The 288,358-nt window shown below is 39.6% G+C and overlaps 1 protein-coding gene across 2 annotated transcripts; it reads right to left on the bottom strand.

Moving 5' to 3' along the window:
• Positions 1-98,348: 98,348 nt before the first annotated feature.
• Positions 98,349-225,863, bottom strand: CDH11 (cadherin 11). 2 transcript variants are annotated; one of them, XM_055298713.2, is made up of 13 exons: positions 225,799-225,863; positions 207,707-207,831; positions 157,568-157,967; positions 151,480-151,774; positions 145,824-145,943; positions 144,678-144,845; positions 141,093-141,280; positions 134,953-135,206; positions 125,497-125,633; positions 124,522-124,655; positions 124,170-124,287; positions 103,872-104,123; positions 98,349-101,211 (listed from the first exon to the last, which is right to left on the bottom strand). In XM_055298713.2, the coding sequence occupies exons 3-13, from the start codon at positions 157,793-157,795 to the stop codon at positions 100,715-100,717; spliced, it is 2,391 nt and encodes a 796-aa protein (XP_055154688.1). In that variant the 5' UTR covers positions 157,796-157,967; positions 207,707-207,831; positions 225,799-225,863; the 3' UTR covers positions 98,349-100,714. The 2 variants fall into 2 exon arrangements, with proteins under 2 accessions (XP_055154688.1, XP_055154690.1); XM_055298715.2 differs by lacking the exons at positions 207,707-207,831; positions 225,799-225,863 and adding an exon at positions 172,254-172,351.
• Positions 225,864-288,358: the final 62,495 nt, after the last annotated feature.

Raw genomic sequence — 288,358 nt, 5'->3', positions numbered from 1 at the left:
AATTCCTTAATACAGGTAGGCAAAAATCCCCATGAGTGTGGTGACCTCACCAAGGACACTGAGCTTTCTCATTGGTAAGTGGATGTCTGATAAATGTCTCTCTCCAGTGTCCTCCCTCATGCCGTGGAATTCCAATAGATCTGTCTGTCATAGAGCCTTTGGCAGCAAAGAAAGGCCACTGACCCAGGCCTGGTCAATCACAGCACTTCATTCCTTCCTTCTGTATGCAATAGAATTGATCTAGGGGCAGACATTGACCCAAGCAGGGCCAATCATAGCTCTTCTATAAGATTTAATATAGAAAGCTGAGAGAAGTGGGAGACAGAGAGAAAAGGGGGAGCAGAAACGAGGGAGAGGAGAAGAGGGAGCTCTCTTCCTGAGATTAAAAAGCTGCAAGAATATTGAAAGCAAGGAGCTACCAACTCCATTCATTTTTTTTTCTACTCATACAGACAATCTGAATAAATAAAGCTAATAAAAGAGGCAAAGGATGGAGGGGAATAAGAAAGGAAGAAAAGAAGTGTTGGGAAAAGAAAAGAAATAAAATGGCTTTATCACGCTGAATTTTAAAAATCACGTTAGCCCAGAGAGCTCTTTTTTGTCTGTTACTGTCTAGATGTGGGTTTCTGTCATCTGCAGTAATTCTAGCAATATAGTGGGTGGTACATATTCCCTGGGTGCATCATTACCCAAACTCTTCCCATGTCTGAGATATCTGCATGGACTGGTGTCTAATTTCATTCCAGCATTCTGCACTCAGAACAGTCACCAACTTCTGTTTCCAGCAAAGTGGAGGAAACCTGCTGAGAAAACAGGTTCAGGAGAAATTTTCAAATTTACAGGTTGAACAAATAAAAGAATGCTGTTACTGCATCAGAAGCAAATCACAGGGATGCTCAGAAAGTCGAAATAGAGAATTCAGATAAAACAATGTCATGAAATCATAGCCTGGCTTAGAAAAGAAGTTAGCCTAGCAGTTGGCTGCATATTTTTAAAGAGGCTTTCCAGGGACAGATGTCACTAAATAAAGGGTAATGAGGTGAAGAAGATGCATGGAAGGCAAGCAAAACTAACACAGACTGAAGGCCTGACACTGTTTCCTTTCAAATATACTTTCAAGTTTTATTTTTAAATTGCTCTTTTCATGGATGTTGTAATCCCTGTTTCACATGTGATGAACTAGATGCTGTGAAAATTTAAATAGCTTCCTTGGCCAATAAGAGTTTCCATCAATAAGATTTGATCTTATTTGTCTGAATTATAGCCAGTGCATTCTTTTTTTTTTTTTTTTTTAAACGGAGTCTCACTCTTGCTGCCCAGGCTGGAGTGCAATGGCATGATCTCTGCTCACCGCAACCTCCGCCTCCTGGGTTCAAGCGATTCTCCTGCCTCAGCCTCTTGAGTAGCCAGGATTACAGGCATGTGCCACCATGCCCAGCTAATTTTGTATTTTTAGTAGAGAAGGAGTTTCTCCATGTTGGTCAGGCTGTCTCAAACTCCTGACCTCAGGTGATCCTCCTGCCTCGGCCTCCCAAAGTGGTGGGATTATAGGCGTGAGCCACCACACCCAGCCTGCATTCTATACTGTAAAACTGTGGGGTAGTAGGAGATAGTGGGCATCTATTTTCTCTATTAATGGCCTCAATCTCATGAGGTAGACAGAAAGTTCCTGGATATCTTATGTCTTGAACTGTTCCTACCCTTTCTCTCAGTTTGCATCTTTTTTATAGCCATGCCTGCAATCAGTAAACATTTTTAAAGATGTTTCCTAGGTGTTCAATGTGAAGACACACAAGAAGAAGATACTGAGTGGTCCTCCCTTGAGGAAGGTACAGTGCATTGGAGAAGATGTGGTAAGCAAACAATTGCAGTACAATATGGCATTTGAAAAAATGGAAGTACACATTCAAAAAGCTGGGAAACACAGAGGTAAAAATGACATGCTCTTCCCAGGAGTTTGGGGTAAAACTTCACAGAACAAATTATAGTTGAGATGGCATGTGAAGGGTTTTGACAGATAGAAAAAAGAAAACCTTTTATGAATTTATAGTGTTAAAATAATTTCCTTTCTTTCTTTTTTTCTTTCTTTCTTTCTTTCTTTCTTTCTTTCTTTCTTTCTTTCTTTCTTCTTTCTTTCTTCCTTTCTCTTTCCTTCCTTCTTTCTTTCTTTCTTTCTTTTTTTGTTAACCTCTCTGTGGTGTGAAACTATTGTTTTGTTTGTCCAATATAATGGCAGTCTGTTTCTCTCTCTCCTATGTTAATATTAAAATATCCTTTAGAAAACCACCCCTCTTCTCTCATTCCATAAATTGTATTTGTATTTGACCCCAGCTTAGTAAATCAGAGCAGGACATTGATTCATTTAGGGATTTATACATGCCCAAGTTTGACCAACTACGAATCACATCCATCATTTTTGTATTCATTATTTGTCAGACAGTGAGGACTTTCTCAGGGCTTGTTATCTAGGAGGATGTAAGTTTGTAAGGCCCATAGTTCCAATGTGCCAACATATGGGAGGATTCACCCAAGAATGAAGTCAATTAGAGAAAACAAAAAAGAAAGTTTTGATGACTTTTTAAATATCTGAATCTATCTGTACCAGTAATACATCTATATTCCATAGGTAAACTCACCAATAAAATTCTAACTTGGTAGATATGCCTCACTAATATGGTAAATGCTGCTTAAGTAACTTATTTACATTTTATCTGGGACCTTCTAGAGAGACAGGTTCTCACTCTGTCACCCAGGCTGTAATGCAGTGGTGCAAGCATGGTTCACTGCAACCTCCAACTCCCAGACTCAAGCAATCCTCCCACTTCAGCCTCCTGAGTAATTGGGACTACAGGCATGCACCACCATGCCCAGATAATTTTTGCATTTTTTGTAGACAGAGGGTCTCGCCGTGTTTCCCACGCTGGTCTCAAACTCCTGTGCTTAAGCAATCCACCCATCTTTGCCTCACGAAGTGCTGGGATTACAGGTGTGAGCCACTGAATCTGGCCTAGAGGTACTTCTTATGCATTTTAATGGTAAGATTCTTCAAAAGATAGTAGGCATTCAAAAAGTGTTGGTTGATCAAATCATCAACCATTTACTGTGGGTCTACTCTGTATGAAATACCCTTAGCTGGAAGCTATAGATAAATAATAGTGAACACTTCAAGAGGCTCACAATCCAGGGCTGGAGACACACGTAAAGCAATCACTTGTAAGACCACTTAATAAGATAATGTAAAGTGCAGCCATGGTAAAAAGGAAAGAAAAATCATTTTTCTAGATAAAGAGAAGGAAAGCTTCCTGGAGGAGAACACATCTCGGCAATGGAAGATAAAACAAGAGGTCAACCAGGTAGGCAAACAGGGTTAACATTTTCCAGAGACAGGATCACCATGTTCCTTAGTCAAGAGACTTAGGAAAAAAAAAAAAAAAAAAAAGACTCGACTCTGTGACTCATGCCTGTAATCCCAGCATTTTGGGAGGCTGAGGTGGGCAGATCACTTGACAAAGTCAGGAGTTCGAGACCAGCCTGGCCAACATGGTGAAACCCCATCTCTACTAAAAAAATGTAAAATTAGCCAAGCATGGTAATGCACACCTGTAATCCCAGCTACTCAGGTGGTTGAGCTTGGAGAATCACTTTAACCTGGGAGGCGGAGGTTGCAGTGAGCCGAGATCATGCCACTGCATTGCAGCCTGAGTGACAGAGTGAGATTCTGTCTCAAGAAAAAAAAAAAAAAAAAAAAAAAAAAAGAGGAAGTTTTTCTGTACTAGAATAGCAAAATGTCGGTTGGCAAGGTTGGTTTGAAATGCATCTGAGAAGCATGTTGAAGTTCAATGATAGGGATTTTTTTTTTCTTTTGAAAAACTCTCACTCTGCTGCCCAGGTCCGGAGTGCAGTGGTGGAATCTTGGCTCATTGCAACTTCTGCCGCCCAGGCTCAAGCAATTCTCATGCCTCAGCCTCCCGAGTAGCTGGGATTATAGGTGTGTGTCACCATATTCAGCTAATTTTTGTATTTTTAGTAGAGACAGGGTTTCGCCATGTTGGCCAGGATGGTCTCGAACTCCTGACCTCAAGTTATGCACCTGCCTCGGCATCCCAAAGTGCTGGGATTACAGGCATGAGGCACTGCACCCAGCCCTCAGTGATAGATAAATGTGTATGCTGTGCTGATCAATTTAACTCTGAGAAAAATAGGAAACCAAAAAAAGTTTTTCAAACAAGAACTGAAGTTCTCAGATTGGAATTTGGAAGAGGCATTTGACAGTAAGTAGAGAGGCTTGACAGTGACTGGAGCATAAATAGACTAGACATAGTGTATAAACATGAATGTTACTAAAACAGACCGAGAGAGATGACAAGACAGACATAGGGCACTTGTAATTAGGATGAGAAGAAGAAAGAGAAAGAGGCAAGGGAAGGAAGAAGGAGGTGAGAGAGATGACAGAAGGCTACGTGAAAATAGAGGGAGAAATAAGTTTACTCTTTAATTGTCTCCACAAATGCAGCTCAACTTGCCAGAGTCAGGTGGCTCTGGGGGAACTTGAACTAGGTGCACCCAAGTGGCAAACATTCTGGTATAGGGTTTCAGTGGCAGGCATTGTTTTTGAAGTAGCTCATGGGAAGAATCACCTACATCTTGGGGATGCCTTATCCACTTTAAAAGCAAGTCTTGCCTGAAAGTACTGACTAGTGATAGTTTTTAAGCTGAAATAACATATCCACAAGCCATCTATGAGTTCAGACTCCACTGAGGTTTTCAAAAGGCTATTATCATTATCTTCACTCAACATGCATTTGTTATGGGCAAGAGGCTGGGCCAGACTGCCCTTCTAAGCACTTTGCAGGCATTAACCTTGTACAGTTCTCACAATAGCCTATGAGACGGCAGAATAACAGCATACATTTATCTCCATTTTATGAATGAGAAAATTCTGTCTAAGGAGAAGTTCACGTTCAGGTAGGGTTTTTTGTTTGTTAGTTTTCATATACTAAATTCACCTTGTATAGACACATTAGTAATTTTGAAGAAAAAAAGTTGCTGAATATGTTTTCACTTCTTTATATAATATTTGGAAACAGATTATAAGGATTAAATAATATTCAGTCAAATTGATGGGTCATCATTTATTTGGGGGGCATTTAAGTCACTTCCACTTTTTTTCTGGTATTGTAAACTATGCTATTATAAATACCCTTATTATAAAAGGACGGATATCTGGTTATCCCCTGCAATGAATTCCTAGATATAGATATAGCACTATGAACATGTCTTATCATAACATCTTTTTCCAAGTTTTGAGAAAAATTCCTAAAAACAGTGCAGCACCTCAGTGATATTGTGGACAATCATAATTTTAAAACATGGTTTGGAGGAAAAGTTACTTGCTTAATGAAGAAAGAGCTGGTAATGCAGTCAGTTACATTTCATACTGATTGAATTGGCCTTTTCTCCTCCTCATCACCAAATCACAATGCTGCCTTAGAAGAGTGAATCCTATTTCAATAAACAGAATTGTCCAGGGCTATGAATCAATGAGAGCTAAACTCTATTTTTTTCTTAAATTATGAACCCCTATTTATTTTAAATTATTTTGTGCATTAATACATCTTTAGGTAAGGCAAATCATTTTTAGCAAGAAAATCATACAGCAATGGAAACATTCGCAAAATGTTTTCTCTATAGCATGTTTCTTTCAAAAAGAAGTTATTTTTATTTCTTCATGAATTAATAATTATATACTTAGGATAAGGTTTATTATGGATGTAGGAAATGAAAATATGTCTTTAAAATAGCTTTTCTTCGGTTATCATCTCAAGTTTTTTTTATAGTTAATTGGCATTTTTTTCTTCATTGCCAGGATTTTCAGTTTATTCTATAATTATTTGTCCTCAATTCACCTTGAATTCTTTTAATAAGCTTTTTATTTTTGAAATAATTTCAAGTTTACAAAAAAGTTTAAAAAATAGCGTAGACTGTTCCTGTATAGTCGTCACCCAGTTCTCATTAATGTTAAACACTTATGTAACCATTTGTTAAAACTATGAAATTAACATCCATGCAATACTACTCACTGAACTATACATTTTATTTAGATTTCACTAGTTTTTCCACCAATGCCCTTTTTCTGTTCCGGAATCCAATTCAGAGTACTACATTGTGATTAGTCCATTTTGGAGTTCATCTAATCCATTATAATTCAGCCTAGGTTGTTGTTACATTAATTTGAATTATGGCTGATGAAGGCTCACACTCAGAGAGCACTTTCTTTTCTTGTCTACGGCTCCATTTTGCATGTCTTATTAGTATTACTTTCGATCCATATTCTCTTTCCATGTATTTATAAAATTCACTTCTTTTTAAATTCGTTAATTTAATCAAACTCACATTATATAATCCATAAATTCACTTAACTGAGCAGCTCTAAACAGCAGGACTTCACAGCAAAAGCAGTAGAATGATTGCTAAACTAGTGAGCTAGGGAACTTTCACCCTTTTCGAGGATGCATCAAAGATTGTTCAAGATCTGTGACTCACTTAAAGATGGATAGACTAATGGTGACAGTTTCAATTAATGACTAAACATCAGAAAAAAACATATTTTGGATAAATGGATGTAAATTCCATGTATATCCATGAATATAAATATAGGTTCGAGCATGTCCAGCCCATATCCCCGTAGATTTGCTTGTGTACCCACTGGAAGGACCTTGACCCCCTAGAAGACTTCCCTATTCCTGCAAGGCTTTCATGATGCTGGGAGGAAGTAGTAGTGCACACTGGGGCTGGCCTGCTGTGCTTCCACCCCATAGCTTTTCTTTCTAGTCCTCATCACTCAGGAATGTATCCTTATTAAACCAGGTTCTGAAACTCACTATGTCTACTCTGAGTCACCGAAAATGCTCCTGAAATATGACATCTTCAGTGTTAGGGAGAGCAGGACTTTGTTGTGTGGGATTTAAACTTTCAGCAGGATCACAGAGCGTCTGTTATTTCAAGTTGGACTTGATTTTTTTTTTTTAAACTGCCAGACTTTCAGACCATACAATACCAGCTTTCTTCAAATGTAACTCTTCCATTCCTTTTATGGTGAAGTTTAATACTGTGAACATATGGAGGGTCTGAACGTCTGCCAAATGTTTTAAAAGACAAGGTTATAAATACCCCAGCAGTGAGCTTTGTTCCTTAATGTATGGCTCTGTTACTCTGAGTCAACGTGGAAGATAAATCAGAACATAGAGCTGGCTTGGGCATTAACTTGATATTTCTGGCAAGAATTCGTATAGCATCTCATTTCAGAGAGCAAAAGAGAAGTGGTTGTCTGAGGTAACATTAAGAGAGTAAAAAAAATTAGCTTTTATAAAAAGCAAAAAGCAGAATTATAGCTTAACTAAAACATCTAAAATCTAAATATTCAGTCCAATTTTCTTACCATCAAATTTAAGCTTAAAGTCATAATCATGTCTGTGGGTTTGGTAATTACACTCTCTGGTCCCTGTACTCTAGATTTGGAACAGATACCTCTCAATTTCCTTGGTAGTACATTTCTCTGTCCCAACCCAGCTTGGTTTTTCTCTATTTCCCTGTACCCTATTCTCAAATTTTCCTCTACCCAAAATTGGGCTTGTCCCTGTTTGACTCAGTTCAGGGCCCACCTCTATCATCTCTCTGACTCTGCTGTTTCTCTATAAATAGGAATTTGCTGAACTGCCCTCCACTCCCCAGCTTTTGACACAGCTGGTCCCATTTGTCACTAGGCTGAGAGCTGAAAGGGACCCTCTCCATTTCTGCAACACAAGATGCACCATGCCTAACACTACTTTGAGAGGCGGCCTCTTGGGTGCATAAACTGCAGCGTGGTATAAGAAAAGCCCTTTGCATGAACTTTCCAGGTCACTCGGATAATGTTCAATAATTCATGTCTTTCTCATAGTAAGTGCACTTAGTATCCCAAATGGTTTAATGTAGCTTCCAAAGAGTCCAGGAACTGCCTGGACTTATCTCATTTATGTAGCAGGATATGATTAAGGACAGAGAGCTAAAAGAGGAATCAAGAGAACTTCACTAAGACTATTTTTTCCATTTCCTGAATGAGAATTTTTTTGTTTTTAGTAAGCCATGTAAGCTTGAGCTTCTCTATATCTAAAATGGGAATACTAACAAATCTGACTTGCTTAGAATATTGATATGGGGCCCAAATGATATTAACGTAATGTGTAAGAAAGCATGCAAGATCCTGAAAAATGCCATTACTATTTGTATTAATGAGCTGGGTTTTGCTGGCAGAACAAAAACCCTCCAATCTCAATGGTTTGCAACCAGAATACTGTCTCTCATTCATGCTACACGTTGTGGTTGCATGCCACTCTGCACCAAATGTCTTCTTCTTCATTCCAGGGTCAAGGCTAACCCTCTACCTGGGATATTATTACCTGATAGTAGAGAGAAAAAGCAATAGTAGAACCTCATGATGGTTCTTGAACCTTCTGCCCAAATGTGGTGCATGTCACTTCTGCTTAGATTTAGTAGCCAAAACAATTCATGTTACCAAACCTGACCTGAATTAAAAGTGTACACCCAACAGGAAGGAGCCCTATGGAAGAGCCCTATGGAGAGGGACTAGTAGAGAGGACCAGTGAATATCTTCAACAAGTAATGCAAACATAAATCTCCCTGGAATTTGACCCAGCCAAGTCTCTGGGAGATGTTTCCTGGTTACTAGCTGTATTATTTAAAAACCACAAGAATAAAAACTCCTCAGAATTGTTTCTTTCCTTCCTTATATGAAGTTCTTAAATAGCTATCATGAAATAGCCTAGAAAGAAGGGATTCATTTGCAATAAAATCAATAGGGAAAGAATGGAGGATGAGGAATTTTTTTGGGGGGTCGGGGGGGCAGAAATTAGAGTAAAAGGCAATGAAGAGGGAAAAGGTGAAAAAGGAAGACTAAAACATCATTAATGAGAATTCTGTCACCAGGATTAGTAAAGAAGATGCTGTATTTGATAACACAAGTGTTAATGGCGCATTCTTAGCGAAAACCAGGGTTCACACACTCCATGTGTCAATCACTGTGACATCTTGGATTAGACTCTGGGTCTCAATGAGCCTTGGTTACTTAATTATAAACAAAAATAATTCATGTAAGTGCATCTCATTAGTTTCAGTGAGATAAAGGACATAAAAGGATAAATCATAAAATGATGACGAAATAACAATTAAAGCAATGTTCTTTTAGGGGGTTGTCTATTTGTTATGTTTTTCTCATGTGAACAGTAATCATGGTAGATTGACCCAAGACCAATCAAACAATCTATGCCCCATCTACCTGGCCATGAACTGCTGAGTAATTTGTCTACTAATTTACTCTACAGTATCCTGCATAAATGACCTAAAAAATTCAGAGTACAGTGAAGATAACAAAAGTATTTGCTAAAGATCACTATCCTACAGCCATATTCATCATTATACACATTTAATTGTGAATAATTTTGAGTAGATACACTGTAGTCCTCAATCCTTCCATCTATAGAGTTGATGAGGCAAGGAAAACTCATAGAAATTTGGTTGCACAACCGGAGGCAGTGGCTCACGCCTGTAGGAGGCAGAGGCAGGCAGATCAATGAGGTCAGGAATACAAGACCACCCTGGCCAACATGGCAAAACCCCGCCTCTACTAAAAAATACAAAAATTAGCTGAGTATGGTGGCAGATGCCTGTAATCCCAGCTATTCAGGAGGCTGAGACAGGAGAATCGCTTGAACCCGGGAGGCAGAGATTGCAGTGAACCAAGATCGTGCCACTGCACTCCAGCCTGGATGACAGAGTGAGATTCCACCTCAAAAAAGAAAAAAAAGAAAAAGAAAAAGAAAATTGGTCACACAAAGTCCTGAGAACCCGTCTCTAGAACACACTCCCCTCTCAGTCAGCCTGAGGACTCTTTCAGGACTAATTTTTGTTCTTTCTGCCTAGAACACTTCTACCCTGTTGGTTAGCAGGACTGGCTCCCTCATAGCCTTCAGTTCTCTATTTAGATGTTACCTTAAACGATGACTTTTGTGAAAATGTTGCAGAAAATAATCATCTTGCAGCATGTTTGATTACAGATACAAGACTGTGTATATTTAAGATTGTGTATGTATACATATATAAGATTATATACATGTGTATATAGTGTATACACACACACACACACACACACACACAAATGTAAACTCCATGAGGATAGAGACTTTTTTTGTTGTTCACTGATCTATTTCTTAATGACTAGAATAACATCTACCTCAAAGTACGCACATACAAGTATACTTTGAATGAAGCCAACTGGTTTCTTTCAAAATTTTTCAGGCTTGTATGTTTCAACTTTTGCTTAAACAATGCCATGGGGGCAGGGCGTGGGAGCTCATGTCTGGAATTTCAGCACTTTGGGACACCAAGGAAGGCAGATCACGAGGTCAGGACATCAAGACCATCCTGGCCAACATGGTGAAACTCCATCGGTACTAAAAATACAAAAAATTAGCCAGGTGTAGTGGCAGGCACCTATAGACCCAGCTACTCAGGAGGCTGAGGCAGGAGAATTGCTTGAATCCAGTAGGCAGAGGCTGCAGTGAGCCAAGATCGTGCCACTGCACTCCAGCCTGGGTGACAGAGCAAGATGCTGCCTCAGAAAAAAAAAAAAAAAAAAAAAAAAAAGCAATGCCATGTAACAAATATCCCCCTAAAATTCTAAGTGACTTATCATGACAAGAATTTACTAATAAATCTGCAGGTAGTTTGTGCTTGGGTGCCAGTCTTCTCCCTGTGTTTCTAATTCCAATACTTCGGCTGCAAAAACAGAATATGTTTAGTGTGCACTCTTCCCATGGAAGAAGGCAGATAAGAAAGAAGCAAGTCAAAACACAGACACAGACACACACACACACACACACACACACACATTTAAAAATCTCCTCCTCGATGTGGCATATGTTATGCTCAATCACATTCCATTAGCCAAAGCAGATCATATGTCCGAGTCCAACTTTTTTAAGGTAAGAAATGTATGTCTGCCATGGAGAAGGGAAGGAAATGGGCAAATCCTCTTGACTGGTAAGTAACTGCTGTAAGTCAGAGAGTCTCAAGAGCTGAACCCAACACCTGGGTTTTTCTTACCCAAATGAATCCTAATTTTGACAATGTTATCTCTTCATAGCTGAGTGTCTCTCACTCAGCAAATCACTTCACCATTCTTCAATTCTTTGTTTTCATCTGTAACATGGTAATGATAGTAGTGAGAATTAATGCATGGGGTGAAGAAATAATTGAATAAATTCAACTCAACTGCTTAGTACCTGGCACTTATTTTAGCATTTTTTAATTAATCATAATGATGTAGAATCATAACACTTTTGTCAATTAAAACCTTTGAAGCCTATATGCATTGAGTTTCTTGGATATGGCCAATAGAAAGCAAAGTCAAGCCTAAGCAAGAAAGCTAGTTTATTGACTCCTATAACTGGGAAGATTGTAGGTGTATATGAACTCAGGAGATGCAAAGGTGTCATCATCTTCATCCTCTTCTCATTCTTTTTTGCCATCCTCTCTCCTCTCTCACCTCTCTTCTTCCCTTTTGTTGTCCTATGTGTCCCTACTTTTAGTTACCTAACAGACTGATTCTTTTCTGCTTCATGTATAGCATCTTCCTATAGCTGGAAAGATGGTTGTTGCCAGCAACAAACCCATATCCTCAAATTTATGACGTAGGAGGAAAAAAACAACAAGCTTGTATTCCCATATCTGTTTCTAATTTCATGGAAAAATCTGCTTGAGTCAGGTGTTCACCATTTGTACCCATCTCTGTCAACAGACAAATCATGCAAGACAATATTCATGCAAGTAAAAGCATACAAGAGTCTCTGAAGAACCACACGGAGTGGGCAGGTGTAGCTCTCAATGGACCAGGATGGACACAAACAGATGTTTTCTGAAAGTACTTAGATATGTAGTGGTCATTACAACACTGTACTCATTATGCCAATAGGAATTTTTACTACTGGAGCAATAACTGTCCACCTCTCCTACACTAAACAGTTAATATGAGCCTCCACTCCAAATCCCTGGATATCTCGGGTTTGCATTCCATCACCACAAAGTCAGAAGAAGCCTGATATACATGACCACTACAGAGGATTCGTTCTTAAGACTAATAGAATATTACTTTGGTCTTTTTCTTTCCCTGTGCTCTGACCACCACGGGAACTGCAGAAACTTAACGATTATAATTTTTTACACACATTAAAAAATTAAAAGCAAAGTAAGCGAGGTTACAGTGCAAGTATTATAGTGAGAAAGTTATTTTTTTTGATGCATCAGTGACTCCTACCCAGTGGGACCTTAATAAATGTTTAATAATGACTATATTTGTTTACTTTCTATAATTGCTTCTGCCATTAAAATGCACTTCTTCTTTCTGGAGGAAATTGACAAGCGATGCTTTGTTGTGAGCATGTAAAGAGGGTTTAGATATGGAAACGGTATACCACTAAGATGGGTGCAAGGGACGTTATTCTGGCCAGAACAAAATAGCTCAGAGATTTTTACTTCTAAATTCCTGGTTTACTCACACATACATTGTATATGTAGGGATTTCAGGATTTAGGGCCATTTTATTCCCGTTGTTCCCAGTGCTGTGGTTTTTTGATAATCAGTGAACAGATCAATTCACCAAGCATTTTCAAAGTGCCCGAGTGAACAAATAAAAATGTCAGATGATGTGGATACTGCAGAGATGAAAATAGTGAGAGCTCCTGATTTGTTGGGAGGGAAAGATTTTTGCAAAATTAAATATAAAGCAGGTTATAAAATGTTTTGATGTGAGTGATTTGCATATGTGTGTATTGGTTTTATAAACCTCCCATTCATACAATATACAGAAACCATATTTTTGTAGACACACTAACAAACATTTATTCAGGTTACTTAATGTCCTATTCTATATTTAATTACTTGCTGAGAACAACAAATTCCAATGCAATGTGTTAAATAATCTATTCAATTCCTCATCTAAAAATATCCAACGTTCTATTGTACTTCTGTGCTAATGTGCACAAACAAGTAACCAGCTTTTTTTTTCTTGTTCTTATTTTTTTAACAGCCATGTAACTGACATTCTGAAAAACAACAAGTACTAGAAATTATAAATGGTCAGAGAGGCAAGGAAAAATGAAGAGATCTTTCACACCTTATCAAGTATTAGCTACTACTGCCTATCCTTTTTTTTCACTAATCATAGATGTGTGATGTACTATTCTGTTTTATTTATATCATTGCACTCTCTGGAGTAACACACATGTGGTTTATATTATTCTCCGATGTTTCTGGTAATTAAACTTTCTCAGATGCTAGAATGTGGAAGACCTGAAACCAGAGCTGGTCTTCCAATCCCTGCATCCCATGTGTTTGAAGTGTTTGAAAAACCCTAAATTGTTCTATATATCTGATCACACCAGCTGTGCATGGAGATATCTGAGGCAAGAATGACAGACAGCAGCTGGCATCAGGAGCCTTATCATGTCATAATGTGAGCACAGGGTAAACAATTGAAGATTCAAGCATTGATGTGGTTCAGTGTGTGCCTTAGAAATATCACCCTGGTGATTAGACCATGGGCACCATGGGTTAGACAGAGAGGGGGAAGAATAGGAAGGTCAGTAAGGAGGCATTTTTCAAAATCACAGACAAGAATATAGATGGAGAAGACAGAAGATTTAAAATGTATGAAGGAGGTAAACACTATTGGACTTATTGAACAGCTGAGTATGGGACTCAGGATTCAGGCATAATGGAAAAACAATCATAATGAAAAAACAATCATACCTGGTTGGTAACAATACCTGTAAGCTCTCCTACATCATTTTCTTGTCCTATTCCTTGTCAGGAATTCTTAAAGGTAGTGTTATCTGTGAGAAAGCATATTTATGCAGAAATAAGGACAAGCCATTAAAACCAGTGTAGGTGAGAAGCCAGGCTGCAATCATTCTCCTTATTAGCAAAATATGGGACATGCTCATAGGTTTTTAAAAATAGGTAGGGAAGTTCCTGCCTTCTTGTTCAAAAAATATTTTATTTTTGGCCCAAATAGATCTGCTAATTCATATTTGGGAGTGTGGAAATTACCTGTATATTATACTTGTAGTAAAAAAGCAAAGAACACACAAAAAACCTTAATTTTCAGTACTAGTAATGATTTTTATAGCTAAATTTTATGTGACAGAACTGTTGTGTTACTTTACATAGATTAACCTATTTAATCCTTGCAACAATTCTTGGAGGTAAGTACTATTACTAGCATTATTATGATGGATAAGACCAACTTACTTTGCATAAAAAAATCTTGCATCAAGAAGTTGCTTGTTAAGGAAAAATTTATCATTGTGAACTTAGACCCAGGGTCTGACTCCAAATTATCCACTAACCTTAGGACACAAGAGGACAGAGGGAATACAAAGTGAGGAAAAGTGGGCATAAATTTTGTTTCTGCTTCAAACTTTCAATATTACATGAAGATATTGGCTCCACAATTGGAACCTTGGGTTTCTGATAGGAGAAATGAAAAAAATTATACAAAATACTTTTTTTAAAAAAAACCTTTTTTTAAAGATTCTATGGCTTAATAGAACTATATTTGCTAGAACAGGCTGGTCATTTGTGAAACTCTTTATGTCAGCATCCATTTCACACTATCCTGATTATGACTCTGTCTCTCTGAACCAGAATTGAAATAGGACCCTTCTCAACACAGAGGTTTAGCAGCCATTACTAATTGGAGTTGCCACCTATGATGAAACTTACATTCCATCCAAGTGATACAATATCCTATTGCAAAAGAAACAAACATCTTTCCATAAAGGTATATCCCTCATGTAAATCTAAAACAATAAATGTTTCTGCAAACTCTTAAAGAGGACAGCATGCTAAGCCATGAAGCAGTGCTCAGAAAATTGAGTAATTTCTGCAATTCTCTCTTTAGATGTAAGTACCGCAACACCCTTTGTCCTGACTTTGTTAACAGATAAAGACCTGAGAAAATTCTCAGCTGAGAAAATCTCATTCAGAGACTGAAGAATTATTTTTAGTATCTGGAGGGATTAATAATAATGTTATCTAGGCAGTAGGTGTTAGATTAAAAAGAAAGCTGGTATACAAGTGTGTTAATGGGTCAACAGACAGACTTCAAGATCCACCACTTGGTGCACCCAAGCCTGCTATTTCTCACATAGGCCCGAAAGTCTCACACAGGCCCTAAAGAAGGATCACACCCTCATTTTGTCTCTGAACTCAGAAGAGGTAGCTTGGAGCATGAAAAGAGCCTAGAAATAGAAGGCAGATAAATATGGATGTGTACAGTGGTTGTGCTATTTGTTACTAGTTCTTGGGACTACAGACAGGTGCTTTCCAACTAACTAATAAAGTAAATGAGCTGATCTCTTGAGGAAGAAGCTAAGCATGGCGGTCTGACTCATGAGAATTTAGACCTCTGGCTCTCTAGGCAAGATGATACACCCATTACCTGGTTGAGAGGAATAACTTATGCCAAAGGCAGAGTGTGTCCATCCAAAAAGGTAAAAGGAAGTGATCTGTCAATGAGACCTAGAAAACGTGAGCCAGAGAGACACAGGCTGGCAGCATCTGCAGATGTATGGAAGAGGAGGAACCTTAATTGGCCATTTCTCTTTTAAGATGTGGAGGGTCAGAGCAGCAATTCTATATTTCAAGGGGCTTCATCAAATGCATTCAGATAATGTCTTCCAAGGAAATGGAAATGTCCCTAAATCCCCAAACAATCTTCTTTTTCTTTTTTTTCAAAAGTCCAGAGTTGTACATTTCAAAGTAGAAACTTTAAAACCAAAATATCTAATCACGAATAAAAGGCTATAGCTCAGCTCTTGAAGAATTGCCCTGACTGGGTTGTTCTAGCAGTAAGAACAAATTCTTTTCATCAATACTCTTGTCTAAGCCAACGTTTTATGCTGAGGAGGGCAAGAGCACTTTGAATCTCAGGGGAAACTTTCCTGACTTTAATTTTTAATTAAATCTTTTCTTGCCAGTAATAATATAGTTTAGGAAAAGGTCGTCCACAAAAATCATGATTTTAAGTAGAGTCGAGAGAATGAGGATGGGGAATGTTTAACCTCTTCTTTAATACCCTGTAATACTTTTAGAGAGTGAGGCAATGTTTAGTTGAAAGACATCAACATTTATCGAGTACCTACTCTGTCCCAAATATTGTGTCCTGTGTTTAATAGAATTAATCATTTATTATCATCTAAAAACTTCCATGAGGGAGCTCCTAGTTTTACCTGGTTTTCCAGATGAGTGACCTATATTTGGATAGGATTAAGTAATGTATAAACCTAAAAAGAGGAAGGCCTAGGAGTTAAACTTCTGACTTAGGAATTCAGTGCCTGCTTCCTCAGGCATAATCTTTCCCAGTAAAGGAAGAAACTACAGAAATTTAGAAAAAGCACAATGCAAACACTTAATAATGTGTACACCTGGAATCTGACATAAATTTAATTCCATCAACAATTTCCTCTGAAATGTTACAAACATCCTTGCCCTTCTTTTTAAGTAGGAAACTATAATGCATTGGATTAATGTAATTCTTATTTTATTAATATTTGATATGTGCCTTTCTTCAGTAAACTTACTGTTTTGAGGATGTATGCACTATAAGTGTATAATGTTTGTTTCTAAAAGAAGAGGGTCTGACACTCCTCCTTAAATGCCAATTTAAATTTACTATGGAGAAGAAAGATTATATATTCACGATTTCTTTCTTGCTTTTTCTTTTTCTTTCTTTCTTTCTTTCTTTTTCTTTTTCTTTCTTTCTTTCTCTTTCTTTATTTTTCTTTCTTTTTCTTTTTCTTTCTTTTCCTTCCTTTTACTGCTAGTAGTAGTGTTACTAGTTAATAAGATAACACTATTAGATTATTTGCTTTGATTTGGAATATAATAAAATCTCATTTATTCTTTCAAAATGCAGAGAGACTTCACACTACTATGGATGCCACTTTTAAGTTTCTAAGTATATGGCAACCAATCATGCATTTATAAGGGAAATTATTTTTCTCTGGGGCAGAACTGCACAGCACTCTAGAAACATATAAATGAAACTCCAAAAAAATTAAAATACTTATGGAAATTGGAAAAAAAGGCTGCATCATCATCATGTGACTGTAGTGGTTTTGGAGCACTCAGTCACCTGGTAAACACTTACTATATTAATAAGATTCTCATTGTCCCTACTCCAACAGGGTACTCTATGTATATTGCTTGTATAAACCAAGCAGAATCACAGTTATCCTTAGGAAGTTGGGTAGCAATGCCTGAAATTCCTACAGTGCTTTCTTATTTTTAAGACTTCACTGTTTCATTAGTCCTCACAAAATTCACAGGAAGGGTCATAATTGTCCTTCTCTAGAGAATGAAACAGAGGCCCAGGGACTTACACTAACTACCTAGTTTGATGCTGATAGTGAGTTACAATACTCTCAGCTTCTGACACGAAGCCTAATGCCACAACTTCATACCAAAACTGCCCACAAAGAGCACCAACATTTTAATTCCCTTACCTAGTACTGGGCCATAGTTCTATATATCACTTATTCATTTACTAAGCAAAGGAGTCAGTGCCTACTACTTATTTAGAACGGTGCTGGGCACTGGGAATACTATATTGAGCAAAAACTGTCAGAGTTTCAAGATGCGGGGGAGTAGTAAGCAATACAACCCCGAAAGTAAATGTATGGAAACTGACTATAATAGAAAGACGGTCAGGTAAGAAACTGACCAAAGGTTCATGGAAGACATTTCTAACGAACAAAGAAGAAAGAACAATTTAGTGAGTATCTGAAGAGCGAGCAGGCATAAACATGTGTCTATAGCATGGATGATTCAGTGTGTGTTAGGTCAAAGGCAGAGTAGTGCAAAGGCCATGCCATGTAAATAATACCAGCAAGGATGGAGAAGCAGGTGGAGTTTTTCAGATTGTAACTAAGCCTTTAGGCCATCAAGGTTTAGCATGCCTCTAAAATCAGTGGGAAGAATCTCAGAAGTTTTTCCATCTTGGACAGAGAGATAGTGATGTGACTACATGGCAGCTGGCAATCTCAAGAAAACTCCACCAAGTTGGGACCCTCTGAAGGTAGCGAACGATAGCTCCACGACATTCTCAACGAAAATTGACACTGTGAAATTAAACATCCCTAAATCAAATATCATGACCTTTTTTTTAAAACCTAGAAATCTTTTTCTGTTTGTTGCCATTTCTAACTAAAGAATATCTATTCTTCTTCTGGGTTGAAGGGATGAAAATAACCTGGCTGCAAAATGTTGAAGTGGTGATCGGCAATTCTTAAATCATTTTAAACTGAACAAACCTAACTATTTTCTTCTTCCTCCTTCTTCACTTTATCTTCCTTTTTTTGATTGCTAAAATATTTAATATTTAAAATATTTAATTCCTAAAATATTTAATATTTAAAATATTTAATTCTTAAAGTGTCAATTCTGTTGGGATTATAGAAAACTGACAAAGCATATTATTAATTTTATAATTTCATAATATATTTCTTTCTTTCTTTTTTTTTTTGAGACAGAGTCTCGCTCTGTCGCCCAGACTGGAGTGCAGTGGCTCAGTCTCGGCTCACTGCAAGCTCCGCCTCCCGGGTTCACGCCATTCTCCTGCCTCAGCCTCTCCGAGGAGCTGGGACTACAGGCCCCCGCCACCACGCCCGGCTAATTTTTTGTATTTTTAGTAGAGACAGGGTTTCACCGTGGTCTCGATCTCCTGACCTCGTGATCTGCCAGCCTCGGCCTCCCAAAGTGCTGGGATTACAAGCGTGAGCCACCGCGCCCGGCTAATTTCATAATATATTTCTATGCAAGTGTGCGGAAACATATTGGACCAATATTTTAAGATGACAGAGCATGATTTAGACTATCAGAGCTTGCTTACTATTATAGTCATCATTTTTGCTAATTACAGATGCAATAACAATAATTCATGTGTATGCTTTAAAAAATTGTGCAAGTCTCTTTGAATATGATATAGATTCTAATGAAGCAATATTCTTTACCATTATTAGAATCTATTCTTTCTTTCTTTATTTCTGTAGGTTTCTGGGGAACAGGTAGTGTTTGGTTATGTGAATAAGTTCTTTAGTGTTGATTTGTGAGATTTTGGTGCACCCATCACCCGAGCAGTGTACACTTTTTTCCCTCACCCCTCTCCCACCTTTTCCCTTGAGTCCCCAAAGTCCATTGTATCATTCTAATGCCTTTGCATTCTCATAGCTTAGCTCCCACTTAGAAGTGAGGGCATACTACCTTTGGCTTTTCGTTCCTAAATTACTTCACTAAGAATAATGGTCTTCGATTCCATCCAGGTTGTTGCAAATGCCATTATTTCATTCCCTTTGATGGATGAGTAATATTCCATGGTATACATATGTATTGACTGATTGATGGGCATTTGGGCTGGTTCTATATTTTTGCAACTGCTAATTGTGCTGCTATAAACATGTGTGTGCAAGTATTTTTTTCATATAATGACTTCTTTTCCTCTGGATATATACCCAGGAGTCTGGATCTGGATCAAATGGTAGATATACTTTTAGTTCTTTCAGGAGTCTCCACACTGTTTTCCATAGTGGTTGTTCTAGTTTACATTCCCACCAACAGTATAAAAGTGTTCTCTTTTCACCACATCTACACCAACGTCTATTTTTTTTATGATTATGGCCATTCTTGCAGGAGTAAGGTAGTATCACATTGTGGTTTTGATTTGCAGTTCCCTGATAATTAGTGTTGTTGGGCATTTTTTCATATATTTGTTGGACATTTGTGTGTCTTCTTTTGAGATTTGTCTATTTGTGTCCTTAGCCCATTTTTTGATGGGATATTTTGTTTTGTTCTTGCTGATTTGTTTGAGTTCCCTGTAGACTCTGGATATTAGTCCTTTGCAGGATGTATAGATTGCGAAGATGTCCCCCCACTCTGTTGGTTGTCTGTTTATGCTGCTGATTATTTCTTTGTTGTGCAGAAACTTTTTAGTTTAATTAAGTTCCATCTATTTATCTTTGTATCTTTATTTTTGTTGCATTTGCTTTTGGGTTCTTGGTCATGAAGATCTTGCCTAAGCCAATGTCTAGAAGGTTATCCCAGCACTTTGGGAAGCTGAAGCAAGAGGATTACTTGATGCCAGGAGTTTGAGACCAGGCTGGCCAACATGGCAAAAACCCTGTCTCTACTGAAAATGCAAAAATTTGCCAGACATGGTAGTACATGTCTGTAATCCTAGTCACTCGGGAGGCTGAGTCACGAGAATCGCTCGAACCCGGGAAGTGCTTGAGCCCAGGGGGTGGAGGTTGCAGTGAGCTGAGATTGCACCACTGCACCCCAGACTGGGCAACAGAGCAAGACACTATCTCAAAAAAAAATTGAGGACCTCTTTTTTTTTTAACAAGAACATAATTTCATGGTACAAAAAAGTTAGAGTAATGCCACAATATTTATAATCAACCCCTAAATATTAGGAATCTAAAAGATTGCACATAATTTCAAGAGTGGAGATAATTGGAGAAAAGCTTGAGTCTTAATCTTTTACTGTATGGGCAAGGAAACTGAGGGTCAGGAATTGAGTTATCAGAATTCACAGAGCAAGTGAGAGAGTCAGAGAAGTGATTTCTCTGGCTGCCTTAGCATTTTCTATTCCTAGAGAGACGTGAGTAAATTTCCAGGGAACTAATCTCCGCTCTTCATTCTGCACGATATGCAACCAAGATGGTATGGCACCTTCAGATAACAAAGAGAAACAGCTCTCAGAAGACTGGCAAATATCCATTTCAGAAGCAGTGGGAAAATTAAATGCAGGAGACACACGCACATTTATATATTTTCCATATCAGAAAATGACCTTGTTAACTGTCATCTTCCCATTGAGGCATCTCCTTCAGCACAACATATATTAAATTTATGGATACAAGGTATAAATATAGTCACCAAACATTCATTCCGCCAGCATGTATTAATCATTTGTGTGTATCATGCCATAATTCAATTAAAATCAATTCATTTTTACAAGGATTTGAAAGGAAGCAAGAGAAAATAACATCCGACGCAATATTGAATCATGGTTTCAGTACTCACTGACTGTAATGTTAAGTGAAACATGTAACCCCCTGAGTCTCAGTTTCCTCATCAGTAAAAGGAGGAGGACTAATTATAATGACTGTGCTTTGTGCAGGAAAGAGTAAATGAAGTCATGTGATGCCCAGTGCCTGGCACATAAGTGCTTAATAAATGTTTCCTAAAAAAATTAAAAAATTAATATTTTCTAATGCATGAGTAACAAATAAACACTCTTTTTCCTTTTAATGATTATATCTGTTTCTGAACAGATACTTTGGTTATTTCTCTACTTGGGAAACTGTGCAAACCGGAATCCATCAATTCCTGTGGTAAAGCAAATGATTCCATCACTATAAAATAGCCCCTGGAGACTATAAAGTGGAGTGAAAAGGCTGGGCTAGGTTTTGCCAGGTGTCAGAACACCATCCCAAACAGGGAGGAGACAACAATGACCTGCCTTTCTCAGGCACTGGGAGACTGCTAGAATGATTATATTTTCACAACAAAATGAAATTGGCTAGAAGCCTTTTTCCCTCTGTTCCTGCCGCACGGTGATGTGGCCCATTAGTGAATTGCCAATTGGCTTTCCAGTGGCCTGGGACTGTTCTGTGAACCCAGAGCTCCACTCAGCTGGGGAAGATGTGCTGTCTAATTACATTAGTTTTGACTGCCAATGACAGAATGACAGGATCCATGAGCTGCTGGGAGAACCATTTGTGTGTCCTATCTCGTTGACCGTATGGCGCTTGCCATTTGTGTCACTTTCTGGCTGGAGTCTGAGAAATGCCTGACAGTACCCATCTTTGAAATGGAGATGATCACACTTGACTACTGAGCTTGCTGTTTGAGCAATTATATACTCTCTTTATACACTGAAAAATGAAGAATTTTACTGCATTGTGGTACACACATGCATATCCACAAATATAAGTGCCCTATGTACTTTACAATATACTGGGCTTTTAAAAATCTACTGGTTGGTATAATGAAGAAGACACAGGGTCCAGAATAAGCTCGATTTGGCATTGATTCTAAACTCAAATTCTTATCAACCCCATGACTTTGAGCAAATTATTTCATCTCTCTGAGCAGGGCCCGGACTAAGATGGTGTTAAGGAAGCATCTAGGGTGCAAAATTTAAAGAGACAAGCAGGACCCTATAGTATCCTCAATTTTGTATCCAAAGCATCTTGTTTGCCTCACCCTCATGCTGTCCGTGTCTCTGGGCCTCAGAATCATAGGAACAGAGACATTTAAAGCACCTTCTGCACAACATAGCACAGCCTCTTAGTAAATGCTGGGGTTTGTTTGTTTCTTTGTTTGGAGAAGGAGTCTTGCTCTTGTTGCCTAGGCTGGAGTGCAATGACATGATCATGGCTCACAGCAACCTCCGCCTCCCAGATTCAAGCAATTCTCCTGCCTCAGCCTCCCTAGTAGCTGGGATTATAGGCATGCACCACCACCATACAAAACCTGGCTAATTTTGTATTTTAGTAGAGACAGGGTTTCTCCATGTTGGTCAGACTGTTATCGAACTCCCGACCTCAGATGATCTGCCCGCCTTAGCCTCCTAAAGTGTTGGGATTACAGATGTGAGCCACCGTGCCTGGGCCATGCTAGCTTTTAATCAGCAAATTTCACAAGCACAAGTGCCTGGTGCAGCCAGAACCACATCCAGATGTTATGCCTGGCTTCCTTCCATGTTATGGTGGGGTGGGTGTCCGTGACCACCCAGTGACCCATGAGAAAGCAACCACTGATGGCCCAGCAGGACTGCTGAGACCCAGATCAAACAGCAACCTGGTGGGCTTCTGGGGGAGAGTAAACCAGTCCATTTACACTGTACAGGGAGCCACCCAAATGAAAGCAAAGGAATTCCAAAGTCACATTTGAGATACCTTTCCGCTCATGTGAGTTAATTTTAAAGAAAAAAATTGAATATAAAACGAGAACAACCCAACAGTCCACAACAGAGTCACTATTGATTTCTAAGATAATTATTTCCTCTATTATACACACTCTCACATAACATGGATTGGCATTGCATATAAAGGTTTCTCTTTCATTTCTTACATAACATTGTGCTATGACTATTATGCCTCATCAGGAACTGTTTCTCAATTTTAATGGTTGAGAAGTAGGTCATTTCATAGATCTAACATAACTGATGAATTTTACATTGTTGGATTTGCAGGTGGATCTGAAACATATAATTTGATGAATATCTTGTCTGCATTGATCAATCCACATGTTTATTTTAATATTTATAAGTTGAATTATGCATCAATTATCATGAGCATTTTCAAGGCTTCCTATGCTAATTGTTGAATGTCTTTCTGGGGAAGTTGTACCAGTTTAGATTCCCTACAGCTGGGTGTACAGTGTACATATCACAGGACATTTGTACTCTACAATGGCTGGTGGTTGAGACAACAGACTTGGCCTTAAGCTATTTAGTCACAAGCAAACCTTTTATGCCTGTGATGACTCTTCTCCTCCTAGCAGCGTGTTTTCCTCTCTTTGTTAGCTATACCTTGTGTTCTCTAGTTGGGGCTATAACATCCTAGGATCTGGCTGAAGGTTGGGGCATTCTCTGATTATCCCTTCCTCTCTAAAAAGCACACTTTGTACAGTCTTTAAGAGTGAGTAGGCTCTGCTGAGCACAAATCAAGATGAAAGGCATTATAGGAAGTTGATCTTGTTTGCACAGCTGGAAAATGGGGGCAAGAAGTTTCTGGAAATTGATTAAATATGGGAACAGCACGCTCTGCAACTCTGGGAGTATTGAAAATTGTTGAAAAGGTTGGTCTGGGCCCTTTATTTAAGTTACCATTTGTTAAGCACATGTATTTTACTTCCTTAATTCTTATTGAATTAAGAATGATCACATAGGTAAGTGACATTACTTTCATAATAGATGAGAAATTAGAGTCAGAGAAGTTCAGCAAGTTCCTCCAGAGCAATCAACTAGTGAATGACCAGGCTGAGATTCAACCCCAAGGCTGACCCAATGACTGTCCTCTTTGTGCAACATTCTCCTATCTGCTAAAGTACCTTTGGCTCCTGGCAAACTTATGTGGATATTGGACTTAGCAAATAGATATTTTTAATCCTTCTGATATTGGTGCTCTTTTGAAATTACTTGTTTATTTTTTATGTATTTATTAATTTATTTTTTTGAGATAGAGTCTCAGTCTGCCACATGGGCTGGAGTGCAGTAGTGTAATCTCAGCTCACTGCAACCTCCTCCTCCCAAGTTCAAGTGATTCTCCTACCTCAGCCTCCTGAATAGCTGGGATTACAGGCACATGCCACCATGCCCGGCTATTTTTTTGTATTTTTAGTAGAGATGAGGCTTCACCATGTTGGCCAGGCTGGTCTGAAACTCCTGACCCCAAGTGATTCACCCACCCTGGCCTCCCAAAGTGCTGGGATTACAGGCGTGAGCCACTGCACCTGGCTTACTTATTTATCGTTGATGCTCTCACTGAAGTGATTTAGTTTGTCCAACTCCTTTTGAAAACAATAATTGATAACTCGGCATTTGCACTCTTCCAGGCGCTTTTCCAAAGCTTTACCTCTTTCTTTGAAGCGTTTCACCTAAAACAGCTCTACAAGGTTATTATTATCTGCATCTTACAAATGAGTAAGCACAGGCCCTGAGAGGTTAAGTAATTGGTCTATGACTGCACAGTGACTTCATGGCATAGTTAATTAAGTCTGTCACCAGATAACTACACACCCTTCTGCAGTGATGTTCCTGGTAGCACCTCACCATTGCAGATGACATGATGGAACTCATGAGAGGCGCCTGCACTGCATGGATAGCATAGGAGCAGTAGGTGAAACTGACAGGAAGGTGGTTCTTAGACCTGGGGCTTGAAGGTTATTGAATGTGAATGAAAAATCAGCTGCTGCTATATCACTTTGTACCTAAAATATATTCAAAATCATCAGTTTAGACAGTATTACACCATCTCTTGTGTGCTGGGTTTTACAAGTCTGACCTTTAGTTACACACACTGACTGCATGCCTGTGACCTACACTTGGCCCCTAATTGAGTAGGCGCATGCTCAACATTAATGGCCCGAATGACTCCAATCGAGGAATGGCAGATGAATTTAAGCAGTCAACCATCCAACAAAGAAATTTCTATTAATATTCACAGAACTTAGAGTGCAGTAGAGCAGAGAGTCAAATTGATGCTGGTTTTAATCTGGTGGTGAATACATTCCTGTGCTTCTTGGTGGGAGGGAGTAAAGATAGTTCACTGACATAACCAAAAAACAGTGACGATCTCATGCTCTGGTGTGGACACAGCCAAGTCTGTCTGCAATGGAGCCATCAGATTAAGGAAAAAAAAAAAATTAAATTCTTTAAGAACCATGATTATGTCCATGTGGTTCTACAGCATCTGAAAAGAAAGTGAAAAATGTGGTTATTTTTCCAGACATGTTCTCCTTGTTGAGCATATACGTGTTTCTATATCTTCAGACATTTGGCACCAAACAGTGAAAAAAAAAACAGGTGATGTATTTCATGTTTCCTTTTACATCTACACATTTTCATGGCATATATCAAATGGTATGCCATAGAAATCTATTTCTGGTTTGAATGGATAAACTAGCCCATGTGAGTTTTGCTAAACTCAACAGTCACACAGAGCTTCCATTTACAAGAGTGACCTTGATAAAATTACTAACCCTCTCTCAGCTTTCATGTGAATGTCAGAGAGGCTGAAATGCTCTCCATTGCTGTTAAGTCTAATGAGGTAGCATAGGTAAAGTCCTTACTAATATTGGGTGGTTTAAATTGGCCATTTCATAACACACACTATTCTAAGTTATTTATGTGAATTCACTCGCTCATTTTATCCACAAAACAACTGTATCAGTTAGGAAATATCATTACACAAATGAGGAAACCGAGTTTCAGGGAGGTTAACACAACTGGCTTGTAAGTGACACAGCTGGGATTTGATCTAAGGTAACTTGACTCTGAAATCAATGTTATTAGCAATTATGCAATACTGCTTTTAATACATCATAACATAACTAATTTGTAAGTGGCTACTATCTCATTATTGTTGGTTGCAGAGTTGACCATGTTCTCTTAACAAGCCAGTAACAATAAAAATGCACACAAATGTGATCTCTAATGGTGGCCCAAGAGGTTTTAGACTGGTGATTTAAACATAATATGCCTCAAGCATGATTCACCTGGAAATGAGGGGAAATTACAATAAAAATAGAGAATATGGGCTTTGGAGTCAGTCTATGAGTCTGAAGCCCATTTTGCCACTTGGTTAGCTGAGCGGCCCATGCAGGGGCTTGTACTGCTCTTCTGCTTGTCACAGGGAATAATAAACACCACAAAAATAACATAGTTGAAGCTCAAGAGATATTACTAATTGTAATGGGAGGATCACAGTAGTGGTTGTAATAGTAGTAAGAAGAGCTATAGTTGCAATTGAAATCATAGTAATAGTAGAAAAGTAAATGTATTCATTTTGTAGGAATTCTATAACAATGCACCACAGACTATTTGGCTTAAACAATGGAAATTTATTTTCTCCAAAAAGTCTGGAGGCTGAATGTCCAACATTAAAGTGTCTGCAGGGTTCATTTATTTTGAGCCCTCTCTTCCTGGCTTGTTGATGGCCATCTTCTCCCGGTGTCTGCACATGGTCTTTCCTCTTTGCATATCTATCCTTATCTCCTTTTTTTTTTTAACAAGGACACCAGTCATATTGGATTAGGGGCCAATAGGCCCCTAATGAAGGCCTATTGACTTCATTTTAGCTTAATTTCATTTTTAAGAACTTATTTCCAAATAGTAGTAACATTCTGAGGTGCTGGGGGTTAGAACAACATATGAGTTTAGGGGGATGGAAACAGTTTACCTCCTAATATTAGGCCTTCCATGTAAGAATTTCCCATGGGTCAAGAATCCTTTAGAATACTTCACATGGAATTTAGGACAGTCAATTTCAGAAGTAATGATCTGTGCAATGGTTTGAGCAAGACACTGAACCTGTGGCCTTCCACCAAGAGAGTATCACCTCTTTAGTATGAATGCTAAAAAAATCCATAAGGGATTGGTGTGTGTGTGTGTGTGTGTGTGTGTGTGTGTTGTATTGTGTTTATTTTAGACACAGGATCTCCCTCTTTCACCTAAGCTGGAATGCAGTGGCATAATCACAGCTCACTGCAGTCTCCAACTTCTAGGCTCATGCGATTCTCTTGCCTCAATCTCCTGAGTAGCTGGGACCACAGACACACCCCACCATGCCTGGCTAATTTTCTTTTCTTTTCTTTTCTTTTTTTTTAAATAGACACAGGGTCTCACCATGTTGCCTAGGTTGGTCTTGAACTCCTGGCCTCAAGTGATCCTCCCACCTTGGCCTCCCAAATTGCTGGGATTACAGGCATGGGTCACCATGCCCAGGCAGTGTATGTGTTTTAAAAATGGTGGGGATGAGGGGATCCTGGTTTTTTAATGGGTGGAGATTGGGGTTTCCGTGGAAGCACAGTCCTGTTCAAAAAACCTATCCTGCATTCTATATAACTTTTGAGAGTCTATCAGGAAGTCAGGTAGACTAGAAACTCTTTAAAATCATAGGTACCTAGATTTGCGTTCATTTTAGATATGAATGTGAGGAATTTATTTCATTGTTTGAAAATTTTTGAAATTTCCAGGAATACAACTTCAGTGTAAATTAGGAAACACTAAATTTTTTAAACTTTTGCCAAAAGTTGTTTAGCTTTTGGAAAAATCATAGTTACAGAAATATCCCTGTTTATGTTTATGCTTTCATTACAGTACATCTGTTTTTCCATATTTTAGGCAGTCTCATTTTTCGTGATTTTTTTATATGGATGTAGGTATCTTGCTACTTTATTATATCTTCTTATAATGTCATGTCAGAATTCTTAACTTATGGGAAGTAGTTATTTTATTATAATCTACTTCCTTTAATTTCTTTTCTGCATTACAATCAGGGCATTGCATTGATTTTTAAAATTATGGATGTAGATAACTTATATTATCAATGGGTTTTATTTCAGGACAATAAAGGAAATGTTTTAAAATACTTGTTGTAAAAGAAGGCATTGAATCAATAGAATTCCCAACAACTACAGTCATCAGTGCTTCCGGGGTTAGAAAGGCTACATGTGACTAAAGGGTCAAATGTTGGACCAGTGAAATTGAATCCAAGCCATCAAAAGCCAGAAAGGGAAACTGAGTCTAAGAGAAGACAGACAATTTGCGAAGGTTACAGAGCTAGAATCATAAGTCAGACTGCATTGTAGAAATATATACCATATTATAACCTTAAGTCCAGACAAGCTTTCCCCACACTGGCTTTCACAGGGATGAAATCCAAACCATGGACACAAACAGAAGGAGCTTTGGGTTTGTGGAGGGAAAGCAGAGTTTACATGCAAAGTTTGAACGTTGTAATATGTCTCTTCTATTAGTTTCCTTCTGGGGGATAGTGGTTTTGTTTGTTCATAGTCCTAAATTAATTTTTCAAGTTTATTCATTCAGTTTAGAGTCTACAAAGGAAGAAGATGAAACACAATAATTAGCTTGCTGCCCTGCAATTATTAAAAGGCTATGATGGCAGTCTCCACAGGAATCTCCCCCTTGGGTAACACTCTTGGAAGGAAGTCTTACTTTATACTTAGCTTTGCATTCACTTATTTCATGGAAAGTTACATGCCTCTCCAAAAACATCCGTCCCTTAGTTTTAAATGTATGAACTGTGTTAGCTTCACCACAATCACCATGATTCAGAGAAATATCTTGGTAAATTAAAGCCATTGACTGGCAAAACAGATGCCATCAAAATCTGCAATGATCCTTGCACACATCAGTGGCAAAATCTAGAGTCCTCAGAATAACATTTGCATTTTTCCCTGTGATATGATTTCCCCATTTGGAAATCAGCTTCGTCTCCCATCTTGTCTCCCCCAAACAGTGTCCAATCCAGCCACACAAACTGCAGGCTATCCATTTCTTGTCATCCAAACGATTTCCAGCATTTGGTTATTCTAGTCAACTTGGTGAATGTACACTCAATATTGAAGACCCAGCTCAAGTGAGAAGCATTTCTGTTTCATCAGCTTTGACCTCTTTTCCTCATGTTCCAGTGTTTTCCTCACCATAAAACGTGACAACTTAGAGTGTCATTATTGGTGACCCCATTTCTGGGGATCCCAACCCAATCAGACAATGAGTTCTTAAAGAAAAAACCTTTTATTATTTATCATGTATTCCCAGAGACTAATATGGCATCTGGGACACTGCTGCTTAGTAACGTTCAATGAAAAGAAAAGCTGAGGAGTACAGAGTAGAGAGAATTTGGTCTCCTTCTATTTCAACAGTGGTTGAAGTATTTTCTTACTTTAGTTGCCCCCTTTCAGGTTGAGCCTCCTTATCCTTCCATAGCCAAGAGCCCACATCTTATTAAATACACCACAAATGAGTTGAAATCTCTCTATTTACTTATATGTAATTTCAGGCACGATTTCACACTGATGAAATCATGTGATCTCTCTCTTATGAATTCAGCACTAAGAGTGAAAGGAGAGAAATGAAGAACTGAGAAAAATTAATCAGAGTTGCTTGTAGAATCTTAAAAAGGGGCTTTGAGTGAAAGTAGTTTCCTCAAAATTATAAGCTGGTAAATCAACCCTGATGGAGGTAGAGATCTTTGAATCTTTGGCAGAAGCCTGAGATAGAAGCCTTCTGGTGAGGCCATTGGTGTGTTACTGATGGCTATGGTGGGGGAGTGGTCAGCCGTCTTCCTGCTGAACTTACCAAAGCATCTGGGGGAGCTAAGGAGACACCCCCTCCTCAAGCACAGGTCGCAAGACAAGGACATGATGCAAACTTTCTAGAAAGTAACTTCTGAGTGTATAGAAAACTTTGTTAATAAAGATGTAAAAATGTTCATTCTAGAATTATTGAAATTGGAAACTAATGAAGAAACTAAATATGTAATAATAGAGATAAATAAATTAAAGGACATCTACATGATGAAATACTGTGGAAATACTAAATACTGCATTTATTAATTCAAAATAATACTACTAATAATACCAAAAACAAAAGCCACAGCTAGACAAGTTTTAAAGAGTAACCAGTTTTATCCTTTTACCATGTTTGTGTTGTAGTTATTATCATCCCTATTTTACAGACAAGGAATCTAGGCTAAAAGAACAGGTAAAGTCTTGTTTACATCACATCACTGCTAATAAGAGCTGGGACTTCAAGTCAGATGTGCCAAACTTAAAAGTTCATGTTCTTTCCAGTATATATAATAGCTTATGAATACTTTTAGTGACATAAGAAAATGCTCAGAGGGTGTTACATAACAAAGGTGATCATAGATGCATGCATTGTATCAAGACCTTGAAGGGAAAACAGAAAAAGAAGGAGGAGGAAGAGGAATTGGAGGAGGAGAAGAAGAAGGAAAAAAATGAAGTTGTGATTTGATTATATGCATCTTTTTCTTTTGCTTATGTTTTTCTTTTTTCTTTTTTGAGACAGAGTCTTGCTCTGTCACTCAGGCTGGAGTGCAGTGGCACAATCTTGGCTCACTGCAACCTCTGCTTCCCGGGTTCAAATGATTCTCCTGTCTCAGCTTCTGGAGTGACTGGGATTACAGGTGTGTGCCACCACCCGTGGCTAATTTTTGTATTTTTAGTAGAGATGGGGTTTCACCATGTTGGCCAGGCTTGTCTCAAACTCCTGACCTCAGGTGATCCACCCGCCTCGGCCTCCCTAAGTGCTGGGAATTACAGGTGAGAGCCACTGTGCCCGACCTTCTTTTGTTTTTCTACAATGAGCATACTTACATAACACAGATATTGAAATACTATAGGAAAAGAGAATATTCTAATTTTATTATAGGTACAAAATTTGAAGGAATCTATCTTTCGTTTCCAGGAGAACCCTGGTACACCTATTAAGCAAAACTAGGCAAGAAACCTTCTTCTCAGAAAGAAACTTTAATATTGCCTTTTTCCCCCCAGCATGTCTTGCTGCATTTATAACATTATTGGACAAAATAAAACAGAGTGGTGGGTCAGAAGGATTGGGCGGACAATGTGACAAATAATCAAATCTGGATGAAGAGAGTTGCAACAAAGAAAACACATTTGGTATGGTGATTAGAAAGGTATTGGCAGCACCTGCCAAAGTCAGTGGGCTATCAGGGGCCAGAGCCAGACCACAAGGGATGAAATGAGACAGAGAAACGGGGAAAATGTCAGCAGGCACATGCCACTTTCAATAAATGGTAGAGTAATAGCATGCCAATTGAAGTGTGCCCAAGTTTATATGAAGATTGTCCATTGCAATTAAACAATCATTTCAAGTTTCTCAACTGCAAATATTCATACACATTTGACTGGTGGTAGAAACTGGTGTCAGTGGGTTCTAAGGAAAGGGCTAAGACTGAACCACTTTGGATTGTCATCTTAATACCCTGCTAATTTCTAGATAGAGTGAGTTTCTTTTTTTTTTTTTTTTTTTTTAGCTGTTCAATGGCTTTATCTTAAAAATGGGGCTGTCAGTGCCACACAGGAGATGTGCTGTGGATTAACTACTGATCTGAATCCTTGTGAACTAAATAATCTCGCTCCAGGTAGCTTTCTAAGAAAATACTACTGCAAGAAAAGCAATTGCCATTAGTTCAGCCTGCCCTTGGAGAATTTAATGAAGAGAAGAAACCTGGGGAGAAAATAGCACTTTTTAGAGAAAACTTGGATATCTCATTTCTACTGGCCTCCCCATCCTTCCTTGTCTAAGCTGGATCCATTTTTCTCCTGCACCCAGCAAAGCTTGCCAGTCTGCTTTTTTTCTTTTTACCTTAAGTGGCAGCCTCCAGTTTAACTTATTGGTGTTCTCAAGTGGGCCTTCAACAGAACTGAGCCATTTAAGGGTTTGCCCTCATCTCATTATAAATTAGTTTTGAATATCTCTCAGTATGCACAACATTCCTCAGCTATCCAAGTTAGAACTCCTTATTAGGCTAGGAAGAATTTGCGTTTTAATTAGTTTTACCTCTGGTGTATGAAGCCCACTGAGATTACTACACTTAGTAAAATTTAATTAACTTGACAAAAGATCCTAATTGTTTTCGTGCCACTGGTCCTTTGCAAGGCTAAAAATAATGCCCTCCAAATTAAGCGGACACCACAAAGCTTCATTTTCACTGTCCTATATATTTTTTTAAAAAATTATAATTCACATGAAGTTTTTATTTGTCAGACATCGGTGCAGTCTGTTGCTAAGGCAGAGATTTACAAACCCTTGAAGAAAGGGTATCTGGGGGTGAGAATGAGTGGGAAGGGAGCAGGGAATAGACACCTCCTCTCACCTTCATTCTTGTGGAAAGCTTTGTGGAAATGAGATGAAGAACATATTGATTTGTTCAATTCCGCAAAGACTCAAGCAGACATAATATATCATGTGAATTAATAATGAAAGTTTATAAGTAAAAAATGCTGAATGAATGAACACCCATCCATTCATTCATTCACGTATCATCTATTTACTCTTTTAATGTGCATTTCTGGAAGACTGTTTTATTGTGTCAAGTGCTCACAATGGAAATACTCAATCTTTAAAAGCTTCAGTCCTTTGCAATGTCAATCCCAATGTATGGCTTTCCTTTCCCCTGCTCATTCTGGCTGACATTATATAGACTTCAAGACCAGCACATTTCTTATTCATTCTTTTGTGATTCTAAACTCCTTTGTCTTCCTATTCCAATAATTCTAACTGCATTGGAAGAAAGTATCCTGACATAGTGTGTTGCGGCTGCTGATGGCTTTCATTGGTTTGTTTGTGGTGCTGTAGCAAAAACAGGGTTCCACCTTGACACTGACCTTATACAAGGAAATCTTTGTGTTTCAATCTCTTCTTTAAATTAAAAAAATATATAATCGGCTCTCTCTAGTGGAAGTTGCTGAAGGATTGAATGAGACAGTAAAATAAAGCAATGGAGGGAGTTTGACATGGAGTTGATACTCAGAACTCTATTATGTGTATCGCTTCTAAGAGTCACATCACTTCCCTCCGCCCTGAGTCTATCAAGCCTAATTCTGTTACCTCCTTCCCTGAGCCACCACATAATTTGAAAATGCACAGGTCTATCAATCACTAAACTCAGCTGACTTATGGCATATTTTTTGACCCAAGGATATCATTGTCATCATTATTATTCCTTGTGTGATGAACATAAGACTAGGCATCCAGCAGAAGCTGTATCTATTATTTGGATTTTTGTTTTAAGGCTGATAATAAGTATAGGCTGCAACATTTCAAAAGGTCCCACTTCCACTTAATTACAGAATTGGGCCACTCTACTTCATGGTGGAATATTGTAGATATGCCTAGAGCTTTACTTTATTTTCTCTGTGTCTGTTCTTTTACCCCCATTAATTAAGGAAAACTCTGCAAAAGTTATTTTTCACTCCACTGCTCACCATTGTGAACTGCGGAGAAGAGTCTTTCCCTCATTTCTAAAATGATCTAGTAGTCTCCTTCTCGTGTCCTATTTTGTCATGATTCCCCATTCCAGACATTTCACTAGGAACCTGCCCCTCCTCCACATAATGTGGTTCTACACGGGCTGTGAATCACAATGTTCTGTCCCACTAAGGGTGGGCATGTGATCCAGGTCAGGTCACTCAGGGTAAGCCACCCCTGTGGCCACAGTGACTGCACAATGATGAGTCTGTCACCAACCTAGACTAGATACCTTCTCTGGATTGTGTGTAGGCTAAGTAAGTTTTCTATCGATTTCATGCTCAGAAAGTTAAGCTAATGGAAGCCTAGAGCTGGATATGCCTGTGCCTCTTTCTGCTAGCTACATGGAGGATGCCTTACTATAGGAGGACAGGCCAAGGACAACCTATTGAGAGAAGCAGAACTAAGACATGGGAAAGGGAAAGAAAGGAGAAGGAAGAGGGAAGTAGATGGAAAGAGAGGGACATGATATTCTTGAAGTCAATGTAGATATTTGGTTCCAAGCTCAGGCTTTCTAATTATGTGAAAAAGTAAATACCTGTTTCCCACTTGGATTAGTTAAAAACAGATTTCTTTTGCCTTCTTTCAAATTCTTGACATCTGTTCAGTAATAGCATGCCCAGCTCCAAGGATCAGGGCTACTATCAGTGTGCAGTTTTGAGAGACTATAGGTGAAAAAAACGTGAGGGTCCATGAATGGTGCTGGCCTTCACCCCTGCCTCCAGTCCACGTAGATCCTTAGCACACCAGGAAGGATATTGTTTCAGGAGTCCAGTGCGTACTCACTGATGAATTCTGATGAGGTCAACCACAGATGATCTCAGCACCTTTTAGCTCTGAGATCTTTACTAATTCAAAGGACGACTAGAAACAACTGAACATTTTCCAAGCCAGCGGATACCACAAGTCAGATTCACAGCTCAGAAATGGGCTTCTTTCTCTAGAGGTGGGTAGGCCTTCTTGGCAATTTCCCCTCCACAATCTAAGAATGAATTTTGAGCCATTTTTTAAATGGAATGAAGTAATATTTGTTATTCAAATACCACATATTTCTAAGGCCAATCATTATCATAATGTGAAATGTGACAAGCATGTATTTTAGCACTGGGGGGAGAAATATGTATGTGATTGATCTCTATATCCGTATCCATATTCATATTCATATTTATTCATCTCCCCTTTTTGTTGTAAACTTTGGGGATCATCGCTACAATACTTACATTACTGCCGAAAATTAATCATCCACAAGCCTTGTTTAATTTGTCCACAGCTACTCTCATTCAACACACCATTAATGTTCACCAACTATGTGCTGACACAGGTGCCACGAAAACAAGGATCCATGAGAAACAGTGCTTACACTTAATTTATAGTGTGCATAGTATGTTCACTATTTCATAGTCACTCTTTCAGTTTATGTTGTTTTTCTGCCCTCAAAACCCTCTGTTTCCTGGTGTACATTAGTCCAATCCTATATAAACTTCACTATCTATGACATCATCTCTGATATACCTACTGTGGAACTGGTGTTTTCTTTTTTCTTCTAAACTCTTATAGCCTGTTAGCTGTATCTCTCTTTTGAAATATAATACATTTGCTCATTTGGTAGTTATTTATGTTCATGTCATCTCTGCAAATCAGAGGTTCTACCATATACATATATACATATGTGCATAATGTACATAATGTGTATGTTTGTGTATGTACATCCTGTAGTACCTATTATAGACACTGTGCTTAGTACTGAGTATGACACATTGTTGGTGTTTAAAAAAATTAAAAAGGTTTTTAATGACTGTGTAAATAACTGACTCAAATTCCCCTGGAGCATGGGATCCTTTCCAATAAGAATTGTGCATTAGAGACAGTGATTGTCTGAGATTGTTGCATTTCCCAACAAAAATGCTGAGGTCTGTTTATACTGGATAGAATGAATTGCTTCCTTGTGACTCAAGCATCTGTTTGAGAGGTTACATTACAAGTTCCTGTAATGACCACCACAAAAGATGGTATTGATCTCTGAAATTGGCAGATACATGTCCTATGGATGGAATATTCATTTATGAAAATTGGGAGAATCGATAGCTCAAAGGTCATCAAGAATGATGACACACTGTAATTTCAATATATGGCCTGACACAAGTTAATGAAAAGGGAAAGGGCTCATTTGTCACATCTGGGTGATAAATCTTCTGTGTGTCTCTTTATTGAACATAAAGCCATGCAGGCTGTCAGCAGCTGTGATCTGGGCATCCTGATCTGAGAAATGGAGTGAGGTTTATTTTATTTATCCAACGGACTATTCAAAGAGAAAGAAGCGAAAGTAGCATTTGTTAAAAGCATAAAGCATGTGCTAAACATGACAAAACACACTTTACAGCTATTACTAAATCTAATAGTCACGATAGCCTCATGGGACAAACAATGTCATTTCTGCTTTCCAGATGGGAAACTGGAAGTCTGAAGGGTGGGTGCTGGGACAGGCCTTAGCAAAGTCCTACCAATGTAAGAAGAAAGCTCATAGTCTTGCCGCTCACTAAGTCGAATGGAGTGAAGACAGCTTAGAAAAGGAAATGTCACATGCACTGAGCTCCAGAAAGATCACCCCGATCCCCAAATGGATCTCCCACTTTCCTTCTGGCTGACATTCAGGCAACTCATTTCTCAGCCTCGGTTCCCTCATCTATAATGTGGGAATAATAAGATGTATTCGAGAGGTGTTTAAACACTGCAAGATTCTTGAAGCTTCTGCACATCACTCTTTCAAATGTCAGAGCGTTTTACTTACACCTTCAGAGAGGGGTATATTTTTACTGTGAAGATTAGGAGAATGCCACATATTAGAGGGTAGCCTCTTTTATTTTTTATTTTGTTATTCATCTGTCTAATTCATTTATGATCCAGTCCATTAACTTTAACACTAGCACTGGGAATACAACCCTTTCTCTAACACATGGAAAGAACATAATTCACTTTAAATTCTCAGTTCCCCCAAAAAGCCATACTTAAAGCCTCCTGTTCATCTACTCACTATGAAATATGTAGACATTCAACAGAAAATCTCTCCCCAATATTTTCTGACTTGTCCTAGAGGAAGAAGATAAGAGTAGAGAAAGGATTAGCCTCAAACAGAGCTACAACCGAATCCCAGATCCTCCTATAAAAGTGATGTAAACTGAAATTACCAAGTTAATTTACCTTTGTAAGGCTCATTCTATTCATCTGTAAAATGGGAATATTATCTAGTTTACAGTTTCATTCTAAGTATTCAAAGGGATGATGTATGCAGAATTCCTGCTCTGTAGCACACAGCAATCACACAAAAAGTGGTTCTTGGATAATTTGCACTGGCTCTCAGTGTCAGTGTGTCTGAGTGCACATGAGAAAAATATCTGTCTGATGCATCTTTGGTAGATATCCATAAGTTTGTGTTCCTTACAGACACTGACTGTCTAAATTGACTACTACTCAAAACGCAGATCAGAAGAATAATTTATGCAGCTGACTGACACACACCATTTGTGTAGGAGGGAGATTTTCTACGGGTGCTTTTATGGGTGTTATTAGTCTGCTTTCACACTGCTATAGAGAACTACCTAAGACTGGGTAATTTATGAAGAAAAGAGATTTAACTAACTCACACTTTTGCAGGCTTAACGGGAAAACAACTGGAAAGCCTCAGGAAACTTACAATCATGGTGGAAGGGGAAGGGGAAGCAAGCATGTCTTACCATGATGGCTGGAGGGTGGTGGATGGCGAGGGGGACCGCTACACACTTTTAAACTGTCCAATCTCCTGAGAACTCACTATCACAAGAACAGCCGGGGGGGGGGGTCTGCCCCCATGATTCAATTACCTCCTACCAGGCCCCTCCCCTGACACGTGGGGATTACAATTTGAGATGAGATTTGGGTAGGTACACAGAGCCAAACCATATCACTGGGCATTGGGAAATTTAAATAAAGAACAGAGGATGAGAGGTGAGGAGTCACATAAGAAAAAATTGCGTTGCAAATCATTCCAGTCTTCTTGTGAAAACTGTTCTTCCCACCCTCCACCCACCCTGCCCCGAGATGTAGCCTCACTCTGTCGCCCAGGCGGCTGGAGTGCAGTGGCACAATCTCGGCTCACTGCAGCCTCCGCCTCCCAGGTTAAAGCAATTTTCTTGCCTCAGCCTCCCAAGTAGCTGGGATTACAGCGCATGCCACCACACCCAGACAAGTTTTTGTATTTTTAGTAGAGACAGGGTTTCACCATGTTGGCCAGGCTGGTCTTGAACTCCCGACTTGTGATTCACTTGCCTCGGCCTCCCAATGTGCTGGGATTACAGTCATGAGCCACCTTGCCTGGCCATGAAAACTATCCTTTAGCTGACAGTTCTCCAGCACTCTTTTCTTTGGTGAAAAGGGGACTTCTTCATTCCATTTAGCTGTCACTAACCAAGGTTATTGAAGGATTTGCCTTTTTCATAATAATTTTGAAGATACAATTGCTGATGATAAAAATCTTTTCATTTGTTGTTTTTATTGTCAGGAGACACAGATGAGTGTTTTAGAGCCATTAGCTCACAATTCCTCAGTGGAAGGTATTGTTTTTATACCTATTTTGTAGAAAAGAAAATTGAGTCTCGGCTTCCTCAAATTGCTCATTGTCACATGGCTGGTTAGCAGCAAAGCTAGGAACAAACTCAACTTTGTCTTAAACCTGTAACATTGGACGTTCTGACAAACTGAATTGAGAATAATCAACTTTAAAAATGAATGAAGGGAGAATGATAACATTGATGATATCCTCATTTTGAGCTTTCATGGCCAAAAGCTTCCTTTGAGATTTTTCACAGAATCCTGAAGAAGGGGAATGATATTAGGTCTGATTAAAGTTTAGGGTGGGGGAGGAAAGAAATGCTGCTCAGAGAAGCCAAGCAACCTGCCAAGGTCACACAGCTTTTCACAGGCAGAGCTGAAGGATTTCATAAGATGCTACATTCATGTTTGCAGAAATATATTCTATGCTTAATTCTTATATCCTCAGGAGAAACATCTGTCTTGCTACAGTTAGTCTACATCAAGGTCAGCAGCACCATAAAGAGTGTCATATGTAAAAGAGAAACTAAGTCTGGTAGAGAAGGAAGTTTTCAAGTGTTAAAAGGAATATGAGAAATGAAAGAAAACATCTGTTCCTCTGTCTAAGCTAACTAAGCCCATGTTGACTTGAAGAGCAGGAGACTGTACCTGCACCCTGATGAGGATACAGAGGAAGACTTCAGTAAGTACCTAATAAATATATGAAACTTAAATTAATACATGGGCAAACAAATGACTGCGTTTAAGAAACAGTTTCAGGATGTCACAGTGTCATGGCAGGTGTTCCATTATAGGTGGCTTCAGGGCACAAGAGGTGGCTTCCCCCCTTGCAAGGGGAGGCCAATAGGAAGCCGGCATCATCAGATACTGGATCCTAGACAGAGGTGAAGAAATACATGCCTCCCATACCAGGGCCCTTAAGATTTAGGCAAGGGAATCCAATCTCCCTCTCCAATATTGTTTTGATGGCACAAGCAAATTGTCTGGGGCTGCAAAACAATAAAAATGTAGACAAGAAGAAAGTGGAAGAAGCATTGGAGGAAGAGGTGAAGAAGGAATTAACACATGCTGAGTCCTCACTTTGTGCCAACCTTATCCCAAGCGTATTGCATCATTATAGGGTAAATTTGTCCAAACATCATGAAGCAGAGTCTACGTTTTTACAAATGAGGTTACCATAGCACAGAGAGGGTAAGATTTTCCCAGAGCACAGTACTGGGAATATGGAAGCCCAGGCTCTCTGAGAGCAAGAATGTGCTCCTTGGAGCTGCAGATTTCTGCTCAGGGCTGGGATGCCATCATACTCCATGCCTTGGCCCCAGCAGACTGCATTTATTTTTAATTTCTTTAGGATCTGGGAAGAGTCTGGAAGCAATAACCAGACACATTCTATTTTGCTGACAAAATGAACTTGGGTGTGGGATATAGCCTGAGGCCCTAGGATATGCATTTCTAGCCAGAGAACTGGGAAGGAGGTGGTGTAGTTAGAGGCTAATGCTGTCAGTGCTGGCACTTTAAAGAAGAATGGGTGATCAGGTGTCTTTATCAAGCTTGTAAAGCCACTAGTGCCTCCCAGGGCCTCTGCTGAAGAGTCACCCTGGGAGCACAGCAAACAACAAAAAAGGCCTTCTCCTTTATTCTACTCTGTTATCTCTGGATCCTCCACCACTTTTGACCTCTCTGGCCACCCTAGGAAGTCCCATTGCAATAACGAGTGATGAAGGTTATTGTCCATCCCCCTTCCTGTCTTTGCCCTCTGTTACCCCTCCTGCATTTTTACTAAAATATTGTATGTCACAGCATTTTTCTTAAGTAATAAATTTATGGCAGCAAAATTGGAATAGCCTTTGAAGTACATTTCTTGAGATGAACATTAGGCTGATGTATTATAACATTTAAAGCAGGAATCCTGCACACAAAGAACTCATTGGGACCTGAAATGATTAGATACATAGGGAAAGGAACACTAATGGGAAAGGCAGGACTCTTTCTGACTTTTGCTTCCCACAGTCAATACTAATCTTGTTCATTTTCAGTGACAACTACAGCTCCTGCCTAATGAAAATGTTCTCATCATTAGCTGGGCATGGTGATGTGTGCCTGTAGTCCCAGCTACTCAGGAGGCTGAGGCAGGAGAATTGCTTGAACCCAGGAGGCAGAGGTTGCAGCAAGCCAAGATCGCGCCACTGCACTCCAGCCTGGCGAGTCTCCTTCTCAAAAAAAAAAAATAAAAAGAAAGAAAAAGAAAAAGAAAAGAAAAGAAAACAAAAAAGAAAGAAAGAAAATGTCCTCACCATGAGCTTCTGTCAGGAGAAGAGTGCACCAGAATAATGCACATGCCCACATCTGGACACATACTGGGGTGTATCAGCAAAGCTGAAAGATGAACAAGCTTTCATAATGACAAGTGCCTCCTTTCCACAAAGGGATGTTAGCTGTTCCCATTTTTGCATTTATCTCAAGGGTAGAATAAATCACTGGCTAGTTGTTATGAAAAATATGATTCTATTTGTCACTGATGTAATTGTGTGGGGGCAACTTCAGAAGCATGTTTTTAAATTGGCCTCTTAATTTATTTTAATGCATCAGTTAGACATGGGGAGGGAGTGGGCAAGATTGCCACACTTTTTGGAGCTCCTACACAGTGTATTGGGTGACTTCAAAATGAAGGTGGCCCTTTTGAGCCAATTATGATTTCTTAATTCCATGCTATTGCATTTTAAGTCACCTTTGAAATTTTATCATAACCTATAATTGATTGGTTTAGTGAATCACATCTTAATTGAAAAAATATAATGTCTAAAAGCTATTTTAATTGGCCATTATACAGGCATTTAGCAGCTGAGCTGCTGTAGACACAGTGAAAATAAATAAATAAATGAATAAATAAGTTTATGGACGATTTGCCAGCTCTATCTGATGTCAGTGTTCTATTTCTGAACACAGAGTTGTGATCTGGGGCTCAAGGGGTAGTTAGAGAAAGACTAAAAACAGCACCTCTCATATGACAAATTTCAGTCCAGGAAAAAGTGGCTGATTTTTTACCCTACTTATTATACCCCATTGAATTTCCTTCATTCATTTACCCAGCTGCTGTTTCAAAAATAAGGTCTTCGGACAAAGTTTATTTTGGAGTTAGAATCATGAGTTCTTTACGAAAAATTAAAAGAGCATGCTTCATAAGGAAGTTTTCTCTATCATTTTTGGGGGAACAGGATCTGAAAATCTATAAAAATATGCTTCGAAGTCTATTTTTAAAAAATCTTATTTCTCTCAATTTGGATGACAATTACAGCAGTACATACCTGTCAGAAGCCACTCAACTCCACATTAAAATGTTGAAGTGTGTGTATTTATTATATGTAAGTCATGCCTTCGTTAAAAAGAAGTAAGTATTAAGGAGAGTAAAAAAGTCTAGTTTACTTAGATCTCTGTCTTCCTTGGCTATTTTAATGTCTTATTACCCAAAGTGAAAGGAATGGTAATTAAGAGAGCCACTGATCACTAGTGAAAAAACAGAAAATTAAAGGTTCTCTGCTACTTTATCTCTAAAAAGATTATTATCATACAGCACTTTCTGTATTCACAGCATTCACTTTAAAAGGAACCAAACAAAAACATATCAAATGAAAAATCCTTTCAAAGCTGAACATCCTGAAATTGTACAACTTGATGTCTTGCAGGAATTCAAAGAAAAGAGAAGGGTCAGGGTAGAGAACCCAGCCTGTTTAGAATATATTTAACCAGCCAATTACACTGTTAGCCCACAATGACAAATTTCTCTCCGAATATCGCTTAGCTGTTCCTTGTTCATGGCACTAATTTTCTTCTCATTTGGCACTATTTCATAAAGTTTAGTCAATTATAAGCATTTTTTTAGAAGATTGAAATGGCAAGTTAATAGTTCACTCTAAAAGAGACAAACACAGAGGAAGAACAGCTGCGGTATTTAAACACTGAAGGAGAGCGTCAGCGTAATGAAGGAGCAAGCAGGCAATTAAAGAGAAGGAAATGCTCCTAGAGTAAAATTCTAACATTGGGGTTCTCTCATTTTTTAAATCTATTGAGGATTGTTCAAACACATTTCTTTGATCGATAAAAATCCTGGCTGGGCACAGTGGCTCAAACCTGTAATCCTAGCACTTTGGGAGGCCGAGGTGGGCGGATCACGAGGTCAGGAGTTCCAGACCATCCTGGCCAACATAGTGAAACCCTGTCTCTACTAAAAATACAAAAAAATTAGCAGGGCGTGGTGGCAGGCGCCTGTAGTCCCAGCTATTCGGGAGGCTGAGGCAGGAGAATGGCGTGAACCCAGGAGGCGGAGCTTGCAGTGAGCCGAGATGGTGCCACTGCACTCCAGCCTGGGCGACAGAGCCAGACTCCGTCTCAAAAAAAAAAAAAAAAAAAAAAAAAAAAAAAAAAAATCCTGGTGGCTGTTTGTATTCCCACTGAATGTCCCCACTGGCACTTGCAAGTTTAGCAAAGGTGAACACCAAGTAAGTTAAGGAAAACGCAGAATACTAGTGTATTTACCATCCCTATAAAACTTGGAACTCAAGAGCAAAAACGATGTGGCTGTTAGAGTGAATTGCAAAGATAAAACAGAGTTAAAAGTATCTTAGAAGCATGCTAATGCAGAATTTTTCTACACCTCCCTCTAGACTACTTATTGTTTTTTCCCCCCGCAATCTGGTGAGGAATGAAATAAGATATGAGGGTTGAACACCAATATTTAAGTCTCTGAATTAGGAAGCTTCATATGTCTAAAATAGATGTGAGGGAAAAGGATGTGTCTTCAGCAATACATTGCTAGAAACAGCTTGGGCTGCCCTTAACTTTTCTTGTTTATTCTGATCCTTTGAATTACCAGGCCTGTTCCTGATAGCATCAAATAAAAGACCGCGTCTGACTCTTGCTCTACATTTTGCCCAGCCTTTCTACTAAACTATTTCTCTTGACATAATCCATGCTGTATTTACAAGGGTGTCACATTCTTCTTCTCATTTGATGGAGTGTGTGTGTGTGTGTGTGTGTGTGGCCTTACTTACAATTTGTTAGTAAGATACAATCTCTTGCTTCATTCTAGACTAAGATTGATATTCTCCCCCTCAGTTCCACTGACTTTAGCTGCACTGAGTAAAAAGCCCTACCTATGTTTTGCTTCTATCTTTGCACATCTCTTTGAAAGGACTTTTCCGGATTGTTAATAAGAGAATGAAGTCGCACAAGAATAGTGAAAACAACGTTCATTTGCACTCACTTTGGAAGCACAGGGAAGATGCATCAGATTGATAAGTAAGGAGAACAGCCTTAGCAAAGAGCAAGGGTGTGGTCCAGTTGAACAAGACAGATATTGGCTCTGAAATCCGGTTTTGGGGACTCCAGGAACTCTCTCATCACAAGTTGGAAGCATAGAGAGAATGTGGCCCCCTTACCCCCAGAGTGATGGGACGTTCAGCTCTGTCATCTGCATTGGCACAGTAGCAGCAAGGCTTCTTCTCTGCAGTGAGGGAGAAGGGAACTAAGGACTGTGATTAATTTCTATCATCTATTCATTTGAAGTAAAACCTTCAAAAGTAACACATTATGAGATGAGCTCAAGTTTCCCATGGACTGCAGATGAAAGAATAAAGAACACTTATCTGGCGCTTTACAAAGCTGAGAAAACTGAGGACAGACGAGTCTGAATGACGAGGCTTTCAATACATGTTATATATATATATATATATATATATATATGTACACACACACACATATATGCACACACATATATATATACACACACATATTTGTATATATATACACACACATATTTATATATATATATACACACACATCCAGTTTTAACACAAACACATAAAGGAAACCTTTTCTCTTGAGAATGTCCTCTGTGCTAGCTTCTGTTCTAGGTGCTGGGGATAAAGAGATAGAAAGACATGACCACTGACTTCATGGAGCTTACAGGTTAGTAGGAGAGGCTGTTATTACAGAGCTGCTAATCCCCCTCCACCCCCCAGAAAAAGACATTACAGGCTTAAACTCAAATTTTACAAAAAGATAGGTGCTAATCCAATCAGAGATTTTGTTTTTGTTTTGTCTAAAAAGTGGAATGAGTTTATTTTTATTTTCAAAATTCAAATAGCATAATTATTTTTTCTGATTATGGAAGCAGTGCACGCTCATTCATAAATATTTGATCATACCACATATGTGACTCTCTAACCTGCTTATGTCAATCAACAAGATTCATTTTTCAATGTCAAAATAGGCTTTATGTCATCTTTAAAAAAAAATGGCTGCATGGTACTCCATTACATGAATGAACCATTTTACCTGGTTTTAAGTTCATTGTCTCCTTAAATAATAATATTGCTATTTATTTCAAACTAAAGGTGGTACTTTTTGATTTTACGGTGTGATTTGAAAGCAAATTAGACAATATATTTGAGAGCATCTGGTAACCTATAAACATGGTGCAAACTATTATTTGTTCTGTTTCTTTTCTGTTTCAAATATAGACCAATATTTCTGCCTCACACAAATCTTGAACAAATTCTGGCTCTACCAATCAAATAAATTTTTTGTTTTGTTTTTATCTCTCTGAAATATAGTCTCCTCATTTTCAAAATGGGGCTACCTACATTTCATGGTTCTCTCATATATTAGGAACATCAATTCAGGTAAAATGTTTAGTCCCGTACCTTATAGTAAGCTGAACACATTAGATGTGTTCACTTCTGCCACTGCTCCACCTGTACTCCCAACATCTCTGTTGTAATTCCTTCCCTCCTACTTGGTCTTTCCTCTTTGCCCAATCAGTTTATCTTCACTAAAGAACAACTTATTAATAAAGTGCTAATAAGAACTTTGTATGAATGTACTCAACTAGTCTTCCAACAGCCTTCGGGTAGGTACCATGATCATTATCATCATACAGGTAAGGAAGTTCAGAGAAATTAAGTAAATTCCCTAAGATCACCCTGCCTGTAGATGGTTCTCTATGATGGTGAAGACACTAGGAGAAGGGAAAGACATAGTTGAGACTAGAGAGGCAAGCAAGAGTGGAAGCACGTAAAGCACATTTTGCCTTGCAATATGAAACATGAGTTCAAAGAGCTCACCTCCAGTACAACAGCAGACAATTGGACCCAAGTGCAAATAATCATCCCAAGTGGGGTGAATATGTAAGTCAGGTGGAGTGTGTGATGGCTGAGACACATGGCTGTGTCACCAAGCTTTGAAGTGACCTAGCAATAGTGATAACATTACTTATTATTTATTGAACATATACACTAGGCACTGTTAGAGTTGGAGAGAAAGGTAAGATTGAATACCAGGACTGATCAGGATTGCAAAGCTCATCACCCCTCTGAATTAGCCCAATATGAACTACATGTGTAATTCTGAAACAGAAATGTCAATTTTGGTCTTTTCAATTGGAAATTCCAGCAAGAGAAGGGAAGAAACCAAACCCTTGGTCATTACTGCTATACCCATCCCTGTCTTTGAATTCATACACTTTTTTTAAAAGTATCTTCCAAATGTATCATTTGTCTCCAAACTCTTCAAGAAAGACAAATGCTAATATAATGCAGCCACATGTATCTGAGTAGCTTGATACGTATAATAAGGGAAAGACATATATTACGACAGATGGCAGCATAAGGTGGAAAATTCCTTTGCCACGTGATATCTTCTGCTTTGCTAATACATTAAAACCCAATGAGAAATCTCTAAGGACTATGGTTTGATGGGTTGAGGTAGAGGAAAGCCCGACATAAATAGCTATTTGTATATGAGATCACACACCAAAGAGTTATTTTCACTAAGACCGAACTGGCTAACCACCAGCCCATCTGACAGCACAATGGCATAGACCCTTCATAATACATGTGCGTGAGTAAGGGTAGATGTCTCACGGGGACCCCATGGTAATGCTGTTGATGTAGTTTCCGAGAAGGGTGATAATACTTCATCCTGGAGACAGCCTGAGTTACAGAAACACTGTTTTCCCACTTCACCCACCCTCATTATCATCAAGAGATGCCTTCATACTTGATTGTGTCTTAAGATGCTTGGCTAGCACTGGGATGAAAATTTTATGAACTATTATTTTTTAAAGGATGTACATAGCTGGCAGAAAAGCATCCCATTAATCTGAAATTTCTTCCTTGTAAAAATAGTCTTAAAAAGATCAAAAAGATCATCTTACTCTGGTATAGAATGGTAGACTTCATAATCCTGTTATTCCACACCCAGTATTGTCTATGCCTGACACCAAAGATGATCATGATTGCCAAGAAGATCCAGAAAGAGAAGTTATTATAGAATGTATTTATAAATTCAGTTATTCATTCATTCAGCAATTTGATATGTTCTCTATGTGACAACTATGCTAAGATATGAGTATTCAGAGATGATTAGACCTTGTTTATGCTCTCAAAGAGTAGAAAGAAAAACTGACAGTTATGATGCAATGTGATTAAGTAATCATATAAAGAGTGTGTATGCATGGGTGTATGCACACGCCTGATAAGAATGACAAAGTTTATCTTAAAAAGCAAAGGATAAAAGGAGGTAAGGTCACACACTACAAAGTTTGAGTTAGAATGAACCAACCTGCAGTACATCAAGACAAGGGAATTCAATGGAAGTATTTTAGGGCAGATAAGAGGAAGGCATATGTCACAAAACAGCTAGTCATTTTGAGAAAATCATTTGCTCTAAAATGCGATGTGACCCAGGTGCAGCAGCTCATGTCTGTAATCCCAGCATGTTGGGAGGCCAAGATGGGAGGATGGTTTGAGCCCAGGAACTCAAGGCTGCAGTGAACTATGATTGCACCACTGCATTCCAGCCTGGATGACAGAGCAAGATCCATTCTTAAAAAATAATAATAATTTTAAAAACTAAAATAAAATTGACCGAGATGCTTCCTGAAAATAGAATAATCTTCATTAAAAATAGCACCTACTTCTCAGAATTGTGAAGACACAAGAAGATATGTCTAAGACCCCAGCAGAGGAACTGATGTGTATCCAGGACCAGTACCGTTTACTTCTCTGCCCACCCAGGATCCTTAACGTACTGGGGCACTTGACTTCAGACTTGTAGAGATGCATCTTTCTCCAAAGACAGCTAAGCTCTTCTTTTACGGAAAAGTCAAATTCTATCAACAAGAAATCCTTCCCAATCTTGTATTCTAGGTCAGCCTATATCACCAATTTACCGTGCCCACCCAGAGAATTGCTGAATTCCAGAAAACCACTCTTCCTGAAAATGTGAGCACCTTTCAGTTTCCTATATGTTAGTTCTGTAAGCTCACTTCTTTTGTAATAGCTCACCATTCTATAAAGTGGATGACACTGATGAGCCCTTTAGCTAAAGAAATTTCATCTGCAGTTTTTCTTTTTCAGAGAGTGCTGTAGACTGAATATTTGTGCTGTCCTCAAAATTCATATTTTGAAACCTAATCCCCAAGGTGATAGTATTAAGAGGTGAGGTCCATGGAGGTCATTATTGGAAAAGCATTTGGAATTTAGAGCCACGAGAGAAACATACTGAGGGTGGAGCCCTCGTGAATAGAATTAGTGCCATTATAAGGGAGGCCTGTAGGAGCTTGTTTTCTCCTTCTGCAGTGTGAGAAAGCAGCAGAAAGATGCCTTCTATGAACCACAAGATGGCCCTCAAGGTACCAAATTTGTCAGCACCTTGATTGGTTTCTCAGCCTTTAGAACTGTGAGAAACAGGTCAGGCGTGGTGGTTCACGCCTGTAATCTTAGCACTTTGGGAGGCCTAGGTGGGTGATCACCTGAGGTCAGGAGTTCGAGACCAGCCTGACCAACATGATGAAACCCTGTCTCTACTAAAAATACAAAAATTGGCCAGACATGGTGGTGCATGCCTGTCATCCCAGCTACTCTAGAGGCTGAGGCAGGAGAATCCCTTGAACCTGGGAGGTGGAGGTTGTAGTGAGCAGAGATCACGCCACTGCACTCCAGCCTGAGTGACAAAGCAAGGCTCTGTCTGAAAAAAAAAAAAAAAAAAAGAACTGTGAGGAATAAGTTTTTGTGTATAAGGTACCCACTCTGTGGCATTTTGCTGTGGCAGCCAAAATGGACCAAGGCAGATGGTTATTATCTCAGTAATATAATATATTAGTACTTACCTAGCCTGTCTCAATTATCCACAGGTATTGTTGTAGGATCTCCTAGTATCTATTGGTTATTATAAAATCTTATAATTACCTCTATTTTATTAATGAGGTAACAGATTCAGAGATAGAGAGGTCAAACCAGAATTAAAATTTATTTTCAACAGACCCCAAAGTCTGTGCTCACACCTTGTGCTGACTCTCGTGGCTCTAAGTAACAAATGCCTTTTCAATCACTTGCCTGCTCTCTGGTTGGTTCTTCTCATACCATCCTGGCTACATAAGGTACCCAGGCATCTACACTTGTGTAACATAATTTAGGAGGATGACCCAGTTTAATAGAAAGAGAGAAAGCAAGAGAAATAGAAAAAGAGACAGAGAGACAAAGAGAAACAGAGGCAGGAGTGGAGGCACAGAAGGATTCAAAGATGCCCTCACTGTTTACTATGGCTGAGAATGCTGCCATGTCATCCGAAAAGTTCTTGTCACACTTAGGAAGTTAATGGGTCATTATTAAAAAGTATGCAATGCACCTCCCCACTTAGTATAATTCAGCTACTTAACTTCGCAGGTAACCTTTCTAAATCAATTTAGAAATCTGAGGAATTAGACATCCAAGGCCATAGGTTCTACTTTGGACTTCATGTAAGAAATGGAATCCAAAAAGTGCACTATATTACAGAAGAATGCTATTCCCTAATGAAATTCCATGAAGGAATCATCTGCTATTTTGTTTTGTTTTGTTTTAGAGTCATGTTTTCACTCTGTCACCTAGGATGGCATACAGTGGAACAATCATAACTTCCTGTAACCTCCAATTCCTGGGCTCAAACAATACTCCTGCCTCAGCCTCCCAAGAATCTCAGACTAATACATGTGCCACCAGGCCTGGCTAATTTTTATTTTTATTTTTATTTTTGGTGAAGATGAGACCTTGCTATGTTGCCTAGGCTGGTCTTGAACTCCTGGGCTCAAGCAATCCTCACACATCAGTCTCCCCAACACTGGAATTACAGATGTGAGTCACTTCACCCAGCCATCACCTGCAGTTTTTGTAAGATATAGAAGGCTAACAAATCCTTTGAGTATTTATCCCGAAATGTTATGAAGAGAAAGCTGGAGAGTATCATGGAGGCAGAAGAAATTCCTAGAATCTTAGATTTTGGAGGGCCCTTAAACATCACCTGGCACATTATTAAAAACAGGAACTCCTCCATTCTGTTGTTACTAAGACAGTTTTCTATGAAACATCCAGGTATAGGGGGACCTATTGTCTCCCAAGACTGTGCATTTTACTTGCCTGGCAGCAGTAACATTGTTAAAAAAATTCTTGCTTCTGTTGAGATTAATTTTGCCTTTCCAGTTCCAACCTTGTCTAGAATGACTGTGATCCGTCTTGTTCATGACACATCCCATAAGACAAGGTGGGCATCCTCCTCCCTCCCCTGACTCTCAGAGTCTTCTCTGGGGTGAGGTGGTAAGTTCTCTATTTTTTCCAGGTAGAAACAATTCATTAGAGAGTCAAAGTAGGAGAGAAGGGATCAGTAAATAAACTAGACAAGATATTACTCAACAATTTTTTTTTTGACACGGAGTCTCGCACTGTCACTCAGGCTGGAGTGCAGTGGTACGATCTCAGCTCACTGCAACCTCCGCCTCCTGGGTTCAAGCGATTCTCCTGCCTCAGCCTCCCAAGTAGCTGGGATGACAGGTGCTTGCCACCATGCCCAGCTAATGTTTTGTATTTTTAGTAGAGATGGGGTTTCACTATGTTGGCCAGGCTGGTCCCAAACTCCTGACCTGGTGATCTGACTGCCTCCGCCTCCCGAACTGCTGGGACTACCAACGTGAGCCACCACGCCTGGCCTACTCAACAAATCTTAAAGGAAGAGAAAGTGAGCACAGGTCCTTTGCAATTGTTTGGATGCAGAGGCAGCTCAAATACCTAAAAAGATTCGTGGACCCTGAGATAGATGTCACTTGGAGGTGATTTTCCTCAAAGGTCTATAGCAATGGGACTAATGGGTGTTCAGCATAACCACAGCGCTGATAAGGATAATGTTTGTCCTGCAAGCATATGCACTTAAACCCTTTTCTTCCTGTATCTTTCTGGTCTTCCATGCATAAATGTTTAATTCTCCATTTTGCTATCAATCAGCTCACTGCTCTGGGAAGGGTCTGTGGATAAAAGCTGCCCAGTGCGGTCTGCCCAGACCTCCAAATGCACTCAAGGCACCCAAAGAGCTTCTAAAGAGCTGATGTCAGGACAGGGCCGTTGATTTATGATTCCCTAGGACATTCTGACACCCTTGCATGGATGGGAGAGATAAGAGCCTAGCCAAGGCTGCCAGAAAGCCTTGTTTTAGAAGAATGAGGTCAAGGTCAGAAGCATGTGGGAAATCCACTGAAAAAACACAAGGCACAGAGTCTCCTCCGGGGGCAGTGAGCTGGCCTGCTAAGGCCAGGAGGAGAGGGAAAGATCATTTTGCAGTACTATAAGGCAAACAAGAGACAAGACAGATCGTGTTAAAGGGGACACTGGAGATAAGAGAAAGAACTACAGATAGCTAGGGCAGGAGGCACTTGGGGATTTATTCTGAAATGCATGATTTCATTTATCAGAAGAAGGACTGTTTTGTGTCACCAGCCTTCAGTTCTGCTCATTTGTGTTTGTGTGTGGGGGGGGGGTTGTCTACTTAATGCAGGAGCACCTCAAATTACAGAGCTTTTTGATAAATTGCAATCCTATGTTTTCAATAGCTGGAAACAATATTCTCTGTGGCATGTATCCTCATCAAGGAAGGTCTCTCTGGGCTCTCATAAAGAGTTTACCTCAATCCAGGTACGGTGCTGTAATCGATGATCACCTCCAAGAGAAGGAACAAGAATGTCTCCTCGTCTTTACCTCCCAGAATGTCTCTCCATGCTTCCTTGGCCTAGGCTTTGGCACTTTCATCTTGGATGACCAAAAAGGGCTTCTGGTTGGCCTCCCTGACATCTATCCTAGTCTCCTCATAGCTACTCTCTAAAATCAGTGATCCTCGAAGGTTAGCAAAGTATGGAGGGTGACAGTCAGAAGGGGAGGAAGGTTAGCACTCAATGAATATTCTTTAAAATTAATGTGAATCAGTTTTTTTAAAACTGCATATACACACACATAAGAATGAAAGTACATGATATGTTTGTATTAATAGGTATATATGTGTGTTGATCTAGATATATAAATATAGTGTCTATCAATCTGTCTATCCTATTGCTCTATTGCTTTGTGTGACTTTAGCTGCTTCTCCCCATTATTCTCAGGCATCTATGAAAAGAAAGGTTCTGCTCATGGGATATCTTAAAGATCACTGCTGCATGTGAGCTTCTAGACCTCACATGTAGCTTCTAGAACTTGTCTGTTTGAGATTACTGATTTGTCAGAGAGAGAGACAATGTTGACCCTTAATGTTATTGTCAGAGGACTGGAACTATAAGCAATATATCTTCATTTATTCATTCACCATTCATTTATTCATTCACCATTTATTCATTCATTCATTTATTCATTCACCATTAAATTTACAGTACATTACATTCACCATTAAATTTACATTATTTATTTACAAGTTAGGCACTGTACGAGGTGTTGGAGTTACAATGATCAAAACAAGGTTGTATATTCTCTGAAGAGTTCCTAGTTTATTGGAAGATGTAGGCAATGAGACAGGCACATTTCAGTACAAGGGGATCATTTTTATAGCAGAGGAGTGCTTAAGATACTTACTATGACCTCCCACAAAAAAAGCAAAACATACTCTTTTATATGTGCCACGTGAGATATGAAAAAGTGAAGACTGATTTTAGGGAGTAGTTTTGCTCAAAGAAAACAGGGCCTCAACAAAAAAAAATTCACAGCAGCAGAAAGTTGAAACAAAACAACTGAGTGTGTTTTTATTTTGCTTTTGAATTTTTTTTTTTTTAATTTCAGCTGTTTGGTTTTAAATCTCAGCTGAACCTTCCATGGGTCTATAGGATTTGGGAAGGGGAGAAGGGAAATTAGTTCTAGACTACTTTGTGAAGGTGGCTTAGTTATCTAAGCTTTGTGTGTTTTGAGCTTCCCTATCCAGAGGCACGGAGTGGTAAGAAAACCTCTTAAGAACACACAACAAGTAGTATAAAGACTAAGGGGTAACAAATTGATCACTTTTACTTTACCCTGAAGCCCCACTGAGGGGAAAGGTAAGGCTCATTTCTGGCGAATCCCATTGAATAAGTGAAGAAAGCCATGCAGGACACAGCCCCCAAGCCTTTCTGTTAACCTGCTGCTTCTGGCTTGGGAAGAACCCCTGGCTCCCAACCACAGGGGCTGAAAGCATGAGGAGAAAGGTGCTTTCTCACACATAAGCAGAAGACACCAGTGAATTCCTTATGGGGTCCCTAACCTGCAAGGGTTTGGGGAAACAGAGCAGTTAGAAGCCAGAAAGAATCAGAATCATGGGAAGAAGAAACAGCTAAGCTCCAGGCTGTTTCACTACCTCTGAGTGGCAGCTGTAATACACCCCTCTTCCCAGTCAAGTTGCAAAGGTGGAATGGCAGATGGAAAGCCCATCATCACCTACTGCAATGCATAGAAGCTTCGTAACCAGTGGCCCAGCTTTCTCTCCATAAGGATGGCGCCTTACCCTGTCTGATTTAAAGGACCTTGATGATGCTCTCTCCCACTCACCCTTGATGAGTCCAGCCTCATTCTTTGTCTGATTCACTTTGTTGGCTGAAGCAGGAGACAGCCCAGTCCTCCCTTCCCAGCCTCTGATCCCCTAGCAGCAGGAACCAGCTAAGAAAGGAGAAATCCTGATTCCAGTGGGGCTCTGGTGTAGCTGAGCCAACACCCACACAGCTGCTAGACAGGAAACACATCAGACAAGCTGTCTCTTCCCAAGGGAATTTGGCTCACCAGCGGCAGGATTCTCAGGCAAAAAAACGCGGAGACAAGGATCAGACATTTGGCTGCCTCAGGCTCCCTTACTGCCTTACATATATTTAGACGATTTCTAATTCTTTCTAAAGGTACCACTGAGAGCCTTCGGTTCTTATTGTTATAAACGGAACGTCTGAGATTCTAGTAGCAACACAGAGATAGAAATGTGAAATTAAGCTTTTGAGGAGCAATACAGTATGGTTGGGAGACGCACAGACACTCTGAGCACAAAATAAAAAATACATTGGCTACCAAGCCTATGAGATTATTCTCAGCTTCCCTAGTAATCAAATGCATGAAAATCAAAATATGATATGATATGATTCTCAGTTGGCAAATATGAATAATTGAATGAATAAGTGAATGAATGAAAGCATGTATGCATGCAGAAGAAACATAATACCTAGTGCTGGTAAGGGTGTGGGGAAACAGGCACTGTCATGTACCATATAGGAGCAAAAATTATTCTACCCAAGTATGTTAATAACATGGTTGAAAAATTTAAAAATGCACAGAGTGCCTTTAGAACCCCTAGGGATTTATATTAAATAAATCAGGCCATGTGTTGTGGCACACACCTGTAATCCCAGCACCTTGGGGTGCTAAGATAGGCAGATCACTTGAGCTCAGGAGTTCAAGAACAGCCTGGGCAACATGGCAAAACCCCATCTCTACCAAAAAGAAAAAAAATTTAGTTGGGCACGGTGGTATGCCCCTGTGGTCCCAGCTACCAGGGAGGCTGTGATGGGAGGATCACTTGAGCCCGGGAGTTCGAGGCTGCAGTGAGCTGAGATTGCACCACTGCACTCCAGCCTGGGTGACAGAGTGAGACACTATCTCAAAAAAACCTGTCAATTCATCCATCCATCCACCAATTCGTCCATCAACCCTTGGATAAATATATAGAGATAGGCAGTTTTTTATTATCTCATAATCTTTTCAAATTCTGAAAATGTCAAAAAAGAAACTTTAGGTTAATAATGGTACATTCCGATAATGTAATATTATTCAGCCTTTACAATGACAGTGATGTTCCATCTGTATTTATTAATAGATCTTTGGAATTTAGTAGCAGGTAAATAAGTGGTTGTTTTCCACTTACCCTCTTTTCTCAATAAAATATTCTTTTTTCTTTTTATTTTATTAGTCATGCTTTTATTTATGTTATATAAATAAAACATTTATTTCAAATTCTAAAACATATTGAAAATCATTTAAAAAAATCATTCATGATTCAACACCATTCAGAATGGAGTGTGCTGTATATTTCTGTTGTATATCTTTTCAGAATTTTCCTATGCAGTTACAAGAATATATTATGCATATTTTCTGTGATTGGAATAGATTATACATGTTTTGTACTCTACTTTTCTGATGAGTAATACATTATTAATATCTCTATATATTAATAAATATAGATGGATAATAATGTTTAATTATACCTGAACCTCAGAGTCTCCCTGAGGGTAAGTATGATTAAATACTATTATTCTTATTTATATGTAACCATATACAAGGCAGGCAATTTCATTATTTCACTTCACACAATTAAAAAGTTTAAAATTAAAAAAACTAGCAACCAATAAAAAGCAATTCAAATTATTTATTAGAATTTCTTATTAATATGAGGAAAGACAAAATAAAAGATATGATGAAGAAAACACACTATGAAAACTTTATACATAGCATAATATTAAATGTGAAAAAAATGCATACAAACTCACACACAAAAAGAGATAGAGGGAAAAAACAATCTACCAAAAGATTTATAGATGTTTTTCCAAGCTGAGAAATTTCAGGTGATTTTGAGTTTTACATTCATGTTCTTTTAAACTTCAATATGAGCATAAGTTCATTTTATATTCAGAAAAATGTATAATGAGAAAATGTGATAATCCATACGGTATTAATTTTAAGAGTATAAACACACAAATGTGTAAATTTATAAATAAATACAAAATAAATATTTTCTGTTATTTAATTTTACTTAGGCTCAAGGTAGTCTGGTTTTGTCTCTAGTTTAGAAGAAAAAGAGGGACGGGAGTGGTGGAGTCCTGTATTCCTGGGATTTTATAGGAAGAGATCCGATGATATTTGCATGCTTACTTGACATAGGATCTTACTCTTGACTGCACATTAAAATAACTTGGGGGAATTTTAAGACTTACAGAATCCTGGGCTACATTCCCAAGAAATTCTGATTTAATTCGTTAAAAGTGGAACCCAGGCATCAGTATTAAAAAAAAAAAAAAAAAAAAAAAAAAAAAAAAAACTTCCTTGTTGCTACTGATGTGTAGCCAGGGCTGAAAATAATTAGGTTATATCATTTAAATTCCCAAGGCTCCCTCCAAAAACTGTGTCAAATATCTCAGAGTGTCGGTGTTAGAAAGGCTTCCTCTTGAAACATGCGGCATACATATACATTGAATGGCTTGAGCTGAGCCTTCTTCTAAACTCGGCAGTATTGTAAATGTGCTTGCATTTCCCTGCTTATTCCACTTTTTAAGTTTCTGACAATGCTCCGAAGGACAACTGGAGATGTCACAATTTTAATCCATTAAATAACTTCCTTAATATTAATTACTTGGTTAGTGCTTAAAAAGACTTGGAAATTTTTATGGCTCTTGATGCTTTATATATTGCTTTCTGAAGTGTTTCTACTGATTTCCATCATCCCCAGTACATAGCAATTTACCAATTCACCACAAATTTAATACAACCAGTTACTCCTTCTCTCTGGTTTTGGTTATCATAGCAGATGAAAACATTCCATTTCTTTCCTCATTTCTGATTACTCTTTATTCTTTCTTACTTGGGATTTTTTTTAATTATGCATCTATTAAAATCTGAGATAATTTTTACTATAAATATGTACAAATTCTACTGGTATCAAACATCGTCACCTGCACTGATGATTTTTAAGCATTTTATTCTGAATCCAACTTTTAAATTTTGTTTTGTTTTATTTTACTATAGAGAAAATTTTCATTTTGTGAGAGAAAAACTCTTAGATTTTTTTCTTTAAGGTTTTTTATCACTTCGAAACTTACAAGCACTTTCTCTTCCAAAGATCTCATAAAGTGTTAATTCTATTCTAACATTTTTTGCTTAGATTATTTTATTATAAGCCCTTTATCCATCAGGGGTTTATATTGGTAGATAAACGCAAAGGATTTATTGTAATTTTCATTCCCTCAAAGATTAGCTAATTTTACAAATGCCACTTATAAAATGTCCCCTTCTATTCAATTACACAATGATAGTTTGAAGCCATATGGGTAAGTGCACATATGGGTTTTCCCTCTCTCATTAACCCAGCCATCTAATTTCATATAAGTACCACACTGTGTTAATTTTGGCTACTATATAGTATCTTTTTATATCTAAAAGATCTAGCATCCTCTAATTCTTTAAAATATTACTTGACTTGTAATATTCAAACATGTTTTAGAAAAATTTTAATTTGTTGCAGGGTATTTCCTTTTGACGATTTATTTAGGATTAGATAAAATATATGCATTAATTTGTGGACAAAAGATATGTTAAGCATATGGCTTTTTTGGACACATTGAAATTTCATAATACAGCCATCCCTTAGGGATCAAAGCAAAGGGTGATTACCTTGTGTCTCGGCTCAGGGCTTCATTTTGATACTGTCCCCTTAGGACTGAATTTCCTGCCTACCAGAGGTCTAGGTTTGAGAGCTATAGAGAAAATATTGAGATTTTTATTTATAGTTTCTGACAGTGACATTAAACAAACAGAGCAATAAGAAATCAATGGCTGGCATTGGATTTAGATTTCACCTGCAAACAAAGCAAGCAGTGCCATGCTGAGCTCGGGTGCATAATCTTGCCTTGTGAACAAGAAAAGGGCCGAGGTGATTATGCAGGGCAGTCACGTCAGGGTGCCAGCCTTTTTCCTTGCTCAGTTCAAATATTATTGCTTTTAAATGTCAGCATATAACCATTGTAAGCATGTATATTTATTAAAACTCCTCTTTCCTAAGACATTTCAGGTAGACATCTTGGAGCATGGTATATATTTACATTTTACTCAGAAGTGCAGGCACAGCAATGCTTCTGTTAGAGCTGAATTGTTTAGAGGAAGAGCACTAACTTTACTTGAGGTCCTACAGTAGGTGCGGAACTGTCCTGGGCGCTGCACATATCCAGCCTCATGTGATCCTCAGAGACACTCTGTGATGGAGAGACGTTTCTAAAGCCTCATTTTATAGGTGATGAAATTAAGTTTTAGCCTTTAGGGTTGAAGTGGGCCTTGAGGGATACTCAGGCCACTGCCTTCACCATTCCCTGCTCACCAGCATCTTTAATATCGTGATAAAGTACTAGCAAAGTCTTTCTGAACACTTATGTCTGAATGCCACTGAGGGTGAGCAACTCATGCCTTTCCCTCCAAAGATGGTTTAGTTCATCATTGGATGCCTCTGATCTAACCATTTAAAAACAAACAAACAAAACCACAGTCTTCATATCAAACTAGATCCCATTTCCTTAAATTTCTGAGCTTAAACACTATTTCAGTCTTCTGAAGTCAGGGAAAAAGGCCTATCTCTCTGCCCAGAAACAACTCAAAGGAATTAGAGGGGCTTATTCCCACTGAGTGGCAAACTCTCCATTTCATGAGACGGAGAAACTGCCACCAGCCCTGGTACTTCAACAGTTAAGAACCCAAAGTGAAGTGTCTGTTCTTCCTAACTGGAAATATCAAGGAAATCTGGTTTTCCCCTAAATGTCAAAGCTTTCACTAAAACAATCTCTGGACCTCACACTTATCCCAGGGAAAGTGATGCCTCCACATCCATTTGTAACATCAGTGTGTTCCAGGAACAAGTTTCCTTTTAATTTCCTGGAGAGTGGAAGGAAGCCAGAAAGTTGTTGTTTTTTAATCTCCTTTGCAACCTCTCAGGTAGAGCTTTTCTATGTCTTGTTTGATATACTTTTGAGTCCCTTGGAGAATGAAAGGATGATGTGCCTCTTAGCTGGTCTTCCTGAAATCTTATTTCTCTTGCCTCTGCTTGAAGTAGGAGCTACAGACCAGGCCATTCAAGGTCATGCCATCTAATGATGGCCTAGAATAACAGCATCAGGGTAAGGGATTTGATATCAGGAACTATCAACATCCAATCAGTACAAAATTACTTTCTGAGTCCAGCTGACCATGTACTTTTCTTTGCAGCTGCAACTTCATTAAATGGAGGACTGAGTTTCCAACAAGAAAAGGTCAACATTTCCATTTGGGCATGCAAACATCTCCAAGATGAGCTTGAGGCTTTAGTGTTCTATTGATTCAGCCATCTCCATGCTGAGCACAGAACTTTGCCCAGAATAGATGGGCTGTGTCAATCAAAGCCCACCAGCGGGGCTATTTATTTTCAGTTTGATTCACAGGACTATCAAATATTGAAACTGAAGGGGATCAAGGTAACTCTACTTCAGTTTAAATTTGCAAATGGAACTTTCACAACTGATACATTACTGAAGCTGAAATTCATGAGGAACTCTTTGAAATGACAAAGTTTTCTCCTGCTTTCATTTGTCCTGTGTTTACCAAACACTCACTAAATACAAAAATACTAAAGTACGGTCTCCGGAGGAGAGGCTGACTCTAAATTAAAAAAAAAATTGTAATTACTTGCCAAGTGACATAGAAATATAAAGTACTGCTGATCAAAGAGGGAGTCTATGATTTGGAACATAACTGAAATTGGTGGCATTTGTTCATGCAGAGATAGAAAATACTCTCCTGATAGAGGGAACAGTCCATCTGGTAGTTAAGTTTACCTAAATTATGTAAGTAATTAATGATAGCAACTTCTCAAATGAATGTCATACATTTTGTAAAATTTTATGGCATTTAATTGCAACCTGAAAATGTTTTTATTTAAAAAGCTTATTTTTATATTACATATTTATATTTATTATCTTAACAACATAAGCCATAACAGTTATTATTAATTTTTATAAATCTTATATTATTGGAGTTATGTTTTTCCTTCAAGTATTCTCCTTCTCATCTCCACAAGGTGCATTTTGCCCCCTAAATGGATTGCACTGTCTCCCCAACACACGCTTAAATCATGTCAGTCTTTCTGATATTTTGAAAAGTCTTTGTTCTTCAAGTTTGCCTTTGTCCCTCCACTTCAAGGTAATTTGCTTTAATTTTAAACATATTTAATTAGCAGTGAATGTATGAGGTCGACATTAAATAACATGATTCACTCACCTATAATCATATCAACCACATCCAAAGGCTATGTATAAACCTTTTAATAAAATGTTTTCCCTTTACTTTGTAGATGTGTTCTGGTCTCTAGCATTTCTGCATCCTTAGCATCTTAATTGATTCATTTTATACAGTTTATATTTTACTTTTTAAAATTTTCTTGCAAGAGATGAGGGGTCAATTTCTTTTCTTTTTCTTTTTCTTTTTTTTTCTTTTTTTTGAGATGGAGTCTCGCTCTGTAGCCCAGAGTGGAGTGCAGCGGCCTGATCTAGGCTGACTGCAAGCTCCGCCTCTGAGGTTCACGCCCTTCTCCTTCCTCAGCCTCCCAAGTAGCTGGGACTATGGGCACCCACTATCATGCCTGGCTAATTTTTTGTATTTTCAGTAGAGACGGGGTTTTACCTTGTTAGCCGGGATGGTCTCGATCTCCTGATCTCGTGATCCCCCTGCCTCAGCCTCCCAAAGTGCTGGGATTACAGGCGTGAGCCACCGTGCCCGGCCGATGAGGGGTCAATTTCTATCTCTTTAAGCTTTATTATTTTCTTTAAACTTTTCTTTATAGATGGTCAGTGTATTAGTCTGTTGTCATGCTGCTAATAAAGACATAGTTGAGACTGGGTAATTTATAGAGAAAAAGAGGCATAATGAACCCACACTTCCACGTGGCTGGGAGACCTCACAATCATGGTGGAAGGCGAGGAGGAGCAAAGGCAAGTGTCACATGGTGAGAGGCAAGGAGAGAATGAGAGCCAAGTGAAAGAGGATTCCTCTTATAAAACCATCAGATCTCAGGAGACTTATCACTACCATGAGAACAGTACAAGGGAAAACCACCCCCATGATTCAAATCTCCCACCAGGCCCCTCCTGCAACACATGGGAATTATGGGAGCTACAGTTCAAGATGAGATTTGGGTGGGGACACAGCAAAACCATATCAGCCAATTCTGGCTTCCTGACCCAGGATTTAATACTTATGTTTATATAAATTATATATAAATAATCTCTTCACATGATAATATACATGAATATAGAATGACTCTATAAGGCAAATGTGATGAAGTACTAAATCTACATATGTAAAAATCCTGTAGCAGGAGGAGGAGAAAAACCTGAATAAAGCCATTCATTTTGTCCTTATGGCATTGCTATGGAACATGAGTTACAGTGGCAACTATTTCCTCCATCGTTTATGTTTGCAAATTGACCATGTCTAATGGAATCACCAGCACTTTCTGAGTGGTCCCCAAGGTGATGCGTCAGGTATGTGCAGGAGCAGATCCCATGCCCTTTCCCGTACCTCCTCATTTTGAAGACCTCTGCTCACTCTCCAACAGTGACTCTTAAGGAGTCAGCCATGTCAAAATGATGACTCTGTGCATGCCAGTCCTCTGCTCTCCTCTGCCTTCCTTTCTTCCTTTCCTGGAATGTGCCCTTTTCTGAAATCTACAAAGGCTCACTGAGATATGCCTCTCAATGTTTGTGAAGATTGTGCTAAAAGTCTAATTAGCGTAGAAGAGAATACTACCTATGTTTCGCCTACTCCTACTGGGGACAAAGGTCACACTAACTTGCCTCTACAGAAACAAGCCAGGTTCCTCAACCCAGCTCTTTCCTGCCCAAGATGACGTCTTCCCAGGATGACTGACAGCTGGAGTACTCATTCCTCTTCAGAAATGCTCTCCCCCATCCCCAGCACCATCTGCAGGAGAATGGTCTGGCTAGGACCCCCAATAGATGCTATCACATACACAGACACCAGCTCACTTCTCAAAAATGAGTTGTTCAATCTCATCTCCCCACATGTGGGATGACTTCAGCCTCATCCACATTTGGCTATAACAGTTCTCTTTACTGTCTCCTCATTAATGGCTTCAGAAAATCTCCATGTCAATTATGTCTTTATCATGACCAAAGAGAAAGCAAAGCTTGCACTGTAAACTGAACCACTAACTTCACCCTCTCCTTCCATGACCCTCCCAGCTAATCTTTCTTCTTGATTACTTTATTTCCATGGCCTAATAGCCTTAGGACATGCAAATATCATCCAGCCATCATTGTCTGAGCACCTGTGTTGAACGTGGGCCTGAGAAGGCACTATGAATAGAACTAACTTTAAAAAGCGGGGTGAGAGGAAGGGTTCTGAAGGGAGATGCAAGAGAAAAAGAATGGCACATTTTGATTGGAGAAATGTGAGAAGATGTCATCGGGGTGGTATCAAGGAAGTCAGATCTCAAACAATGGTGATAACCTGAGAATAAACAAATATTTATTTTTCAGATATATGAAAAGAATAGTCTCTGTTTGCACAACACTAACGTAATTTTATTTCCTTTTATCTCTTTGGTGATTCCCTGGAGCTCATTCCATTAATTCTTACCTAGGGACTCTGGCATAATTTCTTTCTCTGTGTCTTAGTATTTATCTTTCTAAGAACTCCCGCATACCACATGGGAATGTAAATTGATGTGAAGGTCTTACAAAGCAATTTGGCATTAATGGATCCAGAGTCTTAAAAATGTTCATACAAGGTTATTATGAGCCAGCAATTCCACTCCCAGAAATCTATCCAAATGAAATAACCTAAGACATAGGGGAAAATAAATATGTATAAATATATTTGCAAGAATATGCTTATCACACCATAGCTTCTCACTTGGTTGATATGATAAAAAAACTAAATTGATAATAAAATAAATTATTAAATGATAACACATCCATATGATGGACTGTTAGGCAGCCATTAAAATGGTGCTTATGGAAAACTGGTAACATAAAAAATACATATAATATATTGTTAGGAGAAAACTTCAAGCTGTGGAATTATGCATAGAATATCATCATGGCCATGTAGAACTTGCATATCAAATGGATTATGAGCAAAAAAAGTAGAATGGGAGGGAAGAGGAGAAAGTATCACAGCAGGATTGTTGTGTGGGTTGTTTTCACCCTTTGTTTCCACTTTACTAAATATTCTAGATACTCTTGAACAGACAGATTCCTTTTTAACGTATAATATTTGCAGTAATTTTTTGAAAGTACCTTGTAATCTAAAAGTGCATCTTCTTCCTCACCAGGGTGATGTATTGTGCAAAGGAACCCAGCTCAGATGTCTCCATTTGCTTTCCTTCATTATTGGACTTGTATCCTAATAAATTTCACGTCTGAGACCTTTCAGCCCACACTGGCAGCATCAGTCACCGAGGTCGACTCACTTCCTCCCTCCCTCTTCAGGGTTATTTCCACCCAGCCCACCCACAGAGCACAGAGAGTCTGGCTATTTTAATATACAATAAACATACATATTTCTATCACTTGTCTGGTGTTCTTGATCTGCACTGGACTAAAAAGAAAATTCCAGTTGGCTCAATAAAAATTTTGTTCTTACTCCAGCTGTCACTTCTATCCTATCTGCCTCTCTCTTCTGGTATGCCCTGTGGTTTAGTGTTGCACAAGCACCAATATCAGGTCTTTTTGAAAGGTCTCTGTACCATGCACTGCAAGCCCCTGTTATCCCAGCAAAGTTTTGCTGCAAGATTTCCATAAACTCCTACAATCCTTATGTAGCAATGCCAGTGCATTCTTTCCACTGCAGATGGTGTATTAGTCCGTTCCCATGTGGCTAATAAAGACATACCAGAGACTAGGTAATTTGTAAAGGAAAGGTTTAATTGACTCACAGTTTGACAGGGCTGAGGCCTCGGGAAACTTATAATCATGGCAGAAGGGGAAGCAAGCATGTCCACCTTCACATCGTGGCTGCAAGAAGTGCAGGGCAAAAAGGGTAAAAACCCCTTGTAAAGCCATCAGATCTTGTGAGAACTCATTTACTATCATGAGAACAGCAACATGGGGGTAACCACCCCCATTATTCAATTACCTCCCACTGGGTCCCTCCCATGACACATGGGGATTATGGGAACTGTAATTCAAGATGAGATCTGGGTGGGGACACAGCCCGACCACATCAGATGGCCTCTCTTTGTCACCTTTTACAATGATTGCTTCTCTAGGTCTTCCACTGCCAATACCTCTCATTTGCCAATACCTCTCATTTGCCAATACCTCTCATTTACTCCTGACCAACCAGCATCAGATTTAGTCCATTAGTAAGTGAGATTGTCCCAAAGTCTCTTCCACAGTTCAGGATGCTGCTCACGCATATATAATCTGATGCTGGGCTCTTTCTTGTCTCTTTCTCTCTACTTGCCCTCCCTCTGAAAGAACTTCAGGATGGGCAATTTTACTTTATACACATAAGAAATTAACAAACATGTATTGAGTGCCTACCACATGAAAAGTATAGTGCCAGCAGCAGGAAAAATTCAGAGGAAGAAAAATGGACGTCCTTGTTCTCAGAGTTTGAACAGTCTAGTAAGAGAGAAAAGACGGTTTTGGTTAGCACCTAAACAAAAGGCATAGGATGTTATGTGAGGCAAAGGAAGAAAGGGAGGAAAGGAACTAACATTTATTAAGCCCCTACCTTATGCTGAGCACATAAAAGTCTGCTACAGAGAAATAAAGCTGAAGATTTGAAAGAACTCAATAAATGCTCTCAACCATATTTATTCTCATAGAAAGTTCAGAAAGATAAATGGAAACTGTGTGAGAAGGGGTGAATTTGGAGCAAAGTTTCAAAACTCTAAGCTTAAGAGATAAAAGTTTATACGGATGTAATAAAAGTGATAATGTAAGCAAATAGAGGTCACAGATGGAAAAAAAAAAAAACGTTCATTTATTCCTTGATTCAGAATACTATGTACTTTTTGTGGGAAGAAAATAATTCCAGGACTTCAGAAATGACAGAGTAAGAAGCTCAGTGGATCCTTTTCCCAGCAAAATAACAATTTAACGGGTGAAAATAATAAAGCACAACAAAACAAACCAATTATTTAAAGTGCCTGGAAAGTGTCCCAAGGACATATTAAAATAAAAAATTATTCAAGAAAATTTACAAAATTTTAGTAAGAAAAGTGAGAGTCCATGGCATATAAACCACTAACAGCTCTGGGCAGACGCAACCAAGAAAAATGAGGATTCAAATTCCCCAGCTCACAGTCTGGGGTTATGGCTTTGCCTGGAGGAGCAGTCTGCCTGCGTTTTTCATACCCTACCTCCCCAAGGCCTGTGCCACGAAGGCTTTATTGCAGTCAACAGCTGAGAAATGTGTGTAGTTCTCTTCACCCACCCAGCCCTCACTCCTAGAGGGGAAGCTTTATTTCAGGTAGGACAGGCCGGGAGTTCTGGACCTGTGTTAGTCTGTTTTGCATTGCTGTCAAGGAATATCTGAGGCTGGGTACTTCATAAAGAAAGAAAAGAAGTTTATGTGGCACAGGGATCTGTAGGCTGTGCAAGAAGCATGGCTCCACCATCTGCTTCTTGTGAGAACCTTAGGAAGCTTTAAATAATGGTGGAAGGGGAAGAAGGGGAGCCAGCATGTCATGTGGCAAGGGAAAAAGTAAGAGGGGAAGAGTGCCAGGCCCTTTAAACAACCAGTTCTCCTGTGAACCAACAGAAAAAGAACTCATTCATTACCATGGGAGGGCACCAAGCCATTTATGAAGGATCCACCACCATGTCTTACTCCAAAAAAGTGGGTCCCATGCCCAGTTCCATCTTAGTGGTGAAGGGCTGCTCTCCACTGGTCAAGGCAGGGCTTTTGGACAAGAGCGCCTGCATCTCTCCCTCAGGAAACTGATTTTATTCGCAAAAAGCATGGAAAACTCCATGCCTGTGAGTGCCATGGGAGACAAGGAAGATCTGCAGAGGAAGCTGTAGCTCCCTGATACAAGCAAAATAACAGAGGCTACAGTAGTTCAATAGAGAGAACCAAGGAAGCAGGCAACTTGGAAGAGCCCTCCTGGGACCATGGTTAGTTCTAGGGGTCAAGAATGCTGTGCTCATGTGCTAGGCTAAATCCACTCAGCGCAGCAGAGACAGTGGGGTGCCAGGCATTCTCCAAGTCACAACACAAGGCAGAAGCCTCATTGCCAGGAGGCTTAAGTACAACCCCTGACCTAACACTGACTATTCAGATGCAGAGGCAACTCCTAGGAGGCCAGGCTTGCACATAAAGTCATACTCGCCCTTGTCAGTCTGGAAGACTGTGTGTGCCCAAGGCTGCACCCTTCCAGGAGAAACCAGAAAGGAAATCTCCCATCTGCTATGTCCTGAATGAATATGGGCAAAATGCTGTAAACTCTTTAACCTGTGATAGCCGCCTCCGAGCCATATGCACACCCAATGGTAATGGGTTAAAATAAAACTGTCCTAGGGCGTTAAGCACAACTTTTGACAATGAAGTGGCTCCTGATGACCCAGGGGTAAGCCCTAGCAGCCAGTCTAAAGGTAGACACCAGGGGAAAAAACAACCTGAGGATATCAGAGGCCACAAATTATCAGGGAAATAGATTTTCTAGAACTAATTCAGCCAAACCATGAAACAAATGAATGACTAAGCAAATAACCAGTAACAATAACCCACTGGGAAGGTCAAGATCCAAAGTTGCTCCACTATATAATCTAAAATGTCCAGTTTTTAACAAAAAAATTAAAGGACATGCAAGTAACAATATATTAGAATAAGTTCTCTAAAATGTATTGTTTTTAACAAAAAACAGTAAGAAATAGTGATGGAAAACCACAGCTTGTATGAGTCTATTTATATAAAATGTTCAGATTGGCAAAATTTATAGAGACAGAAAGTAGATTATTGGCTGCCAGGGTCAGGGATAGGGTTGGGGACAATGGGCCATGACTGCTGACAGTATAGTACTTCTTAAGAGAGACAAAAATATTCTAGAATTAGATGGTTCTGATGCTCACACAACCCTGTTAATATATTTTGAGAATATTGAATTGTACTCTTTAGATGGATACATTGTATGATATGTGAATTATGTATTTATAAAGGTTTTTTTCAAAAAGCTGCCTACAACTTGTGTTGGTTGTATTATATTATAAGGTTGCCACATAATTCACTGGGGTAGGAAGGAATATATTGTTTTTATACAGAAATAAGTAAAAATAAAATCAAGTACAACCATTTGATGACCTTTCCCTAGGGCTAAGATCTTATTCTGGAATCAGGGGGTTGAAACAAAGAAAAGCTAACGTACTCTATGTAATAAATACGTTCATCTTAGGGTAATTTTTTTTCTTTCCTTTCCTTTTTTTTTTTTTTTTAGCTCACTGCAGCCTCAACCTCTGGGACTCAGGTGATCTTCCCAACCCCTGAGTAGCTGAAACACAGGCTTGTGTCACGCCCAGCTATTTTGAAAAAAAATTTTCTTTTTAGAGACTAGAGACAGGGTTTTGCCATGTTACACAGGCTGGGGTTAAGCGGTCAGCCCACCTTGGCCTCTCAAAGTGCTGGGATTAAAGGTGTGAGCCACTGCACCTGCCCTTTTTCTTTTTTTTTTTCTTTTTATTATTATTATTATTATTATACTTTAAGTTTTAGGGTACATGTGCACAACTTGTAGATTTGTTACATATGTGTACCTGTGCCATGCTGGTGTGCTGCACCCATTAACTGGTCATTTAGCATTAGGTATATCTCCTAATGCTGTCCCTCCCACCTCCCTCGACCCCACAACAGGCCCCGGTGTGTGATGTTCCCCTTCCTGTGTCCATGTGTTCTCATTGTTCAGTTCTCACCTATGAGTGAGAACATGTGGTGTTTGGTTTTTTGTCCTTGCGATAGTTTGCTGAGAATGATGGTTTCCAGCTTCATCCATGTCCCTACAAAGGACATGAACTCATCACTTTTTATGGCTGCATAGTATTCCATGGTGTATATGTGCCACATTTTCTTAATCCAGTCTATCGTTGTTGGACATTTGGGTTGATTCCAAGTCTTTGCTATTGTGAATAGTGCCACAATAAACATATGTGTGCATGTGTCTTTATAGCAGCATGATTTATAATCCTTTGGATATATACCCAGTAATGGGATGCTGGGTCAAATGGTATTTCTAGTTCTAGTTCCCTGAGGAATGGCCACACTGACTTCCACAATGGTTGAACTAGTTTACAGTCCCACCAATAGTGTAAAAGTGTTCCTATTTCTCCACATCTTCTCCAGCACCTGTTGTTTCCTGACTTTTTAATGATGGCCATTCTAACTGGTGTGAGATGGTATCTCATTGTGATTTTGATTTGCATTTCTCTGATGGCCAGTGATGATGAACATTTTCTCATGTGTTTTTTGGCTGCATAAATGTCTTCTTTTGAGAAGTGTCTGTTCCTATCCTTCACCCACTTTTTGATGGGGTTGTTTTTTTTCTTGTAAATTTGTTTGAGTTCATTGTAGATTCTGGATATTAGCCCTTTGTCAGTTGAGTAGGTTGCAAAAATTTTCTCCTGTTCTTTAGGTTGCCTGTTCACTCTGATGGTGGTTTCTTTTGCTGTGCAGAAGCTCTTTAGTTTAATTAGATCCCATTTGTCAATTTTGGCTTTTGTTGCCATTGCTTTTGGTGTTTTAGACATGAAGTCCTTGCCCATGTCTCACGGTTCTCCCATATATATGTGGTGGGAGACAAAGTGGTCAGAAATGTAGGATGCTGAGAAAGTACAGAGGAGGAGATTCCAGAAAAGAGAATATGCCTCAAGGTGAGCACTAAAGGAGGAACAGAAATTTGGGAACAAGATAGATACTTAGGAAGAACATTCCAAACGAAGAGATTATACACAAAGGCATTGAAATACAGTAAATGAAGTCAAGCCTAGTCTGAGTGCTTCTAGCAGATATGTATTTCCAGGAATCTGGTTGGAAATAAGGTTGAAAAAGGTTGGATTGAAACCATGGATGATATCCAATACCCTGATAAGGGTTGGGATCTTATCTCATGAACAGTGGACAATTATTGAGAGTATTAAGCAAGAGGCAACCAGAATCATGTTTCCATTTTAGAAAGATTTTTCTTGTGGTATTATAGAAAAATAATTAACGAGGATAGACTAGATGTAGACAGAGTGTTGAAGAGGGTGTCCTCTCTTCACATAATAAAATGATTTTTGGTTGTCATGAAGAGGAATCAAGGCAGAATTATAAGATAAAACCAATATTTTGATGAGGAATCATATACAGGAGTGAGTAACAGGAGAAAGACAAGGTAACACCCAGGTCTAAAGCAAAAATTTATCATTGTCATGGCCCAGGCTCAGCCATCTAGTCAAATTCAGAGCAGAACAAGAAAAATAGCTAAAAATTACAAAAGGTGAGTAATCCAAATTAAATATAAACTAAGTAAGGTTCCTTTTGGCTAGACTTTCTTTTATTTTTTGTCTTTCTATTATGATTTTTATTTTTTAGATTTTTTATTTTCATAGGTTTGGGGGGATATCTTGAATGTAGATCATAGCAATTCAGCCTAAAATATTACGTTCTCTTCCATTCCTTTTCTTTGCACAGTATAACTACTCCATCACCTCCCTCAAAACTCTTCGAAAATCTTCTCTTGTGTCATCCCAAGAGGCTCATTTCTTTCCAGCCTTCAACTCTCCTCTCTATTTTGCACCCGAGGAATTCCAAAGAACCGGGTTGGCTATGCAGGCTCTTCTTTGAAGGGTAGAAGAGGTGAAGAAACTGAGTAGGCAAACACAGAGCCTATTTAGTTAGGAACAGTCACTTCAATAACTTGTTTCACCACACAGGATTCTAGACTTCAGACTTCAGCTATCTCCTCTGCCTTGGAAATATTCAGTACTATTAAAGCTCTAAAATTCTCCCTACTCTGATTGCAAAACAATGCCTCCAGTCCTACTGGAATAATGCATTTTCTTAAAGAAAAGTACCAACTATGATGTGACAGCGGAGCAACAATTTGAAAACATCTTAGAAGCCCACGTCGGAAACTCTCCTTGAGCAAGGACCGCTCTGGGCAAGTGGGCCAGCCTGGAGTAGAATTGCACAGATGATGAAAATACAGCAGTCTCCCCCAACCTAAGGTTTGGCTTTCCATGGTTTCAGTTACACAAAGTCAATTGAGATTCAAAAATCGGTGAGGAAAGTACAATAAGATATTGTGAGAAAGAGGGACCATATTCACATAAATTATTATTTTTTATTATTTATTATTTTTCCCATTTATTTTTGTTATCTCTGATTTTTCTACTTTATTGTTAGTTATTATTGTTAATCTCTTACTGTGCCTAATTAGAAAATAAACTTTCTCATAGGTATATCTGGGTAGAGAAAAATATAGTATCTATAGGATTTGCTACTAGCTGCAGTTTCAGGTGTACACTGGGGGTCTTGGAACATTTTCCCCAAGGAAAAAATGGGAGTATTTTATACTTTTATCAGTCATATTAGCACACTTTTCTGTATCACCACAAATGCCAGATGGGCCTAAGAGTGACAAACAGAGACATCAAGAAAATGTTTCCTCTCACACTAGGGCTGAAGGAGATTTCTCTAATGACCAGAGCTTTGGCACCAATATCTTCAGCTGCCCATTTCCCCAATTTGAGCATTTAAGCAAATTCCTCTCCAGGAAGGGTTGGCCTATCTGTTGCTTAGACTACAAAGCAGATGGAGTGCAATTTATAGTTCAATCAGGAATCCAAATTAAAGTCATTGGCTTGTTCTTAATGGGATTAATGGGAGTTCAGGAATACATCCTGGCAGCTTGAGAAGCTGCCTGTCTTTGGCAGGAGGCCCATCCTATGTTAAGTACACATAGGTATGCCAAGTTGCTAAGTCCCACCTTCTGGGATTTCGGATCTAGACCAAGAAGGCTATTGAGAGGATGCCACAGGACAGCAATGCACTTGTTTACTAAAGCCAAAACTTGTGCGACTTAGTACTGTTTTTCCATTTATTTTATTGAATTGTAAGTTATACACAGTAAAGTTCACATTTTTTTTTTAGTGCACAGTTCTACTAGTCTCGACAAATACAGTCAAAGGACTACTACCACAGTCAAGATATAGAAGAAAATTCCCTCGCATCGTTTTTCATCCCACTATCAACTCATGGCAAACACTGGTCTGTTTACTGTCCTTATATTAATAGTTTTGTCTTTGCAAGAAGGTCATATAGACGGAAGCACGAGTATGCGGTCTCTTAAACCTGACTTTTTTCATAGAGTTTCAAATGCATTTGAAACTCATCCATTTGTTTAGTGTTTCAAGACTTGGCTCTCTTTGATTGGATGAAACTGTTTGTTTACCCATTCCCTAGTTGATGAACATTTTAGGTTGTTTCTAGTTTTTGGTGATTAAGAATGAAGACACCATAATAATACGTATACAGAGGTTTGTGTGAACATAAAATTTCACTTCACTTGGTTAAACAGCTTAGAGTGAGTATGTCAAACTGTGTGAGACACTGCCAAAATCTTTACAAATCAGTTGTAATGCTTTGCACACAATCAGGAATGTATGAGAATTCCAGTTGTTCTATGTTCTTACAACACTTAATATTTTTATCATTGTCTTTATTATTTTGTTACTTATTCTAACAAGCCTGTAGTGGTTTCCAATGTGGCTTTAATTTCCATTTTCCTGATGACTAATAGTGTTAAGTATCTCTTCATGTGTTTATTTGACATCCATATATTTTCTTTAATGCTATATCTGTTCAGATATTCTCTTCATTTTTAATAGAGTAGTTTGTTTCTCTGAATTACTAAATTTTAAGAGTTCTCTAGGTTTTCTGGACACAAGTCCTTTCTCAAATAGGTGACTGAGGATATTTTATTTCAGTCCATGGCTGGTTCTTTCTTTCCCCCCGACCTCATTACAAGCCTTTATTTTATCTTTTTTCCAACTTTTATTTTAGATTCAGGAGTTATGTGTGCAGGTTTGTTACCTGGGTATATGGTGTGATGCTGAAGTTTGTGGTATGAATGATGCTGTCACCCAGGTACTGAGCACAGTACCCAGCAGTTAATTTTTCAACTCTTGTTCCCCTTATTTCCAACTCTAGTTGCCCCAAGTGTCTATTGTTGCCATCTTTATGTTCATGAGTATCCAGTGTTTAATTACCACTTATGAGTGAGAACATGTGGTATTTGCTTTGTTGTTGTTGTTGTTGTTGTTGTTCCCTGTGTTAATTCACTTAGGATAATGGCTTCCAGCTGCATCCATATTGCCGCAAAGGGTATAATTTCTTTTTTATGGTTGTGTAGTAATCCGTGGTGTGTATGTAGTACATATTCTTTATTCAGTCCAACATTGATGGGCATCTAGGTTGATTCTGTGTCTTTGCTATTGTGAGTAGTGTTGCAATGGACATGCAAGTGCGTGTGTCTTTTTGGTAGAATCATATCTTTTCTTTTGGATATTTACTCAGGAATGGGATTGCTGGCTAAAATGATGGTTCTGTTTTAAGTGCTTTGAGAAATCACATTGCTTTCAACAGTGGCTGAACTAATTTACACTCCCATGAACAGTATGCAAGCATTCTCTTTTCTCTGCAACCTCGCCAACATCTGTTGTTTCTCGCCTTCTAACACTAGCTATTCTGACTGGTGTAAGATGGTGTCATTGTGGTTTTGATTTGCATTTCTCTGATGATTAGAGATAATGAGCATTTTTTCATGTCTTTTGGGCACTTGTCTTCTTTTTAGAAGCATCTCTTCATGTCTTTTGCTCATTTCTAATGGGGTTATTTGTTTTTTGATTGTTCAGTTGTTTAATTCCTTATGGATTCTGGAAATTAGATCTTTGTTGGATGCATAGTTGGCACACATTTGCTCCCATTCTGTAGGCTGCCTGTTTATTCTGTTGATGGTTTCTTTTGTTGCGCAGAAGCTCTTTAGTTTACTTAGGTCCCACTTGTCTGTTTTTGTTTGTGTTACAATTGCTTCTGAGAACTTAGTCATATATTATTCTTCAAGGCTGATGTCCAGAATGGTTTTTCTTAGGTTTTCTTCTAGGATTCTTACAGTTTGAGGTCTTATCTTTGATTCGTCTTGAGTTAACTTTTGTGTGGTGGAAGGCAAGGGTGCAGTTTCATTCTTCTGCAAATGGCTAGCCAGCTATCACAGCACCATTTATTGAATAGGTACTCCTTTCCCCATGATTTATGTTTGTTGACTTTCCCAAACATTAGATGTCTGTTAGGTGTGCAGGTTTATTTCTAGATTCTCTATTTTGTGCCATTAGTCTATATGTCTCTTTTTGTACCAGTACCATGCTGTTTTGTTTACTGTAGCCTTAAAGTATAGTTTGAAGTTGAGTAGTGTGATGCCTCCAACTTTGTTCCTTTTCCTTAGGATTACTTTGGCTATTCAGGGTCGTTTTATGATTCCTATGAATTTCAGAATAATTTTCCAATTCTGTGAAAAATGACATTGGTAGTATGACAGAAATAACATTGAATCTGTAAATTGCTTTGGATAGTATGGTCATTTTAGTGATATTGATTCTTTCAATCCATGAGCATAAAATGTTTTCCCATTTATTTTTCTTATCTCTAATGTCTTTTAGCAGTGTTTTGTAGGTTCTTCTCATAGAGATCTCGCACCTCCTTAGTTAGATGTATTCCTAAGTGTTTTTTCATGTGGCTGTTATAAAATGGGATTGCATTCTCTATTTGGCCCTCAGCTGGAACGTTATTGGTGTATAGAAATCTTACTTACCTTCATACATTGTTTTTGTATCCTGAAACTTTACTGTTTCAGGATACAAGGTGGGCATCCTTTTCTTGTCCCCTTCCCCTTCCCCCTCTTCTTCTTCTTCTTCTTTTCCTCTTCTTCTTCTTCTTCTTCTTCTTCTTCTTCTTCTTCTTCTTCTTCTTCTTCTTCTTCTTCTTCTTCTTCTTCCTTCTTCTTCTTCTTCTTCTTCTTCTTCTTCTTCTTCTTCTTCTTCTTCTTCTTCTTCTTCTTCTTCTTCTTCTTCTTCTTCTGCTGCTGCTGCTGCTGCTGCTGCTGCTGCTGCTGCTGCTACTGCTGCTGCTTCTTCTCCTTCTCCTTCTCCTCCTTCTCCTTCTCCTCCTTCTCCTTCTCCTAGTTCCAGCAGCATTTTCGTGGAGTTTTTAGTGTTTTCTAGGTATCAAACCATATCATTTGCAAAAACATATAGTTTTACTTCTTATTTTCCTATTTGGATGCCTTTCATTTCTTTAACTTGCCTGATTGATCTGGCTAGCACTTCCAGTATTATGTTGAATAGGAATGATGAAAGTGGGCATCCTTTTCTTGTTCCAGAACTCAAGGGGTATGCTTCCAGTTTTTGCCTGTTCTATATGAGGTCGACTATGGGTTTGTCATAGATGGCCCTTATTATTGTAGGTATGTTTCTTCATTGCCTAGTTTCTTGGGGGATTTTATCACAAAGGGATGCTGGATTTTATGGAAAGCCTTTTCTTTGAGATGATCATATGGTCTTTGTTTTTAATTCTGTTTGTGTAGTAAATCACATTTATTGCCTTGCTTATGTTGAAACAAACTTGCATCTTAGGAATGAAGCCTACTTGATCATGATGAATTAACTCCTTGATGTGCTGTTGAATTCAGTTTGCTAGAATTTTGTTGATGATTTTTGCAGCTATCTTCATCAGAGATATTGACCTGTAGTTTTCTTTTTTCAGAGTGTCTTTGCCAATTTGTAGTATCAGGGTGATGCTGGCTTTGTAGAATGAGTTAGGGAGGAGTCCTTCCTCCTCAATTTTTTGAACAGTTTCAGTAGAATTGGTACCAGCTCTTCTTTGTATGTCTGGGAATTTTGTTGTGAATCCATCTGGTCCAGGGCTTTTGTTGGTTGGTAGGTTTCTTATTACTGATTCAATTTCAGAGCCAGATATTGGTCTATTCGGTGCTTCAATTTCTTCCTGATTCAATCTTGGGAGATTGTATGTTTCCAGAAATTTACCAATTTCCTTTATATTTTCTAGTTGTGTGCATAGAAGACTTCATAAAATCTCTTTCACATGTTTTGTGGGATCAGTTGTGATGTTGTAACCTTTATTGTTTCTAATTGTGCTTATTTGAATTTTTTTTTTTTTTTTTTTTTTTTTTTTTTTTTTTGAGACAGAGTCTCGCTCTGTCGCCCGGGCTGGAGTGCAGTGGCGCGATCTCGGCTCACTGCAAGCTCCGCCTCCCGGGTTCACGCCATTCTCCTGCCTCAGCCTCCGAGTAGCTGGGACTACAGGCGCCCGCCACCGCGCCCGGCTAATTTTTTGTATTTTTTAGTAGAGACGGGGTTTCACCGTGGTCTCGATCTCCTGACCTCGTGATCCGCCCGCCTCGGCCTCCCAAAGTGCTGGGATTACAAGCGTGAGCCACCGCGCCCGGCCGCTTATTTGAATTTTCTCTCAATTTTTTCTTTGTTAATCTAGCTAGTGGTCTTTTCTTTTTTCTTTTTTTCTCCCTCCTCCTCCTCCTCCTCCACCACCTTCTTCTTCTCTTCTTCTCCTTCTCCTTCCTCTTCCTCTTCTTCTTCTTCCTCTTCCTCTTCTCCTTCTCCTTCTTCCCTTCCCCTTCCTCTTCCTCCTCTTCCTCTTCCTCTTCTTCTTCTTCCTCTTCTTCTTCTTCCTCTTCTTCTTCTTTTCTTCTTCTTCTTCTGAGAGGGTTCCATTCTGTTGCCCAGGCTGAGTGCAGTAGTGTGATCATAGTTTACTGTAGCCTCAAATTCCTGGACATACAAAATACTCCCATCTCAGCATGCACAGTAGCTGGGATGATAGCTGTGTGCCACCATGCCTGGCTAATTTTTATGGTTATAGAGATAGGATCTCACTATGTTGCCCAAGCTGATCTCAAACTTCTGGGGTCAAGTCATCCTCCAACCACAGCCTTTTCAAGTGCTAGAATCACAGGCATGAGGAACCTGCGCCCAGCCTCTAGGAGATTATCAATTGTGTTTATTCTTTCAAATAATAAACATGCTTTGTATGGATTTTTGGGTCTCAATTTCACTTAATTCCATGGTGATTTTAGTTATTTCTTTTTTTTCTGATAGCTTTGGTGTTAGTTTGTTCTTGTTGCTCTATTTCATCTATGTGTGATGTTAGATCATTAATTTGAGTTCTTACTAACATTTTGAGGTAGGCATTTAGTGCTATAAACTTTTATCTTAGCACTGTTTTTGCTTTTCCAGAGATTTGGGTATTTTGTGAATCTGTTTTTATTTATTTCAAAGAAATGTTTATTTCTGCCTTTATTTCATTGTTAACCAAAAGTCATTCAGGAGCAAGTTGTTTAATTTCCATGTAATTGTGTGGTTTTGAGAGATCTTTTTGGTATTGATTTCTATTTTTATTCCATTGTGGTCTAAGTGTATGGTTGGTATGATTTTGATTTTTTTTAATTTATTGAGACTTGCTCTATGGCTGAGCATGTGGACAATCTTGGAGTAAGTTCTGTGTACAGATGAGAATAATGTGTATTCTGGGGTTGATGGGTGCATTATTTTCTTAACAATTGCTTTTCAGAAATTCTTCATTTTGATGAAGTACAGTTGATCAAGTTTTTCCCTTTATAAATCTGGATTAAAAAATCTCTGCTTAATCCAAGGTGACAAGTATTAATTCCTATATTTTCTTTATCATATTTTGTAGTTTCAGGTTTTGCCTTTATGTTATTTACCTTTTGAGTTAATTTTTGTAAAAGTTAAGAATTGTAGTTCGTGGTTTTTGCATATAGCTATTTTGATCTAGTTTTGATTTCAATTTGTTTACAGCTTTACTTATTTAAAAATATTTATTACTTTAATATTTAACATTTGATTTTGTTATAATTTTCCTTCTAATATTTTCTTCATTTTTCTCTTTTGTTATTATTTATGATTATTATTATTATATTGAAATTGCTAATTCTTGGTTATTTTGACCTATATAACTAGAAATTTTTAAGCTAGGAGGTCCCTTTTTGTTAAATTGATTTTTAACATTCTTCATGCATGTTGTAAATTGATTTTTTGTTTCATTTTTTCTTCAATTACTTGTTTGCCTCCGTGTTGTCATTCTAAAACATAAATAGGATTTCAGCATTTAAATGTGAAGACTTGAAGGCATACCTTTTGAATGAATATATGAGAATTACATTCATGAGAAACTATCATTTAGGTCAATAAAATTACTATGTCACTTCTGCCCAAAAATTGTTAGAAGATGAAGACATTGAGCAGCTATAGTTCAAGGCCTTATGGCAAAACGATTTAAAATTAGCTTTCAAATTTCCTCTTTTTTATCAATTTGTAAAAATGAGCACTACCTCTTGAAAATGCAAGGTTGAATAATCAAACATGTTCTGCAAGAGAAGCAAAAAAGTCAAAGTATTAAGTATTTTGATATTAAAATCCAACATTTATCTTAGCAGAGAAAATAAGCTGGATTTTTCTAAAATGGATCCTCATTGACATATGTATTGTTATATTAAGAAATATAAGTACTTATGCCTTCACTATTCCACCCAACCCTAACACTCCTGGGTTTGCTACGAGTATTTAGGACTTGAAAGAAAAAAAAAACTAATCATTAGATTCAAGTCTAACTCTCTGTGTTATGTATAAGCAATTTCCCTAATCAGTAATTCTATAGCATCTCCCTAATGTCCCTAAATGTCACCATTAATGGGGAGCTTATTGTCTTCCAAGGGCATAAATTCCATAGTTTTTCTTTACACTGATTTTCTTTTTCTTATTATTACTCCCAACCCCTAGCCATCTGGGACCACTTGGATATAGCCTAACTCCATCCCACAAGAAAGTCTTTGGGATTGTTGTTAGTAGTACATATATCCAGAGGTCTATTTTCTAGTCTAACAAGACCCTGATGTTTGACTCTTAATCTTGAAAAATGGTTTTAAAACACTTTACAACTTAGATAGATGTGAATTTGTCAGGGCTGTTGGAAAACAGATGTATGCATATCTATAAACAATACTAAAGTTATGGTAAAACCAGGGAAGACAGAAATTGTCTCCTCTTTTATCCTTCTGAACAAATAAAGAACTGTACTTGGAAAATTAAAAAAAAGATATTAGAGTATATTAGTGCAATATTGAAAGTGCTGTGCAGCTTGGCTAGGATAATGTCTGCAGGAACATATAGTCAGAACTTCTCTCTGCTCAACATTCCTGTTTTATCCTCCTTTTTCTCTATGCCTTTTATTTAAGAAACCCATTCTGTTGGTAGAATTTTGGCTGCCCCTTCTACCTCACTCTGTGTGACCTAGGCATGTCAAACACTAATATGCCAATCTCTGCTCATTGGGATTAGAGATTGCCATGTACATCAAGGCAGCCCAACCTTCTCTTGGACTTTGTTAGAACCATCAAGGAAGAAGTGCTCTTTTTTTTTTCATAGCATTATGAGCTTGAAGAATAATGGAAACCTGGAGCAGCTGAAGGCTGTGATCATTGCTTTTATGTGTCAACTGGGCTAAGCCATGAAATCCAGATATTTGATCAAGATTATTCTAAATGTTTCTGGGAAGATATTTTTTAGATGAGGCTAACATTTAATTTTTTCACATGAAACACAATCTTTCTGATAAATAAATCAATAGATAATCCTGTTTATAATAGCACCAAAAAGAATCAAATAGGAATAAGTTTAAGGAGGTGAAAGATGTATGCATTGAAAACTATCAAACATCAATAAAAGGAATTGAAGATAACACAAATACATAGAAAAATAGTCAATTTTCATGGATTGGAAGAATTATGTCCATACTATCCAATGTGATACACAAACTTAATGCAGCTTTTTTACACAGGTGTACATGTGCCATGGTGGTTTGTAGCACTTCCCATCACCTAGGTTTTAAGCCCCACATCTATTAGCTGTTTGTCCTGATGCTCTCCCTCCCCTTCCCCCACCCCGCCCCAACAGGCCCTGGTGTGTGTTTTTCCCCTCCCTGTGTCCATGTGTTCTCATTGTGCAACTGCCACTTATGAGTGAAAACATGCGGTGTTTGGTTTTCTGTTACTATGTTACTTTGCTGAGGATGATGGCTTCCAGCTTCATCCATGTCCCTGCAAAGGACACGATCTCATTCCTTTTTGTGATTGCATAGTATCTTTATAATGCAATGATTTATATTCCTTTGAATATGTACCCAGTAATGGAATTGCTGGGTCAAATGGTATTTCTGATTCTAGATCCTTGCTCTTAATACTGTTTTGGCTAAATCTCAGAGATTTTAGGAAGTTATGACCCTATTTTGATTAATTTCACAGAACTCTTTATATCTGCTTTAACTTCAGTGTACATCCAGGAGTTATTCAGGAGTAAGTTGTTTAATTTCCTTGTATTTGTGTAGTTTTGAGAGCTTTCTTGCGATTGATTTCTATTTTTATTGCTCTGTGGTATGAGAGTATACTTGGGGCAATTTCTTATTTTTAAAATTTGTTGAGTCTTGCTTTATGACTTGTAATGTATTCTATGTACAGATGAGAAGAATGTACATTTTGTGGTTGTTGGGTGGAGTGTTCTGTAGATGTCTATTAGGTCCACTTAGTCAAGTGTTGAGTTTAAGTCCGGAGTTTCTTTGTTAGATTTTTGCCGGTATAATTTGTCTAAAACTGTGGAATGTTTGTCTTCCCCTATTACTGTGTGCTTGTTTAATTCTTTTTATAGGCCAAGAAGGAGCTATTTTATGAATCTAGGTGCTTGAATGTGGGGTGTGTATATATTTAGGATAGTTAAGGCTGCTTGTTGGATTGTAAACCCTATCATTATATAGTGCCTTTCATTGTTCTACTTAATTTTTATTGGTTTAAAAATCTGTTTTGGCCAGGTGTGGTGGCTCATGCCTACAACCCAAGCACTTTGGAAGGCCAAGATGGGAGTATTGCTTGAGGCCAGGAGCTTGAAACCAGGTTGGGCAACAAAGTGAGACCCTGTCTCTACAAAAAAACAAACAGCAACAAAAACAACAACAAAAAAATTACCCAGGCATCATGGCATGTGCTTGTGTTCTCAAGTACACAGAAGGCTGAAGCAGGAGAATCACTTAAGCCCAGGAGGTTGCAGCTGCAATGAGTCATGTGTGTGTCACATGCCACTGCACTCAAGCCTGGGTGGCAGAGTAAGATCTTGTCTAAAAAAGTTAAATAAATGAATAAAGTCTGTTTTATATGATGTAATATTAACAATTCCTAATCCACTAGGCATTATTCCTGGGATGCAAGGTGGTTTCAACACGGGCAAAACAAGGAATGTGATTCATCACATACACAGAATCAAAAGCAGAAACCACATGATTATCTCAATAGATGTGGAAAATGCTTTCAATAAATTCCAACATCTCTTCATAACAAAAATCCTCAACAGGCTAGGCCTTGAAGGGACACATGCCAAAATAATAACAGCCATCTGAGACAAACTCATAGCCAACATTACACTGAATGGGCAAAAGCTCAAACCATTTGCCTTGAGAACTGGAGCAAGACAAAGATGCCCATTTTCACCACTCCTATTCAATATAGTACTGAAAATCCTAGCCAGAAAAATCAGACAAGAAAAGGAAATAAAAGGTATCCAAATAAGAAAATGAGAAGTCATACTTTCTCTTCACTGATGATATGATTCTAGACCTAGAAAATCCTAAAGATTCTGCCAAAAGTCTCCCAGAACTGGTAAAGTTTCAGGATACAAAATCAATGTACAAAATCAGTATCATTTCTATACACCAATAATGTCCAGGCTGAGAGTGAAATCAAGAACACAATCCTACTTCAATAGTCACAATAAATGAAATACTTAGAAACACAGCTAACCAAGGAAGTGAAAGATCTCTGCAAAGCAAACTGTGAAACAATGCTGAAAGAAATAAGAGATGACACAAATAAATGGAAAAACATTCCATGCTCATCGACTGGAAAAATCAATATTGTTAAAATGGTCATACTGCCCAAAGCACCTTACAGATTCAATGCTATTTTTACCAAACTACCAATGTCATTTTAGAATAGATAAAAACTATTCTAGAATTCATATGGAACCAAAAAACAGTGTGAATAGCCAATCCTAAGCAAAAAGAACTAAGCCAGAAGCATCATATTACCCAACTTCAAACTACACTATAAAGCCACAGTGAATAAAACAGTATGGTACAGGTACAAAAAACAGACACAATGGAACAGAATAGAAAACTCAGAAAGAAAGCTGCATACCTATAGTCATCTAATTTTTGATAAGGCCTACAAAAACAAGCAATGGGGAAAGACTCTATTCAACAAATGGTGCTGAGATAAGTGACTGGGCATCTGAAGAAGATTGAATTTGGACCCCTACCTTTCACTATATACAAAAGTTAACTCAAAATGAATTTAAGCTTTAAATGTAATACCTCAAACTATATAAATCCTGAAAGACAACCTATGAAACACCATTCTGGACATTGGCTTAGGCAACGAAATTTCGGCTGAGTTCCCCACAACAATTGCAAGAAAAACAAAAATAGGCAAGTAGGACCTAATTAAACTAAAGAAGTTCTGCACAGTAAAATAAACTATGAATACAGTAAACAGACAACTTACATAATAGAAGAAGATATCTGTAAACTATGCATCTGACAAAGTTCTAATATTCAGAAACTATAGGAAACTTAAATCAACAGGAAAAAAACTCCATTAAAAATGAGCAAAAGACATGAACAGATACTTCTGAAGAGAAGATGTACAAGTGGCCAACAAATATTTAAAAATGCTGCACATCAACTGATCTTCAGAGAAATGCTAATCAAAACCACAATGAGAAACCATCCCACACCAGTCAGATACCATCTCACACCAATCAGGATGGTTATTACTGAAAAGTAAAAAAAAAAAATAACAGAGCCTGGTGAGAATGTGGAGAAAAGGGAATTGCTGATACAATGTTGGTGGGAATACAAGTTAGTTTAGCCACTGTGGAAGGCAATGTGGAGATTTCTGAAAAAACTTAGAACTACCATTAGACCTAGCAATTCCATTAATAGGTATATATCCAAAAAAATATGTTATTCTACCATAAAGACACATGCACACATATGTTCATCACACTACTATTCACAATAGCAAGGACGTGGAATCATCCTACATGCACATCAATGGTGGAGTAAATAGAGAAAATATGGTACGTATACCCCACGGAATACTATGGAGTCATGAAAGAGAATGAAATCATGTCCTTTGTAATAACATGGATGGACCCATAATTCTAAGTGAATAAATGCAGAAACAGAAAACCAAATATCACATGTCCTCACTGTAAGTGGGAGCTAAACATTGAGCACAGCTGGACATAAACATAGGAACAGTACTCAATGTGGACTACTACAGAGTGGATGGGGGTGTAGGTTAAAAACCATTTATTAGGTACTATGCTCACTACCTGGGTGACAGGATCTATACTCCAAACCTTAGCATCACAAAATATTCCCGTTTAATAAGCCTGCACATGAACCCTTCTATCTAAAATAAAATTTGAAATAAATAAAATATCTACATTCAAAAAATGAAATGGGACTCTTATCTTATACCACACATAAAAATCAACACAAAATGGCTAAAATATCTAAATATATGACCTGAGAATGCAAAACTCTTAGAAGAAAACACAGGAGAAAAACCTCCTTGATATTGACTTTGGCAACAATTTTTAAAAATATTCCATCAACAGTTTAGGCAACAAAAGCAAAAATAAACTAGTGAGACTATATCAGCCTAAAAGCTTTTGCACAACAAAGGAAACAATCAACAAAATTTCTCCCTATGAATTGGGAGAAAATATTTGCAAACCTTATACCTGTTAGGAGGTTAATATCCAAAATACATAAAGAACTCAGACAACTCTATAGCAAGAAAACAAATAATCCAATTAAAACATGAACAAATGACCTGAACAGAATTTTCTCAAAAGAAGACATTCAAAAGGCCAACAGGTACATTTAAAAAAATGCTCTGCTTAGTATCACTAACCATCAGGGAAATATGAATAGTATGTTAATTTGTTACACTGCTATAAAGAAATACTTGATTCTGGGTAATTTATAAAGAAAAGAGGTTTAATCTGTTCACAATTCTGTGGGATGCACAAGCTTCTGCCCCCGGTGAGGCCTTAGGAAACTTACAATCATAGTGGAAGACAAAGGGGAAGCAGGCACATCTTTCCATGATGGAGCAGGAGACACAGAGCAAAGGGAGAAGTGCTACACACTTTTAAACAACCAGATCTCACTTAAACTCACTCACTATCATAAAAACAGCAAAGGGGAAGTCCACACCATGATCCAATCACCTATAGTCAGGCCCCTCCTCTGACACTGAGGATTTGAATTTGACATGAGCTTTGAGGGGGGACACAGAGCCAAACCGTATTATTCCACCCCTGGCGCTCCCAAATCTCATGTCCTTCTCACATTTCAAAACACAATCATACCTTCACAACAGTCCCCCAGAGATTTTACTCATTCTAGAATTACCTCAAAAGTCCAAGTGCAAAGTCTCATATGAGAAAAGGCAAGTCTCTTCCACCTATGCGCATGTAAAATCAAAAACAAGTTAGTTACTTCCAAGATACAAATGGGGGTACAGGCATTGGGTAAATGCTCCTATTCTGAAAGGGAGAAATTGGCCAAAACAAAGGGGCTACAGGTCCCATGCATGTCCGAAGCCCAGTAGAGGAGTCATTAAATCTTAAAGCTTAAAATAATCTCATTTGACTCCATGTCTCACATCCAGACCGCACTGATGGAAGGGGTGGGTTCCCAAGGCCTTGGGCAAATAGTATATTTTTAAAATGTTAAGCATCACAAATCTTTAGGGAAATACAAATTAAAACCACAGTGGGATATCACGTCATACCTTTTAGATTGGTTACTATAAAAAAGATAAAAGGAAAAGGTGGGAGAAAAGGAAGCTCTTATACGCCGTTGGTGGGAATGTAAATTGATACAGCCATTATGAAAAATATTATGGAGGACCCTCAAATAATTAAAGATAGAACTACCATATGACCCATCAGTCCCTCTGTTAGGTATATACCTAAAGGAATTAAAACCAGCACCTCGTAGAGGTGGCCATACCCCCATATTCATTGCAGTTATTTGCAATAGCCAAAGTACGGAAACAACCGAAGTGTCCACAGACACACGGATAAAGAAATCATAAAGAAATTGTGGTGTACACACAGACACACACAAATACATTTTATTCAGCCTTAAAGGAGATATTGCCATTTGTGGAAAAATGAATGAAACTGGAGAATATTATACTAAGCACAATAAGCCAGACACAAAGAAAAATACTGCATGATCTTACTTATATGTGGAATTAAAAAAATAGGGAGAATAAATAGAAACAGAGAGTAGAATGATGGTTACCAGTTGTATGAGTCTGCTAATACACCTGTGCTGCTGATTAAGAGGTACCCAAGACTGGGCAATTTACAAAAGAAAGAGGTTTAATTGGACTTACAGTTCTATGTGGCTGGGGAAGCCTCACAATTACGGTGGAAGGCAATAAGGAGCAAGTCCTGTCTTACGTGGATGACAGCAGGCAAAGGGAGAACGGGGGAGACGCAAAAGCAGAAACCCCTGATAAAACCATCAGATCTTGTGAGACTTATTCACTACCATGAGAACAGTATGAGGGAAACTGATCCCATGATTCAATTATCTCCCACTGGGTCCCTCCCACAACACGTGGGAATTACAGGAGTACAATTCAAGATGGGATTTTGGATGGGAACACAGAGCCAAACCATATCATCATGGGTGGAAATGGGGAGAAGTAGGTCGAGGATACACATTTGTAGTAACGTAGGATGAATAAGTTTAGCAATATAATGTAGAGCCTGAGAGCTATAGTTCATAATATTATACTGTATAGTGAAATTTTGCTGAAAGAATATCTTTGAGGTGCTCTTACCACATACACACACACACGTGGTGTGTGTGTGGAAGATGATGAATTTATAGTAATCATTTCACTGTGTATATGTATATATCAAAATATCATACTGTAAACCTCAAATATGTTCAATAAACATAAATTTTAAAACAAGAAAAAAACATCTAAATTAGTAGGCTTTGAGCAAAGCAGATTACTCCATGTTGTGGGTAGGCTTCGTCCAATCAGTTGAAGTCTTTAATAGAAAAAGAGTAAGCTTGTTGTTAGAAGTAAGAATTCTTCGTGCAGACTGCCTTTGGACTGGCACTGCCATTTTTCCCTTCCAGCTGCCACAATCTGGTGAGTTCTGACTAATGCAGGCCAAACTTTCCTCCACGGGGAGGAAGAATAAACACACATACAGACACGGGAATGTGCACATGTATACATGTGAAAGCAGTTTGTAAACTTAAACTGTAATCAAGATGCATACATGATTGCTCTACAGAATTTCACCCACTTCCATTTAAACATGTCACAAACATTTTCTATGTCATCATGTTAGTAAATCATTTTTGAATCATCATTTTGTTTTTTATTTTTTAATTTTTAAAAATCACTGCCTTATTTTTAATTATGATGAGTACCTAAGAGTAGTATATATTTATGGGGTGCATGGGATATTCTGATACAGGCAAACAATGGGTAATGATCAAATCAGGGCAAATGGAGTATCAATCACTTCATTTATCATTTATTTGTGTTAGGAACATTCTAGTTCCACTCTACTATTTATTATAAAATGTGCCATAGATTATTGTTAACTATAGTCACCCTTCTGTGCTACCAAATTCGAGATCTTATTTACCCTTTCTAACTTTGTTTCTGCACCTATTGACCCTCCTCACTTTATTCATCCCTTTCCCAAACTCTAGTAACTATCCTTCTCCTCTATCTCCATGTGATCCATTTTTAAAATTTTCACCTCCCACATTTAAGTGAAAGCATGTGATATTTGTTTTTGTTTTGTTTTTTGTTTTTTTCTTTGAGATGGAGTTTTGCTCTTGTCACCCAGGCTGGAGTGCAATGGTGAGATCTTGGCTGACTGCAACCTCCACCTCCCGGGTTCAAGTGATTCTCCTGCCTCAGCCTCCTGAGTAGCTGGGATTACAGGCGCATGCCACCACACCCGGCTAATTTTTGTATTTTTAGTAGAGATGGGGGTTTCAACATGTTGGCCAGGCTTGTCTCGAACTCCTTACCTCAGGTGATCTGCCCGCCTCGGCCTCCCAATGTGCTGGGATTCCAGGCATGAGCCACCAGGCCCAGCTGATATTTGTTTTTCTGTGCCTGGCTTGTTTCACTTAACATAATGTCCTCCAGTTCCATCTATGCTATTGCCAATGAATCATCTCTTTTAATAGCTACATATTAATTTATGAGTAAAATTTGCCACATTTACTTAACTCATATCATGTTGCTGGACACTTAATTTGCTTCTGATACCACTGACCACTCTTGTGAATACATATATGCAAGTACTTTTTCCACATTTGGATTATATCCAAATATTTGGATATAGTTCCATATTTGAATGATGTCCAAATATAGGTAGATAAATTCTCAGAGGTAGAATGACTGCTCTTGAGGCCATTGAGCTTAGGATTCACATTGCCAAATTGATTTTCCAAAGAAGAACACCAGTTTACACTTTGGCCATCAAAACATTAACATTTGTTTCTCTGAGTTCTTGCCAGTACTAGTATTATAATTTTAACTGTTTTGTTTGTTTTTATCTTGGTTTCTTTGAAATGTAGCAGTTGAAACACTACCTTAGTCTAGTATACATTTATTTCATTACTCATGGTTGGTAGAGATATAATTTTTCTGGGTTGTTGCTAGTCTGTTGCACTTACTCTTTTGTAGTTTGTTCATAATATTTACTCATTTTTCTGTTAGTGCCTTATTGATTTATGTGAGCCATCTGGACGTTAAAGATATCATCCCCTTTCTTGCTATATTTCACTCAAATATTTTCCCTTCTCTTTATTTTGCCTTTCCAGTTCAGTTTCCTCTGCTCTTGGTATTCCCATTGCTTGAAATGTTCTTGCACCAGATGTCTGTGTGATTAGCTGCCTAACTTCTTCAGGACTTTACTCAAATATCACCTTCTCACAGAGGCCCCCCTTAGCCAGACTGTATAAAACACGAGCACCTTCTCCCCAAACCAACGATCTCTTTCCACTCTTTTTCTCTCCTTAATATTCATCACTATTTAACTACATATTCCTTTAATTATAACTGTAACTGTATATGTATGTGTGTATGTAGATAGATTTTTTAACTGATTTGTTGTAAAAGGGGGCCTATTTTCTGACCCTTTTTATGGAACCCCCTCCAGAATGATATAGCAGAATATTATCACTCAATACTAATTGGAGCTGATTTGCTTTATATTTTCAGTTCCACTCTCTCCCATTTTAAAATGGATGGCAGAGTGCTTTGTATTTCTTGCCTCAAGGATATTTGCCCTGCAGAATGCAGACATAGCCTGAAGTCAAATAGCTTTTCAACATCTTTTATAAAAGATTAAATCCAATAAGATAATAGCAGTGAGAGGGGAAACGTTTAATGCTCGACCTCCTCTCTCAGTTAAGGCAAAGAGATGTAATGTCCATCTGACTGAGCTGACCCATAGTCGGCTCATTGGCAGAACCCCAAGGAATCAGGCATCTGTCAGAGGAGACGGAATGAGGTGGTGTGTAGCCAAGACAGGACTCTGTCCACTGACAGCCAACCCCTGAGAGGAACTACTTCATCTAAATGTGTCAGGCTTGACTGGGGACATGAAGGAAATATTTGAATGGGATAATAAGCTAAGGCTCCTGTTGATCATCTCCAAATAAAATAAGTTTTATCTGTTAACTGTAATAGGCTTATTACTGTTATTTTAAACTGAATTAATAAATACATATTTAATTTTTCCAATCCTAAATGATAAAGGCAAAGACCAATAAATAGATATAACAAACAGATACAAGATCTCTTCAGGGTTCTCATTATTTTTAAGGGTGTGTAAAGGGATCCTAAGACAAAAAAAAAGAGAATCATTGTTTTTCATGCTCTGATTAAAAGCTTGAAATTTTTAGATTGGTAAGAAACACAGTAGTTGGCCAGGCATGGTGGCTCATGCCTGTAATCCTAGCATTTTGGGAGGCCAAAGTGGGCAGATCACTTGAGCCTAGGAGCACGAGACTAGCCTAGGCAAAATAAAGAGACCTCATCTCTACAAAATATACAAAAATTAGCTCAGTGTGGTGGTGCATGCCTATAGTCCCAACTACTTAGGAGACTGAGGTGGCCTGAGCCTGGGAGGTGGAGGTTACATGAACTGCGATTGTACCACTGCACTCCAGCCTGGGCAATGGAGACCCTGTCTCAAAAAAAAAAAAAAAAAAAAAAAAAAGAAATAAAACAAACAAACATTTTTTAAAAACACAGCAATCATGCTATCTACAAATAACCTGTTTTCGAGGAAAAGATGTACATAATTTAAAAGTTAAAGAATGGGACATCATGCAAAATAGCATATCATATAAATACTAAGAAAAAATCAGCTAAATGAACACTAGAAAAATTACACTTCAGATCAAAGAATATTACCAGGGATAATATATTATGACTGCCCTATGTATATTCACCTTATAAAAGAGTTTCAAAATACATGAAGTAAAAATAAATAGGACTAAAAGAAGAAATGGAGGAAACCACGATTATAGTTAAAAATTTCAACAGTTGTCTCTCAGTCATTCATAGATCATTAAAGAGAAAATTGATAAGAATATAGCAGACTTGAACATTATCTACCAATTTTAGCTAATTAACATTTGTAGAAAGTCCATCCGGTGAACATATTTCCAAGCACTCATGGAATATTTACCAAGATAGGCCAAACTTTGGTCCCATAACACAAGTCACAAAAAAATCACAAACATCAAAATCACACAGAGTATTTTCTCTGATCACAATGGAATTAAACTAAAACTAAAAAACAGAAAGGCATATAGAAAATCTTTAAATATTTGACATAAGTCAACAAAGAAATCCCAAGGGAAATTCTAAAATATTTTGAACTAAATGAAAATGACAAACAGCATATCAAAGTTGTAGATGCAGGTAAAACAGACCTTGGAAGGAAATTTTTAGCATTAAATGTTTATACTAGTAAGACAGAGATGTTTAAAATTAATACTCTAAGCTACTGCTTTAAGAAACTAGACAACAAACACCAAATTAAGGGCAAAGTGGGAAGGAAGAAATCGTAAAAATAAAAAGAGAAATCAGGAAAATAAGAAATGGACAAGCAATAAAGTCAATGAAATCAAGGGCTGCTCTTTCGACAATATAATAAAACAAGATACATTTCTAAACAAATGGACAAAGAAAACAAAAAGCACAGAATACTAGCAAAATACAAGACACAAGTTCTTTGGATGTCTTCTAAACACTAAATGGAAAATAAGGGGATATTGTGAATAGCTTCATGCCTTTAATTCAATAATGTGGATAACACAGACAAATTCCTTGAAAGACACACAGTATCAAAACTTACTCAAGAAGAAATAGGTAACCTGAATAGCTTCATATCTAGTAAATAAATTGAATTTGTAGTAAAAAGCCTTCCCACAAAGTGAACTCCAGAACCAGATGGCTTCCTTGGTGAATACTCACAGATAATTTAAGTGGAAAGAATACAAATTCTACATGAGCTCTACCAGAAAATAGAAGAGGAGGGACCACTTCTCAATCTCGAGAAAATGGAATCACCCTGAATCACACAAAGACTTACAATAAATGAAAAGGACAGTCCAATACACTTCATTAATATAAATGTAAATATCTTCAATGCAATTTTAACTAATCACATACAGAAACACATTGTTAAAAAGACTCATATATATATTAAGACCACATGAGATTTGTCTCAAGAATGCAAATTTGGTTAAATTTGAAAATCAAGCAATTAAAACTTGTACTAGTTGACTTCAAAATTTTATATAAAGCTATAGTAATTAAGGAAACATTGTATTGGTGTCAGGTTAGGCATATAAATCAAGGAGACAGAAAAGCGAATCAAGAAATAGACCCATGCTTACATGGTTGATTGTTGTTGTTTTTAGCAAAGATATCATGGTAATTCATTAAGAAAAGGATGTTGTTTTTAATGCAATCCTCACTAAAGAAGACTTTCCTGAGGATACATACGAAGAATAGTATTTTCAATAAAGAGTTTTAACAGTCGAATATCTGTATGAACATATTCTGATCCTTATCTCACACTACCTACAGAAATAATTTGAAATTTTTTACGTAAAATCAGTGGAAAAAATCAAAAAAGAAAACTATCACACAGGATTCAATGACATAATTTTCTGGTATGTATTATTAAAAGCATATAAGTTTAATATCAAATATCAAACAGGAAAAAAATTTCAGCACATATTAAACATCATGATTCAGAATCACAACAAAAAGAGAACTCTTGTAAATGCAAAGAAAAAAAAACTGACATGCCTCAAAAAAGGATAAAGAACATTACAAGGTAGAAATCTAATAAATGAAAGAAATATGACTTTAAAAATTTGGAGTGCCAAAACTATGACAGTGCCTTGACATATGTAGTCATGTGCATTGCTGGTGAAAGTAAAAATGGGAATAATTTTTCTAGAAAAAATTGAAAGTATGTATTCAAAATCCAAAATTTGGTGTTTATATGCTTTGATTCTCAATTTTGCTTTTCAGAATCTCACCTTTTGGAATCCAGCCAAAGGAAATAATCAGAGCTATACACATTGCTTTATGCACAGGTATGTTAATTTTAAAATTATGTATAACCTTATGAGGAAATAATCTATTTGCCATTATAATTATAACTGCTTGCTTCTATGTCCTTTGTAATTACAGGTTTGAGTTATATACCTGTGTCAGTACTTAATTATCACCTGAACATCCACACTAGAACTTAATTCATATGAAGACAGGGACTTAGTCCATTTTGCTACTGTTGTTTTCTTTGGTCCCTGATGAGTGTCTGGCTTATAATAAGATATTTCTTTAATATTTGGTAATTTAGTGATCAAATAAGTAGTGATTCATCCATATTCCATATGGAATAGCAATTCAAGTAAGGGTTAAAAAATCTGTTTTCATATTGAACATGCTCTTACGTTAAGTGAAACATACAGAACATTAAATTGTACAAACAATATGAATCTACTATGCATTTTTTTAGTTTTGATACTGAGAGATCTCGGGGAAAAGGTTAAGGTTATTTTTAAAAATTGGTCTTAAAATTTAAACCTTCAAAAAGGGTAGAGGTTTGATATGTGGAATATTTATCTCAGATTATTGAGATGGATAATGAGAATTAAGGTTTTCCTTTTCTTTCCCTTTTCCTTCCTCCCTAGAGTAGGTTAATCACCTTTCTGCACTTGTGGGGAAAGTCTCTACGGGCCATTGAAAATCTGTTACATTGTTAACACAGTGTGGGATAAAATCATTTGTAGCATGACCATATGCATTTTTATCCATATGAGTCAAATTGGAGGATAAAAAAGTGGGCACTATTAAAAATTACTCTAGAACTACAAACGAAAACTGGGGCTGCCTTGGGAAAGCTAGGACATGCAGTCACCAAGGTTATTGACCATACCCATGAAAAGTGCCCTGCACCTACTCATTTCTAATAAATAAATAAACAAAAAATACGGCATGGTTGTGGGTTATTTGGATCCTCAAGACTTCAATCATCTTGCCAGAAAAAAAAATCACAAAAGAAATAATTTCCCCAGAGTCAGTTGCATTTTGAATATATTCTTTAAGTTTATCCATAATAGCAAACAATTAAAAGGGAAATCACAATTAATAATAAATGGAGCCAATTTTTGAATAGAGTAGAAAATTAATAAATTGTCTACCTCATCTTTTAATGTGGGAATCATGTGAATGTTACAAGGATTACAGAAAAGAGCAGGTGTTTAAGAGCAGCAGAATGACTAGGACTATTTCAGTTCCCTTTCTACCAACTAATCTGAGTTGAATAATCCATTATAGTTAAAACAAAAATATATTATATTAACTAAAACTTCACCTCATGACAAAGCTGTCCACATCCTGTGGATTATTAGAGTGGGAGTTTGAAGCTTTCTTTCATTTAAACACCCAAGCCCTAAACAAAATGTCTGGAACAGTTCTTCATGCAACTCACCTAAGGTCTGTATTCCATTAATCTAGAGCCTCTCCTTGAGCACAGAGGATACCTTGTTTTTTTGTGGTCTTCTAGCTGTTTGCAGGCTGGAAAAGCAAGAGGGAAAACCCTATTATGTGGTCAGCAGCTGCTGATCAACCACACACTTGAATCTGAAATGTTTGTGTTCTGGGAGAGAATGTAGTAATACTATAGCCTCTGTGATCTTCATTTGGTTCACAATATCATTCCTATTAATGAATAGGACTGAAAGAAAAAAACTAAATGAAAATTCTCACTCAATTAAATCCATAAATTAAAAGTTTAATGTTGATAACACTCATTGCTATTCACTCATTCGATCAATAATTGTTTATTGGACCCTAAAATCCTGCAGGCACTGTTCTAGGTTCTGGGCGTATAAAAGTCAACCACAGAAAGCCTCACTGTCCTCATGAATGTTTTGTTAGAATATGTGTGAGGGCGTGCATACAATAAACAAATACACAGGTCTCAATTATAATATCAGGTAGAGATAAGTGTATTGACATAAAATAAATGAGACAAGGGGTCAGAAAGGGACCCAGGAAGAAAGGGTGTTATTGAAGGTGGTCAACAAAGGCCTTTCTGGGGAGGTGAAATTTAACTAGAGAAATGGTACATATAAGGGAAAAGGCATGCCTGTATCTGGGCAGAATAAAGCACCTGTTAAATAGTTCTAGTGTTCCATGGACCCACAGAGGGGAACAACAGACACTGGAACCTGTCAGAGCATCAGAGCATGGGGTGTGGGAGGATGGAGAGGATCAGGAAAAATAACTAGTGGGGACTAGGCTAATACCTGGGTGACAATCTGTACAACAAATCCCTGTGATGTAAGTTTACCTATATAACAAACCTGCACATGTACCCCTGAACTTAAAGTAAAAGTTAAAAATAAAAAAAACAAAAATTTAAAAATTCTAATGTTCTATACCACTGTAGGGTGACCATAGTTAACAATAATATTTTATATAGTTTCCAGTGGCTACAGAGAGAATATTGAATGCTCCCAACACAAAGAATTGAAAAACGTTTGACATGATGAATATGTTAATTACCCTGATCTGATCACTATATATTACATATACGTTAATATCACTATGTACACCCCACTAACGTACAATTATGATTTTTCAATTCAAAAAAAATAATAAAATGAAGAGCTGACTCAATTGCTGGTAACTCTCTTTACAGTTCAGGTTTTGAAACTGACAGGTCACCAGCAGGAGATCCATCTTTTCTTTCCAGATTCTCTTCTTGGTCCTCTGCCTCTGGAAGCAGGTTAGTTTACCTTCTAGAACTTCAGTACTCTCATTCATAAATTGGCTGGGTATACACCATCAGTTTTGGCTGAGTTCTCAGGGCACTTCTGAGTTCAACATCACCCTTCTTTCCCACACCAACATATTCAAGTAACAGACATACTTTTATTTCCTATGTGTGTATCTGTAGATAACTCATTTGTATCTAAAGAAATGTATTTAAGAGGAAAAATTGTATTATTGTTATGCAAACTTTCTCATGATGGAAGATAACTGTACAAATAAATACATGGAAAGAAAATAACTTTATTAAACTCTTACTAGATACATTTGCAGCTGAAGACTTTAAGCTTGAGATTTATTTCCATTTCAAAAAAGGAGATTATATAGTCATTAGACATTTAATCCCAAACTGGGTCTTATCTCATTAGAATGAATAATAAAAATTTTGCCAATACCTCTTGGGGATGCACAATTATTTACTGAGCGTCCACAACATACCGGGCTCTGTACTAGGCTCTGGGGTACCTTGTAAAAGGAAATAAGTCTTTGCTTCTAATGGCCTACATTCTGAGGAGAGAAATAGATTGAAAATAAACAAAACAGGGGAAAGAGAAGAAATCACACACAAAAAAAGATACGTACTTGGCAAATAATAATAGAAGAGCAATACGGCAGACAGGGAGTAGGGGGCTGCTTCAAATTGGATGGTCAGAGAAACAGCCAGCTAAGAGGGAAGGAACTTCAAACAGAGGGACAACTCTGCGCACATCACAGTCTTAGTGATTTCAAAGAGAATACCTTTCTCCCTTTAAAATGCATTCTTATTTAACGTCACTTAAAACTATCTCTTCTAACCACCAGAGATACAGAAATTTGTATTTCAAACTTGGAAAACACTAGACTATAGGGATCAATGTTCCTCATAGGCTAGAACTTTGAGGAATGACTGTTTCCAAGCTCCTGATGACAATGTAGTGAAATCCCCTAGGCTAGGCTGGGAGAACCCCTTGGGTCACAGTCCTCACACAACAAAGATGCAATATCTATCTTTTAGATATTATTATCTTTTAGATGTAGTTTAAAGCCTATCCTGGGGCTACTAGATAAAAGTCTTCAAAGGAGAAGCCAAAAGGTACCTTAATTTCACTTTTGGATCTGAGGCTCTCTTCTGGGTCATTTGCAGATCCAGTTTACAGTAGGAAAAGTATAAGTAACAGCAAAAACAGCAACAATAAACTCATTCATTTGTGCAGCTAGTTATAGATTTACTTTTATTTTCCTATTCTAGGACAATAATTTCTAGCATTCCAATCAGAGATTACATATGTCCACTATATGGATAAAGAAAATGAGACACACAAAAAAGACGACCTTTCCAATGCTAGCAAGTCACACAGATTATCTGATGCCACTTTTATGATTTGCTTAGTGCATTGGCCCCAATTTGATCTGAGGGTGTCCTGGGTGACTATCAAGGTAGGATATCTAATCATGTGAAATCTAAATCTGATGCATTATCAGGGTCTTATCAAAACATTGGGAGGTGGAGGCAAGGAAGGTGCCTAGGTGAATTCTCACTTATAGATTTCTAGTAGTTTAGAATGCTGTAATGCCTAAGACATGAATTTCCCTTTATTCATCCAACCCTGTTGTCTTGCCCCTAACATTTACTCAGTACCTATTTTTGGCTGGGAAACTAAAATTAAAAAAGGGAAGAGATTGGTGTCTTTGGGAAAAGCCCATTTGTAATTCTAGAGACCCTGGACCAGTTTTTAGGTAAGCAATATCAAATGGACGACCTCTTTACTAATTCATAAGAGTAAGTCATTTGAAAATTATATTTCTAAACACTACTATTTCTTTAATATCTTCTTAATGTTGGCGGAAAGGGAGAAGGAGGGAGAAAATTATCATAGCGTAAAATAATTTCAATTTCCTGAGTTCTTACTGATTTAAAAATAGTGATTAAACTAAGTTCATTCTAATTGTTACATAAAAAGGAATATTCTAATGAAATTATATGCCTTCAAACGTCAATATTTTCAGAGAAGAGATGTGTCTGAAAAAAAAAGAAGCACCATTGCTTGAACAAATGAGCAAAAATATATCAAACATGAAATTCCTTATATTGGAAGAGTACCAGTTTGTGCAGCTCTTGACACACTCATCTCAATTTCAAATATTATTTCATAATATCTTCTATTCAATTATATATAACTCATAATTATGTAAACTTGTCTTCTGAAAAAGAAACATTAAAAGCTATTTTACCTGTTGCTTTGCCAATATTATGCTGCATATTTTAGTCAAATATAAGTAAATTCAGTACATTCACTAGACAGATAATTAGTCTTTATTTTTAATATTAGGAGTAGGTAAATTGTCAATCAGTTCTCTGCCTAAACTATAGTGTGTGAAGACATCTATGTTCTACTGTTGGCTCAGGAGAGAGGAAAATCAAAGAGTAGATTGATTTCTGAAGAAACAAGTCAAATAAAACAGAAGGCATGAGGTGGTAAATTCTTCCCTTCCATTATTCTGAAGCCTGGAATTGAGAAAATAATACAAACAGTAACAACATAATTGCTACCTTCTAGTGTTTTTCCTGTCCTAGGAATGGTTAGTGGCTGTAGAAATGTGAATTCATCTATTCTTCACCACTGCTGGCAATGTAGGAATTATTGCTTCCATTGTACACTTGTGGAAAATGAAGTTCGGTGAGGTCATGACTCCCCCTTGCTGCCCCATATTTTTAATCCCATGAAGAGGGTGAAATATCAAACTTCTCTGTGAAACATAATAAAAGTAGCTGCAAAATGCCTAATTGGTTTCCTTTATATTTGATTTCCAAAATTCATAGTGTAGAAGAATGTAAACCCCAGCAGAAAAATTCACAATTCTGATCCTTGTGCCATTTTGGACTTGGAAGAGTCTAAGCATTCAGAGATATGATTAAATCCTCTCGTCAAACTATGTGGTGAATGGTTGCTCAAAGTAATAACCTGAACACCTGGAGGCTGGAGGTTTCCATCTCCTTCCAAGTTCTCACTGCCAAAGGCTTAGCCGAGTTATTGATTGTGAGGGATGGCCCTTGCTGTTGGCTTCTTTATCCTAAGTTTAAAGGGTACATCTCCTGACCCAAAGTGGGAGAAATTGGATTTTCTCCCATCCAGCTTTGACATCATTTCCTGTGTAGCTTTGGAGAGATGCTTAACCTCTCTGGTCCACAATTTTCTTCGGTGTAATGAAGGGATTGTAGCATATACTTTGTCTTCTCATAGAAACAGGATGTGTTACACATGTTTAGTACGTGACCTCCATACAGTATGAGCTCAAGAAAGGCTCACTAATTAAAGAGAGGAATGATTGAATTAATTAATATTCCCTTCCTATTTTTCAAAGCATTTGACATACAAGGATAAGGTTTATGCTTACTAATTACCCTTATTAATAAAACTAAACTCAGCCTTACTCTTCACACCAGAGGGATTTTACCATTAAAATACCCTTTTAAATTTGAGAGAGAACAGTGAAAACCCAATTAGAAAAATGCTGCCACTCCTGAGGCTTCAACTCCCATTTGATGACTCTTACACTCCATGTCCAGGCCCTACTTCCGCAATGAGCGAACTGAAAATCCATACTTCTGATGACTTACTTGAAAGTCCATCCAGTTGTCACACAAACACCTCCCATTTACAATCCCAACCCAAACCCAATTCAATTTATTTTCCCCAAACCCACTTCTTTTCAATTTACCAATCCTAGGTACTAAGATAACAGTTGACACAATTTTTCAGATAAGGATGCTTAAAATCACACTGGCAACCTCTAATCAGTCATCAAATCCTGATAAATCTGCCTCTTCAGTATATTTGCTTTCATTCAATAGATATTTATTGTGTACCCGTTATGTTTCAGGCACAGTGTAAAGAACTGGGTATACAATGGTAAACAAGAAAGCAAAATTCCCTGCCCTCATGGAGCTTACATTCTAGTGGGGCAGTCAGTCCCACCCACCCACACACATACATAAAGCCAAAAAGCAAAATAAGTTTAAAGAGTTGTCACTGATACAAAAAAAAGAAAAAAAAAAGGGTGACCTGCTTTCCATGGAGAAGGAAATGTGTTTTGTTTGTATGAGGAACCAAAAGATGGCCAGTGTGGCTGGAGCACCGTGCACTGAAAGGAGGATGGAGTGGAATGACACTGGAGAGGTTCGCAGGGCCCTGTTCATGTAAAGCAATAAAGTAAAGGCATCAGAATTCATTTTAAGTCTTTGGGAAGCCAGTGAAAAGGTTTAAGTTACGAAGTCATGTGATCTGGGTTGTGTGTTAAAAGTATCCCTCTGGCTTCTTTGTGGAGAAGAGGTTGGGAGGCAGAGGATCAGCCAAGAGGTGGTGTCAGTCTTCCGGGTCAGAGATGACCATGGCCCAGACCAGGCTGATGGCAGTGCAGGAGCAGAGAAGTCTTTTCCTCTTCTCCATCTCCAAATTACTGAATTATTTCAGGCCCTCATTCTATCTCATTTGACCTTTGCAAAAGCCCTCCTGGGGCACACCTCTGGGTTTATATGCTCCTGATCTGTCCTCCACACTGCCTACCAAATAAATTTTGCCCCTCTTCTGCTCAGAGACTCCAACTGCCCAGCTTCCATTCACCCCCATTGTCTTATAAAGTTTCTCAAAAAGAGGTGAAGGATATGTCACAATGACCCAGGAGCAGTTTCAAATACTCCTGATCTGGTTCCACCTGACATACAGAGCCATGATCTCTGTATTTTTAACCAATTCTCCAAGAGGTGTAAATAAACTACTCTTTTATCTTCCCTGTCACCCCCAGAAACCCAGGCCTAAAGAAATAACTTAGCTAAACCCCAGATCTGTCCAGAATTGCCACAGCTGGCCTAATCTCCGTTCACACTCTATATCTCACCATCTCCTCCCTGTTATATATTTTATGTTCTTCCTTCAACTTGGAAGGAGAGAAAATATCTTCTTGCATTTTCTAGGAGGGCAAATAGGTAAATAGGTGATTATAAGACAACAAGGTGGATACTTTGGTACAGGGTTGAATTATCAGAAGATGTCAGAAAAGGTAGTAAGATTCATTCTGAATCCTCAAGTAAGTGGAACAGGGTTTATAAAATAAGATTTTGATGAATTAATGAATGAATCAATGAATGAATGATGAATAGAAACAATACCCATTACTTGAGGAAAAGAACAGAAGCATGTTCCTTCTTTTAGCTGCATAGATGGTATAATACAGTGATTACTTTAGAAATAAGGAAGGACCGTTTAAATTAAGACTTCTTTTAAGGCAATGTGCTCCAAATGAAAAAGGACTCCACTAGTTGGGAAAGACATTTTATTTCCAAGTTTCTAAGAGTGTTCTACAAACAATAGAGGCTTCAAGAAAAAATAAAAGGTAAAAAGAAAAAAAAAAGAGAAACAAGTATTCTTAACTACTGAAAAGTAAACAGCCTTTTTAAAAAAGACTTCAACATAAAAATGTGAAAATGTAGTTGTCATCTCTAATCCAAATACATTCCTAGAGAAAAGGATCATCCATGGTGACAGGGTTACTTACAGCTGTATACTTATTTAAATGCTATTCATATTCCTTTTGAGTTATTTCTTCATTGCAAATTCAATTGGAGATCTGTGCAAATCTAGCAAAATATTCTTTGGATTACAAAAACTATATAAAAAAATGAACACAACCTGCAATTATGGAAGTATTGAGAATGCGTAATCCTTCACTGAGATGAAAGATTCTAAAGTGACATTGTCCACAGAATGTATTCCATTGAAGTGTTCAGCCCAATTTGATTTCAATGCAAAGTAAAATGGAAGTGAGCACTTCATAAAAAACATTTCTTTGTATGCATGTTGACTAAATCATAAAAATAGTACATAACATGATATCAAGAAATGCTTGAAACAAACTTTCACAATAAAGTCAGAAAAAAACTGTAAAAATTGTCTGCAATCCAAGAAAAAGCACGTGCCCTGTGTGTAGGGGGAAAGAGGGAAAGCACTTGCAGTTGTGACTTTATGTGGTCTTTCCCCAAGTATTGCTACGTTTTGACCTTTGGCCCAACTGAACAGGTGAAATGCCCTTCACATAAGTTTCAATCCCCAGGAAACTAGCTGGGATGCAGGGGACTGTAGACACACTCCCGGACCAAATGGCATCGACCCTCAGAATCCAAAATGGTCCCTGCCCTCATTCTGAGCTTATGGCCCCAAGCACATTCTAAACAAAGGTTTTTGAAATGAATTGCCCATTCTCATTAAAACGTAAAATGCCACATCATTTTACAATTAGTTAAAATTACAGGAGGAAAAATAAGCAGTTTCAACTGTCAGAGTCTTACAATAGCCTGGTAAGTTCAACATAAGAAAAAATAGAATAACATTAGAGCCTGGGCAAATTTATATTTTTGGCTCTAGTCCCCCAGTCCCCCAGTGCTCAGTGTGGGGCACAGAATGCATACCTGGAACATTAGAGTTCTGATAGCTCCATTCCCTCATGGATTCATCTCTCCTAACCATCAAATTACTGATATACAAGATAAATGCATATTATATAACACATATTGCAAAGTCATACACTGACCTAGTTCTTTCACATCCTTCTTTTCTAGAAGATGTGTGTGAAGAGAAGCCAGGAGGTTAACACCAAGAATGTACAAAAAAGCTTTACATGATGTTACAGAATCTGGTCTGAAAAAACATTTGTAAAACATATTTGATTTAAATAAACAATAAAAGCAGCAGACAGACTACAACAGATCATAAATAGGGTTATTAAAAGATCACAATTAAATTAGAAATATAAATGGATCATTAGAAATACTTAACGTTTGTTTCAATGTTAAGAATCAAACCCAGAATTAAAAAAGAATCTTTTTTTATTTCAAAGGTTGCTTCTTATATTGAAGCTCATATTAAAGCAACAGTACAATGTTCATAAAATATAAGTGTGATGCCGTAACATTTTCTTACATGTCAGAATACTGATATTTGTATGTATACTAAAATAAGAACTTTAAAATTGTACAAATAGATACATTAAAAATGACATAGAAATAGGGCGTCTCTCACTGAAACAAGACAGTTATATCTGGCACGTATTAGTTTAAGATGAAAGTAGAAGCAAAAAGATTTACAAGAATCAGCAGTAACAAGATTGATGCTCAAGAGACATAATTGTACACTGTATTGTACATACATTGTATGGGTTTAAGCTGGCTGAATATTATATATTTCAAGTTTAAAAATGCACTACATATAGAGTGTCCAGAGTTTAAGGCGAAATTACAGCTCAGAACTGTTGTCCTTTCTAATTTTGTGGAAGCTTCTTTGACAACTTAAAAAAGAAGAAAGACTTGGATGTTCATAACACATAAACAATTTCCCTTCATTGTCAGTTCAGCGTTAGACTTCTCCTTCACTTAAATATTTTGTATGCCAAGTTTTTTTTTTCTAGCGAAGTTGATAAACAACTTCAATATTTGCCTTTTTGTGAGAAAAGGTATTTCACAGTATTTACCACTTTGATGTCCTTGCAGTTTTATTAAATGTATCCTCTCTGTAAAACTTTGCCTGTTTTAAATGAGCCTTTCCTTGATTTAAAAAAATACCTGTTTACACATCTTCTAGATTCTTGAGAACGCCAGACACAGTTCTTAAGGCCAAATTTGTATCGTTATTGTTAAGAATTGTCATCAAAAGTGTCTTTGGAACCATACAAGTCTGCTAGTTTCTTAAAACGAGGTCCCCAGTTCTGTAGATAATCATAGTCCAAGTCTGAATCTGTGGTGGCCGACTCTAGGGAGCTCAGGGACCCGGCCACTGAGCCCCTGCCTTCATAACCGTAGATTTGAATGGAGTCATAAGGAGGAGCCGTGGGGTCATTGTCTGCCTCCTGTATTCTCGTGGTGATGAAGTCATCGACATCCACGCTGTTGGGCGCTGGCCGGAGCCCAGGTCTAGGCATGTACTGATACTCAGGTTTGATGTCTTTGCGGGGGATAAATCCATTGATACCATCTGGATTCTGGAGTGTGGCAATATCAAAGGCTTCTGTGTCTTCTTCCCCACCTCCTTCATCATCATAAGTAATGATGTTCTCACGGACATCTTCTTCCTCAAAGACAATGAGTGGTTCTTTCTTTTGCCTTCTCAGGGTCACAAACAATACTACAATGACTGGAGGGAAAGAAAAAGAAGGTAAGCATTCATTAAGTCCAGTATTCCTGGGTTCTTCTACCAGAGGAACTCTGATTACCATAAACCATAAGGTACAAATGCTCAGAACTGGAAACAGTATAGGAAATGAGAGCTTTGCCAGCAATTCCTAAGGATGTGTAAAATTGACCCCCACCAGGCTCTTCCTCTACAAATGCTGCCGTGAAAACATGACACCCAACAACTTGGCAGGTTGGGACAATTTTGAACTTTTAACAAATGAATCCAGATACCATTTAGAAGTCATCTTCCTAAGAACTAGGACGATTCTAAATATGTTCGTCTGCAGTCTCTTAGAAGTGGCTAATGCCAATTTCTCTTTGCAAAGGAAGGTAGCTGTTTTTCCAAGGTTTAAAAATGAGGACATGCAGAGCCCTCAGGGCCTACCATCTTATAGGGGGTGATGGCTAGCTCCTGCCAATGTCTGAGAAAGAGCATTGGTCCTATACTAACTTAATGGGAAATCTTATCATAAGTGTGGTTGGACTCTCTGTAGCCACCATATAGAGGAAAGGAAGCTTATAAAGACCCCCAGAAGACAAAATCTTGTGTTTATTTTAACATAGGAAAATAGCATCAGCTGGAACCCCCAGATAAAGCAATCTCATGTCTTCCCTGGGAGAGGGGGTTCCATTAAGCTTGGGCAACCTAGGAGGGGTGATCAGAGTCATTTATAAGGAAAGTTCAGGTACAGTTTAATTCTTCATTGATTACCTCTGTTCCCCAAGAGGCTTCTACAATGTTCCATTAGAAGGCTCTCCCATACACTCAGCAAAGCTGAAGAAAATGTTTGTGGCTGAATTTGGCACTCCAACTGAGCACCCCTCTGGCTCCACCATTGCTGTGAGAAGCAGGGATGAGAGACTGTACTTGCCCTGGACTTCGTGTGGCTCCCAAAGCTCTGTGCTTTGTTCTTCGGGCACTCTCACTCGCACAGACCACTCCTTTTCACTTTCTCTGCTTAGCAGACTCTTTTTTTCTTTCATCATGGATACATTTCCTGGCCTGCCATCCTGACACCAGACAGGAGTACTGGCACCTTTTTCATGCACCAGCCTGGCCCTGTTCTTATCCTCATTATAATATTTATCGCATGGTTTACACATCTGTTTCCACTTCTATTAACTTTTTAGGGCTTTTGTATTTTACTTCCTCTGTTTGAAATATTCATCTATCCAAGCCTCTGTCCTCAGCTGGACAACTCTCAGCAGCCAACCTGTATGTCACATCCTCCAGGAAGATTTCTTTGACCTTCCCAGGCAATGTTACGTGCCTTTTTTTTTTTTTTTTCTTTTTTTTCTGAGACAGTTTTGCTCGTTGCCCAGGCTGGAGTGCAATGGCACCATCTTGGCTCACCACAACCTTTGCCTCCCGGGTTCAAGCGATTCTCCTGCCTCAGCCTCCCAAGTAGCTGGGATGACAGGCATGCGCCAACACACCTGAATAATTTTGTATTTTTAGTAGAGACCGGGTTTCTCCATGTTGGTCAGGCTGGTCTTGAACTCCCAACTTCAGGTGATCGGCCCGCCTCTGCCTCCCAAAGTGCTGGGATTACAGGCATGAGCTACCGCTCCTGGCCCATGTCAAGTGCTTTCTACTCTGTCCCCCAACCATCTTGTCTTCATGTCCCTATTACAGCACCCGCCATGTGCCTCTTCATGCATACTTTCCTTGACATTCTGTGAACCTGTCGAGCACAGAGGTCTCATAGATTTCTTCTCTTTGTCTCTCAGGACCTAACATAGGGCTTGTTGCCCAGAGAATACCCAATAACTATTTGCTGAATTGAATTCACTGGCTTTTTCCTATGGAGTAAAGCTCCATGAATTCATTCAAGGTAGGAACAAGCATCATGGGAAAAGTGTAGGTTTGGTGTCAGACATGCATAGGTTTGCATACTGATTTGGTCAGTCACTAGTTCTGAGACTTTGGGACAAAATAATCTTCCTGAGGCCCAGCAATGGCATATGTTCTGAGTACCAGCACATGGCTTTTCTACAGAATAAACCACAGGTGTGACAGAAGTGCAGAAGAGGAGCACCTAAGCAGGGGCAGGTGCAGGAAAAGCTTCCAAGGGGTACCCATGAGCTGAGGTGTTAGAACAGATGTTATATATGATAATTAGTGGAGGGGTTGGAGTCCTGCTTCTTCCTTCTTCCAGTTCCCGAGTCCTTCCTATGCTGTCTTTTGCTCCGTCTTATGCACCTAAGGTCCCTAAGCCTTATTCTTTCTCTTGTGAGACAAAACCATTGCTAATACACCATGTTTCTGCCCAAATTCCTCTTATGCCAAACCTTCTCTGATGTCCCTGAAGCCCCCTAGTGGCTCCTGCTATACAGCCCTGTGATGGCCTGGCAAAACGCTCATCATGACCTTCCCTGTTCTCTGCTGGAATTCAATTGTCTGCTCCCCCCAATATTCCATCAAATGCACGAGGCAGACATCCCCCACCTAGCCCCCGACAACCCTCACTCCTCCCCCGTACCCCACTTCTTGTCTTAAACTGTGTCGACAGTCATAACAGGGTCCTGGTTACCAGCCTGTATTTGAGAAGCATGTGTTTCAAGGAGGGGCATCCGGTTGCCTGGCCCTTCCTGCAGGGGACCAGGAAGCGCCCTTACCCAGGAGAATGACGATGCAGGCGAGGATGGCGATTAGCGCGCCTGTGCTCAGGCCGGCGTTCAGAATGTAGGCCTCTGCGTTGCAGGAGAGCAGTGCCCCGTTCACGTCGCACCCGCAGACTTTGATGGTGAGGGTGTTGGTGCTACTCATGGGCGGGATGCCGCCATCGCTGATCACTATGGGCAGAAGGTACAAGTCCTGCTTCTGCCGACTGAATCCTCCACGCCGGGCGTACACTCCTGCTGTGTTATCTGCAGAAAGAGGGGAGACAGGCCGTGCGCCCGGTCAAGACCATTGGAATCACAGCGGCTCTCTGCTCAGCAGATTTGGGGGCACTCTCTTATCATAAAGGTTAACCGCTAGAATTGTTCTTACTTGTTCTTTCATCTAAGTATCTGCAGAAGCCACAACCATTTGGCACGATACGATCACATCACGAAACAAGCTATCTGCATTTTGGAATAAATCTCAGAAACAGGCTCTTTTGGATTTGGTAGGGAATTTCCATTGAAGAACGGGCAAGAGCCAAGCAGAAAATGGTGTGGCCGGCTTGCCAGTGAAAGGATTTCCCCCAACGCCCTCAGCCACCCGGTTAAACGTGTCATTCCTCCTGCTTAGAATGATTTGAAGTTTGTGGCTCACATGACTCAGCGCACTTCTGCCTGCATGGTGGACGATCAGATATTATTTCCCTAATCTAGACTTCACCTTGCTTCCCAGGCTCACCTCCTACTTTTTCCACATGGACCAGTTCAGCCTGACATCAAGAATTCACTTCTGTCCCCCAAGAATGCCACACTCTTCTGTGTGCCTGGTCTTTTTATCCACTGCTGTCTTGCTCAAAATAACTGTTCCTTTTATCATAACAGTTGTACTTCTCAGGCCTCAAAATATAACTCAAAAGTCATCTCTTCACGGAGACCATCCAAGACCTCTCCCATCATGTCTTGTGTAACCCACCACACTGTATATTTGTATAGAAATACATAACCTACTCTTCTGTCATGATTTGTTGACATAACCACTTTGACCTCTGTGAGACTGTGAACTTCTTGAGAATAGGGGATTTCTGTCTGATTCATCTCAGTCTCTCCAGGGCCAGAAACACAGCAGACATTCAATAAATATTTGTTGAATAAATGGCATAACTGTGTTCTGGGAAGGATTTAACCAAAATTCCAGATGTTGGCTTTTCTGTATTTCCCAATCTTTTGTAGCCTCTGCCCCCAAAATACTTCCTCATCATGTTTTCTCTACCAGCTGCAAATAATTTTCTAAGACGTATTTTCTAGTGGGAAAGCATTGGTATTATAAAACAGTAGACATTTTTAATATTTTCCATCAAATTACACATACATGCATACATACACACATACACACACAATGAACTTCTGGTATGGCCTGCCTCTATTTGTGGGTTCAGAATCAGAGTTTATAACAATATGAATATTATGACTAGCATCATGGCCCAATAGCTGGTAGGCTTTAAATAGGTTGACAGGATTTTGAATTAGCTTCTGTAGTAGGGAAAAAAAAATCTCAGACCTTCAAAATTATTTAATATATTTTAGGTTAAAGAAAATGTATTATCTTCCCTTGGTATCTGCAGGGAATTGGTTATAGGACCCTCCCCTGAATACCAAAATCCAGGGATGCTCAAAGTCTTTATATACAATGGCACAGTATTTGCATATAACCTACACACATTCTCCCATATGTGTTAAATGATCTCTACATTACTTATAATACCTAATACCATGTAACAGCCATGTAAATAGTTATGATACTATAGTTTCAAATTTTGTATTATTTTTCATTGTTGTATTACAATTTTTTGTTGTTTTCTGTTTTTCTCCCCAAATATATTTGATGTTTGGTTGGCTGAATCCACAAACATGGAACCCATGAATATGGAAGGCCTACTATAATTTATTTTCTGTTATATATATATACGTATATATATATATATATATATGGCAGATTCAGTCTTATTTAGGGATGAGCAGAAATTCTGAGTATTGCAGATGGTGAGGTTTTGTACTCTCTGGCTCTAGTAGACCTGATATGACCAATTCTCTGTCCTTCACTGCCAACATTTCATCCAAACAACACAGAACAGCCAGCCCTCAATTCTGTATTTTCTGAATTTTGTATGATTGGCATACATTTCTCTTATCACTGGGGAAAATTATACAAAAATTGTACATACTATGAAATGGGATGAAAAAAAAAGTAAGCTAGTCAAGTAAAATAGTAAGTGAAAATGCAGTCACCTGACTATTCTATCCTGCTTTACGTACCATTGCTCCATACTTAGCAATTACAATAAAAATTACATATCTATAATAAATTAATTCAAAATATATTTTCTCTTCTTGTATATGTTTTCATAGTTAAATTAGACTCTCACAAATTGAAAGTTACAATACCTACTCCATTTTAATGATCTGAAATGTCCATGTCATCATGGATAAAAATGAATGTTAAAAATTTAATCAAATTTCTAGGCCAAAGAAAACTCTTTGATATGGGTGACATGCCCAGCAGATGACTTGCTTGGTTTACACATTTGGTCCTTCTCTGTTACCCATAGTGTTATGGCTGGAGAGTATGGGAACAGAATATTTTTATTTTTATAAACTTGTGGAAGTCATAATTTAAAATCTATTCTTCAATGTGCCATCCAGGCAGACCTGCACTTCCAGATCACAGCAGGTTGGGTTACGGAGGAAGGTAATTGAAACTCAAACACCAATGGAAAACATGGATCTGGGCATGACATTGGCACATGAATTCAAGATGTTTCATATTCTGAACAACTGAGTCCTCTCTGACACACAGAAACCACTACGTAAAAGCTCATCAAAGTACCCAGCTGACCAAACCATTTACAATCTCTGAGTGATATATCAGTAGGATCGCAAGAACTTTTCAAACCTCTGCTATTAAAACATGCTTTACATATGGATTTTAAGATCAGTTCAAGAAGTTGGAAAGAAATGGACTAAGGCTTTCTTTCTGGGCGAATACTAATTATCTGCTTTCAGTTGGGTAACTTTTCCCATCTAGAGCCCCATTTGTTCATCTTTAAAATTACGAGACTGATTGATAGCAAGCATGCCTCATGGGGTTGTTAAGCAACTAAATAACATGATAGAAATCAGTGTTTATCCTCTGTGCTGTGCTTCCAGAAGGCTCAGGGGATCCTTCTACCAGAAAACTGAGATCTTCCAGGGTTGGTGAGCTGGTAAAGGTGAACACAGTGGGTAGGAGATGTGTCTAGCAGCCTGGTTTGGCATTTAGGAGATGTGTCTAGCAGCCTGGTTTGGCATTTAGGTGGTCTGTGTTGCTTGAGTCAATAAAATATTCCCCCTTTAGATCCAGGTTGTTCCAGGACCAATGGGAGTGTGAGCCTTCTCTCAGAAGTGGCACTTCTGAGTGGCATTTTGGTATCACGGCCGGCCTGTCCTTCTTGTGATCCACTCTGATCACTGATCAAAAATAAGTCACTATGGCCTGGCATGGTGGCTCATGCCTGTAATCCCAGCACTTGGGAGAACCAGGCGGGCAGATGACTTGAGGCCAGGAGTTCAAGACCAGCCTGGCCAAAATAGTAAAACCCTCTCTCTACTAAAAAATACAAAACAAAAAAAAAAAAGACCAGGCGCAGTGGCTTACGCCTGTAATCCCAGCACTTTGGGAGGCCGAGGCGGGCGGATCATGAGGTCAGGAGATCAAGATCATCCTGGCTAACACAGTGAAACCCTGTCTCTACTAAAAATACAAAAAATTAGCCGGGCGTGGTGGCGGGTGCCTGTAGTCCCAGCTACTCGGGAGGCTGAGGCAGGAGAATGGCATGAACCCGGGAGGCAGAGCTTGCAGTGAGCCAAGATCACGCCACTGCACTCCAGCCTAGGCGACAGAGCAAGACTCTGTCTCAAAAAAAAAACAAAAAAAAAACAAAAAAAAAAACAGCAACAACAAAAAGAAACAAAAAAATTAGCTGGGTGTGGTGGCACATGCCTATAATTCCAGTTATTCAGGAGGCTGAGGCAAAAGAACCTGGGAGGTGGAAGTTGCAGTAAGCCGAGATTGTGCCACTGCACTCCAACCTGGGAGACAGAATGAGACTCTGAATCAAAAAGAAAAAAAAAATCCACTATGGGTTGGTATGGTGGTTCACACCTGTAATCTCGACACTTTGGGAGGCTGAGGTGGAAGAATCGTTTAAAGCCAGGAGTTCTAGACCAGCCTGGGCAACATAGCAAGACCTTGTCTCCAAAAAAATAAAAAGTTAAACAATTATCTAGGTGGGGTGACCAGCATCTATAGTCCCATCTACTTAGGAGACTGACACCAGAGGATCGCTTGAGCCCAGGAGTTCAAGGCTACAGTGAGCTATAACTGTACCACTGCACTACACCATGGCTGACAGAATGAGACCCTGTCTCTAAAAAGAAGGAAAAAAAATAGCCACTATGGTCAGGAACTTCATGAAAAACAAATCTGGGCACACAAATAGAAATATAAACAAACAACAATAACAAAACCCCTTTACTAGAAACCAATTTTTCACCCTATATTTGACTACATATTAGCTTCCAACTCCCTATCCATCTTTGAGTGGATCCCCTTGCATTGGACATATACATTACTGAGGTTTATGGATAACCCAAGAAAAAAAGAGGTTCAGTGAGGACATATTTCCAGGAAAGTGTCAGATTGGCTCCAGGTCAATAAGATGAAACAGAAAAAGACAAATATTCCATCAATTTTAAAATTTCCATAGAGATTTCCTAGATCTTTTTCTTATATAAAGATTCTAAGAAGCAAAAAACTCAATCTTTGGGGTCAAACAGACCTGGGTTTGAATCTTGAATCTTGTACATATTAATTGCCTGACTTTAAACATATTATCTAGGTGTCTCGATTTTCCATATTGTCATCTGTGAAACTAATAATTTTAGGTTAAATTTGATTCCATTCATAAAGCTACTTAGCACAGTTGGCAGCCTGTTGGCGATGCTCAGTAAATATTAATTCTTTTCTGGAAGTTCTTCTCTTTGAGCGGTTGACTAATGAGGAAGAGAAACTTACTGGCAAAGAGAGGAAAGTGAATTCTTGGAAATGTCATTGTAGCTCTGAATGTAATTGCCTATGCAGAAGGACTCTTCATTCAAAGGTAAGAAAATATTTCATATTCTTCAGTCCTGGGCAATATATTTCCCAAGACAAGAAAATGTTTTTCAAGCATCCTGGTTTTTGATGTTGACACCAGTGTTCTCATCCCTGGCCACAGATATGTAACCAGTTGCATGTTTTCTCCCACTTAGGCCAAAACTTGCAAATAGGGCCATTAATTACCAGAATATGTCATGCACAAAGTGTAGTGTTTCTATTAATGGAAAGACAAATTCAGGCTTCTAAGTTTTAGTCCAACCTAGACTCCTAATTGCATGCTGCTTTTACTTGTACATTTTTCATTATACTAATACAATATAAAAGTTCCTGATAATGATGATCTCCATTGTACCAGTTGGGGAATACCAATATAGGGGTTATGATGATGATGTAGCCCAATGAGGAAATATATAAGACTGGCAATCAAGGGGAACATTAAGATGGAGAGAGAAAGAAGACCTTGATAGATAGACTGCACTGGGTGACAACCCTGCATTAGCCAAAACAATAAAAATAAAAAAGGAAAAAATTAAAAGCAGATCAAAGTGGGCAATATATGGACCAGCTCCTGCATATTGAAAACTTGAAAACAGGAAGCACCAAAGCAAAGGACCAGGACCCTCTGCCCTCATCATGGTGTCAGGAGAGAGGCTTATTCCAGGGCAACGGCATCAGTCACCCAGCAGCTTCCCTGAGGCTCTGCAGATGCTCTTCCTTAACAATCCTTTTCCTCTGTCCATCTCTTCTCTGAAGCTAAACAATCCTCACAGCTCGATCTGATCAGAGACATTCTATCATATGAAAAAGGCCACAGGGCACTTCAGTCTGAGGATTCTCTCTGCAGACTGTTGGAAAACCGAGAATGTAGGCCAAGACTTGCTCCCTGGGAGGTATTTTGTTCACTGCTGACCCAAATCTGCCTACTCTATGTTTCCTCCCAAACCTCAGAGAGGAAGTAGATCTATCTACCACATGAAAAGCTCCCACACACTTGAAGACAGGTATTCAGTCACTAGCAGAATAATCATTATTTGATTATTTTGCTCTGGCCTACACCACTTTCCTTAGAAATGTGGCAATAGCTCTGTCAAGATAATGGAAAAAATATTCCTGTGCCCACACATGCCTGTGCACACACACACACACACACCCATCTATCTATCTATCTATCTATATATGTACACATAAATAAGCACATACATAAAATTTATATATAGTGTGTGACTCAAGTTTCTTAGTAGAGTTATAAGCTTCAATAATTTCAGAAGTATAGCTGACACACAATTACAAAAGGCATCATTTGAGCATTTAGTTATTTCGATTTCTTTACACTTATTTACATTTGTGAATTTTGAAAAATTAATTTTAAGTTTTGATGTCAGTCAATGTTTACCATCTTCAATCCAAGGGACTGAAATAATGGAAATTTCATAGAACATTTTTAGAAGTTTGTGACAATACACTCCTGATGTTACTACTGATCAATGATAAACTTACTAGTCTGTGTGGACACCTCTATTTTCTTTCCTTCCTAAATACCCTGTGAGCTCTCCACCTACCTGTACACATCACTGCATAGTTTGTACATTTCACAGCCCATCGTGACTGAATGTCTGACCTCTTCACCAGACAATACCCTCCTTGAGGGAAGAGGCCTTATCTTATTTAGCTTTTCAGTTGTCTTTGTGCATTTAGGCATTTAGCACTGTTGTGTGTGTTGACAGAATAAATGGCTGAATGCTGTGCTTTCCAATGCATATCATATCAGTCTGACTTTTCCACACAGTCAGAGTTTACTGATTCATTATCTCATGATCCATTTCTAGTTTCCATCTTCTCCAATTCCTTCTAATGTTGCTTATATTTATATTGCAGATTTTGCTTTTGCTAAATATCTTCATCTTGCTATCTTATTATTCTGTTATTATTATTTAAATTGAAGCAAATTTAACTAAGCAACATTGATTGAACTGCTAATATGGGCAAACACTGCTGTTTGTTACTTTTACATACATTATCCCAAACAATTTTTCAAACTGTGCAAAGATTATAATGACCCATGTCTTATAGGAAACAAAACTGAGAAACTAAGAGGGAAGCAATTTCTCATGAGCACATGGAAAATAACAGAGCTAGAATTTGAAGTCCTCTAGGTTTCATTGAATTTTATATGCACATAACTGACCCCGGAACACTGACATTATTGCATTCCAATTAAACTAGTTTTTTTTTTAAATATCCACAATAGGTTAGTTAATTAGTTGAATTCCATCATAGCCTATAATTAGACAAAAAAAAAACAAAACTCAGTTTCTAGACTCAGTTTCTAGATAAAAGAACTTAGAAACCTAAGAATTTTTGTGGCAAAGAGACCCACAAAAAATCAGCGGTACTCATTCAACAGCTGTTCCCATAGCGTTTCCAGACACAGACATATACACACAAACATACACCCTTCACAAACAAACCAATGTGAAAGAGGCAAGAAGAAACCTATTACTTTCCCAATATTTTGAAATAAAGGATATGCTACAATGATGCAAATTCTATAAATGATGAGCCTTAACATACTAATGAAAATAATTGACCAAGACTGATGGCTATAATATCTCCTAACTGAATTAGGGAGCTACACACCACTGTTCTTCCAATTATTGCCTTTTGTACTGAGGAATCTGCAAAACAAGAAGTACAATAAAGAGTAACATGATAGAAATACTTGCCTGTGTGCGTGTGAAATTCAAGCATGTGTGTATGAGATATCGAAGTACACAGTTTGTTAGCATTAAGAGACTTTTCATTGTCACGTTTAATCACATTTCTTAAAATCAACTCTGCTTTCACTTATGTTTGATAATAATTTTCTCCTTGCTGGTAGGGTAAATGGAGAGAAAAGAACATACTGCCCACATATTTCTTAGTTTAAGACAAAGAAAACTACCAAGAGATTCAGGGTGATATTGACATTTAGGGTCTTTAAGCTAACTAGTTAAATCAGTGACCGCATGCAACCTTGAAAGAATGATGTCTGATCTACCAAGAAGATCTCTTTATTTTGTTGTTGTTGGATTGAGGAGAGAGTGGGTTCAAAGATAAACTCTGTTCTGTGTGAGACAAACTGCAGCAATGAATTTTAGGCAGAAAAGAAACATGATTATTTACACAAGTGAAAATGGCAGGGCATTAAAAGACATCTGCCATTTTGATCTCCCAATAGAGCATCTTCCATATTGGAGCAATTAAGGGCGAAAAATACATCCTACAAAAATCTGTTTGGCTATCTTTAAATGATGAAAGTGAAAAATCAGAAGCATATTTGCGTGCTAGTTTGTGGTGCTCATAAAAAATGTCCTTAGTTTAGGGGGGAAAAACAGAAAGAAAGGCATTTATTTGCCAATTGATTTAATCTGAGTGAATCTCTCTTGGCTATCCTTACTAAACCAACACTGTTTTCCACGCAAACATTTTGTTGTTTATTTATGTCTTTGCTTGCCTGCTTTCTTATTTTTATTTTTTTTTAAGCAGTGCAAACTCAACTATGAATGTTTCAGTGCTCATTGATCTGCCACATGGCCCATATTGGGTATTACAGTTGCAAAACTAATACATTAGAGGGTCATCTCAGTCTGGCCCCTAACCCTAGGTCTCCAATATAATTTTGTGGAAAAGTAAATGAATGAATGGATGGATGAAAGAATGGAAGGGCTGGGTGATGGGGTACTGACTTCTTTAGAATATTCTGGCATCAAATATTCTGGCATCATTTGTTCTCTTTTAGAATATTCTGGCATCATTTGTTCTCTTTTTCACCCTGGAGCTTATTTCATGACAGATTCATTCTTTCCATAATAATAACCAATTCCTAAAACTTTTGAAGAAGATTATATGTTATGAAGCGTTTTCTCATCCACTCCTTTACTTTTAATTTATGCATTTAGTCAACCCACTTTTCTTAAGTGTTAGGATACTGGCCTCACAGAGCTCAGATTCTAGTGGGAGACAAGGAAATGTATTATATGATTAGAATTCAGAGTGATAAGAAAAATTGAGGTTAGGGCAGTATTCCTGGAGCACTAGGAAAAAGCAGCCCAAATGGTCTGAGATGTTAGGCCAGATGTCACCTAAGAGATGACTTTATGTACAGTGAGACTTAAAGGAGGAGGGATAGACAGGGGGAGTAAATTCCCTGCACATGGACATGTGAGAGCATGGCATATTTCAGAAACTTGACATGGTTTCAAGTTTCTGAATCTTAAGATTTAAGGTAGCAAGAGAAAGGAGATGGTAGAGGTAAAGTGTACAAGGAGTAAAGCATGGAATGTCTTGCTCACTAAGCTATGGAGTTTCAGTTCAATACATAGGAAACGGAGAGGCAGGAAAGAATTTTAAAAAGAGAGAGAGAGAGGCATTGTCGGGTTTGTTTACTGAGGACTGAGTGAAGTGGGGGCAAAGATGGAGTCAGACAGACCTGTTTGGAGGTCACCATGTAGTTACAGCTTCTCTGTGGGTAACTCTATTCATGATAACTATCAAAATTAGTTGTGCTTTCACAATATAACTAACTTTACTGGATGTGCTTTTGGGGATTCCCTGACATCAGATTCATATTCACTGTGAAAGCCTACTTTTAGGACGCTTCCTGGCACTCATTTTTTTTATCTTTTCATGATTATAGAAGGATGGAAAGAAGAGGCTGTCATAGGGAACCTAAGAAATATCTAGAATTTGACGAAAGCCACACTGACACTAACTAGAGAAGAAGCATCAAGGATGGAGAAGGCCAAATCAAATAGGGAAGGGGCTTCATGGTATACAAAAGGCTACTCCTAAAATGGATTTACTGGAAAATCTCTAATATTTTTGTTGTTGTTATGATAGAAACTCATTGAAAACTCCTAACATTTTCCTTGGCTGCTCAAGTGACAGAAAAACGTTCTGATAGCCATGTAACCCCATGATCTGATAAACCTTCAATTCTAATTGAGATGGCCCATTGTAAAGCATGTAGCCCTGGGGTTCTGAGATCCTGGGATGCATTCCAATTTTGGTACCAGTTTTTAGTATGTCAGTGCCTTTATCTCTCAAATTGGCAGCTCAATTCATATGGTGTAATAATTTACAACTGTTTTATAAATTATTAGGATTAATTATATATCAAATATTCAGATATTAATATTAAAATTGTTCCCCCTCTAGAGATGAGGAGCAAAGCCAAGCTTTTAATCTCTAGGCCTTGCTTTTTCCTCTGTATATTATCAAATGATTATTGTTTGGAATAAGAGGTTTGAAAATTAAAATTATGAAGTTAATATTAGAATATTGTATTTATAATTACCAGGTCATTAGGTCAGCAGACAAACCTATACTATCTTCTTGTTAGAATCCAAAAATTGTAATAAACATTAAACATTTATTTTTTAGTAACACAACAATGTAAAGGAAGTTCTCTCTCTCTCTCTCTCACACACACATACACACACACACACACACCCCAAAACACAAATCTTAATTTTAATCCAACACTCAGTATGATGTTTAATGATGAAACTCGAGAACTAATTTCCCTGTTAAAGTAATAAATAAACCAAGAATGGCCATTACTATTGTTATGATATAGCACATATTTGAAAAGTGTAAATCTATGCAATTAGATGAAAAACAAATATTTTAAAAGATGAAACAAATTGCCATTAATTTTTATGTAGTTATTGCTCTAGAAACCCAGGAAAATCAGCTAAGTTATATCACTTTGTAATAATGTCCAATAGTAAATAAATAAATTAAAACAGTTATAACTTATACTAAAAATAGTATCTAAGAAAATAAAATTCGAAGAGATTCAGTCCAGTCTGATACATAAGAAGCTTGGAAGTCACCTCTCCATCAAAATAAAAAACCAAACAAACTAGAATATTAACAACTTTTCCTAGATTCATAAGAGAATTGAGTTTACAGGGCAAAGAGCTGTCCCCAAATTGGAGACAGACAAGCAGATACAGAGAATCGAACTTACTAGATTAGGAACCAACAAGCAAAAACTTCCTCAGGAACCAGTGCTGGGGTAGAAAAACCTGAACTGTAATTGACAAATTGATGGAGGCCCAGTGTGGAGAAGTTAGAAGCTCTAGGGGAACCCAGTCACAGGACCTCCCCTGTGACCCCCTACGACACACATGCACACTTTTGTGATTTTTACCTCCAGGAACTCTACCTGGTTCTCACAGTGAATATTAGAGAAAAATTCCCTCATGCTATCAGTAGGGGGAGGGAAACAGGAACCATTTTGAAATACGCCAGAGTGTTCTGTTCTTAACAAGGTCCGATCTTAGAAAAAACTTTTAAAGGAAGCCTAATCTTCTGGGATTTTATCAGAAACTAACTGACCTGGGGAAAAGAAACTTTCAACTCTAGGCCATCCTAGGTATCCTGTCCCAAAAAAGGAGGGAGAAAAAAACAACTAAGGAGCACTTGTGAAGTTTACAGTTCAGAGGCACAAGCTTACTAAAAACTGAGGCCCAGTCATAGGACTATGGAATGCTAGCCCTTCTTTAACTTACTATCACATTGTTAAAGGCTTATGTATGGCAGTTCCTGTTACCCACAACACCATTTCCGTTATGAAGAAAAAAATTACAAGGCATACCAAAAGGCAGAACAAAAAATCCTACAATTTGAAGAGACAGAGAAAATATCAAAACCAGTCACACATATGACAGAGATGTTGTAATTATCCAGCTGGAAATTTAAAACAACTGTGATTAATATGCTAAGGTCTTTAATGGATAAAGTGGACAACATTCAAGAACAGAGAGGCAATGTAAGCAGAGAGATGGAAATTCTAAGAAAGAACCAAAAGAAACGCTGGAGATAAAAACATCAACAGAAATAGAGAATGCCTTCAACGGACTCATTAGTAGACTGGACACAGCTGAGGAAAGAATCTCTGAGCTTGAGAATAGATCAACAAAAAACTCTAAAACTATAAAGCAAGGAGACAAAAGACTGAAAAAATAATACCCCAGAATATCCAAGAACTATGGAACTATAAAAGCTGTAATATATATGTGATGATAAGACCAGAAAGAGAAGAGAGAAAGAAACAGAAGAACTATTTGAAACAGTTACGACAGAATTTCTCCAAATTAATGTCAGATACCAAACCACAGATGCAGAAAGCCCAGAGAACATCAAGCTCAATCAATGCCAAAAAGAAAGTCCCTACACCTAGTCATGTCATATTCAAACTACAGAAAAATCAAAGATTTAAAAAAAATGCTGAAAGAGGTCAGGAGAAAAAAATCCACCTTACTCATAGAGGAATAAAGATAAGAATTACATCCACCTTCTCAGAAATCATGCCAGCATAAAGAGAATAAAGTGAAATAATTAAAGTATTGAGAGAAAAAAACGTACCAACCTAGAATTCTCTAACTACCAGAATTATCCTTTAAAAGTAAAGGAGAAATACTTTTTCAGACTAGCAAAAATGGAAAAAAAAATTGTTGCCAGTAGGCCTGCCTTGTAAGAAATGTTAGAATAAGTTCTTTAGAGGGAACAACATGGGTCAGAAATCTGGATACACAGAGAGAAAAGAAGAGCGTGGAAGAAGGAATAAGTGATGAAGAAACGGACACTTTTATTTTTCTTATATTTTAATTGACCTAACACAATAATTTGTTCACAGTAATAATTGCAACAATGTATTTGATTAGGTATGCTTATTCATATATACAGTCATGAGTCGCTTAGTGACAGGGAAGCACCCTGAGAAATGCATTGTTAGGAGATTTCCTCCTGTAAACGTAGTGTACTTACACAAACACAGATGGTTTAGCTTACTACACCTACCCTATATGGCATAGCCTATTGCTCCTAGGCTACAATCCTATACAGTATGTTACTCTATTGAATACTGTAGGCAATTATAATACAAGAGTAAATATTTGTGTGTTGAAACATAGAAAGGGTACAGTAAAAATATGGCATAAAAGATAAAAAATGTTATGCCTGTATAGGGCACTTAGTATGAATGGAATGTTCGGGACATGAAGTGGGTGAGTCACTGAGTGAGTGAAGGTGAAGGCCTAGGACGTTACCTTACACTACCGTAGACTTTATTTATCTATTCATTTTGAGACGGAGTCTTGCTCTGTCGCCCAGGCTGAAGTGCAGTGGCCCCATTTCGGCTCACTGCAAGCTCCGCCTCCCAGATTCACGTCATTCTCCTGTCTCAGCCTCCGGAGTAGCTGGGACTACAGGCACCCGCCACCACGCCCGGCAGATTTTTTGTATTTTTTAATAGAGACGGGGTTTCACCATGTTAGCCAGGATGGTCTCGATCTCCTGACCTCGTGATCCACCCACCTCGGCCTCCCAAAGTGCTGGGATTACAGGCGTGAGCCACCGCGCCCAGCCCTGTAGACTTTATAAACACTGTTCACTTAGGCTACACTAAACTTATGAAAATTTATTTTTTTATTATACTTTAAGTTCAAGGGTACATGTGCACAACGTGCAGGTTTGTTACATATGTATACATGTGTCATGTTGGTGTGCTGCACCCATTAACTCATCATTTACGTTAGGCATAAATCAACCTTAATTTTTATTATTATTTTTTTTTACCTTTTAAACATTTTTATTGGCCAGGCATGGTGGCTCACGTCTGAAATCCTAGCACTTTGGGAGGCCGACGCAGGTGGATTACCTGAAGTCAGGAGTTACAGACCAGCCTGGCCAACATGGTGAAACCCCATCTCAACTAAAAATACCAAAAAAAAAAAAAAAAAAAAAAAAAAAAAAAAAAAAATTAGCCAGGCGTGGTGGCAGAAGCCTGTAATCCCAGCTACCTGGGAGGCTGAGGCAGGAGAATTGCTAGAACATGCGAGGTGGAGGCTGCAGTGAGCCGAGATTGCACCACTGCACTCCAGCCTGGGCGACAGAGCGAGACTCCATCTCAAAAAAAAAACCTTTTTGTTAAAAACTAAGACATAAACCCACACATTAGCCTATGCCTACACAGGATCAGGATTATCAGCATCACAGTCTTCCACCTCCACATCTTGTCTCACTGTAGTGTTTTTCAGGGGTAGTAACACACATGGAGCTGTTGTCCTCTATGGAACAATGGCTTCTTCTGGAATACCTCCCAAAGGACCTACCTGAAGCTGTTTTAAAGTGAACTTTATTTTTGATAAATAGGATGAGTACACTCTAAAATAATATTTAAAAGTGTAGTTACGGTAAATACTAGGTGATAGGCATTTTTCAGCTCCATTATAATCTTACTGGATCATCTTTTTATATGTGGTCTGCTGCTGTCCAAGACATTGTTACGCGGCTCATGAAACACACACACACACACACACATGCTTATTTATGAGTGAAATAAGTGACAGCAATGATATAAGGAACAAGAGGGAGAAATTAGGATTAATTTCTTATTATAAGGTACTTGTACTACCTGTGAAGTGGTATAGTGTTATTTGACAGCAGACTTGGACTAATTGTAAATGTATAGCTCAAACTCTAGGTCAACCCATTAAAAAGTAAAAACAAACAAAAAAAAGAAGTGGCAGTAGTATGCTTAAAAAGAACAGAAAATAGAATCACATAAAATACTGAGTTGAAAGCTCAAAAGCCAGAAAAAGGATAGAAAATATTATTTAAAAATTACTTTATAATATCTTCCAAAATGTAAAGTAGCTAACCATAAACTTAATAAGAAATGCATGATACAAAAATGAAGAAAACTGCAAAGACTTCCTGAGGGTAATAAAAGGAGGATTGATTCAATAGAAAGTCAGACCATGGTTTCGGATGGGAAAAGTATTTTTAAAATTTTAGTTCTTCTTAAATTGATCCATAAATTTAAGATAAACTCAATAAGATTCACAAAAGTACTTGTAGGGCACCTGAAAAATAATTCTAAATTATATCAGAAAAAATAAAAAAAGCAAGATTTGTAAAATAGTAATAAAATAAAAATAATGTGGAGAAAGCATCTGTCAGGTTTCAACATATATATGTATAAAATTATTAAAGAAAAATATGATACCAGTAAATAGAATGGGAAGAATAGAAGTTAAAAAAATCTAATCATAAAAAATGTAGAAGACAATAAAGATACTGTTACAAAGCAGTGAGACATGACTAAATATTTCATAAATAATATTTTTAAAATGCTAAACAGGTGGGGGAAAAAGATATATAAGAAAGAAGAAAAGATAAGTTAATTTTGATGTCAATTTTGGGTGAGGAACACCTTGCTAAGGATAATAGTAAATAGAGAAAAACTGATACAAAAAGTGTAACAGCTCTACTTAAGAACACAGCAGAGTCAGAATTAAAAGAACATTAAAACATTAGGAAAATCTATGCAGTAGGTATGGTAGGTCAAAGGTGAATAGCATTAATAGATGAACAGACTTTACAAATCAATTGCAAACTGACAAATATATAATTTAAGGGGTGGGCAAAGGACATAAATAGCCAATTTATTAGAACAAAAGAAGAACTGATTAATAATTATTAAAAACACCTGGCTTTAAATGATGACAGTAACTGGAACTTAAAATGTTACATTTAACTTACCAAATTGCCAGTGATTAAAAAGAGTAATACTAACTAGAATTGACTTGGATGTGAGAAAATAAAACCTCACCTGTTTTACCAATGGTATTAAAAATGGTATAACATTTCTGATGATCAGTTTATTAATTAAGTAGCAATAGCTTTTGATCCAGTAATTCCACTCTAGGAGTTTTGTTTGTTTGTTGCACTCCAGACTGTTGCCCAGGCTGGAGTGCAGTGGCGCGATCTCAGCTCACTGCACCCTCCACCTCCCGGGTTCAAGCAATTCTCTTGCCTCAGCCTCCCGAGTAGCTGGGACTACAGGTGCATGCCGGCCAAGCCCAGCTAATTTTTTTGTATTTTAGTAGAGACGGGGTTTCACCGTATTTCCCAGGCTGGTCTTGAACTCCTGAGCTCAGGCAATCCACCTGCCTCAGCCTCCCAAAACACTCTAGGAATTTATCCTAAAAGAATAATTAGATATTTGGCGAAGGTGTGGAAAACAATGTACGAACTTACAGTCAACAGATATTATATATCCTCATAGTTGAAGTTAGAAAGACAACTTGAAAATATTGACATACATATATTGATTTGTATCACATACTATTAAGTGGGAAAATAAGTGGACATATATTTTACAGTTGCTTTTCTTTTTTTTTTTTTAAGAAAAGAAATGTATGCAAAGAAAGGATATACAAATAGCAGTGACTATTTCTAGGTAGCCTATTATCAAGTTATTTTAATGTTTTAATATCATTTTTGCTGGTTTGTATTTTCCAATTTTCCTGCAAGAATTAGGTATTAATTTTGTAATAGAAGGAAATTATAAACTTCTTTGCAAATATATTTTACTACAATTATTATGGCTGTGATTAAAGTGAAAATTGAAGAACCTTGTCCTGTTCTGTTCACACATTCCCTGGAACCCTAGATTAATCCATAAATTAAATTTCAGAATTTGCCTCTTCTGAGGATTGTTATTCTTGACAATAGGATAAACAAAGACTTTTGAAATGAATTAACTAGAAGAGACGAGAGCTTTATATTCATTCTACAGTGTGCCATGTACAACCAACAGGGCCCTCCAAATATTTAGATTTAGTTTTTGCACTTATTGCTGTGTGACCTTGGGCAAATCACTGACCCTTCTGATGTCTCATATTCTTTCTTTATCTGAAAATTGGATAAAAATATACCACCTGCCTGCCCTATGCGGCTGTTTGAAGAATTAGGTGAAACAATGACATGAGAAGGTTTTATAAACCAGTTAAGAGCTACATAAAGGAGAGATATTATCTCAGTCTTTTTTTTTCTTTGCACTTTTCTCATCCATTACATATTTCTTGTGATTTAAGAGATGCCACATGCCTGATATTTTCAAAGTAAATGCATCTCAAAACCTGGGCGGACCAGCTCTTCATCTGCCCAAACAGCACCATTCCTGATATTAATAGCCCAAGATGGACTTAAATGTTGAAGAATCATCCAGTGTTCTATTTTCCTGCTGCCTGCTGGGTTGGCTTTGAAGCTCAGGCTGCAGAATGGAATAAGATAAAATGAAATAAAAAGCTTGTGTGTATTAAGATGGCTTTTCCTCTTATATTTCTAAAAACGCCGAATGCTTATGCCGGAGTTTAGGCAAACACAATACTGATTATTTACATGGCATAATGGAAGTAAACACTCAAGGAGAAAGAGACTTGATGCTTTTACTCAGCATGATATAAACCATTATCTCATGTTTTCTATGGAAAGCAGTCTCAGCCGAGAAATTTGGTAACTCAGTAGGCTATTAATAGGATATGGAATGTGATTACTCCTTTTGGATTACTTCAATATGTAATTACTTTTAGGAGCTAGTAGAAAGAAACTCTATTAAATGATAATTATAGGACTGTATTTGCTTTAAGGTTCTGTAATAGCTTTAAACATGGGAGTTTTCATTAACTGTTTGCCATAGTTAATAAAGTAATTTTTCTTAAAAAGTAGCAATTTCCTGCAAAAATAGTAGCTCAACAGTGGTATTAGTCTCTTATAGGAGAGGGCAGGGAGATGAATTGTTCAGTAGATTGGCTCATCTAGGGTTATATAGCCTCCTTGAGAAATATAGATGGTATCCACAAAGTATTGTGACAAAGTAAAATACTTATAACTCCCTAGAGAACAATATGTCTTAGTATAATGTTTTCAGAGGTTAACAGCAACTAAATATGATTGCACATATAAAAAGAAAACGTACAGGGAAGGTGATGGAGGCAAAGTTATCACAGCAGGGAAAGCTTAGTAAAGGTCCTGTTTGTAGGTCTCCCATGATAAACAGTAATATTGCTAGGAATACAGCCACAGGAGTTAGACCTCCAGTGTAAGTTGAGAATTGCATCAACACAGATAAAAGACTGACCACAAATATTTGAGAAGCGAGACAAAAGATGGTGGCTAAGAGTCATATGAGAATATCTGAGTTTTCTGGGCAACCGAATCAATCTCTTCACTATTTTTAAACTAAATCCATTATGCAATATATTGTTACAAGCATTTCTTTGTCAGAAAACTGATATAAGCCTAAGCTGAAAAAATATAGCAGTCTGTCAATTCAAGGTGAAACTGGAAACAAATTTGAGAATGTAGAAAATTCTAAGGGTGAACACAGGACTTTTCACAAATTCACATACAGATGTATACACATCTTAGAAAGCATTCTGCAAACACTATTTGTGCCACCCTGTTCAATTCAGCTCAGTACACATTTTTAAATGTTCACTGTATGCCTGAGTTTCCTTGTTTTGGAGAAAACTATCATTACAAAATGAATTCCTGTATTACATATGTGTGTCCCACGAGGTATGTGTGTTTCTGGTTGAGAACTATCCATTTACATTAGTGCTTTGCAGAATTATCTCTTTCAGAGACTTACAAGTGCACATTCACCAAAGCCAAAAGGTAAAAGAAAAATCCTAGTGTAAATACAAACTTAAAGAGTGCTAAGTAACGTTTCTGTTTTAAAATGATGGGAATCATTTACAAAATGAACCAGGGGTTGTTTCGTAGGCTTCTTTTAAAACACGTTTTTCTACATACAACTTCCTTCACACTTCAGTTCTTAAGAGCAAGTTCATTGTAGAAAGCAAGGCATTGGGAGAGAAAAGGCTGTCATAACACTTAGGGCATTTTGCCTCATTGTCTGATATGGTGTGTGCTTGATTTATAAGGCCCATAATTAAATACTCACCTGAGTTCAAGAAGTAATAAGGCAAATCAAATCACAGACCCTCAAAATCCAAGCAGCATGGGGAGCACCTGTCTGCTTTAATCATCAGCACGAAAGGATTCAGTGGTTAAGGCTATAGCATCTGGCCTCTGAGAGCCTGGGTTTAAACCCAGTCGTAACTTTTATTTGGTTGATTGATTTGAGACAAGTTATTTAATGATTCTGTGCCTCATTTTTCTCATCTGTGGAATAGGGGTGACAATAATGCCTACCTATGGTGGTGTTAAGAAAATTAAGTGGACAGAGTGTGGAAAGGATCTTGGCATGGGTCGTTGAACACAGCAACTGGTATTTATGGTACTGATGATAGTGATAACAGTAATGGGGAAAGTAGTAATACTTACTAGAAAGTTTAAGATCCTCTAAGCCTGTTCTCAGTCACTGGGAAAGCAATCAACCTATGGCCTAGAACATGGCTAGCATGGATTGCATGAATATAGAAATCTGTATTCCTCCTTTTGCTCCCATGTTAAATGGTGGCATTTGTCTCCCTGTTTTCACAGGCCTGCACCGTCACAAACTTAAATGGGCAATTTCACTACCAAGTAATACACAGAGAAAAACAGTGTGGATGAGAGTAAAAAATATATACAAATATTCATCTTTCCTGGCTCTGCCACCAACTTTATCTAGGGACTGCATCAGGTCTGGGACTACATAAATAAAAACATCTATTTCTAATAATCTGCAAGTCTAGAACCTCCTTAACTAATGAAAGGAGAAGCAGAAATCATATTAAATTTTGCCATTTTTATAATGGACAAACAATGCTTTGTTTCATGCCCTTCAGGCAACAATTCTGCAACTACTTTTAGATATCAAGCTCTGCACCAAGCCACACTGCATTAAAACTGTACTTGGAAAGGAAGGCCAGCTGAAAGATTAAATTGCCTTACAAAGTTGAACTAATCTCTTTTAATGCTTTACTTGATATCAATATTCATAAAGCCATCCTTCTCCCAAGGGTTTATCAACCTCTTGAAAAAAAAGATAAATGGAGCTGTTTGCATATTGACCCTGTAAGCTTCCCCACTTAGTTTTCCCACTGCTTCATGAATATCAAAGCGAAAAAAAGTAAAATAAAATTAGACTCACTTATTCACATGCATCAAATGAGCCCATGTTTCAGAACAGAGGTGGCATTATTATTTCCGGTTTGTTCTTCAACAGGAAGACATTATAAAGATTAGTGAAAATACTTGTGCTATGCAATGTAAACACCATTTGTTTTCCAGTTCTACTTCTCTCAATGCATAGGAATCTTAGTACAAACCTCGGTTGTCTCTGACTGTGAAATTTGGATTGTGAATGATTTCAGGGGGTAGGCTGAAGATAAATCTTGGTCCATTGGCCGTGTCATCCTTGTCATCTGCACTAATTGTAACAATTGGCTGAAAGAGAAAGGTGGCGCATAAATAAATCATGCTGACATTGGCACGTCATTTATTCAAAAATTTCTGGCTGGCTAGAAAGCCTGATTTTAATTAGAGAACAAAACTTCAGAGCAAAACTATGGCTCTGAAACCTTTTGGGGCAGTGGTTGGTATCTCCAAGTGATGCTTTAAAAAACACACTCTATTTCCAAGTGCATTGTTCCTAGCCAAGAATAGGGAGAGCAGGATTACCTGGTTGGAAAGTGGCTTGGTCTGATCACTCTCACAGATGAAACCTTCATAAGGGGCAGCAAACTTGGGAGGATTATCGTTGACATCAAGGACCCTAATGGCCACTGGGACTTTGGCTTCCTGATGTCGATTGTCTGGGAAGACAGAACGCAGACAGTCAAGAAAGGTCAAGGAGAAATACACATTGGTCCAAGCATATTCTTGGGAAAGAGTAAGCTCCAGCCACCCATTTGGGCAGTGCATGGAAAGACGTTCTTGTCACAGAATCAGTGTAAGAGCTGAAGGGTGCTATTAGTGGGAGAGGCATGTCCTAGAATAAATGTCAATATTAAGACCAGTAAGAACTAAAACACTTTTCCACGTCTGCTGACTATGATACTGAGCTTTAATTCTAAAGGCTTATCATGGAGCCTGATCCACAGAGAATAGTCTATCAAAGTGGTTCTTAAATGTGGGAGTCTACAGAGGAGCATTAAAACCATCTGGGAACTTGTTGCAAACAAAAATTCTCGGGCCCTGTCCCAGACCTACTGAATCAGAGGCTCTGGGGCAGGGTCTAGAAATCAGGCTTGATGACTGATCAACTTGATGCATGATCAAGTTTGAGTTGTTGTCTATAGATAAACAAGAACCCACAAACCTTGGGCCTAAGGACTTTGCTTTTCTGGGTTCGGCAAAGACTAGTGACTGACTAGATGGAGTGGGAGATCTTTCAGTGATGGTTATGAATTTCAAACTCCTGAGGGCTATCGGCTCTCTTGCCAAGTCTATACCCAGTTCTGTCAGAGAAAACAAAAATATTTCCCTTTGCCTATGTGTCTTCCTAGAAAGATAACCGAAAACACATTTTAAAGACTGAAAAATCTGTTTAAGACCAAAAAAGTTAGTCTATCTCAGCTATTTTATTTTCCAGAATATAGTCTGAAGCAATAATACTTGGTAAAGTAGAATCAAAACCCTGAGGAGAATACTTACGGATTTCTGCTGCAAAGACAGTGATGTTGAGCCAGGCTGTTTCCTCTCTATCCAGAGGTTTTGTAGTTTTAATAAAACCATCCTCTGGATTAATAGTGAAAAATCTGTCGAGGTCAGTGTGACGATCGATGGAATACCTAAGCAGAATGCAAATCAGGCAATTAGACCAAGACATTCAGAGCAGCTTAATATTTGAATATTTTCTCCTTGCTATATTTAAAGCAAGCTTCTCAATGAATTGCTTAAGCTAGATTTTCTTTCTAATCAAATTTACTTTTGAAACTTTGTACACGATTCTTTTATAGAAATAACTTTGCCACGTTAGAATTCCTTATTCAGTACAATGAATGAAAGTGTTGTTTAGCATATTTGATTGAGAAGTATAATAATGTGGTGCATATTTCTCCATATTTACTACAATCACCCATCCTCTGAATATTTATGAAACTGCATTTGGAAAGTGAGTTTGCCTTGTTCCCAAACTACTCAGAAAGTCACAAATGTATCAAACCTTTGCCAGATTTTTGCATATGAAATTTTAAATATGTTCAAGTGTATTTAAATTTATCAAGATCATGTATAGCCCTAAAAATCAGTTTGTCTTTATTTAAAGAAAAAATGCAGCCTGGTGCAGTGTCTCACTCCTGTAATCCCAGCACTTTGGGAGGCCAAGGCAGATGGATCATTTGAGGCCAGGAGTTCAAGACCAGCTTGACCAACATGGTGAAATCGCATCTCTACTAAAAAATACAAAAAACTAGCTGGGGATGGTGGCACACACCTATAATCCCAGTTACTCGGGAGGCTGAGGCATGAGAATCACTTGAATCCAGGAAGCGGAGGCTGCAGTTAGCCAAGATCATGCCACTGCACTCCAGCCTGGGTGACAGAGTGAGACCGTCTCAGGAAAAAAAAAAAAGACAAAAGAAAAATGTTGACTATATTTTAGTAAATCTGTTTAGTTCATTTAGTTTCAGGGGTTCTCAGTTAGCTTGGCTGTGAGTTCCAGTGTGCAATGTACAAAGTAAGCTTGGCCATTTACTTGTAGGGCATATTCCCATATTTTAATGACTCCAGGCTGTGCATAACAGCATAGCTTGAAGATTTTAGATACTCCCACCCACTAAGTTAACTATTTATTAATAACGGACAAAAAAACCACGTAATATTATTGGGCTGCATTTATGGCAAAGTGAGGTGGGAGATGGGGGAAGAATGGCTTTCACTGAGTTGTAGTAAGGTAAAATAACTTGCCCAGGATACAGTCTTGTTTTAATGGGTCTGTTGAACTCCAAACCCCTTCCCTTTCCACTCCCTTATACTAACTCCAAAATAGAAAAGAACAAAAATGGGTTATGTTAATTCAGGTAGTATGCTGAGCTTCATAAGTGGGTGGTTTTCTGCTCTTACAGATCTAAGCTATGATTTCCAAAAATTTACAAAATGAATATGTCAGAAGGCATTCAGTGATGGTCAAAAATCAAAGAATATTAGAGATAGCAGAGGCCATAAATATTGGAAGGTTTAATCGCCTGGATTTACAAAAGATGAAATTTATATATGGCCTATGTCTAGTTTCTGGAAGAGACAATATTGGAAGCCAGATCTTCTAATCCCAGATCATGTTCTTTTCAGGAAAGAGGGACCTCCACTGAGCCGCACTTCACAGTATAAAAAACATGAGCTCATTCATGATGTCACTTAACTTCACAGCTCCCCATAGGAATGGAATGATGAGTCCCCTTGCACAGTGATAAAAACCAAAGATATTCATACACCTCCTCAATGTCAGGAGAGGCTCAGCAACTGAGCCCTCAGCAGATAACACTATGTGGAAAAGAGTCAAAAAAATAATCAAAGACTTTTTTTCCTTCCATGAGGGAGCTCACTATTTAGTTGACGTGACAACACACATGTGGGAAAAAAGATCATTAATAATTCAAGGTATTATTCCACAGAAATGAAGGGCATGAGTTTTGGGTTTTGGAAGTCCTAAGTACAAACTTCATAATCTGCTACATATAAGCTAGATGATATTGGAAAAGCCACTTAAGTTCTTTGAGCCTTAGCATATTTATCTTCTAAAATGGAATGCATATATTTTTTTCCAAATAGAATCTCACTGTGTGGCCCTAGCTTGTCTTGAACTGCTGGGCTCAAGTCATCCTTCTGCCTCAGCTTCCTGGGTAGCTGGGATTATAGGAACCTGGCTGAACTGGAATATTAATAGAACCTAACTTTTATGTTATCTGTGAGAATTCAATAAAATAATAAATGTTTAAGATACATAATTTAGTGACACACATTGCAACCAACAATAACTGCTATTATTTTTGTTGTTGATGCTGCTGTTACACACTGAGAACAGACTGTGGAAGCTCTCATATGTAGGAGTGTGACCTTCATCCTAGAGCCAGTGAGAAATCATGGAAGGCTTTGAGCAGAGGAGCAAATAAAGGAATGCAAGCTCTCAAGGAGATCAATAATGTATGATGGGCAAGATGGTCTGAGGAAGTGAGAGTAGAAGAAGGAGCAGAGGAAACTTAAGGATTTGATTTTGTTTTTAAATACATGAGGTGATGAGAGTGAAGTACAGCAGTGACAGAGGAAATGGAATTCTAGATGATGACGAAAGCCCCAGTAGGATTTAGTGGATATTTGGGCATCTAGGGGAGGCTAAGAGAGTCCCAGGTAGCTTCTCACCTGAGTGTCTGAGAGAGGGAGATTTAAAGACATCGAAAAAGAAACTATTTGCTATTGTGAATAGTGCTGTGATGAACGGTTGAGTGCTTGTGTGTTTTTATTTTCCTCTGGATATATATTTTTAAATAAATTTTTATAAAATTGATTTTCCTTTGGATATATGCCCTGTAATGAGACAGGATCAATCATACCCCCAACCTCAGCACTACACAATATAACCATTAACAAACCTACACATGTACCTCCTGAATCAAAAATAAATGTTGAAATTATTTAAAAAATTAAAAAGAAAAAGAAAAAAATCAATTACCAAGAAGGAAATGTTGACATTTAATTAAGGATATGTCAAAATGCTCAGAAAGAAAAGACTCAACTCTATTGAGGCTTCAGGAAGTCAGGGGTGGAAACAGCTGTTTTTGTTTTAAAGTATGTCACAATAATTGTAAGATCAAAAATATGTCTTGGATAAATGAGTGAACCAGTGAAAGAAAAAGCAAATGGGTAAAAATGCACAACAGACAGTATCGTAAATGCAGTGTTAGAGTCGGGGAGAAAGATCAGCGTAGGAGCAGGAAATCTGAAGCACCCACTTGGGTCAATTATGGCTTGGGTAAAAGCCCTATAGGTGAGTGGACACAGAGAGAAGGACCAAGTCAATGCCTTGACAGGGATCAAAGACTAGTGAAGACATCAGGCACAGTGTTATCTGAGGCATAAGAGGTTAGTGCCAAGAAAACTAAAGGGAGATAATATTTTAGAAAGGAAATTGTAAACAAAAATGTGTCTAATGCTACAGTCTGAGACAAAAAACAAACAAACAAAAAAAACTGCAGAATGTCCAAGAAGTTAAGAGGTAGGGTGATATTGCAAGGCCTCCATTATATGTCCAAAGACACAAATGTCCTCAAAGTTGAAGAGAAACAACCAGGAAATTAGGTAGGGAGGATAAAAGACCCATTAGATAAAAAGTTTTGAGGCGTGGTGTGGTGGCTCACACCTGTAATCCCAGCACTTTGGGAGGCCAAGGTGGCGGATCACCAGAGGTCGGGAGTTCAAGATTAGCCTGGCTAACATGGTGAAACCTGTCTTTATTTATACTAAATATACAAAATTAGCTGGGCATGGTGGCACACACCTATAAGCCCAGCTACTTGGGAAAGAACTGCTTGAACCCGGGAGGCAGAGGTTGCAATGAGCTGGGATTGTGCCACTGCACTCCAGCCTGGGCAACAGAGTGAGACTCGGTCTCCAAAAACCAACCAACCAACCAACCAACCAACAAACAAAAAATCTTTGAATAGACTAGGTGCAGTGGTTCATGCCTGAAATCCCAGCATTTTGGGGGGCTGAGCCAGGAGGATCACTTAAGCCCAGGAGTTTGAGACCAGCATGAGCAACATAGTGAGAACCCCGCTCTCTACAAAAACAAAACAAAAAAAATTAGGCAAGCACAGTGGCATGCATCTGCAGTCCCAGTTACTGGGGACGCTGATGTGGGAGGTTCACCTGAGCCCAGGGGGCTCAAGTCTGCAGTGAGCCATGATGACGCCACTGCACTCCAGGCTGGGTGACAGAGTGAGACCCTGTCTCAAAAACAAACAAATATAAAAGCTTTGAATATTCTCTTAAAATTTGTCTGGTATTTCTAAAGAACAAAGACCCAAGTAGGTGGGAGTGGGGGGTTGATTCAAGTGTGGTATTGAGCATCCTTGGATAATTATAGACATGGAAATTGCCTACATGCACAGAACAGCTACCACTTGAAAACATGACCCAAATAATCAATTGCAGATGTGAATCCTTGGAGACAATGAGGGGCAGAGGAAATGAGTGAGTGTTTTTACGTCACAGTCACTGCTCTTCTAAAAAGTTTCTAATGCACCTCAATATTCTAGGCAAGAGATAACTCATTTAAAATTCACACTGTGAAGATTTTTAAGTAGTTTAAAGGTGTTAGAAGGGCCCACAGTCATTATGTAACATATCTTTTTGAACAAAGAGAATATAGTAATCAAACCTTCTTGGGAAATCTTTCCATTAGTGGCTGCTGGGTTAAAGTAAAAAGCTCAAAATGAACTCAAGACAGATCTGGGCTAAAATCCAGTGTTCAACATTGACTGTCCATATGACTTTAAAGAAGTCTCATCATTGCTCTGAGCCTCAGTCTTCCCACCTATTCAATTCTAGAGCAGTCATAGCCACAAAGGATGTCAGTGAGAACTGACTGAAATAACTTTGTAAAACCAGTTGTATGAGGCTGAAAAGATGCTCAGTAAATGTTAATTATCTCTCTTTTCCTCAGAAGAATCAATGTTCAAAGATCCAAAAGCAACCCAACACCACTTATAGTTGGGAATTCCTTCTTCCCTGCCACTATTTTCTTTGATATAAATGGACAAACTCCATTGTCCGTATAATTTCCTTTCATATTTAGATCCATTTACTTTTTCATAAGTGTCTGCCTCCCTAAGTGTATTGGGAACCCCCAGTGTCTGCTCAATGAAGATTTGCCAAATAAATGTGTGAATAAGATGTCATCACTTCTATCACGCCTCCTGTTTTACACTCAAAAACTGTGAGCTTGACCTTCCAAGCCAAATCAGGAGTTATTTTATTTATTTATTCAATAAATATTTGTTAGACGTCGACTTTGGGCCATGTACTCTGTTTAGTGGAAGGTGCAGTGATGATCTAGAACAGGGGTCAGCAAACATGTTCTGCAAAGGGCCAGCCAGCAAATGTTTAGCTTGTGCAGAAATTAGAATCTCTGTCTCAACTACTCAACTCTGCCCTTGCAGCAGGAAAGAAGACATAGGTAATATGCAAACAAATGATGTGACTGTCTTCCCATATAACATTATCTACAAAAATAGGTGGTGAGAAAAAAGATGAATAACTCACAGTTCCTGATTTCAAAACATAGTACAAAGTTATGGTGATGAAGGCTATGTGGTACTGCCGTATGGATAGACACATAATAATGGAATGTAATCAAGAGTACAAAACAAACCTAGTTTCTATGACTATGAATGGTCAATTTTCAACATGAATGCCAAGACCATTCAATTAAGAAAAAATAGTATTTTCAACAAATAGTGCTGGAATAATTGGGTACGCACATGCAAAATAATAAAGTTGGACCCCTTCCTGACAACATATATAAAATTATACTCAAAATTGATAAAAATCTAAATGTGAAAGCTAAAACCATGAGGTTTATTTTTTTAAAATGTGTAAATCATTCATGACTTTAGATTAGACAATTATTTCATTATAGACATTTAAAAGAAAAAGAATAGACACACTGGAATTCATCAAAATTGAAACCTTTTGTGCCTCAAAGGACACTATTAAGAAACTGAAAAGACATCCCATGGAATGAGAAAAAACAATGCGAATCATATATCTGATAAGGCCCTACCATTCAGAATATATAAAGAGCTCTTACAACTCAACAATAAAAAAGACAAATAATCGAATTATGAAATGGGCAAAATTCTTGAATAGATATTTCTCCCAAGAAGACATACAAATGGCTAATAAGCACATAAAAAGATGCTCAGGCCAGGTGCAGTGGCTCATGAGTGTAATCCCAGCACTTTGGAAGGCAGAAGCAGGTGGATCACTTGAGGCCAGGAATTTGAGACCAGCATGGCCAACATGGCAAAACCCTGTCTCTATATTTTAAAAAAATAGCTGGGCTTGGTGGTGTGTACCTGTAGTCCCAGCTACTTGGGGCACTGAAGCACAAGACTCACTTGAGCCTGGGAAGCATAGGTTGGAGTGAGCTGAGATCGCACCACTGCACTCCAGCCTGGGCAACAGAGTAAGACTATGTCTCAACAGCAAATAAATAAATAAATAAATAAATAAATAAATAAATAAATAAAAGATGCTTTGTGTCACTAGCCATTATGGAAATACAAACCAAAACTATAATGACATATCATTTCACACCCACTATGATAGCTATAATCAAAAGAGGCAAAAAAGTGTTGCTGAGAATTAGAGAAATTGGAATTCTCATGTATTGCTGATAAGAAAGTAAAATCGTACAGCCACTGTGGAAAACACTTTGGCAGCTCCTCAGAAAGTTCAACATAGAGTTACCACATAATCCAGCAATTCCACTCCTAGGTATATGCCCAGGAAAGAGGAAAACATGTTTAGGCTAAGACATGTCCAGGAATGTTCAGCATTATCTGTCATAGCCAAGTTTGGAAACAACTCAAACATGCATCCAAACAATAAATGAGCAAATAAAATGTGGTGCACCCATACAATGAAAAATTACTCAGAGATAAAAAGAAATGAATTAGTGATGCACTCTACAACATGAATGAACCTCAAAATCATTATGCTACATGCAAAAATTCAGTTACATAAGACCATATGTTGTATTATTCCATTTATATGAAATGTCCAGAATAGGCAAACATACAGACACAAAATAAGTTAATTGTTACAGGAGGCTGGGAAGCAGGAGAAACGGAGAGTGACTGCTAATGGACATGGGATTTCTTTTTTTTTTTTTTTTGAGACGGAGTCTCGCTCTGTCGCCCAGGCTGGAGTGCAGTGGCTCAATCTCGGCTCACTGCAAGCTCCGCCTCCCGGGTTCACGCCATTCTCCTGCCTCAGCCTCTCCAAGTAGCTGGGACTACAGGTGCCCGCCACCATGCCCGGCTAATTTTTTTGTAATTTTTTTTGTATTTTTAGTAGAGACGGGGTTTCACCGTGGTCTCGATCTCCTGACCTCGTGATCCGCCTGCCTCGGCCTCCCAAAGTGCTGGGATTACAAGCGTGAGCCACTGTGCCCGGCCTAATGGACATGGGATTTCTTTGGTGAAGTGGATCAATAAAAATATTCTGGAATTAGACAGTGGTAATGGTTGAACATCTTCATGAAATATACTAAAACCCAATAAATTGTACAAGTTGAACAGGTAAAGTTCATGCTTCATGATATGTAAATTTTTTCACAACAGAAAAAGAGAGAGAGAGACAGAAAAGCAAATGGCAGCCAGATTTGGCCTATGGGCTATAGTTTGCCAAGGCCTAAACCAGACAGACATCAAGCTCTTTGAGACTATCCTCTAGTGAGGACCTCTCATAACCTAAGTGTCCCTGTGATGTAGCCTGGTGGGTGAGGTAGGGAGGAGCAAGAGGAAGGACATCCGATACATCTCTACGGAACCCTGGAAGAATTCCTACAAGAGATAATACCTAAGGGGAGATGGAGAAAATGAGTCCAATGTGGTAACTTGGAAAGGCAAGTGCTACCAGCTAGAAGGAGGAACATGTGAAGTCCAGGGATTAGGAGAGAGCAGGAGAGCGTCAAAGAATGAGATGGAGGTAGAGGGGTGCAAAGAAGTTTTTTAAACTAAGTGAATGACGTTAGATTATTTTGAAGAGGGAGACAACAGGGAACCATTTAATCATTAATTTTTTCTTGTGTTTTAACTAAGGTAAGATGTGATGTTTGGATGTGCATTGTATGAGGGTCTCTCTGGCTGCAGAGTCAGGATTCATGCAGAGAGGTAAATGAAAGACTGAGGGCTGGGAGACCCTGTGGAAGCATATAAAGAAATCCAAGCAAGAAGGAAATGAGGGGAGTGGCTGTGGGAAAAGAAACACCTGCTAGAATCCGGTCCAGGGGAAATTCCAGGGCACTATCCTATAAATGTGTGATTCAAGCCCCTTCTCCACCTCCTTCTCATCACCCTCTCATTTTCACATTTTCATCATTAGCTTCATCAGTCATTAGCTCCGAATGAAGAGGAGAGTGGAGAAGCAGAGTTTTGGACCACTTTTCCTTTTTTTTTTTTTTTTTTTTTGAGACAGGGTCTCACTCTGCCACCCAGGCTAGAATGCAGTGGCTTGATCTCAGCTTACTGCAACCTCTACCTCTCGGGTTCAAGTGATTGTCCTGCCTCAGCCTCCCGGGGAGCTGGAATTACAGGTGCATGCCACCAGGCCCAGCTAAATTTTGTATTTTTAGTAGAGACAGGGTTTCACTACATTGTAAAGGCTGGGCTCGAACTCCTTACCGTGGGTGATCCACCTGCCTTAGCCTTCCCAAAGCGATGGGATTACAGATGTGAGCCACGGTGCCCAGCCACAGTTCTGGATCACATTTTTTGTCACAAAAAAGTATTCATAATAATAAAAGCACCCGAAATTTATTTGGACACTTTACTACTTTTACAAAGTACTCAGCAGCAGTTAGGCAGAGCTGGCTTTCCTTGCCTCCTGCTCAGTGGCTGTATCATTCCAGGCAAGTCACTTTGTCTTGCAGTGCCTCCAATTTCCTCTCATTTTAAGGACAACAATTTATACATCAAATAAGTTGAGGGGATTGATTAGATCACATATCTAACCTCCTCATAGAGTAACCAGAGAATGGGAAGGTATTTAATAAATTGCAATTACTATAATTATTTCACAATAATTATTTATACTTCCCCACAGTCCCCTGAGGCAGACAGGCCCAGCTCAGGGCTACGTCACCTAGTATGCCTGGGGGAATCTGCTCCAGAGCAAAGTCATGTAGCTTGAACAATCCTATCCAAAAAGTCAGGAACAGAGGTGAAGGGAAGCTCAGGTCTTCTAAATCTTAATCTTGTTTACATTCTATTGAACCTGATAAACCTGAACCCTTTTTGAAATTGAAGAACGTGGTTCCTACAAGGCTTTCCCAGAAACTCTTGACTCTAAAATTCCCCATCCAAGCTCTTAAAATAAATCCATCTGTACCTTATCGGGCTGTTGGCAGCGTCAGGGTCTTTGGCATGCACTCTCCCAACCACGGTGCCAGCAGCTGCATTTTCTTGGACTTCATGGATGTAACTTGGGGCCAAGAACATAGGGGGCTCGTCAGCATCTTCTACTGCGATCTTGACAGTCACAGTGTCCTTGAAAGGGCCATTGCTGATAAACTTCGGGTCGATGTGAACATTGGCTGCCTCTACCTTCAAGCTATAGGCTCTTTTGGTTTCAAAATCTACAGGCTGGCAAGAATGAAGAGAAGATTGACAACCAATTCCTTGAAAGAATAATGGAAGAGAAAGACCTGATTGTTTTATAGGGAAGAGTGAATAGTTTCTCAAAGAGAGAAAATCAGAGTCTACTCAATATCAAATTACCTGAGCCATTTGGTCAGAAAATCACACAAATCAATTGCTGAAACTTAGAATGTGCTTAATGGGTCATTCAAAGAGCACGACAGACACAGAAAGACCATGTCATCTAAAATGAAACTTATTCTACATAGCAACACTAATTTTGCCCAAATAAGTCAGTAAGAATTACCTAAGGAAGGGAATTAAAACACTACAAAAATACATTTGGTACCTCATTCTGGAAAGTAAGAATCTTGGTGACAAAAATACCCACTGAATTTCAGCCAAAAAGCATGTCTTGTTTGATGACTGCTTCATACCTCTCCCACCTGCAACCATCCAGCTTGATCATATTGAAAGCTTCATGTTGAAAGTCTCTGACCACATTGTGTTTCCCAATGTCTGGGACTCTTACCAGCAGTGGCCCATAAGATGACATAGGGTGGTTTATAGGTAATTTGATAGGTGAGGTTGTCAAATGATATTAACTTACATATTGAGATAATTATTTCTTTTCCAAGTCTTTAAATCCTTGACACACCAAGTAGAACATCTCCGTTTTAACATATCTGCTCTGCTTCGCAATCTCTTTTGTGAGATATTATGATACAACTCTAGCTAGAATGTAATGGCATCGTTTTGGTTTGATTGCATTTATTTTTAAGTTACCTTCTATTTTTGGCAAGTGATAAGATAATGAGGGAAATGTTTCCTTTTTTAAAATGCTTCCTTTTTTTAAAAAAAAAGAATGCATATATATTAAAGATGGTCTATTTAAAGAAAAACAAATGTAAGCAGTAAAATTTTACACGAATATGAAAAAAATGAGTAGTAGTATTTGAATGGCTGTAGTTATAGGGAAATTGATGGTAAACACTGCCTAATTTTGAATGAGAGGAGTTACAGTGAATCAGTCCGCAAAGGATGGAAAGTAACATTGTAGCAGAGAAACAAGCCCTGCTGCCTGGGAAACAACTTTCTAATTAGTGCTCTGGATTTTGCTGAACTACCAAATGTTTGGAAAGAGTTTCATCTTTTAAGGCGAGCATCTGTCTGCCATGCTGTTGTCATTTGCCTGGCAAATGCTTATTCTGAATGGGCATATAGTCATGGGGCTTATTCCTGATCTAATTTTGCAGTACTCTACACTAAGGCTGATGATCCCACTTTCAACGGGGTTAAACATGTTCAATATCCTTGATACTTTTTCTATCATCTTCCCACCTCCATCTTCCCAGAGTCAAGAAACACTACCTTTTCCTAAATCTAAATCTGCCCCCAGCCTTTCCATCATCCTGGGACCCAGCAGTCCCTTTATCCTTAGATAGGTTACTGAGCAGCAGAAAGGAATGATATTTATAGGCTGAACATAAAAGATTGCTGCAACTTCTAAAACATCCCTTCAATCATTACACAGCATTAAACACTGGAATATGATAGTTCTGAGAGTGGGTAATTTATAATCAGAAAAGTGGAAATTTTCTAATATCAGATAGTCTGTTGATCTCGCTACAGCAGAAACTTTTGTACTTGGTTTAGGCATATGCCTCAGGACCTGGAGCCATTTTCCCACTGGGAAGCCCTGTTGGTGTTGAGCATAATATCCTCATGCTGCAGTTTCACATCCCAAGCTAGGCTCTCCAGGCATTTGCAGAGGTTTATGTGGGATGTCCTTTCCCAGTTTGGCGAGATTCCAAGTCTGGAGTCAGTTCAAGCCTCATTGCCTTGTGAAGTCCTCCTCAACAGCCCCAGATAGATTTGTGTGGCCCCCTAGTGGCCCTTTGGCAGCCCTTCATTTCCCTCCCCAGCGAGGTAGGGGTGGGAGAGGAATGGAGGGGAGCATCCCTTAGAAGTCTACTGAGTCTTACTGCTCTTTGCTGATCTTTGTCCCACAGTACACAAGAATGACTGTACCAAGTGATCATATGCATCCGTCATTTTGACTGAATGAGGAGTGGGGCTGATAGATGCTTAACATTTAGACATTTGCCTACAATTTATTCCCTTCCTCCCTCCAATAAAGATGTGAGGTAGTTTCCCATGTGAACATTTATATCCATGTTATGAGTAGTTGAAATAAAGCTAAATGAGGCAACACATTGCATAAGCCATAAAATTCTTAATACCCCCTAGTTTACTAATCCCACCTCTGAAAATCTTCCCTGAGGGATTAATTCAACACAAAACCAAAACAAACAATATTCAAAATGCATGATATTTGTTAGATATAATAGAAGGTTATATCTAATCTGTGGAAATGTACACACAAAACACCAAATCCAACTGTGAGATTTTAAGGAAATAATGATTCGTCAATAGGATGGGATGTTATGTAGTCATTAAAAATGATTATGTACATTATATAACAGCATGTAAAATGTTTATGATGTGACATTAAGTTAACAAATCAGATCACCCTCTGATTGCAACAGTGTTAAATGTTATGTATCCACATCTATACACCTGTGGACAAAGAATATAAAGAAAAATCAAACATAAAAAGAGTTTTGTTAAAACAGGGAATATTAAAAATGCCTTATAATTCTGCTCTGACACTGCTTTACAAGGAGTTTATCTGGTTGAAAATAAATAGCTCAGACACTGTGCGGCGATTTCTCTGAGATAGATGGAATTCCCATTTAGTCAAAGGTGCTGCGTGAACAGATCGGATTTTCCCCTCTTAGTCCACGAAGCCACCTAAAACCTCATCTTTATTTGACCCTGGTTCTTCCTCAGCTAACCACATAGAGATTGTCTAAATACTCCAAGGGTAGTTTCTCTGTCCCCTGTGCACTATTAAACTAAGACACAGTCAGAACTCAAGGTACTTATTGTTTTCTAAAATATTCAGTAAATGAATGATTCTATCTAGTAATTATTTCTTGAATTCTTCTCCTTCACTACCATCTCACTATCTCTTCTGCCTTCCTCAATTCTTTGTAATGTCTCCCTTGAATTTTAACAAGTTTGTTTGTTGGTTTTACCGTATATATCTTAAGACTCTCAAGATTGAAAGTATTGCAGTTTCTCAAATGTGTCCTGTTTCCATTGATACTAGCCCTTCATGAGCTATTTTTTCTGCCTTTTCTGTCCTTAACTATCCAGCAAATTTCTCCTCATCTATCAAGACTCAGCTTGAGAACTGCCCCCACAAGAAGTCATTCATGACCCATGTTCACAGGTCTTATCACACTATTGCAGTCAAATTTCAACTGGGGAGTGATTTTGCTCCCAGTTACTCCAGGGCTGTTAGGCAATGTCTAGAGTAATTATTTTTATTACTATTATCAGGACTGTTGGGTGGGGTAGAGCATGTGCTTAATGACCTTTAGTGAGGGGAAGCCTGGGATACTAGATACTACCAAATATCCTACAATGCACAGAACAGCCTCCTACAACAAAGAATTATCCAGCCTGAGACATCAACACTGCTAAGGCTGAGAAAACCCTCTCGGTTTTAATTATTGTTTCACTTCACTGTCCTGTTAAATTGTGAACTCCCTGTGGTCAAGACTCTGTCTCTTCAACTTTAGATTTCCAGCCTCTGGCAAAGGGCCTGCCTGACAAATAATAAGAACTCGATAACTCTTGGTGGAAAAATGGGTGAATAAATTAGGAAATAAATAAAAATGCTAAGTTAAAAAATACTTTAAAATGCAGAAATATTGCCATAATGTCTCTATAGACTTTTATGGTATTAAATTGCATGTAATGACTTTTACAAGGAGTCATACTTTTACTCTGTTAAATTCATCTATAATTTTTCTTTTTTTTTTCCCCTGGTGGACATTTGGAACTTTGTGCTTCAAGTTTGAGCAAATGTTCTTTTACAAATGAAATAACATCTTACACTGTTTAAAACCTAAATGTCAGTGCTTTATAGAAGATTATTCCTTTGCCTAGAATAAACACACTGAATTGGAGGCAAATGTGCAAATTAATCATATGCAGAGAGCTCATTTGCGACGTGTGAGTTCCATGGGGGTGATTTAATGTTTCAGGATTTCAGAGATACAGTGTGTGTTTATGCCCTGAATACACTAAAAACAGGTGACAACCTTAGCATGACCAACTACCCAATTATGTGAACAGCAAAGGATGGGAGGCAGGAATCGCTGATGTCGATGTTCATATGTCAGTGTCAAGCAGAAGAGATAGTAATATTAATTAACGAAGTAAGTTGACAGCTCTAGGCAACACACAGTTCGCACAGCTACTTTTCCAGAGGAGAAACCAGAATTAGTGACTGCCCTAGCTCCCTGTGGTTGATAATTAGGCTTCCTCGGTCCTACCATTCATCCATTAATGTAGACTTTTCCAAGTATCCAAATTTCACCCCAATTTCCATATCCTTCATTTTCTTTCTTTTTTTAATAACAATCACCCCCTACCTTTTCTTTGTTTTGTGCTCTATAATATTTTCCCCAACCCCAACACACTTTAAAATTCTGTGAAAGGTCAGTTTCTTAGCACAGGTCACTCCTTCCTCCCCCACCTGAAAGATTCCTTTCAGGGCCAGTCTTCCCACACTGGTCCTTGCCTCCTCTTTAGCTACTGGCCTCTTTATTGATTCTTCAAATTAATTTTCTATCAGTGTTACAGTCCAATCTTTTCCATCGCACCAAGGAGTTTAATATTCATGCTACAAAACTAAGTTGAAAATGAATGCTTGATTAAAACCAAGGTAATCCCATCTTCCGATTCCGATTTAATGCTCCATACACTTTCATGATGGAGAGGTGTTGATTTCTCAAGTGGTAAATCATGGGGGGGAACCATTTTAGAATGTATGGGAATTATTTCTTCACTTGGAAGTGAATCTTATCTGGCTCTCCTTTACAGACGCTTTCTGGGCCAGCTGTTTTCAAAATGTCTTGAGAGGGAAGTTGTTCTAGAATAACTAAGGTGTGAATTCCAGGTCTGCATGCCTGAGCTATATGACAGTGACTGGGTCAAATGATTTCATCTGTCTGAGCCCCAATCACCTCAAAATTAAGCTGAGGTCTCTTTGCCCATTGGGATAATACTACCTACTTTATACTTTTGTTTGTTTGTTTGTTTTTGTGAAAAGTAAATGAAATGATGTTTGTAAGAGGATGATACTCTGTCTGGCCAGTAGTTAGTATTGAGTGAATGTAAAACAGAAGAAACACTAAACTTCTCTTTGTAATAAATTAATCCCAGAGACATGTTTTTGGTGACTGACTATGGGGGAAGGTCCATAGTCTATCTGACTATGAGGGGAGGTCCACAGGCTATTTGATTAGGGGAGAAGGTCCATTATTGTTGCTTCTCCAGGTTCACTTGAGATGAAAACAAGTAGAGAATTGGCTTAAGTTTCACAGAGGGTCCAGCAATGCAGTGAACGTTGAATGTTGAAACAGCAGGAGTTCTGAACAGCCTGTCTAACAGATTCAGTGAGGCAGAGCTAAGGGGGGAATTCCATGCATGCTCAGGGCTGCTTCTTCAAAATCTAGATTTATCTCATTGTCCTTCCCTCCATGGGAGAACTGTGCTTCCCTCCGTCGGAAAACATTTAAGAACTAACTAGCAATCTCAGGCAGGTATCACCAGCCCCTTTGTCAGCTTCTCTGCAGTAACAGAAAGGAATACAATTCTGTGATCTTCCAGAGCTCAGAGCTCAACTACAAAGTCGGGTCAGCCCCTGGTTTCACAAATTCTCATTTCTTAACCGTCGCCTCCCTGTTTCTTGCAGTGTTGCCTTGGCAGAGCAGGCCACACCACTGACACGTCTGATTCCTTATCCTAACTCACCTTTTTCAGCTTTATCACCCCCTCCTGTGTTTCATAATCCGTTGTGATTTCAAACGATTCCATACCATCTCCATCAACAATATTGTATGTGACTAAGCCATTTTCTCCAATGTCTGGATCTTTAGCTTTCACTCTTCCTACTTCCTCCCCAGGGACGGCTGCTTCTGACACAGACATCTGGTATACGCCTAGAAGAAGAAGACATCTATTTTTATTTTCTCTTTTATTTGGCAGCTGTAAGACTATAGATTTCACTGAATCCCAATAAATTTCTCAAAGGATTTGGAATTGAACTTTCTATTGACTGAAAACATGAAAGAAGTGAATGGATGTGGGGAGGAGGATCCCACATGGGCTGCTTGTCGAAAGAATGTGTCCTACGAAGGGTGATAAAACAATATCTAGGTCCAGGTGAAATGGTGGGGTCACCTGTCACATGTAAGGGAGAAAAACAATGCTCTGTTACATTTCCCATCAGGTAATGATGGAGAACCATGCATGTCTTCATTTAGCAAAATAGCTGAAGCTTCTTTTCATGTCTTCAGGATGGTCCATGAGTTAACTCCAAGGCTCACTTATGGTATTGCCAAGAGCCCAGAAAAAAAAAATTCTCTGTTTAAAAGCCTTCCTTCAACAGCTCCATATTTACTTTAAAAATGCAAACTTTATCTTTAATATCACTCCCTGTCTAACTCTATATTTGACACTCCCCTTATTTCACCTCCTTCACAACTTGCCTCCTTCACAAGTTGGTCAAGTTTTACCTTCTCCAGAAGGCTTCCCTGCAGTGTGACCCTCCTATATATTTATTTAATGTTTACTGGGAGCCTAATACTGTACATGGAGGTACTGTCCTAGTGCCAGAACACTGTTTTGTTTGGTTGTTTTGTTTAGTAGTAAACAAAACAGTCAAGATTCCTCTCTTAATGAGGCCGACTAAAGAGAAAAAATAAAAACAAATGTAAACACACTCTGATGTCATTGCAATGAAAAAGGCAAATAAAGTAGGGTAAAAGGGTGAGGGTTCTGAGAGTGGGTGTGTGGTTGTGTGTGTGTAAGTGCATGATTGTGTGTGAGGTGAGGGGGTAAATGTGTGAGTGGCCATGAGTGATTGTGTTGGCATGAATCTGTTGTGTAAGAGTGTGAGTGTGTGTATGAATGTGAGCTATTTGTGAGTGAGTTTGTGTATGTGTATGAGTGTGATTGAATGCGCACGCTTGTGTTAATCATGTGTGGGTGCGAAGCAGAAAGAGGGAGAGATTGGTTTTGAGTAGTGTGGTAGGAGAAGACATTCTTTAGAAAAAGGAATCTAAAATGACTGAGGAAGACAATGATGTGAATATCTGCAGGATAAAAACTACCGGCCAGGTGATTAGCAAATGGCAAAAACCCTAAGGTGAGAAGATCCTGAATACTTGCAGAGGAACAAGAGGAGGAGAGTGACTATAGCCTTCTGGTGAGAGAGAAGGGCTGTAGGGAAGTGGAGGCCAAATTGCATAAAATAGACCATTGTGGGGGATGGAAAAGACTTCAGGTTTTGTTTAAACTTGGGGAAATCACTGGAAGGTTTTCAGTAAGTAGCTGAGATTCAACATTATCTTATTTGCTTTTCACATTTAATACTCTGTGCAACACACAATATAGGGAAGCCAGGATTGAAAATCTTGCCTCTATCATTTCCAAGCAAAGTGATCTTGGGCAAGTTACTTCAGCTCATTATGTTTTAATTTCCCCTTACAGAGATTTCATCAGTTCTAATACTTTGTCTATATTTATCAATAGTATTTTGCTTTGCAACTTTCTTTTGGATTCATAATCTATTTAATCTCACCATGCCCTCTATATTAAAGGATGCGTGGGAAGTGGGAGTCCCTTGTAGATAATTACCAATTAACATGAAGGTTTAAAAAAAAATGTACTATGTGGATTTTGTCCAAATCTCATTCAAGTTCATGACAGCGAAACCAGTACAACCAGCACAGTAGCAATGTAACTTTACTATATGATTGTCTATGACCAAGGGCAGTAAAGGCTGCCTGCTAATAATTCTGCTTGACCTTTCTTTTCCAACACACCAGACAATCGTATAGTGTGGATAATGGAGCACGCAGCTCTTAGAATGTTATATGAGCCTCAGGCTTATCGAGGATGCTGAACTTGTGCCCGGCCAGGCAAAAAAGTCTTGTGTAGATTCTTGTTTTTGAATTCCTTTGAGTAACCACAGTGCCTTCCTGGGGCCACATTTAGTTGCCTTCCTTGTTACCTCATTTGCAAAATGTTCCATTTCTCTGATAGTAAGCTCACAGGCTCTAAGTGAAAAAGACACTTTCATGATGAACCCCCCCATGCATTAGCAGCACCAGCAGCACCGCAGTCATACTGTCCATTCATACACATCTGTACGTACATAGACAGACTTGTATTCAAACTCTGACTTTGCCACATTTCTAGGGCAACTTATGCACTTTTTACGGAAGCCAGTTTAATCTGTAAAATGTAGGCTGTTGCAGAGATTTACAACAGTAGTGACTATTCATTAAATGATGGTAGTTGCTATAATTACAATTATTAATAATAACCTTTCAAAATCATTGTTTTTCATTTAATTCCCTCTGCAATTTTATAAATTTTGTAGAACAGCCATAATTCCCCCAGATAACAATGGCTAGAATTTGTTGACAACTTATAGACAGTTGTCATTATAAGATTTTACACTAGCTCCTTTAGTCCAAACAGTAATCCTATGAATTAGGTACTGTGGAAGATTGCATTTTCCAAAACATCGCCAAAACAATATCTCCCATCCCACTTGCTTTTCCCTCAACATGACTTTGACAGGTCTTCCACTGAAAGGTGGGGTCTACATGAACTCCACTTAGATTTATGAGCCTTATGACTCCAGTGGAAACAATGTGTTGTGACTTCTGAAGCTAGTTAACAAAAGGCAACACAATTTTTGCCCGGTACCCTTGGGGATCACACTTTCCAAAACCAGCCCACACAGAAAGGAAGTAGCAATCAACACAAACTTGCCAGCCATGCAAATAAGCTGGTTTGGAAGTGGATCCTCCAACCCCAGTGGAGCTGTCCCCAGCTGTTGCTGTGGAGAACAGAGGCATGCTGTCTCCTCCAAGCCTTGCCCAAATTCCAGACACATGATAAAAACAAATTATTATTATTATTATTATTGTTTTAAACCACTAAGTTTTCCAGCAATTTGTTACATAGTAATTGATAAAACACTCAGGGACTATTATATCCAGGTTAGAAATGAGGACACTGAGGCAGAAAAGGGTTAATTAATTACTAGATTGCATCACTACTACCAGGCAAAATACTTAGCAAAAACAATATTTTGTTTCCAGGGTTGTAGAACTTTTTACATCTTTTCATTCTCCTACTATCTCTACTCTCTGACGTTGTTGTTGTCTTGTTTTTGTGTTTTGTTTTTGTAAGAATGATAGGAATTGCCCCTAGTTTTCTAGATTTTCTTTTTGATACCTGAGTAAAGCAGGAATAGGTTAGAGGAGGCAGAGAGCTGGCTGTGGCACCATGGAAAAGTGAAAGCCAAGCCCACCTACTTACTCTGCGGAAACTTTGGTGGGTTGTCATTGACATCAGTCAGTGTGATCGTCACTTTGGTTGTCCCTGAGAGTCCGCCCATATGTCCACCCATGTCCTTGGCCTGGATCACCACGTGGTACTCCTCCTTGGCCTCCCTGTCCATGTTGGGTAGGGCTGTTCTGATGATACCTGGACAGGTGAGCAGGCAACATCACAGATATTCATTTATAACATTATGACAACAAGAAAGTTCTGAGCACTGAGGAAGCAATGCTGAATAAAAAGCCCATGCCCTCAGCAAGAATCATTTCAACATGGTAGTTACAACCAAAGGCAGCCATACTGAAGCATCATTATGTCTTTTCAAGCAAATCATAACAATTACTATACAGCATTTGTATTTATGATTTGTTGTACATTCAAGTAATAACCTTATTCTTCTCAGATATAAACACCCTGAAGACTGAAATATTTGAGTGGTCACTGCATGAATATCCATGACTAAACTCATACTTTTTGACTTCCAGCACAATCCTCTGTAAGTCTATTGCTGCATACAATTCATGGAAATGTTTTGATGGTGCATATTAAGTTTAAAGTAGGAGGTGCATATTTCATGCAACACATTAAAGTGTAAATATTAATTTTTAAAAGAGTGAACCAAATCAGTTAAAATATATACAATGCTCATACAAGCACGTATTGTCTATTATCACCTGTCACTGACAACAATGATAAATTAATAACTGAATTCTACATGATTGCTATATATTGGCACATGAGTGCCATGCTCACTTAAATCTTTAGGAGACCTTTGGAAGCTTTTTCTCTCTGTAGATATGGCAACAGTTATATGAAGAATATAGAGAGCACTGTGGAAGCCTTAGTCCTTATTGGTCTCTTACTTCTGACATTAAAGTTGAGTTTTTAGATTATAGTTGTTATTGTGTCATCGTGAAATATGGGAAAAACAATAATAAATGTTTCATGGTGTGCTAACGATGTGCTAGGCACAGGCCAAGTATCTAATCCTCACACTAACCTTATAGGGTAGCCTTCTTTATTCCTTTTTCATATTTGAGAAAACAGAGAAATAAATAAGTTCTGATCAGGCCTGGGACTTCTTATTCACCATGTGTCACAAATCACAGTGACATTCCACAGTACCTGTCTGTGCTTCCACCGAAAAATAGGGTTGTCCTTCGAGGATACTGTACACTAACTTGGCGCTATTTCCATAAGTGGGGTCATCTGCATCTGAAGCTGTCACCTGGATTACTGATGTTCCTTAAAAGTGAAATAAATTAATTAGCAACATCTCCTCAGCTTTTCAAATTATGTTCTTGTTTACAAAGTTTTATTCTAAAATTAACCCTGAAGAGGGCACCACAATTATTCAACATTCTCTCATTTTCCTGGAGTTGAGATGCAAAACAACCAGCCAACCAACCTTCCTTCCTTCCTTCCTTCCTTCCTTCCTTCCTTCCTTCCTTCCTTCTCTATAAAAATGCCCACAGTTTAAAAATGAACTTTCTGTATTTATAGTACATCCTGCATTGGTTGGTGATTAAAATAATATTATAAATATTATTGCAAAAATATCTTAAAACTCATGCACTTGAAATGTTCAGTATATCAAATAATTACATTAAAATCTTCCCAAAGAGTACAATAAATGATAATTAACGATAAATTGCTTTCATGAAAGGACAGAGTGCAATCTTCCATCTGTAGCAGAACAATAAATACATCATTTTATTGTTGCTTTGCATGTAATAAAATTGCTGCTAATTCTACAATTTAATTAATTTATGGCCATAAATATTGAGCAGAATGCTGTTCCCTACTGGCATGAAAATTGCATCTTCCCACCTGTAGCTGGTCTGGTAGCCATATAACAGAAATCACCAGTAGACATCTGGTGAGAGGTAAGGGAAGCATTCATGGGTCAGAAAGAAGGGAAACCAGGAAATTGAAGAAAGATGGGGTTTTGCTTTTCCTAAAAACAACCTTTGTTCCTGGCTGGTCACAAATAGCAAGTATCCGGGGCATGGTGTGCTGGGCTTCAGAGTAGGGAGAGAGGAGCTGGAAGAAGAAAACCAGTAATTATCGAATTTCTCTGTGCCAGCATGATCTGGGGGCACATTCCATGTATTTTGCCAGCATTCCTCTGCTGGGCATTTTTTACATCTACTGTATTAGTGAGAAATTGAACTTGAGATATATGAAGCTTTGTAATTTATTTCACAAAGTTGGTAATTGCCAAAGTTTCACCCAATCCAGCACACCACAAAACTCAAGTTATTTCTGTAACATTTTCAGCAGAGGGGCAAGGTTCTATGTGGGAGGCAAGGGAGCCAGTTTACACAGCCTTTCACTACCTTGAATGTATAGGGTTGTCAGTGATTTTCGTGTGGTGTATATCTCACTTTTTTCTAGTTACTCTTCTATAATTCATTATTTCATAGAAACAATATCTTTGGAGCTCTTCCCATTTCTCAGTCACTATTCTAGGCAGGATAGATTTATAAAGGAAAATACCATCATGGTGTGGCTAGGGACATTATTAATTTTAAATGCTTAATTTCCTTCTAGAACTCTGCTACATCCTTTACAATGGTTTTGTATTTCACATCTATTTCATTTAGCCTTCAACATAGTTTATATTATCCTCATTTTATAGATGGCGAAATAAAAACTTAGAAAGGTATAATAGGTTGCCTGGGTTCACATGGCTGATTAGGAGTACAGCCATGATTCTTAGTACTGTCTAACAACAGAGACTATACTGTCATATGCCATAATACAATGTCTGAGTTCTCAAAATAATAAGAGCAATCCATGACAAAGCCACATCCAGCATCACACTGAATGAGCAAAAGCTGGAAGCATTCTCCTTCAGAGCAGGAATAAGACAAGGATGCCCACTCTCACCAGTCCTATTCAACATAGTACTGGAAGTCCTAATCAGAGCAACGAGGCAAGAGCAAGAAATAAAAGACATCAAAATACGAAAAAGAAGAAGTCAAATTATTTCTCTTCACTAATGATATGATTCTATACCTAGAAAACTCTAAAGACTCTGCCAAAAGGCTCCTAGAACTGATCAACAACTTCAGTAAAGCTTCAGAATACAAAATCAAGGTAAAAAAAGCAATGGCATTTCTATACATCAATAACACTCAAGCTAAGGACCAAATGAAGAATACAGTGCAATTCACAATGGCCACAAAACAATAAAATACCTAGGAATATATCTAACCAAGGAGGTAAATGATCTGTACAAGGAGAATTTCAAAACACTGCTGAAAGAAATCATAGATGACACAGACAAATGGAATATTGATCCTTTCAATGATATTGATTCTTTCAACCCATGAGCATAGAATGTTTTCCCATTTGATATCATTAAAATGGCTACACTGCCCAAAGCAATCTACTGATTCAATGCTATTTCTATCAAACTACCAACATCGTTTTTCAAAGAATTAGGAAAAAAAAAAAAAACTGTTCTAAGACTCATATGGAACCAAAAAAGAGCTCGAATAGTCAAAGCAATCCTAAGGAAAAAGAAAAAAGTTGGAGGAGTCACCTTACCTAACTTCAAGCTATACTACAAGGCTACAGTAACCAAAATAGCATGTTGCTGGTGCAAGAACAGACACATAGACCAGTGGAACAGAATAGAGAACCCAGAAATAAAGCCACACACCTACAGCCATCTGATCATCAACAAAGTTGACAAAATTAAGCAATGAGGAAAGTATTCCTTAATCAATAAATAATGCTGGGATAGCTGGCTAGCCTTATGCAGAAGAGTGAAAGTGAACCCCAACCTTTCCCCATATACAAAAATTATCTCAAGATGAATTAAAGATTTAAATGTAAGACCTCAAACTATAAATGCCCTAGGGAAAAAAATCCAGGAAACACCATTCTGGACATTGGCCTTGGGAGATAATTTATGACTAGGTCCTCAAAAGAAATTGCAACAAAAATAAAAATTGACAAGCAGGACCTAATTATACTAAAGAGCTTCTGCACAACAAAGGGAAACTATAAACAGAGTAAAGAGACAACCTACAGAATGGGAGAAAATATTCACAAACTACACATCCAACAAAGGTCTAGTATCCAGAATCTACAAGGAATTTAAACAATTTAACAAGTAAAAAAAATGTCATTAAAAAGTGGGCAAAAGACATGGATGGACACTTACCAAAACAAGATATGCAAATGGCTAACAAACATAAAAAAATTGGTCATCACTAAACATCAGAGAAATGTAAATGAAACCCATAATGAGATACCATCTCACACTAGTTAGAATAGCTATGATTAAAAAGTCAAAAAATAACATGATGGTGAGGATGTGGAGAAAAGGGAACACATATACACTGCTGGTTGGAATGTACATTAGTTCACTCTGAAAAGCAATTTGGAGAAGTCTCAAATAAAACAGAATTACAACTCAAGGCTGGGAGCGGTGGCTTATGCCTGTAATCCTAGCACTTTGGGAGGACGAGGTGAGCGGATCACCTGAGGTCTGGAGTTCCACATCAGCCTGGCCAACATGGCAAAACCCTGTGTGTACTAAATATACAAAAAAATTAGCCAGTGTGGTGGTAGGCGCCTGTAATCCCAGCTACTCAGGAGGCTGAGGCAGGAGAATCGCTTGAACCCAGGAGGCAGAGATTGCAGTGAGCTGAGATCGTGCCACTGCACTGCAGCCTGGGCAACAGAGCGAGACTCTGTCTCAGAAAAAAAAAAAAAAAAGCATTACAATTCAACCCAGCAATCCCATTACTTTTTATAGACCCAAAGGAAAATAAATTGTTCTATAAGAAAAACACCTGCACTTGTATATTTATTACAGCACTATTCACAATAGCGCGGACATGGAGTCAACCAAGGTGCCCATCAACAGCGGATTGGATAAAGAATATGTGGTATATATATACCATGGAATACTATGCATGGTGGCATGAATAATATCATGCCTTTGCATCAACACGGATGCAGCTGGAGGCCGTTATCCTGAGCAAATTGACACAGGAACAGAAAACCAAATACCACATGCTTTCATTTATAACTGGAGGTATAAATGAACCCAATGCTTACCCAGTGGGAATAATAAACAGGATTACTAGAGTGGAGCCAGAGGACAAGTGCCGAAATCTATTGGGTACTCTGTTCACTACCTGAGTGATGGGGTCATTCATACCACAAACCTCAGTGTTACACAGTATATTCATGTATATTCACTCAATAAACCTGCACACGGGCCGGGCACGGTGGCTCACATCTGTAATCTCAGCACTTTGGGAGCCTAAGGCAGGCTGATCACTTGAGGTCAGAAGTTCAAGACCAGCCTGAACAACATGGTGAAACCCCGTCTGTACTAAAAATACAAAGAAATTAGCCGGGCATGGTGGCGTGCTCCTGTAATCCCAGCTACTCGGAAGGCTCAGGCAGGAGAATTGCTTGAACCCAGGAGACAGAGGTTGTAGTGAGCCGAGATGGCATTACGGCACTCTAGCCTGAGTAACAGAGGGAGACTCCGTCTCAAAATAAATAAATAAATAAATAAATAAATAAATAAATAAATAAATAAATAAACAAACCTGCACATGTACCCCCTGAATCTAAAATAAAAATTGAAACTAAAAAAAAAAAAAAAAAAGCCTGAATTTTACCCCTAAACATCAATGAGCCCGCAAAGGTGAGAATAATGAAAATTTCCCTGGATTATATATTTTGATGACTTGCCTTTTCACCCCATCCTCACCCCTGACACTCAGTTGCTGACACTGCTGTTTCCTCTATATGGATTTATTTGATATTTGTTGTTTCTCATTATAATACACAGGCTAAACATCAAGAGGCTGAAGGACTGGGCAGGGAAAATGGAAGGGACGAAGGTGGGAAATGGCTCAGGCTGGCTTTTGATAAGTACTTGACTTTTCCTGATGGAGAAAGAATAGATCATTTTCTGGCATAAAAAGCTCTGTATGCACAGTGGAAGGATCTTAGCGTTCTAGAGTCAAACCTACCTTTCTTAAGTAGGTTGATTCCTATACTTGTTGCTGGATTTTCTCATCTGTAAAATGATCCTGAATTCATTTGAGCTCTAAAACTCTTTTAAGCAGACTCACTCCCTCATTAGAACAGTTCTACTCACTGTTTGAAAGACAAACCTTTCTTAATATGAGGAAGGCTTCTCAAAAGAAACATTATGTAAATATTTCATTATGTGCATGTTATAAAGAAAGCTATTGCCAGAAGGTGGCTAATTCTTTGAAGAAATTCTTCAAAAAATTATCCTTTAGCAACTTAATGTGTCTTCAAGCATGTTGAAAAGATATACCTACTTCTGAACATGGTGACATAGTGCTGTGGTTAAATGTGCATTTTAGATCCATTTAATAGCTCAAATGTCTCTACAGAAATTAGTTAACTTGTTTTTGGCATGGGTTTCCTATCTGTGAAATATGGTGAGTTGGAATTACCTCATTGTAAAGATTAATCATTGCAAAAGCTAAATAAAATAGTGCATGTAAGTCATTAATTAGCACAGTGTCTACATGCAACAAATATTACCATTGTCATTACCTATTAGACATCAATATGCACTAGGGACTGGATGTATATTATCTCTATTCCTACAAGACTAGAAATTGTTATTCCCATTTTACATTTTGTTATTTTGCCATAAAAGATAAAGAAGCAGCTCTACTTCCTGATTTGGGAGAACGGGCTTCAGCCCACCCACCACAGAGACACCAGGCCTGGAAGCAGAGCAGGCCTCCCACACCGTACGCACCCACATTGGACCTCTCAGGCACATTGGCATGATAGGTCTCGTGCAGGAACTCCGGAGGGTTGTCATTAATGTCCTGGACCTTAACAATGAATTCCGACGGTGGCTCCAGTGGTCGGTTGGTGTCCCTGTCCACCGCCTGAGCCATCAACGTGTACTGGGCTCTCTCTTCTCGATCCAACGTCTTGGTGGCATGAATGTTCCCTGATTTGTCATCAATCACAAAAATGGTTCCAGCTCCTTCACCTGAGAGAATGTATTTAATGTTCCCATCACCAGAGTCAATATCCGAATGAAGCTGGAAAAATGAGAAATTGAGATTTTTAATTCCATGAAGAATGCAGTGGGGAAACTCACTTAACAAGTGATTGCAACAATATGCTGCACACACACACGTCATGAAAGGGAGATGTTCTCATCCCCATTTTACAACAGGAGAAAGGCAATCTTAAAGAATATCATAGCCTTGGCCAAGGTCACACTGCAGAACAGTGAAGCCAGAGTTCAAATATATATATTTTTAATTCTAAGATTCATGCTCTCCCTTCACCTCTCTCCATATGTATGCACATATGCAAAATATAAAAACCTAAACGTATCTGTCAATAGTTTGAAATAAATGTATGTTTATTTTTAAAAACATATAAGCAAACATTCATGCAATAAGTAAATCTTCCTCTCAGCTCTGACTCCCATTCCTTCATTTTCTCCTCTGCTCAGAGACTATCACTGTAACCAGTTTCTTGTGAATCCTATAAGAGATATTCTATTCTATGCATACGCAAGGAAATCCACACAGATACATATGTGCCCTAGTTTATTGTTATACAATAAATTTCCAGAGTACACACATCATTCTTCACCTCATCCTTTTCCTCTAACAATAAATTCAGGTGACCATTCCACATTTATAACTATAGCTCTTCCTCATCCACTGTATCGAGGTTATTATCTTTATAAAAATTTTTTGTTTTGGGTTTTTTTTTTTTTTTTTTTTTTTGAGATGGAGTCTCACTCTATTGCCCAGGCTGGAGTGCAATCGCATGATCTCGGCTCACTGCAGCCTCTGCCTCCCATGTTCAAACGATTTCTCCTAAATCAGCCTCCCAAGTAGTTGGGATTACAGGCACATGCTACCATACCCAGCTCATTTTTGCATTTTTAGTAGAGACAGGGTTTTACCATGTTTCCCAGCTGGTCTCGAACCCCTGACCTCAAGTGATCCGCCTGCTTTGGCCTCCCAAAGTGCTGGGATTACAGACATAAGCCAGGATGCCTGGCCAATGTTTTTGTTTGTTTGTTTTTAGCAGTCCTTTCTAAAGAACACTTAAGCTTGTTTCCTGGCTTTTGTTACTACAAACAATTCAACTGATCAGACCTTTCCAGAAGACCTGCTTTGCGGTACACAGGGTATGAGGATCTGGGGATGTGGCCTGCCTGGAAGAAGTGTCCATTCTAATGCTAAAGGTAGGTGGGACTAGTGGCATGGGTTGATATGTATACAATTTCTTAGGTGTCAGAAAGAATCTTAAACATCCCCAAGTTTTTCTTCTTTAACAGAGCTTAGAGATAAGATGATATTTGCCTAAATTCACACTTGTCGGGTCCAAGAAATCAACTAGGTCTCCTAACTTCCAATCATCTTCTGTTCTGCCCTCACTCTGCTCTGTGTTTTCAAACACGAAAGTCTCCCAAAAATCACATCTGGTTTTCCTGTAGCAAAAAACTCCTCACCCCGCCTTGTTGTTCAATCTCAATTTCTGCAGCTGTCATTTTAATCCGAGTTCCTTGGTCCTCATTCTGCCCTTTGTGGGAAAAAGTAAGCATTATTTTTACTGTTCTAGTGGGCTTCAAGAGCAGTCAAGTAGAGAAAAGACCTTGGTTCTACCTACTAAATAAGAAAACCCATTGTAAACTAGAGAGCTTTATTCAAGTGACATTTAAAATAATAAAAAGAGGCCAGGCACATTGGCTCATCCCTGTAATCTCAGCACTTTGGGACGCTGAGGCAGGTGGATTACTTGAGGTCAGGGGTTCGAGATCAGCCTGGCCAACATGCTGAAACCTCTCTAGAAGAAATACAAAAATTAACCAGGCATGATAGCATGCACCTGTAATCCCAGCTACTTGGGAGGCTGAGGCAGAAGAATCGCTTGAATCCAGGAGGCGGAGGTTGCAGCGAGCTGAGATCTTACCACTGTACTCCAGCCTGGCAGACAGTGAGACTTTGTCTCAAAAATAAATAAATAAATTAATTAATTAAATAAAATAATAAAAACTATGATTATTATCAATGCCACTTAATATTAACAATATTAGTAGTATTATTTATTACTAATGCCATTTCATATTTTTGTTAAAATTGGTATTTTATTATTTCGATTTAAATTATTATTATGAGACTAAGGCCTAGAGACCTTACCTCATGATTATTATTATGAGACTAAGGCCTAGAGACATTGCTTATAAAGCAAGGTTGAATACATTGATTTTAAAAAATTTTGTATTGTTTCAATTTCCCCAAAGATATCTAATTGATTTGCAGTGCTTCAGTGAAACCCCAATTATTTCAGCTCAGGGGGTTACCTGTAGGTACAAATTACAAAGACCATTTTGTTTTTAGTCCTCTTTGTTTCTAGGAGGAAAAAATAAACAGATTTTTCTTCAGAATTTGTTATTCATAACAATGTGTTGTTGTGAAATTATGGCTAACACATTTCTGATGAGTAAGTCCATTTGACAGTAAAATACAAAGCTGTTTGATGGCCTATGACAGATGAACAGAATTGCCCCAATCTTCATTCAGTCAAGTTTCCTTAATGAAGGCAAAATTTCTGCCCCCACCCCCATCTTAGGGGAGGCTTAGCTTTGTTCTTCTATTTACCCTGCTGCAGACCTGGCAGAAGTTAAGGGCAAAGACATACGAAAGAGGAAGAAGAAAGTATAAATAAAATGCCGACTTTAATGGGAATGCCCAGACATTGAATCTTTCTAGAGGCCTTCATATATTACATATGAATTTGGCAAGTTTCTTGAAAATTAAATGGATCTATTTCATGATCAGCCAAATAACTAAAAATTTAACAAAACATTTCCTATTATTTTTCTACTTTGTTTTCTGGTTGGAAAGTTGGATATAACTTTCCTTTTTTGTGTCTAACAAAGATGATTTATACAACTGACATGGATACTTACTAGGCTCCACACACACACACACACACATACACACACACACACCCCACACACACACACATAAAACAACAACAACAACAAAAAAAAAACAGTTTCAGAAACCATTCAGTGCTATCAAGGGATCCAGTTGCTGAGGCATACACCACCAATTCCTAACTCCAAAGACGAATGGCTTCCCTCTCTGCATAGCACAGCATGACACAGGCTGTATTTCCACAATTTTGGTTTACCAAATTTCACTTTTTCAGGGCACCTTAAGCACTCAACCTTGAATGTCATCAAATGAAAGGTTGTTAGGAAATAAACCATCTATTCGATCCCTCCTATTTCTAGGGAACTGTCTCAGCACATTTCAAAAGAAAGATTCACAGGACCAACCACTTTATTTATTTTTCCCCTATCCAACCTGACATCAGATTCATTCTCATGTGCCTAGCTTTTGAAGGTCACACACCATGAATAATACTAGTTTTCCTTTCCCCTCTTTTTTTTTTCTATATTTTCTTCTAGGAGGCATGACAATTGCTTACTACACAGAGATGCTGAAATGACTCTCCAGATCCTGTTTCTTCTGCAACCCCCAACCTGAACACACACACTGCTTCCCATTGAGAAAGTCCCCAAAGCAGAAGGTTCTATTCATATCTCAGAATGATTCATGCACAGCCCTTCACATCATTCAAGCTCCACATCTCTTGCCATGGCTGAAATCTCTTTTTCCTCTCTAGGCACACAGCCCATCTCCTCTACTTAGGGAATTCCATATGCCAATTATTTCCATTTCCATTTCTCATGTCGACTTCCACATATTTCCATTTGGGATATAAATGAATGAAATTCCTTTGGTACATCTCTTCAAGAAGAAATTTTTCCAAACTTACACAATGTCATTGAGATTCTAACATGAATCTCCTGCAAGTATGTCAATTATGTGAACATGAAGTGCTCTTCTCATGTAAAAGAACAATTAAGATAACTCTGCAGAAATCAGTAGGGTTCAGAAACCCCTCAAACCTATTCTCTTTCCCTTTTCCCTTCCACTGGATAATTCTTGTTCATCTTTTAGGTTACAGGTTATTCCCATGTTGTCCTTGAAACCTTCCTTTGACATCCCTCTCAAATATTACCATATAAATTCATAATCATTTACATTGAATGTCCTCATTATTCTACTATTCATTTTCTTTTCTTATTTTTATTTTTATTTTTTTAATTACTTAGGTAACTCTCTCTTTTCCACTAGACCTCTTTGAGGTCAGGAGCTATCTTAATCTAGTATACATTTTGCCTAGCACGGCAGCTGCTCCACATGATAGGATTTCAGTTCTTATGTATCTGATGATCTATCTTTGTGTTTTTTTTTGAGATGGAGGCCTTTGTCTCATAATAATAATTTAAATTTAAATAATAAAAATACTTTAACAAAAATATGAAAATGGCATTAGTAATAAATAATACTATTAATATTGTTAATATCAACTGGCATTGTTAATAATCATCTTTTTTATTATTTATTTATTTATTTATTTTTTGAGACAGAGTCTCACTCTGTCTCCCAGGCTGGAGTACAGTGGCACATCTTGGCTTACTGCAACCACTCCCTCCCATGTTCAAGCGATTCCCCTGCCTCAGCCTCTGGAGTAGTTGGGAGTACAGGCACTCGCCATCACGCCTGGCTAATATTTGTGTTGTTAGTGGAGACGGGGTTTCACCATACTAGGCAGGCTGGTCTCGAACTCCTGACATCCAGTGATTCACCTGCCTCAGCCTCCCAGAGTGCTGGGATTACAGTTGTGAGCCACTGCGCTGGCCGCACATATCTTTTTGTAGCTTTAACGTCACTATCATCTGAAAGATAACTGTATATTTTACTCAAATGCTAGTGGGTAGGTAATTTTCCAAACTCTCTTGAATTTGTATTTTGGACTCTCTTTCTACACTTGCACTTTTCTGGAAGGGATACACAGAGACCACAGAGCCTGGAATGGGAAGTCATCTCACTGGGTTTTACCATGCCTGTGGAAACAGGGATAAAACCACACCCAATCTTCTGATACATATTCATTCATCTCTTCAAAGCTGGGTCTAGCACCAGGACATAAGTACAGAAGGATGACACTGCCCTTGACACAAAGTAGCTTGAAATCTAGTGAAGTAGACAGATTAATAAGTAGATACATTGAATACAAAAAGCAAAGCTATGATAAAGGGTCCAGAGGAGGAGCATTCAAGTTGGGATTAGGGTGTGGTCAGGGAAATGCCTCCAGCTGGAATATGGTTAAATAAATTATGGCTATGTATATTTAATGGGCTGTTAAGCAGCCATTCAAAATGAAGTTTGAGCCTGGCGTAGTGGCTCAGGCCTGCAATCTCAACACTTTGGGAGGCTGATGAGAGATGATCACTTAGATCAGGGGTTTGAAGCCAACCTGGGCAACATAGCAAGACCCTTTCTCTACAAAAAATAAAATACAATACAAATTAGCCAGGCATGGTGGCATGAGCCTGTAGTCCCAGCTACTCAGGAGGCTAAAGCAGGAGGATCCCTTGAGCCCAGGAGTTTGAGATTACAGTGAGCTATGATCACATTAGTGCATGCCAGTCTGGGCAACAGAGAGAGACCCCATATCTAAATAATATGATAAATGAGTTTTATGATATAACTCCATAAAACTAAATGGAAAAACCTAAGAAGTATTCTTAACATGCATAAGTCCATTAATTTTTTAAAAAGCCTGGAATAACATATTATGTACAATATTTGGGTGGTTTTACTGGCTCTTCAGGCCATTGGTGTTGTCTCTCTTAGATGCCTGTGGGCCTTTTGTTTCTTTCTGGCCACAGATGACTATTCCAATGGTGGGATGGAGAGCTCAGGATTGAGGGAAGGCAGCCTTACCCTGCCCACAAGCACGGGGTCAGGCCCGGTGTACTCCTCTATCACGAAGAACTGGTTCCAGACCCAGCCACGCTTGGAGCGCTGTAGCACCTGCCCCTCCTTGCCCTTCTCATGGTGCCCATGGAAGGAGGGCCGCAGGTGGCCCCGCCGCTCTGGGGCAAAGGCCTGGCTGTGGCACAGCATGCCCAGGCACACCAGGGCAGCTTGTAAACAGTAGTTCTCCTTCATTTTTGGTTACGTGGTAGGCACAGGAGAATGCAGCTGTCACCCCTTCCACCAACCGTGCGGTGGTCTTGCCGAGGGTGGCCTCCTGGATGCGTTACGCAGACCTCTCTTGGGATGGAATGTCTCTGCTGGCTGAGCTCATCACGTCAGGGCTGCCCACATCCCCAGTCAGCTTCTGCAAGCAGAGAGAGGTTGAATTAGCTGCAGGCCAAATCCCCACTTCATTCCCATTCCTTTCAGTAAGCCTTCAGGACTGAGCATCAGTTTTATCACGTGGGAGCTACGGGCTTTGGGGAAGCTCACTGACTGCTTTGAGCTCAGCTTGCTCATTTATGAAGTGGGGATAAGAGTATGCAGCCAAAAAACACATGAAGAAATGCTCCTCATCACTGGCCATCAGAGAAATGCAAATCAAAACCACAGTGAGATACCATCTCACACCAGTTAGAATGGCCATCATTAAAAAATCAGGAAACAACAGGTGCTGGAGAGGATGTGGAGAAATAGGAACACTTTTACACTGTTGGTGGGACTGTAAACTAGTTCAACCATTGTGGAAGTCAGTGTGGCCATTCCTCAGGGATCTCGAACTAGAAATACCATTTGACCCAGCCATCCCATTACTGGGTATATACCCAAAGGACTATAAATCATGCTGCTATAAAGACACATGCACACGTATGTTTATTGCGGCACTATTCACAATAGCAAAGAGTTGGAACCAACCCAAATGTCCAACAACGATAGACTGGATTAAGAAAATGTGGCACATATACACCATGGAATACTATGCAGCCATAAAAAATGATGAGTTCATGTCCTTTGTAGGGACATGGATGAAACTGGAAATCATCATTCTCAGTAAACTATCGCAAGGACAAAAAATCAAACACCGCATGTTCTCACTCATAGGTGGGAATTGAACAATGAGAACTCATGGACACAGGAAGGGGAACATCACGCTCCTGGGACTGTTGTGGGGTGGGGGGAGGGGGGAGGGACAGCATTAGGAGATACACCTAATGCTAAATGACGAGTTAATGGGTGCAGGAAATCAACATGGCACATGGATACATATGTAACAAACCTGCACATTGTGCACATGTACCCTAAAACCCTAAAGTATAATAAAAAAAAAAAAAAAAAAAAGAGTGTACCTAGTACAAAGCTATTGGGATTCACTGAGTAATGCGTGTAAGTCTCTTAGCACAATGCCTGGTACATAGTAAGCACTCCATATTAATCTGTTATTATAATTGATTAAAATTGTGCTTAGATATGATTTCGTAATAAGAAAACAGGGAATTAAAGGAGTCCGGATGAGGAACATATAATCCACACTGGGGTTCAGTTCAGGGAGAGAATGGATGGCTGGACTCAATCCTTTAGTGAGGTTGCTGTAATAAGAAAGGAGTGTGTGGGATTCCATGCAGAAGGAGCATCACATCCAAAAGCACAGTGTGCACCAAGACGTTCAGCATGCCTGGAGATAGTAATGAAGAAGGCGGGCTGGCAATGGATCCTGTTAGGGAAGGGATTTAGGGGAAGATCCTAAGAAACCATTGACGGTTACTGAAATATTTACAGGAGAAATAATGGGTCAAGGTCTCTGTGGTAAATCAGTTAAGGGTATAGTGTCAATTCAAGGAGGAAGATTTGCTTTTGTCTGGCAAAGATCCATCCACGAAGCCAAAGATACTACCTTGCTTAGCCTGGAAGTCTCAGAAAGGATATTTTACAAGCTTTCACTAACTAGGAGGAGGAAAATAAAACAAAACAATATATCCTACCAACCAGCCCAAGGTCATGTTCTCAGCACCCAGCCATGACTTAGCTACTCAACACCAGTGAGGATAAGCCAGTAACGCCTTTCACCTCTCTACACTCCTCACAGGTTTCTGACCCACAGTCACTCCTGTCCTCTCTCCAGCACTCTGGTTCTTATTGCCAGTGCTTAACTTCTGTCTTGGGTTCTGGACTTCTTCACTGGACTTTCTCATGCTGAAAACTTAATTCTTCTCTAAGATATTCCCCTTGCTTGTTCTCCTCTCTTAGCACCATACATTTGTTTTCTGGAGAATCACCTTCTCTCTCTGGAGTGCCACCCAGACTCCAGAGACAGAATCAGATGAGTTCACCACCCATGTGAGGGAATCTGAGAGAGTTCTTGTGCAGGAGGATGACACATTGATACTGAGGATAACATTCTGTTTCAGCACCTGGGTCTAAATGAAACTGGAAAACTTACTGAGCATTGTAGGAATCACTGTCATCACCTAATTTTTTGCTGTCTTCTTTGGGTGAAATGGTTCAGGGAAAAAGGGAGCAAGAAGGAAACAGCATGAATCTTGGCATAATGGAAGGTACATAGACTTGGAGGTCAGCTGCACCTGGATCAGAATACCCCTTCCACATTTTACAATCTGGGTTACTCTGGGCATGCCAATCAATCACTCTGAACCTCCATGTTTTCATGTGAACAATGAGGATGACAAGAATTGTTGCACCCATATAGGCCTGAACACAGAGTTGGGAACTGGACATGCAATAGGTTCCTTCTTCTTTTCCCAGAGTGTCACAACATAGCGGAAGATCTCAAGAAACCACTGATGGTTACTGAAATATTTACAGGAAAAATAATGGGTCAAGGTCTGATATGGTTTGGCTGTGTCCCCACCCAAATCTCATCTTGAATTCAACATGTGTTGTGGGAGGGACCTGGTGGGAGGCAATTGAATCATGGTTGCAGGTCTTTGCCATGCTGTTCTCATGATAGTGAATAAGTCTCAGGAGATCTGACAGGTTTATAAAGGGGAATTTCCCTGCACAAGCTCTCTCTCTTTTCCTGCTGCCATCCATATAAGATGTGACTTGCTCCTCCTTGCCTTCCACTATAATTGTGAAGCCTCCCCAGCCACATGGAACTCTAAGGGTACCCATGCCTTGAACATGGAGATGCCCCCAAGAGGGTGATGAGGTGCTTTCTCCAAGATGGGAATTGAGAACAAATAAGTTACTTGGGATACCATAGCCATCTGACCTCAGCAACTTAGAAAATAAAAGAATTGGTGAAATTATAATTTGTAGACACAGATCCATTCCATTTTGATGAACTTTGACTTAGCCATCCCAAGCCTTTCTGTTTCCTTTGTAATATGGCAAAGTGGTATCTGGGAGGCCACAGATGTGCAGTTAAAGCCTGGTGACTGTCACTTTTCTCAATAACACTTTGGGATTGTATTATGTTAGTCTTTATTCAAGGAATAGGGGACTTGAAACTCTTAATATTGGTTGTAAACAGACACTTTGGGATACGTAAAAGGCTACATGGGAGAGAGAGAAAGATGGAAAAGGCAGTGTCACCATTTAACAACTTCATCCTTACATTCAGGCACTTTAATAATACATCAGATGCTGTTTCTAGAAAGCCAAACCGACTGTGTGGAAAGAGCACAAAGAAGGCCCCAGAAGAGGAGTTAGATGCTAAAATGAGGCCGTATGCAACAACAGAAAGATTTCTGGGCAGAAGTCCTGAAACTCGAGATTTGGTGGAGAATCTGCACTAATTTGCCATGGAGCTTCATTGATTCTACTCTCAGAGGCTCTGTCTCACTCTGTAAAATGAAGCCTGTGTAAAATTTTCTTCAAGTGGCTTCATATTCACGATTACAGTTGTAGTGAACTAGTGAGGGGCATTTCTTCTGATTCATACAGTGTCTCCTTACTCGACTGGAAACTTCTGAATGGATGGGATTATATCTTATTCACATTTATATGTCTGACACCTGAACACAAAGCAGGCCGTCAATAAAATTTTAATATATGATTTGAATCTCACATTTCAACTCCAAACTTGACATTGTCTCTGTGGAAACTCAAGAAGAAGAAAGAAAGAAAAAGAAAACAGCATACGGTGAGGCAAGATCCCTGCCCATCTTGCACCATGCCAAGTATTAAATGCTCATTCACAGAGTGATAAATTATTCTTGCATATAAGCCGTGAAGTGTATTAGAAAGAAAGGGTTTAATTAAAGTTGATATTTCTTCACCTTTTTCTTCTGGCTGCCATTTTGCTGCAAAGCACAATTATTTCTAACACTAGAAGTGTTGAAACAAGATGACAACTTTTTTCTTTTATAAAAAATGTCTAGCTTAATACTAATGAATTTAAGAGTTTCCACATGATCAATAAACAATAACATTCAATCTGTTAAAAAGGTGAAATTATCTCTTTTCTTCTTTTGGAAAGAATACTGAATCAATTTGCTTTTAAGAGCAATGGTCCACCATTTTAAATGCTTATATGACTATATGTGATACAGAACGTTATTTTAATGGTTAATCTTAGGTATGTATAAGACTGATTTTAAGACATAATTTAAAAAAAAAATATTCACTTTCAGAATGAAAATTTATGTAGCAAGTTATTTTCCTTAGCTACTGTTCTAAAAGCTTTACAAATAGTAACTCATCTATTAATTTCTATAACAACCTTATGAATAGGAGCCATGAATATTCTTCTCTTAAAGGATGAGGAAACTGAGTCCCAGATACATTAAACAACTTATGCAGACTTACGCTTCCAGTAAATAGCAGACCTGAGATTTAAACCCATGGCTTCAGGCCCTAGAATCCATGTTCTTAACCAGTGAACAATCAAAATTCTTGTCATTTGTTTGAGTTTGAAGTTCATAAGGAAATTATATGGACATTGTGATAAAAAGCAGTAACCTAGAAGCCAGCTAAACGTGGGAAGTAAATTACTATTGGAACTCAGTGTATACTAATGACAGGATAGAATGAAAATACTAATATAGTTAAAATTTGCCAGGTGTTATCCGCCTAACAGTCTTGGACATGTTTTCCATGAGTTGAGTCATCAAGTCTTCACAAAAACCCAAAAACATAGCATTATTGCTATTCCCATTTTACAGGCAAGTAGTCTGAGGCATATCAAAATTAAGTAATTTGTCCAAGGTTACAGAGCCAGCAAGTGAAGGACCTGGGATTGAACTCTGAATGTTTGGTTGGAGGACTTGTATTCCTACCCTCTACAATTTTACCTAAGAGAAGGCTGCAGGTCAAATTTAGGCACACTAATACAAATAGACACAATAGCCTTAACATGATGATAATTTAAATTTTGGTAGCATGGAGAAGTAGACTATAATAAAAAAAATTATCCAAACCAAAAAGAAAGAAAAAGCATTTTATATCAACGACCAAAGTGAAGATGAACAAGACGTAATTACATCAGTCCATCAATAACCATCAATAACATAGTATAACCAGGTCTTTAAACAACATATGACACAAAATTTGATCTTTTGTTTTTATTTTAAATACCTGTTGCAGAATTTCTAAATGTGTAGGTTAGAAAAGCGTATTCAGAGTTGTTTTAGTTTTTTGTTTTGTTTTGTTTTGTGAAATATTTCTAGAATTGAGAGAACTGATTGATGTATTCAGTGGTAGGGACTTAGTAGGAATCTCCCGTGAAAATTAATAGGAGGCTGCCCTCCTAAGGAGACCTTGATGTTGGTAATAATTAGGGAAATATATCAATGTTCTAATTGGTTTTAATAAAGACCCCCAAGGTAGTTCTTGAACAATCCATTAAAACACTTTTTAGCAGTATGCCAGGATGCCTAAGCATTGGGATTCTACTAAAACATATAGGAGGACTTTATTTTATGATGGGAGCATATTGCTTGGAGGGAAAAATAAATGTTGTTGAAAGTCACAGCAGTAATAACATGACAGGAAAATAGATGTGCAAAGCCACCAGCTCAAAAGGGAAGGCTCACCCCTCTATCTTGAGAGCAGATAGCCCGTCATAAGCTACCATGCCTTGAGCATAAAACTCTCTTGCTGTGCCTGCTTTTGTCTCCGTAAAAGAAAATGACATTTACAGGTGTTTAAGTATATTTGGACTCCTGCTGGAAATTGTTATTGGGTGGAGAATGAAAGACTAAAGCGCTTAGCAGAAAGCAAGCAGATTTGGTTTTTCAGCTGTCCCCTCCCCACAGAGCTGGAAGGATCAGACAGGCTGACCTGTTTTTTCATTTCCAGGTAGCTAATTTACAGTTAGAGACAGGTTATTATTACATTAAGAATATTACCAAGGCCCACACCAGAGCTCAAAACCCCATTCTGTATCTGCAAAGTCCCCTTGTTGGTGAGCCAAGGGACTCTGGTATCCCTTTCAACAAACACAGCTTTGTAACCAATCCAATTCTATTATGCAAATTAATTCAAGCATATTTTATTCCCCGTTCAGATCTCATCACTCAGCACTGAGCTGGTCTCTCATTTCAAATCAAATCACAGGAATTATGCCACGTCTGTGGAAATCAGAGAATAGGGGAGAAGAAGTATTACAAGAATTATTGAGTCACACTTCTCAATAATTCTTCTCCCCTGATTTCTAGACTTGGAGCACGGCATAAGCTTGGGGTAATCACTTCTTCTCAGGTGCAAAATACACAGCAGAGACTGCAAAAAGGTTATGGTATATGCTGCTCCAATTTCTAATACCAAATTCAAATGTTAAAGTAGGCAGCAAATAAGGCCCCTTATCAAAGACCCCAGCACTCTGCAAAGGTGAGTGGAAATTTTAAAACTGCTTCAGTGGAGATCTGAGTCTCTGCTTCTGGAGAAATAGAGAATGACAGAAGTTCTGCTTTGAAAGTGGAAAGATCATTCACTATGTGTCAGGTTCAAATCCTGGTTCCATCACTCATGATTTAAATTAAATTGTCATAAAAGTAGATACTATCCTTGGTCAGGTGCTTGATTTTTCTAGTGCTGGACAGTATGCTCAGGGCTTGGTACACATTATTTTCTGCATTTTCACCACCGCTGCATATATATGTGTGTGCTATATATATATGTATATATACATCATGTGTATATATGTATATATACATCATGTGTATATATGTATATATACATCATGTGTATATATGTATATATATATCATGTATATATATATATCATGTGTATATATGTATATATATATCATGTATATATATATCATGTATATATATATGTACACACACACACACACACATATATATATATGTCACTCAGACTTTAGGAGGAAAGTGAGGCTCAGTGTCCTTATGTAACCCACCCAAGTACACCCTGAATCATTGACAATGTTGTAATTCTAATGCAAGTTTACAGGACTGCAGAAGCCAGGCTTGACATTGGACTATTTTAACTGGCTATCAATGTCTGAAAGTCCAGGTTCCCAATCTTCAATACAAGAAGATTGCATGACCAACTCCAAGGATCATCTCAGCTTCAAAAATTTTCTTTGCTATATAAAATAATCTTTGCTAGATGTGACTTCCACTTATTTTTTAAGTAAATACAATCAGACTTTATATCTTAGGGTCTCATGGCCACAAAATACTACAGGAATCCATTGTAAGGCCCCAGACCTAAAACTTGTATAGTCATTCAGTGATTATTTATCTCTTTAAGTAACTAAATCATCTTCAAATGATAACATGATTAAGTACAATGCATGCATTGAAGAACTTATTATTTGTACTCTACTCGGTCCTTAAGACAGCCTTTTTATTGGTGTAATATTTTTAAATGTTGATCATTAAGATGAATAACATATATCAACACATACAGGAAATAACGTTATCTGCAGTGTCATCTCTGACTATGAATAAATACTCTATATGAATGTGTGGAAAGAGAAATAGATTTTATTTTCATTTGTTCTTTTGTATGAGCTAAGATATATGAGGGAAGATTAGAGCAAAATGGTGATGATAAACAGATGCTTAACATAATGTAATGTCATTTGCGGTATCAAAGGCCTATATGTAAACCTCTCTTTGTCTCCAAGCAGTAAATATGCATCAAGCTTTTTTTATTTGTCTGTTCCTTCACTTGGTAATAACTTTTCAATGGTTCTAGGCCTAGGTTGAACTCTGAGGATACACAGGTATCAATGTACCTCCAATATGTAGACTGTTCTCAAACAATACTGAGACTGTTGTCTAAGCAAATGAATGATGGTATGATGTGTTCAGTACAGATAGGACTATGTACAAGAGCACAAAGCAATCAACGACTTCTGCAGACAAATTTGTAAAGTATCAGTCCTGTATTTCAATACTTGCCTACTCAAACCTCTCACAAGTAAACTCCCATATCCACAACTTCCAATGCCTGGAGCTTCCATTCCCACTTTGGGCCCACTGGGCTCATTAAACAACACCCAGTTCAATGACAACTAAATCATAAACCAACCATTGATTGTTTCAGCCTAGTTCAAAACGATGAGGTGGGTGAATCAGATTTCTTTGGGAACTTCAATGAAAGACAACAAGAACCTTCTGCAGTGAGTGAGGGAACTAAAATAGGAAGGAAGGCACTTGAGAAATGGAGTAGCTACCAAGTGACATCTCATGACCAACGTTTCAATGAAATCAAGGCTTAGAGCAAACCAGTTACAAATTAAAGAGAAACAAACGATATCTCTGTATCTGAGTCATGTAAATAGCAGAACACATGGCATCTGAAGATCTTGGCAATTAAGGACTCCCTCAGCAGCTGTCTTCATGGAGCCCACCCTACTGATCTGTTCCTGAATTTCTGCAAGATCACTTGCAATGCCCTTGAATGACAACAAGCTTCCTGTATGTAAACTCACTTGGGTGATTTCTTTTGTTATCAAAACAGCAAACCTAGTAAACTACCATAATCAAGAGGAAAAAAGTTTGGTGATTCTTCTAGTCAAGGCTAAAATAATGTAGCTGTATGAATCACTTGTTCAGATATAGACAATGCCTTCTTCTCTGAATTTCTAAGAAGACTGAGACAAGAAAAGTAACTCTAGACCAAAAGTCAAGATTCTAGTGATCTAGCTTAGGTTCTGCCATTGAACCGTAGTGCAAACTTAGAAAAAATACTTTTCCCTGTGCGTTAACTAAGTATCTCCTTCTATAAAATAGGAGGCTGGAAATAGCCTATAAGTGGTCTCCCATGCATATCTGCAGGGGCTGGTGAGTCTGTGCTGAGAATAAGTGACTTTGCCTAGATGGAAGTTTTCATCTCATTTTGAAGGTCTAGTTCCCAGCTGGCAGGGCTGCTCTGTATACAACTTGAGGCCCCAGTGACCTACAGCATCATGGGAATAGTGCCTTCTGGGACTAGACAATGCAGAGGCCCTGCTACTGTGACAGGTCTTTAAATTCCAGTATCAGGAATCAGGACTTTACTGGATGGACAATGGGAATCCATTCAGAATTTCTAGTCAGGGGGTTGACAGGAGCCGAGCTGTCAGAGGTGTGCAGGAGAAATGGAGGTAAGGAGTGCCAGCTCTTACAAAACGGTTAAGAGGATGGGCTCAGGAATCAGAAGGAGTTGGAAGGTTAGAGCTCAAGAGTTACAACTCACTACACTAGAGGTGGAAATCAGCCTCTGCAAGTCTCCACACTGCCCTGTTAAAAATGGGAAAAACCCAGCTGGGCGCAGTGGCTCACACCTGTAATCCAGCACTTTGGAAGGCTGAGGTGGGAAGATTACAAGGTCAGGAGTTTGAGACCAGACTGGCCAACATGGTGAAACCCAGTCTCTACTAAAAAAATATACAAAAATTAGCCTGACATGGTGGTGTGCGCCTGTAATCCCAGCTACTCGGGAGGCTGAGGCAAGAGAATTGCTTGAACCCGGGAGGCGGAGGTTGCAGTGAGCTAAGATCGCACCACTGCACTTCAGCCTGGGTGACAGAGCAAGACTCTGTCTCAAAAAAAAAAAAAAAAAAAAAAAAAAAAAAGGAAAAACCCTAGGACCAGTCTCAAAGGGAGAGTGCCAAGAGAAAAAGAGACAATGCATGTACTTTGTACAGTACCTGTCATATGATAATCATTCACAAAATATAAAGTCTATGAAGGCAGGGACCTTTTCTTTGCTGCTCACTGCTGTAACACAAAACACGGCCTGGTCCACAGCAGGTAATTAAGAAGATAAGAGTTTTGTTTATTCAACAAGAATGCGTAAATGCATATTGTAACCCCTGGATACCATGCACTAATCCAATAAGGAATAAGCCTCATGAAGGGGCTCTAGGAGTCCACTGTCTATTAAGAAGAAACAAGAAACCAATATTACAATAGAGATTGCTAAATGCAATAATAGGTGTATGTGAGGAGATGAGATAAAGTAGACCAGCGTTGTTCAATAGAAACATAATGTCAGTCACATGTGTAATTTTAAATTTTCTAGAAACCATATTTTTAAAAAGTTCAAAAAATCAGTGAACTTAATTTTTACAATGTATTTTATTGAACTCAGTATGCCCCAAAATTGTATCGTTTTAACTTGGAATCAATATATACATTCTCAAGATATTTTATATTTTTTTGTCCTAAGCCGTCAAAACCGAATGTACATTTTATATTTAAAGGACCTCTCTGTTGGGACTAGCCACATTGCAAGAGCTTACTGGCCACGTGGGGCTAGTGGCCACCATCTAGGCAGCACAGGCATAGGGGATTCTTAAAGTTTCTTGAGAGAGGAGGGTGTGTAGTCAAGGAAGACTTTCTGGAAGCATTGCAATAGTTCAGTGAGAGGTAATACGGTTCTGAACCAGAAAAAATAAGGCTTGAGTTGAGAAAAAGGGGCCATTCTTGAAATCATTCAGATGTAGATGGTTTCAGGAACTGAAAAGATTAGGTTAGAGAATGAAGCAGCAGTGAGGGGAGAGTTAGAAGACAGTGGTGCTGCTTCTGGCCTCAACAGGAGAAGGGGCTGTTTGAGGAATAAAGAGCATTTGGTTTAAAACAAATTTTTTTTTTTTTTTTTTTTTTGAGACGGAGTTTTGCTCTTTTTGGCCAGGCTGGAGTACAATGGCACGATCTCAGCTCACCACAACCTCCACCTCCTGGGTTCAAGTGATTCTTCTGCCTCAGCCTCCTGAGATTACAGGCATAGGCCACCATGCCTGGCTAACTTATTATTATTATTATTATTATTATTATTATTATTATTATTATTATTATTATTACTGAGAGACTGGGTTTCTCCACGTTGGTCAGGCTGGTCTCGAACTCTTAGCCTCAGGTGATCCACCCGCCTCTGCCTCCCAGAGTGCTTGGATTACAACCGTGAGCCACTGCGCCTGGCCTAAAACATTTTAAGCTTTCAGAAACAGCGGAAAGATGTACAGGGGCAAAGTTCAGAGTAGAATTAGGTACCCATGTTCCTGCAGGAGCAGGTAATATCAATTCTACCTTTTCTTTTCAAGTTTGGAGATTTGGCCGCATTATTAAATTCTAGAATCTCAGAGTTGAATGACACTCTAGAGACTTTGAGCTATTAGTCCTTTACTTCAATAGACCAATGGGAAAGCTAGATACAGAGATGATAACTAACTTATTCAAAATAAAATAAAGAGTGAAAAAAAAAAACCAGAACCTAAACTCTTCATTTTATAGAGAAAAAGCAGAGAGGGCAGGGGAAACATCAAGAGGAAAAAGATAATTTTTATAGCATCTACCTTGCCCTCTCTTCCCTGATTTAAAAACAGTCCCCCCTTTTAAACTATTTCTATGGAAACAACCAGCCCAGGTTCTATAAGAGGGAAAAATAAAGCACTCATAAGTAATGACCTGAGAGAGCTCTTTAAAGATTTGCAGTGGAGAACTGAACTAAGAATAACGATCTGCATATTCTCCCTGGAATCTAATGTCCTGCACAGAACCACTCTCCATAGTCTGTTTTGTAAGGTATAAACAATGAGAGGAGGAATTGTCCCAAGGTGGCCTTAATAACAGACAAGGGCTTGATGTGGTCTTTTGAAATAATTGCTAAAGCCAGGGAAGAGTGCCTTAAATCATCACGGCCAAGAGCCTTTAGAATTCTGAGAAATCCATCCTGTGCCCATAATCCACCAGGGTCCTCATGTATCCATCCAACTTAATCAGAGTATGTGGATGGACGCCACGGAACATGCAGAAAGTCAAGCTGCTTCCAATGATCAGAAACTTGACTTTCACCAGCGTGTGGGTGGGCTGTTCTGAAGAACTTCTTTCTAACGTACCTCACCAAATCCCTCCATCACACTGAGATTAGACTAAACTCTGCCACATTTTTAAATGGCTTTTTCGTATATCTGTATATACCACAGAGTGTTCCCACCCCTCTTCATTTTAAGAAAGCAGACATCACCAATAGCCTCATAATGATCTCATTGTTGTTTCAAATAATCCAATCTTTGAAACCTATTTCTTTCTTTTCAGGTGTATTAGTGTCATTTATCAAAAGTAATTGGTTTTTTTTAAGTTAAGGGTAAAAGAAAAGTAATGGGATACAGCAAACTAGTCAAGTGCTTAGTACAAATGCAGAGCATTTTCTGAAGCACATGTGGAACACTTCTTAGACAGGCAGGACTTTCAAAGACAACATTAAGTGTCTTTTGTGGGTCTCAGATAATATGGCTCGCTTAATTAGATTTTCCATAATTCCAGGTAATCCTATTGTGGATTACAGACGTGAATTTTGACTTGCCTGACAGAAATATCTATTGTTCCAAATGCATTTCTAGAAAAAGAATTCTTTATTTATAAATCATTACCAGAATTTTCACAGGGCAAAACCCAAAAACGGGGTTTAGCCTGGGAGGTCACATGGGTTCTTGGCTTCACACAGGAAGGAATTCAAGAGCAATCCCAGAGAGTAAAGTGAAAGTAAGCTTGTTAAGAAGTCAATGAATCAAACAGTGGCTACTCCATAGACAAGAGTAGCAGCACGGGCTGCTTGACTAAGTATACAAATGGTTATTTCTTGATCATATGCTAAACAAAGGGGGTATCATTCATAAGTTTTCCAGGAAAGGGCTAAGGAGTTCCCAGAACTGAGGGTTATTCCCCTTTATAGACCATATAGGGTAGCTTCCAGATGTTCCCATGGCATTTGTAAACTGTCGTGGCACTGCTGGGAGTGTCTATAAGCAGAGGAATGCATTATAATTAGCAACTAATGAGCAATGAGGACGATCAGAGGTCTCTTTCATTGCCATCTTGGTTTTGGTGGACTTTGGCCAGCTTCTTTACTGCATCTCCCTTTTTCAGTAGGGTCTTTGTGATCTGTATCTTGTGAAATCAGTCCTGCTGGCCTCCTATCTCATCCTGTAGTGAAGAATGCCTAACCTCCTGGCAATGCAGCCTACCATATCTCATTCTCATTTTACCTAGCCCCTATTCAAGATGGAGTCACTCTGGTTTGAATGCCTCTGACATATTTCCTCCGTCCTTTTTGCAAGGGAATGCTTGCAACCTAGGGGTTGTAGAGGGATGAAGATCCATCTTTCATAACTTCTTTAGGCTGAATAGAAGCAATGATACTCCCATCAAACTATTAGGGTCTCTTTGGTTCGGGGTAGAGAGTAGCTCAGTCAGTGTCAGTATGGTGAGGGCCACTCATAACTGAATCTTGTGAAAAATGGAAATCTGAAAGATTAATAAGTGTTCAATATAAGAAAATGTTGAGTAAGTGTACCCCGTATTCCTACACAAAGAGGATGACAGCAATATTTTCCACAACAGTAAAGCAAAATAAAATTATCCCAAGTAAACTAAATAAGAAGGCTTTCCATGAACTGGACAGTTGTTAGAACTAAGTTAATATGGAGTAGTCAGTTGATTCCAATATGTACCCAGAATTAGAATACTCAACTAGATCTGTATGTTACCCATTCCTCTTGTTTCTTCTGATCAGCAGCCAGAGATCACTAGTTGGTTCACAGAAATAAGCAGTCAATCTAAATTGCAGAAAAAATCTCCAAAACAACAGACCAGACCAGAAGCTAATTACCGATGTACTATAGTTTTTGAAACAATTTTTCTCTCTGGTCCCCATTTTCATTAAAAACAAATCATGGTAGAACTGATTTGTTTGCAAAATAAGCTTTAGCCTTACTATACTTGGCCTGATTTTCTATATAAAGTGCAGCAAGAATAATTATTTGCCATATAGGCCCATTTTTAAAGTTGGCTTTGATGGAACTTTGTTCAGTAAGGAATCTTAGATCAGACTTTTTAAAGCCTTAAGCTCAGTCATGAATTTATCTGTGCCTGCAAGTACTTGAATGAGTTTGGTGACTCCTTCTCCACTCAAGAACCCAAGATAACTTGGGGCTTCTGGGCCTGTCAGAAAGTGACAATCTTTACTTTCCACAGGTTAGGAACCCTGTGCAGGGACTCCATAGAGAAGGTATGAGGCCAATTTTCCCAAGTGGCTTTTATTGGCTCTATAAGTCAACTTTAATTCCTTAAAGCAGTCTGTTTGAATCTGAAAGCACATCATTCTAGTCAAAGCCTTGGAAAAATAAAGAGTTTCTTCAATTTTGTCTGGTTACAAAAAAATTTAAAAAAAAAAACAGACTCTCACTGCACTTATGAAAATAACTATATTACCATAAGGTAAGAATACTCACATAGTTTCCAAATTCTGAAGAAATAGGGGAGAGAGAAAGAAATGTGCTCCAAATTTTGTTCACAGTAGTATACTTTTCTCAATTGCTAGAAGCTGTAAATAACTCAAAAGAAAAACATTTTATCAACTCTGAAATAAAAAACAGAAAGGATCAGCAATGTTTTAAGCAAAAACTCATAAAAAGATTACTTCAGCCTTTTATTAGTTCAGTCTATGCAATTAATTCCTGTTTTGCTCAATATTTATGAACACAGTTTTCCAAGTGTGCCTTGGAAGTATGTTTCCTCTCTATTTTAATGGTACACTTTCCCAACTTATCAGAGACGTGCATTTAAAAGTACTCATCAAAATCCTATATCTGACTATAAACCATCTTTTGAAGAGGATGAAAGCAACACACCATTGTCTGTGGAGGACAAAAAGTCTTACAGCAGCCACAGTCAAAGATGCAATTGACAAGGAAATCCAGTTACCTCTGTGGTACACAGCAATTTAACATAACAGTTATGGGTATTATTGTTCACATTCACTAATTCATGTCAAAATTATAGGAGTTTCACATAATTTGGAAACACATACCAATAACACATTTATACAAATAAAACCCAAAGAAAGCCAAACACTATTTCGTGTTTGACAATGTTTCCTGTATGATTTTAATATACCAAGTAATCCAAATATGTCATTTTTGGACTTTAGGAGACGTAGTATTTAAAAAGATTAATAGGATAAGAAAACAATTTACAATTTGATTTTGGCAAGTTTGTCAAATATCAAAGCTGTGAAACATTTGATAATTTAAGACAGAATTCCAGGTTGCCATAAATCATTTATTTATCTAAAACAATAACTCAAAATTTCAAAAATGTAATAACTTCCTCATTGATAAAGTGGAGACTTAATTTTCCAAACAATCTGTCTCCTTTCTCTCCTTTCTTTTCCCATTGTTTATTCAAAAGACAAACATAAGTCTTTTATTATCTTTTAATATTACATGAAAATCTTGTTCAAGAGAGAAAGCCAAATTTCACTTTTGCATTAGTGCATCATTAACACTAAAGCTAATTTTAAATATAATATTATAAACACATTTATTCAAGTTTAATTTGTTTGACCATAGGTAAGATTTCCACAAACCTTTGATAACGCTTTATTATTTTCTATTAAGGAGCATATTAGTGTTCCAAAAAGCCTCATTATTCTGACACATGGGCCCAGATTTTGCATCAGTGTGCTTTTATTTCAATATTTAATTTATAGAAATATTGAATAAAATCCTTTTAATTTTAGTCTACTTGCTCACACACAGAATTATTTACAAGGTTAATTTTTCATGAACCTTCCACAACTTGCTCAAGCCTTCAGCTTTATCCTATCTCACCTAAAACAATTCTTTAACCCTCTAAACTGGCAAAAAAAAAAGGTTTCCCATGGCTTATTATAATCTTTTACCAAAAACACATTCTACTTTCTTTACACACTTGCATGGAAAACTCTTCAATCAGTAGTTTCGATTTTATGTTACAATGTTAACTATTAGCAACTTTTATTTTTGGTGAAAAACCTGGTAAGTTATGTTAATTATGTACCAGGTGCAGAGCCTAGAACATCAGATAGAAGTGCAAATAAGGTATAACTCTTTCCAGCAAAAGCCGGGGACATGGCTAACAACATATGTCCATCAGTAGGCCTTACATACAATCTAATTGCTCCAAAGCAGGTAAGTTGAGCAATTATCAAAAGACAATTAAGCATTTATGTAGTTTAGTAAACATAGTATCTGACTTGCCTAATTTAGACCAAATGTATAAATGTATAAATTTTGAAGACATTTTTATTTTACCAGAAACTTTTTTTTTTTTAAACAGTCTCACTCTGTTGCCCAGGCTGAAGTGCAGTGGCATGATCTCAGCTCACTGCAACCTCCGCCTCCTGGGTTCAAGCAATTCTCCTGCCTCAGCCTCCCAAGTAGCTGGAATTACAAGAGCACACAACCACACCCAGCTAATTTTTTGTATTTTTAATAGATACGGGGTTTCACCATGTTGGCCAGGCTGGTCTTGAACTCCCAACCTCAAGTGATCTGCCTGCCTTGGCATCTCAAAGTGTTGGGATTACAGGTGTGAGCCACCATGCCCAGCCCCAATAATCTTTAAAACTGTCTTTATTTCCTCAAAATTACTAAAGTCATATGAACTGAAAGGTATTAAAATTTCCATTTTTTCCAATAAAGTATTTGATTTAACTGCTTATTTTTCTTTAAGTCAGTTAGATCTCTTTTCTATAAATAACACACACGACAAATAGAAATAGACAGAAGAAGATCTAGTAGCTGTAAAATTTTTCATTTGTCAGTTTTTAGGTTTTTCTTACTTGGATTACTGGCTTCAAGGTGGAATCCTTTCAGGAACATGAACAGGAAAGCATGCAATTTCTAGGGCCCAATAAGCAGGCACAGTTGGAAGGCGAAACACCAAAAAATCAAGAATTCCATTTTTTTTTTTTTACCCAATCCTGGATCCCCAAAAAAGGGAATCAGCCCATCCCCCATAGGAGTCTTACCCCTCATTGGGAGGTGGGGACATTTTTATACCTTCTAGATGACCAAAAGCATGCTTCTCTGATCCAAAAGTGCAAAGAGCGGAGTGCTTCCCCCCAATTGCCATTAGCCATCACTAAAAGCATATTCCCTACATAGTTATTACACACCAAAGCGCTCTCACAATCCAAAGTAATTTCTGATACCTGCAAAAGTAAAAAACACCAGGTAACTGAATGCAAAACAGAACAGAGGCTTAGATTTTGGGAGGATCTATCTGTTTTCAATTCCTGGGATTCCATAAGGAAAATAGAGGTTTTTCCCAAAATGGGGTCTCTGGCACCTTCCTCTGTTTTTCCCAAGGACTTCTAGAATATTAGAAATTACCTTACATCCTCTCCATATGGGTCTCAAGAGTGTTAAGAAGACAAAAGGGAGCAAAACAATTCAGTCATCTGAGAAGAAGAAAGCTTTTCTTATTTCAGAGAAACAAGATTCAAGAAGAGAAAAAGAAACATAAAAGCCATTTAACTACATACACATATATATATATATATGTATATTAGTTATCCACGTTTAATTAAGCTAACTCTCAACAATAGAGCTCTTTTTTAAAAAAAAAAAAAAAAATCCTTTTAGATCTCTTAATACCAGACTCTTGGCAGGACAAACAGCCAACACCTCTGGCTTTTAAGCTACTTTTTTTGTTAGTTTGTTTTTCTGCAAAAGTATTTTCCCAAGTAAAACCAGTAAGCCTTAACTAAGGTTATGGCTTAACCATGGACCCATGAGATGTCTCCAAATAGATGGCAAGCGGTTTTTACAAGATCTGGAATCACCCCTAAGGTAGCTCAGAAAAAAAAAAAAAAAATTCGAGGCAGGAAATCAGAAGCTGTCCATGGAGTGGTAAAGTTTAAGAAAATGGCAGAAGTCCCGTAAGTGTCAAACCGGAAAAAAACTCCTTCTCTAAGACAGAAACTGAATGCAGGCCTCCATCACTAAAGAGCAAACTTTTACTCACTAAGCTACAGTATGAGGCAAGCACCATAATGCTTTTCCCAGAAGGACTTTAGAGCAGACATTTTTGAGCTTGCAAAGGATATACCTTTTCCAAGGAAAAGGGACAGATATAAATCTGAGAAGCCTTAAAAGGAAACATATTTTAGAATTGATAGCCAATATTTCTTGCAATCTTACTGAAAGAAAACCAATTAAAAAGAAACTTATTTTAAGATAGGGAACCAAAACTTAGTCCAATAGCTTTTACTTGGAACTCTAGCCACGAAATAGTAACACAATTCACTATTTTATAAAAGATAGGTGGATCCAAATTATCTCTCTGACAAAATTGGGACTTGTCCATATGGCTAAACTCTGCTAATCTGAATTTGCCCCAATTGCTTAAAAGACACCATAGCAGTGAGTCCTTCAGTATTCACCATTGTCCTCATGTCTAACAAGGATCACCACTAAACAGAAGTTTTTCTAAGTCTAGCGAAAGCCCAATCCTCTTCCCCAGCAAATTCCCACCTTCTGTAGCAAAGTGTTAAAGTGACAATAAGTAAAGAAAATGGTGTTACAGAAAATGATAACTTTAGGACATAACAAGAAAAGGTAAGGCCAAGTTTCACCTTGGGTGGACCTCTAACCCACAATCCTAGAGGGAATGCCAATTCCAAACTCCTCTGAGTATCCCAGGTGGTGCTAGGAATCAGCCAACAATATCAAATGCTGAAAAAAACAGAGTACCCAAGTACTGGCCAGTGAGGGTCCCAGCAACAAATGCTGAAAATCCCAGAGCATCGGGGGGCAGCCAACAGTGAACCCCAAAGACACAAGATCTAATGCAATTGAGGCCACAGAACAACTGACTCTGGTGTCCCAGGGTCAACAAAACAGAGGACCTCATATAGCCAAATGTCCTTCCTTAAACAATCGCCCAAGGAGCCAAAGCAAAGACTACAAATGTGACAAAGAAATAAGGATAAGCATGCATTTGGGCGTTGAGAGAAAAAAGTAAAATGGTCAGTCACTGGAAACTAAAGTAAAAAAGGCCTGACAGAAGGGGCAACAACATGGGTTATAAAGGACGTGGCCAGCCAGGTGTGCTTCTGCCTGTCCAGGACACCCAGAAAATAGGAGACCGCATCAGGCTACCAAGCCAAAGGCCTCGAAGCCACCTACCCATCTGTCCAAAATAAAGAACATAGGAAAGGACAGATGTGACCACATCAAAGGGAAATAAAAGTAGCGAGTTGAATCTGGACAAAGGGAGACTCACCCACCCACCATACAGTTCTAAATGGTGCCCATGAGTCTTAATTTGGCATCCCAATGGGAGGTCTACATTGCCCCTTCATTGGTGGCCAGAAAAGGTGTCACAGGGTGAATCCCAGAATTGAGGTTCAGCCCGGGAAGCCACATGGGTTCTTGGCTTCTTGTAGGAAGAAGTTTAAGAGCAAGTCCACAGAGCAAAGTGAAAGCAAGTTTATTAAGAAAGTAAAGAAATAAAAGAGTGGCCAATCCATAGGCAGAGCAGTGGCATGGGCTACTTGACTGAGTATGCATATGTTATTTCTTCATTTTATGCTAGACAAAGGTTTTCTAGGAAAGGGGTGGGGAGTTCGTAAAACTGAGGGTTCCACCCCTTTTTAGACCATATATGGTAGCTTTGGGACATTGCTATGCCATTTGTAAACTGTCATGGCACTGGTGGGAATGTCTTTTACCATTAGAATGCATTACAATTAGCAAATAATGAACAGTGAGGATGACCAGAGTTTGCTTTCATTGCCATCTTGGTTTTGGTGGGTTTTGGCCAGCTTCTTTATTCTATATCCCTTCATCAGCAGGGTCTTTGTGAACTGTATCTTGTGAAATGAGTCCTACCCGATCTCCTGTTTCATCCTGGGACTAAGGATGCCTAAATTCCTGGGGATGCAGCCCAGCAGGTTTCAGACTCAGGTTACCCAGTCCCATTCAAGGTGGAGTCACCCTGGTTGGAATGCCTCTGACAGAATCATTACAGCAAGAAGACCACCCTGCTCTTTCCTCTCTCAGGTAGAAGTGAACATTGCCTTTCCTTTGCATGACACTGTACTTTTGTGAAATTTGATAAGGGCACTTTCTCAGTTCTTTACCCCTCGTTATGTCTTCTGCCTCCTCAGGAGATATTAAGTTCCCTGAGATTCTGGACAACAGCTAACTCCTCACTGAATTCCTTGTCACAGGAGTCAACAGAATATAAAGTTGACATGGTTTCTGCCCTCAGGGAGTTTCAAAATTTAGATTAATTGTCTCTGAGACTCAGCTGCACATTAGAATTAACTGGGAAACCTTAAAAATTCCATTGCCCAGGCCTTACTCTAAACCAATTTAAACCCAGGAATCAGTATTTTTGAAGTTCTCTGTGTGATTCCATTGTACATCCAAAGTAAATAACCACTGGTTTAGAGCTACACTATCCAACAGGGTAGCAACTAGGCACATGTGGCTTTTAAATTTTAAATTAAATTTAAAAGGCAGTTCTTCAAAGTACTAATCCCATTTCAAATTCTCCAGGGCCATTTCAATCATTGCAAAAAGTTCTATTAGTCAATGTTGGTCTCAGATACTAAAAACCCTCATCTGAAGCATAAAACATCTGTTCAATGAATGAAGGTGTGCAAAGAATATAGCGCTGGGCATTCAAAGACCTGCCACTAACTCATTGTGTAATGTCCGGTAATCTGGTTTTCCTGTCTGTGAAATGAAAGGCTGGGTAACATGAGTGGCTCTCCAGACATGATCTTTGGAATACGCTAGAAAACCAAGGGATCAGGGAACACAATGCCGGGAAGAGCTGAACCAACTGGCCCCACGCTCCATAGCAAATAGAACAGATAGCTGAATTCCACACAATTTTTCTTTGAAAAGCAGCTCTGCTGCATTACAAAAAAGGAAAAAACGAAACCATGTCTGATATCTTGATATCCAACAGACTCCCTGTCTCAGTCCAGCAGCAGGTTAGTGAATTCCTGCTTCAATGCTCATAATCTCGTGGTACAGGGAGGAGGGCCCTGCTCAGGAGGCTGTGAGGCCACTGACAACTAACAACTCACTTCCCCTCTCTGAGTCTCTGTTTCCTTTTATGGAAAAAAACGACAAATAATGCCTGACCTCCCTCGTTCCTAAGTCAATTTGAAGGTCAAATGAGATAATGAATCGGGAAGCCCTTTGTAAAAGCATAATTTGGGTTACACAGGTGGGGAGAAGGATGATCAAATGCTGACAGCAGTGGCAACTTACATTTATTTGGGTAGGTTTTTTTTTTTATTGTTGTTGTTTTTTATGAGACCAAGTCTCGCTCTGTTGCCCAGGCTGGAATGCAGTGGCACGATCTTGGCTTCACTGCAACCTCTGCTCCGCCTCCCGGCTTCAAGTGATTCTCCTGGCTCAGCCTCCTGAGTACCTGGGACTAAAGGCGCCCATCACCACGCCCAGCTAATTTTTGTGTTTTTAATAGAGACGAGGTTTCACCGGATTGGCCAGACTGGTCTTGAGCTCCTGATCTTGTGATCCACCCACCTTGGCCTCCAGAAGTGCTGGGATTATAGGCATGAGCCACCGCACCTGGCTGGGTGACTTTTAGAGTTCTGGCTTTTAACCTTTAGAAGTGTGGGTTGCAGATAAATTTAAATTACATTATTATTACAGAAAGGAGATGTGATTTCACTCTTTTTCTCTAATATGGATATAAAATCTGCCAGATCCTGCAGCAGGTTCATTTCAGGTACATAGGCATCTTGTTTATCCCAGAACCCAAATGGGATTCTGTAGTGTTGACTTGTGAGTATGCTGACCTCAGCTGTAGCTCCTTCACTAGGGGATGGTGCAGGTAGTGGGGAGAGGAGGGATAGCTGATCCCTGCAAGGAAATGAATGTGGATACAGGCCAGAAGTCCATCTGCAGAAACTCCTGGGCCTCTCAATTATCCATGATATGGGGTGAAAATGGAGCAATCACAGGGTGAACAAAGCTCCAGGGTGGATGGCATGGGTTCTTCTGGTCAGATGAGTCCCAGGAGTTCAGCATGTCATATCATTCGTTCCATTAAACCCCTGCTTGCAACAGCCCAGCACATGGGTGGGTATGCCTTTTACTGAGTTATCATCTACTAATTAGCTTTTTTAATTGAGTGTCTACTATCTGACAGACACTGTGTTACACGCTTTGCATACATTTTCAGAAAAAATTTTTCTGCAGCATCTTGATGAGGCGGGTATTGCCTCCACTGCCCAGATAAGAAAATAAGGGTTTGGAGCACTTTGGTTTGTATTTAGTTCATATGCCTAGCTAATGCCCAAAATGGAATTTGAAGCTATATATGACCCATGTGGAAGTTATTGCCCTTCTACCACTTGACATTGAACCAAGATCTACTTTACTATAATTCTTTCAAATTTTGCTTTCTGGAGATGCTCAGAATTCAGCTAGCTCTTCTTCCACATAGCCACCACTCAAGAAATATTTTTGGAGATATGGATTTCTTCAATAGTTAAGTGATAAGAATTTAGTAAAACATGTTTTTTGCCCTCAAGGAACTCCAAGCTTCCTGGAATTTTTAGAGTAGTCATCTCCCTAAGGGTCTTCCAATTTCCACCTCAGACACCAGGGGTTCCTTTCATACTTCCTTACGGGAACATCTCCCATCTTTCCCCAGATGTTCTCCAGCCTGCCCACCTCTGCCAAGTAGTCCCTGAATGAATGAATCGTGATTTTCAAACCTCTCTCCCATAACATTTTCCACTTTAGAACAAAATTTTGTTCTACATCCTTCCCTGCCTAAGTCTCCAAAGAAGGTGCTAATGAATAATAAAATGCAAGCCCTTCAGGGAACTGTAGGAAGGCAGCCAGATGATAAATATCTTCTAACAAATGGAGCCAGCTCAACAGGAGATAGCTCTGTAAGATCTCATAAGCTAATCATTGTTAAAGGGATTGCTTTGGCGCCCATGGAAAGAGGAGTTACGTGGTTGTAGAGGCAAGTGCCATGTTTCTATCAGTATTTCACCCAAGAGCATTAAGTCCAGGCACAGAGTCATTCCCTGATAGAAAGAGCAGCCATTACTTGGCTACCGCTCACACCACCGGCCACTTCAGTACTCACACCATAAAGGAGGGACAATTCTGTTCTGGACAGCAAATGTTAAAGAAGTGACACTAATCTTGTTTTTTATGAAAGCACATAAACAAATCAAATAATACAAAACTTTGCTCCATTTTTAGAGCACCATTGTAACAAAGCCCAGCTGGATGTCTCCCCAGGCCCAAATAACATCTCCGTAGGAGAAGCATATGCAGCTGGAGATGGGGTTGGCCTTTGCACTCAGGGATCTTACATACCATTGACCAATTGCATCTTGTTCCAAAGAGATTTACCAGCAGGCTAAATGTGCAACTCATGCACCATTGGTTGGGCAGAAAGTAAGTGCTCTCTAGCATTACTCTGTAAAGGAAAGTGCCTTTGAACCACAGCTGCCCTGATCAACTAAGAAGCAGATGAAGACGTAACAATACAGCAGAGTTACTGTAAACCATGAACTTGGCAACAAGGACTTAGTGCCTTCCTGGTAAGATGTCCATGACAGAAAGGCTTGCCCTTGTATCTCCAGGGTGGCTGCCCATGAAACCACAGAAATATAGCTTGATCCGGTTCAGAGGCTGCTCCTGCTTCTGAATACAACCATGACATTGGCTTGGACTCTCAGCAACCCCAAGGTCTAAGTTTTCATCCTCCATCTCTTCCATGCCTAGAGATTTTTGTATACCTTTAGGTTTTAAACCTCAGCAATCTAATCTAGCTCACACAGCACCCACAGGGAAGTGACTTGCATTTGAAGGATAGTTGTTTTAACGAATATACACATAGAGAAAATAACAGCTCCACAGCAAGTCAGCTCACTAAAATGAATAACGCACTTAAAAATTAAAAGAGGTCAGGATATATTCAGGATTGCAAGGGCACTTCACAAAGAAGGAAGAAAAGACCTACATCATGAAGAATATGTGTAGATTTTTGAAAGGAAGAAACAGAAAGAAGAGCCTCATCCCTCCTCTGTGGCAATGCTTTCCATATCACATGTTTATGCCTTGTTTCCTGGGAAACCCACTGTCTGGGCCTCACCATGACCGGCCGCTGCTCTGCTGAGATGCCCAGTTTGATTGCTTGGGGCTTTGAAGTTCCACCTAAGGCACAGCAGGTTTTTCTTCTTGGTGTCTGCTCCTGCCTCTGGCATTTTTACCTCCTTCTTGGGTCCTGTCTGGGCAGAGGAGAGAGTAAATGTTGCTGCCTACTGCTTGTTTCTATGTGTCCCTGGTGGCACCTGTGCATCATCCCCAGATGGATATTTTTTGGACCGACTCAGATCAAGGACCTTGGGACATTAACAGATCTACACCCTTAGAATTGTTCTATCTATACATGCCCCCTCCCCTCCAACACCCAAACACAAGAGATACATGCACACACATCTATGCCTCATCTTCCCTCTCTTCCTTTACTCCACAGCTGAGATATCCCAGCCTGTCCTGTGGCTGAGTGCTTATAAGATGCTGCTAAATCCTACTTTACACTACACAGAATAAACTGAACCTGCTACTGATACATAATTCCTTTCTTTTCAATATTTCATGAGCTTGCACAACCCCCTTCCACAGATGCCCAAACCTCCATGCTTGGGTAACCATTAACATCTTCCTGTAGAATATCCCACTACATGGATGAACCTGGAGGACATTATGCCGAGTGAAATGAACGACTCACAGACAGACAAGTTCTGCGTGATTCCATTTACATGAGGTATCTAAAGTAGTCAAATTCATAAAAGCAAAAGGGTAGAAGGGTGGTTGCCAAGACCAGGGGGAAATAGGGAGTTCCTTATTTATGAACCAGCAGGCATACTTTCAGTTAAACACGATGGACATGTTCTAGAGATCTGCTGTACAATGTTGTACCTACAGTAAACAATACTGTACTATATACTTCAACTATATCAAGAAGTTTGATCTCATGTTAAATATTCTAACCACAATTAAATAAACTTTTTTTTAAGAAGAAAAACACTTTTTAAAAAATCTTCCTTCTGAGAAGAAAAGATTTAAGCATTACACAGGATCCTAATTAAAAAGTACTATTACCATAAAGTAAGCAGAATATTGGCTTTTTGACATGAGGAGAGGATGGAGATGTCACTTACAGAAAACTCAAAGTGAAACACCAGCAGTATCCAAACCAAAAGCCAGAAGAAATGTTCGCAGGGCCGTTAAAAAAAGAAACTACTACGTAGACGTTTTGTCGAACATATTTAAAGAAGAAAAGTCTCTTTCAAATAATTACAAATTAAAAACTTGGCTCTGAGACTGAACTTTGAGCAGACAGATGAGAGAGATAAAATGAAATTTTTTTCTGCCAAGAATAACAAAGGTCTTGATACAAAGATGTGATGTTTTCTCCCCAGTGAAGCAACTCTGGAACAAGAAAAGCATGATGAGGAGGAGAAATTCAGATTACAGAAGAATGGTGGCAATTCTTTCATTTATAACTTGCTAAAGAATGTTGAATCAGTTCCTTAATGAGCATGGAGAACTGAAAGTTTTTATGGGAGAACATTGGACGTTGTTTATACTGGCTGAATAGTGTTAGAGTAAATCGCTTGTCCTTATTCTATTGTGTGGCTTTGGTTATTTGAAGTAGATTTTCTTTTATTACCTTTCCAATGTCCTACCCAACACAAACCTACAGCATGTTTTAGAGAGAACCTGGCCTCAATGGGAACTTACCTGACATTGGAGGCAGGCTTGTGACATATCAAATTGCCTATGTCACAAGTACCCTTGATAAAATGATCTCAATATAGCTTATTTCTCTTGAGTTATGTCTCATGATAAACTAACTGTAGCAATGCTAAGATGGGACAGATTTCTAGAAATAATCATCACAAATTTTCAAAAGGCACTTTGTGCTGAAGTAGAAAATCTTTTATCCTAATCATAAGACCTTAGGAATGGATACTGGTTTGGGACTCAGGCAGCCTGGATAATGTTACAAACTCTACCATATCTATGGTATCAAGCATCCTATATCATAATGTGCAAGAAATTAACTTGTGTGGGAACTAGGGGAGCCAGATTTAGCAAACTGAATTACAGGACCCCCAATTAAATTTAGATTCAAATAAACAGCAATAGCTTTTAGTATATCTACCGTTTGGGGGACATACTTATATTAAAACAATTATTTGCTGTTTATCTGAAATTCTAATTTAACTCAAAGTCCTATATTTTGTCTGTCAACTCTACTTGAAATGCATCTGTCAAAATAATGAACTGAACTTTGCAAGTCAATCTTCAAGTGCCATGCTATTTTTAGTTCAAATCCTATAATCATTTTCTTTTTAACTATCTTCCTGTGAACTCAGAGTGCCCATGCGTAGTCCTCACAAAAGCAACATTGCTGGGCAGAAGAGATCACACTGGGGGAACTGTGGACGGTTTGAGAATTTATTTATTTATTTTAGACAGGGTCTCCTTCTGTCGTCAAGGCCGGAGTAGAGTGGGGCTGTTTTGGCTCACTTCAACCTCTGCCTCCAAGGCTCAAGTGAGTCTCCTGCCTCAGCCTCCTGAGTAGCTGGGGTTACAGGAGCATGCCACTGAGCCTGGCTAATTTTTGTATTTTTAGTAGTTTCGCCATGTTGTAAAGGCTGGTCTCAAACTCCTGGGCTCAGATGATCTGCCCGCTTCAGCCTCCCAAAATGCTAGAATTAGAGGTGTGAGCCACTATGCCTGGCTAGTTTGAGAACTTTTAACATCAATGTAACTGAGATCAGCAAAACCCAAGGAAGGATCTTTCATTCCCCCAGGAGAAGGTAGAACAGGCCCTTCAGTATTGACAGGTGACCTACAATGTAAAAGGCCTAAGGATGAAAGGATTAACTATGGTGCTAATTGATTGAGGAATTAGGAATAATGTTCTCTTTCATCCTCTGAGTTGATACAGTTCTCAGAAAACAACTAATACCCAAGGCCTGGAGTCAGGATAATTTATATTAGGAGCATGTACCACACTGGACTAGTGGGTAACTTTCAAGGTCTTTTCAGAATGCAGCACTCACAGATAATTGTTCACATGTACCAAAAAATAATAGAAATGCATTCACCAAACATACCTAGAACATGGGCAGGAGCCCGGTGGTGTATTAAGCAGAGGCAATAGCAAACAAATGTTATGGTCCTCAGATCACTAATAGCCCAATGGTGGTGTTGGCTTGGTGGGAGGTAGCCCAGAAAATAGATGAACATAAAGAAAATGTGAAAAGGTCTTTGATGGGGGACTTAGGGGGCTGAGATAATTCAGCAGAGTCACATAAACCAGGGTATGAGGCAGTTGGTCAGGGAAGACTTAGTGGATAAGCCAGTAGGTATGAGTTTAGTCTTCTAGTATATATAGAAGTCAAATGTTCAAGGTGAGGAACAGCAATCCAGGCAGAGGGAACAGCAGCAGCAAATATTTAAGACATGAAATAAGATCCTATGTTCAGGTAACCACAGGATTTTGGAACTGTGAAAACACAGGGCTTGCTCAGGAAAGAGGAAAGGGGTGATGCAGAAAATATAGGCAGGAGGTGGATCACATACACACATGAATAATAAAGAAATGATAACCATAATTATAATAAGTTTTATTCTTTGGCCACTGCAAATGAAGAAAATGCTGAGATTCATGCCTGTGCTGAAGCATACAAAGACAGAAAGTCAGTTGCGAGTCAATTAACCATGAAAAAATAGCCAAAAGTCCATAATTTTGGTGTCTGTCCCTTGGTCAAAATAAATGAATGTCTGCTTTAATTATTCAGTTTCCATCTGGATGTGTCAAGCCCTTAGGACATGGAAGAAGCAGAGTGTCTAAGACTCAGATTCACAAGGATGTGTGATTGTTGTGGGAGAAGGAAAAATAACTGTCCCATCATGGAGAGTGAATCAGTGGGGGAGGCGATGGAATAAAGGCAAAGGAAAATACTATATTGCAAATCCGCAACGTTAGACCTTGAGTTAGAAACATGAACGATACTGAATCTTTACAGTCTTGTGAGGCCGGGATAATTCCTAAACTGGCAAACAAATAATCGGAGTGGCACAGTGGTTCATGCCTGTAATCCCAGCACTTTGGGAGGCCAAGACAAGCAGATTGCTTGAACTCAGGAGTTCAAGACCAGCCTGGGCAACATGGATAAACTCCGTCTCTCCAAAAAAAAAAAAAAAGAAAGAAAAATAATCCAGGCATGGGGGTGTATGCCTGTAGTTCAGCTACTCAGGAGACTGAGATAACAGGATCACTTGAGCCCAGGAGGCAAAGGTTGCAGTGAGCCAACGTCGCACCACTACACTCCAGCCTAGGTGACAGGATGAGGAAAAAAGAGAGAGAGAGAGAGAGAGAGAGAGAGAGAATCAGAGAACTTAAGCCCAAGTTCTGGCATCAAACAAAATGATATAACCTAAATTTGACCCCAGCTATAAGAAATAAACCCAAATACACGTGCCAAGCATTCTCTAAGTCTGCAGCAAAAACAGCCAAAGAAAAGCGACTCATGATGTAACAGAGGTAGTGCCTTTGCAAAAAAAGGAAATTAGTTTCATTCTGATTTCCCCTGATTTGTACTGTATGTACCAAATCACAGCCCTCTGTGAAATTAAGGGCATTAGTTATCTTCCCATTCAGTTGCAGTGGCATTATACTTGCATACAGACATTCCTAGCTGAGATGAGAAATATCAAGATTTTACAAAATCATTCATCAAGAGGTGAGACCTAATCCTGATTAGCGTTTCAATAAGAAGCCTGGGACAAAATAGAGAATAAGTACAGGATCACAGCAGCAATTAGGCATCTTCTAGACAGCCACGCTTTTCCTCAGACCAATCAAGTTTGAGCAAATGATAAATTTTTCCTTTCTCTCTTTTTGCCCCCTGCTGTGAAATGAACTGCCTTAAATAACTGATGAAGTGACAGCAAGCCTGTTAAAGGAAACGTTTGCCCATTAAGTGAAGCTTAATTAAACAGAGCACAGGCTAATCGTTCTTCCATCTAGTAAGTGATACACCCTGGTTAACATCATCCTGCTTGCAGGGCTTGGTCTAGAAGGCCTGCGATGACACCCCACAAGTAAACTAGGAAAACACACACACACACACACACACACACACACACATACAGATTTTGAGAAATCACAAGCCAGTTTGCAAATGGAGTTGTGCACATGCAAATAAAGTTAATCAAATATTAATACTCATCTCCTGGTTATTCTCTCTTTAGATTTATTCAGAATGATGAAGCTACATTCATTTTCCCCCTTAGATGACCCATTCAAAATTAATGATAAAAGTTTAGCACCAGTGGTCGGGTGCGGTGGCTCAAGCCTATAATCCCAGCACTTTGGGAGGCTGAGACAGGTGGATCAAGAGGTCAGGAGATAGGCCATCCTGGCCAATATAGTAAAACCCCATCTCTACTAAAAATACAAGAATTAGCCAGGCGTGGTGGTGTTTGCCTGTAGACCCAGCTACTCAGGAGGCTGAGGCAGGAGAACCACTTGAAACCAGGAGGTGGAGGTTGCAGTGAGCCCAGATCATGCCACAGCACTCCAGCCTGGGCAACAGAGTGAGACTCCATCTCTAAAATAAAATAAAATAAAATAAATAAAATAAAATAAAATAAATAAAATAAAATAAAATAAATAAAATAAAATAAAATAAAATAAAATAAAATAAAATAAAATAGAATAAAATAGTTTAGCACCAGTACTGTGAGGGTCTATGGACTTGAAATCCTCCAAGAGTGTGTCATTAATGCATGAAGATGGGGATCATAGGTGTTTTGCTCATTTTCTTATCTCCAGGTGGCGGCACGGTATGAAGCACTTAAGCAGTATTCAAATAATACTTGTGTGAGAAAGACACTTACACTTGGATACATTCAAGGAAATGGGTAAATCCTAGAAATGTGTTTATAGGCAGTATTATGGAACAGTATTATGGGTTGAATTGTGTCTCCCAAAAAGATGTTGAAGCCCTAACCCCTCGTTTCAGTAAATCTGACATTATTTGGAATTAGGGTCTGTGCAGATGGCCAAGTTAAGATGCAGTCATTTGGATGGGCCCTAATTCTACGTGGCTGATATCTACAAAAAGAGGAAATGTAGACACAAGGAGGAGGCCAAGGAATGCCTGAGTTACCAGAAGCTAGGAGGAAGGCATGAAACAGATTGTCCCTCAGAGCACTCAAAAAGAACCAACTCTGCCAACACCTTGATTTTGAACTTGTAGCCTCCAGAACTGTGAGACAATAAATGCCTGCTGCTTAAGCCATCAATTTGTGGAACTTTGTTTCAATGGAAACCCCTGAAAACTAATACGGATAGAGGGGACTAAGCTAGATGGAAGAACAACCCACTGCCAGGATGCCGGTGACCCCTGTTATCCTGGCCACAGACCATTTGTACCCTGAGAAGTAATGCTGCAGCCATGAGCACTAGGTTCATAGCCTACCTCTGCACTTCCCAATCGTGTGGTCTCATTTCAAAACTGTGGGTAATAGTAGAGTATATTTCTCCTTAGGTTGTTGGAAGGATTAAATCAGATAATTCTTGTTGAAGTGCCGAACACTATGTATAGCATGTAGTAAATGCTTAAAAAGTACTATTAGCATTAGAGTCCCAGAATTAGAGCCCCACACCCTAAAGCTTAATGGCATTGGAGACACTTTCACATTCCTCTGGTTAGTCACCATAACAGGGTGCACGTGGCTGTATCTGGACTGCCCACATAGGATTGGCTGGTAATATAGGGCCCTTGGGGTCCAGATAGGTCCCTCAGCCTCTAAGGGACATGGGCCAGGAATTCGGGCTGTTCACACTGGCTTTCACAAATGGCCTTCTGCTCCCTCCCATCTCCTCATTTCCTCAAGTCCCCCTCGACCCTCGAGTTATCAAGAGGAGGCTTTGAAATCTGCAAAGACCTAGTTATGTTGCAACGGACCCGAGAGGTCTGAAGGTCAGCAGGGCTCATGAGGTGCTGGGAGACGTGGCTGGGGAGCTGCATGGGCAGTGACATTGCAAGGCTGCTGGGAACCCAGAGAGAGGAGGAACCCTGACTTGTTTCAGTGAGAGGCTCAAGGCAAAAGAAGGAACACCTGTCAATCAGAGCATCCAGGGTGCTACACTGAGGTGGCTTCCTAATCCCTTGCATTAGGGAGTGCGCCCAGGGCTTGGTGATCATTATCTTATCTACTCTTCACAGCAACTCAGTCAGGTAGGTATTATTACCTTTATCTTACAAATGAGCGAAGTGAGGTTCAGAAGACCTTTGGTAATTCAGCTCAAAGTAAGTTGCAAAGCACATGAGCAGCTGGTATTCAAGCCCAGTGGAAGTATAGCCTGTCACAGCCAACCACTGTGCCCGGCTGCCTGCTGGCACCCACAGCAGTGCCCCTGCTAGAAAGTCACTCTTAATGGGCGCTTGCTAACATTTAAATCTGATTGAAGACGGCATTATCAAACCCGTCCGCTGATAGTTTATAGCTATATACTTAAAAAGGCATAAATGCTTTTTGAATGCCAGGAGTGTGCGTTCTTAATTTCCCACATTGTTTATGGAATACCCAGAGTAGAGCAATCACAATAATAATTCATACTTTATAGCACTTTATAATTTACAAAGGGCTTTCATGAACATTAGCTCATTTTACACATCAGCCAACAAAGGTAAGGGTTATTATTATCCTCATTTTACTGATGAAGAATGAAAGCATAAGTCATACCTAGTCTTTAGTATTCAGAGATCTGAGTGAAGATGAAGGCTGCTATCTCAGAGTTGGACTGAGGCTGGAAAATCCTGCCTCAAGAAAGAAAATCTGTTCCCTCGGGAAAAATATAGTTTCCACGTGAGAGTGGACAGGTCCAAACTCAGCCCCAATTTGGCTTTCTGTCTGCTCAGGGCTTCTTGTCCGGGTGGTCACAGCTCACTAACAGCAGCCGATGAGGACAGTGGCTTATAATTAGCAGGGGCTTATTTCATGCTGAACACTACGCTAAGCACTCTACATACTTTCTTTTATTAATTTGCACACAGCTCTGTGGGTTTTTACTTATGTTATTCCCATCTTATAGGTGAAGAAATTGAAGCTCTAAGAGGCTAAATAGCTCACTCAAGGTCATATGACTACTGTGATGATCTTAGAGGTTTCATTTTAACAATTTGACTTTAAGGTGGACTGCATGATTAGTGTAGCCTCTTCAACTATCTTAGTTTTTATTTCCTGCTTTACCCCAGAGCCTCTTGATTCTTCCTATGGCTTGATTCAAAGGCTTGGCTTTATTCTGCTTGTGACTCTAGAGGCAATGGATCTGGTACTCTACCTGCTTATATAAATGGGAAGGTGCCTGCCATGTTCCTCTTCCACAGAGACTGTGGTTTGTAATTAAAGAGACTGACTTTGTGAAAATGCCAGAACTCAAGCATTAAAATGTCCTGATGGAGATAGCTTTGAAGTCACAAAAGAAATGCAGACCCAACTACCCTATTAGGGTCATAAATCACTGCTCACCACAATCCATGTAGGGGCCTGTTCTTCTTCCATTCTGCAGCCATCCTGCCTGCAGGATGTCATTTTGGAAGCTTCATATGTTCTCCTAAGACAGACCTATTGCCATTTCTAAAATGATTCAAAATGCAGACCCCCCTCAAAAGAGTTCCAGAGATATTATTAGCCAAGGTGGTATCATAGGTAATTAGAGTCCAGCTCCCAGTGGAAGATACACTTTGAAGGCAAGAAATAATTCAGATACTTGGGTCCCATACTGTTTGCAAACATCTGCCGCTTGACTCTCTGCCTGAAATAACTCAGAAAAGAAGAAATTTTGAGATGAGAAGACAAAAGGCAGAAAGAAGATGGCAGGGCAGATGGAGATGTTTCATGCAAGAACTTTGGATAAGAAAGGAAACACTGAAACTAAATATATACCCTAACCTAAGGTTTCTGTCATTCAGTAAGAAAGAGAGGAGACGCTCAAGGGGGCAGACCACACACATCACTGCAGCCTGCGCTGAGCAACATCACATGAAGGGAAAACCCGATAGCTCAGGCAGAGGAAGAGCCCCCTGAGAGATCTAAGAAGCTCACCTTGGATTTGAAGTTTTAGTTCAATTTCCATCTTCTGATACCACTTACCAGCTGTGTGGCATCAAGAAAATCATTCAGACTTTCAGCCTCTGTTTTTGCGCTGAGAACTGGAGACAAAATTCCCACCACCCCTACTTCCTCATTGCAGAGGACAGAGTGTTAGGAAGATGGCACTCCAGCACATGTTGTAAAATTCTAGCTGTGACCTGGACTCCATCAGTCACTGTGAACCTCCGTCTACACAGCCCCAAGTTTGGAAACACCTGGATATTTGGAACTGTGTAGACTTGCACCTTGCCATCCCCATCACCCCGACTCCTGTTTAGGGAGCCTTCCTTTGTGACAGTCATTGCTTTAAGTGCATTAGAAGTAAAACATTCCTCCATCAACACAAAATCCTTCTGGTGTAGACACTGAGTATTGGCTGATTGTAATAACCACCCTCCTCTCTCCCCTAACAACCTGCTAGAGTAACCCCCATCAAAGACATCTGCTTCTGAACTGTTTACTTGGCCCTTGGGACTGTCCACATCCCAGCAACAGGGACTCAGGCTGTTCCACTTCCCCGAGAAGACGAGAGTGCCAAGACCTGAGAGAAGAAACCCAAGAGGAGCCTGGGGCTGGGGAGGGATCTGGAAGTCACCAACCACTTGTGACAAAGAAGCAAAGAGAAATACAGAGCAGTCACTTGCCCAGCAGGAGGTAGATAAAAGATGAGAAGCCAGGCATCCCCACACCTGAGTCAGGCTGAATCCAAGCCCTCTGATGAGGGGAGAAAGCAAACGCACTCCAAAACTGGCAGGGATGTATTTCAAGAAGTGTTCATTCTTTTCTTTTTCTTTTTTAATAAAAAAAGAATTGTTCTTTTAATTTCTTTAACACTAACAAAACTCCAAAGAAATGAGGAAAGAAGACATCTGCTGCTTGAGAAAGACTTCCATTTCCTAAGTCCCAGTTCCTTTTTACTCCGGGAAGATCTAATTTTATCTAGGCTTCCCGAATGCAGTCACACAGTGGGGACTGCTGAGATTGGGGCTCTGGCAGGGGGATCACAAGCAGAGCTTTTGTTTTGATCTCACTGCTTAGGTTAATGCATCATGACTCCTCCATGGGCTGTTTCTGGGGATGCTGCTATCCCACTGTCTGCTAGGGAAGAAAATGTCTCGTGAAAATAAATCAAATGCAGCAGTATTTACAAATCCTGAGTCGGATTTCCATCCTGTCCAACGGGATGAGAATTTGACCCATTATTTACACCAGTAAGCTGAGAATGACATCAAAACCTCTCTCATTATCTCCGCAGGGGAGATAATGATTTAAGTGCCTTTAATCTAAACATGCAACTTACAATAGAAATGTGTATCTACTCTTTCCACAAAAGAGAAAAGAAACAGCACTTACTTCTATATTTAACAGACAGAACATCTAATTCTAAGCCTTGCTTCTAAATATCCGTGGATCCCATATCTCTATCGTTTCACTTGGAAATTCCTCTTGCCTTGGGGAAATAGGATGCATATCAAAGTCTAGGTAAAGAAAGAGCCCAAAATAGAGATGAAGGCACAGAGAAAACACCTTGGACACTTGGGAAACAAAACACCTTGGACACTTGGGAAACAAATACAGCATTCTTTATGCAGCCTACAAAAGCAGACTTGGTCTCCTTTTGCTCCATTCCCTTGTTTCCTACTGCACACCTGCCTCTGATCCTATCTCACAGGGATGCTCTAAGAACAGGTGAGAGAAAAGAAGTGAGGACATTTAACTTTAAAACACTCTGCAGAGACACATCACTTTATCATTGTTGCCACTCATGTTCTTACAACATCTTAGGATCTGTCTTTTTTTGGGCACCAGAAGAATGGGGTGGGAAGCATATGGATGTGAAAGAGATGAAGTCTAGCCCCATTATTTCCCACCTCTGTGGCTTCTTAGGCAAAGCATGAACTGATTTAACTCTTGGTTTTCTCCTCTGTAGAATGGGCAAGTGCCTCCTTCCTTGCCATATGAAGCAAGTCCTCAATTAATGTTAGTCTGCTTCATTGATGTGTCTATTCTAATGAATTAATTTTCTCACCTGTAATAAAATTACTTCAATCCTAAGCCAAAAGAACAAAGCTGGAGGCATCATGCTACCTGACTTCAAACTATGCTACAAGGCTACAGTAACCAAAACAGCATGGTACTGGTACCAAAACAGAGATATAGACCAATGGAACAGAACAGAGCCCTCAGAAATAATGCCACATATCTACAACTATCTGATCTTTGACAAACCTGACAAAAACAAGAAATGGGGGAAGGATTCCCTATTTAATAAATGGTGCTGGGAAAACTGGCTAGCCATATATAGAAAGCTGAAACTGGATCCCTTCCTTACACCTTGTACAAAAATTAATTTAAGATGGATTAAAGACTTAAATGTTAGGCCTAAAACCATAAAAACCCTAGAAGAAAACCTAGGCAATACCATTCAGGACATAAGCATGGGCAAAGACTTCATATCTGAAACACCAAAAGAAATGGCAACAGAAGCCAAAATTGACAAATGGGACCTAATTAAACTAAAGAGCTTCTGCACAGCAAAAGAAACTACCATCAGAGTGAACAGGCAACCTACAGAATGGGAGAAAATTTTTGCAATCTACTCATCTGACAAAGGGCTAATATCCAGAATCTACAATGAACTCAAACAAATTTACAAGAAAAAAACTAACAACCCCATCAAAAAGTGGGTGAAGGATATGAACAGACACTTCTCAAAAGACGACATTTATGCAGTCAAAAGACACATGAAAAAATGCTCATCATCACTGGCCATCAGAGAAATGCAAATCAAAACCACAATGAGATACCATCTCACACCAGTTAGAATGGCCATCATTAAAAAGTCAGGAAACAACAGGTGCTGGAGAGGATGTGGAGAAATAGGAACACTTTTACACTGTTGGTGGGACTGTAAACTAGTTCAACCATTGTGGAAGTCAGTGTGGCGATTCCTCAGGGATCTAGAACTAGAAATACCATTTGACCCAGCCATGCCATTACTGGATATATACTCAAAGGACTATAAATCATGCTGCTATAAAGACACATGCACACGTATGTTTATTGCGGCACTGTTCACAATAGCAAAGACTTGGAACCAACCCAAATTTCCAACAATGATAGACTGGATTAAGAAAATGTGGCACATATACACCATGGAATACTATGCAGCCATAAAAAAGGATGAGTTCATGTCCTTTGTAGGGACATGGATGAAGCTGGAAACCATCATTCTCAGCAAACTATCCCAAGGACAAAAAACCAAACACCGCATGTTCTCACTCATAGGTGGGAATTGAACAATGAGAACACATGGACACAGGAAGGGGAACATCACACCCCAAGGCCTGTTGTGGGGTGGGGGTAGGGGGGAGGGATAGCATTAGGAGATATACCTAATGTTAAATGACGAGTTACTGGGTGCAGCACACCAACGTGGCACATGTATACATATGTAACAAAGCTGCACGTTGTGCACATGTACCCTAAAACTAAAAGTATAATAAAAAAATTACTGTAATTTAGCAGCGTTGAGTTTGTAGAGTGTTTGAAAATAATGGCTTACTAATATATAATTCATATATCATAAAGACCATGCTTTTTATTGACATGTAATATGTTATATATTTATTGGCCACATATGATGTTTTGTTGCATGCATAGAAAGTGTAATAAGCCTTTTAAAGGGTACAGTGTTTGTTGGTATGTTGTAAAGTTGTCACGTATCACCAATATCTAATTTCAGAACACTTTCATTACTCCCCCAAAGCAACCTCATAGCCATCAGTAGCTACTATTTTTAGAACATATTTTACTAATCAACATCCTGCTACTCTTCAAGGTCTAAGAACTCTTCTCTAAAGTCCACAATGAATTTTCTCCTGAACTTACAGTCAGCGCCAAAGTGCTGGGCAATTGTCTAACCCTTTGGAGTTCTTGGATTGACACCTGACCTCTTCCTGGCCTTCCCAAATAGGTGGTATGTTCTTGGAAATCAACAGCCATGTTTTCCGTATTTTCTTTCTCCTCCAGCACCTCAGGTCAGAGCTATACACATAAGTAGGTACACACATGGGTACCAACTGATCAGCCAATCGCCACCTCTTCCAAAGACCAGCACGTTTGTCATCTGTCTGCTACCCTCAATTTTGGTGCCTCCACGAGCTGTGAAGAATAATCATTTTCCATAATTATTCTCTCCATAGTGTGTGCTGTTAATTTTTCATCTTAATGAACTGTCCAGTCGAGTTTAGCAACGGGAATAGTGATAAAAGCACAATAAAAAATGTCTTATGCCTTGATACTGTCAGAAACCTTTTCCCTACAACATCCCGCACATAATTGAAATAAAATATCTCAATGGCTACAAACACCATTTGTCAAGAATAAAGTGGAGTAAGTGCTATTTCAAAAATTCATACTAACAGCCTTCATAAACATGGATTATTGGAACGTTCTTCTGATTGATACCTACTCAAGCATTTTAAGCACGTGGCTTTTATTCTCTGCGTTTGCTCGAGTGAAACCACTTTGGGTACCGAGCTACATGTCAGCCCCAATTTTCCAGAGTATTACAGATGCACGGCCGTTCCTGCTGGGAGATGGGTCAGGCAAGCCGGAGCAGGCCCAAAAGGCCCATGTTAATGCACGGGCAGGGAAACCATTATGCAGCTGTTGGCTTCCCCAGAGTGTAGCACTCCAGGCAATGATGCCCCTCAAATCTGAGTGATGGTCCAGGAGGAACTTATAGAGAGAGAGGTGTCTGAAGATTCTGCTCATCCCAGCAGTGGGGAGGAGCCCAGGCTCCAGGCTTCTGCCCCAAACATACCAACCATCATATCCCTGTCAACTCATTAGGGAAATGCTTAATAATTGGCTATTGGTGTAGTCACATTGGTTTAGTCATCAATTCAAGAAATATTTACAGAGTGCTACTAGTATAGATGGTGCTGCCCTTGACATCCAGGACGTAGGGGTGGACATGGCTGAACAAGTCTCTAAACTTCACAGGGCTTAGAATCTCATGGGGAAAACAGACAATATAAAAATCAGCCATGAAATGAAATAGACATGATATTTGCTAATTGTGATCACTGCTGTGAAGAATTAGACAGAATGAGGAAGTGTCCAATGACTGCAGGGTGGGTGGAGGATATGGCTTCAGAGGTTGTGAAGTCAGGTAAGGCCTCTCAAAACGGGGCATTTAAGCTGAATCCTAAAAGGTGTGTGAGGAGACTTCCAAGCCTGAGAGAACAGAAAATGCAAAGTCCCTGGGGTTAGAAAGGGCTGGGTCTGCTCAAGGGGCAGCAATTGTCAAATGCAGCTGAGCAGATGGGCAAAGAGAAAGGTAGGGAATGACTGTCTCAAGGAGAGCATTGGCAGAAAAATTTGGATCTGGATTTTATTCCAGTTAAAACAGGATGTCAATAAATAGTTTAAAATAAGGACTGTAGAGAATTGCAAGAAACCCCCCATTTCACTCCTCCCTTGGACCTTATTCCATCCTGCTACAAATTAAGTCTTGACCTGTCTCCCCTCCGTCTGATATTTTTCATTCAACTTCTGATCCCGACAGTGATGTCCACTGGCTTTCTCATCTGCACCTAAATCTTCCCTTTCCAAATCTATTGTGGACAGACATTCCAGCCCCTGTTCTCCTGCCTATCCTAAGTTCCTTGTAGCCCCAACTTCACTCCGGATCCTCCTCTAACAGGGTGGGAAAACCTTTCAGACACTGCTACTGATTTCCTGGAAGCATTGTTTACTCTGCAAAGCAATCAGCAGGGCTCAGGTGATGGGAGGCCTCTCTTGCTACTCCATGTAAATGCTGAGGTGACCAGAATGCTCTGAAAGGTGCATAATTTTAGTGCAGAAACAGGATTAATATCTGCCTTCGGAGTAGAAGTAATTTAAGTTCCTTGTAACTAGAGGTCCTTTTCTGTCTTGTTCACCACAGTATCTTAGTACCTAGCACAGTGTTTAGCATCCCATGAATAAGCATTCAGTGAAAACAATGGAGGAACACATGAATCTTGTGTATTCATGCACAGACACAGGAAGGCTTGTTGCAAAATATTTAATAGGGTTTGTCACAGGTTGGATTATCTGGGACACTGACTCTGAGATGGAGTTTAGCATGGGGATGTTTACTAGGGGGTACCCTTTGGAATAACACCTGGAGAAGAAAAGGAATGGGAATCAGAAACAAACATAAAGAGATGTGTGATGCAGCCCAGCAACAGCCTCAGACCACCCTGCATGGTCATATGGGCTAAAGATCGTCCTTCAAAATAATCCCAAGAAAGCTGAGATGGCCAGACTTTTACTGATCAGCCCTCCAATGTGAGCTGCCCTGGGAAAGAGCATGACTTTGGCTGAGGTGAAAGCTGCAAGTGAGGTCACCTGCCAAGAGCATTCTCAGTAGCTGAGACCACCAGATCTTCAGTGAACTGGGGAACTGGGTGGTGCATTGCAGTGTTCAGTGCAGAGGCAATTCTACCCATTTTGGGATTTCTTGTTTCTTACAGTTCTTGATGCTTCCAAAAAAGTTAAAAGGAATGAAGCGATCTCTGCCTTAATTTAGGTTTCTTGTCCTGTGGTTTGATAGAACATTGGCATTGGTCTTGAGGGGAGGGGAGGAGTAGCATCCTGGCTCTGCCACATATTACATATAACTCTGGGCAGGGGACAACTCTGTTTTCTAGGCTCTGCATAACCTCTTTGGGCTTTGTTTTATTCTTCTGTGGAATGGGGCAGCTAATGTTGATCTCAAGAGATCGAAGTGGATAATGCACAAGGAAGGTCTCTGCAGTTTAAAGGGCTGTGCAGAAAAAGGGAGGAGAGGATCTTGTCCCTTTTGAAAATGGATGAGGAGCATTAGCCTAAGAGGGAGTGCCTGCCAAAGCTCTCAGCAGTGGAAGGCAGGTGGATGGAGACCATGCTCTTATTCCTGTGAAAGCCTGTTCACCACACATGAGTATGCACTCCACACACTCCAATAGATGGCATGGTATTACACAGCCAAACTCTATTCTCAAGGATTTAACAAACCTGAAGACAACTAATTGGCAATGTGGTAACCCAGGAACATCAGTGTGACTTCTCCATTAGGAACAGTAGGCACAGTGCCCACAACACTTTTAGAGGACGCACAGCAATGTTTTAATTTCTTTTAAAATCAGAAGAAAAAATGACCTTTTAGGGTAGAACACTATATTCGTCTTTAAACCAAAATGGTCATAAACTGTAATTTTTTTTTTAATGGAAAAGGGGTCTCATGAAGATACATGTACCCAGGACCTGTGGAAGTCATAGACACTGAGGAATCAAGGCACTCTCTACACAGAAGGAAAAAGGGACAAACTATCTCACAGGGTCTAGGAGTCCCTGCTGGAGGAGAAGATTCTTCTCTGCACACTAGGACAAATGGGGGCAGAGAAGAAAAATGTGTGCAAGGGAATCGAGGTGTCAAGCATTACAATGCATTCAGGGGCTACCAGCAGCACAATATGGACAGAGTTAAATGGGAGGGAGGGGAAGGGAGGCTTCTGGGAGTGGGGCCTGGATCAAGTCAGTCTTAGAATCCAGGCAAAGGACTTAGCAATTTATCCTGAGAGGGACTGCAAGCTTCTGAAGCTTGGGTTTTATACTGAAGCAACTTGATACAATTTGGATTTAGAGAAATAATGCTGCGGCTCAGTGGAGAAGGACTGGGGAAGACAGAATAGAGCTGGACATGCTCTTATGAGCCTGAGGTCCAGCCGCCCTGGTGGGGCTTGTGTGGGCACCAGTACCGTCCCACACTGTGTGGGGCTGTCATGGCAGGGACGTGTGCTCCGGCTGAAACCACTGGCAAGATAAAACCACAAAAAGGCTTTTGCTTTCCTTTCCCAAAGAATGATGTAAATGGTTCGGGGCAATGAATCACCATCCTCCTAGGTCCATCTTTCAAGTAGAAATTCTGAAAACTGGTTGGGAGTGTTAAGAGGTCCAAAATAATATGTTATGGGGAGACAGAAATATAATACTTCAGGAAACTTGCTAGACATTCATTTAAAGAGGTATCTTCTCACAAGCCCTTGCAAGAATGTGACCAAGTTTTTAAAAATTTGTTTCCCTCAAAAGTATATATATATATATATATATATATATATATATATATATATATATGAACTGTTGCTATGGCAGCCTAACAGCTTTTGGAATGGTGCTTAAATTGTAAAAAAGCCTCTAGAGAAGATAAACTCACTAGCCCCGCCACAAATTTTCTAAAGCTTCCAAATGGTGGCATCTGCCAGGTGTCTGGCTACAGTCTTCTAGATCCTCAGCAGACACAATTAATTGGTGGCACATTTTAGTATGGCTCGTTCCCTTTACTTCCCTGATTTATCTAATTGCCTTGAGCTCTGAGTCCCCCACTGCACAAAGGATAGCTTGGGTTAGTAGCCAGGAAAGGAAATGGTAATTCTGTGGCTCAAGAATCACATAGGGCCAAAGAGTACAGGCGGAGTCAGTAAATACTTGTTTAATGCATGAATGAATTAATGAATGGCCAAGAAGTAATTCCTTGGAGATTCCACCCTACCACTCTCAGGTTCAGCTGCTTTCTTTGGCTGAGACTGTCTATTTGTCTGTTACCCAGTAGATCCTAGGGACCCAGTCTGCAAGGAGCATGCACATGTCTTCGCCCAGAGCATAAAAGAGTACCAAGGAGGCTTTCAGGAATTATTTGATTAGTTAGTGAATGAATGAATACCAGAAAACAATCCTCTTAGGCCCAGAGCACATGACTACAAAATCATAAGACACTGCCTTATTAAGTTACTTCCTGCTTGTCATGCTGTTCAAAGTCCCTCTCACTTTGAGTACAAACTATTCCTTGCCATGTAACGCAGGGAGGAAATGCACAGGTAACCTGAGCAATGCTCAGGTGCTTTGATCTTTCAAAGGAGAGAATCCTATACCAGCCTTTGAGATGCCGTGTTGACTCTGACAAGCTGAACAGAAGAGATAATGCTGTCTATATGGCTGGTTGTCGGAAATGAAGTGATTAGATTTCAGCTGGATTGCCTGTTACCTCCCTGGACCACAGGGCCTGGAAGGCAAGGGCAGAGAGCATGCTCACCTGCCCAAGAAGCACTTGCTGAGAACTTGAGGAGGCAGAGAAAATCCTTTCCTAAAGATCAAGTGGCCCAAAGAGGGGGACCTCCAGCCATCTCCATCCTAGGGATGGATCCCCATCCTGGGGGTGGATTTGCTGCTTATGGGCATCTCAGGGAAACTGACAATGAGAGGAACACATTATCAATTTTGAGAACATCTTATGTTATCTCAGTAAATCAGTGCTGGGGAGAGGAACTGCACTCTGGTCTCCAGGTAACTGACATCCAAGCTGTACCTTGATTAGAGATTAAATTCATAAAATCGTTGCACAGAACATGGCAAAATGATTTTTTAAAATTCAGTGTCTCCAGATGAAGTGTTCATAAGAATTTATTGTGTTATTTGGGCAACTTTTCTGTAGGTTTGGATAGTTTTAAAACTTAAAATAAAAAAGTTTTAAATCAAATGAGTGCAAGCAAAACAAAGGGAAAAACTTAATAAATTTTTCCTTTTAAAATTAAGGTGGTTGGGCGCGGTGACTCAGGCTTGTAATTCCAGCACTTTGGGAGGCTGAGGTGGGCAGATCACTTGAGGCCAGGAGCGCGAGACCAGCCTGGCCGATGTAGCAAAACCCCATCTTTACTAAAAATACAGAAAATTAGCCAGCCATGGTGGCAAACACCTGTAGTCCCAGTTACTCTGGGGCTGAAGATAAGGCATGAAAATCGCTGGAACCTCGGAAACAGAAGTTGCAGTGAGCCAAGACTGTACCACTGCACTCCAACCTGGTGACAAAGTGAGACTCTGCCTCAAAAAATAAATAAAATAAAATAAATAAATCAAGGTGTAAAACAGGGTTTACAGCTGGTTGTGATCTATGTATACAAATGTGGAGGAAGTAGCTATATGGATGTGTGTGTTTGTAACTGCCCAGAAACCCTCTGGAAGTCACACAGAAAAGTGACAATAGTGGCTTCCAGGGAATGAGATTGAAGGCCTAGAGTATAGGAATTGAAGAAGACTTAATTCTCTGTAGACTCTTTTTCACCTTTTAATTTTTTTTGTTTGTTTTTGGGTTTTTTTTTAGATGGAGTCTTGCTCTGTTGCCAGGTTGGAGTGCAGTGGCACGATCTCAGCTCACTGCAACCTCTGCCTGCTGGGTTCAAGTGATTCTCCTGCCTCAGCCTCCCAAGCAGCTGGGACTACAGGTGCGCACCACCATGCTCAGCTGATTTTTGTATTTTTAGTAGAGATGGGATTTCACCATGTTGGCCAGGATGGTCTCCATCTTTTGACCTTGTGATCTGCCCGCCTTGGCCTCCTTAAGTGCTGGGATTACAAGCGTGAGCCACCATGCCAAGTCTCACCTTTTAAATTTTAACCATCTTTATCTATTTTAACCATCTTAACTATTTAAATGTATCTATCTAAGGATACATAAAAATAAAAACAAATATTTCATGGGACATCCCACCTAGTAATGACAAACACTGACTTAACAACTTCAGTACTGTTCCCTTTGCCTGGAAAATCCTTCCTGGTTTCTCCTGATAAATTCCTACTCATGATCAAGTCTAAACCCAGAGGTCACCTCCTCACTGAAGCTCCGCCTGATTTCCTCCAGCAGAGTCAGCCCCTCTGTGTTCTCACAGATCCATGGAGCTGTCTAAAAGGAACTCTGTACCACGGTTATTTGTTTGCCAGCCTGGCTCCATCACAAGAAGAGGGGTTCTTTGGAAGCAACAGTACAGTTCCATTGTTGTATTGATACACATGATTTATTATTGTATCCCCAGCACCTAGTCCAAGGCCTAACATAGGGATGGTTCTCGAGATGACTGATGAGTGAATACATCCAGAGCCTTTTCTCCTCTTGCCATTTTTGCCTCTCACTCACTGTATACATTCAGTCACATCACTGCATTAGCCAGAACCCGCTAAGTCTCCTTTAAAACTCAAGTGGAGAGCAGAATGTGAAGAAAGAGGAATGTGTATACACTGTTAGTATGAATGCAAATTAATACAACCTCCATGAAAACAGTGTGGATATTTCTCAAAGAACTGAAAACAGAGCTACCTTTCAGCCCAGCAATCCCACTACTGGGTACCTATCTAAGGGAAAAGAAATCATTATATCAAAAAGGAACCTGCACCCATGTGTCTATTACAACACTATTCACAATAGCAAAGTCATGGAATCAACCTCAGTGCCCATCAAAAAATGACAGGATAAAGAAAATGTGGCGTGTGTGTGTGTGTATATATACATATATATGTGTGTGTAAAATGTGGTATATATGTGTATATATGTGCACATATACATATATACACATTAAAAAGAAAGTAGTGTGTGTATACATACATGTGTCTATATATACATATAGACACATATATACATATATGCACACATATGCACACATATATGTGTGTATATGTATATATAGACATATATATTTATGTGTGTATATATGTGTATCTATACACACATACATTATCTCTATACACACATATATATGTAGAATATATATATACACACACACTACGTTCTTTTTTATGGCTGTATAGTATACCATGAAATACTACACAGCCACAAAGAATATTACACAGTCATAAAAAAAGAATGAAATCATATCTTTTGCAGCAACATAGATGAAGCTGGAGGCTATTATCCTAAGTCAAAAAACTCATAAACACAAAATCAAATACTGCATATCCTCAGTTATGAGTGGGACCTAACAATGGGTACACATAGATATAAAGATGGCAATAATAGACACTGGGGGCTCCAAAAAGGGAGGAGGAGGGTTGAAAAATTACTTATTGGGTATAATGTTCATTATTTTGGTGATGGGTGTACTAGAAGCCCAAACCTCACCATTATGCAAAATACACATACAATAAACACGTACATGTACCCCCGAATCTATCATTAAAAAATAAAAAAACTCAGTAGAGATTTAGGACATTGCCATACCAAAATAACTGTAATAATAATTGCCCTCCAACTCCCTCCCATCCAAGCTTGGTTAAGACTGGAAGTCAAGGTACAAAAGAATTGGAAGAGACATTATCAATAGGAGGCACTACAGTGCTGTGCTTAGGAATGGAGACCCTGTCTCTACCCATTGCTCATCGGTGGTCCTCAGCAAGTTCTTTAACCTCTCTAAACCTCAGTATCCTCATCTATGAAAGAATCGTGACCCCTGCACATAGCAGCCAAAGTCTTGGTGACGTCAAACAAGATAATAAATGTAAAGCACATATCACAGTACCTGGTAAAAGGGCATGCTCAGAAAATATCAATGTCATTGACCTCTTTGCCCATCACTATCTAAATAAAACAAGATCAAAGAACACAACTTTGGTTGAGGTTTTTCCTTTAGTTATGATTTTGCACAGGGACTGGATGTTCAGGTGACCTACCACATAAGGGCTTCATGTAATCATTAGTTGATTGTGGTGATGACAGTCACATTGTACACATTGAAGAGCTGCAATGTGTAGGCAACAAGTGAACTGAGTGTCTGTTTATGATTCTGATGACACCAGATACAGACAGATACTTGGCCTCCTTCTACACAGTGGCCTACTCCCCAAAATAGGAAATATGCATTCACAGACAGACCCAGCAGCACAAGGGGTTAGGAAGCAGGTTGCTAACACTTCAAGCTATCAGGGACAATGCAGAGCCCGGTGGGTTCTGCAGCACAGGTGAGGTGACCCAGAAGCAGCTTTCTGGGATTCACTCCTATGCAAATGAAAGATAATTGGGTGACCTGCGACCAGCAATTCCTGCTAGTTATTACTCAGCAGGATGCCAATATGTATACACTTCTCTTGAGCAAAGGGCAAATCTCTTCCACTTCTCCAAGATGTTCATTTCTGGGCCCCTGTGCTCTACTGAAAACCCAGCAAGGTCACGGGGCTTAGAAGCCTTATCCTGTAGCTGCCCGGATAATTCCTCCTCTACTCCAAGAAGGTTCCTAAGTAACACAGGTGTGCTAGAAATGGAAGCTCAAGCTCCAGTGGATTTCACTGTAAGTTAACTAGAGTGCCGATCCTGTGAGCCCATGACACATTTATTTAAAGTCTCTCTCCGTCTTTCCTTCCCACTTGGATTTTGACTGCTATATGCAGTTACCTGACTGTAAACCCCTTGAGGAAAAAGGAAGTGCCCTTTCATCTCTGCCTGCCTTTGTGGCATGTCATAGGTGCCTGTTCAAGAAAGCCTGGCATCTTGACCTGTTTGGGAATCAAGAATCTGAGTCTCAGCTAAAGACATTGGTTAGTTTTGTTCTTCAAAATCCTTACAGTGCATCAAGAACAAGTCCTTTCCTCCACCAAGCACAGAATTCTTTTCCATCAAGAAGAAGCTTAACCTGAAAAATCAAAGGATTGTTCCATCCGCATTCCTGCTGTTTTATGTTTTGTTTTGTTTTTTAAAGGTTTCATGCCACCAGCATTGGAGTAATTTACCTTCCTCTCCTTGGAATAAAACCTTTGTAGAATTCTTCAAAATAGACTGTTCTTAATTTCCAGGTTAAAAAAAAAAAACTACCAGATTTCCTAGACATGAAATTAAATTCAAGTACTTTCTACTTAACTTTTGACTCTGATTCATTGACACCTCATTCTAATTGCCCCTATTATCTAGAAAAATAGGAAATGTCATTTGCACATCTTATTGAGGAATTCAAAGGGCCGATGAAATGAAGAGCCCCATTTGGCTCAGCAGAAATGAGATGATCATCATTCACAGACATATCCACAGGAGGGATGCACTTCCTCTGCTGAGCCAGGCTTCAGAGCAAATGAGTGCAAAATAAGCAAATGCAAGAGGAGTCAGTCATACAATTTCCAAATCATTCTGGTGCATTTGTAGGGGAGTGCGATTTTGCTTCTAGGATAAGCGTTTTCAATCATTGGTTTTTTCCCTTAACAAATATTGACCGAACAATGAGAGAAAGAGGTGGGGACTCCTCACATTGAAATTTCCTCCCAAAACAGACCCCACATTAACACAAGAGTGTAAAATACCTGAGAAATTATCAGAAATTTATAGTTCCCAGTCACAGGAGACTACCATCTATTTAACAATAGCTTGTGTGGGCTGCAGGAAATGCCCCTGGCCTTATGTGGAGGTAATGTTTTTTGCCCATAATATGGGAGATTCATTCAGGAGAAAGGCAGACAAGGAGAGTGGTAAAAGGCACAAACTCTAGCTAAAGTTAGACTTCCCATAAGTACAAATTCCAAGGATAAAAGTTACAGCACTATGGCCATAGACAAGTTACTTATCTTCCCTGATATGCTTTGGCTCTTTGCCCCCACCCAAATCTCATCTCAATTTGTAATTTCCATGTGTGGAAGGAGGAACCTGTAATCCCCACGTGTGAAGGCAGGGAGGTGATTGGATCACGAGGGCAGTTTCCCCCATGCTGTTCTTGTGATACTGAGTGAGTTCTCACAAGATCTGATAGTTTTATAAAGGGCTCTCCTCCCTTCACACGTGCTTCTCTTCTCTCTTCTGCCACCTTGTGAAGAAGATGCTTACCTCTGCTTCCGCCATGATTCTAAGTTTTCTGAGGCCTCCCCAGCCATGCAGAACCGTGAGTCAATTAAACCACTTTCATTTATAAATTACCAGTCTCAGGGAAGTTCTTTATGGCACTGTGAAAACAGACTAATACATTCTCCAGGATTGAGTTTTCTCATTTATAAAATGTTGGATATTAATAATACCTACCACATAAGGCTTTTGGAAGGATTAAGGGGAGTGATACATTTAACGTCCTTAGGAACCTGACATATAGTAAGCATGCAAAACCTGTTAGCTGCTGTTATTATGACTTTTCTCTGTGTAGTCACCTTAGTCCACCTTCCTCACATTTAATTAAAAATATACTGAGGGTCCCTATTCATTTGCTTAGTAAGTACTTACTAAGTGCATACTTTGGCCCAGATACAGTACTTGCAACTGGGAGCACAGTGGTCCCAAATAAGTCCTGTCCTCAAAAATCTCTAGGTCTAGCTGGGAAGACAGACAACTAAATAGGCAATTGCAGTCCAATGTAGAAATCACAGTAAATGGTGTAATCCCTGGCTGCTAAAGTATTGTCTAGGTAATCTTAGGCTATTAGAAATAGCTCCTTAGAGATAGTGAAGTCCAAGCTAAGATATAAAATGCCTTAAGAGTGCTTATGAGGTGAGAGAGATTATGTGGCTTTGGGGGAAATAATGGCTGTGCCCTATGAGGAGGTCCTAGAGTGGATGTATATAATACAGGCAGGGTGGAGAGGGAATAGCAGCTGAAAGATGAATCTGGACAGCAAAACAGTGGCCCTTCTCTATAAAGGATCCTAGAAGCTTGTTAAGAAAAGCTTATCTCTATCATTGAAAGGGAATAAGTGGGAAAGTACATAATGTATGCATTTAAGGACACTGTTCAGGATGTATATAGATCATGGATCCCGTTGGAGCTCATGAGGGAGAAATAACCCTGGAGGCAAAAAGACTTAATAGGTGACAATTTCAGTAATATTAGAGAAAAAGTGTTTGACTTGCATTTGAACGGTGGCAATAGGGATAGAGAGAAACAAAACTATTTCAGAGATAGCCAAATGATAGAATCAATAGGAATCAAGAGGAATGAACTGCTATTGGCGGTGAGGGGTTGAAAGGCTTAAAGTATTCCACCCATGTTTCTATTCTGGGTGAATTTTTATACTATTACAGGAATATGGGACCCAGGAAAAACCTGGATTTGATGTACGTATTTAAGGCACCACTGGACATCTATGTGGAGATGAACTGTAGGCACTTGGATAAGGAGGTCTAGATTCCCCAACAGTGGAAAGTCACGCTGGTAGAATTAATTCTTAAATTTCTATCTGGATATTTAGTTGTCCCCTGTGAATATTGCTCCAGTTACCACCAAGCAGATGGAGAAGGTAAATGGATTTGTAGAATCCTAAAATGTAAGAACTGTTAGAAATCCTAGGTCCAGCCACACTGGCAGTCCAGTAAATGGCTCACTAATCTCATAGCACAGACAGTGAATGGCAGAGGTGGGTCTAGGAGTAGAAATCAGGCCTCCTGGCTCATGATCGAGGGCCCTGTCATTTGAAGTCTAAAAGGTTCAGCCTCCTAGCAATCTCATTTCCTTGTGGAACATAAGCTACCTTGTTCCCATTTTAAGACTTATTTCAAAAGAAAAGGGGAAAAAAGCAACATGGCAATCATCTCAGTTGGACTGTTCAGCCGAGTCCTTGCTAAAGAATTATAATCCCTTTAGTTCCTTCTTTCTCCTCCAGATCTTACTATTACTAGCACATAATAGGTGTTCAATAAAGAGAATCCAATAACATCAACACTGAATAATCACATTCCTCACTACTGAAAAATGTAGGCCTTTCTTTCCCTCTCAGATTCTACTTTTGGCTTTAGTGAAGGTCCAAATCAAGCCACATTTGAGAGACAGACCCAGTGGCATACTTTCCATCTTGACATACATAGTAATATGTGAATTGTTCAGTAATATTAGTCCAGCTTACCTTCTTCACCCATTGGATACTTGCTGCCAATTTCTGTAGCACACTCCACCCATCTGATTGGTCACTCAACAAATGACAACAGGAAGGAATGTCACAGGGCCGCTGAGCCGAAAACACAGTGATTTCTGCAAAAAGTGAAAGGATCATTAGTAACCTAGTGGTGGCATGAATTGACCAAGTGATAAACTATTAAACACAGTTGCATATGACAGACTTTTCTCTTAGAAGATGACAATCCAGGTGTGCAAAGAGAGAGAGAAACAAATTATTAAAATTATGTGAAAAGTGGGAAAAACTTGTCATGCATTTATAAGTACCACGGGTTAGTGTGATTAACCATACATGCATTTCGTACTTTGATGACAATGATAAAAGCAATCCTACACACAACTTCTTATAACATGCTGTGTCATTCACATACATTTGCTCTTGCACGAAGAACAAGCTATTGGGGGAAGGTATGAAAACTTAGAGCCCATTTCTGATAGAACCTATGTTCCAAAGCCAAAGCAATGTCTTCCTTCCTAAAGTGAGAAGCACTGTTCTGGTGTTGACAGATCCTCGTGAAAAACAGGCTCAAGGATGAAGAGTAGCAATAGCGGTGGTGGTAATAGGAGATACTATCTCCACTCCAGCAGACCAGAGCATGGGGCTGACAGGGTTGCAACTCTTCAAGATTGCATTTCCCCTACCCACAACACCACATTTTAGACTTTCTGTGTCTAAAATGGGGGCTGTGTTCTGCTTGGATTCTGGTCTGATTCATCTTCATATCTCCCAAAATGTCTAACACATTTCCTAGCCCAGAGCATCTGTTCAATGCATATTTGTTGAGTGAATAAAGAAAAGAATATGGAGTGTCTAAACAGCTGTCATCTTTAAAAACTGAGGCACTGAACCAAGAAAGGTGCCAGCTGGCTTCCATAACACAACAGCATAAAGGAGTTCTTGAATGTCCTTCATCTCTAGGCTTCTACCTTCTAGGATCAACTCAGCCTGCATTAGGGGCTTAAACAGCTTATTTCTTTGACTTGACTTCATTTCTTTCCAAATCTCTTTCCTTGTCTGATATTGCTTCCATCTAACATCATACACAAAGCCTTCTCCAAAACAACAAACAAGCAAACAAAAGCCCTTTTTAGTGAAGGGATGTGGATGGACCTTAGATCTACTAAAATTTGTTCATAGAGCCTGGTTTTGGTAACTGTAGCAAGATGAACAATAAAGCTGTCCTCTTGTGTGCTATTTATCCAAATGTCAGGACAGAGTAACACTGGAGTTATTCCTGGAGATACAGAGAGTCATGGAGGAAATGCTACATGCAGCAGTTCACACGATGCATAATGAATGAGGAAGGACCCTGCTTGTCAACCATGTTACATGCTGCAGCCAGTCTCCAAAATTGCCCCACAATAACCCAGACTCTCTGATAGGCATGCCCTTGTGCAGTCTCCTTCTATGGGACTATGAGCTGGCTCTGCATAACAATGAAACAGCAGAAGTGACACTATGAGAACCATGGGAGAGGGACCTCCACCCTGGTCGGTCCAAAAGGCAAAGCACTGAACCAAAGAAAATTACTCTTGAGCCTTAAGATTCAGTGGTATTTGCCTTTTTATGTAAACTTGCTTGGAACACATCACTACTTTCTTTTTTCCAATTTCTCCCTTTTAGAAAGGGAATGCCTATCCTACACCTGTCCCACCACTGCATTTTGGAAGCACATAATTTATCTTATTTCATAGGTTCACAGCTGTAGACAAACGTTGCCCCAGGATGAACAGCACTTTGAATCTCATCCATACTGATTGTGTCTCAGAATGAATAGTATCCTGAGTCTCACCCATACTTATTTAGATGAGAATTTGGACTTTAGACCTCAGAATTTATGCTGAAACAAGTTAAGATTTTGGAGGCTGCTGATATAGAATGAATGTATTTTGGAGGCTGCTGGTATAGAATGAATGTATTTTGCATGCAAGAAGGACATGAATTTTGCAGGATCAGCAGTAGAATGTTATGGGCTGAATGTTTTTGTTCCCCAAAATTCACATGTTAAAGCACTAACCCACAATGTGATAGTATTCAGAGGTGGGGCCTATGGGAGGTAATTAGGTTTAGATGATGTCATGAGGGATTGTTCTTCTAAGAAAAGGAAAAGAAAGCAGAGCTCTCTCTTTATTTCTGCCATGTGAAGACACAGTGAGAGGACTGTTGTCTGCAAGCCATGAAGAAGATCCTCACCAGGAACCGAACCTACTGGTCTCCAGGACTTTGAGAAATTAAGATCTGTGATTTAAACCATCCAATCTGTGATATTTTGTGATAGCAGTATAAGCAGACTAATACAGAAACCCTGTAGCTTTTCTTGTGCTTTTTGAACGCTTGCTCTAGGAGAAGTTGGCTGCCATGTCAAAAGTTCAAATACTCGATATTACTGTGCTGTGAGAAAGCTCCAGACAGCCAGGTGGAGAAGCTGTGTGGCTGGAGAGACAGGGGCCAATCCATTTCCAGGTCTTTCAGCCTTCCAAGCTGAGGTGCCAGACAGGTGACTAAAGATGTCATCTTGGACACCTAATCCATACAAATATTCATATAACTCCAGCCATCTGACTACATGGCAGGAAAAAACAAGTAATACCTAAATGAATTCAATCAATCCACAAAACTGTAAGAGATAGTAATAAGTTGTTGTTATATGCCACTAAATGTTAGGATGTCATGTAACTCAGCAATAGATAACTGGAATGTTATAAACAGGGATGGAAAAGATAATTGCCATGTATCTCACCAATGAATTATCCTTAAGCACATATAACCATCCTGGGTATTATGAACGCCATCTCACCCTCCAACACAAAAAGGTAAGACACTTGCTGAAAGCGTACAGCCAATAATGCCCAGGGTATTGTTGGAATCCAGCAGTGCTGACTTCATAGCCCATGTACCTTCTGTTTTCCTTGTCTAGTCTTCTGTTAATAATGCAGCTGTTACTGGGGCCAGCGTGTTTAAAAAGGTTGACTTCTCAAATCTATAAAACACTGATTGAACTCCCCACTTTGTCTTGCATTCTTTACCTCCCTGCAAAATGTTTCCTAAAGAAATCCTTTCACCAAAAGCCTGTGCAGTCAATCAAAAAAGCTTTGGAAGAAAAGCAAAAATAGATGGTGAATTGTCTATGAATTCTAATCACTGCAAACATTTGAGAAAGAGGGACTGTGGATTCTGTGAAAAAAACTGGTATACAATTACATCATGTTTCTTAGAAAAAAAAATGAACATACAAAATCCAAGTTGTTCTTTATGCTTTTAGTGTAGTTGATGGAGCTAAGATGGCTGTGCAGGCTATAGCGGGTCGTCTGCTTCTGCATTCTCTGCACTGGCCTTCATGGCTGGAATGTTCATTTTCCTTCATCTTCCCCACAGCTCATGACTCCCCCAGACTTGGAATGATGTGTTCCCCTCTCAGCCAGGAAACTACACTCCAGCCATGCTGTGCCCACTTCCTACCTACTCTCGGGACTTCTCTCTGCCATCTTCCCAGCTCTGCACACCATCATGGGCTGTCTTCAAGTACAGCGCCATTGTCGTCTATCAGCCCTTCCATCATTATGCTTGGCTGCCCACAATACTAAGCCTCTTAGGGGCTCAGACAGTACATGCTGTATACTATTTCAGAGAGACTAGAAATCAGGAAAAAGAACACCGTGAAGCCAGAGTGTATAAAGTGGAATGAAGGACATACTCAGTAAGCATACCAAAATCAAGGAAGACAGTCAGTGGAGGATGCAGCTGTGACTGTGGCAGCTCCCTTTTGCTGAGCTCTGATTGTGTGGAAGGCTCAGTACGTGCAGAGCCATATCCTTCCTTTTGCCACTTTCCCTCTCTTAGGCTCTCCATTAAAATGGAAAGAGTTGTCAATGAAGGGAGCAGCATAGCCCGAGGAGATAGAGTTATTCCATTTTACAGATGGAGAAACTGAGGCTGAATGGCATATGCCCAAGTGCATAGAGCAAGGAAGTCGCATAACTGGGCTTGATCAATAAACCCACTCCTTTTTCTCTAGGTTTAAGAACCCACCGGGAGGCCCACGCCCCAGGCAAATCATGCCTATTCCCACGGTGTGTGACTACAGGTAATTTCTACTTTTTGGCAAAAACACAATGGGAAGGCCAGCCGCAGTGGCTCAGGCCTGTAATCCCAGCAGTTTGGGAGGCTGAGGCAGGAGGATCACATGAGCTCAGGAGTTCAAGACTAGCCTGGGCAATATGGAGAAACATATTTTAAAAAATTAGCTGGGCGTGGTGGCAGGTGCCTGTAGTCCCAGCTACTGAGGAGCTGAGACTTGAGGATCGTTTGAGCCTGGGGGTTCGAGGCTGCAGTGAGCCAAGATAGCGCCACTGTACTCCAGCCTGGGTGACAAAGTGAGACCCTGTCTCAAAAACAAAACAACACAACACAAACAAACAAAAAACCACCACATGGGATATTTCGGATATTTTGGAACATAATTAAAGCAAACTATAATTAAATGTTTACATGTTACTGTTGTGTAAACAAGTGAAATATCAGGTTTTCAAAACTTTTCTTTGGTGAAGAAGTTGAACAACGGCCATCCACTTTTCTGGTGGTCTAGAAATACCGATGCGCTTTGCTGATGTTGCTCTCTGCAGGCAGGAGAAGGGGTCACACATACGCAGTCATCCCTGGGGTTCTGCAGATGGGGGCTTCTTCCTTTTCTGGGCATCACATGTTTCTGACATTGTTGAACGGATGATTAAACTCAATTAATAATCTCCATTGGGTGTTTTTCTTTCCTGTTATTGCAAAGTTCCAAAGCCATATGGTAAAGCATATTTCGTAAGATAGGATTGTAGATCATGATTTTTTTTTGTAAAAAATTGGGAGAAACAGGAAGCTATTGCATGTGAGAGAACAAGACTTAAAATCAAGTTTTTCCTCCTCCAAGCTAGTTTGAGTTGGGGCAAGCAAGAACTTTCTGAGCCTCAGTTTCCTCACTATAAAATGGGGATAATAACAATTATTTTGGAGAATGATTGTGGAGGATAATCATAATACATGGAACACTTCATTTATACACTCAAAAATCAATAGTTGTGATTATGAAAAGATATATTGTGCTTCTATGATTGTGCATGATTAAACATTTTACCTTTTATTGTATATTTGCTATTCAAAAACCCTTTAATAGATGTGTAAGTATTTATACAGAACCAATATTGATATGTGCATAAATGTTAACATGCAATCTTATCACATGTAATTAATATTAATCTATAAGCATTTTGCAATTTTTTTTTTCAGACGAGGAATCTGAGTCTCAAAGAAATTTAGAGATCCCTCAAAGTTCCTGGACTCAGATTAGACCTCTACTCCCACTGTGTGGTTAAGGGATACCAGCTGCACTCTGCTCATCCCTTCCTGCAAAATCTTCAAGGCTGGCTCCTTACTGCCTGTACAGAGGATGATGCCCAACGTCTATCTGTAATTAGAAGAAAATACCCATAAAGAGTTTCTGAGCTCCAAATGGATTTGACACAGTGGCCTTTTAAATCAAACTCTTACTACGATTATCTTCATTTCTATTTAGTAGTTTTTCTAAGTAAGCCATGCTTTTAGAGGCACCTAATGCAAAGTGACAACCTTCACCATTTTCCAAAGCGCCGATGGACGGGCGTAGAGAGAGTCCATTGTCACCATGGTAATTACTGCACAATACCTGACGGCCAATGGACGGTCAGGAGGCTCAGGCAGCCGCTGAATCCGGCATTGTCCAGGCCTGATAAAAAGACTAGAGGCCTTGAAAAGCCGGGGAGCAGGATCTCACAGCTCTTTCCCTGAGCCCTGAAAGGCCCATTGTGCTGCCACCATAAATTCTGGGTTCCCCGGGCACTTGACAACTGAAGCCAGGGACAATAGAATTCTTGTGTCCAACAAAACACGCCTTGTCCAATGCCGGTCTTATCAGCCGCATTTACAAATGTCTTTCGTTGTACCCAAATAATTCCCTATTAGAAAGGCTATTGGGAGCAGAACTAAATAAATATTCACAGCCTTTGTCATATCTTTGGGAAATGAATAAACAAACAGTCATCTAGCATATGAGCAAACCTCCTACTACTCACTACATTTTATGTGTATTTCTTGCCCAAATGATGCAGCTTCACTTTCTCCTTTTAACATATTAACAACTGCGGTACTGGAAGCTCCGGTTTTACGTGCCATCTACTACACGCCATCGGTATTATTGCGTTGGTGCTTCTACATGTGTTTTGTAAAAATTACTCTTCCCCACAACACTAGAAATTTTATTTCTGCCTCCTGAAAGAGGAAGAAATTAGAACCTAGAGAAGTTAAACAACTTGCCCAAGATAACCAAGCTAATTAGTGGCAGAGTGGGAATTCCAATCTAGATTTCCCTTGCTCTGAAGACTCTTCCCCTCCCACTCAGCAATGGTGATTTTGCTACTGAATAAAGATGAATAAAAGTTAGAATAAGGGGAAATATCTAAGCACACCCACTATAAAATTTGCATATATATATATATATATACACACACACACAGAGAGAGACAGACTATATTATTAACAACTTGAAAACAGCTAGAATAGAAGGAAAATGAAAAGACTCTCCAGGAGAGTATATTTTATTTTTGCCTAAAATGCTAGCAATTTTACTTTTTAAACTTTTTTTTAGGGCGGAGGTGAGAAGCAGACAAAAATAAGTATAAGCATGCTGCAGGAAAGTTTTAAGGATGTCCATATGGTCAGTATGTAAAGTTTTCTAAAGAACTACTGGGGTGAAGAAAGCACCCAGCATGCACACAATCACAATATGCCCCAGAATAACTTTAACCTCTTCTTCTGTAGCTGATTTTATTTTACTTATTTGTCCCCTTGTCATGCATAAATATCTAAACATTTGAATATAATGCACATGATCAAACAGAAATCCCCTTCTCAATAGAAGCCACCAACTAGAAGAATGGTGATTTTTACATTAAAAAAAAAACAACCTGACAATATTAAAATTCTAAATGGTTTCCTGTCAGGTCAGGAGATGCCCACACTTCACATTTATTAACACAGCTTATGCATCTGACTCCTATCTGTCCCCAGCCTCACTTGCCCACCTTACCTCCTGCTTCAGTAAGTACTGCTGTTCCCGGGCCTGGCAGGCTGTGCACCTCTGTGCTTCTCTGCATCTGACCTCTTCTTCCATTTACTCTTAGTGTGACTTTGATGAAAATTCTCCTCAGTACCTAGTGTAAACTCAGAGGGCCTCAGGATTCCCTTGGTGTAACATAGTGCTTTTTTATTTCTGCCACAATTAGAGATCTTTGTTATTTATGGCTATTTTGTCCTCCCAACTTTGCATCAAGGAAGCTGTGAGCTATTTGAGGACAGAAATCACATATTATTCTCATTTTTGTTTGGCCCAGGTCAGTACACTGCTAACCCTCCACAGGGCTAGACTATTGGAGAAATAAATGAATGGTAGTAGTTAAACAAAGAACGACCACAAAATTATATAATTTTTTAATTTAAAAGATTGAAAATACCTATTGACTTTTATCTACTTGATGTCAAATGACAGGTATAATTTGTAATTCGGCGCAAATTATTCAGCTTTGATAAATGCAACGTGGCATTATTTGGTTTGTTTTCTATAATATTTAAATATTTAAAATCAGTAAAGTAGGTTATCATTTTGCAAATAATTGGCTATTAACAATAAAAGACTGGGAAACCAACAGGTATATTCTGAGTGGCATTAAATGTCTGTGTTTGTGCAAGTATTAAGTTTGAAAAAGTGTGGTCAATATTTTCTAAATACTTCACATGCCAAATGAAGCATTTAATCATCTTTGGGGATTTAAGGCATGAATGCCATCATGTACACATGATGCTAACTCTCAGCATTTCTCTATCCCCCAGGAGCTGAATGTTCCGCAGACACAACTTAATCCAAACAGGCAATGATGATGGCTAAAATTTATTGAGAATTTCCAATGGACCAGGTCCTGGGCTAAGTACCTTTCTACAATACACAATTTCATCTTATGACAATCTTATAAGTCAGGTTCTGTGGTTTTTCTTCATTTCACAACTAGGAAATTGGAGCACAAAAAGACTGAGTAAAGTTGCCCTCAATCACGAAGCCACTCACCAGTGAAGCCAAGACTCGGACGCTGGCAGTTTGCATCTATAGCAACTCACCCAACAGCTGTACTCTACTCCATTCTTTGGCTATAAAATAGGGCACTAAATTAGGAAAGTAGTCCAATGATTTAAAAGAAACATGACTAAGGACTGCATCACTTTACCAGGCTACCTAACTATCTAGAAAAAGCAGAAACCAACTACAAAGGAGAACCCACGCATGTAATGAAGAACAACAAAAACCTTTAACCAGACACAAGGCCTGAGACAGTCTCTTACATTTTATCAAATCTGGGCAACTTCCAGACAACCAAGAAAGCTGCTTATTTGCAAGTTTCTGGAGTATGCAAATCTCCATATTCACAAAGTCAGAGAAATACTGCAAACACACACACACACACACACAGAGACACACACTGCAGTGTTTGTTGTGTGCCAGAAATAGTCACAGCCTCCCGCTATCTTTTCATAGTAAGAAAAGTAAACTGCATAGTCCATAGCAATACAACTGATTTATGATATAATAGGAGAGAGTTCCCTCTGGGGCCATTATACTCAGAAAGAAACAAAATAAGGTTTCTCAAAATTAAGTGGGACTATCCTTTTGCAATATAAAATTAGGTTAAGAAAAAAATGCCATTTTGTTATTTGCCTTTTCCTAGGCATTACTCTGAAGATACAAGCTGTACAAACTCTGCTTGTCTATAAACTCCACAGGGATAAGAAGCATATATGTTTCCTTGTCCACTTTATCATCAGGTAGACAAAGGCACAAACTGAATGCTTCAAAAGAGCTTTCAAACCAATGACTTAGTAAATAAACATCTGAGCCCTGGACATAGTGGTCTCACCTATTTACAAGTGCTTCTGAAGCGCTGCAGTGAGTGGAGACTGATTTTCTGCAGGCACAAATTTGAATTTGGCCACAGAGGGGCTGACGTGAGCCAGGGAGAGAGTCTAGCGGGTGCTCTACATCCTCATCACACCTCATTAAATACACTGGATTCACTCAGGGTCGGCAGGGGAATCAGGCCGTTAAAATGTTTCAGTTTTGCGTTTGCCGCACTTTATTGGTGGAAGAACATTCTTCACTGCTATGCACAAATTTTGACATTCTTGAAGAATGCGAAAAATCATTTGTCAATATCGAGAATCTAATATTCTCATAGGAAGCTTTATGCAGGCTATTCTACCTCAATTTACTTGTAAGTCACATGTGTGTGTGCTTTAGATGTAAATGTGACTGCACACACACACACACACACAAAACACACATTCTCAAGGATGCATTTACTGTTTTTTTTCTTTTCATTTTTTAAATACTCTTTGGATGGTTACTTTTACTAACTCCATTGTTAAGAACTGAAAATAAAGAGAAAAAACAAACAAACAAACAAAAAACACTGTCAACAGCTATGTGGAGCTGGGTCATCTTACCAGATTGTGCTTGGATCATGAGTGTGGAAATGACAGAAAAATGGTCCTGTTTGTCTGCAAATCAGTGGATCAGAAGTTTGGGGAGGTCTTCTTCTACAATATTCATATTCTGTATCATATGGCTTCCATCAAGAAAATGAGGCTGGATACCTGCACTTGATCTTAGCCAAAAGGCCAAGAAGCGAGGAGGCTGTCTTTCTAAACAGGCTTTTAAAATGCCTCCTTGGCTTTGATATCTGCAAATGTTCTACATACAGAGATATAAAGATATATAATAGTATCTATATGTGTGTCAGTATACACACACACATACATGTGTATATCATTCATAACTTGATCATTCATATTTGTAAACATTTCAGTCACACTCCTTATCCAGTAAGTAAATGAATTTTGGCATTGGGTACCAGGGTACATTTGATGGGCAGTAAGATTGTTTCCTACTTTGAAATGACAGAACTTTGTAATTGGAATAATCAGTTCCCCTGGATAAAATCATCCCACCTCCCTCCATCAGTGTTCCAACCACGCTTTGGGCAACACAGAGCTAAGAGCTGATACTACTCTAGAATTCAACATGAGTTGGGGATTTCATGGGCCAAATCCAATACCATGATGTGGCCATCTTCAAGAGGACACTGCGTGTGCAGAAGACCTTGGGGGCCAGGGAGGGGTCACCTTTTGCTCTCAGGGTGATGTGTAGGCACAGCCAGGTTTCAGAGTCAAGATGGTCCTCAGAGAAGGCCCAGAGGACCTTATCTAGGAGCCAAACCAAAGATGCATGTCCCCCAGCAAGCCAAGGGGCCAAGTTGTGGAATCAGAAAGACTTTGGCATAAGATGCAGCTGCAAGCTGATTCCTGTTTGGGTGTCTATGACTCGTCAGTTCTGTGGCTTAGGACTCTGTTTCCTTATCTGTAAAATGAGCATCATAACACCTCATTCCTGTGGCAAGCACAGAGGTGATAATATGTGCAAATCACATTATTGTTTCTGACACAAATTTACTGTTCACTAAATATAAGTCAATACCATCAGGGTTCTGTTATCAGGGTTCTGTTACAAAGACTTAACATAAAGAAATTAATGCAATACCTGACACAAGAGTGGCCCCACCAATTGCCAGATTACTGGCCTTCAGTGACAATAAATGGGGGAAATAGAGACATACCTTTTTCAATTCTTTCTCAGTCCTGATGTCAGTAAAGAGAAAGTCTCTGTTTGCAGTGATTCCTGAACAAACCTTTTTTTTAACAAAGACAAGGCAGTCTCAGGCTCAGAGAGGATTCAATTATGTTGTTTCCTTTTAATTGTATCTGTTTTTTGACTGCCTCATATTTATGACGAGATACTGGCTTGCCAGAAATTAGAACAATATAATTTTCTTCAAAAATATTTTTTTAAATAGCAGAAAGTAGAAGGAGTCAAAAGAAAATATTAAGTAAATAACAACGTTAATCGTATCCAGATATTAGGGAAGACAAAACCTGAATGACTGAGAGGTGAGGAACACAGATCCATGGCACCACAATTATTTTATGGACAGGGAGATGGAGGCCCAAGGGGGACACAGGTGAGGAGCGGTGTCTACAGCATCTAATCCGCCCCAGACCCTGCCTCCAGCGTCCCAGGGTCTCTGCACCACATCTTCATTAATATCACAGGTCAGGTCAGCTATGCGAGGGGACTGCAAAAAAATGATCACAGTTCTCTTCCAAGGAAAGAGAAGGAATCCTAGGGAGAGACAAATGCCAGTTCCGACATGGTGGTGGGGGAGGGAGCAGAGTCTAAAGCCCTACAGAAAGTAGGTCTTCACAAAGAAACTAGGTTGAAGACTCACCCGGCCCACTCTCCACCTCATGCCCCTCCCTGTGACTCATGCTGTGCATTTTACCAATATGCTGTTTTATTCCAAAGGGAATTTCAGGCCGCCTACAAAGGTGCATACAGTACAAACACATATAAGACTATTTTGAATACTAAAAATGTGAAAAGGAGAAAGAACAACATGAAATAATTTGAATGAAGGTCATATGCAAAGCTTGGGCTATGAAGTCATATTAGTTGCAAGGGCCGCCTCACAAAAGGGACTGGGACACACGACCTGGCACAGGACCACAGCACCCATGAAGATAAAACTGGTGCTCAGCTGGATTGCAGCCATTCTGGGTACTGATGCCGGCATACTATTTATCCCATTGGTTCTCACAGAGACAACCCTGTGCAAGACACGAAGCAACATTCTTAAACATAGTGGAAAGATAATTATTGGGCCACTTAGAACAGCAACACTGGCCCACACAGGTGAAGGAAGGAGATAGAGGAAGATACTCAAGAGCATCTTTCTGCCAGGGAGACCTGAGAGCCAGCCCATCTTTCACACGGCTGCTACAGGCACACCCTAAACCAGGGGCCTGCTCATGCCACTCCCGGTTGCAAAGCCCTCAAGGTCTCCTTGGATTGGTCTCCTCTACTTTTAACAATAGCCAAGCCTGCTATGTTCCAGATACTGTGCTAAAGTGGAGTGTTACATAGATAACCCCTATTTGAAAGTGGAGAAATCTAAGATGGAGAGGGTGAGTTATTGATGCCACCTGCCTTGCTTGTAGGGATTCACATCCATGCAATCTGACTCCAGAGCATCCTCTCTTAAGCACTACTCCATTCTGCCCTCAGGGAAAGCCCTTCATTAGTGAGCCTCACTGGTCTTCAGCTTCACCTGGGGAAGCTTCTTCTAGGAACCCATTGCTTTGCCTCAACTTACCATATTGTTTCACTCTGCCTCCTTCATTCCTACTTTTGCCTCTGAACCGAATATCTCTTCCTCTTCCTTTTTCACAAACTTATCCTTGTCTTTTAAGGTCTTGGCCAAATATCACCTCCTGACAGTCCACCTTTTCAACTACACACACATACAAAGCTTACACTGTGGCATCATCTCCACCAACCACTGTGATTGGTGGAGATAACGACACAGTGTAATTCTGTTAGCAGATGTTTCTTGAGCATCTATTATGTGCCAGGCATCAGTCAAATCCCTGGATACCAAACAGGTAAGATTGTTCTCTTTACAGAGTGTTCAGCCTCTGGTAGAGTTAAAAAGTAAACAGAAAAATTAGCAGCAAAGAATTAGATAAGGATAACTTACACAAAGAAAATTTTAAAACGTTAATAAAACAGAGAGGGAATCATATCTTCTTAGGACCTCTTTAAACCAATACACATGTGGCCAGCACATAACTGATGCTCAGTAACTATTTGATGAAATGAGAGGCAACAACTATGACTTACAACAACTTTTATCAGTCATTCCGCTCTTGTGTGTTTGAACATTTTGTTGTTTTAAGAAACCATTTTCCCAACTGTCTGCCTGCACCTCCAGTCCCTGTGAGGTTATGAAAAGCAGAAACTCTGTCATCTGCATCATGTTTATAGCTCCTATGGTACCTACTTTGGAATCACCTGCATTTGCTGCAAATCATAAACACAGAGACCTGGACTTAAAGTTTGAGAGACATCACAAATCATAGGATGTAAGAGCCAAATGAAAACTCAGCAGTGATCTAATCTAGTGATTTTACTAACTGTCCTTGGCAAAGAGTGGTATTCCTGGGGTATCCCAAAGGCTGTTGCAGGGGCTGTAGTGTGGTGGGGAGAGCTGGAGGGAGATTTCTTCAGATTCCAACAACTTTCTCCTTTCTTCTATTTAATCCACAGAAGCTCTACTTTATCCATTCTATATGTTTTAGAGGTTAGGGTAAGAATTTTCTTTACCAAAACCTGCATGAAATTCAAAGAATCAACAGGAGAAGAAACAGAAACGACGAATCCAGGAGTTAAATGAATCCTTTGAATTTTTACAGAACCTCATTCAGAACAGATGTATATGTTTAGATATGGGCAGATGCATACAACCACAGACAGATGACGAGGCATAGATAGAACACATACACGATGTAAGTGGAGCACATATTTGGCAGTGGGGGTACAAGAGTGTGAAAGAAGGAGGTATTAAAATAGTAGCGAAGTATGCTTTCGAGGGAAGCAGAGTCTTTCTAGCCCCACCATTCTCTCAAAAATTTTCTCTTCTTTGTTTCCCATTCATTCATTCATTCATTCACTGTTTTTACTTTGAAATTGTGCTCATTCATTCATTGTTTTGTCTTCTTTGTTGCTCATTCATTCTTTTTACTTTGAAATGGAGCTCATTCATTCATTCATTGTTTTTACTTTTTAAATAATTGTATATCAAGTATTTCTATGCACACTGACACACAGAATTGGGATCTATGTAAAGGTGAGACAGAGAAAGAGAAGGGAGGAAAGAAGGGAGAAGAGAAGAAAGGGAGGAAGGGAGGGAGGAAGAAAGGAATGGAGGGAAGGGAGGGAGGGAGAGAGGAAGGAAAGAAGGAAGGATGAAGGGAGGGAGAAAGGAACAGAGGGAGGAAGTATTGGAGAAAGGGAGGGAGAAAGGAAGGGAGAAAGGGAGGGAGAGAGGAAGGAAGGAAGGAAGGGAAGGAGGGAGGGAGGGAGAAATGAAAGGAGGAAGGGAGGGAGGAAGGAACCAAGGGAGGGAGGGAGAAAGGGAGGGAGAGAGAGAAGAGGGAAAGCAGGGAGGGAAGGAGGAAGGGAGGGAGGGGGCAGGGAGAGAAGGAGAGAGAGAAGAAAGAAAGGAGGGAGGGATGGAAGGAGGGAGCGAGGGTGCAGGGAGAGAGGGAGGGACAAAGGAAGAGAGAAAAAAGGAAAGGAAGAAAGGAAGGAAATGAGAGAAGAAGGGAAAGAAGAAGGGAAAGAGGGAAGGAGGGAGGAAGGGAAACTGCAACATAAAGTAATCAGGTGAGTGAGGGGCCTGAAATGCCCTGTCTTTCCTCTCTTCCTCAGCACACAAGGAGGCAGTGTCTTAAACAAAGCAATCGCAGGGTTCCAGAGGAGGCAGGTGGGTGAGAAGAATGAAAGGAGCTCCCAAAATAAGATATGACTACAGAAAAAAAAAGAGAGAGAGAGAGAGAGATGATGACATGATTGGATCTATGAGACTGTCTATTTTTAGTGGCCTAAAGAAGACTCTCTCCAGTGACCTTGCCAAATTATGATGCAAACAGAGTTAATGAAACCTCTCTCAACCTTCTCTTCAAAGTCAGCTCATTACCAGATCATTTCTGCACACTCATCGCCCAAAACCCTGTAACCTCATTAAAGAACTAATCCTAACAGGTTTGACCTGAAAGTTAGTAGATGGATTTACTTGAACAGTGTTCTGCTTTTCTAGTGGTTTTTCCCAAAGAAACCCGAAGAAATTAAAGACCAGGTTAGCACTTCTAAGCCATTTGCTTTAATTTCTTATTGATGTTCTTGTTTTGTCTTTCAGTTAAATGCCACCCATTTTCAGAAATAAGAAAAATGCTCTTTGCAATTATGAAAGATGCTTGATTTCAATGTCATCTTAATTATTTAAATTATAAAAAATAGAAAAAGAACAAAAAGAATTCTAATATTGACTAATTTGATGTTTCCCTATGCATGTTTTAAGTATTCTTATTTCATTAGGAAAACACAGCATTAGGCTGACTCCAAACAGAATAACCCACTTGAAGTAAAGGACCTTGTCGGTATTGCAATTCTTTGAATAATCTCATTAAGTTTCACCCATATTGCCAACAAGAAACACTTTTTTACATTCCCATAAAGTTACAATTGCCTTGTTGTAATAGGAGCATGTTTAAGTAAAACACAATACATGCTGTGCATGGAATAGCAGGCTTTCCCCAAAGTCACAATGCTGTGACTTATAAAGAAACATGGGAAAATACTTGGGACTATTTCCACATGGTTCATTATGACGTCAAATCTTGACTCCAATTACAATAATGTAAAAATATTTCTGTCTAATTTGAATAGTAGGAGGAAGAAAATAAGGACAATTCGTGAGTCAGAGTGAATGAATTCTGGGTGAATTCTTTCCTCTCTTCTTCTTTATTTCTAATATAATGGTTAAGGTATTGTCTGTTCTGGAAACACTTTTTAATCTTGTAGTCACTTCGTGACACATGGAGTACCTGTTTTGCAACATAGACACCTGAGCTGGCCATATCTAAAGTGAGCTTGGGTACCAATACTGATACCTGAGCATCCTCTTTTTTTGTACAGCCAGGAAAAACTACTCTGCCCAGAGATGCCCAAAGAACAGGCCGATTTATTCCAAAATAGAAACAGAAAAATGGCTGTTTTTCTGCTGAAAATGGCTGAATCATCGAAGTGTCAAATTAAATACTGACACCATCAATTTGAGTCTAAAATACTCTCTTGGGTTAAGAGAACCCAGGAAGAAAGGTAAGCAACTACCAGTCCCATAGCACGAATCTTAGAAGGTTCTCCCTGGAAGCCCCTTTCATTTCATCCAGTTTATTCCTCCAACACACTTCAGTTGACCACCAACTGCACCATAAGACTGTGCTGGGGACCAGGGACACAGTGATGAACAAGATTAGCACCTCGCCCCTCATGAGCTTGCATTGTATCTAATTTTGGCTGCTCTGACCTCAAACCTGGATAGAATTTCCCAGGAGAACTCTTGAGATTTGCCATCTCACTCAGAATAAATTAGCCAATAACCCCATCAGCCTGTAGATCAGAGTTGCTGAGTTTAAGTCCAGACCCTGCCACTGTACGATTGCGGCAAATCCCTGTGCATTCAGAGCCTCACTTTCCCCATCTAAACAATCAAGAGGTAAGTAATTTTGAAATCTTAGAAAGCTAGAAGCTCCGTTATTTTATGGGGCAACAAACTCATTTGTATCCAGGATATTCAGACACCTCACACTAAACTAAAAGCCACGGAACATGGAGAGAACATAGGACACTCCTCATGCCCACAAAAGCAAACACCTATCCCGTAGGAGAGTGAAGGAAGTAATGCAGGGAGCTGGTGACTATAATCTCCATGGGGGAGGTTTTGGAGTCTGAAAATCCAGGGTTCAAATCCTGCCTCTACCCTGTAATTGAATGTGTGACTTTCAGTGAGTGACTCTACTCAACTGTACAAGTTTCAGTCTCCACATCTGTAAAGTGGTATCTCTAATGGCAAACTCACAGCATTGGCCTGAAGATTAAAGAATGGGTATACATAAGGTACTTGGCACCACCCCAAACATGCCATGGGTGAGCAATAAATTTTACCCAAATTAATGTGAATTAACAGAAATATTACTATGCATTGGAAACCCCTGCTAAGACTGAATCTTGTTCACTTTCCTAGTGCCAGCACCTGGTGTAGGTCAGACACACAGAAGGTGCTCAGTAAATAAATAAATGTTAACTCTGATTAACTCATACTGATTAGAAACTCTGATTAGAAAATAGGTACAAATGAATAATTAAAAATAGGAAAAGGAATTGGTTGTTACTTTATCAACACAATTTGTTCAGGGAGAGTATTTTTCAAAATGCAAGGCAAAATGGTGATGAAAAGGTCACAGACTCTGAGAGGCGCTGAAAAAAACCAACCTCCCACATGGCTTGTGAGATCAGCAGAGGCAAGAGCCAAATGCATGAGTCATGCCCAGCAATTCTGAGGCAGGGACCAATCAGGGGTATGTGCTGTCCTCGTCACTGTCCGACTGAACTCTTCATTCATTGATCAAACAGTTCAAAAGGTCCTTTGAGGAACTCCCTGGTGCCCTTTGGCAGAAGAGTGGCCACAGAGCTGACACCATGAGCAGAAAATGTGAGAACCTATGCTGGAGGGAAAGTACTCCCAGTGGAAAATGAAAGGAGGTCGAGGCAGGAAAACCAGCAGGCCTGTTAACGATTCCATACAATGCCACAGAAGTGTTTTCCAAAAGCAGAGTCCCCACATAGCAACGGAAAATGCCAGCTTAATTTAGGCAGCTGCACAACACACACACACACACACACACACACAAACGCGTGCATACACACATGCATGCATAAATATATGCACATACACCCCCATGCGCAAACTCCAAAAAGGGAGAAATGACTCTAAAATAGCAGAGTCCACTGTGAATCACAGTGAAACCGTTATGATCCATTTATGGTGATGAGTAAGGGGTTACGTACTGGCTCTCTGTAACTAGGTCAGGCACCAATTGGTAGTCAGCTCCACAGACCCAGGAAGATTTAATGAGGAGGAGACCAGACAAAGACAGAAGATGGAAATAGTGCCCCAAGCGCGTGTCCCCAGACACCACAATCTGGCGATGGGATCCAGTCCATGCTATTTCTCTCAAAGATAGACCGGAACAAACTTTTGGAAACTCCTGACATGCGGATCAACAGTCCAGGCCAAGCCGTTGAGCCATGGCTCTGGCAGCAGCAACCAGGCTGGAATAAACACAAACCCCGAATCAAAGGAAGATCGTGACCCGAGCCGAAAGTACAGAAAGAGCAAAGGCGTACAGAGGCGGCAGCTGTTACAGCAGGGACAGGACATAAATAAAACGGCACTGCCAACCTCAAGCTTGTGTCCACAAAAGCCAATCCCCTTTGCTGGGATCTATGCGCCACGGTTCCTGTCCCTCGTCCGTGCTGGGCAGTAGTAACTGGCACCTGCATTCAGGCTGGCAGATGGAGAGGCCAGGCTTATTGATTCCAGTGCCTACTCACTCCACCATCACGAAGGTCACGGTACAGCAGCTGGCCGCCGAGGGACTTCCTTGAGAGGCAGATTCTAGCCTTGGCAATGCCATCGCCAGGAGGCACCTTCTCTCTTCAATCTCGGGACACCTCATGTGGGGAGACCAAGGGCCACAGGACCGTGAGAGGGCTCAGCCCAGCTTTGTTCTGGACAGATGGAGAGGCGGCTCCTGATCCCTGGCACTGCCAGCAGCCCTGTGAATGAGCCACTGTGGTAAGACACACACCCACTGCTAATGAGACCCACACAGACACAAGCAAGAAAGGCAAGCGCAGTGGTTGCTACAAAACAGGCAGAGAAGAAGCCAAGTCCGGCACAGGCAGGATCACATCGTGCCCACCAGGCTCATGGTACCCCCAGCCCATGGCAGAGTCCCAATCCAAAAGGGAGGACCTCGAACTACTTGTCTTCCCTTGAACTAACAGCATCTTCTTGTCCAATTTTTTTTTTAAATTGGCAGCCAAAATTTTATGGACATTTTTAAAAAGTAAGTGCCATGATCTATCTATTACTCTTATTGTTTTAGGTAGTATTTTTAATTTAAAAACCTAAAGGGGTAGATTTTTCAGAATGGAAACATACTTGGCAGTGAAATACTTGTATATTGAAGAAAAGGATGCATAAAATTGCTTTAGAACTTTAAATACAATTTAAATTTATTTTACACTATTGTCTTGTATACTGTAAAGTAGTAAAGAGAGTGGGCTCTGGGCAAGCTGCCTGATCCAACCTGTTCTAGTCACTAGCTGGATAACCTTAAACCAACTACCCAACCTCTGCATACCTCCATCAACTCACTGCTAAAATGGAGATTAGAGCATGCCTCCCATGTGGGGGTTCCTATAAAAATTAAATAAGTTAATTCAGGCAATGCACTTAGCACAGAGCAAGCTCTTAATAAAGGCTACCTACCTTGATCATTATCATCATCATTAGTGTGATCTATGTTGGCCATTTGAACTGACCTTGCAGAATAAATGCTTAGGTTACAATGCTACATTTTTTGGGTCTAACCATAGTTATTGAAAATCCAATAATACCTAAGTATGTGGACCAAAATGGAAACAACTCAATGTAATTTCACTTGCTGAAAATTCGAATATTTAGAGAAAACAAGAAACCTAGACCCCATCAGCTTTCCCTGCCCTCTCCCCCAAAAATCCAGAAGGGAGAAGACTGCAATTGTCTAGTTCATTTTATTTAATTAATTAATTACTTTATTTTTTTACTTGAGACAGAGTCTCCCTCTTCCACCCAGGCTGGAGTAAAATGGCATGATCTTGGTTCACTACAACCTTTGCCTCTGCATGTGATTCTCATGCCTCAGCCTCCCGAGTAGCTGGGATTACAGGTATGAGCCAACACATCCAGCTAACTTTTTATAATTTTAGTAGAGATGGGGTTTCACCATGTTGGCCAGGCTGGTTTCAAACTCCTGGCCTCAAGTGATCCACCTGCCTTGGCCTCTCAAAGTGCTGGGATGTTACAGGCGTGAGCCACCACACTCGGCCTTCCTTTTTAATATATTGCTTTTGTTGATTACTGCTTTTTTGGGTACCCTCTTAAATTTTGGACCCTGGGCCAGTGACTCACTCATCCCAAACTAGACCTAGCTCTGGGTGGGAGGTAAGTCCTCCTCTTTCTTCAGAGTGTGCTTCTGTCACTGTAATGTACAAGTCACTTGGGGACCTTATTAAAATGCAGACTCTGCTCCAGCAGGTCTGGGAAAAGGGATGAGGTCCAGGTCCTGCCTAACAAGTGCCCAGGTGATGGTGAGGCCACCACTGGTCCACAGACAGCACCAGGAGAAGCAAGGCCTTGGAGAAAGGAGATGCTTGGAGAATGGGGAGGGGAAGCAAACACCTGAGTTTCATTTGGTTGTCTTTTTGATGTCACGGTTGTTTTCAGACAACTTGGAAACTCTTTCATTATTAATGGCTGTTGTTAAAGCTGTGGCTAAGTCCTTGGACCCAGAGGCGGGGAACATTTGTTGTTTTGTTTTGTTCTAAATCAAACAAATAGAATAAAGCAAATACCTATTGACTCTTGGTGACTGCCCTTTGGGGAGTTCATTTAACTTTCATTCCCTTATTCTTTTGAATGGCTACAGAAGCAGGGCTAGAAATGCCACAGAGAACAGAGCTGTGCAAAAAAACCCAGACTCCAAAGGGGACACATTGCTGCTAAGAGTAACAAAACAGTGCCAGCTCAATATACCCAAATTAACTGTCTGTCACTGCCCTTCAGTAAAACTGCAGGAAATAGCAAGAGTTCAGAGTTTTGGATTTAAAAACTCAGGGTTCACACCCAGGCTCCATCATTTGGTAGCTGTGCAACCCCCCTGGCAAGTGGCTTCACTTCTCTGAACCTTAGTTTCTCTACATAGAATGTGATCCTAGTAGTGCCTGCCTTATAGGATTGTTGCTGTAAGATAATTCATATATATACACACACACACAATATGTGAACAATGGCATGACTGTTTCCAAAGTCCCAAGAAAGCACCCAAGAATTGGAACATTTATGACAAGTTCCTGTGGATGTACCCTATTGTGTAATTTTCCCTATTTCCAAGCCCATATCTTCCCCCAGAATATGTGTGTGTGCACAGAGAGAGACAAACAGACAGACAGAGGTAGAGAAGAGGAGAGGAGAGAGAAGAATAATGAATAAAAACAACTTAACTGAAAGAAAAAGAAAGAGTTTGGGTAGTGATAAAGACCCACATTCAAAATAGTATTTTCCTCTTTAACTTCTTCCTAATTATTATACAGAACAGTGCAAACATTGTAAAAGAAATATTAAATCATCTTACATCCTTAGGTGGAAGAAATGGTTAATATTCTCTATTAAAGTGTATATACTTGGAAATTACCAAACACACAGGCACACACATGCACACACACACGTGCACACACACACACACGAGTTCCTCCTCCTCTCTCAAATCTTACACTGTCTAGAACATGGCACTGTGTCCTACACATAGTACACCCTGGCAAACATAATCAGGCTGAATTCATGGAAGGAAAGGCTTGCATGGCTGGTAGTCTGCTCATCAGTCCACCATTTGGGGGTGTGCACTGCCAGCCTGGTCTGTCAGCTAGACTGGGATAGGGAAAAATGGGGGGAAAGTAGGCCTGAAAGGAATGGCTCTCAGTCATGCCTTTAATTGTCACCATGCTGGGGGACAGAATGTCAGACAAGCTTTCTTGTCTCTGAAAGAAACAGAGTCACTCAGGCAGAGGATTAGAGGACTCTGCATGTGGCAGTGGCCTTTCAGAAAATACTGTCCTAAAGCCCGTTTCCCTGTCTCCATGTGGGATGAGGGGGCTCTCTTCATCAAATCCTACTTACGGGACAATCTGTGTCCCTGACCATGTAAATAGGCCTCTTGACTCTCACTCAAGCATTGTTGCAAATTGTCCTCTTCTCCACACTAATGCTCAAGGCTGTGGGACCATGCAAAGAACCCTTCTTCCATTAGGGATTTCTCTGTCTAAGCAGGATTTATGATGATCCTTTGGCAAGGATCTTTGAATCACTGGCATTCACAGGACAGCCAAAGCGTATTTCAGGAGACTCTATCGATAACAAGCAATACAGCCCTGAAGATTTATCTCCTCTGATGAAGCAGGCAAATCCTAATGCTCCCAGGATGCCACCCCCAGACAATGTGCTATTGCACAGCCAGCGTAGACAATGTGGTATTGGATACACCAACTCTCTCCCAAATAGCTGTGTGACCCCAGGGAAGTTGTTGAACCTCTCTGACCAAGTTGTCTCATCCATAACATATAAATGATTGTGTTTTCTTCTTAGGGCTGTCATCAAGATTAAGATGTTGAATGGAATCAAATGCCTGATATACCTTACACCTGATTTATTGGCAGAGTCTAATACACAGTACCTATTCTTTTTGATAAAGGATGTGGTGAGCATGTGTAGGAAGAAGGCAGCATTCACTGACTATCTAGAGCTCTGCCTCTGGAGGGGCTGTGAGCTGCAGTCCCAGTAGAAGGAGATGAGTGCACCTGTGCCTTGAGAGTTTGCCAACAAGCCAGCTCCCTTGAGGTGCAGTAATTGTGTTTCAGCAAGAGGATCCCAAATCCTGCCTCACCACTCCGGCACTTGTTAAACTCAAATTTCATTTGTATCTATTCTAGTCAATTTTCTTTGATTTATCTCCCACAAACTCCTCTTTCAATTCCTGCATCTAAGCTTGAAAGGCATAACTGCCTTTGCTTCTTTGGTTGTTCTTTTCTTTTACAGGGTGATGCTGACAAACCAAATAAGAAAAAAAATAAATAAAAAACCTCCCTCCCTCAGGCTCACTGAGCTGCTCCTCCACCAGCAGCATCCATCAATAACCTCATAGATGTCTCATGGCCTGAAGAAAAGGAGACTGGGTGGAGAAAAAGGTGGAAACAAGTGTGGGCTCCCTTTGATCCAGCCCATCCTGGAAGCACGTGGTATTTTTTTCAATACTTTAAGTCCTGGGATACACGTGCACAACGTGCAGGTTTCTTACATCGGTATACACGTGCCATGGTGGTTTGCTGCACCCATCAACCTGTCATCTACACTAGGTGTTTCTCCTAATCCTATCCCTCCCCTAGCCCCCCACTCCCCGACAAACCCCAGTGTGTGATATTCCCTGTGTCCATGTGTCCTCATTGTTCAACTCCCACTTAAGAGTGAGAACATGCGGTGCTTGGTTTTCTGTTCCTGTGTTAATTTGCTGAGAATGATGGTTTCCAGCTTAATCCATGTCCCTGCAAAGGACAAGAACTCATCCTTTTTTATGGCTGCCTAGTATTCCATGGTGTATATGTGCCACACTTTTTTAGCACATGATATTTCTAATCTGAGACACCAAAGCAGGGAGCTTTGATCAATCCCATTTTTCTCAGGGGCAACTGAGGCCCAAGAGAGTTTACAGGTAACTTCCTAAAACCCATCGAGGGCGTATCAGGAGTATAAAAGACACCCAGACTGGCCTGACTGGGCATCCCATACACTTTCCACTGCATCTTGTTATTTCCAAGAGAAAAAAAGAAAAATCCTATTGGCTTTCAGTGCTTTTGCAAAGGTCACAAAATAGTAAAGATACCTGCATGTGTAACTTCTGGCTCTGCCATGCTAACATATGAACACCAGAAAATCACTTGATCTCTCTAGATGTTAGTTTCCTTATTGGAGAAAATAAAATGAGCATAAGCATCTTTACTGATGATTACATGTGGATAAAATGAGATAATAGTGCACTGAGCTTGGCATGATGTAGAAGCTCCTCAATTGTGTGTAGCTTCCTTTCACAGCTGCATAAAAACAAATCTTATTGTGAGACACATGTGCAGAAGAGTGAAGTTGTGATATAAAGAGAATAACTAATAGCCATGGACATGACTGTACTGCATAGTCTAACTAAATGTGAACTCAAATGCAAAAACGCAATGGCAACTGAGAAAAGAGAAAGAAGTTAACAAGTGCTGCATCACATCTCGCCTACGCAGTATCTTACCATGTTCCCTGTAGTCAAGACAGTGAAAAGGTGAACTATAGGTACCTTATAAGGAAACATACAGGTTTTACAACCAACACAATATGCTTCACAAGGGAAATCCTTTTAAATTAAATATTAGGTCATTACACAGCTATAGGACTCAGAAGTATCAAGTTTCGCAAATATTTGGTGGAACATATAAAACAGATTAAACATCCTATATTTTGCTATTCTGTTCATCTCTAAGACTTTGCTGCAGCTTACGTTTTCACATCAAATATAAAGAAGACTCTTCTCAAATATTTTCCCTTCAATTAACGTTAGCCAAAAATGCATTTGTGGGCTCTCTGTGTCTTAACACCAGCATTGACTTCATTCACAGATGTGGAAATACAGAGACGGTTAAGTGTTTCTGAAGAAGAGGCTGGCAATTAGGTTGATCCTCTGATTTGTGAACTATGATCACTTGCCCTAGCAATCCTTACCCTCCCCCACTATGCCAAGGTGAATTACCACTGAAAGCAAATAATCGCATCCTCTGTTAATTCTGCAGGAAATTTCTTTCATATATTTTGACAATATGGAAAAGTCAAAGAAACCTCCCTGACACTGAGAGTGAAATTTCAAGAGCTCAATCTGTGATGGTGTCTGGCTATAAGACTTTACAGTATTTTGCCCTCACGCTGCTATTTCCATGTGTAGAAAAACAGTTTACAAATCCCTGCTAGTGAATGAATGTGACTGTGTTTACTGAGCTCAAATGTTCTGCCTTTTGCTTGAGACATGTGATACATTCGTGCTTCTGGTGGCATCAGGCATATGTGATATCTCCGTAGTGACAGGAAAGCTTTAGAATTAGCATCAGCGAAGACACTAATTCATATTACACCATTGCCCCAATAGGAGTATAGAGAGCCCCCAAAGAAAACCATGGTTTCCCCCATTAAAGATATTATTGAATACAATCCCCATCACACTGCAAGAAGCTGATATTTTTTCCAGAACTTCCCAGAAACTTCATAGGACAGTGTAACCCATCTAAAAATATAAAGAATTCTACTCTAATAGACATTTTTTTGATCAATAAGTCATCAAGCATTTATCAGGTGCTGTTTTCTGCTGAATGAGGCACTAGAAATCACAAGACAGGTAAGCCGTAGAGATTCCTGTGGGAGGCTCCTGGAATCTGGAACCCAGACGAACTCCAGATTCTCACTTCACAGGGGAGAAAACTGAGGGAACCATGTGCAACTAATGCCATTTGGGGAATTTGGCAGAAGCTCAACCAGAACCTGGGGCTGGTGACTGCCTGGCTGTAAGCAATGTATAATCCAGCTGTTTTTGTCTCCAAGTTTAACAATAATTTAAAAATAAACACTAACTTGGATGTGAAAAGTGAAATTACCCCAGCCTAATATGCCTGTGTTGATTCCGAAGCTAAAAGTGGCCTGAGTCATTAGCAAGGTCCACCTCATGAATTTTGACAAAGCCTTTCATATGCAAGGCATTGCAAAACCCATTCAGGAAGAAACTATTAATGAGCATGTCCTATGAACCAGGTGTGAGAGACACAATGGCATATACAACAGAGCTCCTCTCTGCACAAAGTTTGCAATCTAAGTAGTGACTACTAGTAGACAGATGGGACGGAACACTTGCTACAGGGTGGCTGACCAAGAAAACCTCTATGACAGATCTATTTAAGGGCAGAAAGCCTTGAAGCACAAAAAGGAGTTGAGGGGAAATATTATTTTTAAATGCATTTTTTTCTATCGTGGTTTGCTTTGCATTTTATTATGAAAAAATTAATGTTTTTTCTCAAGATGTTTTCTAAAAAGTATTTTGAATGTATGCTTTTACTTTGATTCTTGCAATAAAATTTACCTTACACTATTGTGTATGCATGTGCATGTGTATGTGTGTGTGTGTGTTTGTGCGTGTGTGCGTTCCAATCAGCATTCTGCTGTGTCTCCGATTCTCCAGGATTAGGTTTTAATGCTCAAATTCTTTAGCATGGCCTGAGAATGAAAAGCTTCTCACAGCCTTGTTCCTCTCTACCTTTCTTGATTCAGTTGACCCCTCTGGACTGCCTGCAGAGTGTGTGCCCCAGTCACACCAGATCAATTTTACCCCTTGAACATGCCAGGTATGTTCATGCTTCTGTCATATGCATAACCTATGCTCTTGAAACCGCCTTGCTTTCTTGTCTAACCGAGCAAATTATGCCTTCGTCCTTAAAAATTCATCTCTTTTCTCTAGCTTTCTCTGACTGTTTCATCAAGTGAAATCAATTGATCAATCTCCTGGAAACATCTCTTTTCTTTGCACAGTTCTCAGCTCAAATTGCATTATGATTCTCCATATAATTTTTAAGTTTTACTTCTTGATTTTTTTTCTAATTATCAGATAATGCAGACTTAGTGTCAAAATTTTAGAAAATAAAATGTATAAATGAGAAAATAAGCATTTCCTTAAACTATTTTGTTTTCTATTTTTAAACGCAATTGAGATTTTTCTTCTTCTGTCGTACCTGACTTAATATAAACCCTGAGCATTTTCATGCATTTCCACTGAGAAGTCTCTGGGAGCTCTGCCTCTAATAGCTGCATAATTGCTTGTCCGATGTGCAGTAAACTAAACAACCATTCAACCCCCACTACTGGGCTACTCGGTAGTTTTAACATTTTCCTATTATAAGTACAAATGCAAAAAAAAAAACCTGTGCATTAATCTCTGTCTTCATTCATGCTTATTCCTTTAGAATGGGTGCTTAGAAGTGAAACCACTGGGTCAAAAGAGGTAAGACTTTTAAACCTCTATGTACATATTTCAGAGTATTTTCTGGAAGAGATGTTTTAATTAACAAACACACCAGTATTATTTTTTAAATGCTCATTATAATCCCCCATCCCATCACAATAACAATAACAAAATTTTTGAAGGGATAAATGCATTGCTTGAATATCTTTCTTTGATTAGTAACAAGTTGAATTCTTCATGTGAGCACGTGTACATGTATGTGTATGTGCGTATAGTCATGCATACAATTTTGGTTAATTGTATTGTTAGCTGCTTCCCCTCTTTCTATGGGAGTAATGGTATTTCTAATTCATTTTCAAGAGCTCTGTATTCAAGTATTAAAATACCTCTTCCTTTGTTTTGAGTTTTCGCAGATTTGCTCTTAGTAATCATTTTGCTCATGATATTTTTGAGTTGGTAGTTTAATTTGTCCATTCTTTTCCCTGCTATTATTTCCCTTTATGGTTGTTTCCTCACATGCTTAGATTATTGATGCGTCATGATCTTCATTAAGAAAGGTTTCTTTCTTTATTCATCTTTGTATCTCTAGCATATTTACGCAATGGTAGTGCCTAGAATATAATCATCATTCAATAAATCCTTGCCAAATTGAGTTGTATTTTATTGTACCATACCAGTAAAAGCTATCTCTCAAATCATTTGCTTTCATGTATCAAAATTCAATTTTAATAATTTATATATGTTGAATATACAATAATGGTTAATACTATATGCATCTATCTGTCTAAATTCTGTACCTCAATATTTCTCTTAAATACCTAAATCGATCCATCAGATTACATGTTCTGAATATTGGTATGAAATAGACAAACATATTCCACAGATGAGCCATTAAGTGCAATGGCAATCAAACAATGCCCTACACAGGGAAGGTAAAGAGCATCTACCGGGCTGGGCACGGTGGCTCACGCCTGTAATCCCAGCACTTTGGGAGGCCAAGGCAGGCGGATCACGAGGTCAGGAGATCAAGACCATCCTGGCTAACACAGCGAAACTCCATCTCTACTAAAAATACAAAAAAATTAGCCAGGCATGGTGGCGGGCGCCTGTAGTCCCAGCTACTCAGGAGGCTGAGGCAGGAGAATGGCGTGAACCCAGGAGGCGGGGAGCTTGCGGTAGTGAGCCGATACCTCGCCACTGCACTCCAGCCTGGGTGACAGAACGAGACTCTGTCTCAAAAAAAAAAAAAAAAAAAAGCATCTACTATGTAATACAGCCCTATCAAAATGGGGGTCTACTTTGGCTGTCTATCAAATATAATGTTATCTGTCAGGATCAATGGCTTGAACACCCCCAAGAGAACCTGAGTTTTGTTTTTGTTTTGTTTTATCTTCCAAACCATAAAGTGATCACATTACTCAAAAACTTTCATTCTGAATACATTCTAAAATAAAACGTATCAATTTCAAACAGCTATATTGTATCTATAATGTGTCCTGAATTAATTTTTGTTGCAAACATAGATGTGATTTGTAGTGTGAACACAGAATGAATTCAAGAAAATGTTATGCGAAGTCACATCACATGTCTTTGGGGAGGGGAAGCAGAGGGGAGAGAAGGTGCTGAGGACTGAGTCCTCCAGACACTGCACAGGGCCACTGCTTCCCCAGTGCTGCGGCTGCCCTTTCCAGGAGCTGCCTAACAGGCTCTCATCTTCCCATCTGAATGAATTCCTCCCCAGAGGCCATGGACAGGAGATTCCCAACCTCTGGAGTAAACCACAAACTGCTTGCCCACCTACATTCTTTTCCAGGAAAGTCTGGCTCCCTGGGTTGAGGGAGTTTAAATTCCTGCCAGTAGCACCCTGACATCTAGCCAAGTCAGGGCTCAGCTGAGCTTGGTGTCCCCAGGTGTCAAATAGAAAGTTCACACTTTAACAGGTAACAGCAGAGGACAGAGGAAAAGGCTGGGATCCAGCCCTTGCCAGGACACTGTGCTCACCATTGGACTGGGTGGCCCAGTGAGCCCCTCACCATAGGAGGGTGAACAGCTGGTTAGAAACAAGTGCCAGGTAGCATCTGAGCATACGTGAGGCTTATACAAACCATACTGCCAACCGGTAGCAGAAGTCAGACTGGGCACCTGGTATTCCTCTTCTCTCAGAAGTCCACACTGAAGTCAGGGCTATCTCTGATAGCCTCGACCCACATGTAAAATGTAAGCTCCAGATTCAACTGACTTCCCAGAAAAAAAGGACAGTCTAGGAGGAAATAATTATTTGCTAATAAACTCCTCGTATCATCTTCTTATTATCTATTAATTTAGTCATTCATTCATTTATTCAGGGTGTAACACCCAATTAAAGGCAGGATATATATCCTGAATTTTGCCATCAGTAAGGTCTGAGTTTAAGTGCAGAGTCAACCCACATCAGCTTGGAAATTTAGGAAAAGATATTTAACTTTGGTAAGCCTCATTTTCTTTACCTATTTTGATGTTGCTTTTAACAGCCCAAACCATTACCTTCCCGGTAGGACCATTACCTGTTTCAAAGGCATCATTTGCCTATGACATTGATGCTTTACCTGTAATAGGCTGTGGGCACTGCAGGCGGATCACAGGAGAAGGCACACAGGGTTTTATACAGTAGGACTTGGCACATGGTGAGTGGGTAAATAGAAGCTACTCTTACAATAGGAAAGAATAACCTTAAGTGTATATTGAGTAGGAATCCCACGAACACTGTTTCCAAATGACTTGACCCTTAGAAGTAACTCTGCGAGAAATGACGTTTTTTCTATTTTGACAATGAACACACTGAAACACAGAAAGTTTGAGTGCCTCACTTGAATTAGTCACTAGCTCCTTTTCAGATTTGGAATATGGATCCAGGTTTGTCTCCCTGCAAAGCCTGCACTCTTCCCCAGGTATCAGGCTGCCTGGTTCCAATCTATGCAGTGGGGATGCAAAGAAGAGTGAGACAGCCTTGCTTTACTCACTGACTAGTGGGAAAGAAGGACGTGAGAGCACATTATTATGCCTGACGTGGTAAGTGGCATTGAGCCAGGACAGCATAGGAGTGATTGACTCCAGGCAGAGATAGGCCAGGAGGGCCACACTAGTCCTGTCTCATTTGATAAGCTGCTTCTTCAAAGCTGAGAAGAGTGTGTCCAAATAGCAAAAATGGGGAAGACTGGCTAGTAGGTAAAAGATAGCCCGGAAAAAAAATGGGCCAACTTGCATGGGACCTTTCCCATTCTAGCCATCCTGGCAAACAAATCATTGCTGAGGCAAGACATATCTTGACACAAATATTCTGACAAATCAGTGACCAAGGGATGACAGAATTGGAATGTCAGCATTTTGCAACTCCCTTATAAAGGATCTAAGCGTCAGGCATCGGGGTGGCTGACATCACAAGAGAAATTACCAACATTAGGTGCCTCCAGAGGGAAGTCCCCATGCCACCTAGGAAGTAGTCTTAGCAATAAATAAAATAAATTTAAAAATTGAATCTGAATCAGACTAAGACTCATCCAAGATGCAATTTTCAGAAAATTAACAGGACAGAGGGAAAACACAGCAGAGCTCTTCAATCAGAGCAATTTTATTTTCCAGGAGACATTTGGTAAGTTCTGGAGAGGATTTCCCTTGTCACGACTGAAGAGGAGGTGCTACTGGCATCTGATAAGTAGACACCAGGGATGCCGCTAAACATCCTACAATGTACACGACAGTCCCCCACAGTCAAGAATTGTCCTGCTCAAAATGCCAGTAAGTGCTGAAGCTGAGAAACCTTGTATTATGAAATAAATTATTTCATTTCTTCAATGACATAGGATGATAGGATAATTTACAGATGAAAATAAACTTAAAAGGTCTAAGGCCAGGTGTGATGGCTCACGCCTCTAATCCCAGCACTTTGGGAGGCCGAGGTGGGAGGATTGCTTGAGCCCAGGAGTTGGAGACCTGCCTGGGCAAACATTAGTTGCACATGGGGGTACATGCCTGTAGTCCTAGCTACTTGGGAGGCTGAGGTGGGAGGACTGCTTGAGCCCAGGAGGTGGAGGTTGCAGTGAGCCAAAATTGAACCATTGCACTTCAGCCTGGGTGACAGAGCAAGAGTCTGTCAAAAAGAAAAGAAGAAGAAGAAGCCTATCTAAAGGTTAAAAATGTTTTAAATGGCAAAATTAAGCTATAGTGTTTCGGAATGCACACACACATTAACAACAAGGAGGGAATCATATAAGTGAGAATAGTAGTCATCTTTGTGCAGAGTGATGGCCTTGGGGAGGCATCCTGAGTATCTGATGAGGTTTTAGATCCTCACAAAGGTGGCTTAAAAGTATTTACCTTGGAATAATGCATTCAGCTACACAAGTGCCTTACATATGTTTTTGTATAATATCTTAAAAGAACATAGTCTAAAATATTAATGACAAAATAAAAAGCCTTCTCTTCCCACTTTGGCTAGGAGTTAATTAGCTTCTAGCTACTGAATTCACAAAAATATATTGCTGATTCAACCTAACGCATAATTTCTTTTTCTGTCCTATCCACAGGTGCTTAAAAATTATTATTATTATTATTTTTATTTTTTGAGATGGAGCTTCACTCTTGTTGTCCAGGCTGGAGTTCAGTGGCACCACCTCAACTCACAGCAACCTCCACCTCCCAGGTTCAAGCAATTTTCCTGCCTCAGCCTCCCAAGTAGCTGGGATTACAGGCACCCGCCACCTTGCCTGGCTAATTTTTTGTATTTTTAGTAGAGACAGGGTTTTGCCACATTGGGCAGGGTGGTCTCGAACTCCTGACCTCAGGTTATCTGTCTGCCTCGGCCTCCTAAAGTGCTGGGATTACAGGCATGAGCCAAGGCGCCTGGCCTTAAAAAATTATTTCTAACCTTTCTTGACCCTGCTGCTTATTGCTAGAGATTACCAGCCAAAGCTGCATAGTGGTAAAAGCATGATAGAAAAGTAATTAAGAACAGGATCCCTGAGTCAGATAACCTGGGTTGCTGCCCCATTCCACCTTAGTCAACTCATTCCATCTCCACAAGCTTGAGGTTCCTCCTCTGTAAAATGAAATCAGTAATTATACTTACCTCGTGGAATCACTGGGAATATTAGCCAAATAATGTATATAACTGAACTCTGGAAAGCACCCCTTTTGTAAAATGCAGCTATTGATGAATTACTCACACATCTATTCATCAAGTACTTAACATGTGCCAAAATTAGTCCTAGAGGCTGGAGATGTAGGTAGATTGATTAGTCTGAATTCTTTCATCTTTCATAGGATAGACTGTAGATTCTATTGCTACAGAGATCCACTCGGTTCTGCTTTTTACTGAAACTCAGTACTTTTAGACACTATAATTAAATTTAAAATGAGGGAACTAAGAGTGAGGAAAAAACTGCAATTAATATGTGTGGTTACATGCCTTATAACATTCTTTGGGCATTTTCTTATTACCAGATCCTCAGCAAACACTTTCATTCATTGCCTCATGTAATGCTCAAAATTGCCATGTGAAAGGAAGGTACTATCCTTATACTCTTTTTCAGGTATGAAAAGTAATTCTCCCAGATATTCTTTAGCTTTTCAAAAAGCTTCACAGCTGGTAAATGTCAAAACCAAGATTCAACTCAACTAGATTTAACTTAGAAGTCTGTTGTCTAATTTAAAACCTGATGGGTCTTGTGGTGCTATTTTGATGCTGCTTTTAAGAGTCCAGACCATTACCTTCCTGGTAGAACCATTCCCTGTTTCAAAGGCATCATTTACCAATGGCACTGATTCAAAAATATCTTCTGGAGCTTTCAGTCCTTGATATTCTCTAAAAGAAATTGAGATCTGAAGCTAACAACTGTCCAGCCCTTTACAGAAATTGGTAACGTAGATAATTTAAATACATAGTGGCATGCAGCTAGTACCAGGATGCTCTAAAGCTATGCACTAGGTATACCAATGGTTCTCAAACTTTATAGATCATCAGAGTCACTTGCATGGCTCTTTAAAGCCACCTCAAGGGTTCCTGATTCAGAAAGTGTGAGGGTGAGCTCAAGAAAATGCATTCTTAACATATCCTCAGATGATAATGAAACTGCTGGCCCAGGAAGCACACTGTGAAAGCTACATCTAGATCCACCTCTGTTGCCTCTGTGATGTTAGAATGTTTATTCACCCCTTGTGAGTATGAAGCTACCTTCCTGTAAAGAAAGCTGTTATGATGTACAGAATGAGATAGCATGCGTGAAAGCTCTCTGAAAACAGAAAACAGTTAATCTGGCACTTCTCAAGCTTTAGGTAGCTTCACAGTCACCCGGAAGCTGGCTACAAATGCAGTGTCTCAGAGTTCACCCCCAGTTACAGAAGGCCAGGGTTAGGGCTCTAGAAACTTCCTTTGAAACGAGTTTCCCAGGTAATGTTGAAGCAGATGGTCTGCAGACTACCTTTTATAAAACCCTCATAAAACAAACACAAGTCCCAGAGCACAAAAGGCAAGAGGTCCCACAGCCCTCACTCTGAAGGCCAGGGTATGGTCTAGAGATTGGACATTATACAAAATTATAGACTCTTAGATATTCCAGAACAGACAGTAAAAGAAAGCGTATTTTAAAATTGCTTTCATGGAAACATCTAAGTCAAATATTCGACTTTAGGGCCTTCAGAGTGAATTTTAAATGAGGAAAAAAAAAGTGATATCATTTGAGACGAAAGAAAGCCCTAGGCCAGCACGCCCTAGAATCTTTCGATATAGAGCAGACTTCGGAGTTAGGTGTGAATTGGAAATGTCCCAGATGATAGGTAGTAGGTAATCAGAACTATTATATTTTGCACCTGACACAGGTATTGCTTCCTCCAACAATGACAGCAGCAGAGCCTGAGCAATTTCAACATCTTAATCCCTTTCCCTTTCTTTCTGAATCCAGGGAATTTAGTCTAATTCTTCATGCCTTCCTTTAGAAATTATGAAGTGTCAGCTACCACAGAGAATATGCAAGTGGCTCAGTATAAGAAATGTTTGCTGCAATTCAGGGGACTATGTAATTGAGTTAATTTGTAGGAAACATGTTTACTTCCTGGACTGGAACTGAGAGTCTGACCAGGGGAAGGTATCAAGCAGTAAGTACTAGGCGGACTCTAATGCAAATCATACATCACATGATGCTTCAGGGAGCAAATTCCTTGCTCTTAATATTTTTCTCAGAGTTGATAAAAATAATGGAAATTAAAAACCCTACTGTTGGATAAATGTGGAGAAGGAGATTTATGTAAATCAACTGCATTAGGTAAATTGTTTGCAACACAAGCGGCTCAGAATGATATTCTCGGGGCTGATCAACAATTACTATGACTGAGAAAATGAAATGTTAATGAATTTTACCAAAGCTATTAACTTGGGTCCTCTTGACCAGGTAAGAGCTATTATCAAACTGTAGTTGAATCTACAAAAAAGTGGGCCACATGTGTGCTCATCCTGTGACACAGGCACATTTAATACAACATGCCCGTATAGCAGGACTTCTCACTTTGACCTTTATTGTTGTCTTTTTCCTTCTTTTTAACAGTAATTAATCATCATGGAAGAATATTGTGGAAATGTAGAGGTGCAAAATAAATTAAATAAAGTTGGCAAAATAAATATACAAATGACTGGTGATATGATCTGAATGTTGATATCTCCTCAAAATTTATTTATGTTGAAACCTAATACCCAATATGATGGTATTAAGAGATGGAGTTTTAGGGAAGTGGTTAAGTCATGAGGGCTCCAAGCTCGTAAATGGCATCAGTGTCCTTACAAATGAGGCTTGAGGGAGCTCCCTTGCCCCTTCAGCCACATGAAGACACAGAAGGTGCTGTCAATTAGGAACGGGCCCTCACCAGACACCAAATCAGCTGGCACCTTGATCTTGAAGTTCCTATCCTCCAGAACTGTCAATAATACATTTTCTGTTGTTTATAAATTTCCCACTCTAAGGTATTTTTTTAATAGCAGTCCAAAGGAAATAAGACAACTGAATAATGAATGGATAATCCTGTCACCCAAAGATAACTCATTTTAGTTGTCATGCTAAAATGCTCACTACCTTCTAATAATTTTAACCATGCTTATTGTTTTTAAAATATAGATTGTGATTTACATACAATTTTCATCATGCATCTGTGATAAATACTATACCACAAGTAATTTTCTACATTATTAAAAATATATTCATTATTAAAAATATCTTAAACTTTTAAGTTGTATGAATGAACTGTTACTATTCAAAGAGTTCCTCTTAGGGGTAATCATTTAGCATGTTTTCACTTTTGCCTCCTATAAATAAAAATGCGTTGAGCATTTTTTAACAGCTGTATTAAGGTAAAATTTACATACTGTAGAAATCACCTGGATGAACACATTTTTATGAGGTTCTATCTTGTGTGTTTCAGTGTTTCCTAAGGCTAGATATCAGAAATTAACCAAGTAAGACAAAGTGCCTGATACATGTTTAGGTTCAAGACAAACTTTGCCAAATGCCCTCTACCATGGATTTATACTTTCATCAGCAGAGTATTAGAGTGCTCATCTCATTCCACCCAGGTCAGAATGAATAGTATTATTATTCAAGATGCTTTCACTTTTAGGGAAAAAGGCAAGACATCAACATATGTGTTCAAAGAAATGGAAAGTGCATTTGGGAATTTTGTTTTTCACTTTCAATGCACTTCGAGTGTTTTTGTCATTTTCTTCCTTCTTGTTTAGTTCAGGTCATCTTCTTGTCATCTTCTTGTTTAGTTGGGGTAATATGCTACTCAAATATATTGCCCTTATTGAACCTGTTACAATATCCAAGGTAGAAAGTGGCAATATGAGTAATTTTCTTGCAACTCAAACAGCAGCCTCACCTAAACCAAGAAACCTCCAACTCTGGGTTCCTAGTCATGAACTACATTACCCTCGGCAAGGATTTAAACTTCTCTGAGCATTATTTTTCTCATAGCAAAAAGGAAAAAGAAATAGAAGATGATCAAGTTCTAGGCCCTTACTCAGCCATACCAAAAAATTTAATAACATTCTATATTTGAATAATAGAAAACGATTTTTAAAATACTATTCTACCCTCTAATTCAAATCACCCTTGTGAAAACTTGCTCTTAAAACTATCAAAAAATGGTAAAATAACTAATTATGTGTGACTTACTCTCAGGACTTATCCCATTCTTCTAAGTCTTGCTGTGCTTAAAAAAAAAAAAAAGGATGTGTAACTGTGAGTTATCAGCACTTTATATAACTTTTGATTCAAGTAACAAATAGCATTCCAGTTCTATGTATTAATTATGCCACTAAATTGCAAAGGAAAGAAGCCAATTCTAATGAATTGTAACCATAGTTTCTTTTGCGTGTTACATATTAGAAGTGGGTAGCACTTTAAATTACCATACACAAAACAGCATATAATTAATTCTGAATAAAAGATAATGTATTCTTGCTAAATACGAGTTATTTTAAAATCTCTTAATGAAAAACTAAGCATATGATGTGTTGCACTGTGAAAACGTTTAGCATATGCCATTAGAGCCAACATTTTGCATTTATTATTGTATTTATTTTCAATAATAATATATTATTTAAGTGAACATACAAAAAATTTAATCACTAACAATCCGAATGTGGAAAATATATGCAAATTACAGGAAACTTTTTGGCTCCCCCTAAGTTGTCACTAAATAACTTTTTGATGACATGGTGTGACTGCAATTTGCAATAAAATGAGAAAAATGGAAAAGATTGTTACTTTTAAGTGGCAGAACATATGCACAATGCATTTTAAAATTCAGATATGGAGATAAACATTTCTATTCTGAAAACTGACAAGTTCTAAGTTTTCGCTTAATAGCAAAGCTGAAATCTAGACCTTAAGTGTCACCTGATCTAGTATTGGGTTTATAATTTCCTTTCCAACATTGTGTACCTGCTTTGAAAAGAATGTATACAGAGAACGTCATCTTACAACTAACAATATTGTGTCTCTCAACTGATTATGCTGGATACTTCATTCTGCCCCTTATCACCATTACCACAGATACCACTATCACCACCAACAACAGCAAGAAAATAACAAGTCTTGGTCCAATCCTTTCTTGAGCCTCATTCTCCCCATCTACATCTCGATGATGCCTAATGTCCCTATAAATCAGGCATGTGACCATGGGCAAACAACTCCCCATCTCTAAGCCTTAAAACCCTCAGTTATGAAATAATTATACTGCAGTCCTTTTTACTTACAACAGTTCTTCCCTCCCCCCAGCCATTCCTGGGGTCCAACAGAAACACACAATAAAATAAGGTTTTCCGAACTCACATATGCTTTCTATTCTTACTTCATTTAAATTTGTAGCGAAAAATGTGGATAGTAAAAATGAATTACAATATCCTAAAGGCTTAAAATTAAAAACGAAATGTAAAGTTTATTTTTAAATCCAAAGTTCTGCTTTTGTTCCAAAGGTGTGATGACTAATTCATCAGAAACAGACGGAAACTAGAGGGAACCACTATTCCATTCTTTTCCAAACACTCCAGGTTTGGAGATATTTTAAGTGTGTTTCCTACTTGAGTACTAATATACAGTAATTAAAAATTGAAAATGAATAAAATTTAAAATTAAAACTTAAATTCCAGCCCTATGCAACTGCTGCTGGCATTTTGCCATAATTTCTCTACATGCTCTGATATATGCATAAGTGCATAAGTATGTATGTAGTAAGTTGAAGTCAGACTGAATACATAATTCAATGGCCTATCTTGTACCTCTTAACATTTTATCCTAAGCATATGTCCATGTAGCTACAACTTCTTTGTAATACTTCTAGTGACTGAATTATAGTCCACCATAAAAATATACCATAATTTATTTAAGAAATCTCCTCTTGTTAGATATTTAAGTTTTGATTTTTGCCATATTTTTGTGCATCTAATTTTTAAATATTTCCACCTATTTATTTAGTATTAATTCCAGAAAAGTGAGATGATTATTGTAAAATCTCAGCAGAAGAAATATAATTACTTAAAAATAATGTTGGTGGTTTCTTTTCCATTTGAACACTCATTTTCTATGAATGCTGTTGATCATACCTCAGTACATCAATGTCCCTGAATCCCACATATCTCTTCTGACTACCATTGTAGTCAGAAAGATTTATTGCTGTGTGTCTCTTTCCTCTATAGATTAGGCCTTTTTTGTTTTTGTTTTTGTTTTTTTTTTTGAGACGGAGTCTCACGTCTCACTCTGTGGCCCGGGCTGGAGTGCAATGATGCAATCTCGGCTCACTGCAGGCTCCACCTCCCAGGTTCACGCCATTCTCCTGCCTCAGCCTCCCAAGTAGCTGGGACCACAGGCGCCCACCACCATGCCCGGCTAATTTTTTGTATTTTTAGTAGAGACAGGGTTTTACCATGTTAGCCAGGATGGTCTCGATCTCCTGACCTCATGATCCACTCGAGATTAGGCCTTTCTTAAGAAAGATTTCTTAAATACCCTAGCCTCAGTTCCCTATTTAAACTCAGGCACAGAGTAGGTGCTCAATAAACATTCACTCAATTGGCTAATGTATCTTTAAAATTATTTATCAAGCTCCCTCCTTGTCCCAGGGATAATAAATAATGTCACCTACCCAGAGAAGTCTCTCTGGATCTACCTGAACTCATTTCACCTCTCATTTTATTACACAACTCTGTTCATTTCCTTTTGGACAAATACCACAATCTGAGATTGTCCTGTCATACATGTTGTGCCTCTTCCCATAGAATGCCATAGTCATAGATGGCAGGGTCTGTCCTCATCACTTACTTATCGCCATCCCACAGCACAGTGATTGCTACACTGCAGCCCCTCAAAGCTGAAAAGTCTCTTAGAGGTCACCAAACTTAGCTCCATTATTTAAAAAATACGTACACAGATGTCCCAAGTGGAAAAATTAGTTACCCAAGTTTTAACTAAAAATGACAGAATCTAGATGAGAATAAAAAATTCTGGACTCCCAGGCCAATGTTCCTTCCACAGCTTTCCAGTGATGGTGACCTCACAGCCCAGAGCAGAAGACAGAAAGATGACCTCAATTCCATTCAGCCCAGGGAGACAGAAGTGCTTTGGGCCAAACTGATAGAAACCTCTATTCTTGGCTGTTAGAGGCACTATCTAACCCATGTCTTAGTACCACTTGCACACCAAGCTTAATAGAGATGGGGTGGCTATTACTATCTTCTGCTTATTGGTGGGGTTGCCTGAGACACAAAGGAGCTGAGGAACATGGTCACAGCCAAGTGGCCAAGCCCAGACCAAATGTCAGGTGTCCATTCACCTAGTCCTCGAATGTCTCCTGTGTCTCTTGCATCTCATCTCAAATCACAGGTTCCTTGTCTCACCCATGAACAGATCCATCATCTGTTCATGGGACACTGAGGTTCCTCCTCATCTTGAGGGACATTTTCCAGAAAAAAAAAAAAATGTGTCTTGACCTTTCCTTAAAGGAAAAATAAATAATAAATAAAAAGAACCCTGAAGTCCAGTCACTTATGTAGTGATGTGATGTACTTTTTAACAAATGCATTCAGCTTATAGTATTTACAAAATTACAAGTTTCTCTCCTTTTTTCTTTTTTTTTTTTTGATGGAGTCTCGCTCTGTTGTCCAGGCTGCAGTGCAGTGGCGTGATATTGGCCCACTGCAACCTCCACCTCCGAAGTTCAAGCAATTCTCCTGCCTCAGCCTCCTGAGTAGCAGGGTTTACAGGCATGTGCCACCATGCTCAGCTAATTTTATCTATTTTTAGTAGAGATGGGGTTTCACCATGTTGGCCAGGCTGGTCTTGAACTCCTGGCCTCAAGTGACCTGCCTGCCTTGGCCTCCTAGTCTTGGGTTCCTTTTTTTTTTTTTTTTTTTAAGAGTTCAGGGGAGGGTACTAAAGGCAAAAATTCCACCCTGGATGCTGTACCTGTTCACTATTTCTGAGACCCAAAGACTACGAGGAGCACAGTGACCGACTCCTAGGCATGCAAACACTGAGGCTAAAAAGGAAAATTCTTTGTCTGGTGCTACAAAAGGAGATGGGTGACAGAAGTGCCCAGAACTCAAGGCTCTCAGTGACTCTGAGCCTAATAAACTTGGAATAGTGGGGTGGTTCTAGAGCAATCAGCAGCTCTGGTACACTTCCCAAAACCCACACCTCTTAATACTATTTAATTAGGGATTATTTTTCAACATGAATTTTGAAGCAGACATGATGCTTCAAACCATAGCAGTGTGTATACATGTACAAATATACACACACGTACACAGCAGTCATTTTAGCAAGCATCCATTCATTCAACAAAATAATCTACTACGTGATATTCACAGTGGTAGACACTAGGTATACAGAGATAAAAATCATTATAGTCTCTACTGTCAAAATGCTAATAATCTGGAGAAGGATATGACTAAATTGGTAATTTCAGTATGTTCTTATACGTACTATAACGCACACATCAAAAACACTAAAAAGGCCTCACTGAATGTCAAAATGTGAAAGCAAAATTAATGAGAGAGAAGTTTATCATTTGAATATATGTTCCTTGGCTGACTATTAGGACCAACTCTGCCTTAATAAGAAATTACTATTTGATACGGTTTAACTAAAGCTCTGAGCAAGCCTCCAGGAGAAAGGTGATTGGACTCCCAATGATTGGCCTTGTGAAGAGCTCAAATACTAAGGCCTATTTACTGACCCATTTATTTAAGGCCTCTCCTCTTCTTAAGAGAAGTCAAATGGCCTTCATAAACACCAGCAATGTACTAAGATTTAAACAAAGGGAGGTTTTAAAGAAAGTAGGATGAAGGGAAAGTAAAAGAAAGGTTGTAAGATGGAGCAAAGTACTTCACTCTGAAGCACACCATAATTTATGACACATAGTGTTCTTTCCTAGCAAGCCAAAGCAACTGGAGAAACACCAATAGTTATAAAACCACCACAAAATAAAAATGCATTCTTGCCCAGGTGAAACAAAACATTTCTTGATACTTGATGTCAGTAGAATTTCTCCCAAAGAGTCTAATAAAGAAATCAATACCTTAAACAGTAACCCAAAAATAAACAGAAAACTACACACACACACATACACATACACACAGTAGATATGTATTTATATATAAATATGCAGGTGTATATATAGACACATCTCTAGGGTTGCTTAATTCAAACGGGGACCCAAGCATAGCAGTCCAGTTCAACAACCAGAATCTCAGCCAGTGACTCTTCCATGGAATTTATAAAATCCTGTCTTAGTCTCAGCCTCTCCTTTGTACTCCTCTCTGTGTTTCTTTAACATGGTTTCATAATCTCCTCCCAGAAGGAGACAAGATGATACTGACTACAAACAGAGGACTATAAAAGAATAGGATTAATGCCCTTATCCAGGGACTTAAAGGAGGAAATACACCTTTTTCCACCCCTTCCATCTCTTCTGTCATCTGAGGACACTCAGAAGGCATCATCTATGAGGAACAGGCCCTTGCTAGACACCAGACATGTGGCACCTTGATCCTGAGACTTTCCAACTTGCAGAACTGTGAGAAAAAAAAACATTCTCTTGGTTATAAATTACCCAGGATGTGGCATTTTATTACAGCAGCACAAAGAAATTAAGACACACATATCTCTATACAGGTATGTATCTGTATTGCCATACACTGCACAAGCATGTTTCAGGTAAATCTCACCAGAACCTGTGAAGTTGTGTGTTACTACCTCTAATGCAGGTAGGTCATAGGCATATTCACATAGCTCCTAAATAGCAGACCCAGGGTTTGGGTCCAGGTCTGCCTCACTCCTCATTCTTTCCAGTCTGCAACATTGCGTCTTTGTATGACATCACAGTGAGTTTCAAGACAGAATTACAAGTATTGGTTGCATAGAAAGATATCTCTAATCTGGAGAACAGCTGGATAGGTGGGTATGGCCAACCAAACACATCCTCACACTGTTGAGAGAAACAATGTGCTTTACTTTACTTAACACTTGTGGCTTTTGATAAACCTACTCCACCATCTAAAGTAACTTCTAAATTAGGAAAAATATATAGTTTACTACATGTAATGATCAGTTTTATGTGTTAATTTGGCTAGGTTATTGTCCACAGTTATACAATTCAACAATAATCTAAGCAATCTAGGTGTTACTGTGAAGGTATTCAATGGATGTAATTCAAGTCTGTAATCAGTTTACTTTAAGTGTGGAAAATCCTCCAGATTATCTGGATGGGCCTGATGCAACCAGTTGAAAGGCATTAAGAGCAGAACTGAGACTTCCCTGATGAAGCTAAAATCCCATCTGTGGACTGCAATGTCAGCTCTCATCTGAGAAGTCTAGTCTGCCCTTCCTGCCTACCTGCCCTATGGATTTTGAATTTTCCCAGCCAACCTCTGTGCTAAGGTCTTAAAATATCTCCCTCAAGTTCACATGTTGAAACATAATCTGTAATATGATGATATTAAAAGGTGGGGCTTTTTAAAGGTGATTAGGCCAAGGGATCAATGCCCTTATAAAAGTGAATCAAAAGAGCTCCCTGCCTCTTCCACTATGTGAGAAGGCATTGAGATGGTGTCATCTATGAGGAATATACAGTAATTACAAATTGAAAATGAATATAATTTAAATTTTAAACTTAAATTCCAGCCCTATGCAATTGCTGCTGGCATTTTGCCATAATTTCTCTACATGCTCTGATATATACATAAATGTGTAAGTATGTGTGTAGTAAGTTGAAGCCAGACTGAATACATAATTTGATGGCCTACCTTGTACCTCTTAACATTTTATCCCAAGCATATGTCCATGTAGCTACAACTTCTTTGTAATACTTCCAGTGAAGTATTACAAGTATTCTTGTCTTTCTCTCATCAGACACAGAATCTGCTAGTGCCTAGATCTTGGACTTTCCAGCCTCCAGAACTGTAAACAATAAATTTCTGTTCTTTATAAACGATCCAGCCTAAGGTATTTTGTTATAACAGCCCAAACAGACTACTATATGCTAAAATTGCTTAAGTCAATCTCTTACCATAAATCTTTCGGTGTGAGTGTATGTATATATATGTGTGTGTATATATACACATATTTGTACATATATGTGTATATGTGTATATATACATATTTGTACATATATGTGTATATGTGTATATATACATATTTGTACATATATGTGTATATATGTGTATATATACATATTTGTACATATATGTGTATATATGTGTATATACATATTTGTACATATGTGTATATATGTGTATATATACATATTTGTACATATATGTGTATATATATACACAAACACATGCCAAATATATATACACACATATATATTATACATATTATATACATAACATACATATATATATACACACGTATATACACCAACTATATAGATTTGGCATATGTATTACATGTATATATATACCAAATATATACAGTTTGGTAGATAAAAATATATATGCATATATTTGGGGTGTGTGTGTGTGTACCCTGTTGGTTCTGTTCCCCTGGTTGAACTTTGACTAATACCCTATATATATATTAATATTTACAAATGGAAGCTTCGGAAAATTTCTGACTCAAGGAACTGGAAGAGGCTATTCAGTCTCCTGACAATAGCCAGAAAGATGTTTTAACTCCCTTGAATGACAGTTGTTTTCTTACCTGTATCCAAAGGTCAAATTTCAATTCGTTCAATAACTAGAAGACTATGCTTTCAGTTTGATTTTTTTTGACACATTCTTGGCAAAAGCAGTTCCCAGTAGTCTATTATTATGTTTTGATAAAGGCATCATTGCAGAAGACTATGTGGATAATATATTTTAAAGTGTCTTCTCGTTATTACCTTTTATATGGTTGTTTTACACACACAGACACACACACACAAACTCATTTCAGCTATTGGAAAAAACATATTTGTAAGTTTTCAAAATTGCTAGAGAAGTGATAATAGGCAAAATAATATACGTGTTGTAAAGAACAAGGTTTGGACTGCATGGGGACCTGGATTCCCAACTGGGTCATGCTGGACAAATTAGCTTCTGTTAGCCTCAATTTCCTCAAATGCAAAATGAAGATATAGCCAATCTACTTCATAAGTCTCTATAAATGGTAATTGTCACGACTGTTCAATAATGAATCTTTCAGATTGACCCTCATTCTCTAGGGTAGGGCTTGTTGGCCTCAGCACTACTGGCACTTTGGGTCAGATGACTGTTTTTTGCAGAGCTGTCCTGTGCACTGCAGGACATCTAGCGGCATCCCTGGACCCTATCCACTTGATGCCAGCAGCATTCCCTCCCAAGCTGTGGCAAAACAAATGTCTCTAGATCTTGCCAAATGTCCTCTGGGGGCAAAATCACCACTGTTCTAGGGGTGAAATTATTATTATTATCAGTAGTAGTCGCTTTTTATTTTTCTAAAAATGTTAAGTGTAATATACACAAAGAAGAGCACAGCTCTATGAATTAGGAAACACACCCATGAAATCAGTCCTATAACAAAGAACAGAAAAGTAGCATCTCCCCCACAACGCATGGGAATCCTTTCACATTCTCTACTTCCAGTCCACTACTGGGGACTTTTGATCAGAAAAGTTAAGATAAAAAATTTTTAAAAATAAGAGGAGGCCGGGCGCGGTGGCTCACGCCTGTAATCCCAGCACTTTGGGAGGCCGAGATGGGCGGATCACGAGGTCAGGAGATTGAGACCATCTTGGCTAACACGGTGAAACCCCGTTTCTACTAAAAATGCAAAAAAAATTAGCCAGGCATGTTGGCGGGCGCCTGTAGTCCCAGCTACTCAGGAGGCTGAGGCAGGAGAATGGCGTGAACCCAGGGGGCGGAGCTTGCAGTGAGCTGAGATCGCGCCACTGCACTCCAACCTGGGGAACACAGCGAGACTCCATCTCAAAAAAAAAAAAAAAAAAAAAAAAGAGGAAATTCAGCAATTGAGTCTGTAAATTGGTAAATTGGTTTTCTCTGTGATTTTGCCCAATAACTAAGCTCTGCTAGAATGACAGTCTAGCCAGAAACCATCAAAAAAGAGCAGGTGAGCCACTCAAACTCAGCCTAGGATTGCTCGGATTATTGGAGTAACACAAGGATGGCAACCCTTATTGATTCTTCCTTCCTACCAGAAGACTCAGCTTGCTCAACACAATGGAGAAAATCAATTATCAAAACAGATCAAATATGGAAGAGAAGGCCATGAAACTGGGTAGGGCAGCAGCTGGAAGAACCAACTGACCAATGGGTATCTCCAGGGAAAGAACAGGGGTAATGAGAGGTTCAATATTTACTATTGAACCTCATATTGCTACCACATCCCTCTCCCTGTTAATCCTTAAGTTCCTTGGATACTAAGGGATGACAGAACAACATGCTAGCATTAACAGCATCAGATACTACTGTAAGATAAACCTAGTAGTCTAGTTACACGACATATTCAAATACTACTCTAGCAGCAAGGAAATATGGGAGCAGCTGGCCAGACTGACCCTCCTTCTCTGGGTATGCAATACATGTGCTGTTGGGAATTTATCAAATTACCCTCATTTTTCTATGAGATGCTGGAGAATTGCAGATTGCAACTGTGTCTTCCAGTGTGTGTGTGTGTGTGTGTGTGTGTTTTAGAGACAGGGTCTCACTATGTTGCCCAAGCTGATCTCACACTCCTGGGCTCAAGCAATCCTCCCACCTTGGCCTCACAAATTGGCTGGATTACAGGCATGAGATACCAGCCCTGCCTCTGTCTTCATTTTTAGTATCCCCAGTAGCATCTCCTATTGGGTCCGGAATATCATAGGTGCTTATCAGATACCTATTACTTAAGTTAAGAAATTGTGTAACGAAGGGTGAACTTCACTAGGAATTAAAACTGCTGAAGTCCTGTTCTTGTCTCTGCCACTACTATGCTGTGTGATTTGGTGTGTGTGGGGGGTGGGGGGCGTGTAATCTTTTAAATTTTTCTAAATATCAGCACCTAAATCTGTTTAAAAAAGGTAAGAATAAAATGACCTTTGAGGTCACTTTCAGATGTCTATTATATTTGATATATTGAGCAGAGAACCTGAAATTACAGATGTGCTTTATAACCATCTATTTTCTTAGTCATGCATTCATTCATAATTTCAGTCACTTACTAACCCTTTAATTCACCCATCCAATAAAACTGAGTATGATGACTTGTGAAATGGAATGCCAATCTAAGTCTTATGGAATCCATTGCTACTGGGAACAGCACATAGACAGCTGTACAATAACAAATTTTATATTACAGGGCGCCATGATCTCCCAAGGAGAGTAGACAATACAAGTGAAAACATGGAATATTTAAAAAAACAGGGAAGGTCTAGGGAAGCCAAATATTAATTCATTCATCCACTCATCTATTCATGTAATCCAACAATTTTGAGGACCTATTTGGTAAATGTTGTTTTTCCTTGTCTCAAGTGCACTGTCAATCACAAGGATGAACACAGGACCCCAGCTGTGTCCTTCAGAATATTCACAGGACATAGCAAATGGCCTCAAGAGATGGACTGTAACTCAAGGAAGGTAGTCTCAGTTCTTTGCAGTTTCCTGACACAGTGGCAGAAAGATCATTCTCTCCTGATTTTAGTGATCTTAAGACACAAAAGCTATGTTCTGAGACTTCCAGTGGTCATTGTGTCTTTGTTACTGTCACCTAGGAAAAATATCTCCGCATCAATAAAATATGAGTTCAACACTTGATTAGACCCAGAGAAGAGTAGAGGGAGATGTGCCTATGTAAATGGAGATGTAGAAATATAAAATTCACAAGACTGTTTAAGTCCTTCATCCAGTCTTGACAGAAGCTAGACTACTCCATGAGGGCAAGTCATAACTTGTCCTCATGGCAATGACTTGCCCCCAAGCAGGAGTAATATGAGCTGCCAAGTTCATTGCCTTCATGACAATGAACTATTCATGGAGTTCACAGTTGTGTGGAAGAGGTAGAGTAAAAGTGAGAGCTGAAAGTCAGAGTGTTCTGCACAAAGAAAGGAGGCAAGGAGGGCAGTTAGGAGATTAAGGACATATCTCAGAAGAGAAATGATAAGGGCAGAAAACTTCAACAATGGCAAAAGAATTAGAAAAATAGACATTATGAAAGAAATATCAGAAATGAAATCAGTAGTAACTGGCAATGGACTGGGTGTGAGGTCTTAAAGATGGATCCTCCAAGGTTAATGCGTGATCTTTTACCGCTGGTTGGAGAAGTGGGTGGATAGCGTTGACATCAAAGAAATATAGAGTATAGGGAAATTATCATATTTAAGAGTTTGCTAAGTGAACTTTGGGATGCAGCTTGAGGATTAGCTAGTGACAGGATGTTGGATACTGCCATGAAATTCATGGATCATCTGAGGCAACAAATGTAATCGGAGAAGACTGGAAGAAAATACTAAGAAAGAAAGCAGTATTTGACTGGAAAGGCTGAGATGAGTGACCAACCAAGAAAATTGAAAAAAAAAAAAAATTCCTCTTTCAGAAAAACAAAAGCATCTTAAGAAAAACTGGCTGGACACGGTGGCTCATGCCTGTAATCCCAGCACTTTGGAAGGCCCAGGCAGGCAGATCACGAGGTCAGGAAATCGAGACCATCCCGGCTGACACGGTGAAACCCCGTCTCTGCTAAAAATCCAAAAAATTAGCCGGGCGTGGTGGCGGGCGCCTGTGGTCCCAGCTACTTGGGAGGCTGAGGCAGGAGAATGACGTGAACCCAGGAGGTGGAGGTTTCAGTGAGCTGAGATCGCGCCACTGCACTCCAGCCTGGATGACAGAGCAAGACTCTGTCTCAAAAAAAAAAAAAAAAAAAGAAAGAAAGAAAAACCAAAAGATAGCGAATTTGAGGAAACTGGAGTAAGGGGGCAGCCAGGGGCATCCCCCACCAGAATGGCATTCATTGGTGATATCCACAATGAGTAGACAACCACTATGTGTAATGATCTCCAAAAAAACAATTCCATGTCCTCTATAGCTAACACCTCTTATCAAGGGAGCAGTTCTGATTAAAATTTAAATTTTTCATCCTAAGATAAACATTTAATTGCTTTTCTAATATTGTCAAAGGTGAAAAATCTGATAACTTTCTTCCTTAAAGTAATTCCTCAAACATGTGTAGGCTATATTCTTCCAAGCATAGCACCTCAAAGCTTTTACCCATTACTCAGAGGAACTATGTTCTAACAACATTTCCATTCCAACCACTTACACAAACTTGTTCTCCATATTTCTTGGCCTCTCAGAACCCCAAGAGATGCATACCACTCTCCTAATCCATCACTGCTGAGACAAACCTTCCTTGCCAAGAAGACACCAACCAATCATGAGGAGAGACAGGTGTGCATAAGCAGGGCACCACAGCCAAAGGCACAGGTTCTTCTCTACGCAGAGCCCTGACCTCAACTGTGATGCTAGTCAAACTCTCTTTCCCCTTTGGAGCTCTTCTTCACCATTATGGGACCCCAATCCCAGGACAATTGTGGGGATTCCAGGTCATCAGTTTGGGAAAATATGAATTGTAATACTAATATCTTGCCCTACTTTCCTATCTCCATTTATTCATTCCTTCTTCCTCATTTTTATTTTTTCTATTTTCCTTCTTCCTCCCTTCTTCTCTTCCTTCCCTACTCACCACTTTGTAGGCCCCCCCTTTAGGGTAAATACCAAGACCATCACTACCATCTTCCCATGAGCAGTGCTCCTCAGCCAAGATGATGACTATCTTCCTCAAGTGTCAAAGCCACTTCCCAATACATCACATTGCCGTGTACTATTGATCACATTTATCACTACTAAAAATTATTTTTTCACTTGTTTGCTTTCTATGGTCCACTCCCTCAAACTAAATATAAGATCCATAAGAATAGATACAGTGTCTACCTTGTCAACCCTTATATCCACAGCCTAGCTGATTTTCAGTGTGTACGATTTTTGCTAAACGAATGAATGGATGGATATTGTGATAAATGGGTGGATGGGCGGATGACATATCCTTAGTCTGATGGGTTTTTTGTTGTTGTTGTTTGTTTCAGGGACATCTTTACTCATAGTTATGATGACATATTGCATTCATACAATATAGACATGTATTCTTAAAAGTAAAATTATTCTCAGGTTGCATAATAGAATTAAAAGTGCCAGACTCTTTGTTTTGCACAATGATTGCAAGTTCACACCTCCAAAAGTTGCCTGCAGACAATAGCTAATATGACCTTTAAGGAAACTTCTGACTCTAAGAACCAAAGATACTGCTTAAATTAAAACAACTCTAAAAGTCTACGTTTTTAAAAATTCATGTTGAAAATCCATTTCTGCACTGTTTAGGTTTCTGTGTAGCTATAGACTCAAAATCTTACTCCCAATTGACCCAATGTCTCATTGAGTCAACAGTTGAAGAGAGTATGAGGAAATATTTCTAATGGGATCATGTCTCTTGCAACATCTCCATATATCCATTCTCCTAAAAAAATCACTTACCTCCCTCTTAGGAAACCTGTGGAGGAAACTCTTACTTTGGAGAATCCCAATAAATCACCCTTCCTTTACTCATGACTGTAATACATTAACTCTGGACTTGCCCATATGACCCTGGCCTATAACCAAAGGGATATAGACAATCATGATGCAAACAGAACCATAAGCACCCTTGCATGCTGCGATTTTTGTCCTTTTGAAACATATGCTCTTGAGATTTATCCTTTCCAAAGCCAACCACAATGCTGTATGTAAGTCAAGTAGCCCCATGAAGGGGCCACGTGTTAGAGACACTGAAGCTTGTGTCAATGATAGCTCATCCACCCCTCTGAAAGTCATGATTATCCGTGGTTGCAGATAAGAAATACCCTATTCTTGGCCATCCTCTTAGTATGGATCCTTCTGTTGAACCCAACTTTGGGGTGGAGACTCAGGACAGGAGCAATGGAGCAAAAAAATGCAAGAAGATGGCTCCAGCAGCTGTGGTTTAAAAGTGTGGGGGCTGAGATGCAGCAAAAAACACTGAAAGTGAGCATTATCTGTCAAGGTATTTTGGTTCTCTACTGCTGTCTATCAATTCACCCACAACAACTGCAACCTGGAGCCAGCCCATCTCTCTGTGCCCTCCTCTTGTCACTCTCCACCCAGTGCCTACACATGCACATTCATGCAGGTGCCTACCACATGGCCCAAGCACCATGGCACACCTCCTGGGTGCTCATATTTTTTGCATTCCATTGAAACTCTAAACTTCACAGGAATCTGATTTCCTGGATAACCTGGGTGTTGAAAGCAGCTTGGCTTGTTGAGTTATCACATATTCTCGGTTAGCTTTGGATCTTGCAACCTGCCAGATGCTTATTTAGGATATAAATACATGTTTTAAACAATTGTGTATGAAATGAGAATAAGCATGAGACAATGTAAGAGAAAACGTTATAAATTCACTGATGCCAGGTGGTAACAGAATTGTTACATTAACGGTATTATGTTTTCATCATTGTTGTAATAATCGCCATCATTATTAAGGTGTTACAGTATTATGGAAAGAGGCCTACATGAAGAAATAAAATATGTTAAATCTGAATTCAAGCTCTGCATTTTGCTATCTTATATGATGGTAAGCATGTTACGTAATCCGATTCTAACTTTTTTGTCTGAAAAATAGAAATGATAGTATAGGATTATTTTGAAGATGAATTAGATAACATGACAATATGCCCAACAGTGTCTTCCTCACCAATAGTAGTTTTTAAAAAATCTGTATAAATGTATTCTTCAAAAGTTGAGACCTGCACTATCTGTAAGGTATCCATTAGCTGCATGCAGCTACTGAGCACTTAAAATGTGCCTAGTCCCAACTGTAATGCATTAGTATAAAACACTCTCCACATTTTAAAGACAGTATAAAAAAGATATGAAATGTCACATTAATAATGTTACATTGATTATAAACCAATAATTTATATTATGTTATAATATGTTGTATTGTGTTATAGTTTTTGATATATTGGCTTAAATAAATTATTAAAATAAATATTACTTATTTCCCTTTTACTTTTTTGACTGCTAGAACATTTTAAACTAAATATGTGAATGACGTTTGTGGTTTGTATTATATTTTTATTGGACAGCACTGGGTTAAAGAGTTATCATGAAATTACAATTATAAACATATAAAAGCTCAAAAACAAACGATTTGGTGGAGAAAATTGAGTTCTTATTTTCAGAGGTATGCAAATATGATTCCTGCTGGGAAGGAAAGTATTATCTATGCCAATTTCCTTTAAAAGTGAAGCATGACACCTTCATAAGGAGAGGAACGATTCTCTTCCTTATACCCAGGTGAAAGTTAGGTTTGGAAGAGCAGCAATAGATTAGTCAATTTTAGTAAAGGGAATGGAAAGAAACAAATGGGCTTGGAAACACTGAACTTGGAGACAAATTCCACATTGTCACTCACTAGCCATAGAACCCAGAGTAAGATGCATAAATTCATTGAATCTCTTTCTCTCTATAGAGCAGAAATACTAATATACTTCTAACTCACAAGGTGATAGCTAGCACTTATTAAGTCCCATTATGCACTTGGCTTTTTGTAGGTAGGTGCCACTGTCATCCCAAGGTAGAGAGAAGGAAATTAAAGCAAAAACAAACAAACAAACAAAAAACAGAAGCATGTAATATACACATGGACACAACAAAAGACAAGGGGCAGTGGAATCTGTTTTGGTATAAACCCCTTTGGCACTGTGCTTTTAATCACTGCTCTCTATTCAGATTAGTCTTTTATGGCTATCCTGGGAATGGAAAGAGACAATGAATGTGAAGCATATACCAAGATCATCAAAGAATGGTCCCCATTTATATTGCTGTTGTGAAGGCATAGCGAATTATGGAGAGGACGTAAGATTTAAATCACTCTGTGCCCCATTTGTTCATTCAAAAGAAAGACCCAAAAAGACAAGGAAGTATGTAAGCTGACTTTGCAAATTCTGTTGTCTTGGTAGTATTCTCAATTACATAAGAATTAAATATTTGGGGGAAATACATTCAAAAGTTAATTTATGAAATATAAAGCCAAAAGAATTCTGGCCTCACAGATAACTTAAAATCTTTAAAATCAGCTCCTGCATGGCCAGTAAAATAAATATCTGAGGTCCTCCCAGTTCTTCCCGAAATGACTTTGAATCTCTCTGCCCATGTTTGCAGCACCAGAATCAAGTTACAATATTTTTTTAACATAAAGCATACACTTCATAAAGATTGAACTATTTATATAAAGGCTGGGTTTTCTTTTTGTTGTTGTTGTTTGTTTATTTGTTTTTTGAAGAGGTTTTAGTGTTTGTGTTTTTGTGAGGAGCCCAGAAAGCACTGAGAATTAGGAAGAGGCTGAACCAAATATAGAGGGAGACTGGGAAATATTCCCAGCTGGGACAAGCCAGCTGCTAGCTATAATCCCTGTGAGTTTCCCAGGGGGCGCACTTGGATCTAGCCTACTGGATGACCTCCATCAACACACTGCCACAACACAAGACACCTCCCAGGGCAACAGTCACATCCTTCTGACTATCCAACCTGACACCTCTGCAACAGACATGATTGTTTCTGACAAACTCATTTCTTGTTCAATTTGATATGAAAACGAAAGTTGGATTAGCACAATTTCTCACATTTGAGATCATGTGCATGAATAGCATTTTCAATGTTGTCTTATAGTAAACCCAACTGAGCTTTGAAAGGAGGTGCAATAATGTAGATAAAGCTGATAATTTCAAGATCTCTGTGCTTTGCATCCAAATCAGCCCTGCAAGGTGAAAGCACACTTAGTGGGCCAAGCTGATACAATCAATGTCACTCTCTCAGAAGCAGACCATCTTCAGAAAGAAATGTTAATCAAATTGTTTCCCATGCAAATGTAAAAACAGAGAAAACAATACTACAGATAGTATCAATATTTTTCAACATTAAGCAAAGACAGGCAATTCTTGAAGAGTGATGCTATTACCACGAATTTCATCAATTCACAGTCTTACCCACAATGCTTTTCTTACTTGCTTTGTTTTCACAACTGTTCCTTGGAGGACAGGTTTGGCGGCCTCTTTGCCAGAACTGAGAACTATGTTCTGAGTTTCCATGAGCCTACTATCAACTTGATTTTCATTGCCCAAATAAAATTTTGAACTCAGGAGCTGTGTTAGGAGAATAATACATGTATTCTCTGGGTCAAGTCAGTGTGACCGAAACTTCTTCTTGGACTTTTTTAAACAGAGCTCAACTGTTTTTCCCAATCCCTCCTGTAGGGAGGCAATGTTCCATTCTAATCATCTTATTCTACCAAAGAGGAAACTTGAGTCCACACAAGAGGAGTGAGTTCCTTCTTGTTAATAGTGAGTGGGATGGGTAAAGGGTTGGACCTGGTGGTCTACAGATGAAAATGTTACATGAATATAAGAGTTGATTAATACAAAACATAGAAACCTTCGTGGACTGTGTCTCTTTGAACAAAACTTTGCCATCTTGGTCTTTGCTACCACATTTATTCTGAAGACCTGCCTTAGAATGCCAAATTTCATGTCTCTTAATGTAATCCTAAAATTCAATGTAGATTATTCTTTATCTCTTATAAATCTTGTTTCTTATTAATATTCATTAGAGAAGCTGCAATGGGACTCCCTTTTTGACATGCAACATACAAGATCTTAATGCTGCATAACAGAGAATGGATAGTACCTATTGATGGACAAAAACTGAATGTATACATCTTCTTTCAACAACCCTTCAAAACAAACTGTAAATCCTGGGTGCAAGATAAATGTTCTGACATGACACTCTTGGTAGCATCTTCCCTTCATGTATGCCAGGGCTGGACAGGAGCCAAACTCTCAGGAGAGAACATGGGTCTTGGAAACACAACTTCTTTCTGCCTAACATCTTTTTAAATATTTAAGTTTTATGAGCACATCACAGAAAACATAACACTTGGTGTCATCCTTAAATAATTCTGGGTGGGCAGAGTGCCAAGAATCCATCAATCTTGTATGTCTGAGAAAAGTCATGGGAAAAGGTTTCTGGAACTTTCTGGTCCTGAATTTAAATCATTTGCAGCTGTCTACCATGTGATCTCAGGCTCCCATTTATGGAATTGGAAAGATGAAATGAGATAACCTATGAAAGGCCCAGTCCCGGGCCGTCAGTAAGCACTTCACAATGATCAGTGGTAAGTCTCATGGACCTACCCTTGAAAGCATCTTAAGTCTGTCTCGCTATAACAGAGCAATGAAGAACACGGGATCTCTTGGCTCAAAGCCCTACTCATCCACTTATTAGCTGCATAATATTGGAAAAAGTTGCCGAATTATCCTGGGTCTTGATTTGCATATTTTATAAATGGATAATTATAGCTTCTACCTCATTGAGATTGTCCTGAAGATGGACTGAGATAATTCATGGGACGTGCTGAACACAGTGTGTGCACAGAGTAAATGCTCAGTCCACATCAGCTATTATAACAATGCTTCCACTCTCGTGCTGGCTTCATCCTCTCCAACAGTGAAGCAAGTGCCAGAGGGTACTCACAGGAGTACTCTCCCTGTGAATTTCCCTGTTTAAACTTTCTGTCTCTTTCTATCAGTTCCTTTCAATGTGGTCCAGAAATCATTTAATAAAGCATGTTTCAAACCCTGTAAAACTTCCTTGGGACCTAGGGAATGAAGTCCAAAGCTCTAAATTTGGTATTGAAAGTATCCCATAAAGGGTTTCAAAATGATGTCTCACTATCACCCTCTGCTTATAAACTCTGCTCGGGCAAAGCAAGCCTGTGCATTCACATCCAGGTGTGCTTGTCTCTGTGATTCCTTCTCCAGAATGCTGAGAAGCGGTGGTTAGAAAGTGCCATGACAAGTGATTTGTGGAGGAAGATTTGAGAGCTAGGCCATTTTCAAGCTGGAAAGGACCCAAAAGGCCACTTTGCAGATGAGGAAACTGAGGTTAATTGGCTCTCTCAAGGCCACACAGCTATTTATCAGCAATGCCAGCATTGCAAAGGCTGATCTGCCTAGAGGGAGGGAATCACAGGGCAGCCTATTAGGGAAAATTTGTCAGCAATTGGCCACAAACTTGTTGACAGGTGATCTTTCTCCAATCATGAGAAATGAGAGAGAAGTTATGCACCCAATAAGAAAAGGACACTAGGCACGTCTCTCTGTAAGGGAAAACTGTTGCTTCTCTGGCTTGCAATACAAGGCACAGGAGGAGAGGGGGTGATAGAGAGCGGGCAGCTACAACGACGCCTCAGGATCTGATCCATTCCTCACTTCAAAGATGTGACTTCTCAGGCTGCGTTAGTCTCCTGATTAATGCTCCCAAATGCACTGCTGAGATTTGCTGAAGTTGAAGATTCCCTGCAATGATTGCAGCAGGAATGATAATGAATAAAACACAAGAATCACCAATGCATTAGTTGGAAGGCAAGCGTCCCCAGCTCTAACTGCTAAATTGCAATTTTTACTCTAAGATAATAATACGAATAGTGACACTCCACTTATAAAGTGCTTTGTAAGCTCCCCCAAATAATAATAAAAATGAAAATTATTTATTATACTATAGCAGTGTCTATGAAGAAGAAAGTGGAGTGAAGTTGTTCAAGATATATCTCCCTTTACTACTGGAATATTTTGGCAAAGTATTGAGATTTAGAATTGTTTGCGTAAATGAAGTACTTCACCCTGATTTTCTATTTGGCTTTGGATTTAAATGTAGTTTTGCTGCTGCTATCAAATAAATATTTTCTAAAAAAAAACCTTTAAACATGTGGCTTTAATGAGTAGACAATGGAAAGTAGATTACTACTGATATTTTACTAAGCTGCCTATATGGCCTCACCTATGTTTAGTTATTCATCTTTGGGTAGTGATTTGGATTTATGTTCATAGTGACCAGGCAGGGATTATCACATAGAAATTGAAATGATCTGGGTGCAGTGGCTCACGCCTATAATTCCAGCACTTTGGGAGGCTGAGGCAGACGGAATACTTGAGGTCAACAGTTCAAGAACAGCCTGGCCAACGTGGTAAAACCCTGTCTCCACTAAAAATACAAAAATTAGCTGGGTGTGGTGGTGCATGCCTGTAGGCCCAGCTACTTGGGAGGCTGAGGCAAGAGAATCACTTGAACACGGGAGGTGGAGGTTGCAGTGAGCCGAAATAGCGCCACGGTACTCCAGCCTGGGTGATAGAGTGAGACTGTTTCCAAAAAAAATAAAGAAATCCAAATGAATGGCTCCAAGAGTTCTGTTCAGTTCAGTGATAACTGGGTTAAATTTGGGCAAGGAGCTGTCTCAGCTACAAAATCAAAGCCCTTATAAGGTTGTATTCACTGACCCATTAGACAAGTTACCATGTCTCAGATGCTCTGAGACTTTGGGCTTCCCCTGCAGACTTCACTCCCTGAAAGAGTAAAGCAGATTCCTTTCAAATGTATATCAGAAAAGTTGTTGTGTGATGGTATGAGACTAACTCCAGAGAAAGTTTTTAGCTGTGTGTCCCTGCTGCCCAAACTTGCCCAACTGAATGCACTGACAACTTCCACTGTTTACCCAATAATTGGGCCAACACAGAGGCTATACAGTTAAGAAGGTGTGCAGACTGTCCCCTCCAGAAGCTAAGATGTGACTTGAGGCCACTTGTCCATTCTTATGGGGTGGTCCCCTTTCATGCATCCATCAATCCTGAGAGTTCCTATGTATTCCAGCTTTTGAGATTTTTGCATTGGCTCCCTGGCTAGAGTCCATAGAAAACTTTCCCACAGAACTGGATGTGTCCCTTGCAAGAGACCATTTGCCATCCACATGCCAAGCTATTATGCTGCCTGCCATAGCTGCCCTTGGAAATGCCACCTCATCCACTGAGCTATATTACTGGACCCAGGTCCAGACACCTGCCTAGTATTTGCTCAACACAAATTGGACTATTCAATGTTTGTTTGTTTGAAGACAGGGTCTGGATCTGACACCCAAGCTGGAGTGCAGTGGCGCAATCCCAGCTTACTGCAGCCTCGACCTCTCTGGCTCAAGCAATACCTCCCGAGTAGCTGGGGACTACAGGCACGTGCAGCCGTGCTCAGCTAATTTTTGTATTTTTTGTAGAGATGAGGTTTCGTGGTATTGCCCAAGCTGGTCTCAAACTCCTGGGCTCAAGCAATCTACCTGTCTCAACCTCCCAAAATGTTGAGATTATAGGCATGAGTCATTGCACCCAGCCTATTCAATGTTTACTAAAACCTCCTTCTGCTCCAACCTTACACCCTATCTGACTCTCAACATTCTATTCATCCTTTGAGAGGAACTCAAAAGCCAGATATCTCATTCAATAATGCAGCAGATATTGTTCCTCATAACAGTCCTGCAAGGATATGTGGGGAAATGAAAACTTTTGGGTTTCTTAGTTGAAAGCAACAAAAATAGACTTTGGGCAGCACAGACTTTGCAGGAAAACTGGAGAAAGAGGCTCAGAAAACCCCCAGGTACTTAGGAAGTCTGGGCAGTTAGAACCACAGGCCAGACTCTGCCACAGAATGAGAAGAGTGAAGGCAACACGGTTGTCCCCACTGGACATGGGTGGCTATGGGTTATTTTACCACCTCTGTGGCCCCTGGAAATCAGATGCTGTACAGCCACCGCTACAGTGACCAGAATGAGTTCTCCAAGGCCAACGATGTGTGTGTGTGTGTGTGTGTGTGTGTGTGTGTGTGTGTGTAAGATACTGAATCCAAATTTAAAACACAGGAGATTTGGTGTTGAGTTGGCATTCTAGCTTCCAGGAAAGTTAGGGAATCAACTCTCTGGCCCTTTAGGCCTCTTCCTAAAGGAAGGAACTCTCTTCCTCCTATAAATACGCTTATTGGGGTTATTTCCTAAACATAGGAAGGTGGTTCTGAGGCCATGCAGCCAAACAATTGAACAAGCAAACAAAATGACAAGCATGTGCTAAATGGAATGAGTAATATATGGAATGTTGTCTTCCATGGTTTTGAATCACTCAAATAGAAGTATATATATATATATATATGTATACATATATATGTATACATATATATATGTATATATATCTCATATGGTTTAACAAGACTCTGTCTCTGCTCACATCAGGGTATTTTCATTGCCATTGCTTTGTTCTGTTTTTACAAGGCAAGGTTGGAACTGAGGAAACCAACCCATAGCATGAGACTAGGAGGGATGACAGATATGCTGAATAACAGACTAAAGATTTAAATTTTAAAATATTTCAGTAGACTGGATCAATGCACCAAACTCAGCAATACGAAAAGTAACAGCAATAAGAATAACAGCAACTCCACTCCATGAGCTGTTTTAAACAGTTTTATAGATTAATATCATTTTATATCAGAGCTACTCTAGAAGACAGATACTGACATTAACCCCAGTGCGATGGGGAAATTGCGAAGCAGATAAAGAGACTTGCACGGCTGGTTAGTGGCATGGTCACGCCTGGAAGCAGGGACGCCTGACTCCAGAGCCTGTGCTAACACCACTGAAGGTGACTTATCATGTCTTATGTGCGCAGGGACAGGTGGGGAAATGCAGCTTAACAGCAGCACGTAAGGAAAAACAAATAAACAAATAAACTGTAGAGCATAAGTCCTCTGGGTGATGTGGCTGGCAATAAAAGCTAATGTAATGTAGCCTCAGGCCGCAATAAAAGTGTGTAGAAGGGAGTTGATAATCTAGAGTCTAGCTGCCTAGATTTCCGGCTTCAGTCCTTTCCTCTGAGGAAAGCTAGACACACACACACACACACACACACACACACACACACACACAAATGGGGAGTTCAATCTGGAGATTTTAAGACTGGGGAGAGGGCATCCTAGAGGACAACTTGAAAAAATGAATAACTGCAGCAGGGCGCGGTGACTCATGCCTGTAATACCAGCACTTTGGGAGGCCAAGGCGGGTGGATCACAAGGTCAGGAGTTCGAGACCAGCCTGACCAACATGGTGAAACCCCATCTCTACTAAAAATACAAAAATTAGCTGGGTGTGGTGGCGCACTCCTATAATCCCAGCTACTCAGGAGGCCGAGGCAGGATAATCACATGAACCCGGGACGCACATGTTGCAATGAGCCAAGATCGTGCCACTGCCCTCCAGCCTGGGCGACAGAGGGAGACTCCGTCTCAAAAAAAAAAAAAGAATAATTGCAATGTGGAGGAAGAATTACATCAAGAATTACATCTATCCTGCATAGCAACATAGGCTATATCAAAGAACATAACCTTTGGGGAGACAGTTTGGCTCAACTGAAGGAAGCATTTCCAACAGTGAAGGTTCCCAATGTCTCAATGGTTTGCGTAAGTGGGTAATGAGTTCCATATCACTAGCAATGCTACAACCACCACCAGGACATGGTAGCAATGATTCAAGGACCTGATGGCAGAGTTTGTTGGTCTAGGTGGCCTCTGTAGTCTCTCCCTATCATGTAGGAGTAGAACTCTCCTATTTCTTCCCCAAACCACCCTTGATCACTAAACTGGATATGACTTGTCCTTCCTATGGCCCAATTTAATGCTTCCTTTGGGGCCCTTACAGTATGAAGCCTTGAGTTTTAATCAACAGGCCTAGTATTCTCTGTGCTGTTAATATTGTCAGCTCTCTGAAGGGAAGCCCTTGCGATTTCACCACTTCTATTTGCCCAACCCAGGACCTTTCATTAATGACAAAGAAATGGGTTTGAAATGAATTTCAAACCAAACCCTGCCAAAGTGTCCTCTATAGGCTTGGCAGTGGCAAGGTAAGGACATCATTCTTACTCTGTTCTTTACAGAACCTTGGAATGGAATTAGTAATAGGAGGTGACTATAAAGTAGGACAGAGCTTAAGGCCAGGGCCAAGTGTTGCATTTTGCAAAGTATTATCAAACAGCATATGAAATGACACAAACTTCCAAATAAGAGATTCATGTAAAGCCTTGTGTTTAGGGCTCACAACTTAACTGCCCAAGGACAACAGAGGGCGCAGCTTTACATAAACAAATGAACTAATGATATGTTTACAAAGAAAGAAATCAGACCACAGGTACAACTATTAAAATAATCAATTAAAAAATGACTTTTGGCCAAGCACACTGGCTCACGCCTGTAATCCCAGCACTTTGGGAAGCTGAGGTGGGCAGATCACGAGGTCAGGATTTCGAGATAAGCTTGACTAACATAGTGAAACCCCATCTCTACTAAAAATACAAATATTAGCCAGGGGTGGTGGCACATGCCTATAGTCTCAGCCACTCTGGAAGCTGAGGCAGGAGAATCACTCGAACCCGGGAGGTAGAGGTTGCAGTGAGCCGTGACCTTGCCATTGCATTCCAGCCTGGGCAACAGAACAAGAGTCCGTCTCAGAAAAAAAAAAAAAAAAAGACTTGCTTGTAGGTAGTGAAAAGAGATTGGGTTAAGAGCCTCAAGAGCACAGTTCTGTTCCATTAGACCCTAAATTACCGTGGGATCTTGGGCAAGTCCTGGTTCCTCTCTGGGTTCCTGAACCCTCATCTCTAAATGAAGGTTGACTGGAATAGCTAATGATTCAGTTAATGACTTCATACATCTGATTCCTGAGAATTCTACTTGGTAAAATGGAGTCCTCAGCCCTCCTTAGAGAAAGTAGTGGTTCGAAGTGGTTAGACTGTCTGCAATAGGGAACATGATTTAAGACGCCACGTGGTAAAGCGGGCAGTGACAACATGGAGTGGAAGCAGATGGGAGTGATGAGGATGGTGAGAGGTCTGGAAACTGTATCTCATCAGATTAGCTGACACTCTGAATGGTGGGAGCAGCCTGATATGGTGACTAAACTTCAGCATCTGATGCTTGGGTTACAATCCCAGCTTTATCAACTACCAGCTGTGGAACACTAGAATGCGTGATTTCCACCGCACCCCTCTGCCCATCCCCCATAAGATGCTGGTGACAATCTTAAGTAGCTCAGGAGGGCATTGTGAGTAAATCTCATATTATACAGGATATTCTTAGTACAGTGCCTGACACTAACAAAGTGTTCAATAATACAGGGTTTTAACTATTACCAAACACCAGGTTCCAAACAATTGCAGAGCCTTCAGGAAAAGGAAAAAGTGAAGTGGGGTCAAAATGTAACTATTGGGAGAAAGTTACCAAAAAGGTTATTTCAGCTCTTCGTTAAAATGGAGTGCTTTTAATGACTGGAGTTAATGAATCGCCTGTTCACCTCCTGGGTTCCCTGAGAGGTAGTTAGCAGGCTGTCATCAGGACATTTAAGAAGCTGTAGGATTATTGGGAAAACAAAAAACCTGCTGATAAGGGAGTTGGATGACAGGATCTCAGAAGCTCCCATTACAGGTAAAATTTGAGATTTTGTAGGAGCTGAGGATTGAGCAGTCAGACCAGCTCTTCTGTGTCCTTCTCCAGAGAGTGAAGGAGGCCCAGGCTTGAGACATGCACCAAACATAGTGGAAAACTGAGCATTTAGAGTCAGAGCAGGTTTGGGAAGCCGGCTTTCCTTCTCCCCAGACTCATGAGCTTAGACAAATGTCTTAAATTCCCTCTGAGAGTCATTTTCCTATTTGTAAATAGAGATGAAAGTACCTTCCTCTCGGGGTGTTGTACAGACTAAATGAGGTACCCAGTAGAGCGTCCGGCACATAGTAGGATCTCAAAAAGTTGTCTCTCTCTCCTTCCTTTTCCCTGGCAAACACAGACAGATATTCCCTTTCATTGCAAAGTACAGGCAGGAGGGAATGCCAGCCTGGGGCAAGAACAGAGGACACTGGTGAGCCACAGATAGGAAACTGCAGGACAACCTGGAAGGTCCCGGAGCCTTGGAAAGCCCAGCCTGGCTGCGATCTTGGGTGAGAAACAGTTGGAAACCATTCAGGGCTAAGAGAGGGTGAGGACTCCGTTATTTTTAGCATGATGCCAAATCACTGTGCTTTTGCCTGGGCCTGCAAAAGACAGAAACCCACAAGGCAGGTCCAGGACTTTTTCAGCCACAGTCTATTTATGAGTTAAAACTGTCACTGCTCAAACCCCTTACAATCCCAAACTACATTTACCTGAAAAACAAACAGGAATAGTCTTGAAATGGAGACGATTTATCAAGAGACTAATTATCTTTTGAGCTAGTCTGGAATAGTAATGAGCCCCTTTTAAACGAAAGCAAACCTGTGATGAATATCTCAATATGGCATACTTAGCAAATTTTCCCAGTAAGGTATTACTGCAGGGTAACTTACCACAGCAACCCATACGCAAAATGAACAGAGGGAAAAAAATGCAAAGGTAGGAAGGAGGCAGGCAGTGTTCAAAAGCAGTAATTATCTCTCAAATCTCAAATCCCGACTGCCTCTTGAATATTTTAAGTGGAAGAGGGATGGATCACTTAAATTTACGAAATCATTCAAAAAAGGCAGGCACTAATAAACAATTCATTGCTAATTGGGAGAGGCCTCAATCTAAAACAAATATTCAATGCAAGATTTCTGGCCTTATAATGATAAGAAAGAACTGCTACCTGTTCTCATTAGTCGATAAAACTGAATCCCAAGTCTATTTCAGACAGGGCAAGCAACCCCAGCACACACTGAAAGCTCATGATGAGCTACGCCTTGCATTAAATTCTCATTTTATCTTTACAAGAATCCTAGGATATAGATATTATTATTAGGTCTATCGTTACCAAGAAGACACCTGAGTCTTGGGGAGTTTATGTAGCTTATTCTTAGTCACATACTTTGTAAGTAATGGAGGCAAAACTCCTCACTCACAAAATATAAGGCTACACCAAAAAAAAACCCAAAAAACTCAGTAATCAAAATAAGTAATACTTCAATGCAGTATTTTAAAAATCAAGATTAGTTGGCCAGGTACAGTGGCTCACACCTGTAATCCCAGCACTTTGGGAGGCCAAGGCAGGAAAATTGCTTGAGGCCAAGAGTTTGAGACCAGCCATGAGCTGCGATCACAACACTGCACTCCAGAGTGAGACTCTCTAAAAAAGTAAATAAATAATAAAGACTAGTGGGAAAAAAATCTATGATGAGCAAAAGTCAAAATTTTCAATCCAGAGAGAATCCAGCTATGCACTTAACATGCCTTGGACTCACTGTCTTCACCCTCATCCTGGCCCTGCTGCTGGGCACTATTGCTTCCAAGAATGAATAACCGGTCCAAGCCTCTAGCATGATGAAAGCTGAACTTTCCAGAATGAGTTTATGAGTAAAACATTGCCAGTGATCCGAGGCAGGATAGGTATGCAGCAATTTCAGTTGCTATGCCTATCCTTGCTTTCTCCACCCTTGCCCTTATTGAGAAGAATAAAGATGCATCAATAGCAGGGACTCTACCCTAAATTCTCACTGTTTGCTCTCACTGATGGAGCCTAATGGAGGCTGAAATGAGATCTCTACGTGTCTTAAACTAAGACCAGGGAGGAGCCTCCCCTACCACACTAGTTGCCACGTGAGGTGAACATCATAGTGAGGACAAAGCTGGGCTCCAGGCCATTTTCTTCAAGAGAGCTGAATGTGGAGAGCTAACTTTAATTGGTGAAAATCATTCCAGTGCAGAGGACCATGTCAAGAGGATTTCTGGAAAATAAGGGGTATGGAGTTTAGGAAGTGAAGGCATTTTTTCACCTGCAGCAACCAGGAAATTTTGAGAATAAACCCCTGCTCATTCACAAATATTGTTTGAGGGACACTTGGTGCCAGAAAACACAGAATAAGACCTTGGCTACTGTTTACTGCAGTCTTTAAAGCTGTTTATATCAACTTCCTAGATTCAGCTTTTCAAGTGGCTTAATAAGGAGAGAGAGAGAGAGGTGTGAAGATCAGAAATTGGCCTCCATGAGAAATAGCATCATTAGTCTCTCTCATACTTTTGAGTTTCTTCCTCCTTTCCCTCTCTTCTCTCTCACATTCCTCTCACCTAATATCCCGATGTACCAGATTTTCTGATTGAGCAGAAACCTCGACCATACAAACTGTGAGAGAAATGATTTGTCTCAATAAGAATCCCTGAACTCTGCAACTGTCTCATGACTAATTAAACCAAAATGAAATTTTGCCTCCAGTTTGAACAATGTGCATTACTCACAAGAGCTTAGAATTTAAAATTGCCCTTAAGTTAAATAAACTGTCCAGTGATAAGGGAACGTCAGTTTACGAAACACTTTGTCTTACTTTCCACTGAGTTACTTAATACTCCCTCCCATAATCCATTGGCATTGATTCCTTCTTCATCAACTGTCTACACATTCCAACACAGCTCAGAGCTGCAAAGAACTAGCTGCTGAATCACCAGGGAGGCAACTGTACTCACTTAAGACAAAAAAACACAAGTATCCACTTAAAACAGTACTTATTTTTTTAATGGAGTTTTACTCTTAATTATAATATAGCATTAGTTTCTTTTTCCATTCTCCTCCTGAACTTTCATGACACTATCAAACAGGAGCAAATATAAATTTGTGTAGCCTGAAATATGCAATTTAATCATAAGCCATAATTTCCATATCACTGAGGACAAAAAAAAAAAATCAAATGATTATACTCCAGTGCACGAGGAACAATCTTGAATTAAATTTTACTCTCTGCTAAAGTTAGGTTTTTCACAGCAATATCAAGAATGGTTTAAAGGAAATAGTAAAACATTTACTGCTATATTAAAATTCTATGCCCCAAAGTGTTTACCGAAGATCAAACCGCTATTCCTTCTTGCAAATTAGAAGTGTCTTGCAGACATCTTCAAAACCTCATGAAAGAACGGGCAATGGTATCACAGTAGTCTCACTGATATTTTTCTTCTTTATCCATTCCCTTCCACTTGGAGTCAGAAATGATGCTTTTTTTGCCAGAAAAAAATCCCGAAAATCCTCCCAGATCACTGTCTCAGTGAGAACTGACCTTGTTTATCCTGCAGCCCAGCCCCCACCCCGGCTGCTGCTCAATGTCAAGTTACAAGATTGCCCAACTTTCTAGTAAACTCCAAGGTGGGAAGAAGAGGCTGAAGGTACCAGGATCCACCCACTAGAAAGATGCTAATCCTGACAAACTGCTCGAGCAGTAGCTTGAACCACAGCTAGATTGAATTCGGTCTCTCCTGAGAGGGCCAGACAAGGTTGGTAAGTAACAAAACCGTTTTTCATGATGCCCTCAAAAGCAGATGGGCTCCATGCAGAAAGTTGGAGAAGGATGCCATTGCCCTCTAGTGGCCAGAAGTGCAATCTTCCGCGAAGGAGTCCATTTCCAGAGTTGTACAAGGCTCTCAATGTCAGGGTAAAATTATAGCAGAAAGATGTCTAATTATGCTCCTCGAGTGTTTTCTTTAGTCCTTCCTGCTCATAGGGGAGGCTGCGGATGGCTATCACAGGAATCCTGATGGAACAGCTCATTTTTAACTCCTACCGCTGCACCAAGATGTGTCCAATTTTCTCCAGCTTTATTTTTCTTTTTCTTTAGCAGATCTGTTGATGTTTTTCCCTAATCAGTTAAATCACAAATTTATATAGACCAACTATTTTTATATATTTCAGAGGTAATAACTTTAAATTAAAAAGGCTGACAACTAAAAAGGCTGAAAACTCACAATTCTTGGTAAGTGCAGAATAGGGATTCTTGACAAATTAGGTAACTTTTTATGAAACAGCAGCCAATTCCATAAGGGAGCAAATCGTCCCAAACACATTTCAATCCCTTAAATCATTGGCTAGTGAATTTATACAGTGCTCAAATTTTCTAGGAAAAAAACTTGAAAGTTTATAGTCATTCGTCAAATTTGACAATTCAAGAAAAAAGTTTGATACCTACTTTCAAACTCTATATATTCCACTGTTTTATTATTATCGAATGATTAAGTATGCCTGTGATCAAAGTGAAAACATCAATATTGAAAGTAAATTCTAATGAAATTGTTATGTTTCTCGAACACCTCCCTACATAAATGTATTGAGAATGAAGGAAGACTAAAATCAGATTTGAAGATCTTGTTTAGATGGTTCCGAAAACAGATTTGAATATAAGAGATCAAAGTTTACCAACTTCATAAGTTACCACTTCATAAGTCACAGGCATTCACAGGCAAGGTTCCAGGACACGCTATGCTCCTGGGAGCGCAGTACTGGCATTGTAAATCAGAACACGAGGTCAATGTCATGGCGTTTCCCATATGAGGGTCCCCAAATCAGAATCTTTACAAAGCAGCCATGTAATTCTATTCAAAGGAGAAGAAAAACCATGAATTATGAAGACAAGTGCATTAAAAGAGCATGAAATTGATCCGTATTCCCCCAAATCATGGCGTGGCTCTCCAAGTCTGTCTCCTGCTCCTCCTCCCACAAATAAACAATCAAACATGCACATCCACAGCCACCACTCTACAGAGGGAACATGAGTTCTAAGACATAAAAAAAAATTGTGCCAGAACTATTATTTTAATTTTCAAATTAACAAAAGATTGCATCTTAATTGAAAATAGAATTTAGGTTTCTAGTAATTTTACTGTCTGGTGTTCTGATAAGAATGCTGAACGTAATGAAAGTTCTGAAGTGCTATCAAGATGGTCCACTGCTTCAGTGAGAACTATTTTAAAAGCTTATTTTCCTAGGAAGCAATAAGCATCCATTTGAATAAATCTACATGTCTGGGCCTCGCCAGATTATCCAGTCTCAATCCTTCCAAGGCCTGCCTTCATTCCCCCTGTCCCAGGGGTGAGGAGGGTGGTTTATTCTTTCAAACAATGTCATAAAATGCCCAGTTTATGCAGACTCTGAAGTAACAACTAAAATGATAGTAATAATTTTTATTAATAATAGTGCATGCCTGCAAGACATTTTAATGTCTTAATTTACAATGTCTCAAAAGTAAGATGTAAAGATAATTCTTACTCAAGCAAAGTTTCCTGGCCTTTCAGATGCCTTTCCCTGGTCTCTACTGAAAAGCACTCACATTCCTTTTGTACTAGGCTGGATTTCAGTTTCACACAGAGGTTCGAATTCCAGAGCCCACTGGCCAACTCTAAAACTTGGAATCAGAGATTACATTTAAGGAACTTCAGTGGCTGGAGCCTCAGAGTGCTTCCTGTATTGGCCACAACTCTGTCCCTTTGTTTTGTAACTTTTTTTCCTTTGTCCTATTGGAAGAAGACCAGGCTCCCTGCAGCTAGGGTTGGGCATTTAATATTTCTGCTCTGGTGTCTGCACCTACGTGTTTGTAGGAAAAACAATTCCTCAGGATTAACGAAAAGGTCAGTCCCTTCTCTTCTTCTCTGCCAACATATTAGGCTCTAGCGCTCAGAGCCCAGCCTGGCAAATGTGCTGATGCGATGCTAAAGGATCCTCGCTCCTGAGAACACATCTGCATCCCCATCCCCAGGAAACCCAGACACCCCGCAAAACCATCGATGTCTGCTGCAAGCCCAAGTGATGAGGAAATTGATCCGTCCTCTCGCCAGATGAATTATGGTAGCTTCCCTGTGATTAAAACGAAAACTTACTGCCTCATATTAAACCGATAGCCATGATTAGAAGAAGAAAATAAGAAAAGATTTCAGAGCGATCCTAGCACGATTTCTTTAGGGGGAGACGAAGGGGAAGACTTTAGTGAAATCTATACCCTCATACAGCCGGGTTTCAAGAACAACCCCTCACTCCCATCCCTTAGGGATGACCCGTCGTCATGCAGGGATGGTATTAAATAATTAAAAGATGCGATTTCTTAATAGCAGTGTGATGGCCCATGAAATTCCTACTGCATTATCAGCAAAAGCAACAGGGCTTCTTCTAGCACCTAGAAAACCTTTCACCCGGGAGAGGCAGGCGCGGGGAGCCCGCGCGAAAGCAGGGCCTCAGCAAAAAAACGGACAAGGAAGCCGGACCCGCAAGCCTCCCCCGACCCCACTTTGTCTGGGGACTCCGCTTCACAGCGTGAGGCGCGCCCTCCTACAGTTCCTCTGGATTGGGGAGGGGGGAGAAGGGAGCTCTCCTCGCCGCCCTCCTCGTCTGGCCGGCTTCTCAGTGCTTCCCACCTCCCGGCTCGCGTTCCGGGGCAGAGCGCCGGGAGGGAGGCCGTGTGTGCCGGGAGCTGGAGAAGCTTGGCGCGCTCCGAGAAGCGGCGCAGGTTTCGGGAAGGTTTGGTTCTCAAAGTTAACGTTGACCCTGGCAGCTTTCGCCAATCCCAAGCCAGAGGCGAGCCCGAGTCTGGGCCGCTCATAGACCTGCCCCTGAGCTGGTGGGAGCTTACAAACGGGCGCCGGAGCTCCCGCAGAGACTCGGGCTGGAGGGCTGTAGCGCACCGCAGCCTGCTGCCCCAGAACCGCAGTCGGCGGCCCGAAACCCATGCTATTAAACTGCGGGCAGTCGCCTTCCGGAGCTGGGATCTTTCCGTTTTCCCGGGCTTACCCGGCAGTCTCGACTGGAGGGACTAAGCCCCGGGGAGCTTTCGGCAGGGATCCGGGAGGATGGAGTAAGAACCCCGCAGAGCGCGGTCATGTCGCCGCTTTTGGGAAGCGGCGCAGGGCTGTCAGGCACCGCGCCGTGGGCGACTTTCCCCAGAGATATGACCGGGGACAGTCGGCGTGTCCGGAGCTCTGCTCTGCAGTCTCTTGCCCCAGCCAGGTACAAACCCCCTCTGCTGCGGCCTCGGCGCAGACCCCAGAGGAGGCCGGAGACGGGGAGAGTCGTGGAGCGCACATCTGGAGCCTCCGTCCCCTGCGCTGCCCGCGCCCACAGCTGGCTCCCTTCTCCCTTTCTGATTTTTAAACAAATCTCTCCCTCCCTTTTGCTTTGCGTTAGTGAAGCCTTCTCGACTCAGATACCACCGTCCCCCCCAGCACCCCGCCCCGCCAAGACATTCTCTTCCTGAGAAAATCCTGCCCCCCACTCCAAGAAGCCCCAACCGGGAGAGAGGAAGGGACTGGCGGCGCACCTCACCTGGGGCCCTTGCGGGTGGGCGCAACCTCCGAGCCGCCCGTCCCTGGCGCAGGGCAAGCGCTGCGGTGTCAGTCCCGGCCCCAGTCTCGGTCCCATTCACAAGTCAGCGGCGGCTGCGAGCGGCCCCCGCGGCATCTGCTCCTCGGCCCGCGACGCTCCCCTCAGCTGGCGGCGGCCGCGGAATGAGCCGCCGAGCGCGCTAGTGGCAGGAATGAGAAACCGGGGGGAGGTGGCGGGCGGGCGGGCGGGCAGGCGGGTGCGGGGCGGGGGGGGGGGGGGCGGGAGGAGGGAGGCTGCCGCTGGGAGGGAAGGAAAGGGCGGGGGCTGAGAGAAGCCGAGGCTGCGAGACGCAGCGAGATGGGCCTCGCAGAGGCTGCGGGGGCCGACCCCGTCCGCGCCCCTCCCCCAGGGGCCCAGAGACGCCAACCCCTGGATTCGTGGCCACCCTTCCCGCCCCGAGGCGCGGCGCTCCGACTCCCTCAGGGCTCAGATGGAGTCTGGAGCGACTGAAGTTGGGCTCCAGGGACGCACAGCCAATCAGGGAAGGCGGCTGAGGGAAGCTGGAGAGGGGTTGGGAGCCCTCATTTTCCTCCTTCCCCTAAATCCGCTCCAGCTGGCCAGGCTGGGCTCTTGCCTGGCGGGCCGGGATGGTGGTCGGGGGAAGGTATCGTCCAAGTGAGGGAAGCAATTGGAAATTCGGGAGCGCGTTCTATTCTTTCTCACTCCACCACCCCACCTTCCAAAAATCCCTCAACGTTGGCGGCTCCTGCCCAGCCCCCACCCCCCTCAATCTCCCATCCCTTGCAAACTCTTCTGGTGGCTGTGGTGGTGAAGTCGGGCGGGGAGGGAGACTTAGGACTTGGGAAGAGTCCAGTCTCCGTTCTCTCTCAGATCTCCTCTCCTCCAGTGCCCCCCACGCAACGCCTCGGAGAGGGGTACTCGGGGAGCGCTTCGCCGGGGTCGGCCTAGCTCCACCCTTTGGGAGGGTGCCTTGGCCCCTACTCCAGCCAGGTATCAGTGGCCCCCGCCGGTAGTGTCACTTGTTGCCACCCCCTCGCTACAGACCCGCCAGGGCCCGGTGGAGTGTGCGCTTCTACGGGAGGAAGGGCCTAATGGGGCGCAGCGCCGGAGTCCTAGCTCCTTCCTCCGCTGTACCCCTCACTGAGGACTCGCTACCATGAGGAAGCCCCGGGCCTGCTTCCTGCCCTCCCTCCCCGAGTCGCCGGGAGAAAGGGCTGGCAGGGCCGGGGCTTAGGAATCACGCCAAGGACTGGGCGGGGCGCTCGTGGTACCGGGAACGGCGTGAGGACCTGCACACCCAGCAGGGAACAACCATGCCTGTGTGGGGACCCCTGGCTTGAACAAGTTTGCAGGGTGGGAGGTGGAGGCAAGAGAGGAGGCGGAGGAAGGTGGAGACGCCAGTTGGTGAAGGCTAAAAAGGAACCGCTTAGGGGGACGGGGATGAGGCTGGGAAAGGAGAAGAGATGGACCCGGGAAAAAGACGGGGAAGGAGGCTGCGGAGGGAAAGCTGGGCGCCACAGCCAAGCAGTTTGAAAGGGCTAGAGGGGAGGAGACGCGCCCAGGAGTTAACGGAAAAAGAGGCCGAAAACGGAAGAGAAAGCTTGGGATCCTGAGCGCGTGGGGAAGGAATCCCAGTGCCGGGCTAAGGCAAGGGCGGCCGAACCCTGCCCTCCAGCTCCTGGTCACCAGCCCGCGGGTCCCGAGCGCCCGCAGCCGCCCGGGTTTCCACACGGCTTGGGTAGACGTCCGCGGGGGCGGGTGCCGGCGAGGCTGCCCGGGATCTACCCTCCTCGGCCCGCCCGCCCGCGTTCTTCTTGACGACTCCAGGATCCGGGTGGCGCTGCGTGCCTGCCCCCAGTCCGCGTCCTGCGCGGAGAGGATGCCTCTGTCACCCTCTGTGTGGACGTGGCCTTTAAACTCCTCATTCCTCCACTGCGGGGTAAGAGCTGTAAGTTTCCAGCTGCTCAGTTCTCTTACTACTCAGCCTTCCCCCTACCATAGGTGTCCAAGGTGATAGCCCCCTGGGTCCCCAGTAACCCCCCAACCTCGCACCACGCTCTGCGCAACGGACGCGCGAGGCCATTGATGCCCAGTGCTTTCCTGTAGAGCGCCAGTGAGTAGATCGTGGTGCCTGCCACTCCTGCCTCCTCCTGTGGGTCCCTGGCCCTGAACCTTTTGAGAGCTGTACCCTGCTTCCTCTGTCTGCCTTTTTGGCCTCTGCTGTAACCCCTAAAACTTTCGGTACTTCCCAAGCTACCGCCGAAAGTCCCCACTCTAATGAGGCATGGTGATGATAACAGGATGCTCTGGTGGCGCCATTTCAGTTTATAAATGAAGTTACTTACACAGGAGAGGAGGGAAAAGGGGTCCGGCTTTCCCTCAGAGATACTGAGGCTTTCCCTCAGTTTTGCTCTTGTTTGGCTACAAACTCTTGCCTGGATTTTCTCAACCCTTCCACGTGGTCCTAGAGGGAGTGTGAAGCCACGATCAATCTGATCATACATATATTATACAAAGATGCCCGGGATCTGTGATGATTAGGACATCTCTTGATCCATGAAGCAAGTTTCATAAACTCCCTTTTGGAAGCGTGTCCAGAGATGAACCTGGCCACATGTCAGCTGACATTAGCTGGACTTTGACCTCTCCTCTCTGTTCAGCATTTATCGAATCACAGCAGTTGTTTTTGTAGACCATCCCTTTAGTAATGGGTGCATCAGCCGATTTTAAAAAGTAAGTTAAAAACTGCTTGGTAAGTTTCCACTGACACTACACACCTGAATCAGATGGAACCTAGTGTATAGCAGCAGTCAATAACCCTTTGCACAACCCAGCAAGTTAGGATTCTACTCAAGAGAATAGGAAACATGTTCACACAAAAACACACACCCGAATGTTCATAGCAGCATTATTTATAATAGCCAAAATCTGGAAACAACACAAATACCCATCAACTGGTGAGTAGATAAAAAAAACAGGGTGTATCCATACCATGGAATATTGTTCAGCAATAAAAGGGGAAGAAATACTGATGTTTGTTACATCACGAATGAATTTTAAAAACATATGCTAGAAGCCAAATGAAAAACAACATATTGTATGATTTTCATTTATATGAAATGGCCGTTTATATGAAATGAAAAGCCAAATTTATAGAAACAGAAAGCAGTGGTTGCCCAGGGCTAAGGATTTGAACAGGAATTGACTGCAAATAGAACTTGAGGGAATTCTGTTGGGCAATCAAAATGCTCTAAAACTAGATAGTTGTGATGATTGCACAAATCTATAAATTTACTAAAATCATTGAATGGTAACCAAGAAAGAAAAAAAATCCTTTCATATCTTTATTCCCAGAATATCTGTGACCTGCAGCTAATCCACAAGAGGAAACTTGGCAAAGCAGTTTCAGAGAAAAATATGTTAAAAAAAGATTTTTAGTTCTTATGGAAAGATAACCATATTTCTATTCAGCAAGTTCTATTTTGGCTGCGGCTTTGGAGAACCTTATAAGTTTTAAAGAAAGTTAATTCCCCCCTTTCACTCTTCTAAGTGATTAATTCCTGGGAACTAGAGTTAGGCATTCCAGTTCGTGACATTTTAAACACACCTACTCATAGACACAGTACAAAGTGCACATTTCAGAGGGGATTTTTTTATGACTATGTTAGGATCTGTCTTAGAAATCCTTATCAAGCACTTGGGTGGAGTATTGTGTGATTACAGTTTAGATTTAAAAAAGGAAAAGAATAGAAAAAAAAAAAGAAAAGAACCCACTGACAGCTTGAATAGAAAGATTCAGTTCAGCCAGCCAGCCAGAAGTTTGGGTGTTTATCTTAACTTGCCTCACCTTTCCTTCACCTTGTTCTTCTTCAAGGGAGGAAGCCAGCCTTCACGGTTGCTCTGGAGCCAGGATTAAACAGCTCCTTCTGCTTCCTGCGGGTTCCAATCCAGACAGATATGAGGCCCAAATGGGCCTTTTCTTGTCTTTGTCCTCGCCTGCACGAGGCTGTTAATTTCCTGTCAGTTCTCTCATCAAAGGTACCAGGCTGTCATTCCTTTGATGCGCCTCTCCTCAGACTCTGAAGATAGCCAGACCCTGCTGAGTCAGTTCCTTGTTTAGACTTAGAAGTTCCAGGCTCCCCAGGTCTTCTCAAAGCTTCCTGCTCTAGAGGTATCCTTTGGTAAATGGTGTAAAGAGTGATGCAAGATCCAAGCGGGGCGTTAGTTTCATCACATTGCAGTGGGCTCCAACCATGCCTTCCCCAGGCAGAGGAGGAAGTTAAGAAAGATGGAATGGGAATACCATGTCTGAATCAGACACTTCAGGAGGCTATTCCAACAGTTGGATCTGTAGAGCAAGGTGGGAGGACCACAGGCCTTTGATCTGTCTGATTCCTGGCTCTGCCACTCGTTAACGCCATGACTTTGTCTAAAGACTTTATCTCCTTGAGATGTGCTTTCCAAATCTATACAATGGGCATTACTATCTGTGCCTAGATTGTGGTGGGGATTCAACATGCTCACATACCTAGAGCCAAAAGCACTAAGCTTGGAGCATAGGCTTCATAAATGAAAGTTATTAATTACTATTATTAATTATGAGGCCTGATTGTCACATTTTAAATGACCTGAGCAAGAAAAGAGACATGCTACAATTGTGAATTATAATAATTATACAGATGAATCTTATCTTAAATGGAACTGGTTATAAAACTGGCCAAGAATAGTATGGCAGTTCAAAATTTCTGACACTCTGAATTGTCTAAATAAGGCTTGACTGAGGTCGTGTAGAATGAGATGTGCCAGGCTTGGGGGCTGATGCTCTGAGTTCATGTCCTAGATCTGCCACAAATTCATTGAGTCACCTTGGGAAAGTCATTTCCTTTCTCTGAGCCTCAGTTTCCCTACCTGAAAATAAGAGCTTACCTGAAATGAGCTCTGAAGAAGGTTTTTCCAGAGTTTAAATCCTGGGCTTTTTAAGTCCTACTCATCATTTCATGCATTGAGACATCACATTGTACCCTATAAATATGTCCAATTACTATGTATTGATTTGAAGAAATCAGAACATCTCAGAGATATTATATATATTAATATATAATATAATATATAATATTATAATATAATATATATTATATATTATATATATTATAATATAATATATTATATAATATAATATATCATATTATACAATATATTATATTATATATAATATAATATATAATATATATTATTTATATAATTATATAGAATATATATTATTTTATATATGGTGACCTATATAATATATAAAACCTATATAGTATGCATAGGTTTTTAGCCACAGTTTCTGGCTCATAACTGGCATAGCCCTTGTTATAATGTTGGGGCATTTTATGTCTAAGAAGCAGGCCTCAGAAAACACAGTCTCTCCCCCTAACCTTCCCCTGTCTCCTTTCATCTGCCCAAGGCTGAACTCTAATCTGACTATGGGTCATAAGACCCTCATACCAGAGGGAGTCCTGACCCATACCCTGGAGAAAGGAATACTGCATAGAAAGGCCAAGAAGAAACTGGACAGGCCTTACTGGGTTTAGATCATATCCCTTCTGTCTAATCACATCTCTATATGGTTGTCAATCATGTGTATCCAGTGAAGTCTCAATAAAAGGTCCAAGAGGACAGAATTTGGGGAGTTTCCAGATAGGTGAACTTGTGGAGGTTCCTGAAGCGTGGGACACCTGGAAGGGACATAGAAGCTCTGTGCCCTGTTTCCTATACCTCGCCTTATGCATCTCTTCATCTGTATCCTTAGTAATATCCTTTATAATAAATCAGAAAATTTAACTAAGTTTTGCATTGAATTCTGTGAGCTGCTCCAGCAAATTAATCAAACCCAAAGAAGGGGTCATGGGAACTCCAAATTAAAGCTAGTTGGTCAGAAGTTCTGGAGGCCAGGACTTGCAACTAATGTCTGAAGGTGGGCAGGAGCAGTCTTGGGCACTGAGCAAGCTCACAACCTGTGGGATCTGATGTGATCTCCAGGTAGTATCAGATGTCACCAGGCGCAGTGGCTCGCACCTGTAATTCCACCACTTTTGGAGGCTGAGGCAGGTGTGTCACCTGCGGTAAGGAGTTTGAGACGAGCCTGGCCAACATGGTGAAACCCCATAAAAATACAAATATTAGCCAGAGGTGGTGGTGTGCACCTGTAGTCCCAGCTACTCAGAAGGCTGAGACAGGAAAATCGCTTGAACCCGGGAGGCAGAGGCTGCAGTGAGCCAAAATCATGCTGCTGCACTTCAGCCTGGGTGATAGAGTGAGATTCTGTCTCAAAAAAAAAAAAGAGAGAGAGAGAGAGAGAGAGTGTCAGATGTGGATAGGAGGAGGACACCCACCCAGCTGGTGTCCACTGCAAAAGTGATTGCTTGCTTGGCGGTGGGGAGAACCTCCCCTTCCATTTGTTCACAAAATCCTTTTTCGTGTTGATGATTATTCTGGTGGCGGTATGAGAGCAGAGAAAAAAAGTAGTCTGAGGTGTTTGAGGTTTGTTTTCGTTTTTGTTTTCCCAAATAGTCATGAATACAGTACTTTAGAACCTTACAGGAGACAGAGAATCAAAAGGCGATTTCAGCCTTATACCAAATCATTGTGACTATGCCATTCCTCTATGTAGAGGTTCAAGTTGGAAGAAAGCAAGCAGAAATAATAATGTAATAATCACTAGCTTTTATTCAGCCTGTTTTATATTCCAGCAACATTTATATATAAAACTAACAATCCTCAAAACATTTCTTCAAAGTATGTATTATTGTCCTTATTTTACAGATGAAGGAATTAGGATGAGGAAATTATATTCACTGTCCAGTCTAATTCAACTGTTGAGTAGTAAAGCTGGGATTCCATCCCATGGGTGTTTGACTCCCATATATTCCCACTAGACTGACTTTCAGTGGAGAAGCTCATGCAAAAGATTCCAGTCTGGATTTAATTGGAGCTGCATGAAGGAAAAAGAAAGGAGTTTTCCTCTATACCTGAGGAGGAGCACATTCATCAGATCTCTAGGCACAGTGCCTGGCACATGATAAGTGCACAGAATTTTACTGAAGAGTGGAAGGTGAAAGGGTGAAAGCATTACCAGGGGGGTCCTTTCTCCCAGAGCTCCCAAGATGGTGGCAGGCTGCTTCCAAAATGGCGGTGGGCCACTTCCAAGATGGTGGCAAGCCTCGTGTTCTCTGACCTCGGGTTCTTGGCCTTAGGGATTCCAAGGAATGGAATCTTGGGCCATGTGGTGAGTGTTATATAGCTCTATTAGAAGCCATGGGTCACTGAAGAGAACCGTGGAACCCAGTGATTAGTGTTCAGCTCGATTAGGATGAACTTGGGCACTTAGCCGTGCTGGAACAATGGCAAGCCTTTAGCCCGATCAGGAGTGGCAATGGGTGCCTCACTGGATCAGGAGCACAGCAGACACCCTGCCAGATCCAGAGGGATGGAAGTCAGCGGCGGGTCTGTGACGGCGGCAAATAGCAGTGGTGGATGGCAAGCGAAAGCTCAGCTCGAGCCATAACAAACACGGACCAGAAGAGAGTGCAGTTTGCGAGATTTAACAGAGTGAAAACAGAGCTGCCATACAAAGGTAGGGGACCCAAAGAGGGTAGCAGTTGCTGGCTAGAATGCCTGGGTTTATATCCTGATCATTGTCCCTCCCTCTGTGCTCTCAGGCGATAGATGATTGGCTATTTCTTTACCTCCTGTTTTTGCCTAATTAGCATTTTAGTGAGCTCTCTTTACTACCTGGTTGGTCAGGTGTGAGCTAAGTTGCAAGCCCCATGTTTAAAGGTGAATGTGGTCACCTTCGAGCTAGGCTTAGGGATTTTTAGTCGGCCTAGGAAATCCGGCTAGTCCTGTGTCTCAAAAGGAAGGCAGAGAGGGAAGGAAAGGAAATAGAAGCAGAGAAGGTAAAAAAGGAAGAAGGAGGGTACAGGGAAGAAGACATAAGCACGTGGATGAATTTGGAAACCACCTCTTTCTGTGTCAGCCAGAGATCTCTGGATTCTGAGCATTATGATTTCCCTGTCCCTAATAGTGCTGAGAGCACCTGCCTTATGCACACCTCCTTTCCATAGCCTAGAAAGTGCAACATGAGTTGTCCCTTATCTACGGGATCTTCCAATCTAATGCAGTCTCTTACAGGCAAAAGCAGGTTTTCATCATACCTTCATTCTGAGCCATCTTGGATCTTCAGGTCCCCTAGGTTATAGCCTATAGTTACTGTTTATATATATATATATATATATATATATATATATATATATATATATATATTGATTGATTTATATATTAGATATATATTTATATGTATATTTATATTTTATACACACACACATACACACACACACGCATGCCAGGAACTGTGGCGAAAAACCTATATATACTTATATACTCCTATATATACTATGTAAAACCTATATTTAGTATATATAGGTTTTTAGTCACAGTTTCTGGCTTGTAACTCGCATAGCCCTTGTTATAATGTTGGGGCTTTTTAGGCCTAAGAATCAGGCCTCAGAAAACAGAATCTCTCCCTCTAACCTTCCCCTGTCTCCTTTCATCTGCCCAAGGCTGGACTCTAATCTGACTATGGGTCACAAGACCCTCATACCAGAGGGAGTCCTAACCCATATCCTGGAGAAAGGAATATCGCATAGAAAGGCCAAGAAGAATCTGGACAGGCCTTACTGGGTTTAGATCATATCCTTTCTGTCTAATCAGATCTCTATATGGTTGTCAATCATGCATATCCAATGAAGTCTCAATAAAAGGTCCAAGAGGACAGAATTTGGGGAGTTTCCAGATAGGTGAACTTGTGGAGGTTCCTGAAGCATGGGGCACCTGGAAGGGACATAGAAGCTCTGTGCCCTATTTCCCATACCTTGCCTTATGCATCTCTTCATCTGTATCCCTAGTAATATCTTTTATAAAAAATCAGAAAATTTAAGTAAGTTTTGCCCCTTGATCACTCAAGCTTTCTTGCTTTTCAGACAAGTTTCCAGGTTCAAGACCTTTGCACTTGCTCTTCCTATTGTCTGGAATGCCCTTTCCCTGTTCATTTCTATGGCTTGCTTCTTCATTTTGCCTGTTTAAAGGGGATGTCCCAGGGTGTCTCATGAACGGAAACACCCACTCGACACTCCAATCCCCTTCCGATCATCTTCAGCCTATCCCTGTAAACTGTGTTATTCTTGTTCATAACACATACACTTGAAATTGTATTGTATATTTTTATTTACTTATTTTTTGGTTGCTTCACCTGGGTAGAATACAAGCCTCAAGAGAGCAAAGCATAAGATCTCTCTCATACCTTCCTGGATCTCAAGCATCTAACACAGTACCAGACATTTGGTGGGCACTCAGTAAATATTTATAGATTGAATACATGAAGAATAAATGCATTAATAATGCTAAGTGAATGAATGACTGCCGAAACCAAAAGCAGATGGATCCTCTGCTTGAATATAAACATGATGCAAGTGTTCCTGTTTACAAAGTGAACTTAGTGATGCCAATTATTCACAATACAAAAATAATTCTTCGGTTTACCAAAGATTTCACTTGGAAGCTAGTTAAAATAACTCGTTCCTTTAGTGCTTTAAAAAATACAATCCAATTTACAAAATGGTGGTATTTGGACAACTTTTCTAGACTATATGAATTTCCTAAAAATGAAGTATTCAGCTTTGCCTAATGACAATTCTGCTTCTGATCTCATTCCAGTTAGCTTGCTGTATGGACTAAGAGATGGGCTTGTTAAAATACCTCACAGAAGGCTATTTCAATGTTCTTATATGTGGACATTTACATTCTTTTATAAACTTGTGAATAGGTGCATTTACATGTGTTGGCTCTCCAGGAGAACCACTGGAAATGTATTCAAGATTCATACTGGCTTGCTTTGCAAATAGTCTACAATTTGGACAACAGGATTTAAGAAACCTCCAGGTCTGTGTTCCAATTTTCATGTCCATTAACTGTCAGTACTGGGAAGAGGAAGGCAGAAATCATTCCTACTCAGTGGAGAAGCCATTTTTAAAATTTTTCCTTCTTCAATGTCCCCAGCTTATGATAGTCCACTTGCCCAGCATAGGCTGTTGGTATTTCAGTGCTTTATCTGGTTGTTTTATATGTTTCCCTCTCCTTATTCACTCACCTCTTTCATAGCTAAGAACTGTGACAGTTTCTCTACAACATGAGGTAAGTCAAACCCAATGTATTTTTATACACAGGTGGCTCAAGAGCTTTCCTCTTGGAAATGGTATTCCAGAAAAGCCATTGTGTTCTGGTTGACAGTCATTTTAGCTCTGGATCTTAATGCATGATTGCTTCCCCATTGTACAGAATATTGTTCTGGGTTATGGATAGAGTTAAAGAATAATATTTTTAATAGTTATTCATTGAATGCCTATTAAGGGCTTTCACTGAAATCCTTACAACTATTCTACAGAGCACTATTATGCCTATTTTATAGGTGAGAATGGGAAAGCTCAGAGAATTGAACCTCATATTTAAAGTTTGCTAATAAATACATGTCATTTTACTGCTCAGAGTTTAAAAGGGAAAAAAAAACTGGGATTCTAATTTATGTAGTGGAGATGGTAAAGAGAAGTATGCAGAGGCATTAGGATAAGTGAAGTGATACAACATTTCACATACAAGGAATAGGGCTGTGTAAGGGCTTTGAGGCAAGATTGGCTTTGGAGAGCTTGAGAACCTAAAAAGGAATCTGTAGAGCTAATGTTTAATAAGTTTTGGGAAAGTATTCAGAGACAGACAATCCAAGTTCATAGAACACAAAAAGAACCCCAAATTGTATCCCAAATGCAATGGGCAGTTATTGAATGAGAGTTTGTTGTTGTTATTGCTGTTGTCTTGTTATCGTTGTTGTTGTTTTAAGCAGGAATGATCAGATCGCATTGGTTGACCAAGAGCACTATGGCTGAGGTCGGATGGCAGCTGAAATGGATTCCTCGAGACTGTTACACTTAACTAGGAGAGAGAATCCACAGCTGGGCGGAAGCAGTGACAGCAAAGAAGGGGACAAGTCCTGGGTGTGGTTTGAAATGAAATCAGGACTTTATGTTGTGGTGGTGAAGAGAGAGAGAAGGATGTCAAGGATGATTCTCATGTAACTGTCCAAGCAATCTGGCAGCTATAGGTGCGTGTTACTGACTTGGAGAAATCTGGAGGTTGACTAGATGTGTGAGTATAGGAGGGTAAGAGGCGTAAGCTTTCCAAACCCGCAGCTTTATCAAACCATTTGGGGCACTTGGGTGCTCTGCTTCCCTGCACTCATAGACATTTCCCAGGGTCAGGGAGGCAGTGTCACCTGATATTTAGTGACTTAGAAAGAGAAAGCACTCATGTTTGAGTCAGGAAACTTGGGTTCTGGACTTGGACTTTGGGCTTCTCTTTATTTTTCTCTGAGCCATTTATTCTTGCCCAAAGTGAGGAGTTGGCCCAAAGCACTTCTATGTGCCGATTTCCCTCTAAAAGCCTGTGATAACTGATTATGACCACTGCAGGGACAGTTTTTCAAAACTATGTCCAACGATTACATTTATATTGATTCTGTATCCATTGGAGTCTTGTCCTGAGACACAGGTGAAGCAGGACGTAGGGCAGTGATAATGACCAGCAGACACACAGGGTCACTCAGGTTACCCAGAGCTCAGTGCAGAGGTCAACTCCGTCCTCTCATGTTGCCGCTCAGGGCCATTTGTCAGTGATTGATTGCTGCTTTCGCATCCCAGGATTATCACCTGCTCTCTTTTCTACCTAAAATGTCTACACCATCGCTCTTCTCCAACTTTTCCTTTCTGGTCCTATCAGAGAAGGGAGCAGAATTCCATGGCAGAGACCATGGGCTTAGAAATTGAGCTTCACAAGTTTAAGTCCTGCTTATATCCCTTACTTGCTGTAAGCAACTCATTTCCCTCTGTGAGCCTCCAGTTTCCACATCTGTAGAATGGTCACGGTGTCGGTACCTTCTTTAGATAATTGTCGTGGGTTAGGAAGATGATAA

The sequence above is a fragment of the Symphalangus syndactylus genome, chromosome 11 (assembly GCF_028878055.3).
Source record: "Symphalangus syndactylus isolate Jambi chromosome 11, NHGRI_mSymSyn1-v2.1_pri, whole genome shotgun sequence".
In the NCBI taxonomy this organism is placed as follows: Eukaryota; Metazoa; Chordata; class Mammalia; order Primates; family Hylobatidae; genus Symphalangus; species Symphalangus syndactylus.
Note: the sequence above shows the minus strand (reverse complement) of the source record. Positions and strands in the feature narration are given on the sequence as shown.

Excerpts from the sequence above, each read along its gene's own strand:
- CDH11 (XM_055298713.2), bottom strand. The coding sequence starts at position 157,795 with ATGAAGGAGAACTACTGTTTACAAGCTGCCCTGGTGTGCCTGGGCATG. Across the intron at positions 141,281-144,677 it reads CCCACCAAAGTTTCCGCAGA|GCGTATACCAGATGTCTGTG; the intron begins GTAAGTAGGTGG and ends TTCTTCTTCTAG. Across the intron at positions 135,207-141,092 it reads GGGTGATAAAGCTGAAAAAG|CCTGTAGATTTTGAAACCAA; the intron begins GTGAGTTAGGAT and ends CATTCTTGCCAG.